Genomic DNA, 267,520 nt, shown 5'->3' with positions numbered 1-267,520 from the left:
CAACAAACTCTTCACACCTAGCCACAACGAAAAATCATAGTTCAAAATATAGTTCAAAATCCATGCTTTCCAGAGATATATAGAACAAATCGTAGAATGGGGATGGAGAATATTGATAGTCCAGCCTAAAAAGGCAGCTTTGAAAGGACCTTCAACATTTGGAGCATACGTCCAATAGAAAGTTTAGATACATTTACCATATCATTGCCACATGCACAAGCCGATCGGGAGTTTAATGATTTTTTCATGCAGGGGCGTAGAAAGCACCCACAGATTTGGGGGCACCAGCTTCCAAGCGCTCGTTTGGTTAATAAATAGGGCCGCTAAGCATATGTATAGGGACAGTTTGATTACAAAAGCTGCAAGGAAACCACAAGTGTGGTATATATTTATACTCTACAAAAAGATTTGGGCACTTGTAAGTGGGCATACGCAGGAAACAAAAAGGGTACCTTCGAATTTAAAATAGTATTTGCAGGTGCTTTAGCTTCTCCAAAAAGACATTTTTCATCACAAAAGGGCAATTTTTGTTCCTTGAAAAATTTGTGGTTCCAATACCCTTTGAGATCTGGAGGTAAAACTTTCTTCTATTGTGGCCAACCAACTCTATACATCAGGGGCCGGTTGTTCGAAAGGTGAATAAGTCGCTATCCAACGGATAAGTCGCTATCCAACGGATAAGTTTTATCCAGCGTGTGATTTGCGTTGCACGAAGCTTGGATAACTTTATCCAGCGGATAAAAATCGCTATCTACCGAATAAATTTATCCAAGGTCCGGAGGTGGTTTAAATCCACTATCCAGTGGATAAATTCAAAGATACAAGGTAACACTGTAAACATTTATATAAAATAGGACAAAAATGCCATATTCCTGTTACTGTGTTCCAACAAACTGATACGCATCATGATTGTATTCACTATTAGAAATGTTTTCGAAGTGCAATTTGTCGCAGCAGCGTTTCACGTAGCCTACACATTCCGTTCCGAGCGGCAATTTTTTGGAGATCCTCGCATTTATAACAGGCGGTAAATTTACTATACGCTTCTAATCAGTTTATAAACGCGAATATGCAAAGAAAGATTCAACCTATTCCAAGGAAACTTGCTAATATCTAAGTAATTTCATTCACGAACATTAAAATAGTGTTCCTAAATTTGCTATGGAACCGAAAGGCAAAGCGTTGCAAGGTCAAGGAATAAAATTGCAATGTGTTTAATTAATAAAATCACTATGATGTGAAGTGCAAAGTTCGAGCAAATCACTTGTTTAAGTCTTTTCCATTCAGTAACTATACTCGAGAATTCGTAATGATTATGAATTCAATGTTGTAAATGCTTAGCAACAGCTGACGTTGTGGTACGAAATTTCAGGATAATCCTGTTTTCTTCTGGTAAATTTTAACTTATCTATTGGATAGCTATCCACTTCACTATCCACGCTTCGTGCAACGCGTTTTTATCCAATGGATAACTATCCACTGGATAGCAGATTTATCCGTTGGATAGGACTTATCCGATGGATAAGTTATCCATCTTTCGAACAACCGGCCCCTGAATAACCCTGAATAACGCACTTTCTCAAGGATTCCACTGGAACATGAGTATCACCCCCCCCCCCCAAGTTCCTAGGTGCCGTGTTTTCATACGATTTGCATAAAATGGAGTTAACAATGCAAACAGTCGCTGACGCCCTTCAATCCTTGATTGTTACCAAAAAGAAAAACGAGCAAACTATACATTGGCTATAACGACCGTTATGCAAAACGGAAAAAATAATTGTCATTTAAGCCTTTTAGGTGCATGCTAATACCAAGCTTACAATATATTTCTATAATAGAAACATGTACTTTGCTCTGTTTACACTACACTCCATTTATTGGCACGGCATGGCTAAAATTGGTACACGTGCCCTGTTTTATTAGTGTTCAAGCTACCAATACAAAGGCCGAACGCGAATGAAATTGGTACGGGTATTTTAGCCATGGGTGTACGCCGCGATATGATTCGAGAGCTGTGGACTGTAGCCTGGAACAATCAATCTTTATAAACGCGTGTGATTGCATGCTATTGCCTGATGACGCTGGTTGAAAATGACAGGCTCATTTGATCAGTATGCATGTGTTGGCGTTTGCCGTAAAAATTTAATACCAGAAGGGCGAAGAGTGCATGTAAGCCGTCGTTTAGGCATATAACGTTTTACGTCAAACGACAAACAGATACTGCCAAGTTGAATTTACTGCTTCGCTGCAGTGACCTTTGCTTGCTTAAGGCCCTGTTACAACTTGCAATGCAATTCTTCTTTTGAGAGATGTAAATTTGGCATCTGCCTAACTTTTTTCTTTATTACGCTCCATGGCGCTCATTACACTTACATTTTAAAGACTCTTCACTAATTTACATCTCTTTAAAGTAGAATTACATTGCAAGTTGCAAGAAAAATTCCATCGTGTAACAGGGCCTTAACATGTAAGCATTGATGCATGCAACAATGCTGAATATCACGAGTTTATGTAGAATTATTTGGCAGGGAGTTTTGCGCGGTTCAGCTTTGAAAATTTAAACTTGATATAATATACCCATTTGATATATACCCTGTTACACAGACTGTACCTGGTAAAACCTATTTCATTTGTTTTCATTGTTCTGCCTAAAGTCAATATTACAAATTTTATATTAAATGCATTTGTATGTTAAGGGTTGAAAAAAGAGCTAAGAGAATTGCCATCAGAAAACAGGACTAGCTTATGCAATTACTGCACTTCTATGACCCCTGACACAAAGCTTTACTTGTAAGTATTTTGAAATTAGTTGCCACGTCAGTGCAAAGTTCCAGATAGTTCCTGCATATTTTAAAGTTTATGTACATGTGAATGTAACGCTAGGTGTTTAAATTCCCAAATCTTTCATAGTACAGAGAAGTAATAGAATGTGAAATTTTACGTTGCAAAGTAGAACTTAATCCTCTTCAATTCATCTGTTAATTCTGAGCTCAAAATGAGAGTGTCACCTGAGTCACAATCATCATCTCGCTATTTGTCTTTTTTTTTCCTTTCATACATTCCTGCCTACTTTTCCTTTCATACTTTCCTTTCATGCATTCCTGCATACATTCATGCATAATACAATGAGCTTTATCTGCGGATCTCGTGTGCAATACGGTATTAAACAAGATGCTAAACTCGACTTCAATGAAGTTTACGGACACTAACTTTCAACAGTAGGAAGGTTAAGATCGACTTCCGCTACGAGTACCGATACCAATAATCAGTCACGCGCATGCGCAGACGTAACAATCGTCCAAAATGTGACAACACTGGAAGTCGCGAGTACCGTTTTGGGGCTGAAAATGGAAGTGGATAGGTAGGCGAAGTACCGAATTATATTTACTGTATTATTGTCATTTTCTGCAGTAGTTTTCTAATAATATTATTTAGTTAGAATATAATGTTTCTGCTTTGTTGGTGAGACTTAAGGATTGTGAGTAGAGTTTTTGATGTGAATACAGCCGCTATACTCCGCCATGTATATTTACTTCTTACGGAAGTCACAATCTTAACGCTTTAAAATTTCCGCGCTGCCAAACTGTAATACGTCATGTATTTTCGTATCGGTACTGGTAGTGGAAGTAGATCTTAACCTCTCTAATAACACAAACACTACGTATGTGCTACCTCAGTTACAGGAGTGAACGCCTGATATAAGCCATTCGAGTTACACGACTTCTTGGGTAAATTTACACCAAACCTGTGTAAAAATACCAATTTTATTCTAGGGCTCAGCTAGTTGCTCAAAAATAGTTGTATAGGAAACTTGTACTTGTATAGGAAATAGTATGTTACCGAATGTGACTTCACTGCGGTTGTAAGATAAACTATGGTGTGGTTTAGTAGATAGCAGTGAACTCAAAAGAACTTGGTAAGTTCTTTTGAGTTCAATGGTAGATAGTAAATGGTAAATGATAAAGGAAGCGCTGTTGAAGTTTTGGCTTTCTTTAGTTAAAGCATTTAGTTAGTTAAAGCATTTATTTCGACACGATTGAAGTTTCAGCATAGCTGATGTGGTCGTGCATGTCCCGATCAGTCTGCTATAGCCGGATGCTTCTCAATAATATTGTCTAAAGTAGTGTATATACATTACCAGAAATTTGTGACTGAAAATGGCTGTCGTTTGTGCGCTCATTTGCATTTAACCCATACCTAATGGCCTTCGAGTTTTACTATAGAATACATTGAGTGAAAATATAAAACGTCGTAACGTCAGAGGCTTGGAGCACTGTTTGTCGACCTCTAGCTGGATAAAACAGCTGTTTAGAAACGTTTTGGTAACCGAATCTGTTACCTTGGGTATTTCTGCAGTCCGCCAAATTTAATTATATTGCCCAAAATTTTGGCCGTGTTCTCTCAACGAACTTATAAAATCGCTCACATTCATACGAACATTTCGAATTGGATTGTTGATGAATTGACGTGTAATATACCAGGAAATTTTGCTAAAGATATTGACTATTGTATTCCTAATATGCATTTTCCTGTACCGTCCGGATTTTTTCTGCAGGTGCACTTTAACAAATATTATCAGTCTCAGAAGGCAGTTCAACGATACAAAGCGTGATATACACATTTGAACACAGTCGGTTGGCGGAACGTAGAAACACCCAAGGTAAGTAAATCGATCATCAAACGTTGCGAAACGGCTGTTCTATTGATCCAGAGGTCGGCAAACAGTGGGCAATAACCAGAGCAACGGCAATTTTAAGTGTTGTACTTTTCCTGTATGTATTTTATATATAGTAAAAGTTAATTAAAGGCCATTATTGTTGAAAGTTAAAGGCAAATCAGTAGTTTTATATGCAAATCACTATGTCACGAATTTCTGGTAATGGGATACTAAACAATTATATAAGCGCTTCAGACATTAACATTACCTTACTGCATGTGTATATATAGTGCATTGTTTCCTATCTCGAAGTGCTGAGACGGATGTAGACAATATTTGTTTATGAGCTTCTTGCAGTAAAACATATAAAAGAATAAAAAACCCCCGCGATTGGCACAGAGCGCATCAGTTGTTGATCAAAATGATTGCTATCTCAGTTTTAACGACCTTGTTCATTCTTGGCTTCAGTAGAGCATCTTGGCCTGATGGTAGGTATTGCCTTCCAATGCCTTCAAACAAGATATGTCCACTAGGTTGGTCGAAAGGCTACAGGAGACACGACACGGAAGATAACAGCGGCAACGAGTATTGCGGTGTAAAACGCCTTGGCTGGGTCCCACACAACTGGGATTTATGCCGTAATCTTGGCTGGGGATTTTGCTGCAAAACTCGAGCAAATTCTCCTCCTACCGGAAAGAAATGGCCCAAAGGATCATATTGCATTTTCAGATATGGTGGCTGGTGTCCTGTCCTATATGTCCTATATCCCTACTATATTTGGCAATGTGTGATCCTAAATAGTTATAGTAATTACTTATTAGTTTAAAACATATTCGAAATGCGAAGCCTCCTTAGACAAGACTAATCCAAAGATTTACTATGTTTTGCTCTTTCCTACAGTTACCTATAAGAATGTGATATAGCTACAAGAGTTTCATTGGGTTTCATTCTTCCGTCGCATCCTTCCAAAGCATGCACCTCCACCGATCCGCGCGCTCGCTTTTATAGCCACTATATACATGGTCTCATATATAGTATCATGCTTTTATCAAGCAATTCAAGCACTCGAGAGATCTTGATAAGACGAAGTTCGACTGTCGATGGATGTTTTTCTGACTCTCTCTATAAGGCCTAAATATTGTGCACAAATAAAGTGCCTTTCCCGCTTGTCTTCGCATCGTTCTGCGATAACTAGTAAATACAATCTTTTAGATTTATAGATTTAATTAACTAACATAAATAAATGCCTTATAATTATACATCACATTAAATCACAACCTGCAAATAAAAGTGTCAATTTCAGGTCTTCAGGATACAAACAAACTTCCCTGCATAGCGTTATCGTTGCTTGCTTTTTAAAGTGCCTATATCAACCTCAGAGAAATAACCTACTTATATAGATAGCTATACATTAGACGATTGTAAGAACATTTGCAATATATTTGATAAGACGAAACATTGATCTTCATGTACTTTTCGGGCCTGAAAGTTGACTTTTTTCGTGTTTGACCGTGAGGTGCTGTGATAGGTAAGTGATTTCTAAAACGCGTACGGCAAGTTCCACGCAGTTAATTTTTTCTCTCTCGTCAAAATCGGTAAACTACACTGAGGATAGCCCTCGACAACAGGTAATTAAACCAACACACCACACACGTGAAAATATAGACAGACAATTACCAAAGTTAATTAGGTTAAAGAAAGTTGGTTAATGGGAAACAAGTAAGGCATGACTTGGTTACAATATAAAACAATCAAAAGTATTTTTAATCTTGTTTTGCGGCATCTCTAAGCAATAAGCTTTTCATGTTCATGTAATTGCTGAAAGAATGAAATCAGCTTTAATCTCGTTTACGGCAACTTAAACGAACGAATTTGCATGTATTGGTAAATTGAATTTAGAATATAAATTTGAAAGAACTTTAATAGTTTGGACATCAAGATTACAGACAAGAAACTCTTCTGGCTGTAAGTGTTTATATTAATCATCAGGGGAATAATTATAATTTCACTCTCGTCGCTAAACTATTGGAGTGAGCAACTTGTTCAGTTATATTTTTACACAGCTATACCTTCGATATAACTAGAGTTTATAAACTATGCATGTGATGAAGCTAATTGTTGCTTTGCAAGATCGATACTTTATACAACGCGATACAGTTTGTATATGTGCATGCTTTCATGCATGTAGCATGTTATTGTTTTACATGTTTTACAACAATTGACTAGTGTGTAAAAAATCTTATAAAAATCATATGTTGTAATTATCTGGATTATTCTTTCGCTGCTTTAACCTGTTCTCTTCATAAACCTTATTTTCACTTCTTTGTGAACGTAAGTTCAGATTATCAGATAAAACTAACGCGTTTCAACGCGACTATATTAGCTATTGTTATTGAATCGTTACTATATGTTGCTTAGGCAGCTGTTTTGTATATAATGCGGCCGGCCTTAAATCCCTTTTGATTCGTCCGAAATAATATAAAATTGGCAACCTCACTAATTTTCATTTTCCACTCTACCGAGTATTTCCTCAAAAAGTGTTAGTATATCAAACTCATGCATGCAAATAAACTTAGTCTGTGCTTTTATCCTTACACGAGCTAAAAGCTTGTGTTTAATAACAAGGGAGTATATCTGTGAAAGGAGTATCTAACTCGATAAAAACGAGAGAACAAACTCGATATTTATTTTCAATCTCACTCAATAAAGGCATAAAATGTGAAATAGACTAACAGCGAAACATTCACAGGCCTGCTGTGGAAAGCTGTGCATAGGGCGATGCCTTATGGTCTGCATATCCAAGAGATTGTATCAAATTGTTTCACAATGAATAAGCTATTTCATTTCACAGTGGTCCAACAGCTAGAACAATTTCCAGAATGGGCAAGTCTGATACAAATCAAGATTACATGAACTTTGCCAGCTATAGGGGTACATTGACAAAATATCACTAGAGGGACCTTGATCATTTTATTTTCATCAGTTTATATTAATTTAACAAATCAGTGAAACGAATAGGAAAAGTGTCCATAAAAGACGGAATGAAGTCATAAACTTGTAGCCGAGTAAAATCACTTACAATGAATGGGTTGCAAATACATCACTTACGACAAAGACATTGAAATTATGCAAATTTAGGAATTTTGGGGGTGTGGCTTAAGGCGTTGTTACACTATGCAAGTTTTCTTGTAACTTGCAATGTAATTCTACTTGTGAGGCATCTAAAGTAGTCAAATACGGACATTTCGTACAATCTGTTAACATTTTCTTATATATATATGCATGTTTTTATCAGTTTATTGTGAGAAATTAAATTTCCCAAAAACTTTATATAAGGGGTTGAAAAAAACACGAAAAAACTCTTGCAACCAGTAATTCTCCACGGCTTGAAAGTAATTCTTTTTAAACAGTTTTAAAATTTCTTTAAAACTTACTGAACAAAAGACTGCTTAAAGCGAATTAACGTTCATATAGCTTAATTAGCTAAAAACCAGTCAAAAATCTTGTGAAATGAATGTCCTAAAATGCTGTGAAACGAGTGTGAAATCCTAAATTTTTCGTTAAAGGTTGAGACGGGAATGAGACCAAATAATAGGGGGTACTGTTCCGGGGTATCTGTGGGGGAGTCCCAAGTTTAGCACGGTGGTGGGTAAACTCTTCTATTTGGTGATTCGCTTTTACCGCGTGTTATAAAATATATTCCATCTACACTTCAAAAACTTACCAAATAGCTGAATGCTTTCTCTGGATGCACGTGCTTCGAGTTTGTCCGTATAGAACTTGTGTGATACACCACACCCCACCCCACCCCACAGCGTGGCAGCGTTTTCAAACAACTTAGCATCAACTGTGGTATAACAACTGCCGCCTAAAATAGACAAAACACTTCTCGACGTTTCGACCTGAGGGCCTTCGTCAGGAGACTGAGTTAGTAAGTTTCATACTAACTCTCCTAACGAAGGCCCTCAGGTGGAAACGTCGAGAAGTGTTTTGTCTATTTTAAGCATATTCTATACCACATTTGATGCTATATAGTTAAAACTGTTTGAGGATTATATACTTCATATGGAATATTGGGTTTGAATCAGTCCAGAACTCGGGAAGTGTTGAATCCGCCGCCGTCTAACGTTGAAAGAAAGGCATCGTTATAGGTAATATGGACATCGAATTTGGATGTAAAGAAAGTGAACAGAGAACTCATTACCCATCAGACTGAGATTCTTATCAATTTTTATTCTCCGCTACAATTTCTTTAATCTTGATCCTAATCAATATATTACATGAATAGTTTCAATAATTTTTTTTATATCACTCATATAATCGAAAGCTCGATCTGAGGTTTCACAAAATAGCAAGAAGTGTGTTGTGTTGTCAGTTGGACGAAACTTGCATAACAATACAAGACAATGTCGAAGCACTCTCACTGACGTCTCCCACGCATATCCTTGTTCCAGTCTGGGATTTAAACTGAGCTTGAGGGTGCGTATATGACACAATTAAGATGATACGGGTTACTGTATATATTCACGAAGACATATTAGCCAGGCTGAGGGGATGTGACATCCTCTTCATAAACTTCCCAAACGGTCTGAAAAGTCGGCCGTGTCTCAATGGAAAGTCCAATGTGAAAAGCACGTTATAATTAAACGTTTATTTTGGATCGTGCCCAAAAAAAATCAATGAAAAGGGGAAATAATTTAGTCAATAAATACAACTGTGATTCATAATTTTGCGCTTTTGAATGTATATGAAATTCATATACATTCAAAGGGGAAAAAACATCTTACATGCACTTTCTATAGATTATTTTAAAGTCCCAATAAGTTATATGAACGTTTATTGTATCATTCGTATATACCAATTTTTAGGGTTGCCAACTTGCCAAAACCTTTAAATTGCGTTATTTCCACAAACAGAGTATCATAATCATAACTTCCACTCTCAGTAACCGTCATTCATGCATAGGACCCAGTATAGTTACTGCATTTCAACATATTTGCTGTTCTGGTGAATGACAATTTAGCTTATATAGTCTAAATCCTGCTCCAAATTGAGTATACATGCATTAACATTCTTAAATTAATGATGTTTCATAAACACTAAACTCTTTGTGTTCATGGATTAATTTCATGGATTAAAAGCTTTGTACAATTTATTAATACGATACTTGACTACAGTTTCAAACAAAGCTGATTTACTTTATGAAAGTACAAAAGGCATTTATGTCTGAAGTAATCTCGAACAAGATGGATCAAACGTGTTGGTCTCAGTGCCAGAGAACACTGTAGTACATTATACTGCATGCATGCATGTTGGCTGCATGGCGTGTAAAAGATTGGTTTGGAGCGAGCATGCATGTAAAAGACATTCAACGGGTTTAGTGTATATATAGCACATGCGTATCCGGTGTAGTATATGTATGTATACGCCGTTGTTTATTGTCACGGTTTGATTAAATCATGAGTAAAATTTATATCGGAGGGTTGGTCAGTGAAAATTAAAGTGACTGCATGCATGATATATGATTAAATGAAAAGGGAATATATAAGTAGGATTTTGTGGTCAATTTTTAGTAATTCATGCATGCATACCTTAAATCAAAGGCACCTGAAGGTTTGGTATAGGCAAAAACTCTTAAAGTTAAAGGGGTGAAGATATGAAACGTGGAATATCCCTGATGAAAATTTTGACATAATATAGTCTATAACTCCAGCCGGTCACATGCAATTGTCAGAGAAAAAATACTCAAATCGAAAGATGATTTACTGGACAATTTAGTTTAAAATAGAGCTCCACGAGAAAGTTCTTTCCCTAACTCGAAAACATTGGCAGGTCTTTTAAATTTAGCGATATATATTTACCACAAACCCCCTGTTGCGAAGTTATCAATCCAATCACAGTTCCTTTTCAAGCGGCATTTAAATTCATCCCTTTGCAAACATGTTTTTTTTACATGGATGTGTTAATGAGTTAAATGAACTCTTTATAATAAATCATATTAGTTGAAAGCAGCGCTACCTAAAAACATAAATGAAAATTTACGCAGAACTCTGAAGCCATGAAGGACTGAAAAGTTCAAAACAAATTAATTTCCTTCATCCCCATACTGTGAATAACAAAGCGACAAAGTATGAAGTTTCGAATAAAAATAAGTTAAAATTTAAAGATTGATATGAATTTCATTATATTCGCTCATGAACACAATACAACGCCAATTGGCGTAGTATCTTTGTTTCCCAAGCGTGTTTACTTTAAGCAGACTTAATCCTATAGTTATTCACACACAATAAGCACGCGAGCTCGTGTAAATCGAGACGTTTCTTCGCTTCTAAAAATAAGCGGAACGACAAAATTTCACCGCTGTGACGCAAGTGTGGCACAAAAGACTTACGGAGTCCAGCTAAGCGCTGGCAGAGTTTTCCTGGAACCCCAAGGAGTTGCAAAACACCGTCAAATTGAACCAAATTGGTCTCTTGTCCTTATGTAAACAACTTAACGTGTGTATTCTTGTTTCACATTAAATTGTTAACGCAGCTGGAATGATTGAGAATACTCTCAGAATCTTTCAAGGCCGACACCTAGAAGTTAAGAACTGACCGAGTATAGTTATTGAATAGTTTTATGTTATCTATTTTTTCTCCGGGTGTAAATTAGCCGAGTAGAGTGTTTTGATCTATATCGACTAGATACAGCATATACTGTATATTATCACAACGGATTCATGCATATATAATACGCTTAGTCGACCGCGATAAATTGATCTTGCATTTATGCTTGTTCCGCATCTAATTGGGAATAGCTGGATTCAAAATTTTTAATTGATAAATTTCGAATTAAACCAAACACTGACGGTCTCTTTTAGAAAATCCAAGCACGATTAGAGTTACGACTTGCATTTGATTTGTGATGACTAATATTGTAACTTGATGATATGACTAAAAGTAGATAAATATAGGCAAACTCAAAATTAATCTTTAATTTTCATTGCATATTGTATACGTGTTAGATAAAGTTCTAAAGAAGTTCTTATAATTTTATAGAAAGATTTTTTAACTGATCTTGTTTTATGTGCAAATTCCCCATGTGATCGCTGTATCATGGTGTAATTCTTTCTACGATCTATTAAACATTCCTAAAAAATTTTCCTTGCTGCGTTTTCATTATTTCAAAATGTCATTATCAAAAAGGCCGGGATATGAACATTTGAAGAGAAATTCCGTGTCGTGGCCACTTAATATTTGTTCCTTTCCGTGGGAAACGAACCCATGGCTTTGTTTTGGAAATTTTATATGTCAAATGTGTCAGTGAGCACAAATAGGCCGCCTTTTTAATTTTAAAGAAATTCCCCCAAAATTGATCCCATTATAATCGGTAAATAGTCAATTAAGAAGCGTATGATAATGCATGTACCTTTCTGCTGCAATGTCTTCAAAACAAAATCTCGTGCTCCATAAATGTATATTTACCTGATTAAGGTAAAGATGCATGCATTTCTTTCTCGATGTAGAGTGTTTGCATGGTAAGTGCTTGTACGCCACTGCATGGGCTACAAACAGGGACCTCGTTCAGCTATGAGCTGGTGTACCGATTAAAGAGCAAGTCCACTCCGGCCATCTTTTTATAATAATTATTAGTTAATATCTTCCTTCAAAGTCACTAAAAAGGAAGAATTAGAATTTCATATGCTGCGAGGCTGATGGTTGGAAAAACAGTATACCCTTCAACCAGCGGGCCTTTGATTGATTTTGCGCTGGTGTGAAAAAGAGCTTTAATTTTTCAAGACGACTGACAGAAAAAAATCCGATTAAATTTACAAATGCACTGAAGCTTATTATCACTGTATTTAACAACTAAAATCAATTCAGTCTGTTGTAACTTGAAAAGAGCTATTATATATGCAATACATTAGCATCACATTAAACTCCAATCGCTGTGTTTCTTTGTGTTCTTTGACAACAAGATGTTTCTATATACCAGTAATTTACCAGATGAGAGGAACATTTCGTAATATAGCTAAAACCTTAAACCTAACGCTCGTATATATGAGAGCTTTTACTATGGTAAGCTGAGTAGACAACCCAAGGAATCCTAGTCACCTCGTCTTGTTGCTGTCGTGTGCAGATTGGTATTTTGTAAAGGAAGTCACCCCTGGAGGCGAGTTTCTTATGTAAACGATAGTTCTCACACTGAGTAAATTATTTTAGTTAAGATAGTTATCTCAGCCAAGTTTTATCATGCCCGTCAAGGCATAGTTATATATATGTAGGTCAATCAATCATGTTATTTGCCACTTCGAAAACGTCATCGAATGACGGAATTAACGTCACTGCTACATCACGAATCTTACGAGTAAGCCTGGCTATGAAGAATCAGCCTTTTCAATTTTTGGTGCATCACAATCGGTGCAATGATGCAAAAAAAAATCAGTGATCGCCGAATCAGTTTACTGCGGGGACTATAATGTGAATAACTATTATCTTTCTGTATTTGCCATCATGTTAAATTTCTTGTTAAACTTGCCAAATTGTTTCCACATGCATGCAAGGCAACAGCAATCATGTTGGTAATCAGCTGCGTCATGTTGGTTAGTCGGGTGGTCGTTTTTTCTCTTTTGTATATATACCTATACAACTGGATGGAAACTTGTACCAAACTATAAACACTATATTATGCACGTATGCTAGATATAGTTCGATCAACCAGTAACCGTCCAATTCAAAATAACTGCATGTGACCAAAGAACAATATATATAGGCTCATGCATGCAGTAATAGGACTTCATTGATTTCAAGATTGCATTCATACAAGATTGCTCATCAGGCTATTTGTAAAAGGCATTGAGATCTTCAGCTCTGTTACCTGCATGTGAACGATGGAATCATGCAGCACGAATATTTATCACGCAGTCCACAAATTGTTCCGGTGCCGTGTAAACATGCTGGGCTACATTTAGTTCCATGTCTCAGTTAATTCTTGTTCAGTGCATGTTTTCATGAAGCTTACCCCAAGTCCAAGTAAACTTTTGATATCTTAAATTTAGTTATGGCATGCACTTTCTCAACTTTTTTAACACTCCTTAAAATATGGACTAATCCGCGAGAAATGTATCGGGCTGCAACTTAATGAACGTCTTTAAGGCTTTGTGTTGGACATTTGCTGTCAGCTTGAATCTTGGTTTATTTGTAATAATCCGAAAATCCAATGTGCTAATTGGTTATCGGAATAACCATGACTATAGTAGCATTATCTGCACGTGAGTTCAAAGAGTATGCGGTTAATATCCATTCATATTAAAGTCAATATTTTAAGGCGATATACAAAGTTATGTGGGAAGCCACAGCTTTTGGTCGGATATTTCAGTCGCTCAATGCATAATCATCTGCGGAGAGGAAACCCTGGGAAATTGTTGAAAAATATTTCAAACTTTGAAGCCCCCTATTAGCCTAGGGCTTGCGTATATATAAATCACTTTGGTGCAAGTGGAATTTTAAAAATAATTTCCTAAAAAATTCAGGCCACATTTGACTGATTTGACCGATGTTTACATCACTGTTTTCAAGCTACGCGAAAAAATGACATAAGTTATAAAGATATGTCGCATGCTTCACCGTTGAACCGCAGGGATGATACTCGAAATGTAGCTATCCTATACTGAACTGTTTCTAACGAAAGAGCATAAGCTGTATTCTATTGCCTATTAGATGTCCGTGCATAATCGTCATAAGAATTAGGTATATATCAAGAAAACTTCAGATATTAGATTTAGATAAGAAAATTAAAGATTTAAATACTAAATGCATGTTTTGGAAATTTAACAGATGGCATAAATTTTACATTAATCTTCATATCACGCTGACACGCATCATTCATATTTCCCGACAGACCCTGAGTACCCGACACTAAAAAATTGATTCGTTTAAGTCGTTTTGCTTGGAAGCGAATCGAAGCCATATTTTACAATGTAACAATAGGCTGATACATTTATTTGCAACAGCGAGCGAAAACATGCAATTTGCAACTTTTGGTCACAGCTTGAATTACTGTCACATATTAATTCGCTTGAACTGACAATTTTAATATTCATGAATTCGAAAAGAGCATATTACCGAAGAAGCAAAACGGCTTGATAGCCAATACTATTTACACAAGTTTTACGTTAAAAATATACAATCTATCGTTTGAGCCATGCATTCAAAGCCTTTTTTATTTATATAAACGAATCATATTTTAATACCCGCGATTTTCAGTGGCCTCTATTCGCAGACGCGTAGACGTTACTAAGCGTCTGGCTATATAAACAAAACTAATAAGGGGATTTTGTTTTAATGAGAAAAAGTTACTATGTTATTAGAAATGTATACGTCCGTTAAGTTATTTTTAAATAAAGAGAAAATTGAAATTCTTAATGAGCTATAGTGTCCACTTTTTAAGTTGCAACAATACTGTTTTGACGGATTTGATAAAGATATTCCGTTGCCAGCCTTGAGAAGTCTTTTAATAAGTCTTTTAACAGTCCTTAAATAAATAAGCCAAAATTTATATGCATAACATATAGTGTTTTATGTTTTAATTTGTTTAGCTGTACTTTCTGAGCTAAAGTCTGATATTTCTACGACGGTATAGCATGTGATGAAAATCTGCGCAACCGACTTGATTTTCTGTTTCGCGGCGAAATTCATTTGAGATCATTATTCTCAATCGTGTTCTTTTCCGGCAAAACTGACTTGTCCTTTGCGTTATCAAGTAGCATCTCTAATCTTCGAATATAGCGAATGGCAGCACGCAAAGTCTCAACTTTCGACATGCGTTTTTCGGTCGGCTCGTTCGGCAGCCTTTCCCGGAGTCTCGCGTAGCCTTCGTTCACATGTCGTACACGAATTCTTTCTCGCTCGTTTCGTTTCCGTATGAACGCAGGTTCAAGGTTGCAGTCGTAGAGAGGATGAGGGACAGGGACCATCTGAGGGGGAAAAGGGTAGGCCATACTTTGGATTTCCGTCGGAGAAGGTTCTTTTGGGATACCTAGTTGATAGCAAGTTGGCATCGAGAACGTAAAATCCGTATATTCCATTGCTTCGGATAGGTCTCTAAAAGGCTTCTATATCACGAATGTCAATAAGATGGTAAAATTCTGCTCTCTTACTTTAGACCGTTGATACTTGTAGTTTGCTGTCGTATTATTACAACTGCTTTATTCCAATTTCATAAAACTTTGGTTGGTCAGGCAAAGGCGCTCGGGTAAATCTTTTCGCCAATAGAACCGATAAAGTATTTTCGCGTTAAAGATGTTACCTTGTATACTGACTGGTATCCACGGAACAAGTTGAAACAATTTGATATCAATTTCAGACTGGATTTGTGTTTTTGTTCAGGTTTCTCTCTTTGAATCTTTTGCAAATTCTCCACCTTTTCGAAACCTGATGCCGTGATTGTGTGTTCAGCCAAGATGTGAATGTGACGACTTTAATCGAATCTCTATTCGATTTCCAAAACCTTTGACACTTCTCTTTAGTTTAGCCAATTCTGATCTTCGATTTTGTAATATCCGTGCCCCTTCGACTCAAAGACAATCTCGTTTAAAATGGACACCAGTTAAATAGAAAAATGCAGCTGTAGTATGGGCCAATCAGATACGAGCAACATTTTAACAAAGTTTTTATTGTGCTCAAGCTGTGTATATTTGCACATAAAGGTCTCTATAAAACCTTTTTAAAAATACATTTGGAAAAATTAAATTTTTAGACCCTTTGTTTGCGAGTCCAAAAGTAACCACCGTGATTTCAAGAGTACAAAAAGTACCGCGGTTTAATTAAAGGCAAAGCCTTGTCTTTATAATTTTCAGCCAACTGAAGTCTATTAGTTAGCTGCTAATTTGCATATTACTGAAGACCCATTCACGATATGTTGTTCAGGCTTTGATGCACGATGAGATTCCAATTGGGATCATTTATATTTAAAATCAATCAAAGTTTTAGCGAAGACTATATATGGTTCGATGTGCCCAGCAACAATTAATACATCATAAATGTTGTACAAAAGCAGTTGTACAAATAATGATCATATTGTACCGCGGGAAGATATCAATATAAGTCAGTAAAAATATCAGTAAAAACGAAAGTTAGTCTTTGGTATAAATTTGGATTTTAAATCATAATTTTGTCTTTTCTCTTATTTCTTCGGCTCTCCCGTTCTGCTGAAAACCGCCGTAATTTAACTTCTTGCGGAATTGACGTTTCGCAAGCGATGTTATGCCTGTAAGAATATTTTGTTGAACACCTATTGAGTGTTGTGATTTTCCATCAAATTACAAAATTCCCTGTATTTTTATTCTAAACCTTGCTAAACTAACTTATTATAGGAGTTTTCAACTTGTGAATGGCAGAATAGACAATATGATTCTTTGTTTCGGTCGTAATCTATGCCCATGCATACAATGTCAAAACGATCATCTTTGTCAGAGCTGAATTGATATTCTGGTCGTGATTTCCACATGTTGAAGGATGAGCATTAATACTTAGCAATTGATACACTTGTTAATATAGCTCGTCTCCTTAAACCTATTGTTCCTAAAGAATGGAAATAGTGTAGTCAATGAGTGTTAAGCCTCGGTTTAGCCTATAATTGCTCTAAGTGCCTTCAAGGACTCGTTCCACTTAATTTACTTCAAGTGGTATATACAGGCATATAAAAACAAATACGCGCACTTTAGCCTTTACCCCTAGCGCTTAATATACAGTTGAGATATCATTATAAGATATTTTCATTTAGCGGAGTTAAATATATTAACAGATAGGGTTTTTTCTTGGGATAACGTGTTATGGAAACTTTGATATTAGACTTTGTATATAGTTGAATTTTTTCCTTCTTCGGCCTATAAACATGCTGATATTGATGACATCTCGAGTATCCTTCTTTTGAATGTTTAGCAGGAGTTAGAATAGTTTCAGTAGCTTACGACTGATTATTAAAGAAATTTTTGGGAACATATATATTTTACGTATAGTTTGCAAGATTCTCTAAATTTCCAGCGTCTACTCGTGATATTATTTCAAAAATTAAATTCCCATAATGGGCATCGAATATACCAGAACTGTATTAGTAAATATCAAGACTTGGGGGTTACATGTTTGAAATTCACTTATCGTGAAACGTGGAAGTCCTATTTTAGACTGTCGTTCGTTTATTGTATATTCACAGCACCGAAGTAACGTTAGTCTCAAAAACGAGATGACCCTAATAATCTCGAGATTTCATAACCAGTTTCTCTCACAATCTAGTACTTATATCAGGTTTGTATATTCGTGATTGTCGGAATTAGCATTGCATTACGCACAGTCTATTATGTTGAGCCGGTTTGTTGCTAAGGCAGTATCTTTCATTTTAAGATTATTTTACCACGTAAAAAAATCCATTTCTAACAAAGCTCGTAAAACATCGGTTAAGTTGACCTTATTAAGAAATCACTATATTTAGTCGAAACATTTTTGTTCCTAATAGTTACAACTTAGCATTGTTTTGCCCACATGCCACTGCCATTTAATAACTTTTACAAAAACAAACATGTTGTGAGCTTAAAGAAACACTTTCTGTTGAAGGGGCGTTCGTTTATCGCATTGCATCTTCAATCTTAATAGGATTAACTCAAGAAGTCTGCTAGTATAAAGAGTTATTCGTCTACGTCGGTGCGTCGTAAAAATATAAACGAAAGATAATAGGCAATGACTTAAACTTCAGCCATAATATACTTTTCTACCACGCAATAAAGTCGATATTCCTTATCGATACTGATCGTTACATGCCGTAAACACAGATCATTGACACGAAATATAGGACTGGAAAAACTATGACTCTACGAAGTAGAAGGCGAATAATCTATTTCATATTTATCCTTACAAAACTCGCCAGTGCTTGGCAACCGAATATAGTATATAGTATGGCTCATATCTCTTCGAATGCGACGTTGAAAATCTGTATAGAACTCCAGAGTTAAATCTACGTACGCATGCTACAACGCAAAGTATGATCTTAAAATAGAGATCTAATTTGCATATATTATATCAAATGCTTGGTTCATTCCTTTATTAAAAGTCGGCTAAGATTTTGAATGTCTTAATATGATAACGGTAGTATAATAAGAAGTGAATAGTTAAGCTTTTTGTAGAATATATCCTAATATGATTAAGCGATGCCCACGCAGCGAATGAGGCATCATTGTTTGGAGGGCTTTTGGGGCACGAGGTTACCACGCCTTATGGCGCGTAAGCCTTCGAAGCGCGCGAAAAAAGTAAAATGTATGCGGTTCTTTCACGAAACGAAAACAGTGTGGTAAACAAAAGGCCATGTGGCCTCAATTAAACTTCCCTGACAAACATGAGTGTGTAATCAGTAGGCGAGCAAGCATGGTTCGAGGCATGCTTTCCTGAGTGACCAAATACCGTGTACAAACTAGCGATCAATACACCATGTGACTGCGCTCTCTGCTTGATCCATATGGCCTGCGAGATTTCCCAGGCTTGTGCCAACAAGACAAAGACTTTTTTGTGACATCCTAATTCGCAATTATCAAATTTCCATTGAGAGAGTTAAAACATGTGTAAACAATTGGGATATAATGGGTGTCACTTCATTTGTGCTATCTACATTTTACAGCATTGATTCATTCATAAAACAATATCAAGAAAGTAATCCCAGCCTTCCAAAAGCCTATGAAACAAAATTATAGTCCCGTAATGTACATCTGTTGGCTGAATATCAAATCTTTTAATTGGATAATGGATAGCAAATTGTTTATTTATGCAATTTGGTCCATTTTATCTCTGGCCCATGTTGGGTATAGTTAGTCTAGTTACGAAATCAGTTTGCAAACGTATAGGACTTAAGATAAAATTAAACAACAACAACAACAACAACAACAACGTAGTTTAGAACCTCCCAATCGCTTAAAAAATGAATAACATGTAATCATGATGTTGTTGTTATTATTTTGAGACGCGAGTTTTTGCTTTTGCAATTGCTTTTTGATTCAAAATAGCTGCATGGGAATTTTAATTTCCGGACCCAGATCACAGTCAGTATAATTGTCGTAAAGGATTATACCACCGTGACGAGTATATATAGATGCAGCTACAGTGCGTTTTATTAACATGTCGTGGCAATATTATCATCATAATTGTGTTCACTTGAAAAAAGAGTTGCTAAAAAGCCAAGTAATTCAAAAAATATAGTAATTTTTAACGGTTTTAGTTCAATGTTTCCACGTGCGGTTTCCTAACTTCGCGATCAAGTTAGGACGTCGCGTGAATATATAGTGTGCATTTTCTGGCATAAGAGACACAGGTGTTATTGTGCGTAATTTAGGCAGCGTATAATACTCCAGACTCAGTTTTCGTGCAGTACCAGTTCACAAGAAGATAACGCTGACACCACATGTGCAATTTGGAAAACGAATCATGTCGACCACCCACAAAAACAACTCTCGCGAGTTGTTACTAGGATACCTTCAACTGCATAGTTGTTAACCGCGTGTGCTCAGCAGAATTGTCGAGGATTACAATCTTACGAAGCACAGGTGCCAGTCCTATTAGAATCCTATTTCTTATAACCAAATAACCGTACGCATAACCGTTGAATTTTATCCAAAGGCTTAACTTCCTCGTGCAACTTGGCATTTTTCTTTGGTACTAAATTTTGCAACGTATCTATAGTTATGAAATATGAAAATGGTAATGGACGATCGATTATGGGACACCTAAAGACTTAGCAAATGGATGAACTCCCTAAAATGATCCCCCTCATAGTCTGCAATGGTTGCCAGCTCCGTCTTTGTTGTGAAGATTATATACCCGACCTTTGATTTCATCTCTTTCCAGTCCAAGGAAAAAAGAACCTTTGACAAGTTTTGCGAAGTGGAGCTTACTTTCCACAACGGAATCCTATGTGGTTTTCCGGACATATAGTATACATATTTTTAAATTTTTTTGACATAATTGCCATATATTGGAATACTACTAGCTATATCATTACAAAATCTGACAGGATCAATTTTTCTATAGCTCAGTGTGGAAAATTTTTGAAAAGCGTAGGCTGTGACTATGGTTCGTGGTCCTTAATACTATATAACGTGTAACCGTAATTCGTAATTTGAGTACGCTCTGTTATATCAGCTGATATTTATCATTTATATCCATCAGATATAAAAATATATCAGATAACAAGATTGATTCAGTAGAAGCTATATGTACCCTTGACTATGTCTATGATTAATTATTTAAGCTTAAGACTGTAGCTCCTGATTGCATATGTCATTGTCCAATGCGTAACTCAGGAACTAATGAAGTTTAAACCAAACCCGTCATCTAAGCAGCGCCGTTACTATCATCACTTAAAAAATTCGCTCGCGGTAGGAAAAAATATTACATTTTAGATCATAGGCAGCCCAATGGCGAATGGTTTTATTTTTTATTTGATATAAAAACGCACACTTTGATGAAATAGACAAATTATGTCATTTATTTACATGCTTACGTCCTTGTCTATATAATTTACATGCTTATGTATACTTGTATAATTTAAATGCCAAGTAATATGCGTGTCTGACAATGTTCAGGCATTGGCAACGGTAGGTATTATATAGTATAATATATCGTATAGGATATATTATGTCATAGTCAAGGTCGCTGGTGTAAAGTATTCCCTTATAGGATATGCAAATTTTGTTCACCCTGTTGTCTGTCTTAGTATAGTTCTCAGGCTGTACCGGTTGTTCGTTGTGTGTGTTATCTTTAAACTTCCCATACTGAGCTAATATTTGACAGATTTGCAGAGAATATATCAATATAATAAAAGTTTAAATAAATAAAGTCTGCGAACGAAGCGAGCAGCCCGTGCATCTCGAATTCAGGGATTTTTGTTTATCAGGAAGATTTTTTGAGCACAATTTTTTGAGCACACGTATCACAGTACTGCGGTATAATCCTATACGCGTAATGCTTCTTACCCGTAGGATTAAACCAGGGGCGCCGTGGGTGTGCTAATGTAGGGGTGGCCAAAGGCAACATTATTCCAACAAGCACGTTTTTTTTCCGACATCTTTATAATAAAAAAGTAACAAAACTAACAAAAGTAACAAAACTGACAGGGGGTTTTGGGCAAGGACGCGCATGCATTTGCTATGACAAAGATCACGAGCTACGTCTACTAATTTAAATTGACGCTTCATGCACAATGAATATGACCGATAAATACTCACGTTTTACATACGCTTTTCAATTGAGTAGTTGAATAATTTTTGATACAGTTAACTGTTTGAGGGAAAACTGTATTACAGAGATTTCTAATCCACATGCATTAACAAATAACGCGATACGTTATTTCACGATACTCTATTATAGCTTTGTAATCTTAGTGGATGAGCATACAGCGTATTCTATACGCAACATTTGTTTATAACCAAAATATAAACATATTCGCAAATGCTTCCATCCTCTCAATCTCATCAGTTTACTTCTTCCGCTGTACTATCGTGGTACCTTATCTTTTATAAACTTCAGGAACCGTTTGACTAAAAGTACTATAAACTTGAAAAGGATTTGCTGTAGCTCCAGCATTCTGATACGGGACATGCTGGTGTTTCTTTAGACGGTCACCATATCAATGCAATAAACTGTATAAACTCACTGAACAATAAATGCGGTCAAAGATACATGGCCATTCATCGCGATTTTATCGCGCCAATCTCCGACATTTCGAAAATTACATTCCTTGCGTAATGTTATAAACTATCATGTTTATCGGAAACTGGAAACGTTGGGAAGAAACAGCTAGTTTAGCCTGCACGACAACAGTATAATAAAAACTTGTGGTAGTGTCGTACCGTATAATATTAGAAATAACCGCGTCTATTTTCTGATAGTTCAAATACTTTTGGGTTGTTCAGCATAACACAGCCACAAATGCAAAAATAGCTTAGTCTCTGTTATGATTGATAAACTCCGACAACATGCAATGTTCGTAAATTTCCGACAGGTTTGAATCCTGGGGGGGGGCCATGGCCCCCCCTGGCCCCCCCGGCCACGGCGCCCCTCGATTAAACAGCAGTACTCTGGTACGTCTTCTCGTAAATGATTTTAAATATTAATTTTGTATAGCAAACCAACAATTTGATGATTTGGTGAAATAAATTCTATCAAAAAATAAATTAGAAATAATACTGCGGGTATGTTAACTATTCATTTCGAGCAATAAAATAATTGACTAAATTGTAATTTTCTGAAGGAAGTTTTATAGAAAATACCAAACACACAATACGTATCTAAATACAATTCATACATGTCTAAATTTTGACATAATGCAAATGCCGTATAAGTGGTTTGACCGTCTGAAAAAGTTTGGCATGATTGAATAGTTTATTCTTTCATCGAATATTAGACAGTGTTTCCATGCAGCGGCAGCAGCGCCAATATATTAATACGATGTTGCCAACGTCAAATCTATAATAAAATATACATCTCGCCTAGATATCGATCGAAGATCAGGTATGGCTGTCAGCCGCTGTCATTGCTGCCTTTTCTCAATGTATCTAGGAGTGGACCGAGTGGTAATAGTACACGATGCGAATGACTAGTTCATCAGTAGCTCAAAATTGTGAGCCTATGCAGGCTTGGTCCGGTATCCAATTTAAAAACTTTTACGTGGCCTTATACAAAAACCACATATTTGACCGGTTTTTAAACAGCCAGGTTTTACAAAAATCAAGTTCAAAATCAAAGATTGCAGTGAAACAGGTAGTGAAACAGGTAGTGCGGGAAACACGAATTATAATAATCAAACAATTAAACCAATTTGTTATATTTCATTTGATTTGACAGGCATCATGAACTTTCCTTATAAAGTTTCTGAAACGGATGTCTCGATTAAAATGTTAAAAACTAAAAAACACTGATTTCGAATTTCAAACGCTTTCTAACCTTCGCAGACACCACAACACCAAGCAGTTGGCTGTAATCTCTTTGGTGCGGAGTTAATACTCTTAGCTAATATTGTCTCCAACTGTTTATGATCAGTAAACGCATTTATTTTTGTTCTTCCATGCAAACAATGATCAAACCTTGTGCAAACAAACACAAGGCTTAGGCATTCTTTTTCAATTTGCGAGTATCTTCTTTCAGATTGTGTTAGGGTACGACTGGCATACGCCAGAGGTTTTCCATTTTGTAATAATACAGCTCCCAGTCCGTAATCACTGGGCATCAGTCTCTAACGTGACTTCTTCATCCAGATCGTAGTACTGTAAAATTGGTGGTTGCAATAACATCTCTTTGAGCTTATTGAATACTTCTTCATGAATATTTGACCAGATGACTTTCACACCTTCTTTGGTAAGATTTCGCAGTGTCTTGGAGATATCAGAAAGCTGTGGCAAGAACTTTGGCCAGATAGTTCACCATTCCAAGCAGACGTTTAACTGCTGCCTTATGACGAGGACGGGGCATCTCCGTAATTGCTTCCACTTTGACAGGATCTGGTAGCATTCCTTCAGCCGTCAAAAGGTGTCCGTTGTACTTTACACTTTGTTGTTTCAACCTAAACTTTGATTTGTTCAACTTCAAATTGCGTTCTCTGCATCTTTCCAGTAAGCTAAGGAGGTGGTGATCATGATTCTTCCCAGCTTCCTCATACGAATCACCATTTCCATACACAAGCAAATCATCTGCGATGGTTTCAACCCCATCTAAATCTCCAATGACATCATGAACGTACATCTGGAACTCCTCAGGTGCACTAGATATGCCAAAAGGCATTCGGAGCCATTTATAACGGCCAAAGGGTGTATGGAAAGTCGTTAGCTTTGTTGACTCTTCATTAAGCTTGACTTGTAAGAAACCATCTTTAGCATCTAATACACCTTGACCTTTCCAAGCTTGTCACATCTTCCATAGTAGGCATACGAAACCGCGGGATCTTTATATGTTTATTTAGCTCTTTAGGATCTAGACATACCCAAAGTTTCCCTGGCTTCTTCCCGTACACTGCACTGTTGACCCAGTCCGTTAGCTCTTAAGCTTTGGTTAGGATTTCTTGTTTAACCAGCTCATCGAGTTTCGTCTTTAACTCGTCGCGAAGAGCTACTGGAACACTTCTCAGCGAATCTTGTTTTGGAATCGCTTCTTCGTTCAACTCGATCCGGTAATCTCCTATGTAACAAAGACCAGTGAACACATCTTTGTAATTGGTGAGAACATCTTCTTCAGTCAACTCTTTGATGTCTGTCACAGCGTAACTCGTTGTTCACTGTAATGAGACCAAGTGCTTCTGATGTTGGTCCAGATAATAACGAACATGGTGCGTTTTTAATCACCTGGAAGACCACTTTATCTAGGATTTGTCCTCCAAAACGAATATCCTCGAATATATCTGTCCTTCAGGAATTATGGCTTAAACAGCTTCACTGGATAGCAGTAGCGTACGGGAGACGATAATTGGGGGGCACACATTCATTTATTCATGTTAAAACAGACCTGTAAAGACAATGGAGGACTGTTCAAATGCCGCGGGCGCACCTGACAAGTCGACCTTAACAGAGAAGTTAGCGATGGATGCCCATCAGATAACGCTTCACGTGGGAGTTGGGCTGGTTGTGATTGTAATAGGAAAGGATTACTGGATTCCGCGCCTGCGAAGATAATCGAAACGTGTGAAGAGTTGCTAAGGTTGTAAACGACATCAAGCAACAGCGTTTGCTCAGCCACCTGTTGGAAATCTTCCACGAGATCGGACTGAAGGATCGTGGCCATTTCAAGTTGTCGGCATTGATTATGCAGGACCGATATCGTACATTTTGCTTTATGCATGTTGTTAACTGTGCACTCTATACTTAGAGTTGCTGCTTAACCTTACTACAGAAGAATGTATTTGAAGTTTAAAGTGCTTTATCGCCAGACGTAGCCGGTAAAACCGAATCTACTCAGACAATAAGAAGACATTTGTAGCAGCAGCAAAGTGGTTAAAAAGAGCGATGAAAGACGAGAAATTACAAAACTACTAGTTGGTAAAGCAGAAGATATTGAAATTGTTTTAAACAATCGACCTTTTAGTTATGTTGAAGAAGATATACAAATACCAACATTTACCCAACAAACTATGATCGTTGGACGCCCAAACCTGTTCCCAGAAGGGGCAGAACTTCACGGTGACGACGACGCTGACGTGGCATTGAGAAAAAGGGCGAAGTACGTGCAACGGTGTAGGTCGGGGGAATATTCTAAGGCGTTGAGGGAGCGGCATAACATAAATAATCAAACCAGGGAGTTGAACGCAAAGGTTGGGGAAGTTGTTCTGATTAAGGGAGACGAACGAAATCGCAGAATATGGAAAATTGGAGTGTTATAGATGAGCTGATAAAAGGCAGAGACGGTGTCGTGAGAGTGGTACGCCTCCGGGTGGGCAAGTCCTTTTTAGACCGACAATACAACATTTGTATCCATTAGAGTTGTCGTGCTATCGAAAGAAACTGGTCGACCTGAATGCGACGGATGAAGAATTCAGACCAAAAAGACAGGCGGCGAAAGAGAACATTCGACTCGAAAGATACGTAGAGACTATACACGGCGTTAAAAAGTGAACAATTGGCTTTCTGCCATAACTTCATAGTTAATGTTATTCATATTTACCTTTCAACACAGTCCAAAGTAAATAGGGAAAGAGTGTGTGATATTGAGGGATAGAGTGAGATTAGGGGACATTGAGGGATAGGAAAAAAGAGAGGAACTCAAAAATGTCGGCAAAATAAATACGAAAGAGAGAAAGAGATCCTAAGTGTTACAGCTAAATTAAAACTAATTCATTACACGTCGTGGGTCAAGTTGTCGTTAACTTAAAGCTCTTTACGACTATATGTATTAATTTAAGGCCCGTTTACACTAAGGGGATTTGTTACCCAGGCGTATGTGAGCGCGATAAACACACACAAAAACGTGACATTTCAAATTTCTCTCTGAAAGGAAAGGGAGCAGATTGTGACACAGGCCCTGTTTTCCATTTGTCAGAATGATAATTGCATACAACTCATCGTATAATCTAAAATAGGCCATTATGCCTCCTCAACTTTTCAGTTGCTAAGCAGCTGTCAATTTAGGTAAGGCGAATTAAGTCAATAGACAGTACAACTTTGTATAAATTGAGTGGATTCACTAAGAAGAAAAAAGCTTAATTCATCGTCGGCTCTTTTTGAAATAAAAAATTTTAGTTGAGCACAACTAAACATCGTGTTCTTTTTACCAATGCTTCTTAATAGCGATTAACTGGACTGGAACAACTCGCCATTCGCACCCAATACGGACTCGAAGTCTCGCTACTTGTTATACTGGCGAGTGTCACGCACAAGTCTTCCGTAGAGTTACTCACGGTCCGTACTTACCGTGTGTATGCTTGTATAAATTGATTTGTATATAAAAACAAGTAGGCCAAACAATTGATCTTTGGTAATGGGAATTTATAACTGATGCAACAGGGCTTCAAGACCTAATTCTATTACACTTCCTAATTCTCGTAGACCTCTAGACCCGTAATTCTCCTATGTTTAATTGTGTATCGCAAGCGCCATAAAGATTTGACGATGACACGTCACTTGTTCATTATAATTATTACCCCTTTTTAAAAAACGCTAGGCGTACTTTTAGGAAAATCAGAATCAAACCAAAACTCATTCACTTCAATACTGCGAAAAGGATATAACAGTTAAAGTAATATAGTAGCTAACTAATCAACGTAAAATATAGTAATAAAAAGTCCAAGCATACACTTATAGTCGCACCAGTTATTTTTATTAAAGTTCCAGCTAATCCAGTTCTACAATTTCATTTTAAATATCATTTCAAATTTGCCCAGCAGTCATTGAATATGTCATCTTTGCATTGGACCAAAGCTCGAGAACAGGCTGTCAATTGTTAGCATATTTAACAAAATAGGAAAAAATTGATATATGCATGCATAAATCAAGCGCAATGACTAACTATAACAGGCAAAAAAATTAATGCATGAATTTGCAGCCTAGCTAAAACACAGATTATCTCATCGATGAAATAAAAATAAGTCCTATTGTTCCTTAAATGAACCCCCTGCAACCACTATAGCAGCTTCTGCTTTTCGTATATTCGACCACAAAACGACAGAAGCGTATCTTAAACTTGTCGATCAAAACATCGGAAATCGACCTTGGCCGATATTGTTGAAACTAAGAATACGAATGACAATATATTTTCGGAGATGCATTTTAAACTCCAGCTTATTAATATAGCTGCGGTGTTGACACAATGTGACTGACCTGTATGAAATTGCCATATTCGCCATGGCATAGTAGCGTGGCATCGGTGCCAAACCCGACAATTTAAAATCTCCTACTATATGTTAATATTCATTGACTGCATGCATGTGAGAACAATGCCCTTAAATCAGTGCATATAGCGATTCTAGATTGTCAGGCTGGCTATACGCTACTGATTCGAGAAAAATTCTACCTAAGTTGGTCTAAGTTGCACAACAATCAATCTTTACAAAAATACCACCATTTTTTATTTCACATCTTATGCACAGCTCATATGGAAAACCTTGGAAACAACGTTTAACAACAAAACAGGAACATAATATTACTGATTATTTAAAACAAATTAATGCTGGTTTCCTAAAGTAGCAGTTTTCATGTCATGCACGTCCGCGCGTCGTAGATTTCGTGTATCTTAATTCTTAAACTCGCTAATAGCTCTCGTTTTCTATAAAAAATTTTACCAAATTGAGATACACATTTATATTAAAATCAGGGCCGCAGTTAAAAACTCAATTGGGTGGGGATACATATTCATATATTCGTCTTATACCCGAGAGAGAATCGGGTCAAAGAAAAAGCGTATAGTTGGGGAAGGAAATACAGAGACCTCTAAGATGGTCGATGTAATTTTTACGCATGGTGCATGAAAGTGTACAAAAATTTAAATCTTCAGAGGGTGTACCGGGTTAAAACGTCGTTGTGTTTTGATAACTTTGCAAACTGTGGACTGTTTTGTGTGTGTACATTTAGCTTCGATTTTATTGAATTCATGCATTAGTTACTCTGCAGAGTTTCCCAATAAAAAGCAAAACCTGCATTGAAATCACATATAACAATGTAATAGGGACCCACATGCAAGTGTATAAATGTTTGACGTAGGCATTTTTTATGCATGTGACATGGCAGTAAAATTTTTTTGTATATATACCAACAAATGACTTTTATTACCAATACGCTTTTATTCGCTTTACAAATATGAATAACCGTGAGAATTGCCTGTGCCGTGCAAGAGATTTTCATTTGCGCCGTGAGACTTTTATTTGTGCCGTACGTGTAGATAACAATATTTAAAATTAAAACTAAAGCATGACCTTCGGCATGTCCTTAACTCTTTAGAAAATGTAGGCCTATTTAGCATTTTATGTTATAATAAAGTTGTGTTAATCCCCACGAGCAAAATTTCGCGAATATGTAAGTCATTCGAATTTTAACACTAAGTGATTTCAAGAGTTTTAGTGTTTTTTAGGACACCTTTTATAATATATACAGTTGCTAATGAATTCAATAGAGTCACGAATAGAGTCAATAAACAATTACTAATTGATTCGGTGTCATTGTTTTTATATTGTTTTGTTAACCCCGCATTTTCCCCATGCTTCAAAGCCCTCGCCATAACTTGATGAATTTCAGGCACTATAAGATATAGAGCATGGAAATACTAGCTATTCTCTTATGATAAAATAAAGAATTTTAGTTGAGCACAACTAAACATTGTGTTCCTTTTACCAATGTTTGCTACTTGCGATTGACTGGAACACTGACTCGCCATTCGTACCCATGCAATACGGACTTGCAGTCTCGCTACTTGTTATACTCGCGAGTGTCACGCACAAATCTTCCGTCGAGTTATTTACTGTATGTATATGCTTATATAAATTGGTATAAAAACAATTGGTCCAAACAATCGATCTTTGGTAATGGGAATTTATAACTGATGCAACAGGGCTTCAAGACCTAATTCTATTACACTTCCTAATTCTCGTAGAGCTCTAGACCTAATTCTCCTATGTATAATTGTACATTGCAAGCGTCATAAAGATTTGACGATTATACGTCACTTGTTCATTATAATTATTACCCCTTTTTAAAAAACGCTAGGCGTACTTTAAGGAAAATCAGAATCAAACCAAAACTCATTCACTTCAATACTGTGAAAAGGATATAAAAGTTAAAGTAATATAGTAGCTAACTGATCAACGTAAAATATATAGTAATAAAAAATCCAAGCATACACTTATAGTCGCACCCGTTGTTTTTATTAAAGTTCCAGCCAATCTATTTCTACAATTTCAGAACACCATAATAAATAGTATAGATATATATATATATATGACATTCGTCGATTGTTCTGTAACTACTTTCAACAAACTTACAACCTAAAGAAAAGTACAAAGGAAAACTCATTATGATGACTATAAAAAACAATGGAAGAAAGTAAGAGCTAAAAGTTTTTATTAATGATAATAATTTTCGTGTTGGTTTTCATGAAATTGAACAGTAGTGTATTCTAACGCTCAAAATGAAATGTTGGATGTAAAAAAACACTCCTGATTCCAGGGGAAATATGACAATCCTCTCGTAGTGTTAACCTAACATGAAAAAGGTGTTGGAGAACACCAAAGATGTGTTATCCTAAATCGCATTCGCACACCATTTGCGTGTAGCTATAGGCTTGAGACGAGCATCTCTACACCATGCTCGCGCTCCTATAACACTTTCTTGGGGTAAAAATAGAAAATAACTAGTACACAAAGTATAGTGTACCTGTCCCACATCTTAGTAAACCTTTTTGTAGCGGCAACAGTTTGCTCCTAAAAGACACGAATATCTGTAGGGCACAGCGCCATAGTCTTTGCAGGTTGGACTACCTTGATAGAAAGGTATACAAAATCCACCATGCTTTTTGCACTCTGTTTTCCCTATATAAGATATTAATGTTGTAAAAATTATGCCTGCAGTAGCAGATATACATGCCATGATTTGTACAACTTTTGTTGTCCTTTATTTTAAAAATTTTGCATGACGAATACTTATGATGGCTGTCTTTATCATTAAGGTTCTTACGTCTTGACATCACATTTCCCCGCGAAAATTCAAAGACAATGAGAAACAAACAGATCGTCAATAAACCTTTCATGACCATCTAAAAGATAAACACCACGATTACTTGCGGCGCAACAATTACTTGCGGCGCTATAGAAGGCCCCTTAATGAGGTCCTTTATTCCGCGCTATATATAAGACTATAAGAATTTTCAGAAATTGTTTAATCCTGTTTATGTATATAGGGATCACATTACTTCCTAACTTTAAAACAAAAAGTGGGAATAAATTACGTCCATGCCGAATACGTCATGAGAAAAAGTCTTATAGGAATGCATGCACTGACTGAACGCCCATCCGCCCACGTTTCGACCAAAACTACTTTAAGCAGTCTCTTTTCATTATTTATCGACCACCTGATTAATATATATACTTTTTCTGAAATATATATGTATATTCGATATAGCACATAATTAGGACTACATTGCTTATCTTGTAAATTTAAAACAAGAAGGTGGAAGTTTATTCATGTATTTCTGGTTAAGAAAATAGCTTATATAACCGTGTAATCCTATCGCAATGCAAAGTCTCATCTCTTTCCTTCACGTTAGTTAGATGCATGCATGCATTGGAGTGCCGAGATGAATGGAAATATCAAACAATAGATAGAAGCTTTACTCACATTTCGTTGTAGTTTCTTTCCGTCTTCAGTAAAAGTCTCCGTGCTGCCCGTGAAGTGAAGTGAGCAGAAGCCCGGTTTCCTCAGCTATATGTAAAATCGTTGCGAGGTTAAAAATATCATTTCAAATTTGCCCAGCAGGCATTGAATATGTTATCTTTGCATTGGGCCAAAGCTCGAGAACAGGCTGTCTATTGTTAGCATGTTTAACTAAATAGGAAAAAAATCAATATAATTTATGTATAAATCAAGCGCAATGACCATCGATAACAGGAAAAAAATTTAATTCATCATTGCATGAATTTGCAGCCTAAAACACAGATTATCTCATCGATGAAATAAAAATAAGTCCTTCTGTTGCCTAAATGAACCCCTGCAACCGCTATAGCACGGAGCTTCTGCTTTTCGTATATTCGACCACCAAACGACAGAAGCGTATTCTTTAACTTGTCGATCAAAACATCGGAAATCAATCTTGGGTATTGTTGAAACAAAAAATACGAATGACAATATATTTTCAGAGATGCATTTTAAATTCCAGCTTATTAATATAGGTACGGTGTTGACACAATGTGTCCTATGAAATTGCCATATTCGCCATAGTAGTTATTCTCCTACTATTTAACAATTAGACAACGAAGGCGAGTTGTCTAATTGTTTTAGTACACACCCTGCACCTATAGATATATTAATTTCGCGAAAATAATCGATACACCGCAATTACACCGAAAAATAATTTAATTAACTACAATTTTATACCGTCGCGCGAGCGAATTTTTCCCAAACGTTCACCATCACGAATAGACAATGGTTGAGTAGCCAATCAGAATGTAGGATTTGTAATTGACAATAGTCGGGTGTATACTAAGAGATAATATTGACTGTGAGAGCAATGAATTTCTAATCTAGATTGTCAGGCTGGCTACGCTACTGATTCGAGAGAAATTCTAAAATTCTAAGTTGGTGTAAGTTGTACAACAACACTCTTTACAAAAATACCACCATTTTTTTCATATCTTATGCGGAGCCATATTAAAAACCTTGAAAACAACGTTTTACAACAAAACAGGAACATAATATCACTGATTATTTAAAACAAATTAATGCAGGTTTCCTAACACTATAGTAGCAGTTTTCATGTGGCTATCTGTAAAACAAGGAACGGGGAATCGGGGAAAGGAATGGGGAAAGGAAGAGGGAACGGTAAAACCAGGAATGAGAAAAGCCGGAATCTGTAAAACCAGGAATGAGAAAAGCTAGAATCTGTAAAACCAGGAATGGGAAAAGCCGGAATCTGTAAAACCAGGAATGGGAAAAGCCGGAATCTGTAAAACCAGGAATGGGAAAAGCCGGAATCTGTAAAACCAGGAATGAGAAAAGCCGGAATCTGTAAAACCAGGAATGGGAAAAGCCGGAATCTGTAAAACCAGGAATGAACGTTATGTTTATGTTCTTTTGATTTTGATCATATTCACAACATTAGAGCGTGTTTGTCCTACGGGGCGACTGGTGTTAATTAACAAACGGGAACAGACTGTAGCATTGTTGTTATCATACATATTTATGAATAGACTATCTAAAATTATTATCATATCAACATTATTATGTTTGTTATTATATACATATTCAGTTTTATGATTTTATTTTAAAGAGGTGTTCAAAAGGGTTTTATATAATCATTCTTTTTATTTTCTAGGACGACCTCATAGTTTCGACCCTTTGGAAGAGAATATCGAAGCCAATACGTCGGAAGATGGGTTTTGGTCACCAGGTTAATCAGTTACCACCTCATCTCCGGCTGTTTGCGAATGGTGTACACAAGGTCAGACCTCCTCCAGGATTCCCTCTTAATATGAACCCTTAGGTAAGAACAGCATGTTTTTTACTATGTTTTCTTTTAAGAATCGCATGAAAAGCAGTTTTCCAAATTTAACTGCATAAAACGTGTATGACCTGCTTCAATTGCGGTTTGCCGTGAAGTGTGGGATGCAAGAGCAGTTATTTATTCATTTCAGATTTGTGTTGTTTTTTATTGTTTACTATTCCCAGTTAGACACATATATAACAATGCAAGTCAAGTCTTTTCAAATATTTTACATTTGCAGAACCGAAAAAAATAAGAGTTCTGGGGCAGAATATATAGATTGATATATAGATGGTGCAGAATATATGTAGAATAATAATTTTTGTGACTACAACTATATATATTCTCTTTCAGAGTCCAATTCACCTACCCGGTCCCTATGGCCCCCCTTCTATTCCCGCAGTTCCTCAAAATGTTGCTCACTGTCTTCTCAACCACCACACTTCCCGCGACCTGTTTATCACTCCAATCCAGGTACGTTCTTGTTTATTTTCGGTTCATTTAATCATCCCTCCTTTTTTTATTTATTTTTATTTCTTTTATAAATTTGCCATGTTAAAAAGTTACAATGAACTACACATAAACTACAAATGAACTACACACATGCAATGGCTGGAATCACCACACAGAGATATATGTCTCCAATAATGGGGTTCCACAACTTACTTACAAATAGACAGACAGACAGACACAAACATACACATATAAGCAACTTAACAAATTTATAGGAATTTCTCGATACATGAAGAAACTATAATAACTTATATCAAGTGAAATGATTTAATCGAAACCGAAGTCAAGATTCGTAAATGTTAATTGAATTAAATTTTGGTTAGAGAAGAAAATCGCGGATCAGTCATGTATTGAGAAAGTGCCATAAATTGCAATGTTTGCAGCAGGGTCTTGTTGAAATGATCCGTAAAGGCCGAGTTGTGTGACATTTCACACAAACAGACTTGAAAGTTTTAGGATCATCTTGATTGTAAATTCGTTCCGTCAGATCTGCATAGTATTTCATTAAAAGTGCTTTGAATGACCCAAGGGATATAGAGATATCTCTCACAGAACATGGAAGGGTGTTCCAAACGTTGGCAGCTCTGATGTAGAAGCTGTTTTAAAACTGACATTCGACTCTTGGCTACATTTAACAAAATGCCATTTGACGTACTTGACTTCCTTGTTTCTCGTAAAGATGGCTTTTTACAAATATGATTGTCCGAGTTGTTTTTGACGCAGTTGTTTTTGTTTTTGAGTACGTAAACTATGTCTAAATACTCATGCCAGTAGCACAGAGGGATGATTCCAACAGTCATCATTCTCTCCCTGTACGAGATATTGGTTTTATATGGCAATGATAGTATGAATTTAGTGGCTCGTCGTTGCACTCGTTCAATTCTTAGTAAATCTTAGTATTTCTGAATGAATGATCCTCTTTAATAATTGTGGTTTCCAAAGCTGAATTTGATCCCTTTTCTAGCATTTTTAGAACGGTTGAAATATCACTATCCGGTGGATACCGCTATTCGGCTTTCATACAACCGGCCCCTGTGAAATACCTTTATTATTTGTTTGGTCAGCTGTTTTTTTAGTTTATTTTCTTTTAAAATGAGATATTGGTCATCTCATTACCACACATCTCACTTATTAGGTTAGAGGGTTATAAATATTTTTGATACATTGGACAAATAATGTATACAAATCTTGATCACGATTTAACGTATCGCCACATAAATCTGCGACGTATGAAGGATAATGGTGTTTTCTTCTTCCATGGGTGGGGAGGCTGGATTTTAGTTGTCCGCTCATATGGTCTCCGTTTTCGTTCACAAACTCAACAGAATGATTGACGGTTTCGTGGATATAGCCGTATGGGCGTATGCATGCTAAAACGCATGCAAAGTATAATCTTAAAATAGAGATCTAATTTGCATGTATTATATCAATTACTTGGTTCACTCCTTTATTAAAAGTCGGCTAGGATTTTGAATGTTTTAATATAACAACGGTAGGAAAATAAGAAGTGAATAGTCAAGCTTTTTGTGGAATATATCGTAATATGATTAAGCGATGCCCACGCAACCAGGCAGGCATCATTGTTTGGAGGGCTTTTAGGGCACGAGTTTACCACGCCTTATGGCGCGTAAGCCTTCAAAGCGCGCGAAAAAAGTGAAATATATGCGGTTTTTTCACGAAATTGGAATACTACTAGCTATATCATTACAAAATCTGACAGGATCATTTTTTCTATAGCTCATTGTGGAAAATTTTTGAAAAGCGTAGGCTGTTACCATGGTTCGTGGTCCTTAATACTATATAACGTGAGATACAACAGATAAAGCCACTCAGCTTGAATGCATCTTTCTGTGTTTGTAAAAATGAAAAGAATTCAGTGATAATCCGTAATTTGAGTACGCTCTGTTGTATCAGCTGATATTTATCATTTATATCCATCAGATATAAAAATATATCAGATAACAAGATTGATTCAGTAGAAGCTATATGTACCCTTGACTATGTCTATGATTAATTATTTAAGCTTAAGACTGTAGCTCCTGATTGTCATTGTCCAATTCGTAACTCAGGAACTAATGAAGTTTAAACCAAACCCGTCATCTAAGCAGCTCCGTTACTATCCTCACTTAAAAAATTCGCTCGCGGTAGGAAAAAATATTACATTTTAGATCATAGGCAGCCCAATGGCGAATGGTTTTATTTTTTATTTGAAATAAAAACGCACACTTTGATGAAATAGACAAATTATGTCATTTATTTACATGCTTATGACTTATGTCCTTGGGCTTGTCTATAATTTACATGCTTATGTACTTGTATAATTTACATGCTAATATGCGTGTCTGACAATGTTCAGGCAACGGTAGGCATTATAATTTATAGTATAATATATCGTATAGGATATATCATGTCATATAGTCAAGGTCGCTGGTGTAAAGTATTCCCTTATAGCTAGAATATGCAAATTTTGTTCACCCTGTTGTTTGCCTTAGTTTAAGTACTTTGAAAACAAAAACTTCACCGTAGTTCTCAGGCTGTACCGGTTGTTCGTTGTGTTATCTTTAAACTTCCCATACTGAGCTAATATTTGACAGATTTGCAGAGAATATATCAATATAATAAAAGTTTAAATATATAAAGTCTGCCTATGTAATATATTCCTTTCGTGCATCTCGAATTCAGCGATTTTTGTTCAGTGTCAGGAAGATTTCTTGAGCACAATTTTTGAGCACACGTATCACAGTACTGTGGCTTAATCCTACGCGTAATGCTTCTTACCCGTAGGATTAAACAGCAGTACTCTGGTACGTATTCTCGTAAATGATTTTAAATATTAATTTTGTATAGCAAACCAACAATTTGATGCTTTGGTGAAATAAGTTCTACCAAAAAATAAATTAGAAATAATACCGCGGGTATGTTAACTATTCATTTCGAGCAATAAAATAATTGTAATTTTCTGAAGGAAGTTGTATAGAAAATACCAAACACAAAATACGTATCTAAATACAATTCATACATGTCTAAATTTTGACATAATGCAAATGCCATATAAGTGGTTTGACGGTCTGAAAAAGTTTGGCATGATTGAATAGTTTATTCTTTCTTCGAAGACAGTGTTTCCATGCAGCGGCAGCAGCGGCAATATATTAATACAATGTTGGCAACGTCAAATCTATGATAAAATATACATCTCGCCTAGATATCGATCGAAGATCAGGTATGGCTGTCAGCCGCTGTCATTGCTGCCTTTTCTCAATGTATCTAGGAGTGGACCGAGTGGTAATAGTACACGATGCAAATGACTATAGCTCATCAGTAGCTCAAAATTGTGAGCCCACGCAGGCTTGGTCCGGTATCCAATTTAAAAACTTTTACGTGGCCTTATACAAAAACTACATATTTGACTGGTTTTCAAACAGCCAGGTTTTACAAAAATCAAGTTCAAAATCAAAGATTGCAGTGAAACAGGTAGTGAAACAGGTAGTGCCGGGAACACGGATTATAATAATCAAACAATTAAACCAATTTGCTATATTTCATTTGATTAGACAGGCATCATGAACTTTTCTTATAAAATTGCTGAAACGGATGTCTCGATTAAAATGTAAAAAATAAAAAGCACTGATTTCAAATTTCAAACGCCTTCTAACCTTCGCAAAGACCACAACACTAAGCACTTGGTTAAAACGAGAAAATGTTTTCTATCTTCGTATTGGGGACGTTGTCCATTCTTGGCCTTAGTAAAGCATCTTGGCCAGATGGTAGGTATTGCCTTCCAATGCCTTCAAACCGAGTATGTCCATCGGGTTGGTCGAAAGGCTACAGGAGACACGACGTTGAAGATGACGACCAAAAAACGTATTGCGATGCAAGACGCCATGGCTGGGTCCCGTACAATTCGAATTATTGCCATAATCTCAGATGGGGATTTTGCTGCAAAACTCGGTCAAATTACCCTCCCACCAGGAAGACATGGCCCAAAGGAGCGTATTGCATTTTCAGATATGGTGGCCGTTGTCCTAGAGGATTTGCTACAGGTTAGGTGTGGGTAATGATTCGTATTAAATATAATATTTATCTTTTACACTAAAATCTAAAACCATTGCTAGCTATAAACATTACTGGTCCCTTCCCCCTAAAGTGCTTAGTTCGTTGTAATTCCTGCATCTACCCAGTTAAAACAGTTTTTATACCTCTCGGATAAAGGATATCATTACTGGGATGATGAAGATGATAATAATGTAAACAGTCGTAGCGGAGTCCTTCCAGATGGATGGTATGGTCGCGACACTAAAATTTACTTCTGCTGTCGTAATGATCCCGTAAAGCAATCTTTTAATCGAATCAACCGTCTGTATGGTCTTCCCAAATGTTCCGAAATGATACTAATGCGATACAAAGAAAAGTGTCATCCTCCTCAATCTGGTTATCTTGGACCTCATACTGGATACTTGCAGTGGGACACTGAAGACAATAGAAACAGAGACGAACATTTTGGCGTGTTTCCTGACACCACAAAGAGTAGCGGCAGAACCTTTGGTAGCGGAATAGTTATCCAATTTTGTTCCTACACATCGTACTATCATTGCTGAGTGATTTGCAGTTCAGCTAACTTTTGATTCTCTACTATTTGATTACAATAGCTTAGTTTATACGAAACACGAATATACTCTTGCTGTACAAAGGAGTTTTCTGATTGTACATGTATTGCAAAGTTGATTAAAAAATATACCGGACATAAAATGTTCTCAAGTTTGGTTGGTTTGTTACTTTTTATTGTGTTTTTTTATTTAGGTTAGATCAGGCCACAACAATAATAAAAGGCAAGATAATCCACAAAAGGGATTCAAAAAATCTTAGTTTAGCGACAATTTCAAACTGCAAAGCATTGATTACCAATCCCCTGTGAATTTGTTAGCCAAATCTTCTGGAGATTTGTCCGTTTTGCATGAGTGTATGTTTTTGTGAAATGAGCGTTTCTAATTGCAAAATTGGTAGTCCTGAAACCTAAAAATGGTCAGTTAAAGGTTTTTAAGACAAATTCTTCTAGAATTTCAAAATTCTTAATTTAAAACGTGGAACTGACCCACTGAGAATGCTCATGCCCAATATTGTAGATATCACTGCATGCATGTTTATTGTCGTTTAGCTCCAATCGTTCACTGCTGGAATCGGTTTGCCGATTCAAAATACTTCTTACTTTGCCTCCTCTTAAACATTCGTGGAAACATCCTACAAATTTGGTGGGGTAATAATTTCTATCAAAGATGGTGTTTATTGACGACCACCTAGGCTTCTACTGATACTACTTTGACTGGATAGCTAGTATAGTGATAAAAATTGTATGTAAAGAATACGCACAGTCATATTCGGCTTGTACTGACCGAGAGATGGCGGATAATAGTTTCAATCTTGAAGTTTAGAACGATTTTCGTTTATTTTTTGTGCCCTTGCCTCAGGTGTTTACCACCGTTTCTGTCGGTCTTTATCCGTTGTTTCTGTTGGCGCTTGAGTTTCCTCCAACGATATAATTATACGATACTTTGATACTTTCCAACTTCCATGTGCCCACATAACAAACTCGTAGAGATTTTATATTTGCATTGGATATAGTAGCTTGGTATTAGACCAAAAAGAAACTAAATAGGGCGTAAAACTAGTTGAACGTCAATAAGTTTTCGTACAAAGACTGACATTCAGTGGAAATGTTATTTATTTTGATATCCAAAAAACGTTTTACACTTTACCAGTCGGTATGGAAACAGTTTAAGTGCAGTAAAGTGTTTGCGAAAGTCGAAGTGTACTTAAAAATAATGCTAACTCATGGAATAAACTATAAGCTTTTTAAAATGCTTTCATTCAAGCTAGGGCTAATCGGAATCTAACGCTATATAAGCAATCTTTTTATTCTGGTTGATTATTGCTTGGTGCATGTGCAACCAAAGTATTCTGAAAACTCTTTTTTAGTATAGATTAACAAAAAAAGGTTTTATCTTACGTCAACTGTTTTTAACAAGACAAAATAGTTGTAACTCAATCGAAAAGGTAGACAATTTATTTATTGCTTTAGATTAGGGAGTATACTCGACACTATTGACCGAATTCAAAACCTTCGGTGACCTAAATGGGTGCGTGAAAGATTTTCAAGTTTGAAGGACACTTGAAAATTATTGTCAAGCACAAAGGCAATATAACATCATCCGCTTTGCTCTATATTCGTTCACAAGAGTAGCACAAAGTTCATTGTGGTCCAAACCCTGCGACCCACCGCCCACGTGTTGTCGAACTGACGGGCATGCATGCATGCGAGCTTCATATTAAGTTCATATTTAAGCTGTCATTGCAATAGTGGTCTCAAATCTTCGTTATGAATTTGTGATTTTTCTGTAGACATTATTTCTCCTATTTTAAATAGTTTGACATTTTATACTATCTCATCTTTGACGCCACTTCACTCAACCTAACTTTAAAAACTGAAATAATGAGTTTGCAAAACAATGTTATTCGGAGTTTGTTTTGCTTAATCATTGTTTGAATTCAATATTAAAGTACGTATGTCCGTAATGATATAGACGATGTGTGTTTGCTCACTAAAATGTGAAAGATATCGATGTTCAATTTTTTTGCAATGTGCAAAGTGTAAGGTATGAGGTTGATAGCGTGCTAATCGCTGCTGATGCTTCAAAATCGGGCTGGGGAGCTGTTTGCAACAACCGACAAACTGGCTGAAAATGGTCTTCATTGGAGGCCGGTTTACACATTAATGTTTTAGAGCCGTTTTAGCCGTGTTTTGTGCTATTTTAAAAATCCCTTTGTCGTTTTGGCCGTAACAAATTGATCAAACCTCTTTCTGATAATGCCACTGTATAATATGACATAAACCATATCTTAACAACATGGGTGGCATGGTACCAGATCTGAACTGTCAGTGTGACCACACTGGTGTGACAGTCCAAATATGGCAATGGTGTTTGGATCGTCATTGCGTAATAGAAGCGGTTACTTGCCGGGCAGGAAAAATTATAGTGCAGACTTGTTATCACATGCGCTGGCATCTTGGCGATTAAAATCAATCGAGACAAAGATACAATTACTCAAATTAACCAATGAAGAAACGAACGGAATAATCGAGAAATGACATGTACCATTACTGGAAAGACTGCGAAAAGTATTAAGAACAAAGTTGGAAGAGGTTTTTTAGTTTAAAAGTCGAAATACAACAGCTCAAATTGCAAAAGGACGAGGATGAGAATGGAATTCGTGAGTGGACCGTGGATATCGATACCAAATTAGAAGTATTCGAAGAGAATGTAGCAAAACTCGAAAGCATAATCAAAGAGTTAAATTAAGAAACTCTAAAGCAAACGAAGCAAACATAAACAATTCGAAAAGGAGATCATGCAATTTGTGGAAGAAAAGTTCAGCAACGAATGGTGCTAATCTCCAGACCAGAGTCCGCGATCCATCGGGGGAAGACTCCTTCCCCCGATCGATCGCGGGCTCTGGTTTCGTTATTGGGTATGGTGTATGAAAAAAGAATCAAGGGAGCACGCCTTGCTCTACTGGGTACAAAAGAGCAGTGGCCAGGGGCGTAACTAGAACGATAATTGGGGGGGGGGGTGAATATTCATATATTCAGTTCTGCCCGACGGATTTCTATTGTAAACTATTGCAATTACAAAAGAAATCCGTAGGGCAGAACTGGATATATGAATATTCCCCCCCCCCAATTATCTTTTTAGTTACGCCACTGGCAGTGGCGTAGCCAGCCTGACGATTTTTGTCCCGCTATGTAAATTTCGAGTTATTATAATTATTCATTTCTTTAGAAATGTATTGTTTTTACAGTCAATGAACACCAAAATATTAGCACAGCGGGACAAATCGTCAGGCTGGCTACGCTACTGCCGAAGAGAAGTCAAACTCTGGTGAAAAACTCCCAGAACTCATTCCAGAACTCATTGAAGCACTAAGACAGTGGACGGTGAGAAATCCTATTGTGAACAGCAAGAAAGCCAGTGAAAAAAATCCAAAGAGATCTAAGAGCTTCCAAATAGAGCAGCGAGAATCTAAACCGTGTCCATGTGTGTACTGTGAAAAACCCGACCATAAACCACCAGAGTGCACGAATGTGGTTACTGTAGCCGATCGGAAGAACGTCCTTTCAACAATACAACGATGTTTTAACTGTACCGGACAAAATCATAAAGCATCAGAATGTCGAAGCTAATTTAGATGTCGTAAGTGTAAGCGAAGGCAATCAAGGCATCACACCTTGAAAAGTCAGTCTCTACTTCTTGTTGCTACGGGCGAAGGAGTAACCTACCCTGTAGAAGTACAAAAGCACAGCCAGACCTCCACGTGTAAAGACAAGTTTTTAATCTAAAATATGTAATAAACTCTATACAATAGCTGCCATATTTATACCCTCGACTTGATGTTAATTACCATACTAAAATATGCACTACTTCCACTATAGTAGAAGTACATAGAAATAGAATCCAGTGCAGAGCTCTGTTAGACACTGGAGCAGGAAGCTCGTATGCTTCGGCAACCCTTATTTCTCGTCTAAATAAACCACCTATTCGAAACGAATATCGAAGAATTGACATGATGATGCAAACAAGCACTAAAATTATAGAAGTTGACGTTGAAGGGCCCACAGTAATTGGTTTTCACTGTTGTGGTGTCCCTGCCATTCTTGTCCTTGTTTTGTCCAGACGCCTGTTTGACGTCCTGTCATTTGTATTGGCAAAGTTAACTAAATAAATGAATAAATAAATAAATAAATAAATAAATAAATAAATAAATAAATAAATAAATAAAGTTCACCAAATCAAGATTGATAGCTTGGAGGCGAACTTTATTCTCAAGACAGAAGTGATCAAAGTTGATCGTTATGTACTCCCTTACCTTGAAAATCCTAGATACAAGGAGAAGATTGCCAAACATGAACACCTCAAAGGGATCAACATCCGAGATGAAGATGACAAGCATGAGTTACCCGTGCATCTCATTCTGGATACAGGCGAATACGCAAGAATCAAAACTGAAACCCAACCACGGATTGGCGAACCTGGAGAGCCAACTCGGTTTCGCTGGACCCTCATCTCGCCTGGAAAAGAAATGGATTTGACAAACATGTTCCAAACCAAACCTCGACCATAGACTATGAAAACCTGGGTAAACTTGATGTACGCGTTTAAAGAGCAGTTAAACCGACGTCCAGATGGATCATAATAATAAGACAGGACTTCGTTTGAAAGGATGACATCCACCCATACCTATATAGCAATGAAAAGCAGCCTCGTATGATCGAGAGGTATGATGATGTCATCCATGATCAGTTTTCCCAAGGCATTGCAGAGAAATTGGCAGAGAAGGCCTTTGCATAGAATTTTACATTACACACAAGCCAGTCGTTCGCGACACGGCTGATTCAACGAAACTTCTGATAGTATATGACGCCTCTGCTCGTGGGCATGAAAAGGCACCCTCCTTAAATGAGTGTCTAGAGACTGGACCACCCTTGCAGAACTTACTCCAGAGTGTGTTAGTGAGGAATCGGTTCTCTCCAGTAGCCATTACGGGTGACTTGAAGCAAGCATTCTTACAGCTAGGTGTGGATAAAGGCTGAACATCCCGATCCACTGGTTTGAAGATTTAAGAACTAAAAAGGTGGAAGTATTAAGATTCACAAGAGCCCTTTTTGGCCTGGCGCCATCCCTCTTTCTCCTGGGGAGAGTGCTTGAACAGCATTTGCTACATTGTCAAGAAAGATTCCCATCTGAAGTAGAGGAAATCAAACAAAACCTGTACGTAGATGAACTTATTAGTGGAGGAAATATTTCCGCAGAAGTATTGCACTTGAATTACTTAAATGGCACTCCAATGATCCCGATCTGGAAACAACCAACCCGTCCATCCTCGATCAAGAACAAAATTACGCGAAAAAGTGCCTCGGAGTGAAACGGCATGAAGCGAAGCTACTAGATCTGGCCTGGATTAAGACGAAAGATACCATCGCTGTGAAGGTGGGCCTAAGTGTCTCAACCAAAAGCAGAGCCAACAAAGCACGTATACCTTGGAACTGTTGCGAGAATATATGATCCACTTGGACTAGTGTCGCCGATCACACTCAATGGGAAAATGCTTTACCGAGACGTATGCAATGTTCAGAAGACTTATAACAAGTAGATACCCCCATCCTATTAACCCTTAACCATTGGTTGTGTTGGGAAAAGTCACTGCCTGAATACGTCACAGTTCCAAGAAGTCTCGTGAAAAATCGGGAAGAAATTGAGGAGATCCAACTTCACGCATTCAGCGACGCAAGTGGGAAAGGTGTTTCGACAGCGGTCTACGCAGCGCAGTGGTACATCAATCTAGCGTTGTTAGTCAAGGCCTAATTGCCTCGAAATCCGGCTTAGCGAATCAGGGTTTGGCTATTTCTAGACAATTAAGAGCTGGTGTCTATAATATAATAATAATAATAATAATAGATTTTATTTACCGCCTTTGGCAAAGAATTACAGCGGTATTACATTAAAAATATTATAAGAATTTACATCGATCAGTTCTATAAAATTTTTAAAAATTTTTCCTATATCTAAACTTGGGTATATATACTCTATTTATATTTATAAAACTGCTTTGTAAAAATGCATGCAAGTATGACTATTTTAGTTAATTAGTTTTTACTATGTACATTAAAATACCTCAGCCAGGCAGCTCTCTGTATATATAAAAGATTGTTTATGTCTATCTGTCGATGAAAAAGGCGCCGAAAGAGGGTTACAGCCTGTTCTTAGATTGTGTTCATTTTCATTTGTACCACAGATCAGTCTCTTGCATGGATGATTTTCTGAATTTAGTATATTTTCATACTCTTTACTTGTTAAATAGTTTTTCCTTGATGCAAGTGACTCGATTTTATTCCTTGGTAATCCAAAAATATATAGACAGCGGTTTTGTACTCTTTTGATGTCCTCCTTTAGGTAATCTGGTATGCCTGCCCACATTGGCACCCCATATTCCAGGATGGGTCTTATCTTTGTACAATAGGTCATTAGTCCTATATCACTTGGAAGATTTGCTTTTATACAAGCCCTCACAAAATAGATTCTTTTACTTGCCTTTTTAATGATATCTTGTACATGAGATTTCCATTTAAGGTCGTTTTGCATGGTGACCCCAAGAAGTTTGAATTTTTGTGACTATGTTTTCAGGATGTAGATTTCTCACAGATCTTGTTGTTGCCTTACTTTGATTTCCCTGATATGTTGGTGTGAAAAGGATGCATTGGTGGTCAGATCGACCCAGGGGGGGAAGATGTTGCATTTTGTTGTAGAGTTTGGACACATTCGTAAGGAGTTGGTCCAGAGTATTTGAGCCACGAGTAGGGGCAAAAACTGCCTTCCGCAAATTGAACCTTTCACAAATTTGACTTGGGTTCAGATGATTAAAGTCTCCTGTAACTACTATGGCCGCTGATGGTCTATCCTTAAGTATGGAGTCGAGACATTTTGTTATATATTCCGTGAATTCTTTGGCCTCATTAGCAGACTTACTCGGGGGGAAATATACTCCAGCAGTGATTAGGCAGCTATAAGGTCTTCGCATTCTCGTTGGATTATGTATAAGCCAGAGCACTTCCATATCATTTGTCTCAAGATGGTGGAGTCTTTTTGCTGGTATAGAGTTATGTACATAGGCAAGAATGCCGCCCCCAGGGGTAGGTCCATGCATCTTTACGATATATATTAAAGGACTTTCCGATGTTTACCACCGATGAAGGATGCTTTCTGATAGCCAGGATTCTGTTACTATGGTGATGTCAGCGTTGTTTAACTCAATGCGCACATGGGTACCAATTTAGTACACAACATGAAAGAAGCACTAACTGGGTTCCCCGTAACTAACGTGTTCGGGTGGCTTGACAGCTTCACTGGATAGCAGTGGCGTAAAAAAAATAATCTTGCACAATATGAATATATGAATATGTGCCCCGACAGCGTTTGCTCAGCCACTTGTTGGAAATCTTCCACGAGATCCGACTGAAGGATCGTGGCCATTTCAAGTTGTCGGCATTGATTATGCAGGACAGATATCGTAGCTACATTTTGCTTTATGCATGTAGTAAACTGTGCGCTTTATACTTAGAGTTGCTGCCTAACCTTACGACAGAAGAATGTATTTGAAGTTAAAAGTGCTTTATCGCCAGCCGTAGCCGGTGAAACCGAATCTACTCAGACAATAGGAAGACATTTGTAGCGGCAGGAAAGTGGTTAAAAAGAGCGATGAAAGACGAGAAATTACAAAACTAGTTGGCAAAGCAGAAGATATTGAAATTGTTTTAAACAATCGACCTTTGAGTAATGTTGTAGACGATATACAAATTCCAACATTCACCCAACAAACTATGATCGTTGGACGCCCAAACCTGTTCCCAGCATGGCCAGAAAATTCGGACATAATTAACATTCTACTTCCGCCTAAAATTGCATATGGTGTCAAAATAAAGCTTCGTGAGTTTATAGTAAACTGTAATGTGCACAGTACTAAACGCTAAAAATACACCTTTAGGTAGGTCAATTATAATTTGCCTTAATTACTCGTTGCAGAGCAAGTTAATCTTAATATTTTTATATAGTATTTCAAAATATTTTATCAGTATTCGTCCTGCATTTTCAAAAAAAAGTTTGATTATTTATCACGTTGAATACCATATAAAACAAAAACCGTAATAGCGTAGAAATAAAATAAAAATGCAGAGCCAACATAAACCTTTACCAGCAAAATATTACCTCAGGATCTTTAATATGACACGAATTACAAGAAACAACCAGGGCAAATTGCAAAGATGCAATGATTTTCTTAAATTTTGCGAAATTTAAGAATGCGCAATATAATTTATAGTTCTGCAAACGAATAATATTTGAAAAGATATGCAAATTTGCTACGGCAATCTGCATATTCGATGTCCGCAATTTCTGGCCATGAAGGGACAGAACTTGACGGTGACGACGACGCTGACGTGGCATTGAGAAAAAGGGCGAAGTACGTGCAACGGTGTAGGTCCGTTGCAATATTCTAAGGCGTTGAGGGAGCGGCATAACATAAAGAACCAAACCAGAGAGTTGAACGCAAAGGTTGGGGAAGTTGTTCTGATTAAGGGAGAGGAACGAAATCGCGGAAAATGGAAAATTGGACTGTTAGATGAGCTGATAAAAGGCAGGGACGGTGTCGTGCGAGCGGTACGGCTCCGGGTGGGTAAGTCCTTTTTAGACCGACAATACAACATTTGTATCCACTAGAGTTGTCGTGTGATCGAAAGAAACTGGTCGACCTGAATGCGACGGATGAAAAATTCAGACCAAAAGACAGGCGGCGACGTTAGCGAAAGAGAACATTCAACTCGAACAGATACGTAGAGACTATACACGGCGTTAAAAAGTGAACAATTGGCTTTCTGCCATAACTTCATAGTTAATGTTATTCATATTTACCTTTCAACACAGTCCAAAGTAAATAGGGGGAGAGTGTGTGATATTGAAAGAGTGAGATTAAGGGACATTGAGGGATAGGAAAAAAGAGAGGAACTCAAAAATGTCGGCAAAATAAATACGAGAGAGAGAGATCCTAAGTGTTACAGCTAAATTAAAACTAATTCATTACCCATCGTGGGTCAAGTTGTCGTTAACTTAAAGCTCTTTATAACAATAAATTATGTATTAAGGAACGTTTACATGCACTAATGAAATAAAAAAATTTAGTTGAGCACAACTAATCATTGTGTCCCTTTTACTAATGCTCGATACTAGCGATTGACTCGAACAACTCGCCATTCGTGCCCAATACGGGCTCGCAGTCGCGCTACTCGTTATACTCGCGAGTGTCACGCACAAGTCTTCCGTCAAGTTATTTACCGTATGTATATGCTTATGTAAATTGATTTATATATAAAAACAATTAGTCCAAACAATCGAAATTTGAAAATGAGAATTTATAACAGATGCGACAAGGCTTCAAGACCTAATTCTATTACACTTCCTAATTCTCGTAGACCTCTAGACCTAATTCTTCTATGTTTAATTGTATATCGCAAGCGCCATAAAGAGTTGCCGATGACACGTCACTTGTTCATTATATTACCCCTTTTTAAAAAACGCTAGGCGTACTTTAAGGAAAATCAGAATCAAAGCAAAACTCATTCACTTCAATATTGCGAAAAGTATATAAAAGTTAAAGTAATATACTGACTATAATGAACGCAAAATATAGTAATAAAATGTCCAAGCATACATTTATAGTCGCACCCGTTATTTTTATTAAAGTTCCAGCCAATCTATTTCTACAATTTCAGAACACCATAAATAGTGCATATATATATATGTATATATGACATTCGTCGATTGTTCTGTAACTACTTTCAACTTGAAAACCAACTCACAACCTAAAGAAAAGTACAAAGAAAAACTCATTAGGACGACTATAAAAAACAATGGAAGAGAGTAAGAGCTAAAAAGTTTTTATTAATGATAATAATTTTCGTGTTGGTTTTCATGAAATTGAACAGTAGTGTATTCAAACGTTCAAAATGAAATGTTTGATGTAAAAAAACACTCCTGATTCCAGGGGGAATATGATCGCAGTGTTAACCTAACATGAAAAAGGTGTTGGAGAACACTAAAGATGTGTTATCCTAAATCGCACACCATTTGCGTGTAGCTATAGGCATGAGACGAGCATCTCTACACCATGCTCGCGCTCCTATAACACTTTCTTGGTGTAAAAATAAAAAAAAACTTACTTACACAAAGTTTAGTGTACCTGTCCCACATCTTAGTTTCAGTCTTAGCGGCAACAGTTTGCTCCTAAAAGACACGAATATGCGTAGGGCAATGCGCCATAGTCTGCGCAGGTTGGACTATTTTGATAGAAAGGTATACAAAATCCACCATGTGTTTCGCAATCAGTTATTTCTATAAGAAATTAATGTTGTAAAAGTTATGCCTGCAGTAGCAGATATACATGCAATGATTTGTACAACAAAATATTTCCATTATTCTGAAAATTTTGCATGACGAATACTTACGATGGCTGTCTTTATCATTAAGGCTCTTACGTCTTGACATCAAATTTCCCCGCGAAAATTCAAAGACCACGAGAAACAAACAGATCATCAATAAACCTTTCATCACCATCTAAAAGATAAACACCACAATTACTTGCGGCGCGCGCTTTATAGACGGAAGGCCCCTTCCTTGATGAGATCCTTCATTCCGCGGTGTATAAGACTAGAAGAATTTTCAGAAATTGCTTAAATCCTGTTTATGTATGTATGGATCACATTACTTACTAACTTTAAAACAAAAGGGGGGAATATAATTACGTCGATGCCGAATACGTCATGGGAAAAAGTCTTATAGGAATGAATGCACTCACCGAACGCCCACCCGCCCACGTTTCGACATGCAAAACAACTTCAAGCAGCCTCTTATCGTTATTTATCGACCACCTGATTATTATATTATACACTCTATCTGAAATATCAAAACGATATAGCACATTACTGTTATAAACTCAGAACACAACTCAGGTGTGTGTGGATACATATATTAAAGAAGATTCCGTCGACTACATACAGCAGAATATTTACACGAGTTTATATAGCAAATCTTTTTGGGTTTTTTACTTGATTAACATAACAATACTTAATTGTTTAATTCGCATAATGAGTTTATATTAGTTTCGCCTATAACTACAATATATGTCAATAATGATCTCACAACATCCCTTTCTTCCCTCAACTTTGGAATCGATCCGGCAGATAAACTTCACGTCCTCGGCGCGTCACATAAACAGGTTGTCTGCCACATTGTGGATTGATTGACTGATCTACTACTTTGTCACAATCGTCTCTTGTCTCTGCTAGTTCTCCTTTCTCAAACTGCGATGTCTTGCGTACGATCTTGAAATGTGACTTGTCTCGCACGAACACTTTCCCATCATCAAATCGAGCTGTTACACCGTGTCCATGTATCTGGGTTACTCTACCCGGAATAATACTTAGTGGATCTGTTCGCCTGTTCTTCATGAGAACCCTGTCTCCAACAGCAATTCTGGACTTTTTCACATTTCTACGCTTATCGTGATATCTCTTGGACTTGAGTTTATACGAAGCATCATTCTTTCTGACTTCACAATCATATTCGTGCTTGAATGCATCTGATATCTCCGGCAATACACCAAGTCTCATTTTTCTTCCAAACATGAGCTCGAATGGACTTCTCCCTGTAGCAGGATGCGGTGTGGCACGGTATGCATTTAACATTCCTTCAATCAGATTGCGGTATTTCTTCTTCTCTACTTTTGCAATCCGCTCCATCTTCTTCAGGTTCTGCATAAATTTCTCTGCTTCACCATTTCCTATCGGATGTCTAGGTTTCACAGGTTTATGTATGAATCCCTTCTCACGAGCATATTCACTGAATTCATGTCCATTGAACGGAGGTCCTCGATCTGACTTCAATTCTTTCACTGTTCCAAACGTTGAAAACCACAAATCCAGGATTGGTTTCACACATGAAAACGATGTGGATCTGCAGTAACTTACAACAGGGTAACGGCTGTAGAGATCATACCCGACCAGGGCATAAGTTCCATCCTTAAACGGTCCCTTGAAATCCACAGAAATCGTATGCCAAGGACCTGGCGGCAATGGTGTTGATTGGAGCGGTTCGTCGTAGGTGCGATGATGGGTGAATTGACAGCTTTGACAATTTCGTACAATCTCTTTACATAGTTTGGCAATTCCAGGAAACCAGATCTTCTCCTGAAGAAGCTTCAGTGTGCGGGTTTCTCCTGAGTGCCCAATCTTATGCGCTTTCTGGACAAATTCTCTTTGACAACTGAGAGGGGGAATAACTTTATCTTTATACAGGATGATTTCTTCAACAACAGATAGGTCGGACGCTACTCCGAGAAATCTTGCAATTCTTCTATCATTTCTATGTCTTTTCCAAAGGTTATTCTGAATCACTTCTTTCAGGAACTGGTAGTCGCTATCATTTTTCGCGATTTTCGAAAGGTACACGTTTTCTTCAGAGACTACTGCTCGTAATCCTTCCTCCATCTCGTTCACTGATTTCACCGTGGGAACATCGTTATGATTTTTCGTCAGGTGTCTTGATCCATAATCAGCGATGTTTTCAGCTCCCTTTTGGTACTTGACCACATAATCTAGACCTTGTATGGCAAGAATCTGTCGCTCGATTCGTAACGGTGCTTTCGACGCTGGGTTATTAAAGAGATGCACAAGTGGTTTACAATCCGTGATAATCTCGAACTTTGGCGCACCAACCAAATACTTATAGAAGGCATCAGCACACGCAAATTTGATCGCAGCAGCTTCTAATTCGGTTTGTCCGTATCTTGTTTCAACATCAGTTAAAGCACGGTTGGCCACATGACACATTTTCCATTGTCCCTCGTCGTCTTGTTGGCATAGAATGGCACATAGTCCCCCTGGAACGTTGCTAGATTTTTCTGTCTTCTTTCCAGCATCGACGTAGATCCTCATTGGTCTATCAGGAACAAAATAGGCAAGGGTTGTTTGCTCCGTCAAACTGTTCTTTAGACTTTCGAAAGCTTCCTGTTCTTTAGGTCCCCAGGAAAAAGTTGATGTTGATTTCGTTAACTGTCGCAACGGTGCAGCAATCTGGGCGAAGTTAAAGATAAAACGAGACATATATCCCACCATTTGCAGAAAACTCCTTACTCCTTCTTTTGAGTTGGGTTCTCCACATTCTTGTAATGCTCTCACTTTTTTCTCTGATGGTTTGATTCCTTCTGCCGTAAATTTGACACCATAAAACTCAACTTCTTCCTTTCCAAATTCACACTTCTCTAATCTCAATGTCAATCCGTGGTCTTGCAGACGCGTCAGGACTAGATCGAGTGTTCGATTATGCTCGTCCCAGTTTTTTCCACCAATTAGACAATCATCTCGGTTACATTTCACATAAGGAATTCCCGCTAAAATCTCGTTTATTCGTCTGTCGAATTCATCTTGACTGGTTATCCATCCCTGCGCAAGCGTCTCATGCTTCAAATTCCCCCATGGCGTGGTCACGACTAAATATTTCTTGGATTCCTCGTCAACTTTCATTTGATGATAGCCATTATTCATATCCAAATGTGAGAACACTTTGCAATCGCCAAAGGACGCAGACAGCTCGTCTATTCGTAAACCAGGCACGATGCGAGTCCTTGATGCTCCTTTGTTAGCCAATCGGAAGTCTGCAGTGATTCGAACATCATGATCTCCTTTCGGCGTGATAACAAGTGGACTGGCATATGAAATTGGTTCTCCAGGTTTAGTCCAAGTCATTATCCCTTCTTCCACGAAGTAATCCAATTTCTTTTTGGTTCTTTCTGCGAGATGATGTGGCACGGGTCTTGGAGTTTGTATGACAGGTTGTGCATCGGGGTTCAGTTCGATGTGGGTAAGGATTGGTTCACCTGTTTCAGGATCTTTTAGTGTTCCTATGCCATGGAACATTTTCTTGTGCTTCTGCAGGATGTTTCTGAGTTCTTTCTTCTTGAGCGGTATTTCCTCTTCAGGTTTACACTTTCGTTCAGTGTCGTCACTTACGCCCGCATCGACTTTCTTAACAAACTCTCCCTCAGCGCTGTATTTAATCATACCGAGTTTCATCAGTGTTCTTTCGGATAACAAGGAGTGTTTATGGATACAATCTTCAACAATGTAGAGATCGGCGAGTGTCTCTGCGTTCTTGTTTGACATCCTTGCATCTTTAATTGTAGCTATAACTTAATTTCTTCACCATTCAGGGCGTAGATCTTCTGTTTTTGGCTTCTTAATCTGCCTCTCAACATCGGGATTTCCTTCATGAATTTTCTTGAAATCGCTTACGGAGATTAGATCAACGTCAGCGCCAGTATCTGGATCAACGATGATTTTTACTCCAAATATATGGACGGGTAATAAAATGTTGCTAGCATTTTGTCCTTTGACCGCCCGTATACCCAATTTCTCGCTAACACATCTGTAAAATTCGGGATCAGAATCAGATGAAGCAACACGGTCTAGTATAGAATCATTCGTCCCATGACCACCACACAATCCGGCAGCTTCGGCAGCTTTTACTTGCTTATTTCTGTTGTCCAATTTTCTCGAGAAACACTGTGCACTGAAATGACCAACCTTCCGACAGTTGAAACATTCTTTCTCGGCAGCTGGGCATATAGGGTGTGATCTATCACGTCCACACTTGGTGCAAGCTTTCTTCTCTTTTTCGTCATTCGAGAGTTTCCTCGGGTTTTCGCGATTTCTAAATGAATATAACTTCTGTGATTTCCTTCTCGCGAATCTTTTATTAGCTACTCTTCGCACTTCAAATTCGGGAAGTTCGCTCTTGATTTTCATTTCGTTTCTTTGTGCTTCGACGTCTTGCTTTGTAGTTGCATATTTCAAGAAGTTCTCAAGCGACCAATTATTCTCTAATGCTTTCGCTTGTAGGCTTTCATCTTTACACGTTAATATTAAACGATCTAGGATCATCTCATCATCCTGTCCGTGAAAATCGCATTCTTTAGCGAGTCGTCGAAGTTCAAGTTCATACTGTGCGATAGATTGGCCCGGTTGTCGAACGGCTTTGTTGAATCTAAATCTGGCGTGAAGTCTTGTGTTTGTTGCAACATATACATGCTCGATTTTAGCAATAAGCTTCTCGTATTCGTCAAGATCTCCCTCCGGTTCAGCTCCATTCTCGTCTATAGAAAGAATTCTATCCCCACCATGGACTAACAACGCTGCTTTCATGTCTTCAGGCTTTACGATGTCGAAGTATTTCATTTGAACTTCAAGTCTTCGTCTCCACAGTTTCCATTTGCATGTGGTTTCTAATATGTCTTCGTCTGGCTCGAATTCTTCAATTTTCAACGCTTTCCTCGATTTAGGAGGCATACTTGCTTAAGTGAATCCTCGTCGCCAATGTTATAAACTCAGAACACAACTCAGGTGTGTGTGGATACATATATTAAAGAAGATTCCGTCGACTACATACAGCAGAATATTTACACGAGTTTATATAGCAAATCTTTTTGGGTTTTTTACTTGATTAACATAACAATACTTAATTGTTTAATTCGCATAATGAGTTTATATTAGTTTCGCCTATAACTACAATATATGTCAATAATGATCTCACAACAATTACATAACCTAACTTGTAAATTTAAAACAAGAAGGTGGAAATTTATTCATGTATTTCTAGTTAAGAAAAATTCACTAATATAGCTTAATATATAACCGTGTAATCCTATCGCAAAGTCTCATCTCTTTCCTTCACGTTAATAATCGTTTTGAAAGGACATTATATAACATAGTTAGATGCATGCATGCGTTGGAGTGCCAAGATGAATGGAAATATCAAACAATAGATAGAAGCTTTACTCACTTTTCGTTGTAGTTTTTTTCCGTCTTCGGTAGCTAAATGTCTCCGTGTTGCCCGTGAAGTGAAATGAGCAGAAGCCCGGTTTCCTCAGCTATATGTAAAGTCGTTGCCAGGTTAAAAATATCATTTCAAATTTGCCTAGCAGTCATTGAATATATGTCATCTTTGCATTGGGCTAAAGCTCAAGAACAGGCTGTCTATTGTTAGCATATTTAACTAAATAGGAAAAAATTAATATAATGTATAAATCAAGCGCAATGACTAACTATAAAAGGAAAAAAAAATTATTCATCATGCAATAAAAGGTTATTGCATGAATTTGCAGCCTAAAACACAGATTATCTTATCGATGAAATAAAAAAAACCACTGTTGCTTAAATGAACCCCCTGCAACTAATCTCCCAGCTTCTGCTTTTTCGGTGTATATTCGACCACAAACGACAGAAGCGTATTCTTTAACTTGCCGATCAAAACATCGGAAATCAACCTTGCATGGGTACTGTTGTAACTGAAAATACGAATGACAATATATTTGTAGAGATGCATTTTCAATTCCAGCTTATTAATATAGCTGCGGTATTGATACATTTATGACCTATGAAATGGCCATATTCGCCATAGTAGTGTGCATGGCATCGGTGGCAAACCCGACCATTGAAAGTCTCCTACTACGTATACGTTTAACAACAAAACAGAAACATAATATCACTGATTATTTAAAACAAATTAATGCTTTCCTAACACTATAGTAGCAGTTTTCATGTCACGGCCGCGTCGTAGATTTTGAATTATTAAACTCGCTAATAGCTCTCGTGTTTGGTGGGCTACAAAAACTTCAAACTTTCTATAAAAAGTTTTACCAAATTGAGATACACATTATATAAAGTCAGGTCGTAGTTAGAAGCTTAATTGGGGCGGGGGATGCATTTTCATATATTCGTCTTATACCCGAGAGAGAATCGGGTCAAAGAAAAAGCGTATAATTGAGGAAGGAAAACAGAAACCTCTAAGCCGGTCGATGTAATTTTTACGCATCATGCATGAAAGTGTACCAAAATTTAAATCTTTAGACGGTGTAAAAGATTAAAACGTCGTTGTGTTTTGAAAAACTTTGAAAACTGGGGACTGTTTTGTGTGTGTACGTCAGTTTAGCTTCGATTTTATTGAATTCATGCATTAGTGACTCTGCAGGGTGCCCCAAAAAAAACAAAACAATTGAAACGACACATAACAATGTAATAGGGACCCACGTGCAAATGTATAAATGTTTGACGTAGGCATTTTTATGCATGTGACATGGCAGTAAAAATTTGTTTGTCTACCAACAAATGACTTTTATTACCAATACGCTTTTATTCGCTTTACAAATATGGATAACCGTCAGAATTGTCTGTGCCGTGCATGAGATTTTCATTTGCGCCGTGAGACTTCTATTTCTGCCGTACGTGTAGATAACAATATTTAAATTTACAACTAAAGCACCATGACCTTCGGCATGTCCTTAACTCTCTAGAAAATGTAGGCCCGGCCTATTTAGCATTTACATCATAATAAAGTTGTGTTAATCCCCACGAGCAAAATTTTGCGAATAAATTCATTCGAATTTTAACACTAGGTGATTTCAAGAGTTTTGGGGTTTTTAGGACACCTTGTATAATATACAGTTGCTAATGAATTCAATAGAGTCACTAATAGATTCAATAAACTTACTAATTCATTCGGTGTCATTGTTTTTATATTGTTTTGTTAACCCCGCGCATTTTCCCCATGCTTCAAAGCCCTCGACACTTGATGAATTTCAGACAATATAAGATATAGAGCATGGAAATACTAAACGCTGATTGGCCGAGTAAAGGTAGCTATTCTCTTATGATGAAATAAAAAAAAATAGTTGAGCACAACTAAACATTGTGTTCGAATTCCTTTAACGAATGTTCGCTACTGGCGATTGACTGGAACAACTCGCCGTTCGTACCCAATACGCGGACTCGCAGTCTCGCTACTCGTTATACTCGCGAGTGTCACGCACAAGTCTTCCGTCGAATTATTTACCGTATGTATGCTTAGTAAATTGATTTATATATAAAACAATTAGTCCAAACAATCGAACTTTGGTAATGAGAATTTATAACCGATGCCACAGAGCTTCAAGACCTAGTTCTATTACACTTTCTAATTCTCGTAGACCTCTAGACCTTAATTCTTCTATGTTTAATTGTATATCGCAAACGCCATAAAGAGTTGCCGATGACACGTCACTTGTTCATTATATTACCCCTTTTTAAAAAACGCTAGGCGTACTTTAAGGAAAATCAGAATCAAAGCAAAACTCATTCACTTCAATATTGCGAAAAGTATATAAAAGTTAAATAATACTGACTATAATGAACGCAAATATAGTAATAAATGTCCAAGCATACATTTATAGTCGCACCCGTTATTTTTATTAAAGTTCCAGCCAATCTATTTCTACAATTTCAGAACACCATAAATAGTGCATATATTATGTATATATGACATTCGTCGATTGTTCTGTAACTACTTTCAACTTGAAAACCAACTCACAACCTAAAGAAAAGTACAAAGAAAAACTCATTAGGACGACTATAAAAAACAATGGAAGAGAGTAAGAGCTAAAAAGTTTTTATTAATGATAATAATTTTCGTGTTGGTTTTCATGAAATTGAACAGTAGTGTATTCAAACGTTCAAAATGAAATGTTTGATGTAAAAAAACACTCCTGATTCCAGGGGGAATATGATCGCAGTGTTAACCTAACATGAAAAAGGTGTTGGAGAACACTAAAGATGTGTTATCCTAAATCGCACACCATTTGCGTGTAGCTATAGGCATGAGACGAGCATCTCTACACCATGCTTGCGCTCCTATAACACTTTCTTGGTGTAAAAATAAAAAAAAACTTACTTACACAAAGTTTAGTGTACCTGTCCCACATCTTAGTTTCAGTCTTAGCGGCAACAGTTTGCTCCTAAAAGACACGAATATGCGTAGGGCAATGCGCCATAGTCTGCGCAGGTTGGACTATTTTGATAGAAAGGTATACAAAATCCACCATGTGTTTCGCAATCAGTTATTTCTATAAGAAATTAATGTTGTAAAAGTTATGCCTGCAGTAGCAGATATACATGCAATGATTTGTACAACAAAATATTTCCATTATTCTGAAAATTTTGCATGACGAATACTTACGATGGCTGTCTTTATCATTAAGGCTCTTACGTCCTGACATCACATTTCCCCGCGAAAATTCAAAGACCACGAGAAACAAACAGATCATCAATAAACCTTTCATCACCATCTAAAAGATAAACACCACAATTACTTGCGGCGCGCGCTTTATAGACGGAAGGCCCCTTCCTTGATGAGATCCTTCATTCCGCGGTGTATAAGACTAGAAGAATTTTCAGAAATTGTTTAAATCCTGTTTATGTATGTATGGATCACATTACTTACTAACTTTAAAACAAAAGGGGGGAATATAATTACGTCGATGCCGAATACGTCATGGGAAAAAGTCTTATAGGAATGAATGCACTCACCGAACGCCCACCCGCCCACGTTTCGACATGCAAAACAACTTCAAGCAGCCTCTTATCGTTATTTATCGACCACCTGATTATTATATTATACACTCTATCTGAAATATCAAAACGATATAGCACATTACATAACCTAACTTGTAAATTTAAAACAAGAAGGTGGAAATTTATTCATGTATTTCTAGTTAAGAAAAATTCACTAATATAGCTTAATATATAACCGTGTAATCCTATCGCAAAGTCTCATCTCTTTCCTTCACGTTAATAATCGTTTTGAAAGGACATTATATAACATAGTTAGATGCATGCATGCGTTGGAGTGCCAAGATGAATGGAAATATCAAACAATAGATAGAAGCTTTACTCACTTTTCGTTGTAGTTTTTTTCCGTCTTCGGTAGCTAAATGTCTCCGTGTTGCCCGTGAAGTGAAATGAGCAGAAGCCCGGTTTCCTCAGCTATATGTAAAGTCGTTGCCAGGTTAAAAATATCATTTCAAATTTGCCTAGCAGTCATTGAATATATGTCATCTTTGCATTGGGCTAAAGCTCAAGAACAGGCTGTCTATTGTTAGCATATTTAACTAAATAGGAAAAAATTAATATAATGTATAAATCAAGCGCAATGACTAACTATAAAAGGAAAAAAAATTATTCATCATGCAATAAAAGGTTATTGCATGAATTTGCAGCCTAAAACACAGATTATCTTATCGATGAAATAAAAAAAAACCCACTGTTGCTTAAATGAACCCCCTGCAACTAATCTCCCAGCTTCTGCTTTTTCGGTGTATATTCGACCACAAAACGACAGAAGCGTATTCTTTAACTTGCCGATCAAAACATCGGAAATCAACCTTGCATGGGTACTGTTGTAACTGAAAATACGAATGACAATATATTTGTAGAGATGCATTTTCAATTCCAGCTTATTAATATAGCTGCGGTATTGATACATTTATGACCTATGAAATGGCCATATTCGCCATAGTAGTGTGCATGGCATCGGTGGCAAACCCGACCATTGAAAGTCTCCTACTACGTATACGTTTAACAACAAAACAGAAACATAATATCACTGATTATTTAAAACAAATTAATGCTGGTTTCCTAACACTATAGTAGCAGTTTTCATGTCACGGCCGCGTCGTAGATTTTGAATTATCTTAAACTCGCTAATAGCTCTCGTGTTTGGTGGGCTACAAAAACTTCAAACTTTCTATAAAAAGTTTTACCAAATTGAGATACACATTTATATAAAGTCAGGTCGTAGTTAGAAGCTTAATTGGGGCGGGGGATGCATTTTCATATATTCGTCTTATACCCGAGAGAGAATCGGGTCAAAGAAAAAGCGTATAATTGAGGAAGGAAATACAGAAACCTCTAAGCCGGTCAATGTAATTTTTACGCATCATGCATGAAAGTGTACCAAAATTTAAATCTTTAGACGGTGTAAAAGATTAAAACGTCGTTGTGTTTTGAAAACTTTGAAAACTGGGGACTGTTTTGTGTGTGTACGTCAGTTTAGCTTCGATTTTATTGAATTCATGCATTAGTGACTCTGCAGGGTGCCCCAATAAAAAACAAAACAATTGAAACGACACATAACAATGTAATAGGGACCCACGTGCAAATGTATAAATGTTTGACGTAGGCATTTTTATGCATGTGACATGGCAGTAAAATTTGTTTGTCTACTAACAAATGACTTTTATTACCAATACGCTTTTATTCGCTTTACAAATATGGATAACCGTCAGAATTGTCTGTGCCGTGCATGAGATTTTCATTTGCGCCGTGAGACTTCTATTTCTGCCGTACGTGTAGATAACAATATTTAAATTTACAACTAAAGCACCATGACCTTCGGCATGTCCTTAACTCTCTAGAAAATGTAGGCCCGGCCTATTTAGCATTTTACATCATAATAAAGTTGTGTTAATCCCCACGAGCAAAATTTTGCGAATAAATTCATTCGAATTTTAACACTAGGTGATTTCAAGAGTTTTGGGGGTTTTTAGGACACCTTGTATAATATACAGTTGCTAATGAATTCAATAGAGTCACTAATAGATTCAATAAACTTACTAATTCATTCGGTGTCATTGTTTTTATATTGTTTTGTTAACCCCGCGCATTTTCCCCATGCTTCAAAGCCCTCGACACTTGATGAATTTCAGACAATATAAGATATAGAGCATGGAAATACTAAACGCTGATTGGCCGAGTAAAGGTAGCTATTCTCTTATGATGAAATAAAAAAAAATAGTTGAGCACAACTAAACATTGTGTTCGAATTCCTTTAACGAATGTTCGCTACTGGCGATTGACTGGAACAACTCGCCGTTCGTACCCAATACGCGGACTCGCAGTCTCGCTACTCGTTATACTCGCGAGTGTCACGCACAAGTCTTCCGTCGAATTATTTACCGTATGTATGCTTAGTAAATTGATTTATATATAAAAACAATTAGTCCAAACAATCGAACTTTGGTAATGAGAATTTATAACCGATGCCACAGAGCTTCAAGACCTAGTTCTATTACACTTTCTAATTCTCGTAGACCTCTAGACTTAATTCTTCTATGTTTAATTGTATATCGCAAACGCCATAAAGAGTTGCCGATGACACGTCACTTGTTCATTATATTACCCCTTTTTAAAAACGCTAGGCGTACTTTAAGGAAAATCAGAATCAAGCAAAACTCATTCACTTCAATATTGCGAAAAGAACTGAATATAGAAGAGTAATATACTGACTAAATGAACGCAAATATGTAATAAAATGTCCAAGCATACATTTATAGTCGCACCCGTTATTTTTATTAAAGTTCCAGCCAATCTATTTCTACAATTTCAGAACACCATAAATAGTGCATATATATATGTATATATGACATTCGTCGATTGTTCTGTAACTACTTTCAACTTGAAAACCAACTCACAACCTAAAGAAAAGTACAAAGAAAAACTCATTAGGACGACTATAAAAAACAATGGAAGAGAGTAAGAGCTAAAAAGTTTTTATTAATGATAATAATTTTCGTGTTGGTTTTCATGAAATTGAACAGTAGTGTATTCAAACGTTCAAAATGAAATGTTTGATGTAAAAAAACACTCCTGATTCCAGGGGGAATATGATCGCAGTGTTAACCTAACATGAAAAAGGTGTTGGAGAACACTAAAGATGTGTTATCCTAAATCGCACACCATTTGCGTGTAGCTATAGGCATGAGACGAGCATCTCTACACCATGCTTGCGCTCCTATAACACTTTCTTGGTGTAAAAATAAAAAAAAACTTACTTACACAAAGTTTAGTGTACCTGTCCCACATCTTAGTTTCAGTCTTAGCGGCAACAGTTTGCTCCTAAAAGACACGAATATGCGTAGGGCAATGCGCCATAGTCTGCGCAGGTTGGACTATTTTGATAGAAAGGTATACAAAATCCACCATGTGTTTCGCAATCAGTTATTTCTATAAGAAATTAATGTTGTAAAAGTTATGCCTGCAGTAGCAGATATACATGCAATGATTTGTACAACAAAATATTTCCATTATTCTGAAAATTTTGCATGACGAATACTTACGATGGCTGTCTTTATCATTAAGGCTCTTACGTCCTGACATCACATTTCCCCGCGAAAATTCAAAGACCACGAGAAACAAACAGATCATCAATAAACCTTTCATCACCATCTAAAAGATAAACACCACAATTACTTGCGGCGCGCGCTTTATAGACGGAAGGCCCCTTCCTTGATGAGATCCTTCATTCCGCGGTGTATAAGACTAGAAGAATTTTCAGAAATTGTTTAAATCCTGTTTATGTATGTATGGATCACATTACTTACTAACTTTAAAACAAAAGGGGGGAATATAATTACGTCGATGCCGAATACGTCATGGGAAAAAGTCTTATAGGAATGAATGCACTCACCGAACGCCCACCCGCCCACGTTTCGACATGCAAAACAACTTCAAGCAGCCTCTTATCGTTATTTATCGACCACCTGATTATTATATTATACACTCTATCTGAAATATCAAAACGATATAGCACATTACATAACCTAACTTGTAAATTTAAAACAAGAAGGTGGAAATTTATTCATGTATTTCTAGTTAAGAAAAATTCACTAATATAGCTTAATATATAACCGTGTAATCCTATCGCAAAGTCTCATCTCTTTCCTTCACGTTAATAATCGTTTTGAAAGGACATTATATAACATAGTTAGATGCATGCATGCGTTGGAGTGCCAAGATGAATGGAAATATCAAACAATAGATAGAAGCTTTACTCACTTTTCGTTGTAGTTTTTTTCCGTCTTCGGTAGCTAAATGTCTCCGTGTTGCCCGTGAAGTGAAATGAGCAGAAGCCCGGTTTCCTCAGCTATATGTAAAGTCGTTGCCAGGTTAAAAATATCATTTCAAATTTGCCTAGCAGTCATTGAATATATGTCATCTTTGCATTGGGCTAAAGCTCAAGAACAGGCTGTCTATTGTTAGCATATTTAACTAAATAGGAAAAAATTAATATAATGTATAAATCAAGCGCAATGACTAACTATAAAAGGAAAAAAAATTATTCATCATGCAATAAAAGGTTATTGCATGAATTTGCAGCCTAAAACACAGATTATCTTATCGATGAAATAAAAAAAAACCCACTGTTGCTTAAATGAACCCCCTGCAACTAATCTCCCAGCTTCTGCTTTTTCGGTGTATATTCGACCACAAAACGACAGAAGCGTATTCTTTAACTTGCCGATCAAAACATCGGAAATCAACCTTGCATGGGTACTGTTGTAACTGAAAATACGAATGACAATATATTTGTAGAGATGCATTTTCAATTCCAGCTTATTAATATAGCTGCGGTATTGATACATTTATGACCTATGAAATGGCCATATTCGCCATAGTAGTGTGCATGGCATCGGTGGCAAACCCGACCATTGAAAGTCTCCTACTACGTATACGTTTAACAACAAAACAGAAACATAATATCACTGATTATTTAAAACAAATTAATGCTGGTTTCCTAACACTATAGTAGCAGTTTTCATGTCACGGCCGCGTCGTAGATTTTGAATTATCTTAAACTCGCTAATAGCTCTCGTGTTTGGTGGGCTACAAAAACTTCAAACTTTCTATAAAAAGTTTTACCAAATTGAGATACACATTTATATAAAGTCAGGTCGTAGTTAGAAGCTTAATTGGGGCGGGGGATGCATTTTCATATATTCGTCTTATACCCGAGAGAGAATCGGGTCAAAGAAAAAGCGTATAATTGAGGAAGGAAATACAGAAACCTCTAAGCCGGTCAATGTAATTTTTACGCATCATGCATGAAAGTGTACCAAAATTTAAATCTTTAGACGGTGTAAAAGATTAAAACGTCGTTGTGTTTTGAAAACTTTGAAAACTGGGGACTGTTTTGTGTGTGTACGTCAGTTTAGCTTCGATTTTATTGAATTCATGCATTAGTGACTCTGCAGGGTGCCCCAATAAAAAACAAAACAATTGAAACGACACATAACAATGTAATAGGGACCCACGTGCAAATGTATAAATGTTTGACGTAGGCATTTTTATGCATGTGACATGGCAGTAAAATTTGTTTGTCTACTAACAAATGACTTTTATTACCAATACGCTTTTATTCGCTTTACAAATATGGATAACCGTCAGAATTGTCTGTGCCGTGCATGAGATTTTCATTTGCGCCGTGAGACTTCTATTTCTGCCGTACGTGTAGATAACAATATTTAAATTTACAACTAAAGCACCATGACCTTCGGCATGTCCTTAACTCTCTAGAAAATGTAGGCCCGGCCTATTTAGCATTTTACATCATAAAAAGTTGTGTTAATCCCCACGAGCAAAATTTTGCGAATAAATTCATTCGAATTTTAACACTAGGTGATTTCAAGAGTTTTGGGGGTTTTTAGGACACCTTGTATAATATACAGTTGCTAATGAATTCAATAGAGTCACTAATAGATTCAATAAACTTACTAATTCATTCGGTGTCATTGTTTTTATATTGTTTTGTTAACCCCGCGCATTTTCCCCATGCTTCAAAGCCCTCGACACTTGATGAATTTCAGACAATATAAGATATAGAGCATGGAAATACTAAACGCTGATTGGCCGAGTAAAGGTAGCTATTCTCTTATGATGAAATAAAAAAAAATAGTTGAGCACAACTAAACATTGTGTTCGAATTCCTTTAACGAATGTTCGCTACTGGCGATTGACTGGAACAACTCGCCGTTCGTACCCAATACGCGGACTCGCAGTCTCGCTACTCGTTATACTCGCGAGTGTCACGCACAAGTCTTCCGTCGAATTATTTACCGTATGTATGCTTAGTAAATTGATTTATATATAAAAACAATTAGTCCAAACAATCGAACTTTGGTAATGAGAATTTATAACCGATGCCACAGAGCTTCAAGACCTAGTTCTATTACACTTTCTAATTCTCGTAGACCTCTAGACTTAATTCTTCTATGTTTAATTGTATATCGCAAACGCCATAAAGAGTTGCCGATGACACGTCACTTGTTCATTATATTACCCCTTTTTAAAAAACGCTAGGCGTACTTTAAGGAAAATCAGAATCAAAGCAAAACTCATTCACTTCAATATTGCGAAAAGTATATAAAAGTTAAAGTAATATACTGACTATAATGAACGCAAAATATAGTAATAAAATGTCCAAGCATACATTTATAGTCGCACCCGTTATTTTTATTAAAGTTCCAGCCAATCTATTTCTACAATTTCAGAACACCATAAATAGTGCATATATATATGTATATATGACATTCGTCGATTGTTCTGTAACTACTTTCAACTTGAAAACCAACTCACAACCTAAAAAAAGTACAAAGAAAAACTCATTAGGACGACTATAAAAAACAATGGAAGAGAGTAAGAGCTAAAAAGTTTTATTAATGATAATAATTTTCGTGTTGGTTTTCATGAAATTGAACAGTAGTGTATTCAAACGTTCAAAATGAAATGTTTGATGTAAAAAAACACTCCTGATTCCAGGGGAATATGATCGCAGTGTTAACCTAACATGAAAAAGGTGTTGGAGAACACTAAAGATGTGTTATCCTAAATCGCACACCATTTGCGTGTAGCTATAGGCATGAGACGAGCATCTCTACACCATGCTTGCGCTCCTATAACACTTTCTTGGTGTAAAAATAAAAAAAAACTTACTTACACAAAGTTTAGTGTACCTGTCCCACATCTTAGTTTCAGTCTTAGCGGCAACAGTTTGCTCCTAAAAGACACGAATATGCGTAGGGCAATGCGCCATAGTCTGCGCAGGTTGGACTATTTTGATAGAAAGGTATACAAAATCCACCATGTGTTTCGCAATCAGTTATTTCTATAAGAAATTAATGTTGTAAAAGTTATGCCTGCAGTAGCAGATATACATGCAATGATTTGTACAACAAAATATTTCCAATATTCTGAAAACTTTGCATGACGAATACTTACGATGGCTGTCTTTATCATTAAGGCTCTTACGTCCTGACATCACATTTCCCCGCGAAAATTCAAAGACCACGAGAAACAAACAGATCATCAATAAACCTTTCATCACCATCTAAAAGATAAACACCACAATTACTTGCGGCGCGCGCTTTATAGACGGAAGGCCCCTTCCTTGATGAGATCCTTCATTCCGCGGTGTATAAGACTAGAAGAATTTTCAGAAATTGTTTAAATCCTGTTTATGTATGTATGGATCACATTACTTACTAACTTTAAAACAAAAGGGGGGAATATAATTACGTCGATGCCGAATACGTCATGAGAAAAAGTCTTATAGGAATGAATGCACTCACCGAACGCCCACCCGCCCACGTTTCGACATGCAAAACAACTTCAAGCAGCCTCTTATCGTTATTTATCGACCACCTGATTATTATATTATACACTCTATCTGAAATATCAAAACGATATAGCACATTACATAACCTAACTTGTAAATTTAAAACAAGAAGGTGGAAATTTATTCATGTATTTCTAGTTAAGAAAAATTCACTAATATAGCTTAATATATAACCGTGTAATCCTATCGCAAAGTCTCATCTCTTTTCCTTCACGTTAATAATCGTTTTGAAAGGACATTATATAACATAGTTAGATGCATGCATGCGTTGGAGTGCCAAGATGAATGGAAATATCAAACAATAGATAGAAGCTTTACTCACTTTTCGTTGTAGTTTTTTTCCGTCTTCGGTAGCTAAATGTCTCCGTGTTGCCCGTGAAGTGAAATGAGCAGAAGCCCGGTTTCCTCAGCTATATGTAAAGTCGTTGCCAGGTTAAAAATATCATTTCAAATTTGCCTAGCAGTCATTGAATATATGTCATCTTTGCATTGGGCTAAAGCTCAAGAACAGGCTGTCTATTGTTAGCATATTTAACTAAATAGGAAAAAATTAATATAATGTATAAATCAAGCGCAATGACTAACTATAAAAGGAAAAAAAATTATTCATCATGCAATAAAAGGTTATTGCATGAATTTGCAGCCTAAAACACAGATTATCTTATCGATGAAATAAAAAAAAACCCACTGTTGCTTAAATGAACCCCCTGCAACTAATCTCCCAGCTTCTGCTTTTTCGGTGTATATTCGACCACAAAACGACAGAAGCGTATTCTTTAACTTGCCGATCAAAACATCGGAAATCAACCTTGCATGGGTACTGTTGTAACTGAAAATACGAATGACAATATATTTGTAGAGATGCATTTTCAATTCCAGCTTATTAATATAGCTGCGGTATTGATACATTTATGACCTATGAAATGGCCATATTCGCCATAGTAGTGTGCATGGCATCGGTGGCAAACCCGACCATTGAAAGTCTCCTACTACGTATACGTTTAACAACAAAACAGAAACATAATATCACTGATTATTTAAAACAAATTAATGCTGGTTTCCTAACACTATAGTAGCAGTTTTCATGTCACGGCCGCGTCGTAGATTTTGAATTATCTTAAACTCGCTAATAGCTCTCGTGTTTGGTGGGCTACAAAAACTTCAAACTTTCTATAAAAAGTTTTACCAAATTGAGATACACATTTATATAAAGTCAGGTCGTAGTTAGAAGCTTAATTGGGGCGGGGGATGCATTTTCATATATTCGTCTTATACCCGAGAGAGAATCGGGTCAAAGAAAAAGCGTATAATTGAGGAAGGAAATACAGAAACCTCTAAGCCGGTCAATGTAATTTTTACGCATCATGCATGAAAGTGTACCAAAATTTAAATCTTTAGACGGTGTAAAAGATTAAAACGTCGTTGTGTTTTGAAAACTTTGAAAACTGGGGACTGTTTTGTGTGTGTACGTCAGTTTAGCTTCGATTTTATTGAATTCATGCATTAGTGACTCTGCAGGGTGCCCCAATAAAAAACAAAACAATTGAAACGACACATAACAATGTAATAGGGACCCACGTGCAAATGTATAAATGTTTGACGTAGGCATTTTTATGCATGTGACATGGCAGTAAAATTTGTTTGTCTACTAACAAATGACTTTTATTACCAATACGCTTTTATTCGCTTTACAAATATGGATAACCGTCAGAATTGTCTGTGCCGTGCATGAGATTTTCATTTGCGCCGTGAGACTTCTATTTCTGCCGTACGTGTAGATAACAATATTTAAATTTACAACTAAAGCACCATGACCTTCGGCATGTCCTTAACTCTCTAGAAAATGTAGGCCCGGCCTATTAAAGTTGTGTTAATCCCCACGAGCAAAATTTTGCGAATAAATTCATTCGAATTTTAACACTAGGTGATTTCAAGAGTTTTGGGGGTTTTTAGGACACCTTGTATAATATACAGTTGCTAATGAATTCAATAGAGTCACTAATAGATTCAATAAACTTACTAATTCATTCGGTGTCATTGTTTTTATATTGTTTTGTTAACCCCGCGCATTTTCCCCATGCTTCAAAGCCCTCGACACTTGATGAATTTCAGACAATATAAGATATAGAGCATGGAAATACTAAACGCTGATTGGCCGAGTAAAGGTAGCTATTCTCTTATGATGAAATAAAAAAAAATAGTTGAGCACAACTAAACATTGTGTTCGAATTCCTTTAACGAATGTTCGCTACTGGCGATTGACTGGAACAACTCGCCGTTCGTACCCAATACGCGGACTCGCAGTCTCGCTACTCGTTATACTCGCGAGTGTCACGCACAAGTCTTCCGTCGAATTATTTACCGTATGTATGCTTAGTAAATTGATTTATATATAAAAACAATTAGTCCAAACAATCGAACTTTGGTAATGAGAATTTATAACCGATGCCACAGAGCTTCAAGACCTAGTTCTATTACACTTTCTAATTCTCGTAGACCTCTAGACTTAATTCTTCTATGTTTAATTGTATATCGCAAACGCCATAAAGAGTTGCCGATGACACGTCACTTGTTCATTATATTACCCCTTTTTAAAAAACGCTAGGCGTACTTTAAGGAAAATCAGAATCAAAGCAAAACTCATTCACTTCAATATTGCGAAAAGTATATAAAAGTTAAAGTAATATACTGACTATAATGAACGCAAAATATAGTAATAAAATGTCCAAGCATACATTTATAGTCGCACCCGTTATTTTTATTAAAGTTCCAGCCAATCTATTTCTACAATTTCAGAACACCATAAATAGTGCATATATATATGTATATATGACATTCGTCGATTGTTCTGTAACTACTTTCAACTTGAAAACCAACTCACAACCTAAAGAAAAGTACAAAGAAAAACTCATTAGGACGACTATAAAAAACAATGGAAGAGAGTAAGAGCTAAAAAGTTTTTATTAATGATAATAATTTTCGTGTTGGTTTTCATGAAATTGAACAGTAGTGTATTCAAACGTTCAAAATGAAATGTTTGATGTAAAAAAACACTCCTGATTCCAGGGGGAATATGATCGCAGTGTTAACCTAACATGAAAAAGGTGTTGGAGAACACTAAAGATGTGTTATCCTAAATCGCACACCATTTGCGTGTAGCTATAGGCATGAGACGAGCATCTCTACACCATGTCTCGCTCCTATAACACTTTCTTGGTGTAAAAATAAAAAAAAACTTACTTACACAAAGTTTAGTGTACCTGTCCCACATCTTAGTTTCAGTCTTAGCGGCAACAGTTTGCTCCTAAAAGACACGAATATGCGTAGGGCAATGCGCCATAGTCTGCGCAGGTTGGACTATTTTGATAGAAAGGTATACAAAATCCACCATGTGTTTCGCAATCAGTTATTTCTATAAGAAATTAATGTTGTAAAAGTTATGCCTGCAGTAGCAGATATACATGCAATGATTTGTACAACAAAATATTTCCATTATTCTGAAAATTTTGCATGACGAATACTTACGATGGCTGTCTTTATCATTAAGGCTCTTACGTCCTGACATCACATTTCCCCGCGAAAATTCAAAGACCACGAGAAACAAACAGATCATCAATAAACCTTTCATCACCATCTAAAAGATAAACACCACAATTACTTGCGGCGCGCGCTTTATAGACGGAAGGCCCCTTCCTTGATGAGATCCTTCATTCCGCGGTGTATAAGACTAGAAGAATTTTCAGAAATTGTTTAAATCCTGTTTATGTATGTATGGATCACATTACTTACTAACTTTAAAACAAAAGGGGGGAATATAATTACGTCGATGCCGAATACGTCATGGGAAAAAGTCTTATAGGAATGAATGCACTCACCGAACGCCCACCCGCCCACGTTTCGACATGCAAAACAACTTCAAGCAGCCTCTTATCGTTATTTATCGACCACCTGATTATTATATTATACACTCTATCTGAAATATCAAAACGATATAGCACATTACATAACCTAACTTGTAAATTTAAAACAAGAAGGTGGAAATTTATTCATGTATTTCTAGTTAAGAAAAATTCACTAATATAGCTTAATATATAACCGTGTAATCCTATCGCAAAGTCTCATCTCTTTCCTTCACGTTAATAATCGTTTTGAAAGGACATTATATAACATAGTTAGATGCATGCATGCGTTGGAGTGCCAAGATGAATGGAAATATCAAACAATAGATAGAAGCTTTACTCACTTTTCGTTGTAGTTTTTTTCCGTCTTCGGTAGCTAAATGTCTCCGTGTTGCCCGTGAAGTGAAATGAGCAGAAGCCCGGTTTCCTCAGCTATATGTAAAGTCGTTGCCAGGTTAAAAATATCATTTCAAATTTGCCTAGCAGTCATTGAATATATGTCATCTTTGCATTGGGCTAAAGCTCAAGAACAGGCTGTCTATTGTTAGCATATTAACTAAATAGGAAAAAATTAATATAATGTATAAATCAAGCGCAATGACTAACTATAAAAGGAAAAAAAATTATTCATCATGCAATAAAAGGTTATTGCATGAATTTGCAGCCTAAAACACAGATTATCTTATCGATGAAATAAAAAAAAACCCACTGTTGCTTAAATGAACCCCCTGCAACCAATCTCCCAGCTTCTGCTTTTTCGGTGTATATTCGACCACAAAACGACAGAAGCGTATTCTTTAACTTGCCGATCAAAACATCGGAAATCAACCTTGCATGGGTAATGTTGTAACTGAAAATACGAATGACAATATATTTGTAGAGATGCATTTTCAATTCCAGCTTATTAATATAGCTGCGGTATTGATACATTTATGACCTATGAAATGGCCATATTCGCCATAGTAGTGTGCATGGCATCGGTGGCAAACCCGACCATTGAAAGTCTCCTACTACGTATACGTTTAACAACAAAACAGAAACATAATATCACTGATTATTTAAAACAAATTAATGCTGGTTTCCTAACACTATAGTAGCAGTTTTCATGTCACGGCCGCATCGTAGATTTTGAATTATCTTAAACTCGCTAATAGCTCTCGTGTTTGGTGGGCTACAAAAGCTTCAAACTTTCTATAAAAAGTTTTACCAAATTGAGATACACATTTATATTAAAGTCAGGTCGTAGTTAGAAGCTTAATTGGGGTGGGGGATGCATTTTCATATATTCGTCTTATACCCGAGAGAGAATCGGGTCAAAGAAAAAGCGTATAGTTGGGGAAGGAAATACAGAGCCCTCTAAGCCGGTCGATGTAATTTTTACGCATGGTGCATGAAAGTGTACCAAAATTTAAATCTTCAGAGGGTGTACAGGGTTAAAACGTCGTTGTGTTTTGAAAACTTTGAAAACTGTGGACTGTTTTGTGTGTGTACGTCAGTTTAGCTTCGATTTTATTGAATTCATGCATTAGTGACTCTGCAGGGTGCCCCAATAAAAACCAAAACAATTGAAACGACACATAACAATGTAAATATGTAATAGGGACCCACGTGCGAGTGTATAAATGTTTGACGTAGGCATTTTTATGCATGTGACATGGCAGTAAAATTTGTTTATATACCAACAAATGACTTTTATTACCAATACGCTTTTATTCGCTTTACAAATATGGATAACCGTGCATGCAAGAATTGTTTGCGCGGTGAGATTTTCATTTGCGCCGTGAGACTTCTATACTTGTGCCGCGTAGATAACAATATTTAATTTACACTAAAGCACCATGACCTTCGGCATGTCCTTAACCTCTAGAAAATGTAGCCCTATTTAGCATTTTATATTATAATAAAGTTGTGTTAATCCCCACGAGCAAAATTTTGCGAACAAGCATTCGAATTTTAACACTAGGTGATTTCAAGAGTTTTGGGTTTTTAGGACACCTTGTATAATATACAGTTGCTAATGAATTCAATAGACTCACTAATAGATTCAATAAACTTACTAATTGATTCGCTGTAATTGTTTTTATATTGTTTTGTTAACCCCGCGCATTTTCCCCATGCTTCGAAGCCCTCGAAATTTGATGAGTTTCAGACACTGTAAGATATAAAGCATGGAAATACTGGACGCTGATTGGCCGAGTGAAGGTACTATTCTCTTATGATTAAGTAAAAAAATTTACTTGAGCACAACTAAACATTGTGTTCCTTTTACGAATGCTCGCTACTAGCGATTGACTCGAACAACTCGCCATTCGTACCCAATACGGACTCGCATGCAGTCGCGCTACTCGTTATACTCGCGAGTGTCACGCACAAGTCTTCCGTCGAGTTATTTACCCTATGTATGCGTAGTAAATTGTTTATATATATAAAAACAATTAGTCCAAACAATCGATCTTTGGTAATGAGAATTTATAACCGATGCGACAGGGCTTCAAGACCTAATTCTATTACACTTCCTAATTCTCGTAGACCCTTAGACCTAATTCTCCTATGTTTAATTGTATATCGCAAGCGCCATAAACAGTTGACGATGACACGTCACTTGTATATTATATTACCCCTTTTTAAAAAACGCTAGGCGTACTTTAAGGAAAATCAGAATCAAAGCAAAACTCATTCACTTTATTACTGCGAAAAGTATATTAAAGTTAAAGTAATATTGTAACTAATCAAAGTAAAATATAGAAAAAAAAAAGTCCAAGCATACACTTATAGTCGCACCCGTTATTTTTATTAAAGTTCCAGCCAATCTATTTCTACAATTTCAGGACACCATAAATAGTGCATATATATATAGCTATATATGACATTCGACCATTGTTCTGTAACTACTTTCAACTTGAACCCAAACTCACAACCTAAAGAAAAGTACAAAGAAAAGACCATTATGACGACTATAAAAAACAATGGAAGAAAGTAAGAGCTAAAAAGTCTTTATTAATGATAATAATTTTCGTGTTGGTTTTCATGAATTTGAACAGTAGTGTATTAAAACGCTCAAAATGAAATGTTTGATGTACAAAAACACTCCTGATTCCAGGGGGAATATGATTATCCTCTAGCAGTGTTAACCTAACATGAAAAAGGTGTTGGAGAACACCAAAGATGTATAGGCTTGAGACGAGCATCTCTACACCATGCTCGCGCTCCTATAACACTCTCTTGGTGTAAAAAAAAAAACTCACTTACACAAAATTTAGTGTACCTGTCCCACATCTTAGTTTCAGTCTTAGCGGCAACAGTTTGCTCCTAAAAGACACGAATATGCGTAGGGCAATGCGCCATAGTCTGCGCAGGTTGGACTATTTTGATAGAAAGGTATACAAAATCCACCATGTATTTCGCAATCAGTTATTTCTATAAGAAATTAATGTTGTAAAAGTTATGCCTGCAGTAGAAGATATACATGCAATGATTTGTACAACAAAATATTTCCATTATTCTGAAAATTTTGCATGACGAATACTTATGATGGCTGTCTTTATCATTAAGGCTCTTACGTCCTGACATCACATTTCCCCGCGAAAATTCAAAGACCACGAGAAACAAACCGATCATCAATAAACCTTTCATCACCATCTAAAAAATAAACACCACAATTACTTGCGAAGCGCGCTTTATAGACGGAAGACCCCTTCCTTGATGAGATCCTTTATTCCGCGGTGTATAAGACTAGAAGAATTTTCAGAAATTGTTTAATACGGATCACATTATTTACTATTTTTAAAACAAAAGAGGGGAATACAATTACGTCCATGCCGAATACGTTATGGGAAAAAGTCTTATAGGAATGCATGCATTCACTGAACGCCCACCCGCCCACGTTTCGACATGCAAAACAACTTCAAGCAGCCTCTTATCGTTATTTATCGACCACTTGACTATTATATATACTCTATCTGAAATATCAAAACGATATAGCACATTACATAACCTAACTTGTAAATTTAAAACAACAAGGTGGAAATTTATTCATGTATTTCTAGTTAAGAAAAATTCACTAATATAGCTTATATATAAAAAGCAAATTCCGAACAAACAAGACATTTTGAGAATCAAAATATAATTCAAACAAGACACAGATTGAGACTGTAAATTTTCGACTTTATTACAAAGTCATCTTCAGACAGTCTCAATCTGTGTCTTGTTTGAATTATATTTTGATTCTCAAGATGTCTTGTTTGTTCGGAATTTGCTTTTTACTTTACTTTCTTAAATTGTCGGCTTGTCATGGTTTTTTTTATAGCTTATATATAACCGTGTAATCCTATCGCAAAGTCTCATCTCTTTCCTTCACGTTAATAATCTCTTTGAAATTATATTATATAACATAGTTAGATGCATGCATGCATTGGAGTGCCAAGTTGAATGGAAATATCAAACAATAGATAGAAGCTTTACTCACATTTCGTTGTAGTTTCTTTCCGTCTTCAGTAAAAGTCTCCGTGCTGCCCGTGAAGTGAAATGAGCAGAAGCCCGGTTTCCTCAGCTATATGTAAAATCGTTGCGAGGTTAAAAATATCATTTCAAATTTGCTTAGCAGTCATTGAATTTATGTCATCTTTGCATTGGGCTAAAGCTCAAGAACAGGCTGTCTATTGTTAGCATGTTTAACTAAATAGGAAAAAATCAATATAATGTATAAATCGAGCGCAATGACTATACTATAACAGGAAAAAAATTTAATTCATCCTTTAATAAAAGATTATTGCATCAATTTGCGGCCTAAAACACAGATTATCTCATCGATGGAATAAAAAAAAGGCCTACTGTTGCTTAAATGAACCCCCTGCAACCATGCACAATCGCATGCAGCTTCTGCTTTTCCGGCGTATATTCGACCACAAAACGACAGAAGCGTATTCTTTAACTTGTCGATCAAAACATCGGCGACCTTCCATGGGTACTGTTGTAACTAAAAATACGAATGACAATATTATTTGCAGAGATGCATTTTCAATTCCAGCTTATTAATATAGCTGCGGTATTGATACAATTATGATCTATGAAATTGCCATATTCGCCATATAGTAGCGTGCATATAGCATCGGTGGCAAACCCGACCATTGAAAATCTCCTACTTTACATGTTAATATTTATTGACTGCGAGAACAATGAATTTCTAATCAGGCCATATAGCGATTCTAGATTTGTCAAGCTGGCTACGCGACTGATTCGAGAAAAATTCTACCTAACTGTTGTACAACAATCATTCTTTACAAAAATACCACCAGTTTTTGTTTCATATCTTATGCACAGCACAAAATTATTGAAAACCTTCGAAACAACGTTTAACAACAAAACAGAAACATAATATCACTGATTATTTAAAACAAATTAATGCTGGTTTCCTAACACTATATAGTAGCAGTTTTCATGTCACGTCCGCGTCGTAGATTTTAGTGTATCTTAAACTCGCTAATTGCTCTCGTGTGCGGTGGGCTACAAAAGCTTCAAACTTTCTATAAAAAAATTTACCAAATTGAGATACACATTTATATTAAAGTCAGGGCCGTAGTTAGAACCTTAATTGGGGCGGGGGATGCATTTTCATATATTCGTCTTATACCCGAGAGAGAATCGGGTCAAAGAAAAAGCGTATAGTTGGGGAAGGAAATACAGAGACCTCTAAGCCGGTCGATGTAATTTTTACGCATGGTGCAGGAAAGTGTACCAAAATTTAAATCTTCAGAGGGTGTACAGGGTTAAAACGTCGTTGCGTTTTGATAACTTTGCAAACTGTGGACTGTTTTGTGTGTGTACATTTAGCTTCGATTTTATTGAATGATGCATTAGTGACTCTGCTAGGTTCCCCAATAAAAACCAAAACAATTGAAACGACACATAACAATGTAAATATGTAATAGGGACCCACGTGCAAGTGTATAAATGTTTGACGTAGGCATTTTTATGCATGTGACATGGCAGTAAAATTTGTTTGTATACCAACAAATGACTTTTATTACCAATACGCTTTTATTCGCTTTACAAATATGGATAACCGTGCATGCAAGAATTGTTTGCACGGTGAGATTTTCATTTGCGCCGTGAGACTTCTACTTGTGCCGTGTAGATAACAATATTTAATTTACATTTAAAGCACCATGACCTTCGGCATGTCCTTAACCCTCTAGAAAATGTAGCCCTATTTAGCATTTTATATTATAATAAAGTTGTGTTAATCCCCACGAGCTAAATTTCGCGAACAAGTCATTGGAATTTTAACACTAGGTGATTTCAAGAGTTTTGAGGTTTTTTAGGACACCTTGTATAATATACAGTTGCTAATGAATTCAATAGACTCACTAATAGATTCAATAAACTTACTAATTGATTCGCTGTAATTGTTTTTATATTGTTTTGTTAACCCCGCGCATTTTCCCCATGCTTCGAAGCCCTCGAAATTTGATGAGTTTCAGACACTGTAAGATATATAAAGCATGGAAATACTGGACGCCTATTAGCCGAGTGAAGGTAACTATTCTCTTATGATTAAGTAAAAAAATTTACTTGAGCACAACTAAACATTGTGTTCCTTTTACGAATGCTCGCTACTAGCGATTGACTCGAACAACTCGCCATTCGTACCCAATACGGACTCGCATGCAGTCGCGCTACTCGTTATACTCGCGAGTGTCACGCACAAGTCTTCCGTCGAGTTATTTACCCTATGTATGCGTATGTAAATCGGTTTATATATATAAAAACAATTAGTCCAAACAATCGATCTTTGGTAATGAGAATTTATAACCGATGCGACAGGGCTTCAAGACCTAATTCTATTACACTTCCTAATTCTCGTAGACCCTTAGACCTAATTCTCCTATGTTTAATTGTATATCGCAAGCGCCATAAACAGTTGACGATGACACGTCACTTGTTCATTATATTACCCCTTTTTAAAAAACGCTAGGCGTACTTCAAGGAAAATCAGAATCAAAGCAAAACTCATTCACTTTAATACTGCGAAAAGTATATAAAAGTTAAAGTAATATTGTAACTAATCAAAGTAAAATATAGAAAAAAAAAGTCCAAGCATACACTTATAGTCGCACCCGTTATTTTTATTAAAGTTCCAGCCAATCTAGTTCTACAATTTCAGAACACCATAAATAGTGCATATATATATAGCTATATATGACATTCGTCCATTGTTCTGTAACTACTTTCAACTTGAACCCAAACTCACAACCTAAAGAAAAGTACAAAAAAAAGACCATTATGACGACTATAAAAAACAATGGAAGAAAGTAAGAGCTAAAAAGTCTTTATTAATGATAATAATTTTCGTGTTGGTTTTCATGAATTTAAACAGTAGTGTATTCAAACGCTCAAAATGAAATGTTTGATGTACAAAAACACTCCTGATTCCAGGGGGAATATGATTATCCTCTCGCAGTGTTAACCTAACATGAAAAAGGTGTTGGAGAACACCAAAGATGTATAGGCTTGAGACGAGCATCTCTACACTATGCTCGCGCTCCTATAACACTCTCTTGGTGTAAAAAAAAAACTCACTTACACAAAGTTAGTGTACCTGTCCCACATCTTAGTTTCAGTCTTAGCGGCAACAGTTTGCTCCTAAAAGACACGAATATGCGTAGGGCAATGCGCCATAGTCTGCGCAGGTTGGACTATTTTGATAGAAAGGTATACAAAATCCACCATGTATTTCGCAATCAGTTATTTCTATAAGAAATTAATGTTGTAAAAGTTATGCCTGCAGTAGAAGATATACATGCAATGATTTGTACAACAAAATATTTCCATTATTCTGAAAATTTTGCATGACGAATACTTATGATGGCTGTCTTTATCATTAAGGCTCTTACGTCCTGACATCACATTTCCCCGCGAAAATTCAAAGACCACGAGAAACAAACCGATCATCAATAAACCTTTCATCACCATCTAAAAAATAAACACCACAATTACTTGCGAAGCGCGCTTTATAGACGGAAGACCCCTTCCTTGATGAGATCCTTTATTCCGCGGTGTATAAGACTAGAAGAATTTTCAGAAATTGTTTAATACGGATCACATTATTTACTATTTTTAAAACAAAAGAGGGGAATACAATTACGTCCATGCCGAATACGTTATGGGAAAAAGTCTTATAGGAATGCATGCACTCACTGAACGCCCACCCGCCCACGTTTCGACATGCAAAACAACTTCAAGCAGCCTCTTATTGTTATTTATCGACCACTTGACTATTATATATACTCTATCTGAAATATCAAAACGATATAGCACATTACATAACCTAACTTGTAAATTTAAAACAACAAGGTGGAAATTTATTCATGTATTTCTAGTTAAGAAAAATTCACTAATATAGCTTATATATAAAAAGCAAATTCCGAACAAACAAGACATCTTGAGAATCAAAATATAATTCAAACAAGACACAGATTGAGACTGTAAATTTTCGACTTTATTACAAAGTCATCTTCAGACAGTCTCAATCTGTGTCTTGTTTGAATTATATTTTGATTCTCAAGATGTCTTGTTTGTTCGGAATTTGCTTTTTACTTTACTTTCTTAAATTGTCGGCTTGTCATGGTTTTTTTTATAGCTTATATATAACCGTGTAATCCTATCGCAAAGTCTCATCTCTTTCCTTCACGTTAATAATCTCTTTGAAATTATATTATATAACATAGTTAGATGCATGCATGCATTGGAGTGCCAAGATGAATGGAAATATCAAACAATAGATAGAAGCTTTACTCACATTTCGTTGTAGTTTCTTTCCGTCTTCAGTAAAAGTCTCCGTGCTGCCCGTGAAGTGAAATGAGCAGAAGCCCGGTTTCCTCAGCTATATGTAAAATCGTTGCGAGGTTAAAAATATCATTTCAAATTTGCTTAGCAGTCATTGAATATATGTCATCTTTGCATTGGGCTAAAGCTCAAGAACAGGCTGTCTATTGTTAGCATGTTTAACTAAATAGGAAAAAATCAATATAATGTATAAATCGAGCGTAATGACTATACTATAACAGGAAAAAAATTTAATTCATCCTTTAATAAAAGATTATTGCATCAATTTGCGGCCTAAAACACAGATTATCTCATCGATGGAATAAAAAAAAGGCCTACTGTTGCTTAAATGAACCCCCTGCAACCATGCACAATCGCATGCAGCTTCTGCTTTTCCGGCGTATATTCGACCACAAAACGACAGAAGCGTATTCTTTAACTTGTCGATCAAAACATCGGCGACCTTCCATGGGTACTGTTGTAACTAAAAATACGAATGACAATATTATTTGCAGAGATGCATTTTCAATTCCAGCTTATTAATATAGCTGCGGTATTGATACAATTATGACCTATGAAATTGCCATATTCGCCATATAGTAGCGTGCATAGCATCGGTGGCAAACCCGACCATTGAAAATCTCCTACTTTACATGTTAATATTTATTGACTGCGAGAACAATGAATTTCTAATCAGGCCATATAGCGATTCTAGATTTGTCAAGCTGGCTACGCGACTGATTCGAGAAAAATTCTACCTAACTGTTGTACAACAATCACTCTTTACAAAAATACAACCAGTTTTTGTTTCATATCTTATGCACAGCACAAAATTATTGAAAACCTTGGAAACAACGTTTAACAACAAAACAGAAACATAATATCACTGATTATTTAAAACAAATTAATGCTGGTTTCCTAACACTATAGTAGCAGTTTTCATGTCACGTCCGCGTCGTAGATTTTAGTGTATCTTAAACTCGCTAATAGCTCTCGTGTGTGGTGGGCTACAAAAGCTTCAAACTTTCTATAAAAAGTTTTACCAAATTGAGATACACATTTATATTAAAGTCAGGGCCATCGTTAGAAGGATAATTGGGGCCGGGGATACATTTTTATATATTCGTCTTATACCCGAGAGAGAATTGGGTCAAAGAAAAAGCGTATAATTGAGGAAGGAAATACAGAGACCTCTAAGATGGTCGATGTAATTTTTACGCATGGTGCATGAAAGTGTACCAAAATTTAAATCTTCAGAGGGTGTACCGGGTTAAAACGTCGTTGTGTTTTGATAACTTTGCAAACTGTGGACTGTTTTGTGTGTGTACATTTAGCTTCGAATTTCTTGAATTCATGCATTAGTGACTCTGCAGGGTGCCCCAATAAAAAACAAAACAATTGAAATGACACATAACAATGTAATAGGGACCCACGTGCGAGCAGTGAACTCTATATATATGGAAGGCTCGCTCTAGTACATTGCGTAATCTAAAAGTGAAGCCAAACATGGCGGATCATGAAGGCTGCTTGGGTACCGAACCAGACCCCCACGCACGAGCGGTTACAATTCAATATGGCGGCAATGTCTAGGAGTTGAACTCGGTCAGTTTTGTAAACACAACACAAATATACGGCATAAGTTACCCCTCTAGAAAGAATAACATTGCCAGGTAAGGTTGTAACAAATTGTATGTATTCATTTTTAAAAACTTCGTATTTTTAAAGCTTTGTAACATCCGAAATGTTAGCTTTTTTATTTTTCGACATATTTTTATAATTCGTGTTTTTCATTTCCACGCGCGGTTCGCGCATTTTACGCTTCGTAGAGGACTGGTTCGGTACCCAAGCAGCCTTCATGATCCGCCATGTTTGGCTTCACAATTTAAACTGGAGCGAGCCTTCCATATATATAGAGTTCACTGCGTGCGAGTGTATAAATGTTTGACGTAGGCATTTTTATGCATGCGACATTGCAGTATAATTTGTTTGTCTACCAACAAATGACTTTTATTACCAATACGCTTTTATTCGCTTTACAAATATGGATAACCGTCACAATTGTCTGTGCCGTGCATGAGATTTTCATTTGCGCCGTGAGACTTCTATTTGTGCCGTACGTGTAGATAACAATAATATTAACAATAATAATAATAATAATAATAATATAAAATAATAATAATAACAGTATTTAAATTTACAACTAAAGCATGACCTTCGGCATGTCCTTAACTCTCTACAAAATTTATAGGCCTATTTAACATTTTATATTGTAATAAAGTTGTGTTAATCCCCACGAGCAAAATTTTGCGAATTCAGTCATTCGAATTTTAACACTAGGTGATTTCAAAAGTTTTGGGGGTTTTTAGGACACCTTGTATAATATACAGTTGCTAGTGAGTTCAATAGAGTCACTAATACAGTAGAGCATGGAAATACTGGACGCTGATTGGCCGAGTGAAAGTACTATTCTCTTAGGATGAAATAAAAAATTTTAGTTGAGCTCAACTAAACATTGTGTTCGAATTCCTTTTACGAATGCTGCTACTGGCGATTGACTGGAACAACTCGCCATTCGTACCCAATACGCGGACTCGCAGTCTCGCTATTCGTTATAAGGGAGCTTTAGCAGTGACTACGAGTACGACTACGAGTACGAGATTCGTCATTCTCGCGCGTTGTTTGCTTACGCCATCAGTCAAAACTCGTAGTCGCCGGGCATTTGAGTACGAGTTTTTTGATAAACTTCGTACTCGAAAGCCCAACGACTACGAGTTTTGGCTGATGGCGTAAGCAAACAACGCGCGAGAATGACGAATCTCGTACTCGTAGTCGTACTCGTAGTCACTGCTAAAGCTCGCTATACTCGCGAGTGTCACGCACAAGTCTTCCGTCGAGTTATTTACCGTATGTATGCTTATATAAATCGATTTATATATAAAAACAATTAGTCCAAACAATCGAACTTTGGCAAAGAGAATTTATAACCGATGCGACAGAGCTTCAAGACCTAATTCTATTACACTTCCTAATTCTCGTAGACCTCTAGACCTAATTCTCCTATATTTAATCGTATAGCGCAAGCGCCATAAAGAGTTGACGCTGATACGTCACTTGTTCATTATATTACCCCTTTTTAAAAACGAAAGCCGTACTTTAAGGAAAATCAGAATCAAAGCAAAACTCATTCACTTTAATACTGCGAAAAGTATATAAAAGTTAAAGTAATATTGTAACTAATCAAAGTAAAATATAGTAATAAAAAGTCCAAGCATACACTTATTTATAGTTGCACCCGTTATTTTTATTAAAGTTCCAGCTAATCTAGTTCTACAATTTCAGAACACCATAAATAGTGCATATATATATAGCTATATATGACATTCGTCCATTGTTCTGTAACTACTTTCAACTTGAAAACAAACTCACAACCTAAAGAAAAGTACAAAGAAAAACTCATTAGGACGACTATAAAAAACAATGGAAGAAAGTGAGAGCTAAAAAGTTTTTATTAATGATAATAAATTTTGTGTTGGTTTTCATGAATTAGAGCAGTAGTGTATTCAAACGTTGAAAATGAAATGTTTGATGTAAAAAAAACACTCTTGATTCCAGGGGGAATATGATTATCCTCTTGCAGTGTTAACCTAACATGAAAAAGGTGTTGGAGAACACCAAAGATGTGTCATCCTAAATCGCGTTCGCACACCATTTGCGTGTAGCTATATAGGCTTGAGACGAGCATCTTTACACCATGCTCGCGTTCCTATAACACTCTCTTGGTGTAAAAATAAAAAAAAACTTACTTACACAAAGTTTAGTGTACCTGCATGTCCCACATCTTAGTTTCAGTCTTAGCGGCAACAGTTTGCTCCTAAAAGACACGAGTATGCGTAGGGCAATGCGCCATAGTCTGCGCAGGTTGGACTATTTTGATAGAAAGGTATACAAAATCCACCATGTGTTTCGCACTCAGTTATTTCTATAAGAAATTAATGTTGTAAAAGTTATGCCTTCAGTAGCAGATATACATGCAATGATTTGCATGTATAACAAAATATTTTTATATTATTTTGAAAATTTTGCATGACGAATACTTATGATGGCTGTCTTTATCATTAAGGCTCTTACGTCCTGACATCATATTTCCCCGCGAAAATTCAAAGACCACGAGAAACAAACAGATCATCAATAAGCCTTTCATCACCATCTAAAAGATAAACACCACAATTACTTGCGGCGCGCGCTTTATAGACGGAAGGCCCCTTCCTTGATGAGATCCTTTATTCCGCGGTGTATAAGACTAGAAGAATTTTCAGAAATTGTTTAAATCCTGTTTATGTATATATGGATCACATTACTTACTAACTTTAAAAAGAAAGGGGGGAATATAATTACGTCCATGCCGAATACGTCATGGGAAAAAGTCTTATAGGAATGCATTCACTCACTGAACGCCCACCCGCCCACGTTTCGACATGCAAAAAAACTTCAAGCAGCCTCTTATCGTTATTTATCGACCACCTGATTATTATCTATACTCTATCTGAAATATCAAAACGATATAGTACATTACATAACCTAACTTGTAAATTTAAAACAACAAGGTGGAAATTTATTCATGTATTTCTAGTTAAGAAAAATTCACTAATATAGCTTATATATAACCGTGTAATCCTATCGCAAAGTCTCATCTCTTTCCTTCACGTTAATAATCGCTTTGAAAGAATATTATATAACATAGTTAGATGCATGCATGCATTGGAGTGCTAAGATGAATGGAAATATCAAACAATAGATAGAAGCTTTACTCACATTTCGTTGTACTTTCTTTCCGTCTTCAGTAAAAGTCTCCGTGCTGCCCGTGAAGTGAAATGAGCAGAAGCCCGGTTTCCTCAGCTATATGTAAAATCGTTGCGAGGTTAAAAATATCATTTCAAATTTGCCTAGCAGTCATTGAATATATGTCATCTTTGCATTGGGCTAAAGCTCAAGAACAGGCTGTCTATTGTTAGCATGTTTAACTAAATAGGAAAAAATCAATATAATGTAAAAATCGAGCGCAATGACTAACTATAACAGGAAAAAAATTCAATTCATCCTTTAATAAAAGATTGTTGCATGAATTTGCGGCCTTAAACACAGATTATCTCATCGATGGAATAAAAAAAAGGCCTACTGTTGCTTAAATGAACCCCCTGCAACCACAATCGCATGCAGCTTCTGCTTTTCCGGCGTATATTCGACCACAAAACGACAGAAGCGTATTCTTTAACTTGTCGATCAAAACATCGGCAACCTTGCATGGGTACTGTTGTAACTGAAAATACGAATAACAATATATTTGCAGAGATGCATTTTCAATTCCAACTTATTAATATAGCTGCGGTGTTGATACAATTATGACCTATGAAATTGCCATAGTCGCCATAGTACCGTGCATGGCATCGGTGGCAAACCCGACCATTGAAAGTCTGCTACTATAAATGTTAATATTCATTGACTGTGAGAACAATGAATTTCTAATGGAATGAATAGTTGTAATGCCCTTAAATCAGTCCATATAGCGATTCTAGATTTGTCAGGCTATCTACGCGACTGATTCGAGAAAAATTCTACCTAAGTTGTACAACAATCACTCTTTTCAAAAATACCACAAGTTTTTGTTTCATATTTTATGCACATCACATATTGAAAACCTTGGAAACAACGTTTAACAACAAAACAGAAACATAATATCACTGATTATTTAAAACAAATTAGGCTAATGCTGGTTTCCTAACACTATAGTAGCAGTTTTCATGTCACGTCCGCGTCGTAGATTTTAGTGTATCTTAAATTCGCTAATAGCTCTCGTGTGCGGTGGGGTTCAAAAGCTTCAAACTTTGTATAAAAAGTTTTACCAAATTGAGATACACATTTATATTAAAGTCAGGGACGTATAGTTAGAAGCTTAATTGGGGCGGGGGATGCATTTTCATATATATTCGTCTTATACCATATCTATGTCTTATACCCGAGACAGAATGGGGTCAAAGAAAAAGCGTATAATTGAGGAAGAAAATATACAGAGACCTCTATAAGCCGGTCGATGTAATTTTTACGCATGGTGCATGAAAGTGTACAAAAATTTAAATCTTCAGAGGGTGTACCGGGTTAAAACGTCGTTGTGTTTTGATAACTTTGCAAACTGTGGACTGTTTTGTGTGTGTACATTTAGCTTCGATTTTATTGAATTCATGCATTAGTGACTCTGCAGGGTGCCCCAATAAAAAGCAAAACAATTGAAACAACACATACCAATGTAATAGCGACCCACGTGCGAGTGTATAAATGTTTGACGTAGGCATTTTTATGCATGTGACATGGCAGTAAAATTTGTTTGTATACCAACAAATGACTTTTATTACCAATACGCTTTTATTCGCTTTACAAATATGGATAACCGTGCATGCAAGAATTGTTTGCGCGGTGAGATTTTCATTTGCGACGTGAGACTTCTATACTTGTGCCGTGTAGATAACAATATTTAAATTTACATTTAAAGCACCCTGACCTTCGGCATGTCCTTAACCCTCTAGAAAATGTAGGCCTATTTAGCATTTTATATTATAATAAAGTTGTTTTAATCCCCACGAGCAAAATTTCGCGAACAAGTCATTGGAATTTTAACACTAGGTGATTTCAAGAGTTTTGAGGTTTTTTAGGACACCTTGTATAATATACAGTTGCTAATGAATTCAATAGAGTCACTAATAGATTCAATAAACTTACTAATTGATTCGCTGTCATTGTTTTTATATTGTTTTGTTAACCCCGCGCATTTTCCCCATGCTTCGAAGCCCTCGAAATTTGATGAGTTTCAGACACTATAGGATATAAAGCATGGAAATACTGGACGCCTATTAGCCGAGTGAAGGTAACTATTCTCTTATGATGAAGTAAAAAAATTTACTTGAGCACAACTAAGCATTGTGTTCCTTTTACGAATGCTCGCTACCAGTGATTGACTCGAACAACGCAGTCGCGCTACTCGTTATACTCGCGAGTGTCACGCACAAGTCTTCCGTCGAGTTATTTACCCTATGTATGCGTATGTAAATCGATTTATATATAAAAACAATTAGTCCAAACAATCGATCTTTGGTAATGAGAATTTATAACCGATGCGACAGGGCTTCAAGACCTAATTCTACCACTTCCTGATTCTCGTAGACCTTTAGACCTAATTCTGCTATGTTTAATTGTATATCGCAAGCGCCATAAAGAGTTGACGATGACACGTCACTTGTTCATTATATTATACCCCTTTTTAAAAAACGCTATAGGCGTATTTTAAGGAAAATCAGAATCAAAGCAAAACTCATTCACTTCAATACTGCGAAAAGTATATAAAAGTTAAAGTAATATACTGACAAATTAACGTAAAATACAGCAAAAAAAGTCCAAGCATACACTTATAGTCCAACCCGTTATTTTTATTAAAGTTCCAACCATCTATTTCTACAATTTCAGAACACCATAATATATAGTATATATATATTTATATATGACATTCGTCGATTGTTCTGTAACTACTTTCAACTTGAAAACAAACTCACAACCTGAAGAAAAGTACAAAGAAAAACTCATTATGACGACGAAAAAATGGAAGAGAGTAAGAGCTAAAAAGTTTTTATTAATGATAATAATTTTCGTGTTGGTTTTCATGAATTTGAACAGTAGTGCATGTTTTCAAACGCTCAAAATGAAATGTTTGATGTAAAAAAAAACTCCTGATTCAAGGCGAAATATGACAATCCTCTCGCAGTGTTAACCTAACATGAAAAAGGTGTTGGAGAACACCAAAGATGTGTTATCCTAAATCGCATTCGCAAACAATTTCCGTGTAGCTATATAGGCTTGAGACGAGCATCTCTACACCATGCTCGCGCTCCTATAACACTTTCTTCGTGTAAAAATAAAAAAAAACTTACTTACACAAAGTTTAGTGTACCTGCATGTCCCACATCTTAGTTTCAGTCTTAGCGGCAACAGGTTGCTCCTAAAAGACACGAGTATGCGTAGGGCAATGCGCCATAGTCTGCGCAGGTTGGACTATTTTGATAGAAAGGTATACAAAATCCACCATGTGTTTCGCACTCAGTTATTTCTATAAGAAATTAATGTTGTAAAAGTTATGCCTTCAGTAGCAGATATACATGCAATGATTTGCATGTATAACAAAATATTTTTATATTATTTTGAAAATTTTGCATGACGAATACTTATGATGGCTATCTTTATCATTAAGGCTCTTACGTCCTGACATCACATTTCCCCGTGAAAATTCAAAGACCACGAGAAAAAAACAGATCATCAATAAGCCTTTCATCACCATCTAAAAGATAAACACCACAATTACTTGCGGCGCGCGCTTTATAGACGGAAGGCCCCTTCCTTGATGAGATCCTTTATTCCGCGGTGTATAAGACTAGAAGAATTTTCAGAAATTGTTTAAATCCTGTTTATGTATATATGGATCACATTACTTACTAAGTTTAAAAAAAAAGGGGGGAATATAATTACGTCCATGCCGAATACGTCATGGGAAAAAGTCTTATAGGAATGCATTCACTCACTGAACGCCCACCCGCCCACGTTTCGACATGCAAAAAAACTTCAAGCAGCCTCTTGTCGTTATTTATCGACCACCTGATTATTATCTATACTCTATCTGAAATATCAAAACGATATAGCACATTACATAACCTAACTTGTAAATTTAAAACAACAAGGTGGAAATTTATTCATGTATTTCTAGTTAAGAAAAATTCACTAATATAGCTTATATATAACCGTGTAATCCTATCGCAAAGTCTCATCTCTTTCCTTCACGTTAATAATCGCTTTGAAAGGATATTATATAACATAGTTAGATGCATGCATGCATTGGAGTGCCAAGATGAATGGAAATATCAAACAATAAATAGAAGCTTTACTCACATTTCGTTGTAGTTTCTTTCCGTCTTCAGTAAAAGTCTCCGTGCTGCCCGTGAAGTGAAATGAGCAGAAGCCCGGTTTCCTCAGCTATATGTAAAATCGTTGCGAGGTTAAAAATACCATTTCAAATTTGCCTAGCAGTCATTGAATATATGTCATCTTTGCATTGGGCTAAAGCTCAAGAACAGGCTGTCTATTGTTAGCATGTTTAACTAAATAGGAAAAAATTAATATAATGTATAAATCGAGCGCAATGACTATACTATAACAGGAAAAAAATTTAATTCATCCTTTAATAAAAGATTATTGCATGAATTTGCGGCCTAAAACACAGATTATCTCATCGATGGAATAAAAAAAAGGCCTACTGTTGCTTAAATGAACCCCCTGCAACCACAATCGCATGCAGCTTTTGCTTTTCCGACGTATATTCGACCACAAAACGACAGAAGCGTATTCTTTAACTTGTCGATCAAAACATCGGCGACCTTCCATGGGTACTGTTGTAACTAAAAATACGAATGACAATATTATTTGCAGAGATGCATTTTCAATTCCAGCTTATTAATATAGCTGCGGTATTGATACAATTATGACCTATATGAAATTGCCATATTCGCCATATAGTAGCGTGCATAGCATCGGTGGCAAACCCGACCATTGAAAATCTCCTACTTTACATGTTAATATTTATTGACTGCGAGAACACTGAATGAATTTCTAATGGGGTGAGTAGTTGTAATGCCCGTAATCAGTCCATATGGCGATTCTAGATTTGCCAGGCTGGCTACGCGACTGATTCGAGAAAAATTCTACCTAACTGTTGTACAACAATCACTCTTTACAAAAATACCACCAGTTTTTGTTTCATATCTCATGCACAGCACAAAATTATTGAAAACCTTCGAAACAACGTTTAACAACAAAAAAGAAAAATAATATCACTGATTATTTAAAACAAATTAATGCTGGTTTCCTAACACTATATAGTAGCAGTTTTCATGTCACGTCCGCGTCGTAGATTTTAGTGTATCTTAAACTCGCTAATTGCTCTCGTGTGCGGTGGTCTACAAAAGCTTCAAACTTTCTATAAAAAAATTTACCAAATTGAGATACACATTTATATTAAAGTCAGGGCCGTAGTTAGAAGCTTAATTGGGGCGGGGGATGCATTTTCATATATATTCGTCTTATACCCGAGAGATAATCGGGCCAAAGAAAAAGCGTATAGTTGGGGAAGGAAATACAGAGACCTCTAAGCCGGTCGATGTAATTTTTACGCATGGTGCATGAAAGTGTACCAAAATTTAAATCTTCAGAGGGTGTACAGGTTTAAACGTCGTTGTGTTTTGATAACTTTGCAAACTGTGGACTGTTTTGTGTGTGTACATTTAGCTTCGATTTTATTGAATTCATGCATTAGTGACTCTGCAGGGTGCCCCAATAAAAAGCAAAACAATTGAAACAACACATACCAATGTAATAGCGACCCACGTGCGAGTGTATAAATGTTTGACGTAGGCATTTTTATGCATGTGACATGGCAGTAAAATTTGTTTGTATACCAACAAATGACTTTTATTACCAATACGCTTTTATTCGCTTTACAAATATGGATAACCGTGCATGCAAGAATTGTTTGCGCGGTGAGATTTTCATTTGCGACGTGAGACTTCTATACTTGTGCCGTGTAGATAACAATATTTAAATTTACATTTAAAGCACCCTGACCTTCGGCATGTCCTTAACCCTCTAGAAAATGTAGGCCTATTTAGCATTTTATATTATAATAAAGTTGTTTTAATCCCCACGAGCAAAATTTCGCGAACAAGTCATTGGAATTTTAACACTAGGTGATTTCAAGAGTTTTGAGGTTTTTTAGGACACCTTGTATAATATACAGTTGCTAATGAATTCAATAGAGTCACTAATAGATTCAATAAACTTACTAATTGATTCGCTGTCATTGTTTTTATATTGTTTTGTTAACCCCGCGCATTTTCCCCATGCTTCGAAGCCCTCGAAATTTGATGAGTTTCAGACACTATAGGATATAAAGCATGGAAATACTGGACGCCTATTAGCCGAGTGAAGGTAACTATTCTCTTATGATGAAGTAAAAAAATTTACTTGAGCACAACTAAGCATTGTGTTCCTTTTACGAATGCTCGCTACCACACACTAAAAAAAGGTGTGTTAAATTTACACACCTTTTTTGTCCAAATTTTAACACACCTAAAGGTGGGTTTTGAAACACACCTAAAGGTGTGTTTAACACACCATAAGGTGTGCAAAAAGCATCTTCAAAGGTGTGTTAACACATAGCAAGGTGTGTTTTTGTGCACACCAAAAGGTGTGTAGAACACACTAAAAGGTGTGTCAAAAAACACACCAAAAGATGTGTTTTTGGCTTGTCCAAATTTTAACACGTTCTAAGGTGTGTTTTCAAAGAAGGTGTGTTTTCATACACACCATGGTGTGTTTTATTACACAGCTAAAGCTGTGCTGGAGAACACACAAATTGTTTAAGTAAAAAGTTGCACACCTTTCCTAAAAGTAACATATAAACAGGGCTAGAAAACACACAAACACAATATTAATTTATAAATATATTTTAAGTTCCAATACTATTAAGAATTAACATGAAGTCACAGTAATGAATTATATAAATATCTTGAAGCATGCAGTTTAGTTTAAAATAATGTCTTACTCTATAAACAGTTTATTGACTTGATGTCGTCTCGACTTGACACTTGGTGGTGTTTTCTTGTCTTGTTGGTCACCCTTGTTCTTGTTTGTTGGAGTGTATGGTGCCTGCTCAACTGTTGCAATAACATCATCGCCTTAATTCATGATCTTCATAATCAACAAAGATCACCTGAAAAATATAAAATAAATGCATAAGAGGATCTGGTATTTAGAATTTTCCAATTTAAGATGTGCACAAGCATCTGTTAATTAATAGAACATGCTAAATGATACCCAATTTATGAGTTAAGATTTATTTTTGGTAAAAGAATTTAGGATGTATTGTCAGGTATAGGCAGGTATAATTACATGAATTATAACCTTCTGTTGAAATTTGAAAAATTGGGGTCTGGGCACATTTTCTATAGTTTCTTTAAAATGGGAAAGTTTTATTTAAATATGTATATATAGCTATCTTTCAGGATAAGTAGTCAAGTCTATAGTATTAAAAATCATAAACCATTCTGGAACACTCAAGTCAAATCAACTATCTAATATTTACAACATTTAGAAAGCAAATGCAGTATAGTGAGGACAAATATTGGTCCTTTGGAATGTTACTAACCCCCAAAAGGAATACAAAATATTAAACATAAATTAAGACACAAAACAATTCATCAAGATTACACCTAGCGAATTATATGCTTTCTTTATACCAAGCATAAACTATGGCATAAACAGCCTTATGTATACACCGATATACGTGTAAATCTCCTTCTAAAAGCACCTATAACAATTAAATTTTGAAAGATAAAACGTAACACTCACCAAGTTCCTCTTGTGATGTCGAATCTGTTCGCGTCGCCATGCGCTTCGGTGGTCTCTGAATTATTAGAATGAAGCAGACTTTTCACTTTCAAGCTATTCGGGACCTTCGAAGTCTTGAATTTCTTTGCATCGTTGTAACGGAACCATCAATTTATTCGCTACAAATAGATAGAGACAACCATATTGATTACAGTCATTACACTCGTTGGCCATATTGAAATTGATACAAATGTTTGACACAAACGATTCGAAAAGCACTGCAATACAACTTACCCTCTTATAATTTCTTCTTTATACAACATCATAAGCTCTCGTGTGTTCATCTCCAAAAAAATCTTAAAATCGCCTTCACAATAAACATAATTTAAACTTGTAACAGACTCGAAGCACAGTTGCCACAGTAGAGAAGGAAATGTAAAACACTAAACAGTGGTTTTGTATTTCGTGCGCGTGGGTTTCACACCTCGCGACATTCTTATTGGTTAAAAGCGTATGACGTATCAGATCACTGACCTGTATATACAAGTCTGTATGGCAGATATTCAAAAAACAACCCACGTTAATCATTCTTATTACAAAAGTAAACCACAACGATCTGTAAATTCCCTTAAATCTATGTCTTATATAATGTTTAGAGTTTTTAATACTGATCAAAGCTGAAACGCAGGCCAAAGATAACAGAAATTTAAAGAAAAAAGTTAAATTTAAATGCAATGGAACAGCGTGAAATTTCCTGTGACTTGTGTAATTCCTCGTAAGGCTGACGCTTTTATCGACGCACTAAAATACTATAGGTAATAAATAAGGCCAATCAAGCATATTGTTAATAATTTAAAGATGTGTTTTATAACACATCAAAAGATGTGTTTCTTGGATGGGTCAAGGTGTGCTGTCAAACACACAAAGGTGTGTTTTCAGTGAAAAGGTGTGTTACTTTACACACCTTAATGAGTAAAAGAAAAGGTGTGCAAAAAGAGGTGTTTTCGCTAACACACAAAGGTGTGTTTTCGAACACACGAATGTGTGTTTGCGTACACACAAAGGTGTGTTTCCTTACACACCAAGGTGTGCTTTCTAAAAGCGCGTAGAAAGGTGTGCAGAAATTACACACCATGGCGTGCAATTGAGCACACCTTGGTGTGTAGTCAAACACACCTTGGTGTGTAATTCTACACACCTGTTTTTTGTGTGCAGTGATTGACTCGAACAACGCAGTCGCGCTACTCGTTATACTCGCGAGTGTCACGCACAAGTCTTCCGTCGAGTTATTTACCCTATGTATGCGTATGTAAATCGATTTATATATAAAAACAATTAGTCCAAACAATCGATCTTTGGTAATGAGAATTTATAACCGATGCGACAGGGCTTCAAGACCTAATTCTACCACTTCCTGATTCTCGTAGACCTTTAGACCTAATTCTGCTATGTTTAATTGTATATCGCAAGCGCCATAAAGAGTTGACGATGACACGTCACTTGTTCATTATATTATACCCCTTTTTAAAAAACGCTATAGGCGTATTTTAAGGAAAATCAGAATCAAAGCAAAACTCATTCACTTCAATACTGCGAAAAGTATATAAAAGTTAAAGTAATATACTGACAAATTAACGTAAAATACAGCAAAAAAAGTCCAAGCATACACTTATAGTCCAACCCGTTATTTTTATTAAAGTTCCAACCAATCTATTTCTACAATTTCAGAACACCATAATATATAGTATATATATATTTATATATGACATTCGTCGATTGTTCTGTAACTACTTTCAACTTGAAAACAAACTCACAACCTGAAGAAAAGTACAAAGAAAAACTCATTATGACGACTATAAAAAACAATGGAAGAGAGTAAGAGCTAAAAAGTTTTTATTAATGATAATAATTTTCGTGTTGGTTTTCATGAATTTGAACAGTAGTGCATGTATTCAAACGCTCAAAATGAAATGTTTGATGTAAAAAAAAACTCCTGATTCAAGGCGAAATATGACAATCCTCTCGCAGTGTTAACCTAACATGAAAAAGGTGTTGGAGAACACCAAAGATGTGTTATCCTAAATCGCATTCGCACACAATTTCCGTGTAGCTATATAGGCTTGAGACGAGCATCTCTACACCATGCTCGCGCTCCTATAACACTTTCTACGTGTAAAAATAAAAAAAAACTTACTTACACAAAGTTTAGTGTACCTGCATGTCCCACATCTTAGTTTCAGTCTTAGCGGCAACAGGTTGCTCCTAAAAGACACGAGTATGCGTAGGGCAATGCGCCATAGTCTGCGCAGGTTGGACTATTTTGATAGAAAGGTATACAAAATCCACCATGTGTTTCGCACTCAGTTATTTCTATAAGAAATTAATGTTGTAAAAGTTATGCCTTCAGTAGCAGATATACATGCAATGATTTGCATGTATAACAAAATATTTTTATATTATTTTGAAAATTTTGCATGACGAATACTTATGATGGCTATCTTTATCATTAAGGCTCTTACGTCCTGACATCACATTTCCCCGCGAAAATTCAAAGACCACGAGAAACAAACAGATCATCAATAAGCCTTTCATCACCATCTAAAAGATAAACACCACAATTACTTGCGGCGCGCGCTTTATAGACGGAAGGCCCCTTCCTTGATGAGATCCTTTATTCCGCGGTGTATAAGACTAGAAGAATTTTCAGAAATTGTTTAAATCCTGTTTATGTATATATGGATCACATTACTTACTAAGTTTAAAAAAAAAGGGGGGAATATAATTACGTCCATGCCGAATACGTCATGGGAAAAAGTCTTATAGGAATGCATGCACTCACTGAACGCCCACCCGCCCACGTTTCGACATGCAAAACAACTTCAAGCAACCTCTTATCGTTATTTATCGACCACCTGACTATTATCTATACTCTATTTGAAATATCAAGACGATATAGTACATTACATAACCTAACTTGTAAATTTAAAAAAAGAAGGTGGAAATTTATTAATGTATTTCTAGTTAAGAAAAATTCACTAATATAGCTTATATATAACCGTGTAATCCTATCGCAAAGTCTCATCTCTTTCCTTCACGTTAATAATCGCTTTGAAAGGATATTATATAACATAGTTAGATGCATGCATGCATTGGAGTGCCAAGATTAATGGAAATATCAAACAATAGATAGAAGCTTTACTCACATTTCGTTGCAGTTTCTTTCCGTCTTCAGTAAAAGTCTCCGTGCTGCCCGTGAAGTGAAATGAGCAGAAGCCCGGTTTCCTCAGCTATATGTAAAATCGTTGCGAGGTTAAAAATATCATTTCAAATTTGCCTAGCAGTCAATGAATATATGTCATCTTTGCATTGGGCTAAAGCTCAAGAACAGGCTGTCTATTGTTAGCATGTTTAACTAAATAGGAAAAAATCAATATAATGTATAAATCGAGCGCAATGACTAACTATAACAGAAAAAATATTAATTCATTCTTTAATAAAAGATTATTGCATGAATTTGCGAACTAAAACACAGATTATCTTATCGATGAAATGAAAAAAGGCCTACTGTTGCTTAAATGAACCCCCTGCAACCACGATCGCATGCAGCTTCTGCTTTTCCGGCGTATATTCGACCACAAAACGACAGAAGCGTATTCTTTAACTTGTCGATCAAACATCGGAAATCAACCTTGCATGGGTACTGTTGTAACTGAAAATACGAATGACAAATATTTGCAGAGATGCATTTTCAATTCCAGCTTATTAATATACTTGCAGGATTGATACAATTATGACCTATGAAATTGCCATATTCGCCATAGTAGCGTGCATGGCATCGGTGGCAAACCCAACCATTGAAAATCTCCTACTTTACATGTTAATATTCATTGACTGTGAGAACAATGAATTTCTAATGGAATAAATAGTTGTAATGCCCTTAAATCTGTCCATATAGCGATTTTAGATTTGTAAAGCTGGCTACGCGACTGATTCGAGAAAAATTCTACCTAAGTTGTACAACAATCACTCTTCACAAAATACCACCAGTTTTTGTTTCCTATCTTATGCACAGCACATATTAAAACCTTGGAAACAAAGTTTAACAACAAAACAGAAACATAATATCACTCATTATTTAGAACAAATTAATGCTGGTTTCCTAACACTATAGTAGCAGTTTTCATGTCACGTCCGCGTCGTAGATTTTGGTGCATCTTAAACTCGCTAATTTAGCTCTCGTGTGCGGTGGGCTACAAAAGCTTCAAACTTTCTATAAAAAATTTTACCAAATTGAGATACACATTTATATTAAAGTCAGGGCCGTAGTTAGAAGCGTATTTGGGGCGGGGGATGCATTTTCATATATTCGTCTTATACCCGAGAGAGAATGGGGTCAAAGAAAAAGCGTATAATTGAGGAAGGAAATACAGAGACCTCTAAGCTGGTCGATGTAATTTTTACGCATGGTGCATGAAAGTGTACCAAAATTTAAATCTTCAGAGGGTGTACAGGGTTAAAACGTCGTTGTGTTTGGATAACTTTCCAAACTGTGGACTGTTTTGTGTGTGTACATATAGTTTCGATTTTATTGAATTCATGCATTAGTGACTCTGCAGGGTGCCCCAATAAAAAGCAAAACAATTGAAATGACACATAACAAAGTAATAGGGACCACGTGCAAGTGTATAAATGTTTGACGTAGGTATTTTCATAGTGTGACATGGCAGTATAATTTGTTTGTCTACCAACAAATTACTTTTCTTGCCAATACGCTTTTATTCGCTTTACAAATATGCATAACCGTGCATGCAAGAATTGTTTTAGCGCGCTGAGATTTTCATTTGCGACGTGAGACCTCTATTTGTGCCGTGTAGATAACAATATTTAAATTTACAACTAAAGCACCATGACCTTCGGAATGTCCTTAACTCTATAGAAAATGTAGGCCTATTTAGCATTTTATATTATAATAAAGTTGTGTTAATCCCCACAAGCAAAATTTCGCGAACAAGTCATTCGAATTTTAACACTAGGTGATTTAAACAGTTTTTGGGTTTTTTAGGACACCTTGTATAATATACAGTTGCTATAATGAATTTAATAGAGTCACTAATAGATTCAATAAACTTACTAATTGATTCGCTGTCCTTGTTTTTATATTGTTTTTTTAACCCCGCGCATTTTCCCCATGCTTCGAAGCCCTCGAAATTTGATGAATTTCAGACACTATAAGATATAGAGCATGGAAATACTAAACGCTGATTGGCCGAGTGAAGGACTACCTATTCTCTTATGATAAAATAAAAAATTTAGTTGAGCACAACTAAACATTGCGTTCCTTTTACCAATGTTCGCTACTGGCGATTGATTGGAACAACTCGCCGTTCGTATACCCAATACGGACTCGTGCAGTCGCGCTACTCGTTATACTCGCGAGTGTCACGCACAAGTATTCCGTCGAGTTTTTACCGTATGTATGCTTATTTAAATTGATTTATATATAAAAACAATTTGTCTAAACAATCGATCTTTGGTAATGAGAATTTATAACCGATGCGACAGAGCTTCAAGACCTAATTCTATTACACTTCCTAATTCTCGTAGACCTCTAGACCTAATTCTCCTATGTTTAATTGTACATTGCAAGCGCCATAAAGAGTTGACGATGACACGTCACTTGTTCATTATAATTATTACCCCTTTTTAAAGAACGCTAGGCGTACTTTAAGGAAAATCAGAATCAAACCAAAACTCATTCACTTCAATATTGCGAAAAGTATATAAAAAGTTAAAGTAATATACTGACTAATTAACGTAAAATATAGAAAAAAGTCCAAGCATACACTTATAGACCTTATAGTCCAACCCGTTTTTTTATTAAAGTACCATCCAATCTATTTCTACAATCAGTTCAGAACACCATAAATAGTGCATATATATATGACATTCGTCGATTGTTCTGTAACTACTTTCAACTAGAAAACAAACTCACAACCTAAAGAAAAGTACAAAGGAAAAGACCATTATGACGACTATAAAAAACAATGGAAGAAAGTAAGAGCTAAAAAGTTTTTATTAATGATAATAATTTTCGTGTTGGTTTTCATGAATTTGAAACGTAGTGTATTCAAACGCTCAAAATGAAATGTTTGATGTAAAAAAACAATCCTGATTCCAGGGGAAATATGACAATCCTCTCGCAGTGTTAATCTAACATGAAAAAGGTCTTGGAGAACTGAGAACACCAAAGATGTGTTACCCTAAATCGCATTCGCACACCATTTGCGTGTAGCTATATAGGCTTGAGACGAGCATCTCTACACCATGCTCGCGCTCCTATAACATTTTCTTGGTGTGAAAATAAAAAATAACTTATTTACAAAAAGTTTAGCGGTGTACCTGTCCCACATCTTAGTTTCAGTCTTAGCGGCAACAGTTTGCTCCTAAAAGACACGAATATGCGTAGGGCACTGCGCCATAGTCTGCGCAGGTTGGACTATTTTGATAGAAAGGTATACAAAATCCACCATGTATTTCGCAATCAGTTATTTCTATAAGAAATTGATGTTGTAAAAGTTATGCCTGCAGTAGAAGATATACATGCAATGATTTGTACAACAAAATATTTCCATTATTCTGAAAATTTTGCATGACGAATACTTATGATCTGCCTTTATCATTAAGGCTCTTACGTCCTGACATCACATTTCCCCGCGAAAATTCAAAGACCACGAGAAACAAACAGATCATCAATAAACCTTTCATCACCATCTAAAAGATAAACACCACAATTACTTTCGGCGCGCTTTTATAGACGGAAGGCCCCTTCCTTGATGAGATCCTTTATTCCGCGGTGTATAAGACTAGAAGAATTTTCAGAAATTGTTTAATCCTGTTTATGTATATATGGATCACATTACTTACCAACTTTAAAAAAAAAGGGGGGAATATAATTACGTCCATGCCGAATACGTCATGGGAAAAAGTCTTATAGGAATGCATTCACTCACTGAACGCCCACCCGCCCACGTTTCGACATGCAAAACAACTTCAAGCAACCTCTTATCGTAATTTATCGACCACCTGACTATTATATATACTCTATTTGAAATATCAAAACGGTATAGCACATTACATAACCTAACTTGTAAATTTAAAACAAGAAGGTGGAAATTTATTAATGTATTTCTAGTTAAGAAAAATTCACTATTATATAGCTTATATATAACCGTGTAATCCTATCGCAAAGTCTCATCTCTTTCCTTCACGTTAATAATCGCTTTGAAAGGATATTATATAACATAGTTAGATGCATGCATGCATTGGAGTGCCAAGATTAATGGAAATATCAAACAATAGATAGAAGCTTTACTCACATTTCGTTGCAGTTTCTTTCCGTCTTCAGTAAAAGTCTCCGTGCTGCCCGTGAAGTGAAATGAGCAGAAGCCCGGTTTCCTCAGCTATATGTAAAATCGTTGCGAGGTTAAAAATATCATTTCAAATTTGCCTAGCAGTCAATGAATATATGTCATCTTTGCATTGGGCTAAAGCTCAAGAACAGTCTGTCTATTGTTAGCATGTTTAACTAAATAGGAAAAAATCAATATAATGTATAAATCGAGCGCAATGACTAACTATAACAGAAAAAATATTAATTCATTCTTTAATAAAAGATTATTGCATGAATTTGCGAACTAAAACACAGATTATCTTATCGATGAAATGAAAAAAGGCCTACTGTTGCTTAAATGAACCCCCTGCAACCACGATCGCATGCAGCTTCTGCTTTTCCGGCGTATATTCGACCACAAAACGACAGAAGCGTATTCTTTAACTTGTCGATCAAAACATCGGAAATCAACCTTGCATGGGTACTGTTGTAACTGAAAATACGAATGACAATATATTTGCAGAGATGCATTTTCAATTCCAGCTTATTAATATACTTGCAGGATTGATACAATTATGACCTATGAAATTGCCATATTCGCCATAGTAGCGTGCATGGCATCGGTGGCAAACCCAACCATTGAAAATCTCCTACTTTACATGTTAATATTCATTGACTGTGAGAACAATGAATTTCTAATGGAATAAATAGTTGTAATGCCCTTAAATCTGTCCATATAGCGATTTTAGATTTGTAAAGCTGGCTACGCGACTGATTCGAGAAAAATTCTACCTAAGTTGTACAACAATCACTCTTCACAAAAATACCACCAGTTTTTGTTTCCTATCTTATGCACAGCACATATTAAAAACCTTGGAAACAAAGTTTAACAACAAAACAGAAACATAATATCACTCATTATTTAGAACAAATTAATGCTGGTTTCCTAACACTATAGTAGCAGTTTTCATGTCACGTCCGCGTCGTAGATTTTGGTGCATCTTAAACTCGCTAATTTAGCTCTCGTGTGCGGTGGGCTACAAAAGCTTCAAACTTTCTATAAAAAATTTTACCAAATTGAGATACACATTTATATTAAAGTCAGGGCCGTAGTTAGAAGCGTATTTGGGGCGGGGGATGCATTTTCATATATTCGTCTTATACCCGAGAGAGAATGGGGTCAAAGAAAAAGCGTATAATTGAGGAAGGAAATACAGAGACCTCTAAGCTGGTCGATGTAATTTTTACGCATGGTGCATGAAAGTGTACCAAAATTTAAATCTTCAGAGGGTGTACAGGGTTAAAACGTCGTTGTGTTTGGATAACTTTCCAAACTGTGGACTGTTTTGTGTGTGTACATATAGTTTCGATTTTATTGAATTCATGCATTAGTGACTCTGCAGGGTGCCCCAATAAAAAGCAAAACAATTGAAATGACACATAACAAAGTAATAGGGACCACGTGCAAGTGTAAATGTTTGACGTAGGTATTTTCATAGTGTGACATGGCAGTATAATTTGTTTGTCTACCAACAAATTACTTTTCTTGCCAATACGCTTTTATTCGCTTTACAAATATGCATAACCGTGCATGCAAGAATTGTTTTAGCGCGCTGAGATTTTCATTTGCGACGTGAGACCTCTATTTGTGCCGTGTAGATAACAATATTTAAATTTACAACTAAAGCACCATGACCTTCGGAATGTCCTTAACTCTATAGAAAATGTAGGCCTATTTAGCATTTTATATTATAATAAAGTTGTGTTAATCCCCACAAGCAAAATTTCGCGAACAAGTCATTCGAATTTTAACACTAGGTGATTTAAACAGTTTTTGGGTTTTTTAGGACACCTTGTATAATATACAGTTGCTATAATGAATTTAATAGAGTCACTAATAGATTCAATAAACTTACTAATTGATTCGCTGTCCTTGTTTTTATATTGTTTTTTTAACCCCGCGCATTTTCCCCATGCTTCGAAGCCCTCGAAATTTGATGAATTTCAGACACTATAAGATATAGAGCATGGAAATACTAAACGCTGATTGGCCGAGTGAAGGACTACCTATTCTCTTATGATAAAATAAAAAAATTTAGTTGAGCACAACTAAACATTGCGTTCCTTTTACCAATGTTCGCTACTGGCGATTGATTGGAACAACTCGCCGTTCGTATACCCAATACGGACTCGTGCAGTCGCGCTACTCGTTATACTCGCGAGTGTCACGCACAAGTATTCCGTCGAGTTTTTTACCGTATGTATGCTTATTTAAATTGATTTATATATAAAAACAATTTGTCTAAACAATCGATCTTTGGTAATGAGAATTTATAACCGATGCGACAGAGCTTCAAGACCTAATTCTATTACACTTCCTAATTCTCGTAGACCTCTAGACCTAATTCTCCTATGTTTAATTGTACATTGCAAGCGCCATAAAGAGTTGACGATGACACGTCACTTGTTCATTATAATTATTACCCCTTTTTAAAGAACGCTAGGCGTACTTTAAGGAAAATCAGAATCAAACCAAAACTCATTCACTTCAATATTGCGAAAAGTATATAAAAAGTTAAAGTAATATACTGACTAATTAACGTAAAATATAGAAAAAAAGTCCAAGCATACACTTATAGACCTTATAGTCCAACCCGTTATTTTTATTAAAGTACCATCCAATCTATTTCTACAATCAGTTCAGAACACCATAAATAGTGCATATATATATGACATTCGTCGATTGTTCTGTAACTACTTTCAACTAGAAAACAAACTCACAACCTAAAGAAAAGTACAAAGGAAAAGACCATTATGACGACTATAAAAAACAATGGAAGAAAGTAAGAGCTAAAAAGTTTTTATTAATGATAATAATTTTCGTGTTGGTTTTCATGAATTTGAAACGTAGTGTATTCAAACGCTCAAAATGAAATGTTTGATGTAAAAAAACAATCCTGATTCCAGGGGAAATATGACAATCCTCTCGCAGTGTTAATCTAACATGAAAAAGGTCTTGGAGAACTGAGAACACCAAAGATGTGTTACCCTAAATCGCATTCGCACACCATTTGCGTGTAGCTATATAGGCTTGAGACGAGCATCTCTACACCATGCTCGCGCTCCTATAACATTTTCTTGGTGTGAAAATAAAAATAACTTATTTACAAAAAGTTTAGCGGTGTACCTGTCCCACATCTTAGTTTCAGTCTTAGCGGCAACAGTTTGCTCCTAAAAGACACGAATATGCGTAGGGCACTGCGCCATAGTCTGCGCAGGTTGGACTATTTTGATAGAAAGGTATACAAAATCCACCATGTATTTCGCAATCAGTTATTTCTATAAGAAATTGATGTTGTAAAAGTTATGCCTGCAGTAGAAGATATACATGCAATGATTTGTACAACAAAATATTTCCATTATTCTGAAAATTTTGCATGACGAATACTTATGATATCTGCCTTTATCATTAAGGCTCTTACGTCCTGACATCACATTTCCCCGCGAAAATTCAAAGACCACGAGAAACAAACAGATCATCAATAAACCTTTCATCACCATCTAAAAGATAAACACCACAATTACTTTCGGCGCGCTTTTTATAGACGGAAGGCCCCTTCCTTGATGAGATCCTTTATTCCGCGGTGTATAAGACTAGAAGAATTTTCAGAAATTGTTTAATCCTGTTTATGTATATATGGATCACATTACTTACCAACTTTAAAAAAAAAGGGGGGAATATAATTACGTCCATGCCGAATACGTCATGGGAAAAAGTCTTATAGGAATGCATTCACTCACTGAACGCCCACCCGCCCACGTTTCGACATGCAAAACAACTTCAAGCAACCTCTTATCGTAATTTATCGACCACCTGACTATTATATATACTCTATTTGAAATATCAAAACGGTATAGCACATTACATAACCTAACTTGTAAATTTAAAACAAGAAAGGTGGAAATTTATTAATGTATTTCTAGTTAAGAAAAATTCACTATTATATAGCTTATATATAACCGTGTAATCCTATCGCAAAGTCTCATCTCTTTCCTTCACGTTAATAATCGCTTTGAAAGGATATTATATAACATAGTTAGATGCATGCATGCATTGGAGTGCCAAGATTAATGGAAATATCAAACAATAGATAGAAGCTTTACTCACATTTCGTTGCAGTTTCTTTCCGTCTTCAGTAAAAGTCTCCGTGCTGCCCGTGAAGTGAAATGAGCAGAAGCCCGGTTTCCTCAGCTATATGTAAAATCGTTGCGAGGTTAAAAATATCATTTCAAATTTGCCTAGCAGTCAATGAATATATGTCATCTTTGCATTGGGCTAAAGCTCAAGAACAGTCTGTCTATTGTTAGCATGTTTAACTAAATAGGAAAAAATCAATATAATGTATAAATCGAGCGCAATGACTAACTATAACAGAAAAAAATTTAATTCATTCTTTAATAAAAGATTATTGCATGAATTTGCGGCCTAAAACACAGATTATCTTATCGATGAAATAAAAAAAAGGCCTACTGTTGCTTAAATGAACCCCCTGCAACCACGATCGCATGCAGCTTCTGCTTTTCCGGCGTATATTCGACCACAAAACGACAGAAGCGTATTCTTTAACTTGCCGATCAAAACATCGGAAATCAACCTTGCATGGGTACTGTTGTAACTAAAAATACGAATGACAATATATTTCCAGAGATGCATTTTCAATTCCAGCTTATTAATATAGCTGCGGTGTTGATACAATTATGACCTATATGTAATTGCCATATTCGCCATAGTAGCGTGCAAGGCATCCGTGGCAAACCCGACCATTGAAAATCTCCTACTTTACATGTTAATATTCATTGACTGTGAGAACAATGAATTTCTAATGGAATAAATAGTTGTAATGCCCGTAAATCAGTCCATATAGCGATTCTAGATTTGTCAAGCTGGCTACGCGACTGATTCGAGAAAAATTCTACCTAAGTTGTACAACAATCACTCTTTACAAAAATACCACCAAATCCTTCATTTACAATGCTAAAAGTCATTTTAGCTGAACTATGGTGCAAACCCGAACAATATTAATATTCTTGCATATTTAAGCGGTTGCGTTTTTTTTTGGGACACCCTGTATAGCCATGCATATTCAGTGGTCTTGCGTGAGAGGAGTTATTAAGCCCACCGCACACGAGAGCTATTAGCGAGTTTAAGATACACAAAATCTACGACGCGGACGTGACATGAAAACTGCTACTATATAGTGTTAGGAAACCAGCATTAATTTGTTTTAAATAATCAGTGATATTATGTTTCTGTTTTGTTGTTAAACTTAATTTCCAAGGTTTTTAATATGTGCTGTGCATAGGATATGAAACAAAAACTGGTGGTATTTTCAATTCCCAGAGGTGCTTATCTATTGCGCTTTAGAGCTGTATTAATGTTCTGCATATTTAAGTGGTTCCAAAAAAACCACAGGGTGTCCCAAAAAAATTGAAAACTATTGAAATCAGTCATTGATAAAATTTGAATGCCGTGTTCACGAATTTTAGCCCTTGGGGATTTAATGCAACTTATAAACTGCTAAATGCTTTGTGTTGCTAGAGAAAGGGGACATGTCGCAGGTCATGGTGCTTGATATACACATTTAAATATTGTTATCCATATTTGTAAATTGTAAATATCATTTTTGCATACAGGAAATTTTACTGCATCATATGCATGCATAAAAATGCGTATGGTAAACATTTATACACCTGTGGGTCCCAACAGAGTTCTTAGGCATTCAAACTCTTACAATTGTATTGTTATGGGTGATTTCAAAAGTTTTCGGGTTTTTTGGGACACCCTGTATGTACATACAAAAGATTTGAATTTTCTATTAAAAATTTTACCAAATAGAGATACACATTTATAGTAAAATCAGGGCCGTAGCTAGAAGCTAATTGAGGGGGATGCATGTTCATATATTTGTGTTATACCCGACTGATTTCTTTTTTATGCTATTGCTCATACATATATAAACATGAATATATGAATATCACTCGTATATACTGGGTTGTCTCAAAAAAAAGGCTTAAATGTGCAATGGTATTAATATTGTTCGGGTTTGCACCATAGTTTACTATGCTTTTAGCATTTTTAATGAAGGATTAAAAGCCATTTTCAATTCCCAGAGGTGTTTATCTATTGCGCTTTAGAGCTGTATTAATAATGTTCTTGCATATTTAAGTGGTTGCGTTTTTTTTGAGACAACCTGTATAACCGTATTCAAATATTGTTGGAAAATAGTTTCTAAGGTGCATCTGGGGAATGAGATTGACGAAAGAGGCAAACAGGCCAAGTGCATTGGAAGTCTGGAACCCACTTTCCTTTTCGTGCAAGATGGCGGACTCTAGTTCATCAAAGTTGGCCGAACACGGCAAACAGGTATAAATTATTGCCCTTTTTTACCTCACTTATCGACGCAAATCAAGTGAGAATATTAGAAGTTGGCGATCGTTACTATAATCGTCGTATAACAACAATTTTTGCTTGTTTCTAGGCTTATTCGGACAAAATTTCATTCAAATCGAATATGCTTTTCCCCATGCCCCTGGAAGAAAACGAAAATTTAGACTCATTGAATGATGGAAAACATTTGGCTCAGGATCATTCGGTTTGTTTATCATGATATTTTATATTTTATAATAAAATTTCTTGTGGAGATAAACGGCCATTAGATAGTTTTTGTACGGACTGTACAGTTATACTGTACCAAAGTAACCAAACTATATGCACTTTTAACATATACCTTTCCCAAATGCTCATGCTATAGAGGCTTTATGGCCCACCTCACCAAAACATAGTAGCAACATTGTTTCACCTGACCACTCACCTTACCACATGACTGATTTGGTGAGAACATTTTGTAAACTGTATTTACAGAACTCAGTAGAGAATACATTACCTGGTACTCCAGACTTGTACTTATTAGTAACTGCACTGTATCATTTACAAATTGATTGTGCAGTGTGTTGATGGCATTGCAATTTTGCCAAACTTTAACTTTTCAGATCTTTTGGAACTTAATAAGAGATCATGCATAATCCTAAAATTTGGTTAAAACTCATACCAAGGGCCTCTAAGATTACTTCTTAATATCTGTCAAGTTAGCAATAGCCAGAGTTATTTTTTCTCTATTCATGATTTATATTTTTAAAGAAAAGGCTCATGAACAATAGACAGTATAAACATTTGACTTCTCAAGCTTTCTCCAACTTACAATTCCTGGGGATCACCTACAAACAATGAAAAAATTTCCATTGACATTGAAGAAAAGCTTGCAGATCACACAAAGTTGTAAAGAGGTGTTTGAAAGGGTTTCATATATTCGTTCTTTTTATTTTCTATAAGGAAGCAATAGTTTCTGCCCTTCCGAAAAGAATATCGAAGCCAATACGTGTGGAAGATGTAGAAAAGATGGGTTTTGGTCACCAGGTTAATCAGTTACCACCTCATCTCCAGCCGTTTGCGAATTGTGTACCCAAGACCTCCTCCAGGATTCCCTCCTAATATGAACCCTCGGGTAAAAACGCATGTTTCTTATTATGTTTTCATTTGCATAAAATCTGTACAACTTGCTTCGATTGCAGTTTCCTGTGAAGTGTAGGGTGCAACTGCAGTTATTTATTCATTTCAAATTTGTGTTGTTTTTTATTGCTTAGTATTCCCAGTTGGATACATAAGAATGCCATTCAAGTATTTTTCAATATTTTACATTTGCAGAACCGAAGAGTTCTGGTGCAGAATATATAAATTGATGTATAAATGGTGCAGAATATATGTAGAATTAATATTTTTGTGACTACAACTATCTATTCTCTTTCAGAGTCCAATTCACCCACCTGGTCCCTATGGCCCCCCTCCTATTCCTGCTGTTCCTCAAAATGTTGCTCAGGCACAATCTCTGGCGTTATACCCAACTATGATGAATCATAGGATGCCCTTTCCCCCGCACACCGCCTTCTCAACCACCACACTTCCTCCGACCTGTTTATCACTCCGACCCAGGTATGTTCTTGTTTATTTTCGGTTCATTTAATCATCTCTTCTTTTTATAGAGTTTTAAAATTGTTCAATGTTATTAGGATGTGAAAATTATGGAACCTTCTGTAAATCGAAATATTGAGAATCTGAACAACTGAGAGGCCTAGGGAATTCATATTAACTAGATTTTAGGGAAAAGAGAAGGGTCTTAAAGTGGGCGATGTCCATTCGCAATAAAAGGAATCGCTTTGTTCATATTTTGAACTGCTTTTGGATTGACCCTAGGATTATTTTAACCGCGACTTTTCTTAAAATATTTTAACGGTGACTTTCTCATTCCCTATGCCATCCCACATGACTTCACAAATAGAGTTGTGGCAAGATATAGGGCCTAAGTTTGTTTTGAGTTCCGATAGTAGTTACTAGTTATTACGGTTAATACTATCGACCTAAACACAAAATATTCTGTTGCAGGGTTGTCTTCCACTGCAGGGTTACACGTAATGTAATATTATGTTCTTGCTTAGACCTTTGAGAGACGTCGTTTGACTAAAGAAACATCTCAAAGTACAACTGGAGTGGAAATGGAAACAAACCATACTAATAAGGATATAAAGATGACTTCACCTCACGTCACTAACGGCGATCACAACTTCAAACCAAGTACGTATACTGCTTGTCAAACAGCTCCGACATGATATAAGTTAGCACACCAAACACCAACAAAATTTGGTGTTTTTTTATAGTTCTGTGGCTCGTACGTGAATTGTTAACCATACCTTTCTTTCATAGCCACGTTTGAAGGATCTCTCGGTCAAGTTTCCGTCGGCTCTGTATTTCATCCACGCGAGGTCGTTCAAGTTGATGATTCTGGAAAGCCTAAAGGACCTGTAAGTATCTCTGTTATAACCTTTCACAGATTGAAATCGATTGTACACCTCGAATTCCACAGCATGTTAGGGCTTCATTATACAGACAATCAATAGTTACTTTTACATAATAACCTGAAAAGCTTTTGCACCAAATTTTTATTGTATCTGCAGCCTATTAAGATTATTCAAATGTTACCCTTAATATAATCATGTAAATAACATGATGAATAGAGATTAGTTAAATTCTGTGATGTGCTGACAATAGACCTGAAATGGTTAAGTTTTATTGGCTATTCCATGGTCACAATATCTGAAATGGGTTAATTTTCATGCAAGCTGAAAAGGTCTATTTATGGAACTATCCCCGAAATAGCTTATTTACATACCAAGTCTTATTCGTAAGTATGCGTGTTCACATTAGTTAAATATCGCAGCAGATTTCGCTTATCAGTTTGGAACGGATTTCCCTCATAAGGTCATCTAAATATACTTACTTTAATTGTATCTATATTAAACAACAATTCTCGTGTATAGGTTGGCTCTTTAAAAGAAACCAAAAAGAAATACCAATTGCTCTTAACAATTGAAAAGGTAAAGTATCTTGAATTTCTTGTAATATACATTTTGAGCACGCTCCTTTTTTTTCTATACTTATTGAACCCTAAATAGATGAGTAAGCTGAAACGATAACTTTGCTTTATGACACTACTTGTACTGAACCTGTACTGAACCTGAACTGCAATATAGAGGTGTTTTGCCCGCGGTTCCTACTTGTCTCAAAAACTTATTGTTGTGATTAGCTTCATCCAATCATACTCTATTGTCTCAGAGTTGCAAAAAGCTGCGGTTACACGGGTACCACATCACATGAATGTACCAAAAAAAACAAATATTACGTCATCATGCTGGTTGGCACTTGACTCAGTGACGTGACTTCATTTTTAGGAATGTTTTCAAAACTTGAAATCCTGCTCGGGGGGAAGATTGAACTCTTTTTGTATCTCTGCACTGTCTGTAGATTATAGCGTTCCAAGGGCCGGTTGTATCAAAGCCGGATAGCGCTATCCACCTGATAGTGATTTTTTGAAACTAAAACTGTCCGTTGTTCATTATAACCTGGATTAAATCTTATATATTAGTTATTAACTGACGTTTCTTTTATTAAATAAAGTTATGTGATTTATATCCGTGGAGTAAAGCTTTTCAATCCTTTTTATGGCAGGTATGAAAAATTGACGATCCGGTGGATAGCGGCGTCCGGCCTTGATACAACCGGCCCCAGTCTTGCAGAGGTCACTGTATAGTTACGTGTTCACCCACAGTTAACGGTGTTTCATTTTCGCTCTAGGGCTTTGATCAAATTCTACCAATAGAGGACTTAGAACGTACAGTGTGTATAGTTCTTCAAGTACCACAAGACGTGAGGTAAGACTTGGCCAAAATTTTAACTCGGATTGGAGTAAATACCAAAGCATAGAGAACATAATGATTGCTACATGCAAGTACAATTTTTACAGTTTTTACAAAATATTATTGTAAGTTTTCATCATATTTAAATCTGCTTGTTTAGACCACAGTTGCGTGAGAGACGTGAAAGATTGTGCCAACGTTGCTTTGACTTGGTGAATTTAACGCCATCAAAAGACTCTAATAAGAAGTAAGTCCATTTTTATTGCCGCAAGTTTTTGTTAGCAAACCGTGGTGAACTTTGCATAGCTGGAACCTAGTAGGAAACACTCGGCTAAATCGTTGATATGGTGACCTAACGACAGTGATTACTGGTTCCTTCCCCCTAAAGTGCTTAGTTCGTTGTAATTCCTGCATCTACCTAGTTAAAACAGTTTTTATACCTCTCGGATAAAGGATATCATTATTGGGATGATGAAGATGATAATAATGTAAACAGTCGTAGCGGAGTCCTTTTATACTGTACAGGGTGAGTAAAAAAAAAGTACCCCCTATTGAAATGAAGCCTTTGTTGATTTGAATGCATGATCAACGCAGTAGTGTGTAAATAGCATAGTTATTAGGTTGAGGCATTCAAATAAAGCGTCTTGCTTTCAATTGGGTTTATCATAATATTAAGGCAATCAGATTCTAACAAAGGCTTGATTTCAATAGAGGGGACTTTTTTCTGACTCACCCTGTAGTGTAAACATTAATTATATCAAACAATGAAATAAATTTGGCTATTCACATTGTTTTGACCTGCATGCTGTAGTTTCCTCCATACAATTGCTAAAACGGATGTAAACAATTTTTGTTAATGAGCTCGTCCAAGTAAAATATAAGACATGAAAAGCACAACTGATTTCAAACGCTTTTTACCGACCACATCAAGTAGCTGGTTTACACCTGAAAATGTTTTCTATCTCTCTATTGAAGACCCTGTTAATTCTTGGCCTTAGTAAAGCATCTTGGCCTGATGGTGGGTATTGTCTTCCAATGCCTTCAAACCGAGCGTGTCCATCAGGTTGGTCGAAATGGCTACAGAAAACACGACGTTGAAGATGACGACAAAAATGCGTATTGCGATGCAAGACGCTATGGCTGGGTTCCGTACATTTCGAATTATTGCAATAATCTCAGATGGGGATTTATCTGCAAAACTCGGCCAAACTTCCCTTCTACCAGAAAGACATGGCCCGAAGGAGCGTATTGCATTTTCAGATATGGTGGCCGTTGTCCTAGAGGATTTGCTATATATAACATCTCTTACATGCAACCATTGATATACAGGGTGTATAAAAAAATTCGAATCTAAATTTTGCGTGTAATAATGCAAAATATGTTTGACAAATTTGGTTGATTTTTCCACCATTGTGAAGTTCATTTATTTCTCTTTCAAATGACACGTTGCACGTGTCATTTAGTTGAAAAGTAAAGGAGTACTGGTTCGACAAAAAAAGTTCATAAAAATCACAATCTCCCGCCGATGGAAATTGGAGGTTTGTTTTATTGAAAATTAGTCCTAAAGGGCTTTAAAATCTAATTATTACTGAAAACTAAAATACAAATTTTCGCAAAAATTCTGCTTATTCATGTTCAACGACAGCTTTGAAGAACACAATGCCTCAATTAAGCACGGAACAACGAACATTTATTGATTAAATTTGCATTTTCTTTTGTCTGGAGGTCTCACTTCGAATTCCCATCGGCGGAAAAATTTGATTTCGAGCAACAATTTTTAAAAGACGATAACTCGGGCAGTTTTGGTCGTGTCGATATAAGAACGCTATAACCGCAAACTAAATAAGCTAATCTCTGTTGCCATATAAAAATGCTTCTACACAGTTAACAGTTTTTCTACCTCTCGAATAAAGGATATCATTACTGGGATAATGAAGATGATCAGAATTTAAACAGTCGTAGTGGGGTCCTTCCAGATGAATGGTATGGTCGTGACACTAAAATTTACTTCTGCTGTCGTAATGATGCCGTAAAGCAATCTTTTAATCGAATCAACCGTCTTTATGGTCTTCCCAAATGTTCCGAAATGATATTAATGCGATACAAAGGAAAGTGTCATCCTCCTCAATCTGGTTATCTTGGACCTCATACTGGATACTTGCAGTGGGACACTGAAGACAAAAGAAACAGAGACGAACATTTTGGCGTGTTTCCTGACACCAGTAAGAGTGGTGGCAGAACCTTCGGATATGGAATAGTTATCCAATTTTGTTCTTACACATCGTACTATCATTGCTGAGTGATTTGCAGTTCAGCTAACTTTTGATTCTCTACTATTTGATTACAATAGCTTAGTTTATACGAAACACGAATATACTCTTGCTGCAAAGAATTTTTCTGATTGTACATGTATTGCAAAGCTGATTAAAAAATATACCGGACATAAAATGTTCTCAAGTTTGCTTGGTTTGTTACTTTTTATTGTGTTTTTTTTATTTAGGTTAGATCAGGCCACAACAATAATAAAAGGCAAAATAATCCACAAAAGGGATTCAAAAAATCTTAGTTTAGCGACAATTTCAAACTGCAAAGCATTGATTACCAACCCCTGTGAATTTGTTAGCCAAATCTTCTGGAGATTTGTCCGTTTTGCATGAGTGTATGTTTTTGTGAAATGAGCGTTTCTAATTGCAAAATTGGTAGTCCTGAAACCTAAAAATGGTCAGTTAAAGGTTTTTAAGAGAAATTCTTTTAGAATTTAAAAATTCTTAATTTAAAACGTGGAACTGACCCACTGAGAATGCTCATGCCCAATATTGTAGATACCACTGCATGCATGTTTATTGTGGTTTAGCTCCAATCGTTCACTGCTGGAATCGGTTTGCCGATTCAAAATACTTCTTACTTTGCCTCCTCTTAAACATTCGTGGAAACATCCTACAAATTTGGTGGGATAATAATTTTTATCAAAGATGGTGTTTATTGACGACCACCTAGGCTTCTACTGATACTACTTTGACAGGATAGCTAGTATAGTGATAAAAATTGTATGTAAAGAATACGCACAGTCATATTCGGCTTGTACTGACCGAGAGATGGCGGATAATAGTTTCAATCTTGAAGTTTAGAACAATTTTCGTTTATTCTTTGTGCCCTTGCCTCAGGTGTTTACCGCCGTTTCTGTCGGTCTTTATTCGTTGTTTCTGTTTGCGCTTGAGTTTCCTCCAACGATATAATTATACGATACTTTGATACTTTCCAACTTCTATGTGCCCACATAACAAACTCGTAGAGATTTTATATTTGCATTGGATATAGTAGCTTGGTATTAGACCAAAAAGGAACTAAATAGGGCGTAGAAGTTGAACGTCAATAAGTTTTCGTACAAAGACTGACATTCAGTGGAAACATTATTTATTTTGATGTCCAAAAAACGTTTTACACTTTACCAGTCGGTATGGAAACAGTTTAAGTGCAGTAGCTAAAGCGTTTGCGAAAGTCGAAGTGTACTTAAAAATAATGCCAACTCAAGGAATAAACTATAAGCTTTTTAAAATGCTTTCATTCAAGCAAGTGCTAATCGGAATCTAACGGTAACGCTATATAAGCAATATTTTTATTCTGGTTGATTATTGCTTGGTGCATGTGCAACCAAAGTGTTCTGAAAACTCCTTTTTAGTATAGATTAACAAAAAAAGGTTTTATTCTACGTCAACTGTTTTTTACAAGACAAAATAGTTGTAACTCGATCGAAAAGGTAGACAATGTATTTATTGCTTTAGATTAGGGAGTATACTCGACACTATTGACCGAATTCAAAACCTTCGGTGACCTAAATGGGTGCGTGAAAGATTTTCAAGTTTGAAGGACACTTGAAAATTATTGTCAAGCACAAAGGCAATATAACATCATCCGCTTTGCTCTATATTCGTTCACAAGAGTAGCACAAAGTTCATTGTGGTCCAAACCCTGCGACCCACGTGTTGTCGAACTGACGGGCATGCATGCATGCGAGCTTCATATTAAGTTCAGATATAAGCTGTCATTGCAATAGTGGTCTCAAATCTTCGTTATGAATTTGTGATTTTTCTGTAGACATTATTTCTCCTATTTTAAATAGTTTGACATTTTATACTATCTCATCTTTGACGCCACTTCACTCAACCTAACTTTAAAAACTGAAATAATGAGTTTGCAAAACAATGTTATTCGGAGTTTGTTTTGCTTAATCATTGTTTGAATTCAATATTAAAGTACGTATGTCCGTAATGATGTAGACGATGTGGGTTTGCTCACTAAAATGTGAAAGATATCGATGTTCAATTTTTTTGCAATGTGCAAAGTACGTATGTCCGTAATGATGTAGACGATGTGGGTTTGTTCACTAAAATGTGAGATATCGATGTTCAATTTTTTTGCAATGTGCAAAGTGTAAGGTATTAAACTAATATATAACTGCGTAATTAAGACTGCATTTGCGTTCTCTTACTTGATTTATGCTCGAAATGAGAATGTTGTATTAAACACTTGATTACTTGAATCATGAAGTATTGTAATAAACTTCATGATTCGTGTAGCTGGTATTAGGTAATAGGGGTAGAAATGTTTAATCCGAATCTTTTATTCCCAATTAGTAATTTTAACACAATGATAATGGCTCTCTGGTAGTGTTTGATTGATGCATGATGTTGGTTATAATTTGTAGAGTGAGTGTTATGAACTTACTGTTAAGTACTATTCCTGTCAGTAACTTGTGAAAAATAGGTTTTAAATAAGTTCCAATATATACCCAGGGAGTAGCGTGGCAGCGTCTTCAAACAACTTCACCGCATTAAATTGGTCGAACAACTGTCGAGAAACATTTTTTGTCAGTACTTTTTCTATTTTAGGTTGTTGTTAACGTTATGCAGCATTTGATGCAAAGTTTCAAATAAACGTTAAAGGAGTAAGAATTTGGACAGCAAAGTGAAGTGATGCTTCAAAAAACAAAAATCATATGACGATGTCACGTGTGTGTCTTTATACCACAAATATTACATAATACAATGAAACAAGAGAGGGCTAGACTTCCATAAGCAATATACTTCGGAAAAAGGTGTGGGGTTTGAGAGGTTCTAGATGGAACAAAAATTAATCATCCATATATTTTACTTCCTTTTGGGTATATTCATGATGCAATGCTTTCTCTAGCCTATTTTTGATTATCCCGATTAGGTTAGCTTAGGAATAAAGAACTGTTTTAAGAGATTTGTAAAATTTGTTATTAATTTTACTCTTATGTCTATAGAGAAAGTGTATTTTGAATCAGAAAAAAAGGGGTGCTTCTGTTGACATCTTGAGATTTACGCAGGGGTGATCGTAATGAGGTCATAAACCATGAAACTCAACGTTTCGTCAAATTTAAAAGGGTTTTCTAATCATCCTGAGGAACATGTTAACAAAATCTAACTTCGAGGTTTTGGGCAATGGTCTTCTCGAAGTTACCAAAAAAGATCGATTTGTATTCAAAATAAAGCACGTCGTGTTAAAAAACCAACAGCGGCAGGTTGCACAAAAACTGGGTAGCGCTATCCATCGCAGAGTGGTTTTCAAACGCTCTAAAATTACCCGTTGTTCTCTGTGACCTTGATTAAACCTCAGAATTCTTACAACGGGTGCTCGTCTTTCCATAATCTGCAATTTCACTGTTTTTTTGACTTGTGAAACATGTAAAACGATTGAAAGTCAATAATTTGTTAACCATGCATATGGCTAGTTACGAATTCTATAATTATTATATACTTATTGAGTAAAACGTGTGATAGTTGGAGTGTACATGATAATGTTGAATGAATTGGTAATCGTCACTCCTGAGAATCTTTTCTTCCTCAAACGATCTTTGCATATTATGATGAAATTAATTTGTTTTGGAATAGTGCAGTTTTGTCTCCTCTAAAAATCATATAATAAATCAAACTGTTAATCACTCGTTGCTCTAATTAAGACCTACTCACATAGACCTAGCTGGGCTGGTTTCTCCGGCACAATAAACCTTTTTTAAACAGAACGTTTCCGGAAAAAACGCTCCTTCACATTATTTGAAAATCACTTATATTGAAATGATGTTGGATTCGTTTTATTTTAACGCCTGTCATTGCTAACGTTCACTGTAGGCCCTTCTTAAGTCACAAGGAAAATTTTTTTAAGTCACAAGGAGAATTTTTCTTTGCAACAAATTTGTTCTTTCCAAAGTGAGCTAGTCGGGTTGACGCATGTTAGCAGGCTAGTCCAGTTTGCTGGACTATAATGTACTTATTACCACTACTTTCTGCACATGGAAATCATCAGAAAAATCTACACATTTGTGTAATGTTTTCTCGTGTGCCTAAAACGGAAATTGTAATAACGTGCTTGTACGATATTGCCTGGTTTTCAATGATACGGAAATGAAAGTAATGGCTTTTGATATTGAAGAGCTGGAATATTACAAAGACCTAAGTGAATATGGCACTAAATGCTGATAAGCAGGAATTAGTGCTAAGTGCTTTATAAATTAGCATAAGCAGCGGGTATAAAACCTTCGCTTGATAACCAATTTGATCAGAAGTGAGAAAAGAAGAAAACGAGAAAAGTCAGAAGACAGTGAACAAGAATAAAGTGAAGAGATGAGGACACTATATTTGTTGCTTGCCCTCGGCCTGCTGTGTGCAGTCGTATATTCAATACCAGTCGAGGATGACGAACCTTTGGAAAAGGAGTTGAAAGAAGGTACCATCATTACCATGCACTTTACAAGCATAGTGAACTATTAGTTGTCATAAAATCTTCAGGGTTTTGTTTATTCTTGAAGATATGAACATATTTATAGCTTTAAATTTTCAATACTCGATGTCACGAAGCCATGGAAGCAGCCAATCAAAATTTATCTTGTTTACTAAAGTGTTAGACTCTCGCTATTGAACGAATATCCGACGAAAAACGCTAAAATACAGAGACAACCAAGAAGACCCAAGGACGTTCCTAAACCTCAAAAATAAGCCAGCTATATTGCTCTTGGACTTGATGTGGTTCGCAAATAATATTTGCACTTAAATGTTTGAAATCGTTTCTAGATAATGATGAAAATGCCCTGGAAGAAGACGATGAAGACGACAACGACGAAGAGTATGTTTCAGTTTAAATTCCTTGTTATACACACTAGTTCATCTTTGCTTTGGGTTTGTTGCACGACAGGGGTATCTTGTTAGTGCAAAGGGGCAGGCCAGAGGTAGAAAAGTTCGATTAATAGTCAGTTTTTCTAAATCTAAATTTTTAACTGACTCTGTGCCCGATTTTTTTAGAGACGAAGTTCAAGCAGATCCTTCGGCCTACCGAGGATATGGCAGACGCAGACGTCGCAGACGCAGGGGTGGTTACGGTGGAGGTAGACGTAGACGTAGATATGGTGGTAGACGTCGCAGACATTATGGATAAATATGCTACATGATTTCAAGTATGCATACGCTAAAGCCTAGTTTATAAAGCCCATTGTTTTTAGAACACCATGAGTGATCATATATAGGCGTAAGAATACAGCTTTGTTTGTCAGAATAAAATACAAGGAATTCTCAATCCTTGTAAAAACTATGCTTGTGATTCGTAATTGCCGAAGAATTTATGTGCGTTAATAAATTCCAGTTAGTTTGGCTTTGGATTTCAACCCACACGAAGTTAAATGTTCCATTTTCTTTTTTGTTCAGGATAAAGGACTGGACCCACTGAAATGAATGGACAACATAATTGACAACTTTAATTGCATGCATCTTTGACAACGTGTAACCTGTAGATCTAAAATCAATAAAAATAATGCATTGAAGATATTTGCGTTCGTGTTTTTCTGTGTGTGTGAGCGTCTGTATTAACCAGGGAACAGCGTTCCTAGTTTGTAGGTAGAAATGCCTGGCTTGCGAAGGTGCCTTCATTTCTGGCTTGTATATCAATTAATTTAATATGGCTTTGGCGAGGGTTTTTTCACAGAATTCACAGCCGCGTGTGACATTGCTAGCTTATAGACCGGTCTCAGGCCTAGCTTTGAAATTGAAATCTTTGTATGATAATTGGACTTTGGCAGGGCTTAGCTTTGCCGCTTTGGTCTGGAATTTCAGGCAATCTCACGCCTTAGAGTTTAGAATGACGTCAAGTCAATGACACAAAAGCCAGGACTCCGCGGTTAGGGTAGTACTATATATATATATATAAAATTATATTGCTTTATTCTTTTGCCTTGCTTTTGTACTGTACTGATTTACATTCATCTTTCTCAAAAGATCTTTTGAGGCAAGTTAATACCTCTACTGACTTCATTACCAAATAAATATGCTAAATAGCTACTAATACTAAAAGCAGTAATGAGCGGCATGGCAGCCAGGGAAGGGGGAGTGAAGGGGGGAAATACTTAAAATTATTGCGCCAAACGCCACGATCAACGGAGATATAAATATTTCTAAAAAATTCTGACGTTCAGTTTTTTTTCTTTATATCGCCACAAATTTAGTTCCTTCCAGCTTCAAGTGGTAAAGCCGTGTTACCGATTTGTTGCCTGGCAACCTCATCTTTGTTCTTTCTTTATTCGTATGCGTGATATTAAAAGAAATACATTTTCATTCTTTCCATTATAATCTTGAGGGACTTTTAGCAGAGGCCAATAATTTGAGCAAGCTAGCATGCAATTGCACTCGATCGCTCTACACTTATCATACATATACAACTTTCACGACTTCACCTGATATTCTCCACTCTCAAGTATATCTCGCCTAATTTTTGAAAGGCAAAGTCTTTTGAAATCCTGGAGTAAAAAACAATGGTCCTTCGTTTTAATGCAAGATGTATCCCAGTATTTTTAAAGCATTTTGGATTTTTGTGGACTGCAAGGCTACAAGACCCTTTCAGCAAATTCATCACACTCATTTGCAAGTTTGTTGACCTATTTTCTACAAGATCATCCTCTTTAAGATTTCATAACCTGCGTAATCCTGTATACTTTATCATAAACTACAGTATATTATATATTTTTACGGTTTACCGGATGTACTAGATTAGTACCAAATCAAATCAATCAACAAAGAATAACTCACGACCAAAAATTTTTCGTGGAAACACTCTTTTCAGTTACAGGAAACTGAATCACTTATCACTGATAGCAAAGAACATCTTACAGCTTATATGGAGGCAATTAGCAAAACTATACAGTTGAAGTAAAGGGAAAATCGTAGTGTAGTAAAATCATTGCCAAGTCTCCTTTCAACAATTTCTTACGTGTAATTAAAATTCTCTAACAATTTTTTTAACTATTCGCGCGACTCAACTTTAGCAACGAATTTATTTTGAATAAATTAATCAATGATGATCTGATCATTCAATCAAGCATAAAAAAATTGGCTACAGGAGAATTTTGCTCCTAGATCGACTAAAGTATTTAAAAATTAATTGCTATAGATCGCTCTATTTAGCTTCGCGAAGGCTACACACGCATGTCTGCATGGTATACTGTTTGGGAAAAGGGATTCCGAATGCAACAAATAACTGATCAAGAAACTTTCACAAAGTTTGGTTTGTGAAGAATTAGAAGTTCGTAACCCTTGATATTTTCACTAACAGGTTTATAATTTAACTTCCGGTTTTCGTAAGTTGTTAGTCTCTTACAACTCTCCGGAATGAGTCAACTTGAATATTATGCACTGAATATGTAGTTGTAAACAGTATCTTTGTATTAAGGTTAAAAACATTTAGTTTGTTTGTGGAATAAAACGATAGACTTGCTTTCTATTTTGAACTTAATATCCACCGTTTAAGCTAAACGGGCTTGATCCAACCGGCCCCAGCTAGGTCAGGATATTATTGAATTCACAATTATTTATTCTTTACGCGGTAAGAAAGAGCGGTTTCTCAAATGGTATACATTTTTTATTTCATACCAGCAAGAAGTGGTCAAATACTTAACTTTTTTACTTTTTAATAAAATACAAACTTGTCCAAAAGAAAACAAGACGAAGAAGATTTGAATTCATTAGGAGATTGATACATGCGTGCATGCGCCATTCAGGATCGAATGTCCACTCATTTCCCAGTGATGGAAAAATGGATGGTTATTGATTGGTAGTTTAGGTATTGAATGAAGCTTAAGAACTCGTCCTCCTTGCTATGTAGCAACTAAATCGTATTTTTTGAGACACCTTGTAGGTTACTGAAGATGGTGCGATTAAAGGTATCTCAAATTCTAAAGAAAAATGGGCAAAATTTTGTAAACTTCACATTAAATCTTGGGTGTAAAAATCGATAGCATTACAACATAAACAGCATTTCATATTGCTGGTTTTACCTTTCGCTATAACAGCTCTTTTAGCGAAGAGCCATTCTACACTTTGCTTTGGTTGTACAGCCCTCCTTCTTCCTCTTTAGACCTTAACTGACATACAGGGAAGGGTTTCCGGTTTGCAAGCCCTTATCATAAACTAGCTACGTTTTATAATCGCACGTTTGGTAGTTTTGGCAGTGATTATTAACCTAGCTTGTTAAAAATATTTGATCAGTCGAGATTTATTAGGCCAGTCTTATGAAGCCGTTTGTTTGCTATTAATTGTTATGTTTATCGTGCTTTTCTTCGGCTGTTACGTCACAAAAGCAGATTTTCAAAGCACGCTATGCCAAGAAGATATAAAATGCCAAAGCCAGCGCACGCTATTTCGTTTTTCGCTTACGAATATCTTCATCCGGCCGCTACGAATGTTATGGAGTAACATGGTTTGTATGCAAAGCAATATGTGAAGTATCATGACATGTTTATCATGCTAGAAAATCCAATGTATTAATCGATGTATGAATTGAATGAGGTTTTACTATAGTATAACTTCTTAGTATTTTGTTGACAAAAGTACTATTAGTGCTCACTGCTAAGTTTTTTGTTTAACAGCAAGTTTGGCCAAACCTACCCTACCAATCGTCAAAACGAAAACGTGAAACCTCGATTTCAATTTACCTTTTTAGACAAGCTTCGCTTAAATTAACGTATAGATGACTGGTTTTTATTTAGTCAGGCATCAACAAACGTCTACTGCATGGTCTATTCGCCTACTGCATGGCCTACACGCCTACTGCATGGCCTACTCACCTACTGCATGGTCTACTCGCCTACTGCATGGCCTACACGCCTACTGCATGGCCTACACGCCTACTGCATGGCCTACTCACCTACTGCATGGCCTACTCGCCTACTGCATGGTCTACTCGCCTACTGCATGGCCTACACGCCTACTGCATGGCCTACACGCCTACTGCATGGCCTACTCGTGGCATAAAAACGATATCGTCACTGATATCGCTTTTTGTCACTGATATCGCTTTTTTTCACTGATATCGCTTTTTGTCACTGATATCGCTTTTTGTCACTGATATCGCTTTTTGTCACTGATATAGCTTTTTGTCACTGATATCGCTTTTTGTCCCGCTGCATTGAGCAGTTCGACATTTGTTTCAGTCGATTGCTTTATAGAAGAAAAAGAAGTATGTGATAAAACTGCGCTCACTCGTGACATTTATGATATCGTCCCTCAAGCGATAAAACTGATATCACCTCGCCCCTCATGCATGTGATAACCTATACATGCACACACATATATATAGTTTATATATGTCTATGACTATGTAATTGCCTCCAAAAATGAAAAAATTACGTTGGTATAATTATATAAAGCAGTAGAACGAGCAGATCCAGATTTTGTTCTCGACTTTTCATTTCTTTATATCAATTCAGTCGAAATTTACAAAGAAGATCGCTAAAAATGTTGGGGAAATTTTTCATATAATTACTGTGAGGTGCTACGTTTTGCTTTGCAATTGCCTTTTTGACATGTTCGAATTAAGCATTATATAACATTTAGATATAGTGTTAATATTACATTTATTTCAAAAAGAAATATAGCTATAGCTTATTTTCTCCCCACTGCATGGCACTGAATTCTGGTAGAATTCGGGCATTAACTGACAGGTATATTTTTAAAAGGATTGCATGTAAACATCAATATTTCGTTATATTTTGCTTAAATAGTTATATATAGATAGTTTTCTTGCATATAAGGTTCAAATCACAAAAATGTTTGTATAAAAGCATGCATGGGCCATGTTCACCCGGACTCCGTTCGGGATGGCTTTGCAACCTGTTTACACTCTCGTGGAACATGTTATTATTGCGTTAATTTATTGCTTTAACTTTCAGTACTATCAGTCTATCGTGATCATTAAATTCAGCTGTTATTCATTTCCCTAAAACTGTTAACCTTCCGGATGGTAGCGTTAGGATAGACAGACGAGCAAGTTTCTTGACGAGTTCACTTTCCAAGTTTCTCGAGTGTACGGCGAGTGTCCAGTTTTATTCCCTCGAATGCTCGCGAAACAATTGACATTTTTTCCTGGACAAGTGTGTCTGCATTCTTTAATAATCTCGAGGGTTACTTCATTTAAATTACAAAGAAAGCCGCTCAATTTTCTCCAAGAACAGTTGCGCAGTTTCTCACTTCGTAATTCCAATTTTTCCTTGACGGCCATACACACGAAAACATTTTCTTGTTGAAAAGCTACCATGACAAGCTTTTTAACAAGGCTCATTGTCAAGGAGCTCATTGTTGACGTGCACACGAGCAAACGTTGCAAAAAACCTTGAAATTTAGAAATCTCGCTCGTCTTTATGGGGCTTTACCTTGCATGATGACCACGTGGAATCAACAACAAAAATTGACAACCACAGCACGACCAACCGTGGTTTTACGTACGGATTGCCAAGGTCTTCTCGAAATGTTACTCGGAAATTGCGTACATTTTTTGGCATGATGGACACTTGCGGTTTTCACAATGTTCCATGCAAATGACGAATTCATAATCATCTCACAAGTGTTCTGCGATTGCTTCTCAAAATAGCACATGCATGCATTCGCAACCCTTCGCCATATCATAAAATGACACAAATGAGTCGCTATCTAATATTTCTGTCATTCAGTACAAACATTACTTAATAATCTGCTGCATTAAGCAGGCATTTTTTCGGACAATCGCTTAAGTTAGCTCGATGTAACACTTCGTGTTAAAGATTCAATCTGAAAAAGTGAAAAGGACTGTTGTGTGACTTGTAATTATGTAATAAAACATGTAATTAAACATTATAATTATGTAATTAGCTTATAAATGAACAAGGCTTATTGAGATTTTCTATGGGCTTTTATTGTTTTCAACTTTGGACTATATTATATACCTTGAGTGATATAGATTACAAGTTTTAGATTTAGATTTAAGGTTTTCTTTTCATGCATGTAATAAAGAAAGCTGTTTGCTTCTTTGGACAAATATATTAAATGATACAAATTACAAGAGTCTACTAATACTTCTGGCTATATATCCTTCTTTATTTGTGGATAAGTAGAATATAACGCGGGTGCCAGCTTGTGGCACCACGTCTGGCATTAATTGATCTCGATGGAAAAAGACACGATCTTCAAAATTATCTGCATAAATAAATCCATAACCACGATCATCAAAAAACCTCGAAATTTTCCCCGTTTGGTAACCTGGATTGAAGGAATCTAATCCTGCTCGCGAGGGGTTTCTTATAAAGTTGGATTGCTCACGCTCTGCAACATGGCCCCAGTTATTTCTGTTTGTCCCTTCGGCGTCTCTATAGTTGTTACAAAAACATGCCGTTGAAAAAAATGCTCAATTCCAAGTCGACAGAATTTTGACATTATTCTAAACTCTCACAACACCTTTTCCAGTTTGAAATCAGAAATATCGAAATGATATTTAGATAGCGCTAACTGTTAATCAGATTTGTCATGCGTATTTCAGATATTTTTAAGATATTTATAAGACATTCAGAAATGTCCGAAGGGAATTCCGACATTTATAAATGATAATCGGATCGGTCATGCAAATTTCAGATGTTTTGAATTAATCGTCCAAAGGGATTTCAACAATGTGCAAATGATAATCAGAGATTTAAACGTTATAAGATATCAGATCATTTACATACGGTGAGTATAGCAAAAACAAAATGGCAATGTTGCACATGCAGGGGTGATAAAAGAAGAAATTAAACACTTTTTTGAATTTCAATTCCCAGAGATTTAAAACAAATCAACAAAATATGAGATAAAAATATTTAAAGGTAGCTTACAGCGGCTTACAGCTTTCTGCTCACAACATTGGGGACTCCATGCATGTTTTAGAAATTACCCACATTTCGCAAAATTCGCTAGGTCGCGCCAATTTCTATCGTTATTGGCCAGGGACCGGTTGTACAAAAACTCTTTAACTACATTTCGCGGAGTTAAATCCTAGTTCACTCGAAGTTAATCCAGAGTTAACCAGGATAACAATTGGCCCCTGTCTTACAATTAAATTAATTCTTGCTCTATATCTGCATTGCAATTCGCGAATATTGACCACGCGGCATTATTTTTCAACGTTGTTTTGCTTTGTGACGCTTTATAATTTCTGCATTGGCAGCGCACATTTTAATAAACTTTGTAAAAGTCTAACATCTATCGAGAGATTTCTTATTGTCATTTTGGAATATCTGCATATTTAACAATTTTGTTTGAAATTCATCTGTATGAAACTGATTTGCACTGTTTGAAATTTAAATGCTTCTATCTGAACTTGATGGTAACTATCTGAACTTCATTCTAACGTTTTCTGGATTACAACTGCAATATCTGAAATTCACTTAACTGTTTTGATTTTCAGTTGGATACTGATTTCGACCTGGAAAAGGTGTAGCCAGTAGGGAGCATCATCTAATAAAAGGCTAGAAACCTAAAAATATGCTAACTATATAACCGCTGGAGACAAGGAATTTGGCGTCGTTCTCGTAGTGTCAAATCAACATGAATCTGATGATTCGTATAATCATTCCAGAAACGGTAAATAAACTGAGCATGTTGTACCTGTCCAATTGTCTTGCATAGCTCATAATTCGCAGATCAATCTCTGATTCCTGCAAAAAGTGACATTCATAAAATGACTACACTTTAATTTAAGGCGCTGTTACACTATGCAATTTTCTTTGCAACTTGCAATTAAATTATATATAATTTTGAGGGATGTTACTTTGTAAAGAGAGTTCGAAATGCTAGGTAAACGTTAACAGATGGCACGAAATGTTCGTATTTGTCAATAAGGGTATAGAATTGCATTCCAGGTTGCAATGAAAGTTGCATAGTGTAATAGTATTATTTCATTAATAATTTAAATGACAGACCCACCTCTGCAACATGAACATTAACAGCGCGTAGCTTGTTTTTATTGTCGTCGAAATGTACAAGGAACTTTAAGATCGTCAATCGGCTGATCATATTTATAGGTGAAGAAATTTATAGGTGATCTTCCACGTCGGGATGAGAAATAAAACCATACCCTTCCTCTTTCATTGCTGTAACCGTGCCTATCATCTGTTTATCAACATAATGACTCCAGGTATTTTCCTCGCTGTCATTGTCCTCTAAGTTGGTGAAGTAAAGTGGACGAGGGGCATTATATCCTGTGGCCTGGCCATCCTTTTCGTCATCGCTACCTTCTGTGCCTGAATCAGACAAATATGATGTCTTTTTGTAAGCATTTCTATCGGCGACCCGCTCAACTGACCAGGCACGTGGTCCATGCCAGTCGAAAGATAAATGAAACGATACGGTATCACCGATTGCTGGCTTTGACGAGCGAATACTCTGTGGTAAAAAATAAACATCGATATGCCCACGAAACTTGATAGTACCATGCCAGTCGTTTTTGATTTTTTCCACAACCCCGTCCCACCTGGAAACATTTTTTTTCCTAAGACAGCTCTCCAATCTTTCCTTAAGAGGTATTTCTTTTCCTTTAACCCAGCTATCTTTAAGGAGGTCATCACTAAGGAGCAAACTGTCGATAGAGTTAACATGCGAACCTTGCTTCGGACACAACCATTCTAACGTATTATGTATTTTTCGAGAATCTCCTGCACTTTTGTTTCGCTGCTGTTTCTTGACCAGCTCAGCAGCTCTTTGCATTTTTTGGTCATCGTTAGGATCCTTAAGAGCGATCAAAACTGCTACAACATAACTAAAAAGGGCAGCAAACATACAAATTAAAACCATATTTTCAGGAATAAAAATTTGCGAGAAGAGAAACAACCCTTATTCGAGTTAAACTGAAAAAATCCTTACGGAAATTATTCCTTACCATTTTCGCAATAAACATACGGTAGACCAGCGAAGAATGTTCGGATCTTCACTGATTTCTCTCAAAAAGTGACATTTTAGCACGACATTCAGTCGCTTGTACTTACTTGTAAAATTCTGCATGCGGTGATATTATATTCATCTTCTTTGTTTGTGCAATCCATCGCTTTACTCTTTTTTCGACATTGGGAAGTGATGGCACTATTCGTATTTTTCTAACATATCTAAACCAATATTTCATGGAGCCTTCGTCAAATGCACGTTCTTCGATTTCCTTGATGCGCAACTCAAAATCGTCTTGAGTCATATCTTTGTTGTTTTCGATTTCGAGCTGCAAAAATAAGCTGTTTGTTCTATTGCTAACTTCGTCGATCCACGCCTTTTGCCCAGAAAAATTCTTTCTCTCAGCTTCCAATTTCTCACATAAAGTCTTGAGCTCCGTTATTTTCGGAATGCATTCATTGAATTTTTTTCTTAGTATATCCTTATGCTCATATTCATTGCTACTTTCATTAAGGTATTCGTGTGCGCTGGTAATTAACACTAGTAAATATTTTTCTTGTTCACCTAGTTTACCAGAGCTTTTCACACGTTCAATCATTTCAATCAAATATTCAACGAATCCATAATCTTTATCGCTTCTCGCAGATTTAATGCACGCCTGCATAACAGTAATTTGAACAAGCGCATCGGATACGTAGCCGTAGCTCATCTGTGGTCTCCGTTCACGAACCTCCTGAAAACAGCTGCTACTTTCAATAGCAAGCTGCACAATTTTTTGCATATTTACAGTCTCTTCACTCTTCAAGTTATCAATGTAACGGCGTATAATATCCCCATGAATGTGATGAAGCAGGGCGTCATTTGGTACATCTTTTACGGCTTCTTCAATACGCGATTTCGCATTTTGAAAATCCGAGTACTCAATCATATAGTACTTTCCCAAGTGGGCGAGTAAATGAGCTCGGAAAGAAAGATGTTTCCGAAAGACTTTAACTAACTCTACTAGTGTATCACGAGCGATATCAGCATTACCTTTATAGCGCATACTTCGGATTAAGGACGAGAATTTTTCGCTTTCATATTCACTGATGATAAAAAGTTTCCTTGTTAAACGATCGATTTTGGATGCACCAATGTTGACGCTGAGAACTTTGCTTGCCATTTCTACAGCAATGTCTTTGATGTATAACCAATAATTGCCCTGTATGTTTTCTTCACCTTCATTTTCTTCTGCGAGCTGATTCAAAATCTCACTCGCAACCTCTAGGAACGAAATTCGCCGTGAATCTGTCTCTTGTGCTGGTGGGCTTAGCATTTCTTGGAGATAAACGTTTTGGAATTCTGACTTCATACTAACTTTGTCTTTATTCAGATAACGCGCTAACGCACTCGCTGGAAGTTTATGTCCTGTGAATAGATGGGTCAATGACAGGAAAGCTAAGAGTTGTTTCTGTATGTCCGTAGCCATTTGCAATCTGAATTTTACGTAATCTGATAAGTCAGAAAATTCTTTTCCAAATGCAGTTAAGCTAAAATACGCAAAACTTCGTAAAAGGCGACTGTTATCAAGCAAAGCACGATTTTTCAAATCTGTCACTTTGTCTCTAGCGTCATTGGGGCAAATTTTTAAAAGTTCGAATGACAATTTTTCTAATTCGACCGTTTCTAGTTCTCTTTTAAGCGTGATTTCCCGACAACAAGATGTGCCATACAATGAACTATCACCAATACGTCTTTGTCTCTTACGCTTCCCTGATCGTCCTTCTCTGGCGGGCTTTCTGTCTATCTGCACCGGTTCAACTAACAAAAAAATTATATTTACTGTTCGACGATTTTCGGCATCCTTTTTAAAATCCAAGAAGTCTTGCAGGTTTCCAACATCTTCGTCTACTAAAAGTAGAAGAGGGAGATTGGTTATTTGGTTGATCTTTTCGATAAAACTCAAAAGGTCGCGGTGAATTTCGATTAACTGGGCACATGGTATTTTCTCGTGGTGTTTATAGAGGAACTGCAAACACATCGTAGTAGTCCCAGCTCCTCGGTCCGCTTTGACTATTATCAATGAAATGCGAGATTTTTTGTCAATATTCAAATCTTGGAACACCCCATCAAGTTCTTTCAGCTTTTCTCTTTCAATTCCAATACTTCCACGCAGACCGAGCATGCTTATTTGCGAACCAGTATAGAATTTTTTTCTTTCTTCATCCATTTTTTTTTCATCTACGTTTCTACTTTTGTTAATGTACATCATTTTCAAACGACCATGAATATTCTGTCTAAGTCGTTGAGGAAGCACCGTTGGCACCGTAACCAATGATGTATTTTCGGTATATTGCTTCTTTGGTACTTGGTAGTCATCCTCAGGGCGAAAGGTTTCTGGCAAACTCACTGCGAGATGTTTTGCCAATACATGCAATGGGGCGGCAATATGAACATTACTCTCATTGGTAATAGTACAGTTTTCTTTCAGAAGTTTCATGTCCTTATCAATGTCCGAGTGAGCTTCGGATGTAGAACATACCAATGTCACGGATGTATTATCACAGATGCTCAGTATGTCAGCAAGGAGAAGATTTAAGGAGTAGGAGAGGCTCTTGCATCCTCTATCCCAAAATATTACAACATGTATTTTACTGGGCATCACGTTGCGGGTCAGCTCTTCGTCAAGAAGTGTATTAATCATTTTCCTGTGTGTTATATTCCATGTATTTTTACCTTCGCTTTCCTTTGACAACGAATCAGCAATACCTCTGTGACCGCGAGCAGCAAGCCAACAAACTCCATGGTCTGCATTTAGGTCAAGCTTATCTGACTGGGGCGTTACTAAACAGCGATCTCGCTCTTTATGATATCCGTCGTGTAGCTTTTCAAACAAATGAAAAAGATGACCATCTTCTTTGGGATCTTGATCAAAATCAATTGCAAGAGTCCAATTAGGTATTACTAAACCAAAGACGTCTTGTTCTAAAGGTGGTAAATTGAACGGTGATGAAATCATAATATACGAGTTACCCGCTGGGTCGAAGTTATTAACATCTTTTAAAAACTTATCGATATTAAAGTCTGGTTTCATTTCAAACCGACGTATGAGCTCATCGTGAGATAAACTTATCAAATTTCCATTGGAGTCGAATATTTGTGTATCCAGTGGTTTCGTTAAGTGAACAGGGTACGTTGATTTTGCAACATGGAGTTCAACCACACATAAATCCTTGAGTATCTCTTGAAAATCACTTTCCTCGATTGATTTAAGAGAGGACTTTTTTAAGTTCTTTTGAAAATCCTTCACATTATTTATTAAATTTTCAGAGGCAGAGAAATTTTCCCCCACGACACAAAAACTTTCGGAGTTAATCCGGATAACTCGGGTACGTATATTAGAGTTTTTCTCTGCTTTACTCTTAATAAAACGAGGCAACTTTTGGCCAATTTCATCCCCAGGACCTTGCAGGAGAACAACCTTTCCATCATTGTCGCCATCTTGATATTTTAACACAGAAGTAAAAGGAATAAAGACAGGGGTAAACCTAAAGAAGATTTGGCTGAAATCCACTGGAGGATAAAATCCCTGAAGGACTTCGATTGACCGTTTCATAAGTTCATTGCGTTGCTCATCTGGGAGAACTATGCCAACGACGAGTCCCTCTTTCGTATCCTCGTCCTCTTGTACACCAAAGTAAATTGTACCAGAATGAGAATTGAGAAAACCACAACAATATTTAGAGATGTATTCTTCCGCTATCTTCTTTACAGGATCTTGGCTGAAGACCATTTTAAATTCAAGCTCGTGACTCTCTGCCTTCTTTGTTTTAAACAATTTGTATGTATGCTTACTCGCCATGTTTGACCGGGCTTCCTCGTATATTTGCTCAAAATCCCGACTTGGTCTAATTACACGATATTTAAGGGATTCCAGAAGACTAAATAATTCCTTGTAATTGTTCATTCGCTTTGTTTCAGCACCAACACGAACAAATGCAGGAACATCTGTTGCTTTCGAAAAATATATTTTTTCTTGCCCGTGCGGAACATGAATCCAAATTATTCCCAACGGGATGTCAGGCGAATTATTAAGTTTTATGATTGAAATGAAACACTCTTTTCCAATTTTCCCAGCTGCCTCATCGAAATTTTTGCAGAAGCATACCTGGTCATCTGCACCAGGAAGAATTGCACCAATCTTTGCCGCCATCTTTTCTCTCCATTGCACAAGATCCCCTTCTACGAGCGATCTTGGAGACACTTCACCGTCAAATTCAACACCGACAAATATATCGCCATCAAAACTATTCTTAAATGCGACAACATTTTTCCTAATTTCGTCAAAACTAGATGTTACAGGAAGAAAAATCCTTCTGTTTGTTTTCTTTATCTTGCTGCCCACACTTAATAATTCTCCGTCTACTTGAGCTGAGAAGGTTTCGAGATACGCGAAGCCTTGCTGGGAAGACGTTTCAGAGGAAGGTGATGAGGGTTCTTCTTTTTCCTCGTACAAATGTGGATGATCTTCTGAGCCCATAACAGCTGAGGATCTAGAGCTGGCTGGATCTGTTTCCGTATTAAATATTTGAATACGACCACCCTCGGCTACACTGGCTGCTGGTCTGATTTAATAAGAAATAAGAAATTTAATGTGGTATCACAATATTACTCCTGAAGGCCAAAATGAAAAGATTTAAAAACCCTCTTCGCAAACTTGAAATTCCTAGTTCTCGTATAGCTAAATAGTTCATTACACTTTACAGTTGATATCAGATGGCCACTATAAAATACCAGGGCAAAGCAATTTCAATGCAGCAAAGAAATATTACTTTCATTTATACAACTCAGGTTTATCTATGTCAGAAATCGACAGAAGATAGTCAATACAATTTTATTGAAAACAATCGATTGGAGCCGAAAACTGGGGGGAATTATGTACGGACTGCAAGAACTGAAAACAATAATATTTCAATTGCTTTGCCCTGATATTTTACAGTGGTCATTTTAAAGCGATTCAAATTGCCCCTTCAAAAGTTCGATTTGAGCTTCGGAACTTCGTTGCGAATTACAAAACGGAAGCGACAACTTCTCCGCCCACTTGACAGCTTCCAGACATAGTGGGCAACTGGAGCGTCAAAAGTTTTCTGAAATCAACTGTAATATAAGCCTCATCGCATTTGGACTGTAAGCAACTCTTTACTCTAATTCTACCTGTCATCGACTTTCGCTTCACTATGAGATTCTTTTTGTACAGTCTGCTTCGCGCCACTCGGCTTCTCTTCCAGTACAGACTTCTTTCCTTCTCCTCAGGAAAGACTATATCTTGAAAAATGGAAAAAATTATACAGTTTCGTTGGAACAACACAAAATCCGAAAAACAAAGGGAAAAATAATGATTTGTCGAAGGAAGTTAGCATCGATAACTATGGAGGCCCATATTCATATCTTCATGTTAACAAACGGTAAAGACAATCAATTTCAAAAGAAATTAAATACATATAGTCATAGAGAATATTATATGCTAGCTGGCGCGGAAATATGGAATTCATTTCGAGTGTTGAAGAGAAATGATATTTTAACACAAAAAAATATCGTATTTACGTGTGTTTAAATAAATTTTTCTCGGTGGCGTAAAACTCTATGTAGCACTCATGTTCATATAATAAAAATATGCATAGCAGATGAAAAAACGAATATATAAATATTCACCCGCGCCCAAATAATCGTGCTTCTTCTTACGACTCATATAAGCTAAGTGTCTATACTTATACAGTTGAGTAGGGTTTGTTTAGTATCATTGCAATAATATATCTCCTTTAAAAAGATTTGAAATTGTTTTGAAACAGAAAATGCATTTATTAGTATAGTAAAAAAAGTTAATATCGAAGAGTTGGCCCTCGCTTGGGTACCTAGCCAGGTGTTTGGCACGGGGGTATTTTCCCCGGGCCTTAGTATTTATATGGCTTGCCTTGTTGTTTATCTGCTTATTATCGCTTCGTTCCAACCGTCTGGGGATGGTGTCCCTTTATTGTTTTTTTAGTTTAGCTTCTCTGGTTTGCAAAAGACTCCTGCAGTATGTATCTGATTATTTACTATGTGTGTGTTAGTAGCTATTATTTACTTCGTGTTTGTTCTTGTCTTCCTTCCACGGCTTTCACTTCTGTGATTCTGTGTGACAGTGTGATCACGGGATGGAGAGGGTACCGTTTAGGTTCCACATCTGATGGACGTACGCATGATTGAAAATGACAGTAAAGACTATTTAATGGTGCTTAGCACCTTCGCATCGCCAACCTCGTTCGCTTCGCCGAGCTCGTTCGCTTCGCCGTGCTGCCGTCTCCATCCCTACCGATCCGCAGCGGGCATAACTAGTTAGGTTATTATAGTTATAGTATTCGCTAAGCCTCGCCTAGCCTCGTTGGGCCTTATCTGAGTATATTAATATACTTGAATAACAATTAGCGCCTAATTAACAATAAATTAATAGACCCAATTAACAATCAATTATATTACTATTGAATTGTTTTGACTAAATTGAAAGTTTAAATGATGATATTATGGCAATATTTAGCGACAACTGAAGGTGCATATTCATACACATTGAATATGCCCGGCGGATTTCTTTTGAAATCGCAATAGAACTACAAAACAAGTCAGACGGGCAGAATGACTTCATGCAAGAATACATTCCACCACCAGCAGCCCCCCCCCCCCCCCATCATTGTATCTACAATCAGTGACATTAAAATTTGGGACACTTGTATAGCAAGAGTACATTTTTACGTGACCTTAGAAAATTAACTTGTAACCCCCCTCCCCCGAAAAAGGGGGGGAGAGGGGAAATGTTGCCTTTCCAGGCTAAGCGGTCCAATATTTATGTCACTGATTGTAGTAACAATTAAGACTTGCGCATGGAAACGGAATGGACCAAGGAGGGGAATTGGAAAAGCCTTTGTTTTTCAAAATAACTCGGGCTTTGAAATTCCGGTAAAGTCATCTGGCAAAGTCATCTGGTAAAGTCATTGTGTTTGAACTTTTATATTAATACCTGGCTGCTTTGGTGAATTACTACCCTCAGTCTTTAATTGTTTCCACAGCTCATACAACATATCTCCCTGCGTGGGTGATCGCCTTAACCAATCTTCTTTCTTTAGCAAATCTAATCCTTTTCCATTTGATCTTTTAAGATCAACGACTTCTTCTTTCTCTATTTCATATTCGTCACAAATACTGTCAATCCATTTGACTACTTCAGCCTTGGTCCACCTTTCAGGTTTCCAGTTTCCTATATACAGGCAGGGCAATCATATCATATATAAGACTGCGAGAGAGATAAAAGCCTCTCATCTTTACCGAAAAAAAAGGTTAACAAGACGCCTGCTCTGGGGTTAACTTCGGCGTGCCGCACGTTCCAAACCAACCAAACCAAGTGCAAGCGAAATCAAATAGCGCATCGGAAAATTCGCCAAAGATTTCGAGTAGTGCACCACAATACTTGCGAGACAAAATTTTGACGTAGATAAATACGGTCACATACGCTCTCCAATGAGCGTCGCATCAAGTCAAGTCCTGGGTACAAATGAGCATTTAAGTTTTCAGATAATATCTCGCCCTAAAACACACTTGCGACGACGAAAAATAATAAAAAAAACAAACAAAACAAAATCTAGGCGAATTTTCAACAGCGACGGAGTAATATGGACATAATAATAATATTTTACATTATGTATAGATTTTGCGAGAAATCTTAAAAACAAAATCATAAGAACCTGAATTTTCCGATGAATTCCCAACCATATTTTCTCGACTTGAATCTTCATTGTCCATTCCTAATGTGAAATTGCATTTACATGCACAAAATACAAGCATTTAAGTGCATTTATAACCATACAAACAATTTCCAATACAAACTTTAACGGTATATTTCGTCTTTAAATACTTTCGTCTTTAAATAGTACAATTTGTAAAGATGTAAACAGTGATTCATATTTCACAAAATATACCTCCAAGAACTTGGCCGTTAAAGACTATAGTAGAACCATGAGTAATTCCTTGGTCCAATAATGAGTAGGTAAAATCAATCTGATAATACGAAAAACGTACGAAATAGAAATATTGCAATTTGCATTTATGGCCCAACATATTAGTAGAGAAAAATCTACAACATGCATACTCGCAAAATTAATTATATCTGAAAACCCGTATAGCTACCTTGGTTGAACCATGACGAAAGTCCCAACCACGGATTTCGTCACCAAATTCTGCGCATAGAGCTCGTATCAAAGCAGTTCCATTTGCAGAAAGGTCAACATTTATTGCTCGAGCATTTGATTTCATATCACGAGCAAATATTTGACTTTGCCCACTTTCAAATACGCTAAAAATGAAAAAAGTTATATAAATTAATATGATGATTGCACCATCTTATAAGACTATTGGTACATTTAAAGGTCTATCATGCATTATTGAAACTAAATTGCAACAAGTACATTAACTGGTGTCAATTATTTACGGACTTTATGTTACCTCTTATTGATACAAACTACTTCTTCTAAGGTCAATGCAGTTCCAAAGTTCTCAATTGCCAGCTCTTGTCGTTGGACATCATCCATTCCTTCATGCACAAAAAAATAACGTCTGTAGGTCATCTATACAAAATATGCTCCATCGCGAGGTTTTTCACCTTTACGCTTTGCGGAAAAAAAATATTTAGGTAAAAGAAGCAGGTTTCATTAGGCATTCTTATCGATAATTTGGGTTGGGATAAACCTTGAGTGAGCGAAAATAATGAATTTGCACATGTTTAGTGCCAAGAACGAACCTAACACATAATATAGTGAATGATGACCTCACTCCGACCCCGAATGAAATCAATTAAGTTACATGAAACCCAAGAATGAGGGACGACGTTTTGACTGTACCTATATTCCTTTGTTCCTTGAATTTTGTATTCAGCCGTATTGTTGTGTCATAGAATATGCCTTGATCAAATAAGGATTTTTTCCTGTCCAACTAGCAATAAATATAAAATGTACGATAATGCGGTAGAAAGAGATAAATCGATAATGACATGAAAACAATTGCTCTATTATATTAGTACACTATTACCATGAGGGCCCTGATTTGTGTAAACCCTGAGAAAAGAACTGAAAAATCTAATCTATGAATTGAGTACAAAAACCCGTAAAGAATCATTTCATTGGAAGTACCTTTTTTTTCTAAAACGAACACGGTAACCGTAATACATTCTAAACCAAACTGAGCCTCAAGAATCCTTAGCAAGTTTTCTCCATTCGAAAACAAATCAATCTTGACCGTTCGAATAACAGAATTTTTATCTTTGACGTTAATTTGGCTCTCGTATTTTCCCGGCAAACTATAAAATAAATACAAATATATGTCTTCCAAATTAATAGAAATTATTGCAAAAAACAGAAGAACTAAAGATTGACCCACTTTAGTGTTTTCAGAAATTTACCGCCGAAATTTGTACTAGACTTAACTATAAAGCTAATGATTTATTAACGAAGCCTTTTGGTGTTTATCAATTATATCCCTATAGTGAAATTAAAAGCACCCGAGGACAGAAAGGCGATATCTTTACGACAGAAATGCTCACAGGTGAAAGTCAACACGAAAATAAAGACGCCGTTACATTTTGCACTTAGTTATGCATCTTGTCTCGCAATGGCGTTGCAACGGAGGGGCGCAGCCTGTACCAAGGACATTGAAATCACAATTATATACACGTATGAACAAATACAGTAGTTAGTATGGGCTACCTGTAAAGGCTACATTTAGAAATTTCAAAAAAGATGGACTAAAACTACAGATTAGAGATCCATTCATCCCGACGCTTTCCGACGCAACTAGGTCATTTCGATGTAATATGACGATTCACCTGGGGGGCCTTTAGCCGATTGAACATCTAGATTTATTTTAATAAAGCACGTATAAAGCAAAATATATCATTGAACTTTTCCTGCCCAATAGCTACTATGATAAATATCGACAATAATAAATTGTAATTATTATAGCTACCTGTTGGCAAATGGATCAACATTACCAGTTCCTTTGCTAATTTCTGAAGAATTTTCCAATGATATTTTCTAATAAAAAACAAACCAAAAAATGAATAATGTAACGATAGATGAAACATGCATATAAGCTTTCAGACTTTCGGTTTAAAGAGAAACTGGACCGGCATAACCATGCATTAGGACTCGGGGATGGTTACAATACTGTAGCAAGCAGTGAACTAAAATCATTTGAAAAAAATCCGACGTCACGCGAAATTTGATTGGCTCCTCAAAACTATCGAGCCAAACAAACTTCGTATGACATGAGACTTTCCGCGTTTGACGTCATTAAGAAAAGGTCTATTGAAGCATTCTTCTCGTGCTTTGAAGACGGCGCATGATTGTTGATCATTGAAGACGAGATCCATTCCGTTGAAGTTCAGGTACTTAGAAACAAGGATTATAACGAAAAATATATGTATCTATAACAGAGTTACAGAGTAAATTGTATTAGAATTTACCGACACTTTAATACCTTCTTGTGCCGGGTAATTTCTTCCAGCTCAAGCCATCTTTTATATCTCCCAGTCTTACGCAGAGGCTTCAATCTACTATCATACTTGATTTTACCGGAAAATCCAACAAGAAATGGCTGTTGCTTCAAAGGTATATAAAACCTTTTCCTTTTTCGATGCTTCATGATTCTGTCAAATAATAAGAAATCTAGAGTTGATTTTTTTTCATTTGCTCAGTCAAATGATTAGAAATCTGGAGTTGAATTTTTTTGTTTGCTTAACGCAAATGATGAATGAGAATATTCTACCAAATCCCATAGGTGTTAAATTTTGTTTGCTTGTTTTTGAACCAATTTGTAAAAACTGCAATGTGATGTGCTTTTCATGGTCACCAGTGACAAAATCTACATCTGTCATTCTTGCTTAATTTATGACAATTTTTCCCTGCAGACTAGCTAGGGAAAGTGCACTATGCAAAATGCACTGCAGTGCACCGAAACACACAAATTGTGTATTAAAATCTGCAAACAAGTTGTTACAAGTGGGTTCACAAGCTGTCAACATAAGTTCTCACTAAATAAGATTGTAGCAATATTGTTAGATCATGTTTGTACCAGACTTAGCAACTAACTTAGTTGTTTTCAGACTTGTCACAAGAGGTTTTAGAGAACTTACTCATACAGTAAAAAATGCTGGCTTTAAAGATTAATTCATTGGTAGCTAATTACTATATAAGCACTTGTTGTTAGTATACATCTTAAAAATACCAGCAACAATATGCCCCAACAATATAAATGCCCCTGTATCTATAATCCCAAGTGGTGACCTACAAACAGCAGAAAGGCTATTATAGAGGCAACTGTTGTTTTTAGCTAGAAGTCCAAGAATTAATTTAATTGGAAATACACAGAAGCAAAAACCCGGCCTTCGATCACTACTTCTAACCAAGCAAACAATTTAGTGAGAATTAGCCAGACCAACGCTTATATAACATATATTGCATTATGACATGACTCAAATAAGTTGATATCTAACATTTCTATCATTTGATTTGGTACTCAAATAGTCATAAATGTGGAGTAACATCACCCATTTTTCTGCTGCATTATTCGGTTATTGCAGTCACCCTATAAGTTTTGTTTTGTAGTGACATTTGTTCAAAATTTAATTCATAGACCCCTCATAGCAGGTTATGTCTTTGCAAAATGACTTGCAAGCTCATAATTATGCAAATAATTAAATGACATACTATAAGCTCAGCTAAGGTAGTGCTGAGAACATCCTCATAGAACTTCCTCCAAATTCCATGCCATGGACATTCATGAATTTGACCATTTTGTCAGTCAAATGTGCATTAACAAAACATGAACAAGTAAGGACTGTCAATTAATTAACAATTTAATGTATTAATTGGCTAATTAAAACAAACACATATATTTCAATGAGAATATATCAGCAATTTAACTGTAATTTTGCAAACTTAACCAGTGTGAATAAAAATTTCTTGAAGAAAATGGAAAAAAATTATGTGTTATGTACATGCTTTCCCTCTCTGGATTAGGGAAAACTGGATTGAGATTTGAGATCATTCAATCCAATTGTACCTCACAGCTAGTACTATAATAATAAATGAGTATAGACTTCCTCTTCAACATCACGTCATTTTGCCTGATTTATTCAAATATTTTCCAGAAAAGTTGGATTAAACTGACTTAATTGACAAACATAGGATTATTTTGCATCCTTTCCTGCTTATTTTTCCCTCTGATAACTCCTAGCTAGGACTAGGAAATCAATCCTCATAGTCTGCCTTTTGTCATAGTTATTAGAATATTCATAATTTGTTAGGCGGTAAAGCAAACCCAAATGTTTATTTACAACTGTTTTGCAGGCTAATGGTTTAGAAGGACAGAACGAACACACCGCCAACTTATTATTAACTAAGTCGATAAACTCATCAGCTTTTAGTATTGTCAGGTTTATCATAGGCAGCCCAATTATGTATGCATGTTTATATACTATATATATTTATATATAAGGTTGGCAACTTTACAAGCTCTGACGAAGTATACGATGTAAACAATTGAAAAATATACGCACAAACGCTGATGAAAACTAAAAAAAAATGTTAAAAAACAAAACAATGATAGTTTTCCTCAATTCTCATCAAAAATATTTGTTCAAATAGAGTGGATAAGTGCGAAAATATAGGCAATTTTTAAAGCATTTGCTGCCAAAATTTCTTGTCTCGATGCGGGATGCCAAGGGTGCCAGTATTCGTCATTTTTTTTAAATACAACACGCAATATGATTGGGCAGAATGTTTTTCTATACTTTTCTGCCCAATCATATTGCGTGTTGTATTTAAAAAAAATGACGAATACTGGCACCTTTGGCATCCCGCATCGAGACAAGAAATTTTGGCAGCAAATGCTTTAAAAATAGGTACGCAATGCGTACATGTGGGTAGCCTATAAAACGTTTGCAAAACATTGGCTGCGATAAAGCTATAGTTTGGCAAAAAATTTCAAGTTTGATTCAAACTACAGACTGCTATAGTGGCGAGTAAATATAAACTAATGCTTATAATTTAACTTTCTAATGCCATGCGCAATGGCAAAAATGATAGCTAGTTGAATTCAGTTATACGAAATCTATTTTATTGCACAATATATGTTATATTTTTTATTGTATTAATTTAAATACATTTTTAGCGACAGAATAATAACATATATAAAAGCAAATTTACAAAAGATAGGAAATGCATAGTTTTTAAAACAGAATAGGTGGAGAAAACAAAAAAGAGAGTAAGGTTCAAGAATGGTGGCACAAATCGTCTGATAACATAAAGCTTAGTTTGGAAAGAGAGAAAGGTTTTAGACGTTTTCAAATTATTTCTTTTTGATGTCCCTTGATTATCAGCTAGCATATCGGTTGTTGTTCCAGTACGATTATAAGGCCTGTTTCCCAAAGTTTTGGTATAAATACGTTTATCACCATTATAGCTGGAGATGACAGTATTATTTCATAGATTCAGCAGGAAGGTACAGGTGGTTTGCAATGTTGATTAACAACTTGAAAATAATGTTTCACTTTTTCATAATGATCCTCAACAAAAATGGTGCAATTCTGAATAAGATTTATTTTGGATGATGACTATTGTATATACAAAATCGAGAGTATTTGTTACACACAGTGATTGAATCATTAATAATGTTTGCCAAAATGTTTGATGATATTGAAACGTGAATTATGAACATTCAACTAGGAAACTAGTTTAAATTATTGAGCCACTTTTTATGACAATACAAAACGTCTTATTTACGTTTACAAAAATTATTACCTTTTATTTACAAAGCGTATTACATTTTTTACCTAGTTTGAGTTTGAAGATCATCATTATGTTCCATATATAAAAGGCCAGTCCAGTGTTCGTATAACAGTTCCATATATAAAAGGCCAGTCCAGTGTTCGTATAACAATGCGGTTAGTCGAGCACATTTGCTTGATGGTAGTTGTTTTGAGTATCGACAAATCACAAGTGTCCCAACATGTTTAAGTATGCAATGTACCGTACAACAAATTTCCAAGTGAATATGTACGCTCTAATAATCCGATTGTGATCGAAATTCCTCGACCACAGTAGCAAAACGAGCGATTAAAATAGCAAATGTCACAAAAATACACAAACTTTAAAGTACTGACCTTCAAACACCTTCGCTTTAAAATTTGACAAACGTATTATCAACGTAGTTCGGTAAACTTCGGTTCGCTCCTCCGAAAACAACGAAATTTACCGGAAGTAGCAGAACGAACGCGTTCGTTATCTTTCGTATATCCGTCGATTGCCGAAGATGTGGCACCACACACACAGCCAGATCCGGACAACACCGCGGAAAAACGTCTGCGCACGCGTCAACTCTGCCTGTAAGTGAGATTAAAAATAATTAAAAAGCGGTTCCGAACGTTTCCGAAGGCTAAAAATGGCGGTAAAAAGGATTGATTTCATTTGTGTCTTCAAATCCATATTTCGAGGGCATAAATAAACACTGCATTATAGAAACTGAGAGAAAAAACGTCCAGAGAGCCCTAGAAGTGGCATCCTACAAAAACACCTGTAAAAGGTGACTGTTGACAAATTTTTCGTCTCAAACATTTTGTTTATCAAATAAGCAACGACAGTTTCCGAACTTTTAATTGAGACACGTTTTATTAAAAAAAAATATGTCGCCAGATACGAGACGTTTGCGTGTTCTCAGTGATTGAAAATTAAGATGTATTTTACAATTTAAATAGATTAGAAAGCTTAACTTTCCGCGGGTTTTCTTAACTTTTAGGTTTAAACTTTTGTTTTCGAAAAATATTCTAAAGCCACCCCGTAAAAAAAGGAAAATTTACCGTGAATTCCGGTTCGTTCGATACTCTAAATGCTAGAAGGCTTTTAGTTTATGTTCTGTCTGGCCGTCTTGTATATTTTTGCCTTTTCTTAACTTATATTTTATCAAACAATGGGCATGTTTTGTTCCAAAAGTTGATATTTAGATTTACCATAATATTTTGATATTTCGGCGCGTGCGCAGACATTTTTCCGCGGTGTTGATCCGGACACTTTTTCGACTACATAGTGGTTAGCCGCGCATGCGCAGCGGCTACCCACAAAAATTGCCTATATTTTCGCACTTATCCACTCTATTTGAACAAAATTTTTTGATGAGAATTGAGGAAAACTATCATTGTTTTGTTTTTTAACATTTTTTTTTAGTTTTCATCAGCGTTTGTGCGTATATTTTTCAATTGTTTACATCGTATACTTCGTCAGAGCTCGTAAAGTTGCCAACCTTATATATAAATATATATAGTATATAAACATGCATACATAATTGGGCTGCCTATGGGTTTATGGGACAAATGGTTCTGTGTACTATATATTTCTTCAACTAACCAATAGCAAAAATGAATGGTTAACTTGGCTCTTCAATCATGACCTGAACATTTTAATTCAAACACTATCATTGGTTACGTAGTTATAACTGCATTTCTACAAATGATAAACTCTGTCCTTAACAAATATTGTCTCACGGAAATTGCCAACTCGTAATCTAACGGAATACGAATTAGTTAAGAATGTATTAAGGCTACAGTACCTGCTGCTTCAATACAATGAAAATCGCTTAAAATCGAAACACAATTTTAAAAACATCCTACCTTTCACTTTCGCTTTGTATCATACGTATTCATACCTCTGCGATGTGGGCATTTATTTTGAACGTACTTTAGGTGTGAAAAACCAAGATTCACTCTATAAGGACAGAGGACGACGAATTTATTTCAAAATGTGGGTTTGCAAATGGGTTTGCAGCAACAAGAACCACCTTGTTTGCCTACTGTTTTTAAAACAAACAAGACGCCGTTCTGGCGTTAACTCCGGCGCACGTGCCAGTCTTCAATATAGAGCTTCTGAACATAAACAATACAGAGTACGAAAGAGTTTCGTGCAGAGTACGAAAGTAAAATCCATGCTCTTCTTGAAACTCCAACATATAAAGAGCTAAAACGTGATCCTACAGCCAATATTGAACGTAAAGTATGTTCTAAACTATCTGAACTTAGGAAATCAGGTATTTTGTCTCAAAACCTTCATGATTATTTGAGACCTTCATGTAGTGTGTGCCCAAAATTTTATGGTTTACCCAAAATACATAAATCAGGTGTACCTCTTAGGCCTATAGTTGCATCCCAAGGTTCACCGACTTATAATTTAGCTAAATATCTTGCTAGAATTTTAAAACCAGTTGTTGGTCAAACTGAACATCATGTAGTTAATTCTAAAGAATTTGTTACGAATATGCAAGATGTTAGATTAGGTAAAAATGAAATTCTTGTCAGTTTCGACGTAGTTAGTTTATTTACTAATGTACCAGTAGATGAGGCGTGTAACATTGCGAAAGACAGGCTGCTTTCAGATGATACCCTCTCTAAAAGGACTAGCCTTTCTCCTGAGAGATATATGAACTACTGAAATTGTGCCTGAATACAACTAGTTTTCAGTGGCGGGAGAAATACTACGAGCAAACTCATGGTGCTCCTATGGGTAGTCCCTTATCACCAGTTATGGCTAATTTATTCATGGAAGAATTTGAAAAGAAAGCTATAGCTACAGCATGTTTAAAACCTGGTTTCTGGTTTAGATATGTAGATGACACATTAAGTAGTTGGTCGCATGGTTTAGAAAATTTGAATAAATTTTTAGATCACATTAATAGTATACACCCTTCAATTAAATTCACATTAGAAATACAGAAAGATAACTCTATATCTTTCTTAGATATCTTATTTGATGTAAAAGAGAACGGGACTTTGGGCCATAAAGTTTATAGAAAACCAACACACACTGACAGATATCTGAATTATAGTTCATTTCACCATCCTAGCATTAAAAGATCAGTATGCAAAACATTAATCAACCGTGCCAAAACAATTTGTGATTCAAATAGCATTGACTCAGAGTTAAAGCATTTGAAGGATGTTCTGCACATGAATGGTTATCCTAAGAAATTCATAGAACATGCTATGAATGAACAGCAAAGACAGAGGCAAGACACGGAATATCTATCCTCTGTCTGTTTACCATATATTGGCCCAGCTTCATATAAAATCGTTAGGATTTTAAAGGAAGTTGGAATACAAGTTTACCATTCTAGCAATAACAAATTGTTTCGCGCTCTTTACACACACAAGGATGGCGTCGATGAACAACAGAAACCCGGTGTGTACCGCATTCCATGTGAATGTGTTTGGTTTACATTGGAGAGACCGGTAGAAATCTCTCAATACGTCTTAAAGAACATAAGACGAACTGCGAGAAAGGTAAACTGGATAAGTCTGCAGTAGCTCACCATGCATGGACTTATGATCATCGCATTAAATGGAACGATGCTACCATTTTAGCAAACGATAAGTTTACTGTCTCTCGTAAAATGAGAGAATCTATTGAAATTTATAAACATCAAACTATCGTCCAAGAGGGAAAGCCACTTAATAGTACGTGGCGTGCTCTTTTCGGTGTCTCTTAGTCAAATACTTGTCTAGGGCGCGCGCATTAATTAGAACTTAATTAAATGAAACCGTTTAATTAATAGCGCGAGCAAACTAATCACGACTAACATGATATTTAAGTGACGCGCAAACGTGTATTCAAGTAATTGCACTGATGAAGGTCCGGGTTAACGGACCGAAAGCTTTGCAGTATTTAATACTTACGTGGTGTACCTACAAGTTATTATAATTACTAAAGTCGCCATGCAATCATACAAGAAAATTATAAACAATACAGTTCGCGTATTGTTTCGCATACATATTCGCATTTAGATGCCTTGCGAACCTAAATGTTCGATCGCGAAATTCAGAAGCATATCGCAGTATAGAAGTTCAATTGTTCAAAAATGTAAATAAACCGCATGATACATTCGCTTCGTCTTACAGTTTGCCTTTGGAATTTGCGCTTATATAGTTATATTAAATCTCCGATCCTGTGCAAACAACGCGACGTGTCAACGCGCCCATACACGACCACATCATCTTGTTAAACGGCGAAATAGCAGCGATATTATTAAAATAGGACCGGAATCTACATGTATTAAATATATTCTTACCCCAATTCTATCTAAACTTAATCGAACAGCATGAAAAGTAATTACTGAATCTTGCAACGTTGCAACTCCGCGCTCCCAATTGTCCAAACGTAAAAAGAGAAAATGTCACAGTGTTTTGCGGTCAGTGACTTATATTTGATCCCACACTAATTTATATTTTGCACATGCGCAAAGCCATCTTCTGATAGAGTGCAAGCTGGGTTAAGGTGTTGCAGTAAGAAATAAGGGTGGGGTGGCAAAGATTGACACGGTTGAGGAACCAGTATTGCTCCTATCAGTCTTCAAAGGTCCTCGGAGAACTACATCTCCCCATCAGGTGAGTACCCACCGGGGAAATTTAATTTCTCCTTCGTACCTTCTCCGACTGATACTTACAATATACTGGTGCAGATTTCAAAGCCTTACTGTAAGGCCTCGGATACTAAACCGACAATCAATGCAAAACAGAAATGTACTTTTAATTTTCAACAACTATGTCCGTTGAAGCTGTTGCTCACTACCTCGTAACTCCGCTGTACGTCGGATATACTGTTCCAGGCATTTTACGACGCAAATTCGTGGATCATCTAAATAAGCGTGAAAGGATAACTCCCTTCCTGAATGGTTTGACCGAGTGTTTTTTATATGCTGGGCCAAAATAAATGTCCAACAGTCACGTTTTTGGAAAACATTTTCCAGATTTAATGCAATCAGTGTGCTGTTGATGTAAAGGCTAGTAGCATGGATAATCAGTTTCATGGAGAAATTGGTAAGTGATAGCTGCTCAACCGATCCCAGGTTTTGTAGAAAAGCGATTACTTTCCCCACTGGCCATGTGGTTGATATTTTTGGATTTGGCGGCTGAAGCTCAAAAATTTCTTTCATGAGCCTTGACACTACCGGTAGACTCCCCACAGGTTTCCCATCCACTAGGTCATGAAATTGTGATATACACGACTTGTAGATCCCGATTGTTCGGTACGCCAACTTTCGTTCTTTGAACTGGACTGTGAGAAACTCCAGAATGACATTTACAAATCCTGAAAAGGGACATTTCGACCTTCCGGCGTTCATTTGTCGCTACTCGGCATGGGCAGACACGTTCTGAATTCCTGGCAAGTGCTGTTCCACTAAGATTATGTTCTTCGCCTGGCACAATACCCAAATGCCCAACGCTAATCTGATTAGATTGTTCGATCTGGTACCTTCCCGTTTTGTTTACGTAAGCCACTGCTGTCGTGTTGTCCATCTGTAACAAGATAAGATTCGCTTTCCCGAGAGGCATATAAGTCCGTATTCAGGTACGATTGGATGGCCAGGTAGGCTCTCTTCAGTTCTAGAATATTGATGTGCAACCGCTGTTCGTCGTTGCTCCAGTATCTCCCTTGCCTTAATTCCTCGCTGGAAAGAGGGGCAAATCAACTACATTGCAGAAAACTGTTATTAACGATCACATGTCTCGGATTCTCTCCGCATGATAGCAGAACAACTAAATAATATTTATCAACATGGTCCTACTTTGGCATAACGGACATAATTTCGTCCAATCAGTATTATTAGTACTGCATGACATTGAATAATCTAAACAAGCTGAAGAGATCAAAAGCAACTAGTTTAGATAAAAGCCCAGCACGGTCGCTAAAGATTGCCTCGACAATCATAGCTCCATCTTTGACCAATATTTTCAATCTGTCAATACAGAACGGGAATCTTTGTAGCTGATTGGAAGATTGAACGAGTAACACTCATTTACAAATCAGACGATAGACGTACATGTGAAAAATCGACCAATTTCTATTCTATCTGTAGTAAGTAAGATCTTTGAGAAAACAGTATTTGAACAACTATATATTATTAAGATAAAATCTTTAGTCTCGTATCAATCAGGTTTTCGACCAAAACATTCTACGTTGTCTCTATTGATTCAAATATGTGATCATTGGTTGGAAAACCTTGATAACGGTGAGCTGGGATTGTATTCATAGATATTAAGAAAGCTTGACCCAATAAATCACCCAATCTATAATTTTCTATTGACCAAAATGAAGAGCAATTTGGAATGGTTCGATCTTATTTATTTAGACGAAAACAAGTAGCCTAACAAATGTCATATCCCACCTAAGGAAATAGTATGTGCGTTCCCCAGGGATTGATCTATGGGACCTTTACAATTTTGTTATATATTAATGATTTGCCTGACTGTCTTGAGGCTACTACACCCAGGTTATATGCTGACGATACCGAAATATATGCATCGTCGAGAAACTTTAATGAACTAGTAAGTAAACTTAATCAGGAACTTAAGAACATATGCAAATGGCTCTCCAATAATAAATTACAACACCAAATTGACAAGTGATGCACAACGGTGCATGATGCATAGATGGTTAATAATCTATTACTCGCTTCTCCTCCTTCAGGTGTTTGGGGGTTCAACTTGACGAGAAGCTAAATTGGAAAAACATATTGAGCACATTTGTGCCAAGATTGGATCCGAAATCGGAGTAATGAGGAGAGCTAAAACATTCGTAATGAAAGAAACTTTATTGATTAATTATAATTCAATAATACTACCGTATTTTGATTATTGTTCGCCACTGTGGGATAAATGTAGCAGTGTGTTTAGAGATAAACACCAAAAGCTTCAAAACAGAGCTGCATGCGCAAGAGTTATTTCAGGGGCATCTTATGAAACTCGTTCCTCTGATATCCTCCAGGCTCTGTCTTGGAAAAATATTGAAGAAAGACATAAGAAAACTATTCTAATGTTTCAAGTAATAAATAACCACACTGCTTCCAACATTAGGGCGTCCTTTATTCGAATGAATGATATTCAAAATAACTATCAATTACGAAATAGGAAAACTGGTTTGATCATCCTTAAAGTATAGCCGAGCAGTAACATGCAATTCGCTCTCTACAGATGCAGAGCTATTAACTACTTTAAGTGCTTTTAGAAGGCATCTTGAAGCCTAGTTTAATCAATACATAGAGACCTTCCAAGATACCTTCTATTCAAAGTTTTTTTTTATAAATATGTTTTATTCTTTTGGCGCTTCTCAGGAAGAACATCAATTTAATGGTGATGAGAAATGCGTCATTAAATAAATTGTTTGTGTATGTGTGCATGCGTGGAGGACTGGAGGTTATAACTGGTATAGCCAGTCAACCTACGAACCTCGATCGACTGAGCTTGGTTAAATTTCTTCATTTCTTGAAGTATTCCGTGTTTGGTGGTGAAATATTTCATTCCAGCCAAATACTAGTACGAGTGTAACGCAAAAAACAGTGTTTGCTTTTATTTTCTAACTTCCATGTGCCCGCAAACTCGTATAAGGAGTCATCCTCAAGAGATTATATATTTTCACCGGATATAGTAGCTTATAGTAGTTACTAGACCTAAAGTAAAGAAAAAAGGAACTAAATAGGGCGTAGAACTTCGATAAGCTTTCGTACAAAGACTGACATTCTTTTAGTCAATGGAAACTGAATTATTATTTGATACCGAAAAACTGTTTTTACATCCAGTTTATACCAGTTGGTATGGAAACAGCTGAAGTGCAGTAAGTGTTTGCGAAAGTCGTAGTGTACTTAGAAATCATGCCCACTTATGGAATAAACTGAGCCTTTTTAAAATACATTTTCCCAAGCAATGGGTAAACATTTAGGAATCTGCTTATAAGGCTAAGCCAATTTTCGTGAGTGTGGTTGACTATTGCTTGGTGCATGTGCATGTACCTACCAAAGTATTTTGAAAACTCTTGTTTAGTAGATTAACAAAAGAAGTTGGGTTTGTGGTCAAAAAGTGCCACTAATTACTAATTAATTTTAGGTCAACTGTTTTTAACACAAGACAACACAGTGGTAATTGCATGAAACGATTGAAAAGGTAAAGGAAAAGGTTTATTGCTTTAGATTAGGGAGTATATATATACCCGACACTATTGACAAGATTCAAAACCTTCGGTGACTTAAATGGGTGCGTAAAAGATTTTCATGATTTAAGCACACTTAAAAATTATTTTCAAGCACAAAGGCAATATAACATCATCCACTTTGCCCTATTCGTTCACAAGAGTCCTGCGACTCACGTGTTCTCGAGCATGCGCGGCATGCGCGCTTCATATTAAGTTCACATCGACTCAAGCTCTAATAGCGTTCCCAAATCCTCGTAAGGAATTTTTGCTTTCTCTGTCGACATTATTAATTTTCTCCTTTATCACTTCCGTTTCAACTACGAACCCTATAGGAGGTGCAGGCGGTTTCCGAGACTGGTGAGCTCTGTTTTCTGGGCAAATTAAAGGCATGCAACTGCAATGAACAATGACACTTTTTGGATAAAATAATGGCAATGTGCCAGAGCACATGCCGATTTAATTCAACCAAAAGTAACAAATTATAGCTAATTGTTACAATGTTCGTATTTTAGTACAGCACAGAAAAGGTGGGGTGAAAAAACGCCCACGCCAGCATAATTACATAGACTGAATTATCGTAGCTCACAACCCAGAGAAAGCGAAGGAGGGTCGGGTGAAAACTTCCGAAATTGCTTTGACGAGATGAAATATAAAATGACCTTGAACCTTTCGGATCTCTTTATATAGGTATGCTGACTGTGCACGTGAAACATGCTCCATGCACGTGAGGGGAATATTACTTAACTGTAGCAAAGTGCGAATAGCCTTGAACTTTCTCATTCCGCTAGGAATAAATCAGGAGAGCACGTTTTCCAAAACGTAACAAAGTTTCCCTGTACTCAAATTTATAGATAGGCCAGTTTACAAACGAGTTTCCCTCCATTGCTCTACGCGTGCGCTACCGTATATAGCTTTATGATATAACATTTATAGTACGCGCGTGCTGGTTGGTCGAGAAGCGTGTTTCTGTAACTGTATAGAAACACGGGAATTTTCCCGCCGAACTTGTCAAGCGAAGTTATGTAATGAGAATTTGTAATTGAATCGAATTATAATATTTGTACAAAATCTTTTTATTGAGTTATATTATAAAAGAAATAGAAAACATTTTTTCCTGTGTTTCTATACAGTTATAGAAACACTTGTGGGAGTTTGGGAGAACTCGAAATAACGTGGAAAAACTCGCCCTACGGGCTCGTTTTCCCACGGATTATTTCTCGTTCCCCCAAACTCCCACGCGTGTTTTTATAACTGAATAGAAACACGGAAAATGTTTTCTATTTCTTAAATAACGTTATCTACAAACTACAAATAAACTAAGAATAATACACGCAAGCAATAAACTCCTATTGTAACTAGTTTCGCATTTTATACTATCTCATCTTTGACGCCACGTCTCACACTAATAAAATATTCATGTGTTTGCAAGACGTATAAGTAAAATTTTGAAGAATAATAATGTAGGTTGGCTCAATAAAGAGAGAAAAATGTTCAATTTCTTTTTGCAAAGTGAAAATACTGCAGTAAGGTATTTAACTGATACAAATGGGTACAGTATTCGGTAAAAAATGTTCATGTTTCGTGCACTGTAAACACGCCAAGATTCTTGTACAGATACTTATATATGTCTACCAACATTTATAGTTATGCTGATGAAGGGTATGAAAAATTATCATTTATTATTTCTTCGTGCAGAATTATCTCCTGGATTTTTGTGAGTGCACGTTATAACTTGGTAAAGATGTCAGTCAACACATAATTTTTACCAGGATCTCGCCCAGCTTATATTAGGTAATAGGGCTAGAAATGTTCAATACGAATCAGTCATTCTTGATTAGTAAATTTAATTAAGGCAATGATAATGGCTCTCTTGTGGTGTTTGATTGATGCACGATGCTGGTTATAATTTTATAGAGTGAGTGTTATGAACTTACTGTTAAGCACTATTCCTGTCAGTAACTTGTCAAACAGTTTTAGATAAGTTCCAATATACCCAGGGAGTAGCGTGGCAGCGTCTTCAAACAACTTCACCGCATTAAATTGGTAGAACAATTGTCGAGAAGTTTTTTTGTCAGATTTTTTCTATTTAGGTTGTTGTTATGCAACATTTGATGCAAAGTTTCGAATAAACGTTAAAGGAGTAAGAATTTGGACAGCAAAGTGAAGTGATGCTTCAAAAAACAAAAATCATATGACGATGTCACGTGTGTGTCTTTATACCACAAATATTACATCATACAATGAAACAAGAGAGGGCTAGACTTCCATAAGCAATATACTTCGGAAAAAGGTGTGGGGTTTGAGAGGTTCTAGATGGAACATAAATTAATCATCCATATATTTTACTTCCTTTTGGGTATATTCATGATGCAATGCTTTCTCTAGCCTATTTTTGACTATCCCGATTAGGTTAGCTTAGGAATAAAGAACTGTTTTAAGAGATTTGTAAAATTTGTTATTAATTTTACTCTTATGTCTATAGAGAAAGTGTATTTTGAATCAGAAAAAAAGGGGTGCTTCTGTTGACATCTTGAGATTTACACAGGGGTGATCGTAATGAGGTCATAAACCATGAAACTCAACGTTTCGTCAAATTCAAAAGGGTTTTCTAATCATCCTGAGGAACATGTTAACAAAATCTAACTTCGAAGTTTCGGGCAATGGTTTTCTCGAAGTTACCAAAAAGATCGATTTGTATTCAAATTAAAGCACGTCGTGTTAAAAAAACCAACAGCGGCAGGTTGCACAAAAACTGGGTAGCGCTATCCATCGCAGAGGGGTTTTCAAACGCTCTAAAATTGCCCGTTGTTCTGTGTGACCTTGATTAAACCCTAGTATTCTTACACCGGGTGCTCGTCTTTCCATAATCTGCAATTTCACTGTTTTTTAACTTGTGAAACATGTAAAACGATTGAAAGTCAATAATTTGTTAACCATGCATATGGCTAGTTACGAATTCTATAATTATTATATACTTATTGAGTAATACGTGTGATAGTTGGAGTGTACATGATAATGTTGAATGAATTGGTAATCGTCACTCCTGAGAATCTTTTCTTCCTCAAACGATCTTTGCATATTATGATGAAATTAATTTGTTTTGGAATAGTACAGTTTTGTCTCCTCTAAAAATCATATAATAAATCAAACTGTTAATCACTCGTTGCTCTAATTAAGACCTACTCACATAGACCTATAGCTGGGCTGGTTTCTCCGGCACAATCAACCTTTTTTAAACAGAACGTTTCCGGAGAAAACGCTCCTTCACATTATTTGAAAATCACTTATATTGAAATAATGTTGGATTCGTTTTATTTTAACGCCTGTCATTGCTAACGTTCACTGTAGGCCCTTCTTAAGTCACAAGGAGAATTTTTTTAAGTCACAAGGAGAATTTTTCTTTGCAACAAATTTGTTCTTTCCAAAGTGGGCTAGTCGGGTTGACGTATGTTAGCAGGCTAGTCCAGTTTGCTGGACAATAATGTACTTATTACCACTACTTTCTTCACATGGAAATCATCAGGGAAATCGACACATTTGTGTAATGTTTTCTCGTGTGCCTAAAACGGAAATTGTAATAACGTGCTTGTACGATATTGCCTGGTTTTCAATGATACGGAAGTGAAAGTAATGGCTTTTGATATTGAAGAGCTGGAATATTACAAAGACGTAAGTGAATATGGCACTAAATGCTGATAAGCAGGAATTAGTGCTAAGTGCTTTATAAATTAGCATAAGCAGCGGGTATAAAACCTTCGCTTGATAACCAATTTGATCAGAAGTGAGAAAAGAAGAAAACGAGAAAAGTCAGAAGACAGTGAACAAGAATAAATTGTTACTAAAAATTACTAAATAAATTACTAAAGTGTTAGACTCTAGCTATAGAACGAATATCCGACGAAAAACGCTAAAATACAGAGACAACCAAGAAGACCCAAGGACGTTCCTAAACCTCAAAAATAAGCCAGCTATATTGCTCTTGGACTTGATATGGTTCGCAAATAATATTCGCACTTAAATGTTTGAAATCGTTTGTAGATAATGATGAAAATGCCTTGGAAGAAGACGATGAAGACAACGACGACGAAGAGTATGTTTCAGTCTAAATTCCTTGTTACACACAGTTCATCTTTGCTTTGGGTTTGTTGCACGACAGGGATATCTTGTTGGTGCAAAGGGGCAGGCCAGAGGTAGAAAATTTCGATTAATAGTCAGTTTTTCTAAATCTAAATTTCTAACTGAATCTGTGCCCGATTTTTTTAGAGACGAAGTTCAAGCAGATCCTTCGGCTTACCGAGGATATGGCAGACGCAGACGTCGCAGACGCAGGGGTGGTTACGGTGGAGGTAGACGTAGACGTAGACGTCGCAGACATTATGGATAAATATGCTACATGATTTCAAGTATGCTTTAGCCTAGTTTATAAAGCCTCATTGTTTTTAGAACACCATGAGTGATCATATAATTATAGGCGTAAAAATAGAGCTTTGTTTGTCAGAATAAAATACAAGGGATTCTCAATCCTTGTAAAAACTATGCTTGTGATTCGTAATTGCCGAGGAATTTATGTGCCTTAATGAATATCTGTTAGTTTGGCTTTGGATTTCAACCCACACGAAGTTAAATGTTGCATTTTCTTTTTTGTTCAGGATAAAGGACTGGACCCACTGACATAAATGGACAACATAATTCACAACTTTAATTGCAAGCATCTTTGACAACGTGTAACCTGTGGATCTAGAATCAATAAAAATAATGCATTGCAGATATTTGCGTTCGTGTTTTTCTGTGTGTGTGAACATCTGTATTAACCAGGGAACAGCGTTCCTAGTTTGTAGGTAGAAATGCCTGGGGTGCGAAGGTGCCTTCATTTCTGGCTTGTATATCAATTATTTAATATGGCTTTGGCGATGGTTTGTTCACAGAATTCACAGCCGCGTGTTACATTGCTAGCTTATGAGACCGGTCTCAGGCCTAGATTTGAAATTGAAATCTTTGTATGATAATTGGACTTTGGCAGGGCTTAGCTTTCCCGCTTTGGTCTGGAATTTCAGGCAATCTCACGCTTTAGAGTTTAGAATGACGTCAAGTCAATGACACAAAAGCCAGGACTCCGCGGTTAGGGTAGTACTATATGTATATTAACAAGACGCCTGTTCTGGCGTTAACTCCGGCCATGCTCCGGCGCACGTGCCAGTCTTCAATATACAGGGTGTCCCAAAAAAAACGAAAACTATTGAAGTCACTCATTGTTAAAATTTGAATGCCGTGTTCACGCGGGGATTTAAGGCAACTTATAAAATGCTAAATGCTTTGTGTTGCCAGAGAAAGGGGACATGTCAAAGGTCATGGTCCTTGAGATATGCACATTTAAATATTGTTATCCATATTTGTAAAGTGTAAATATTGTTAATAAATATCATTTTTGCAAACAAGCAAATTTTACTGCATCATAAGCATGCATAAAAATGAGTATGGTAAACATTTATACACCTGTGGATCCCAACAGAGTGCTTAGGCATTCAAACTCTAACAATTGTATTGTTATGGGACTATGGGTGATTTCAATAGTTTTCGGTTTTTTTGGGACACCCTGTAGAGCTTCTGAACATAAACAATACAGTTCATATTCGCATTTAGATACCTTGCGAACCTATAAATGTTCGATCGCGAAATTCAGAAGCACATCGTACTTTAAAAAGTATAGAAGTTCAATTGTTCAAAAATGTAAATAAACCGCATGATACATTCGCTTTGTCTTACACTTTGCCTTTGGAATTCGCGCTTATATAGTTATATTAAATCTTCAATCCTGTGCAAACTACGACGTGTCAACGCGCCCATCACGACCACATCATCTTGTTAAACGGCGAAATAGCAGTGATATTAAAATAGGACCAGAATCAACATGTATTAATATATTCTTATATACCCTAGTTCAATCTAAACTTAATCGAACAGCATGAAAACAACGGTTTATTCGTTCCTCTTGGAGGAACTCCCGTATCATGCGAGCGAAATCGAATCGCGCGTCGGAAAATTAGCCAAAGCTGTACACCACAACTCTTGGAAGATAAGACTGGGATCAAATACTAGAATGTTTCGCGCCATTTCAGACTTGCGACGACGAAAAATAAAAAAAAACAACAACAACAAAACAAAACCGAGGCGAATTTTCAACTTCGTCGCTGACGCCGGAGTAAAAATATATTGCTTTGACTTCATTACCAAACAAATATGCTAAATAGCTACTAATACTAAAAGCAGTAATGAGCGGCATGGCAGCCAGGGAAGGGGGAGTGAAGGGGGGAAATATTTAAAATTATTGCGCCAAACGCCAAAAGATTTGATTTTACGGAGATATAAATATTTTTAAAAAATTCTGACGTTCAGTTTTTTTTCTTTATATCGCCACAAATTTAGTTCCTTCCAGCTTCAAGTGGTAAAGCCGTGTTACTGATTTGTTGCCTGGGAAACAACCTCATCTTTGTTCTTTCTTTATTCGTGTGCGTGATATTAAAAAAAAATACATTTTCATTCTTTCCATTATAATCTAAAGGACTTTTAGCAGAGGGCAATAATTTGAGCAAGCTAGCATGCAATTGCACTCGATCGCTATACACTTATCATACTTATACAACTTTCACGACTTCATCTGAAATTCTCCACTCTCAAGTACATCTCGCCTAATTTTTAAAAGGCAAAGTCTTTTGAAATCGTGGAGTAATAAACAATGGTCCTTCGTTTTAATGCAAGATATATCCCAGTATTTTTAAAGCATTTTGGATTTTTGTGGACTGCAAGGCTACAAGACCCTTTCAGCAAATTCATCACACTCATTTGCAAGTTTGTTGACCTACTTTCTACAAGATCATCCTCTATAAGATTTCATAACCTGCGTAATCCTGTATACTTTATCATAAACTACAGTATATTATATATTTTTACCGGATGTATTAGATTAGTACCAAATCAAATCAATCAACAAAGAATAACTCACGACCAAAAATTTTTCGTGGAAACACTCTTTTCAGTTACAGGAAACTGAATCACTTATCCGGCACTGATAGCAAAGAACATCTTACAGTTTATATGAAGGCAATTAGCAAAACGATACAGTTGAAGTAAAGGGGAAATCGTAGTGTAGTAAAATCATTGCCAAGTCTCCTTTCAACAATTTCTTACGTGTAATTAAAATTCTCTAACAATTTTTTTGACTATTCGCGCGACTCAACTTTAGCAACGAATTTATTTTGAATAAATTAATCAATGATGATCTGATCATTCAATCAAGCATAAAAAAATTGGCTACAGGAGAATTTTGCTCCTAGATCGGCAAAAGTATTTAAAAATTAATTGCTATATAGATCGCTGTATTTAGCTTCGGGAAGGCTACACACGCATGTCTGCATGGTATACTGTTTGGGAAAAGGGATTCCGAATGCAACACATAACTGATCAAGAAACTTTCACAAAGTTTGGTTTGTGAAGAATTAGAAGTTCGTAACCCTTGATGTTTTTCACTAACAGGTTTATAATTTAACTTCCGGTTTTCGTAAGTTGTGCCGGTAAAATGCAGATATTTGATGAGCTCACGCGACTTTAAACTTTTGTTTTCGTTCACGATCGAGTAACGATATTATGCAGTTTGTTTAGTGAACTAACATCAGGAAAATGTCTTGGTTAATTTATCGCTGGCTATATCTCTATGGTTTGTCAATGTTGGCATTTGAAGGTAAATGTTTTATAATTCCTTTGCGCTAGGCATCTAGGATGCTGTAAAATGCAAATACAAGGACAGAATGTTTCAAAAAAATGAAATGCATGGAATAACGGACTTCTGGACTTCTCATGACTTAGACTCCTGAGGCCGATTGTATATATCAAGCCCGTTTAGCTTAAACGGTGGTAAAGTGAAAATTAAATAACACTTTTAGTCTCTTACAACTCTCTTGAATGAGTCAACTTGAATATTATGCACTGAATATGTAGTTGTAAACAGTATCTTTGTATTAAGGTTAAAAACATTTAGTTTGTTTGCGGAATAAAACGATAGACTTGCTTTCTATTTTGAACTTATCCACCGTTTAAGCTAAACGGGCTTGATACAACCAGCCCCAGCTAGGATATTATTGAATTCACAATTATTTATCCTTCACGCGGTAAGAAAGAGCGGTTTCTCAAATGGTATACATTTTTTATTTCATACCAGCAAGAAGTGGTCAAATACTTAACTTTTTTACTTTTTAATAAAATACAAACTTGTCCAAAAGAAAACAAGACGAAGAAGATTTGAATTCATTAGGAGATTGATACATGCGTGCATGCGCCATTCAGGGTCGAATGTCCACTCATTTCCCAGTGATGGAAAAATGGATGGTTATTGATTGGTAGATTAGGTATTGAATGAAGCTTAAGAACTCGTCCTCCTTGCTATGCAGGAACTAAATCGTATTTTTTGAGACACCTTGTAGGTTACTGAAGATGGTGCGATTAAAGGTATCTCAAATTCTAAAGAAAAATGGGCAAAATTTTGTAAACTTCACATTAAATCTTGGGTGTAAAAATCGATAGCATTACAACATAAACAGCATTTCATATTGCTGGTTTTACCTTTCGCTATACGGCTCTTTTAGCGAAGAGCCATTCTACACTTTGCTTTTGTTGTACAGCCTTCCTTCTTCCTCTTTAGACCTTAACTGACATACAGGGAAGGGTTTCCGGTTTTGCAAGCCCTTATCATAAACTAGCTACGTTTTATAATCGCACGTTTGGTAGTTTTGGCAGTGATTATCAACCAAGCTTGTTAAAAATATTTGATCAGTCGAGATTTGTTAGGCCAGTCTTATGAAGCCGTTTGTTTGTTATTAATTGTTATGTTTATCGTGCTTTTCTTCGGCTGTTACGTCACAAAAGCAGATTTTCAAAGCCCGCTATGCCAAGAAGATATAAAATGCCAAATCCAGCCGAATGCCAAATCCAGCCGACGCACGCTATTTCGTTTTTCGCTTACGAATATCTTCATCCGGCCGCTTCAAATATTATGAAGTAACATGGTTTGTATGCAAAGCAATATGTGAAGTATCATGTCATGATTATCATTCTAGAAAATCCAATGTATTAATCGATGTATGAATTGAATGAGGTTTTACTATAGTATAACTTCTTAGTATTTTGTTGACAAGCTTCGTCTTAACCTACACGTTTTAAATTAACATATAAACGCCTGATTTCCATTTAATCAGGCATCACCAAACTCAAACCAAAGATCATGACGTCATGAGCCGCCTTAACAAAACTGAGTTATCATTCGTCTGGAGTAATTTGTCCCCGTTCTTTCTGCTAATAATATATAAAGGAACTAGCTTACTTTATACCTATAGTTTAAATAATGGTGTTATTATGACATCGAAACATCGACCTATCGACCTGTATAAGCTTTGTATCGCTGACTTTTTCTATTAAGACAGATTTTTTCTATTAAGAGGACTTTTATTAATTACTTTTTCTATTTTACTTTTAAGCATGTCAAAGTTTCTTTCTGCGACACACTACATCTGGGAAGTGCATAACAAGATTGGAGGAACTTGTCCAAGATGAACATACATGCTCGCTTCCTTTCTTGGTTGAGATGACGGACAATTGCTTAGACGATGAAGCACAGTTCTGGTACAAGGACACAGAAATATTGTGGCATATCGAGACGGGGGGAGCGTTGCACTCTACTTCAGCGAGTTCATTTAGGAATCGCGTAGCGATATGTGTAGGCATATTAAGAAGAGCAAAGTGGACTCAAACTAGAACTAGACAAAATTTCAAACAAACAGACGCTGGATCGTTAAATTTTTACAATGATGGAGTATGTGCAGAGCCTGCAACAACCGAAACTTATGTGGTAAGAAGGACTTATTGCGACAGATCTAACCAGGCGTTTACTTTTGGTAAGTAGATAATCCTAGGTAACTTGACTGAGCTCTTCCAGTTCCAAGGATACTGTATAAACGGGATATGCTGTTATACAGGATGAATAAAACAGTAAACAATTATTTATAAATCGGCCTATTAATAAAACATTAGACATAGAAAAAAAACATAAAATATGGGTTCATTTACGAATTCTGAAAATTCTAACACTAAAATCTTCCCGCAAATCCTTACGCAACAACATGTCGGCTCAAAACACAATTCATATACATAAGGTGCACGTTTGGGAAATGTCAAAACTTGCATTAAGACTTGGCGTTTCCTAGTATTAAGACTTAGGACATTTCCCAAGCTTGATTCATGTTACAAATGTTAATGTCAAATGTTAGTTCACGTTCATGTTGCTTAATTTATTCTTGCTTCATGATAAGTATGGTTATGTGGGTTTCATTTTAGGCTCAGTGACACGGTATGGTAGCAAAATGAAAGATGTTAATTGTTCTCCAATACAACGAATAGTGGTTCACAAAGCATATTATGGCAACTTTAACAATAGCGGTATATTTGACGGCAGAGCCATCAGTGATGCACAATGTACGGCAGTGACAAGTTGTAAGATGAAATCTCTTTGTGGTGGAAAAAGATCTTGTGAACGAACCATTGGCAGAAACTTGGTATTACCACACCTCTGTTCTAACAATAGGAAAGAACTTTATACAGAGTACACTTGTGTGGACAACTATACTGACCCCATAACAACAGGTATTGTGTGCAACTGTAATGTCATCTCATTTCTGTGCCAGTATAATCGAAACACTAATATGATTTTCGTGCATGCGTAAAACTCGGTAATCGAAATATAAATAGAGAATTTAATACATGGATCGAAAATATGGAATTTAGTTCGAGTGTTGAGAATAGCAAACGCCGGAGTGAGCGCAGCGAACGAGTGAGATATCATTCTTAACACGAGAAATAAATTCTATATTTCCAAGCATCCATGCATTTTTGTTTTTTTATATAGTAAAAAACTGGTCCCCCGGGGCGCGTATACCTAATACCAGATCGGCGGATCAAACACGATATTCGCACATGTGTTAATATTATCGATTATAATATAATATTATCGCTTTTCAAAGTGGCGGGTTCGCCAATAAAACACTGCATATTATATACTAAAGTTTGTTTTTCTATACAAAATATATGTTCACATGCCTTAAAGGTGTGTTTTGATGCGTATAATGTAAGCAAATGCTTTGCAACAAACGTTTTTAATGCAAACTAAACGCTATAATCTTCCTTAATTAAGGCGTGGTTTGTGTGTTTGTCAGGTTCTGTTTACTTTTCTCATTAAAGATGGCCGTGAAAAAACCGTTCTCTAGTTTTTACCACCGAATAATTTCCATTTATTTCCGACAAGTTTGGAGCAACGAAACAAATAATCTATATTTCAGCATGTGCATTTTCTCAAAACACTGGTTCATTTGCGGAAATGACCTAATACACTAACCTCAAATATGCTTCAGTAATCAGTATAACCGATATATCTTGTTTTAGCGCCCAAAATAAGATTAACAGGCGGTGGAGAAGGCTACCTTCTTGTTCACCGAATAACATTTTGGGAAAGAGTGTATGACGAAAACTGGGATGAAAACCGTGAGAGAGGGTTATGTCAACATTTGGGATTTGAAGGCAAACGCGGCAATGGAATTAAATTTGGTGCAGCCCTTGTTAACGAGAATGTCTTGGCTGGGGACTTGGTTTGTTACAAAACTCAGTCCGGAAGATCAACATGTTGTGTTTATCTTCAACCAAAAACGGCGACCTCAACTGATGAATTATCACACGTTGAATGTAAGTATAACTCGCCTATATTCATATCGTGTTGATATGCCTTAAACTATTCCTTCTGTACGGGACGCCTTTTAACGCCTTAAGATTGGTGAATCATATAATTGAGTCATGTTATTTATCTTTCCGCAGGTCAGATTTGTGATAATCGGTTACTAGGCGACGAAAAAATTGGCAGAGGAGGTAATAATAATTTTCGTAATGCAAGATTTTCTGGGGGTGGCTGGTGTTCCTCGACATCAAGTTCCTATCTTTCGATCGACCTTCAAAAGGAATATCACATAACACGAATTTTAGTAATGGGTAATAGAGATCAAACAAAATGGAGTCGATCATATTCACTTAAATACAGTCATGATGAAAGATTGGTGGATGGCAGTGGTGCAGTACAAGTATGTAGTTAAAACGGATATCTGATTTTTATAAAAAAAGGTCTGTAGAGCTGGCAATCAGAGTCGTGTATTTCTGAGTTGCATGGCTTCGATTTAACTAAAATGCATTATGTATTGCAGCTCTGGTTTTGCATTTAAACCACTGTTCGTGAGACCCTGTTACGTTCTTTTCCACTCATCGCAAAATTAACTCACAAGCTTGCTACGAGTGTTTACATGCATCTAATCAGTAATAAAAACTGTCAAGCATTGTGATTGGACGAAATTAATCGCAACGAGCTTGCGAGTCAGTGAGAGTCTTTAAGCCGGTTTTCCACGAGGCGGAATTTTTCGACCGAACGTAATTTTCTAATTGTGAGAATTCGACCATAGCGGATTCTCTTTACCAGTCACAATTGTAAAGAACATCGAGCGAAAAATTAAGCCAAGTTGCTCTGAATGAAAAAATACTTCAATCACTATTTTTACCCAGACCTTACATTTCCTGTCCCTCCAAAAGTCTCAGTCCAAACAGGCCATAGATGCTTTGATGTTTGCGACTAGACCCAGTACCCGGCTCGATTGGGAAATGGCTAATAGAATAAGCCAATCGTATAAAACATTTCGTTTAATTCTCAAGTTCTTTCTATATTTTTTGAGAAAAAATATTCAGAATCAATTAAGGAGACATGTAGGTTTGCATCCCTTGAAATTTTGAAAACAGAAAAATGGTGATTTTGGAAGACCACCTTAAGAGATATAAATTTGGCAACTACGAAACTTTTGTATTTATTAAACTTCTTGGACGTTTTTCACCCTTATATTTAAAGACTCGTCACTAAATTACATCTCTTAAAAATGGAATTGCATTGCAAGTGACAAAAAAAATTGCACCGTATAACAAGGCCTTTATTGTCACATGTAGTGCTAGTTAACCCCCCGTGGCAAAACCGTTGCTTTCAATTTCTAAATTCTACAAATTTCCCAAATCCCTAAATTTGTAAATTTTTACGAACTTGTATCGGCGTATAATAAAAAATGATTACACATCCGGATTTTTATAAGATTACAGGTAACCAGAACGGCTTTAGAGCATCGACGACAAACGTCAACATTTACAATGTGAGATTTATGAAGATCCAATCAACTGACGCCACAGACTTTTGTATTCGAATAGAACTGTGTGGAACAGGTGAGTGCATGGCGGTATGTTAAAATCAGATAACCATGGATGTGTTGCTTGAGGCTTGTTCGTAAGCGCACAGATGAGGCACACCAGAATTATTTCAGCATTTTTTGCTAAAATCAGTGATAAGTCGGGTAATTCGTACTCGTGAGTCGGGTAACTTCTTCCGAAATCATTTGCAAGCTAACTCCGTGCACTCACGCCCATGATACCCAATATCAATGTGTTTTATCCAGAAGATGGTTTTCAATGCAGCTGTCTAAATTTACAAGTTTTTTTAGAAAGTAAATCACATTAGCCACCCTTGCTACAGCAACAGACACGTTAAAAATAGTGAAATAGACATTCTTCCATTCATTCCACACGTTAAAAAATTGATAATGAAATAGACTCCCCATTTTTTCCATAAAAATAAGCCTTATCAGCAGAAAAGATCATTTAAAAAATCAGTAGTAGTACGTTAAGCGCCACGGGGTTTGTCAAAAAGAGAAATCTTTATTAATTTAACCATACAGACAGATAACATGCAGAAATGTCTGCAATAGCGTAATTTATTATTTAATCGTGAGTCGCAGCCATGTCAACGTTTTTATACTTCACCGAACATATTGCTTTTACAACCTCGTCCTATGTTCTTTTGTATTTTTAGTTCAAACTCCAGCATCTGTAAAAAATCTTAGCATTACTCCGAAACAATATTCAGCAAATGTTGCGTTGGATATAGAAACACACGACGACGTATCTAGTTATATCACCAAGCTCAATGTATATCTCAATGGTCAAAAACACATGACTGTTACTCGAGAATCTGACAATATTAATGACTTCAATATTACTGGACTCAAGCCATACGTCGTTTATGTTGTTGGAATTGAGACTGAAGATAGTCATTCTCAAAAGAGCATCAGGGTTTCTAAAAAAATTAAAACAAAAGGAGCAGGTATGTTCTAAGTATATATACTCCGGCATCAAACAGACCATATCTTAGCAAAGTATAAATGCCCTCTTAAATTAGGAGACAATAATACCTTCATAAATCTATGTTTCTTTCAAAGATGATCTTAGTGGACCCCCATTAGATGTTTCTGTGAAATCTCAAGGCAAATATACATTGGAAATATCGTGGAAAGCTCCAGATAAAAGCTCCAATGCAAAAACTGAGAAATTACCCACGTTGACTGGATATCAAGTTTGCTTTTATTCCAACCAATCTCCTTCAGAATGCACTGTGCTGAAAAGCTCGAAGGTGCTTTCATTTACGCTAAAAGATCTCCAGCCTTCTACGAAGTACTTTGTGACGGTCTCGGCCAGAAATAGTAAGTTAGTAAAATAACAAATGGAGGTAATTTAAGAAAGGGTAATGTTGGCATGTATGCGCATATAATTCTTATGAAGCAATACCATTTTTTCCAGTGACCTATATTATGGCTAATAATGAATGTTTTCATTCGTGCAATGGTAAGAATATTTTCATGAGGTGAAAGATGGAATGTTCCATCATAGACAATCCAGAAGACATGTCTTCTGGATTGTCTATGGTTCCATTCAACGAAGAGAAGCCGAGATACCAAAAAAGATCAACTTAATGAATGATTTTTTTATTAAGTAAACATATTGCAAATGATACATAGTATATGCACAATTAGAACTTAGTGAAATTTAGTGAAACCAACCGTGCACGGTCAGTAAAATGGAAATTTTTATTTAATTCCACGTGATCAAAAACAACCAATTGAAAGACATTATATTAATAACGTGTTATATAAACTATATTATTTAATTCAGTTTCCATGCAACTATATAATTATTCTGATTTTTATTCATACTGTTATTCTATTTTTAGAACCTGTGAATCCTCTCACAACTTCCTACTACACTCTCACCTTAAACATCGTCAGGCCAGCCCAATATATTCGGTACGTTTTTATGCTATTCATAGAATTAGATGATTTAGAGTTTTCGCTATGAATGCGCAAAAGTGGGACTAGGATATTTAAACAGGCATCGGCTATATACATTACAGCAATTGAGAATGCATGCAGAAAAAGAGAAAACAGCATGAGCTCTTAATCTAAATTTAGACAAGTGATGGTCATCGTTCAAAAAGCCACAGGCAGTCCACCGAGGAGCGAAAATATTAAAACAAGCAAACTCAGACCGTTTCAGACGAATACTCAAGATCCTTATATCACGGCTTATTTGAAAACCGATGAGCTTCCTTCAATGTTTGTGATCGGCGATGGCAAGAGTTATAGTTCGGACACAGAAAACTATTTCAACCAGCATTTAACAGCTAATTCCAGTTATATCGTGTTCATGAGATATTTTGAAAGTCAGGTAAATAACCCAGAGATTAATCTTAACATTTTAATTGATGAAATCAATAAAGCTGCTGTTAAATTAAATCATTGCAATGCAATGAGAAAATATTTCTTGTACACCGAAGTAATGAACAAATATATGAGATTATATACTGGGTATTTCTTATATTTTATATTATCGAGGATTCGTACTACTCCACAGAATGGAGCAGCAGTTTTAAAACAATAGGAAATGCGCCAGGTAAAAAATATCATATTTTTAAATTCAAGTTTATTATTTTACTTTAAAGTTTAGACATCAGTTGTTCATGACTTCATCAACTGCGTGTACCTACATGCAGACAAGATAATCTTTCTTGAAATTTGTTTCTAGTTTGTGCGCACAGTAAGAATTCTGAACTGTTTACCGTGGACAAAACCCGTCTGTATCTTCTTATACCGCTGGTTATTTTGGCCTTATGTTTCCTGCTTTCGATGGGCGTTATCATTTACCAACGTCGTCTTATTCGGAATAACGCAAGAGAAGTCAGCCAGATGAAAAATTTCGGTAGGCATAGAATTTTTGTCAAACTAAACTAAATTGAGTTGATTTCATAGCGATATTCTAATGAGAAAACACAAAACATATGTACAGAATAATTATGATGGAAGCAACCCTGCATGTATCGGGAACTAATAATGCTGCTGCATGCATGTGATACTAAAAATCCTCGAAATTCTAAAAAGAGTTACTGAATCTTGGCAGAATATATTTGAATTTTTTTCCGGAATTTTTTTACTGCCCCAGCCCAGTTACTTAAAAACCCTGCGTGTGGGCCTGTTCATTAGTCGTTTTTATATCTAAAAATGTTAGTAGAAGGAGCCTAGTAGAAGGTAAGTATAAAGAAGAGAGACTAGCTTGGACGTTTTCCTAGATTGGAAATCTCCAATACTGAGTTCGATGAAATGTTTTCCACATTCTGGGCGTGTCAGGGGTGGATCCAGCACTAGTGCACTAATTTGCATGACACAAGAAAACTGCTAAAAATAACCACTTTGTTTGTAATGCAAATTTGTGCACTAGTGCTGGATCCACCCCTGGGCGTGTAGTTCAGTATGCAAGTAGAGGGGAGAGAGGAGAGGGCAAGAGGGAGAGAGAGAGATTAGAACAGCTAGTCTATGAAAAGAGATATTGGGAGCTAGAACGGTATACAACTACAACCATTGTACAAGTTTTACTGTTCGTTTCGTTCCAAAAGGTCGACAAAACAACAAGTACAATCTAGAAGCTCGAAATGATGCAAACATAAATGAAGAGAGGGTGTATGAAACACCAGTTGATGTCACTGGAATTGAGTGAAATGAGGCTGCACTTGAGACAACCCGGGACGAGGTTACATCGACCTACATGGCGTTGAAGGGCAACAAAGAACCAGCAAACGTTTATCAGGCGCTGCAGCACCTCGGGACCAAAAATGATGATCATAGTCTTACTAAGGATGTTGGTCATTCAATGGATTATCAAAATCCTTCCTTTCAGGCAAATTGAGTGGTGATTGATTTAATATTTATGATCGATGAACCAAGAGTGATAATTGTCTTATGGATGTAATAGACATATGTATCAGTCATCTTTTCATTTATGTTGATATTATACTCAAAAATACTTAAAATAATCAAAATACTCAATGTCTGCCTTATCAAAATTTTCAGCATATTGTGAGACCCGCCGAGAGCCACTGAACAATTTATAATCAGCTATCTCTGATATATTCATACAAGGAAATAGTTGGAATTCAAAGTGTAATAGTAATATTTTCAAAGAGATTTTCAAAGTTCGCATTCTTCAAACCTTGGGTACCAGGTTGAAATATGACTAACAGGGTGTGCAAGACTTGAGGAGGACGGACTGAGGAGGCCAAGATAATGACGTAATTCCTATAGGCAATTTATATTAATGCACTTTTCTCAAAAGTCTTCTTTACAAGGGCCGTTCCGAGGTCTATCGGGGGGGGGAGGAGGGGGTGGCTTTGCCCCAGACGAAGTCCAATAAAGCAATAGAGCGATATAATGGAAGTAGAGTAAAACTTGGCTTTGCTGGAAAAATTGTCATTTGGAGTAAAACCTTTCCACGCCTGTAGCAGTAAGCCAGACTAATTGTGAAAACAGCGAATTTCTTTAAGAAATGAATAGTTATAATAACTTATAATTTGCAAAGCTGCCAAAGCATGACTAAATCGTCGGTTGGGCTACGCCACACTGCTGATGAAAGTGTTAAACATTTTATTATATCAGAACTAACTCACCTATTTCAATTACAAAGCTCTTATATACCTAGTCTAAATTAACATAAGTTTAATTATGATAACTAATCATGCTACTGCCAACAACTTTGTCGCCAAATTTCTATGATGATAAGGAAATATAGCTCAGTGAGCCAGAGAAAAATGCTCTGCGCAGAGGACGAAAGAGGCAAAGTGCACAGGAAGTCTGGAACCCACTTTCCGTTTCGTCATTTTGGCGCAAGATGGCGGACTCTAGTTCATCAAAGTTGGCCGAACAGGTATAAATTATTGCCCTTTTCTACCTCACTTATCGACGCAAATCAAGTGAAAAAATTTGAAGTTGGCGAACGTTACTATAATCGTCGTATAACAACAATTTTTGCTTGTTTCTAGGCTTATTCGGACGAAATTTCATTCAAATCGAATATGCTTTTCCCCATGCCCCTGGAAGAAAACGAAAATTTAGACTCGTTAAATGATGAAACGTTTGGCTCAGGATCATTCGGTTTGTTTATAATGATATTTTTTATTTTATAATAAAAATTTCTTGTCCAGATAAACAGCCGATAATTTTTGTACAGTTATACTGTACCAAACTATATGTACTTTTAATCATATATCCAGGTTTGAAAACGTGTTTCTGTTCTATCCCATTCATGTCATTTATTCTTATCTCTTTACTTCAGCTTTTATCCGTATTTCATATTCTTATCCCTATTTTAGCATGTTATTCCATTTCTGATTTTTATCCCTTCACCTGACTGACCTGAGTTTTATCTTCATTTTCCATTTCTTTCAGTTTTTCTTTTATGACTCACTTTTAGTGCTTCATTCTGATCCATAATGTTTCTTTTTAAAAAATGCTAGGTTAAAGCAAAAAAAAATGTTTAATTATGAATGCTACAAGGCCAGTTGCTTCTTCAGTATGTGATATTTCTATCACGAAAGGATAAGATTGTTTATGTGACTAAATATGCCTTCTTAGTTCTTCAAATACTTCATCCCAATGATAATCTCTACAATGAATGTAAGATTATTTGCGAGTACCATATAATCATGCTTTGTTATGGCTTTATAGATAGTGAATGGGTAGATTCAGATAAACCTGATAAGATGGTTGATGAATTTGAGCAATGGAAGAAGCAGCAAAAGGCAATATCTAAGAAGGGTATCCCACTTGATGAGGCACCCTTGCAGATTCCAAGTGAGGTTGGTAATCATTCATTATTTTACTAGCAGACACTAGCCATTAAACTTTGCCAAATTTGTAGAATACAACACCTGTACTGCACTATTTGTACACTCTTTTTGTTAATGAGACTTTTGACTTTTGAATTTTGTGCATGCATAAGATTGAACAATTTACCTATAACATAGTACACATCAAATGTCCTTAATTGTCATCAAGGAAACACTTAGTAACACTTATGTCACAACCAGACCTGCTAGTAATTTCATTGCAACATTTTCCTGTTATGCTTCAGCTTGGCTACCTTATGGTTGTTATTAATTTCTTTATTGTTCCACAGGAAAAAATGGCACAAGCTATTTCAAAATTGGATAATCTTGGCATCGCAACTCCCAAACTGGTAAAGCTTTTGTTCATTTATCCACTTCCATACATCCAGTCAACCAACCACCACTGAGGGCTAATTGCTTTTATCCATTTTATCTAGGAGCAAGAAGACCCTCTCCCAAATGCTCATGCTATAGAGGCTTTATGGCCCACCTCACCAAAACATAGTAGCAACATTGTTTCACCTGACCACTCACCTTACCACATGACTGATTTGGTGAGAACATTTTGTAAACTGTGATTATTGTGTTTACAGATCTCAGTAGAGAATACATTATTCCAGTTAAGTACTTATTTGCAACAGCACTATATACTGTACAAATTGAGAGCGCAGCAAGTTGATGGTTTTGCAATTTTGCCAAACTTTACCTTTTCAGAATTTAATATCAAATCATGCATAATCCTAAAATTTAGTTAAAACTCATACCAAGGGTCTCTAAAATTACTTTTCCTAATATCTGCCAAGTTAGCAATAGGCAAAGTTCTTTTTTTCCTATTTATGATTTATACTTTTAAAGAAAAGGCTATGTACATACAACATGAAAAACTCACAATATAAACATTTGACTTCTCAAGCTTTCTCCAACTCACAATATCTGGGGATCACCTACAAGTGATGAAAAAATTTCCATTGACATGGACGAAAAGCTCGCAGATCACACGAAAAACTGTCTTGATCAAGAAGATAATAGAAAACCATTTTCCCCTGTTCTGGAGGTAATCACTGTTTGTGTTACAGTATACTGTATATAGTTTGGTAATAATTGCGTAAGGAAACTTGACAAGGAATGTCACCCAATTATATAAGTTCACAAGATGTGTCCCTTGTTTTGAAATTCGTCCCTAAGATAGCTATGCTATTTATTGCTAGTCAGACAAATTCCTTTGGCAGTCAGCAAGTGCGAGAGGTGTTCGAAAGGGTCTCATATATTCGTTCTTTTTATTATCTAGGACGAGGCCATAGTTTCGGCCCTTCCGAAGAGAATATCGAAGCCAATACGTGTGGAAGACGTAGAAAAGATGGGTTTTGGTCACCAGGTTAATCAGTTACCACCTCATCTCCGGCCGTTTGCGAATGGTGTACCCAAGGTCAGACCTCCTCCAGGATTCCCTCCAAATATGAACCCCCGGGTAAGATTTGCATGTTTCAGTTCTGTCAATCTGTTAATCATTAGGAAATGAAGTTTACGGAAAAGTTCTAGCAACAGCAGTTTTTCAAATTTTACTGCATAAAACCTGTACGACCTGCCTCGATTGCGATTAACCGTGAAGTACGTGTAGGGTGCAACGGCGGTTATTTATTCATTTCAGATTTGTGTTGTTTTTTATTGTTTACTATTCCCAGTTGGACACGTAAGATTGCCATTCAAGTCTTTTTAAATATTTTACATTTGCAGAACCGAGAATATCACGAACTCTGGTGTAGTATATATAGATTAATATATAGATGGTGTAGACTAAAATATATATGTAGAATTAAAATTTTTGTGACTACAATTATATATTCTCTTCCAGAGTCCATTTCCAATGCACCCACCCGGTCCCTATGGCCCCCCTCCTATTCCCGCAGTTCCTCAAAATGTTGCTCAGGCACAAGCTCAGGCGTTATACACAGCTATGATGAATCAAAGGATGCCTTTCCCCCAACCTTTCCCCCGCACACCGCCTTCTCAACCACCACACTTCCCGCGACCTGTTTATCACTCCGATCCAGGTATGTTCTTGTTTATTATCGCTTCATTTAATCATCTCTTCTTTTTAGAGTTTTTAAATTGTTCAACGGTTTATATTTGTATCCAACATAGGTCATTTAAGGCAGCGAGGTCCACCGATGCCAATACCTCACCAACACGGTCGCTTTATCACTCCCCAGCCACGAAACACCTGGAACAATCAGCGTGTTGGCCGTAACCAAGACAACCGTAGGCGTCAGCAAAATTTCTCGGAATCCCCTGGTTTGAAATACATCCCACAATACTACGTGAGCAGCGATGATGACGATGAGGGTGATAAAGGGACACTGATGACCGCTAAAGAGAAAGACTGGATAATTAGGATACAATTGATGCAATTGACAAGTGATAAACCAGAGTTGGATGACTATTATTTTCATGTAAGCTAATTTCGCCCTGTGATTTTGTGGTATTGTTTGTATAACTTGTTTTTTTCTCTTTCGGTATGCCATCCCACATGACGTCACAAATAGTGTTGTCGCAAGAAATAGGGCCTAAGTTTGTTTCGAGTTGCGATAGTAGCTATTACGGTTAATGCTATCGACCTAAACACAAAATATTCTGTTGCAGGGTTGTCTTTCATTGCAGGGTTACACGTAATATAATATAATTATGTTCTTGCTTAGACCTTTGAGAGACGTCGTTTGGCTAAAGAGAGATCTCAAAGTACAACTGGAGTGGAACTGGAAACAAACCATACTAATAAGGATATAAAGATGACTTTACCTCACGTCACTAAAGGCGATCACAACTACAAACCAAGTACGCATACTGCTTGTCAAACAGCTCCAACAAGATTTAAGTTATCACACAAACCACCAACAAAATTTCGTGTGATTTTTATAGTTCTGTGATTCGTGCGTTCCTACGAATTGTTAACCATACCTTTCTTTCATAGCCAAGTTTGAAGGATCTCTCGGTCAAGTTTCCGTCGGCTCTGTTTTTCATCCACGCGAGGTCGTTCAAGTTGGTGATTCAGGAAAGCCTAAAGGACCTGTAAGTATCTCTGCTATAACCTTTCACAGATTGAAATCGATTGTACACCTCGAATTCCACAGCATGTAATAACCTTAAAACTTTTGCACCAAATTTTTATTGTATCTTCAGCCTATTAAGATTATTCAAATGTAACCCTTAATAACGTGATGGATAGAGATTGGTTAAATTCTATGATGTGCTAACAATAGACCTGAAATAGTTAAGTTTTATTGGTTATTCCATGGTCACAATATCTGAAATGGGTTAATTTTCATGCAAGCTGAAAAGGTCTATTTAAGGAACTATCCTCAAAATAGCTTATTTAGATACAAAGTCTTATTCGTAAGTATGTGTGTTCACGTTAGTTAAATATCGCAGCAAATTTCGCTTATCATTTTGGAACGGATTTCCCTCATAAGGTCATCTAGATATACTTACTTTAATTGTATCTATATTAAACAACAATTCTCGTGTATAGGTTGGCTCTTTAAAAGAAACCAAAAAGAAATACCAATTGCTCTTAACAATTGAAAAGGTTGAGTATCTTAAATTTACATGTAATCTACATTTTGAGCTCGTTCTTTGTTTTCTGTATTGAACATTGAAATATCGATACATTGATATACATTGGAAATATCGTGGAAAGCTCCAGATAAAAGCTCCAATGCAAAAACTGAGAAATTACCCACGTTGACTGGATATCAAGTTTGCTTTTATTCCAACCAATCTCCTTCAGAATGCACTGTGCTGAAAAGCTCGAAGGTGCTTTCATTTACGCTAAAAGATCTCCAGCCTTCTACGAAGTACTTTGTGACGGTCTCGGCCAGAAATAGTAAGTTAGTAAAATAACAAATGGAGGTAATTTAAGAAAGGGTAATGTTGGCATGTATGCGCATATAATTCTTATGAAGCAATACCATTTTTTCCAGTGACCTATATTATGGCTAATAATGAATGTTTTCATTCGTGCAATGGTAAGAATATTTTCATGAGGTGAAAGATGGAATGTTCCATCATAGACAATCCAGAAGACATGTCTTCTGGATTGTCTATGGTTCCATTCAACGAAGAGAAGCCGAGATACCAAAAAAGATCAACTTAATGAATGATTTTTTTATTAAGTAAACATATTGCAAATGATACATAGTATATGCACAATTAGAACTTAGTGAAATTTAGTGAAACCAACCGTGCACGGTCAGTAAAATGGAAATTTTTATTTAATTCCACGTGATCAAAAACAACCAATTGAAAGACATTATATTAATAACGTGTTATATAAACTATATTATTTAATTCAGTTTCCATGCAACTATATAATTATTCTGATTTTTATTCATACTGTTATTCTATTTTTAGAACCTGTGAATCCTCTCACAACTTCCTACTACACTCTCACCTTAAACATCGTCAGGCCAGCCCAATATATTCGGTACGTTTTTATGCTATTCATAGAATTAGATGATTTAGAGTTTTCGCTATGAATGCGCAAAAGTGGGACTAGGATATTTAAACAGGCATCGGCTATATACATTACAGCAATTGAGAATGCATGCAGAAAAAGAGAAAACAGCATGAGCTCTTAATCTAAATTTAGACAAGTGATGGTCATCGTTCAAAAAGCCACAGGCAGTCCACCGAGGAGCGAAAATATTAAAACAAGCAAACTCAGACCGTTTCAGACGAATACTCAAGATCCTTATATCACGGCTTATTTGAAAACCGATGAGCTTCCTTCAATGTTTGTGATCGGCGATGGCAAGAGTTATAGTTCGGACACAGAAAACTATTTCAACCAGCATTTAACAGCTAATTCCAGTTATATCGTGTTCATGAGATATTTTGAAAGTCAGGTAAATAACCCAGAGATTAATCTTAACATTTTAATTGATGAAATCAATAAAGCTGCTGTTAAATTAAATCATTGCAATGCAATGAGAAAATATTTCTTGTACACCGAAGTAATGAACAAATATATGAGATTATTATACTGGGTATTTCTTATATTTTTATATTATCGAGGATTCGTACTACTCCACAGAATGGAGCAGCAGTTTTAAAACAATAGGAAATGCGCCAGGTAAAAAATATCATATTTTTAAATTCAAGTTTATTATTTTACTTTAAAGTTTAGACATCAGTTGTTCATGACTTCATCAACTGCGTGTACCTACATGCAGACAAGATAATCTTTCTTGAAATTTGTTTCTAGTTTGTGCGCACAGTAAGAATTCTGAACTGTTTACCGTGGACAAAACCCGTCTGTATCTTCTTATACCGCTGGTTATTTTGGCCTTATGTTTCCTGCTTTCGATGGGCGTTATCATTTACCAACGTCGTCTTATTCGGAATAACGCAAGAGAAGTCAGCCAGATGAAAAATTTCGGTAGGCATAGAATTTTTGTCAAACTAAACTAAATTGAGTTGATTTCATAGCGATATTCTAATGAGAAAACACAAAACATATGTACAGAATAATTATGATGGAAGCAACCCTGCATGTATCGGGAACTAATAATGCTGCTGCATGCATGTGATACTAAAAATCCTCGAAATTCTAAAAAGAGTTACTGAATCTTGGCAGAATATATTTGAATTTTTTTCCGGAATTTTTTTACTGCCCCAGCCCAGTTACTTAAAAACCCTGCGTGTGGGCCTGTTCATTAGTCGTTTTTATATCTAAAAATGTTAGTAGAAGGAGCCTAGTAGAAGGTAAGTATAAAGAAGAGAGACTAGCTTGGACGTTTTCCTAGATTGGAAATCTCCAATACTGAGTTCGATGAAATGTTTTCCACATTCTGGGCGTGTCAGGGGTGGATCCAGCACTAGTGCACTAATTTGCATGACACAAGAAAACTGCTAAAAATAACCACTTTGTTTGTAATGCAAATTTGTGCACTAGTGCTGGATCCACCCCTGGGGCGTGTAGTTCAGTATGCAAGTAGAGGGGAGAGAGGAGAGGGCAAGAGGGAGAGAGAGAGATTAGAACAGCTAGTCTATGAAAAGAGATATTGGGAGCTAGAACGGTATACAACTACAACCATTGTACAAGTTTTACTGTTCGTTTCGTTCCAAAAGGTCGACAAAACAACAAGTACAATCTAGAAGCTCGAAATGATGCAAACATAAATGAAGAGAGGGTGTATGAAACACCAGTTGATGTCACTGGAATTGAGTGAAATGAGGCTGCACTTGAGACAACCCGGGACGAGGTTACATCGACCTACATGGCGTTGAAGGGCAACAAAGAACCAGCAAACGTTTATCAGGCGCTGCAGCACCTCGGGACCAAAAATGATGATCATAGTCTTACTAAGGATGTTGGTCATTCAATGGATTATCAAAATCCTTCCTTTCAGGCAAATTGAGTGGTGATTGATTTAATATTTATGATCGATGAACCAAGAGTGATAATTGTCTTATGGATGTAATAGACATATGTATCAGTCATCTTTTCATTTATGTTGATATTATACTCAAAAATACTTAAAATAATCAAAATACTCAATGTCTGCCTTATCAAAATTTTCAGCATATTGTGAGACCCGCCGAGAGCCACTGAACAATTTATAATCAGCTATCTCTGATATATTCATACAAGGAAATAGTTGGAATTCAAAGTGTAATAGTAATATTTTCAAAGAGATTTTCAAAGTTCGCATTCTTCAAACCTTGGGTACCAGGTTGAAATATGACTAACAGGGTGTGCAAGACTTGAGGAGGACGGACTGAGGAGGCCAAGATAATGACGTAATTCCTATAGGCAATTTATATTAATGCACTTTTCTCAAAAGTCTTCTTTACAAGGGCCGTTCCGAGGTCTATCGGGGGGGGAGGAGGGGTGGCTTTGCCCCAGACGAAGTCCAATAAAAGCAATAGAGCGATATAATGGAAGTAGAGTAAAACTTGGCTTTGCTGGAAAAATTGTCATTTGGAGTAAAACCTTTCCACGCCTGTAGCAGTAAGCCAGACTAATTGTGAAAACAGCGAATTTCTTTAAGAAATGAATAGTTATAATAACTTATAATTTGCAAAGCTGCCAAAGCATGACTAAATCGTCGGTTGGGCTACGCCACACTGCTGATGAAAGTGTTAAACATTTTATTATATCAGAACTAACTCACCTATTTCAATTACAAAGCTCTTATATACCTAGTCTAAATTAACATAAGTTTAATTATGATAACTAATCATGCTACTGCCAACAACTTTGTCGCCAAATTTCTATGATGATAAGGAAATATAGCTCAGTGAGCCAGAGAAAAATGCTCTGCGCAGAGGACGAAAGAGGCAAAGTGCACAGGAAGTCTGGAACCCACTTTCCGTTTCGTCATTTTGGCGCAAGATGGCGGACTCTAGTTCATCAAAGTTGGCCGAACAGGTATAAATTATTGCCCTTTTCTACCTCACTTATCGACGCAAATCAAGTGAAAAAATTTGAAGTTGGCGAACGTTACTATAATCGTCGTATAACAACAATTTTTGCTTGTTTCTAGGCTTATTCGGACGAAATTTCATTCAAATCGAATATGCTTTTCCCCATGCCCCTGGAAGAAAACGAAAATTTAGACTCGTTAAATGATGAAACGTTTGGCTCAGGATCATTCGGTTTGTTTATAATGATATTTTTTATTTTATAATAAAAATTTCTTGTCCAGATAAACAGCCGATAATTTTTGTACAGTTATACTGTACCAAACTATATGTACTTTTAATCATATATCCAGGTTTGAAAACGTGTTTCTGTTCTATCCCATTCATGTCATTTATTCTTATCTCTTTACTTCAGCTTTTATCCGTATTTCATATTCTTATCCCTATTTTAGCATGTTATTCCATTTCTGATTTTTATCCCTTCACCTGACTGACCTGAGTTTTATCTTCATTTTCCATTTCTTTCAGTTTTTCTTTTATGACTCACTTTTAGTGCTTCATTCTGATCCATAATGTTTCTTTTTAAAAAATGCTAGGTTAAAGCAAAAAAAAATGTTTAATTATGAATGCTACAAGGCCAGTTGCTTCTTCAGTATGTGATATTTCTATCACGAAAGGATAAGATTGTTTATGTGACTAAATATGCCTTCTTAGTTCTTCAAATACTTCATCCCAATGATAATCTCTACAATGAATGTAAGATTATTTGCGAGTACCATATAATCATGCTTTGTTATGGCTTTATAGATAGTGAATGGGTAGATTCAGATAAACCTGATAAGATGGTTGATGAATTTGAGCAATGGAAGAAGCAGCAAAAGGCAATATCTAAGAAGGGTATCCCACTTGATGAGGCACCCTTGCAGATTCCAAGTGAGGTTGGTAATCATTCATTATTTTACTAGCAGACACTAGCCATTAAACTTTGCCAAATTTGTAGAATACAACACCTGTACTGCACTATTTGTACACTCTTTTTGTTAATGAGACTTTTGACTTTTGAATTTTGTGCATGCATAAGATTGAACAATTTACCTATAACATAGTACACATCAAATGTCCTTAATTGTCATCAAGGAAACACTTAGTAACACTTATGTCACAACCAGACCTGCTAGTAATTTCATTGCAACATTTTCCTGTTATGCTTCAGCTTGGCTACCTTATGGTTGTTATTAATTTCTTTATTGTTCCACAGGAAAAAATGGCACAAGCTATTTCAAAATTGGATAATCTTGGCATCGCAACTCCCAAACTGGTAAAGCTTTTGTTCATTTATCCACTTCCATACATCCAGTCAACCAACCACCACTGAGGGCTAATTGCTTTTATCCATTTTATCTAGGAGCAAGAAGACCCTCTCCCAAATGCTCATGCTATAGAGGCTTTATGGCCCACCTCACCAAAACATAGTAGCAACATTGTTTCACCTGACCACTCACCTTACCACATGACTGATTTGGTGAGAACATTTTGTAAACTGTGATTATTGTGTTTACAGATCTCAGTAGAGAATACATTATTCCAGTTAAGTACTTATTTGCAACAGCACTATATACTGTACAAATTAGAGCGCAGCAAGTTGATGGTTTGCAATTTTGCCAAACTTTACCTTTTCAGAATTTAATATCAAATCATGCATAATCCTAAAATTTAGTTAAAACTCATACCAAGGGTCTCTAAAATTACTTTTCCTAATATCTGCCAAGTTAGCAATAGGCAAAGTTCTTTTTTTCCTATTTATGATTTATACTTTTAAAGAAAAGGCTATGTACATACAACATGAAAAACTCACAATATAAACATTTGACTTCTCAAGCTTTCTCCAACTCACAATATCTGGGGATCACCTACAAGTGATGAAAAAATTTCCATTGACATGGACGAAAAGCTCGCAGATCACACGAAAAACTGTCTTGATCAAGAAGATAATAGAAAACCATTTTCCCCTGTTCTGGAGGTAATCACTGTTTGTGTTACAGTATACTGTATATAGTTTGGTAATAATTGCGTAAGGAAACTTGACAAGGAATGTCACCCAATTATATAAGTTCACAAGATGTGTCCCTTGTTTTGAAATTCGTCCCTAAGATAGCTATGCTATTTATTGCTAGTCAGACAAATTCCTTTGGCAGTCAGCAAGTGCGAGAGGTGTTCGAAAGGGTCTCATATATTCGTTCTTTTTATTATCTAGGACGAGGCCATAGTTTCGGCCCTTCCGAAGAGAATATCGAAGCCAATACGTGTGGAAGACGTAGAAAAGATGGGTTTTGGTCACCAGGTTAATCAGTTACCACCTCATCTCCGGCCGTTTGCGAATGGTGTACCCAAGGTCAGACCTCCTCCAGGATTCCCTCCAAATATGAACCCCCGGGTAAGATTTGCATGTTTCAGTTCTGTCAATCTGTTAATCATTAGGAAATGAAGTTTACGGAAAAGTTCTAGCAACAGCAGTTTTTCAAATTTTACTGCATAAAACCTGTACGACCTGCCTCGATTGCGATTAACCGTGAAGTACGTGTAGGGTGCAACGGCGGTTATTTATTCATTTCAGATTTGTGTTGTTTTTTATTGTTTTATTCCCAGTTGGACACGTAAGATTGCCATTCAAGTCTTTTTAAATATTTTACATTTGCAGAACCGAGAATATCACGAACTCTGGTGTAGTATATATAGATTAATATATAGATGGTGTAGAATATATGTAGAATTAAAATTTTTGTGACTACAATTATATATTCTCTTCCAGAGTCCATTTCCAATGCACCCACCCGGTCCCTATGGCCCCCCTCCTATTCCCGCAGTTCCTCAAAATGTTGCTCAGGCACAAGCTCAGGCGTTATACACAGCTATGATGAATCAAAGGATGCCTTTCCCCCAACCTTTCCCCCGCACACCGCCTTCTCAACCACCACACTTCCCGCGACCTGTTTATCACTCCGATCCAGGTATGTTCTTGTTTATTATCGCTTCATTTAATCATCTCTTCTTTTTAGAGTTTTTAAATTGTTCAACGGTTTATATTTGTATCCAACATAGGTCATTTAAGGCAGCGAGGTCCACCGATGCCAATACCTCACCAACACGGTCGCTTTATCACTCCCCAGCCACGAAACACCTGGAACAATCAGCGTGTTGGCCGTAACCAAGACAACCGTAGGCGTCAGCAAAATTTCTCGGAATCCCCTGGTTTGAAATACATCCCACAATACTACGTGAGCAGCGATGATGACGATGAGGGTGATAAAGGGACACTGATGACCGCTAAAGAGAAAGACTGGATAATTAGGATACAATTGATGCAATTGACAAGTGATAAACCAGAGTTGGATGACTATTATTTTCATGTAAGCTAATTTCGCCCTGTGATTTTGTGTGGTATTGTTTGTATAACTTGTTTTTTTCTCTTTCGGTATGCCATCCCACATGACGTCACAAATAGTGTTGTCGCAAGAAATAGGGCCTAAGTTTGTTTCGAGTTGCGATAGTAGCTATTACGGTTAATGCTATCGACCTAAACACAAAATATTCTGTTGCAGGGTTGTCTTTCATTGCAGGGTTACACGTAATATAATATAATTATGTTCTTGCTTAGACCTTTGAGAGACGTCGTTTGGCTAAAGAGAGATCTCAAAGTACAACTGGAGTGGAACTGGAAACAAACCATACTAATAAGGATATAAAGATGACTTTACCTCACGTCACTAAAGGCGATCACAACTACAAACCAAGTACGCATACTGCTTGTCAAACAGCTCCAACAAGATTTAAGTTATCACACAAACCACCAACAAAATTTCGTGTGATTTTTATAGTTCTGTGATTCGTGCGTTCCTACGAATTGTTAACCATACCTTTCTTTCATAGCCAAGTTTGAAGGATCTCTCGGTCAAGTTTCCGTCGGCTCTGTTTTTCATCCACGCGAGGTCGTTCAAGTTGGTGATTCAGGAAAGCCTAAAGGACCTGTAAGTATCTCTGCTATAACCTTTCACAGATTGAAATCGATTGTACACCTCGAATTCCACAGCATGTAATAACCTTAAAACTTTTGCACCAAATTTTTATTGTATCTTCAGCCTATTAAGATTATTCAAATGTAACCCTTAATAACGTGATGGATAGAGATTGGTTAAATTCTATGATGTGCTAACAATAGACCTGAAATAGTTAAGTTTTATTGGTTATTCCATGGTCACAATATCTGAAATGGGTTAATTTTCATGCAAGCTGAAAAGGTCTATTTAAGGAACTATCCTCAAAATAGCTTATTTAGATACAAAGTCTTATTCGTAAGTATGTGTGTTCACGTTAGTTAAATATCGCAGCAAATTTCGCTTATCATTTTGGAACGGATTTCCCTCATAAGGTCATCTAGATATACTTACTTTAATTGTATCTATATTAAACAACAATTCTCGTGTATAGGTTGGCTCTTTAAAAGAAACCAAAAAGAAATACCAATTGCTCTTAACAATTGAAAAGGTTGAGTATCTTAAATTTACATGTAATCTACATTTTGAGCTCGTTCTTTGTTTTCTGTATTGAACCCGAAATAAATGAGTAAGGTGAAACGATAACTTCGCTTTATGACTCTACCTGTACTGAACCTGAGCTGCAATATAGGTGTTTTGCCTGCGCGGTTCCTACTTCTCTCAAAAACTTATTGTTGTGATCAGCTTCATCCAATCATACCCTATTGTCTCAGAGTTGCAGAACACACGGGTACCACGTCACTTGAATTTACCGAAAAAACAAATATTACGTACATCGTGTTGGTTGGCACTTGACGTGACTTCATTTTTAGGAGGTTTTCAAAACTTGAAATCTTGTTCGGAGGAAGTTTGAACTCTTTTTGCCTCTCTGCATTGTCTGTAGATTATAGCGTTCCAGTCTTGCAGAGGTCACTGTATAATTACGTGTTCACCCACAGTTAAAGGTGTTTCATTGTCACTCTAGGGCTTTGATCAAATTCTACCAATAGAGGACTTAGAACGCATGGTTCTTCAAGTACCACAAGACGTCAGGTAAGACTTGGCCAAAAACGTTAATCTTATCTCGTATTAGAGTAAATACCAAGGCATAGAGGATATAATTATTGCTACATGCAAGTACAATTTTTACAGTTTTTACAAAATATTATCGTAATTTTTTTATCATAAATCTGCTCGTTTAGACCACAGTTGCGTGAGAGACGTGAAAGATTGTGCCAACGTTGCTTTGACTTGGTGAATTTAACGCCATCAAAAGACTCTAATAAGAAGTAAGTCAATTTTATTGCCGCAAGTTTTTGTTAGCAAACCGTTGTAAACCTTGTGGAGCTGGAACCTAGTAGGTAACACTCGGCTAAATCGTTCATATGGTGACCTGGCGACAGTGATTCTGTGCTGCTTGGCATCTTTTCCACTGATGTTTTATTTTTTTCCCACTGCTCTTATCTGGCCTAGCACAACGATATATACTTGATCTGTTGGACGTCTACATGCCTAAGCGAAACCTCAGATTATCTTAGTAGTTCCAACTTATAATTTGGAAACTTATGGTAGACGGTCGTTTACGGTTTCTGCACCAACATTGTGGAACAGTCTACCTCTGAATATAAGACTATGCGACTCTATATAGACTCCTTTAAACGCGATCTGAAAACACACTTGTTTCGACGTGCATATGAAGACTATATATCAAGATAATTTTATGAATTTTAGGAAGATTTTATTGTGTTAATTTTAGAAATTTGTAAATTATTAAATTATTGTAGACCGTACTTTGTAAAGCGCATCTGGACATTTATGGAAAATGCGCTATATAAGAACTAGATATTTTAAAACACCAGTATGATTCTCGCTCGCTTCTCGGAATCATGCAATGTCATTATTATATTGTTTTTTCTTTTGCTTGTTAGATACGATGATGATACGTTAATACAAATGCTCTCAGTGAGAAAAGGAAGACGATTTCTCAGCAAAATACTCCGTCTTGTCAGAGAGGCAAGTGTCTGGTCAAACTCCGAAGTCACTTGACATGCTGCATTTGACGAACGTTATCGGCTTATATCTGATATTGTATGGCGATTGCTAGAGTATTGAAGAGATAGATTAGGTGGGGAAGTTGGAGTGTACACCCTCTAGCCTATAGGTGGGGGAGTGCAAATTAGGGTACCAGATGAAGAATGGCCAGGTCGAGAATTAAAAAGAAAAATCAGTACGCAGTTATTATTCAATTCTCTATAGAAGTGTTCCATGACATAAAACTAGATACTAAAACGCGACTGAGCTAAAAGCCAAGTTGACTTACCTGTCTTTGACTGGAGAATTTTAGCATTATTTTGAATTAGTTCCCTCGTTAACTCTGATGTAACTGTGTTTACTGTGTAATATTCCTTAGAACCAAAGAAATGAGATTGCTCTTGCGATCACAAGAAATCTACGGGTATTTGCGAAAAAAAATGTTCATCAAGAAGAAACAGACAGCTTATGTGATGGTGTTTCAGACGTGATCAGGTCGTCACCTGACAGAATCATCGAACATCATCACAATGTTGTTGGCAACGACAATTCCGTCATACATTTATTCTCTAGTAGGGTATGAAAGTTCATCTGTTTTAAGAATCAATCTAGCCAGTATAAATCATTTTAGTCACTGGAGACCTAAGAAAGAGCAGCTTATAACTGATAGGTTACCAAACTAAATAATTGTGTTCAGTCCAGCGCATGATGGTGTAAAATGCTGCGTATGATGTAGTAAGAGCGGGCGCGGGGCTAAGATCCTCTATATGGGAAATGTAAATCTGCATGTTCAAAACTATAGGCCCACATAGACCGGACGCGGTGCGGCAACGCGACGCAAATTTTCAGTTTTTAGAAGCACATAAATTAATTTCTGGAAGCAAAAATTGGAATCTATGGACGCCAGAGCAGTCAAAATGTATTATCGTTAAGAATACTATCGTTAAGAATACTATCGTTAAGAATCTACAAGAATATAATGATAGTTCAAAATTTATTTGCTTTTGAAAAATGAAAAACTTTGAAAAATCGCGCCGCGTTGCCAAATCGCGTCCGGTCTGTGTGAGCCTTAAAACTCTAAAGGACAAAGTGGGTCGTACGAGCAAAGTTGAATTTCCCAAAACGATAACATTTTGGCTGTTGCATTGACTTCTTAGTAGCAATAATTCTTTTCAACCCTTTGGAAAGAGCATTTTCTAACCTGATCTCTCTATTTTTATAGTTCACGTTAAGAATTCTTACCATTTTGTTAAAAACATTGTCTGAACTTTCAAAAAATATTGGCGAAAACAGTTTACAAATACAAACAGTGTGGTAAGTTATTCACTATGGGGTATTTGAAGAAAAACTGGATAGCGCTATCTACCGGATAGCGATATTTCAACCGTTTTAACATGCTTGAAAAGCAATCAATTAGAGTTTTGGAGCTAAAAGTTATGAGAGAGATACTGCAATTTAAGAATACTTTGGTTCAATCTGGGTTATGCCGAACAACGGGTATTTTTTTATTTAAAAAACCGGTGGATAGTGGTATCCGGCTTTCACACAACCGTTCCCAGACAAGATAGTTAGTATGCGAATTTCACTTCATCGGCGCTATTTCAAAGAGCAGTTGTACACATAGCTAGTAGGTAAAGTGTGAAAAGTTACTCCATCGAGCGACCATACCGTTTATTCACATGCATCTTGCCTGGCCTTGTTTTGTGTCGAATGCCCACTCGTGTTTCATGCTGGACCCAAAAAATGTGAAGAAACAAATTCGTTCATGAAAACGTGGAATATCATTTTTATCTGCCCTGTGAAATTTTATCTTAGAAACGAGGCCATTCGATGAAAGAGTATAATCGATAAGTTCTATTTGAGATATATTTACCTCTATTTTCCAAGTCCTGGGTGAAGTCAGTATTAAGAGACCCACCGATACAATCGCAAACCTTGGTCTTGAGCTATGTACGGACAGTATGGGGCAACATTTAGTTAACGAGTGGTATATATTTTATCTTTTTTTTCAAGGCTTTCGTTTCTTTCTGTTGTCTGTCAAGATTTTGTTTCGTCTTCTCCAAAAGTATTGATTAAGAATTACACCGATGTTCAAAATATTGTTGATATATTGTCGAATAATGTTGATGATGATAAATTGTTGGTGATTCGAGAACATTTCCGGTTAGTCAGAATTTTTTTTTTGCTGAATCTTTTTTTATCTCAATGATAAGTGATGTATTGTATTTTTTTAATATTTCATATTTTCAGGCTTCTTGAAAATGCTGATATTCGTTCACCCCAGAGATAACTACTGTTTGAGAAGTGAATTTAAATTTGGTAACTCGATATATTGTATATATTTATGTGAATACTTTTGTGCGTTATTTTGTGTGATGTTCGTCCCACGATGAATTACCATTTCGTTGATAGCAATGCAATCTTAGATAATTGTAATGTTCTGTGATCCCCACGGAACGCATGATTGTTCTAAGGTAGACCTTACAAAACACAAAAATGTTAGATTTTGAAAGGAATTTGGGTGTTAATTCAAACGGTGAACTCTAAGGGAACTGGAAAGATATAATTACTGCCATCTTTGAGGAAAGTGCCATCCACCTCTCTATTGTTCTCAGCTGTGCGGTTGCGATGGAGTGCATCAGAAATTCATTTTGAGTTCACTGAATCGCACCATTAATTGGGACAAAATCCAGCTAGTCGAACCACGAGTAAAAGGCCTGGAACTAGCGAAATGATGAAATCCCATTTTGCTTAAATCAATGAAGGGAATATCATTCTCTTAATGTCGTAACAGTCTTCAATGAAAGTTGTGGAAACTCTGTAATTATGCAGGAATGATCGGAGTTGTCTGCGGTTGTAAGTTTAAAAAGCAAAATATTGTTTTAAAAAGAAAAATTGATTTCTATTAGCAACTTGTTCCAGTTCTTTTCCGTGGTTTCAAGTCACATGGATTTTAAGCCTGGCTTTCATACAACATAATTTGTTGTAATTCGTTATTATTTGAAAACGGAATAACAACAAATTATATAACATATGAATTATGAAAAATTATGTTATCTGAGAACCAGCCTTTAATAATTTCGACGAACTTGAAACTCTCGTCGATTTTTAAAACGTGCTATTACATAACGTACTATTGCATACATGGCTAGTGCATAATTTATTACTATTTAAAAACTGACGGTGCTATTGATAAAATAATCTGAATATACTACACCACCTGACAATAATATAGAGATACAGTCAAAAACATTAGGGTGGTATTAAACAATTTATTCAAAATGTTTTTGTAACGGTTTTTGTGAGAAATTAAATAATGTTGCGTGAAAAGTACGCATACAAAGATACTTTGTAGTACTTTTGTGTTTTTATAAGTTGGAAAATAGTATCGCTAGTATGTCTGTGTTGTATAAATATTGGTCAAGGCACGCATTCTTTTTGGATCAACTATCAATGGTTTTTGTTACGTAGAAAAAAGTACCCCAGAAGTAGCAAATGCATGCAACGATTTGTTTATGATTCAAAAACCGACATTCGGATCCCACTGAAGTATGGCCAAACGCGCGCATAGAAATCTTTGAGCCTAGGACTAGCCTGGCTTCCTACAGTTTTCTGGGGACCCTGGGTAAATTGTCCCATCGCTCAGTCTAACCTGAGAGAGCCTACTAGGTCACAGTAGTTCCTTGAATTCCAAGGGCAAGGATCTTCAAAATGTCTGTGTGATGTCAGGTGATCTGGTTGTAAATGAATCTCGTACATACTGAAAATAATTACTACTATTGTCAAAAACTTCTAATGAACGCAGATGGTCTCGAGAGAGGAATCTAAAAAACCTTGGGTCATCCAAAATACCAGGAATTTTACGCAACTGCCCGAGAACATTTTCACGTATAATCAAAAAGTTGCACCGAAATCCGATTGAAATTATGATGAAGCGTTTTTAACAGCGACATCGTGCTTGATAATAATTGCCGCATTCATAGATTAAATATTAATGTTTTGATTGTCGGCGAGTGCTCTTTCTTGCAAATGATATCGACAGCGCTATTGGTACCTGAAAAATTAGCGTAATTACACGTCTAAGGAAAAGGCCCGGTTTATACTGTCAAAGTTCCTGTGTTCACAGTGAAAATTTGCATCGGTAAATCCGAAGTTTAAAATGTTCTGCAGCTAGTATCACGATGAAGTCACTAAGTGTTAACCAATTTTTTAGTTTGAATTTTTTTACCAAATACTTAGAAACTTAGGATTTGCCGTTTGAAATTAGGGGACAGTTGTATAAAAGATCTTTTAGCTGTAGTTTAAAAGGACAGAATTGGCCAATCAGAGTTGTGTATCTCTGAGTTAACTAGGATTTAACTATGCAAAATGTAAATTCTAGAGGTTTTTAAAGGGTCTTAATTTCGAGTGGAATCATACACAACTCAATTCAAGCCAGGAACAGTTGAGAAAAAATAGTCAACTATCGGTCCTGCGGCAGGTATCGAACCTACGCTTATGCGATGCCGATGCAGTGCTCTTGCCACTGAGCTACAGAGGTAGGCTGACTTGTTGTGTATGATTCCACTCGAAATTAAGACCCTTTAAAAACCTCTAGAAATTGACTACTTCGAGTGAAGTGCCACAAAATCGCAAATGATTTACCCTCATCTGTTCTCGGCATTACCATCACACTAACCCCGCTTGTTCTTGTCAGCTACATCTGTAGCTCAGTGGCAAGAGCACTGCTGCACAGGCAACATAAGTATAGGTTCGATTCCTGCCGGAGGACCGATAGTTGACTAATTTTTCTCAACTGTTCTTGGCTTAAATTGAGTTGTGTATGATTCCACTCGAAATTAAGACCCTTTAAAAACCTCTAGAATTTACCTACTTCGAGTGAAGTGCCACAAAATCGTAATTGCATGATTTACCCTATGCACAATGTAGCATCAAATGCGATATAACAACTCCCTGAAATAGACAAAACACTTCTCGACGTTTCGACCTGAGGGCCTTCGTCAGGAGAGTTAGTAAGACTGGCCCCAGAACTGTGACTACAGAAAGTTTGACAGTGTTAACCAGGCCTAAATGATGCAATTGTATCCCTCCCAATTTATTATGGCTTTGTGACAAAAATGAGCAAATGTGTTTTAGTATATCTGTACTTATAATCTGTATAAAAGAGTGAAAGCTTTCCTGAATATGTCTACAATCCGCCAAAACATTTCGATCGTGCTTTGTTTGATCACGCGGGAAGGCTTTTTTTAAAGCAATTAGGACAGACAGTGTTGAACGATTGTCTAATTGTCTAGTATTCACCAAAACAATTTATCACGCTTTGTTTGATCTCAAGAAAGATTTTTAAAAAAATCCACCTTTGAACAATTCGCAGAATTCAACATTCGATTATATATACATTACGCCTAAGCTGGGTAAATTTGTCTTTTCTGAAATTTTAAGTCACAGAACCAGCATAATACAAGTTCCAAGACCAAGGTATCTCTAAACTTAAACGTGGGTTTTTAGTTGTGATCTTCATTCTTCAAGACAGACGTAATATTTGTGTAATTAGACCTCATTATTAGGTGGCGTATTGCAGATGTTCCTCCTCGCAAATATTTAGGAAAGTAAGTGTCTGAAAAGTGTCTGAAAAGGATTATGAGATGTTATCTTTACTCCTAAGAAGAGGAATTAAAAAAATACTTCCATCAGTTCCATGTTTTTTATTGAATTGAATTTCATTGTTTTGCTTTAGAGAGTGTCATTTTTAAGAAACAAGTTTTGGATATTCCTTGAAAGTTGAATATCGACTTAAGGCCCGGAACCAGAATAATTCTTTCTTTTAGAATCTGGAATCGATAAGTTAACTCCAGGGAAGCCTCTTCCAGACGTATTTATATATAAGACGAATTTGATCAAGTCGAAAGCGACGATTGAAGATGATTGAGATAACAAACCTCGTTAAGCTTTATTATAATTTAAATTGCATTTGACGCGGCAAATTTTGGGACGTGAAAACTAGCATGGCATTCTATTGAGTTTACAAGGAAGAAGAAATAAAGTGAGGCTGGGTGCACACGAGCGTCGTTCATGGGCGTTTTGTCTCGTTCATCGTTTTAGCGCTCTGGCCACACGGTCCAGGGTGAAATATGCTTAATATGTTGAATTAACTTTAACTTCGATTGTAAATTAACGCTGCTTTGAACCATTTTGGAATGAAAAAGATTAAACGAAAATGCTCGCTCGTAAACTATGCCGTGTGCACATAGTCTGAATAAAATGGCTTTCTAGTTTCATGCATAAAGAGTTTTAATACCTCGTTTCCCGATAAGCTCGATTATATTAACAGCTTTTTACAGCCCGGACTGGCTACCCTCAAATTGCACGTCCCGCTGTCGAATTTGGGACTAAAGCTTATAGTCTCTTTATTATTTATACCTGGCTATACTATGACAAGTTACTGATGTACAAAGGTATAAATATATCTACAATCAGTGATGAGTGATTTGCATACACCACACAAAAGACTATGTAGATAACTTTAGACTACCTCTCATCAACCACATGTCGCGGTAGAGAAATGCAAGTAACAACCACCGGTCACCAAGTTTTGAGTACATAATTCTTATACAACTACAACCGGTTCCTGTTATCGAATGTTGAAAATAGAACAAAGGTTCCATGGCTCGCTAAACAAACAGGGATGACCTTGTATCATAGCTTCGATCATCATCTCTTATCAAAATCGGAAGAGATGTCGTGATTATATTTGTAATTTCAACTACTTCTTCGTGCTCTAATTTGGTACAAATTGCCACTTAAATAAAACGAATTCTTACAATTTGATGCTTAATTTGCTATTTCCGCTCTCTATTCATACGAGTTCTTTCGCGGTTTTAACGAGCACTGCACTTGCAATTATCGTTCATGCTTTCACGGCTCTTTGACATGTAAATGATGTGCCGTGCGATAATATATTCATGTTCATAAACAAAGTATTGTAAATAGAACTCTTTTGAATTATGAAGGTAGAGATCATATGGCTTTGAAATTCGAAATGTGGCATTTTTCGCAATGATGGTGGCTGAATGCACCGTTTGGAATGAGACGTTTAAACTACTCTAAGAAGATTACTGTCAACAGTTTAATCCCATGGGCAAAGACGAAGAGTATATTGCTAGCTGTCTCACTTTGCCTGCTGAATTTACATTTTATAGTCATTGGATATAATATGGCACTTGGATTTCTCTCTCGCATACATTGAACTGTCTTTACAAACTTGTCAAATCGGGTAACCTTAAAAATATAAAATGCCTGATGTTAAACCTGGGACTTCGACTGCCTGTGACAAGCAAAGAATTCCTAAAGTCATTCATCCTCTCGCTACGCCGGGATATGTAATAATTTTTAAATTCATCACTTCGTGTGTATTAAATATATTGGGCTTTGTGTTGATCTATACGTTTCTGTTTATCGCTCTACCGATTTCATTGCTCGCCAAAGTCGTTCAAAAAATTCTGGTTTTTGTCCGGATCAAATCCCAAGGGGCCAAAGCGGATTATGGCAATGCATCGGAGACGTTTTGGTTTTTAACTGCCAGTGAGGATCGAACGCCAAATTTAATTTTGCTCTTGGCAGTAAAAGGCCATTTCAGCTGCGAAGACCTGGGATATTTACTACAAAATCGTTTAAATTGTAACGGTGAAAACATATTGCAAGAGCGTTCGAATTTTGAGCGGTTGTCTAGATCGCCAAAACGCATTTTTCGCAAACTCGTGTGGCTGGAAGATAACCTTGAACGTAGAAAAGCCATAATTCAAGGGGATTTAGAAAGTGCGTGTTTATGTGACGCTGGAGGTAAAACGATGAACTTGCAAGCGTTCTCGAATAGCAACGATTGGCAAATATATCTTTACACAAGTGTAAATGAAAATACAACAGATAACAGTGCTATAGTGTTGCAATTTCGCCACTGCATCGCTGATCTGCACACGTTGGTCTACGCAGTGTCAAAATCATTTCTCGATCATCAAGTTTTTATGTTTCGGGAAGAAATCACTTCAACACAGGGCTTTTGTCTGGGGCTATTGGCACTGTTAGCAGGACCAAGTATTTTTGTGCGAAGTTTGTTCGAGTCAAAAGACATGACATTTCTGGAGCCCCCTCAAACGTGCAGGAAGAGAGCGATTTTCTATTCACAAGCGATTAGCAGGGCCGATGTCGACATTGTTACTACGGCAACTGGGACCTCAGGTATTAAAGGCTGACTAATCTCGATTTATTATTTATACCTAGAAATAAAAACCTGTCTAGACTGTATTTATAGATTGTGTATATAAAGAGCTATATTGTCGAACCGGTATTTTAGCCCACTTAAAAAGTTCAATCAGAAAACAGCGAACTGCAGTGATCGACCCCCATTGGCATTAATTGCATTTGGCATTGAGAAACGATTACTATATTAACTAACGAATCCCCCTAAAAAAACCCGGGAGATCAGATTGAAAGAAGAGAGGTTTTCGCACTGAGAACTTCCATGTATATGGCCTACATCCATATAATTATATATATTTTATTAAAAATTCCGCATCTCATCAAATATGATTCAGCAGCTGCCATTAACACCCGAAAAAACTGCTCGCCGTTTCTATTTTCTACGCAACACAGATACGATCCACAGGTATCAGTTACACATTAACGTACGTTAGAATTCCGTGAAAATATTCCTCATGTTTGGGCTTCAGCTAGTTTCAGCTTCGAAACATTTATTTTGTTAACCCATCAAACAATATATTTTACTAATCAGTTTCACTATGGTATTAAACTTATATGACTTGACTCACTACTTGACTATAGAGCATTCAGTCAAAAGATGTTTGCTTGTGTATATATCACTTCGAAGGGCTGTGGATTATTCGACCACGTAAAGGATATGGATTTTTCGACTTGATTAATATTTTATGAATTCTATAAGGTATATTGATCATTTTGATCTCACCAATTAGTTGTAGTTAAAAGAACCAAGGCCACAATATAATCTCGTTTAATTTTGTTGCATTCAATAGTCTCTCTGTATCCGATTTTAGGGATATTTTGGTTCACGAACATGTGAAACGGATTACTTTTAGTTTTACTGGTATTCACTATCGGTTTGGAATATACATTTATGAGAACCCCCTAACAGGTCTCATCCCAGTCAAACAGTGAAAATCGGTGTAATTTATTAAAAATGAAACTGATTGGTAAAATCACATTGTTTGATAGGAGTGCGAGACCGATTGTGTTTACCTAAAGAATAACAGAATATTTTTAAATTTATTTGTGGGTTAGGATTTTCTGATATGGTTTAATTATAGGGGATCTCGCGCGATTCGCGAACAGAAATGACAACGTGTTAACTCTTTTAGACCTTATATAAAGAGGTTTTCTAATAGATTTTCTGCTCTTATTATATAATTAACATACTCCATAATATGCTGCATGCCAGTTGTTGTCGACCATGCCATTGTCAAAGATGAAAATTGCTATTGAAATTACGGACAATGTGTATTTTTCAACATTGGCTATTATCGCAACCAGCGATGCATATGGTCATAGCAACTGTGGACGCACGTTGATTGACATTGTATCATCATTGAAACAGGTGACAGGGACTTACAGACTAAACCAAATTAACTAATGATAAGAATTTCTTCAATCCAATATCAGGTGTTCTACTTGACTAGATTTAGAACCATATTAATTGTTGAGTTATATCATGCAAGAGCCGGGAATTGCGCCCGAAGATGGCGGAAAACTTCAGATTCTTCTCAGACAGCTTTCACTTCAGATTCTCATTAATTGCAGCTAGGAAACATTTTCAACCAAAAAATAAATTATTAGCTTATTCGTGATAATATTATATGAAATTATTTATGCATAAAATTTCCAGTTTGATCGAAAGAAAAGTTATAGGAGGAATTTTGCCAAACTGACAGTGGATATTTCACTTTCGTAGATGGGCTAATTCTCACTGCATGGGCTAAATTCTGAACTACATGAGGTGTATTCGAAAGTTTATAGGTAGTGATGTTACGTTGAGATAGCACACATGTTGTTTTACAATGTATGATAATGAGAAGTTGCAATTGGTGAAACTCAGACTAAACAAACCAGTGATTCTGATAAAAAACAAATTAATCCATGCGCGGGGTTTTTTCGTTTCGGAATAACATGTTGACTGTTGTTCAGTTGAAATCATTGGCAGCCCGCAACCCGGTCAATTCGGGTACCGCCTACTATGTTGAAACAGGGTGGCTCAGAGTTGCCAGATTAAATTATTATATACAGTCATGCCTAAACCTTTCTACTAGTTTTACCCGCTTCAGGAAACTATTGGGGTAAAGCTGAAATGTTTAGAAGTTATTCGATACGTCGATATTTTCACCAGGTTTTTCACACAGTAACTGAAGCATCTTTTTTTCTTAGTTTGTGATGTCATCCTGTCGTGTCTTGCCGGGAGTCTTCGATGTTGCTTGAAACAACATGGCGTTGCATTTCCCGATGACGTCACGGTCTTTTATCCCATGAATTTGGAGAGCAGTAACTCACTTCGATGTTTTACATCGTTTAATATTTTTTCATTGCCAGTTGGAACAGAAGGTAGGATTTTATTATCTTGTACGATACTTCTTACACTGTTATGGCGGTAGGGGTTATAATTCAATGCTAACTCAGTAAATTCAAATAAACGAGTTTAGTTCTTCAGATAAGAATTTAGGTTTAGAGTTGAGAATGAGGTTGAATTCAGCAATAAATCAGACAACGGGATAGATTATAATACCTAAGAACTAACAACAATTATTTCCCAGAGTACTATTGCTAATTCAAAATGCATGTTTCGCATGGCTACTGGTTGCTGAATCCTTGAAAATGACAATCACTCACTCAAATCAATTTGCTACGAGTTTTTTGGATCAACCTATTATCAGGCAGTAATTAAACACTTAATTTAAAGGGGATTATATCGGCTTGTGTGCATCGGGCCTGCACGATTCAATTTGTTTAAAAATTTAAGCAAAGGCCAAAGGGCTTGTTAGTTTTAATACGAGTACCCGATAATTTTTTACCATAAGCATTGAGTTTGTAGGTAAATCTTCAGAAAGTTAAAAAATTGGGCCGACTCATTATGGTTAAAAAAAATTGGGCCGACTCATTATCCATACGTACATTTCAGGTGCCTTACCACGCCTTTGGGAAATGCGGTTACGTCGTAGCAATATCGCATCTTTTATCGAGGCTATTACGACCAGCACCATCATGCAACTGGCTTTCCTAATTCTCCCAGCTTCAGCTGCGACGTGGCTTATGGAATATTTAATGAGCAAAAGCTCGTGTACTATAAATAGCATATTAGGTCATACTTTTGATCAAGAAATATTACTCGACGGCCGCCCGGTTGAACATTTCATCCCTGTAGAGGACAGGGGGTATGGCCTCAGCATTACAATAATCGAGTCCAAAAACTCGTTTCAGTTAGCTGTGTTGGCGCCTAGTTCGGAAAACTATGTTATAAAGCCCGCGCGGCTTTGCGTGGAATTTGTGCGACACACGCGTGACCTTTCCAAGCGATTAACTGAACGCGCACGCGTCGTTCGTGCAAGGGGTCAGAGAATTTTGAACAGTCGACGCAACAGCGTTTTTATTGTCGAGGAAGATGAGCAGTAAATATGTATATAATTATGGTGAAATTAAAATTAAATTATACACACAGTAATACTGGATGTTAATTTTCATGGCACCGCCCGGATGCCTTTCACGAGGCCAGATATTCAACTGCGAACGGGGATAATTTTGCTGTAGCAAAGGCCCGGTGACCGGGGAGAGGGTTATGGGGGAATGTGACATCATCTGGAAGTTAGTCTATATCACATGTACCCCACGCCTCTGGTGATGAATATATATGGCCTAATAGGCCAACTGATTATGAAACCAAGTCAATTCAAGGCCGTACGTTAACGGATAACCTAAAATTTCTACTATAGCGGAAAAACGCAAAGACTCAAACGATTTTTTTTTGCTTCCTCAAAGCATCCAATGATTCGCCTCATGGAAATGAAAGAATTGTGCATCACTTTTAGACCAAAAGTTGATGTAAGAGTCAACCCTAAAGCCATCCTGAATTGAATTGCTTATCGCCTTAACAACTTCTTTCAACTAATCTTTTGATACAAAGAAAAAATTCCATCCAGGCGTTCTTTGACCAAGATTGCACGCTATTTCAGTACAAATTGCCTGATTAATTAATATTTCTGACTAGACTGTGTCTGGGGGTGACTGCCCTTGATTAGATTGCTTAGACTGCTGGATTAGATTTAATTCACTCTTCAGTGAAGTGTTATTGCTATAGTAATTCAACTTTCAATCTCGCCTAATTGTCCTGCCCCCCAATTTCTAAAGGTGTCGCAGACAAATGTAAACGGAAAGCGTAACGTATAAACGTAACTATGAAAGTGATTCAAGTTTAATTTGGTTAAAGTGAGTAGTTTTTTACGCCTCCCACCTCTAAAACAAATATATTTACGGATTTTACGCCACGGTCCGTGTCGGCAGTGCATTCCAAGAAGTAATCTGTGCCACAAAATCACTCTAGTTCCGATTGTTGCATAAAATTATGAAATTATAAAAAGAATTTAAAAAAGCGCATCACAACTGCGATAGAATTCTAAAAAATCTAGCATTCTAGAAAAAATGAGAACCTTTTATAGCAATAACCACTAGCTTAGGGCTATCGATTTTTGTGGAATTACGTGCGCGTTACGCAGCACTGACGTACTTTCTTTACCGTACGGTTACTCGCATTGAACTCTGGTATACCTCACCCATAATAATAGCCCCCAGCAGCGCTTTAGCGCTTGTCGAGAAAACACGAAAATATAGAAATCTTTCAAGAAGTCATATTTTTCCAGCTTTTCTGCTACAAACCTTGTAAGGGTTCGCTTCTCACGTTTTTTGAAGGCGTTTCTTTGAACCGAGCCACCTCTTGCGTGGAAGACGACGAAGTGAATCACGATGGAAGGCGAAATTACGAGGACGAACGAAGAATACACGCTCGCCGAACACGAAGTTGCTCAGCAAATCGATATCTCCGATTCTATTCCGAGCGAACACGAAGCCGTTGCAGAGGTTTACCAAAACACAACAGAAAGTAGCGAAGAAAGCCAACAAGCTGCGATACAAGTAGCTAATACACGTTTTACTTTTCCCGCTTCGACAAGTACTGTAACTCTTTCCACGAGTGCGGATGGCAGCCAACCACCAGCCGTTCTGCACGTCCAACAAATTCCCTCTAGTTTGGGGCCTATTCAAAGTGAAGCTTTGCGTGTTGCAGGCCTCGAAGCAGCAGCATCCCTGTCTCAAATCTCACAAGGTTTGTTTAATTCTTTTTAAAAGGAATAAATTGTAAAAATAAGGACGATATCCGCGAGCTAGGATGACGATTATGATTTCGTGAAAAATAAAAGCAATCGTCATGCTAAGGCCCCTTTGCGCTCAGGTGAATTTGACCGAGAACTCAATATCACAACCATTTACTTATCACTTCCTAAGACTTGTCGCTGCTTATAATGAAAGGTAGTCAGGTATCCTTGTGATATAAACGACTGATTTCTGACTGAAAATGTTGATGTTTAAAACTGTCTAGTAATATGGAGGTTTGAAAGTTTATAGCCATTTCTACTCTAAAGAAGACGGGCTCACTTTTCATGCAAATAAAGGCGCTGTCTTGCAAGGAGTTAAGCCAGTGTACCAGCAAAGCAAGTTTACATTAGTTCACATTTTTCACTATCACCCGGAATTGCAAACATGGAAAAAATAATGAAATGTTCTCATTTTTCCAGTTTGATCTTTTAAAAAATGCCAAGAGGTGAGGTTAGGTTATGTTGCATTTCACATTTTCAGTGATTTTTGTTGGTGTCATGAATTTTCATAAACAAGAATTTTGCTTGTACAGTAAGGGATAAAACCATTTTTTCTAAATTTTAACCATGAGAATCACGATGCTTAATTCTGACACCTGCATCATTATCAGACAACATCTTCGCCTAAGGTACTTAACTCTAGACTGTGTGCAATCCAACTTAACAATATTAACCTAGCATCAGAAAATTGGAAATTATGAGGTTGTTAAGTCTGATATTTTTTTCTTTTCATAACCATTATAACAAGGTATTCAAGTGAAACAATGCTCCGTTATCTGGCATGCTTTTAATTCTGGAAAAGGCCAGAGCCTATAAAAAAATCCAAGTTACAGTCGGAACTAACCAGAGTCTAGATATGAATTGAAGCACAAAAAAACTTTTATAGTCTAGTTTATACAATGGGTGTGATACATTGTTTGACTAAGGCTATCTTGGCAATTTAACCATTTTGTTGGGAAAATGTTTAGCTTTAACCCAGTTATGTAGCTTTTGGCTATTGTAGAAAGGGATATTTTTGAAAGGAACCCAGGTAGTTCAATTCGTTACCTAACTCCTAAAATGTGAAAATATTGCAATGCAATGTTGAATAACCTAAATTTGGTGCTTTTTAAACATTGAATGCTATATACTGAAGTATGCCAGTAGGGTTTTCTATCCTATGAAGATGAATTGTTGACCCCTTTCAACAAACATTTTGCTTAATGCTTTTGTCTGTTTCATGTAATAAAAGCTATAGCCTCAGAATTTCTTCTTTCCTAAAACTATATTCCAAAAATTAAACTAATGAAACAAGCTAGCATTTTAAAAGTGATGTGTTCCTAATTTAGGAATATTGCAAGCAGAGGAAGGGTATAAAACACCTGATGCAGGAGTCACAGTCAATGTCCCAGTAAGTCAAGCTGCTCAGGCTAGGGCAAAATGGCAAGAGGCAATGAACAGTGACATCTTGATTATCCGATGTCGTGAAGAAGTTGGTGAAATGCATAAAAATAAGCTTGGTTCTGGAGGAAGAGGAAAGTGTATCAAGGTATGGTATAAGGTCTTTTGTTTTAGAGAAAAATATTGTAAAGGAATTCACAATTTTTTGTGAATCTGACATATGTCTCAAACACATAGCTTCTTAAATTACAGTTGTACGTTTTTTAAATCAAAATAGTTACAATGTTGTTACATTACTCAAATTTCATAGGTAAATATTTTTTAAGCTCTCAGGAGTCAGAAATATCCTAGATAGTTACATGTAATAGTGGCAAGAGATTAGAAGATAAAATGCTGATTTTTAGTTCTGTTGCTAAGTATTACTACCTTCATGCAAACTCTGTGAACAGTTCAAATGATTTTTGTTTCCAGGAACTGCCTCTTGAGTAGACAGATGGATGACTGTGTAGCTATGAGACCAGGGTATAGCTGGTCATCATCATTTCTCATATTTTCATGATTGATTGGCACATTACAATTTGCCATCTTTATTGGTCTTTCCAGTGTAACTACTTCATTTTTCTTGCTGAATCTTGCATATATACCAATGCTTAGCTTGGAAAATATTGTTCATGATTGAAGGTTCTCCCCTATCGTTTATTCGAATAACTCCTTACTTATCCTTTCAAAAGCGATTCCTCTCGTGTTGCAGGAGATACGCACTCTTCCTTCTTCGGGTTTTCTCTCACTGAATATTTTCTTCATATATCTTTGTTACTACTCCATAAGATTTCTCATTCACCAGTCTTTCAAGGTTATTTTTCACCAAAAGGGATAACTTACCACGATCAGTCGTACCTTTGTTTATGATAGCGGTCTCTGTCTGACCCGCAGGGTGAATCTATTCCTCCAGCCCCAACTCTCCAAAGGTTGAGGGGGCAGAGATTCCGAAGATTGAAAGCGTAGGCTACGGAGGTTAGATGGCGCTATCTACCGAAAAGTGTTTTTCAGCTGTTGATATGCTCTTCTCAAAGAAAGTATCGGTTATGCCAACTGAGATAATATAATTAATTGACGTAAATTTTTGTTCGGTAAGGAGAGTCTAAAAGATTGAATACTTTACTTTGTGATTTCGATGGCAAGAACAATCGTTCTGCCTCCAGATGGTTATCATCTAACTTTTGCCGATTTTTAATTGGAGTCGCAATTTTTAATCCATTTAATGTAGCCGCGTCATGCTGCGTATGCTGGTAATTGCTTGTACGTTGTGCAACCATACGCATGAAACAGTATTCTTAGGGCCCGCGAGGCAATTGGGAGGGAGGGGTTGGGAGGGGGTCGCCAATGATTTTTCTGTATTAAGTAAATTTGCCGTTTTCTTCTGTTGTGACAACTGCAATTAATATTTGTGGGTTTTGCATTCCTGAGCTGTGACAGAGTTACATACTCTGCTCTTTTATCCAAAAATTGCCCCAATTGGTCTCTATCTTATCATGCAATAGAGTGTTAAACAGTGACAGGATATTTTCTTTGTAGCATAATGGCAATTGGTACACCCCGAGTGAATTTGAAGCACTCTGTGGCCGTGCCTCGTCAAAGGATTGGAAACGCAGTATTCGCTATGGTGGTCGAACCTTGCAGTGTTTAATTGAAGAGGGTATTATCATGCCTCATGCTCTCTCGTGTACTTGTTCCACGTGCTGTGATGATAACACACTAGCAGGTCCTGTCCGCCTCTTTGTTCCTTACAAGAGAAAGAAGCGAGAGTCGTCGGACAGCCCTTTGAGCAAGAAAAGACTTTCTCTTGGTAGGCTATGTGCATTTCGTTGTTAAGGTTTTGTCCATTATTAGATATGTATGTCCTGGTATGAAATGGTTGTTTTTTGTTCCTTGATGAAACTGGATTTTTGTTTTTGTAGGAATGCCAGCGAGATCTATGAGGTGAGCACTTGTTTATGAAAAGTGTTGGACATATACTTTTAAGTTACACTATAGCTTAGAAGTTAGACGATCATTTCAGGATATATGATATATCCCATAACTTTATGTCCAAATAAACTGGAATTAATTTACGGGTAGATAACCTTGGTCTCTTGTGGTTCGATCTGCCACCCAATGGGCTATCACTAAGCCAATAGACCGCCACTACCTTCGGAAGCAATTGCAAACATGTTTGCTAGTTTTATTTAGGCAAATCTTTTGGGTTATGTTATAAAACACCTAATACATAAATATTCACCTACACGTTTCATAGATATTGTCGCAGTTACCAACGACAACTGACCCTAGTTTGAAATGAACAACTAGATTTTAAATTTTTACTCTGTACCAAACACAGTACCTACTGCATTACATGTCAGTATAGGTTTTCCCTGAAAATTGTTTTTCATTGTGGAGTATTAGATGATTTCAGACTTATATTTCCTGTCCCTCCAAACAGTCCATAGACGCTTTGCGGTTCGTGACTAGCCCCGGTACCCTGCTCGATTGGGAAATGACTAATTGTAATTATACGAGTAACGTTTCAGATGCATTTAATCTCGTCTAAAATAATTCTGCATGACCAGTGTAATTCTGTACTGTACTGTAGCTACTGTATTGTACTGTACTGTACTCTTCATTTCTGCCTGGATCTAAAGGTTAATTGTTTATTCTTGTCGTTAATTTTAGTGTTGATTCAGCATGTTCCACACCAGGACCTCTCACAGGAGATGATACTGTCACAGTAGACGGAGGTGAGATATATTCACTGTTGAAGTAGCTAAGGACTTTGGAAGACATACTGTACTCACATCTGTATATAGACATATATAATTTTTTAATGTTATATGCCACAATTGCGCATGCGAAAAAGTGTTCTGCAAACACTGTATAGCCACGTCAAAATCTATAGCGACTGCCAACAGCAGATTGATCAAGAAGTTTAGAGTAGGATATTTCATTGTGGATAAACTGTATACACTCATGAATGTATTTCTTTAGCAGATCTCAGTACTTTGTCCGCTATCTCAACTGGTTCTGTGTCTGTTGTCCCCGTTGGATTTCAAACGACAACAGCACAAAGTATGTCTTCTTCAGATCTTCAAAAACAATGGTGGCATCTTGAAGAGGTATGTTATATACGTGCATAAAATATATCAAAAGAGAAAACGCTTTCATATTGATAATTATTATAAATTATTATAAATTATAAATAAGGTAAGCTATTATAAATTGCTATCTTATAATGTATTGTAGACGGTGAACAATGTAATCACAACAGCCCAGCAGTTAAGAAACATGTTAACTCATGTAAAAATGCAAGTGGAAAGTGTACGAGATAATGCTGTCGCACAGGCCAAACTACATGCAGAAGCTGAGAAGAAAGAGGTTAGAAAGAGAGTTTCGTATTTTATATTTTAGAAATAGTTTTTCACCTGGTTACATTGCATGTCTGATAATTTGTCTGGCAGATTCGACATTTCTCCCGACTATAAAGTGAAATCGTTTCAATTTTCATCGACTTGTGCTGGGAAAACAACTTTTTTGGTTCGCCGATGTGAATTATTTAGAGGCGTGTTTTACCGTCTTTGTACAGGTGTTAGCACAAACACGTATGAACTCACTGATGCAACTATCACGAGCGTTGATGGAAGCCAAACAAGAAAAAGAAAATGCTGTAGCTCAAGCTCTGATTGAAGCTAAGACTGAACGTCTGGAGACTGCCGCTGATGCCAAACAACAAGAATTACTTAAGGTTTGTGACCAACTAAATTGTAGTACATGCACCTACAGTAGAAGGGGCGTAGCATTCTCCACCGTCGGGGATAACTTATTAATTCCTATTTGGAGGATTTTCCTCTATATAATTATTGCTCGTATTAATATGAGGTGGTTATGGAGGGGGGGGTTCACTAATCAAAAGGCGAGAGGAAAAATATGCGCTATTAATCGAAATGCCTCTATCAAGACAACGGACGAAATATAGCTATGGATCTTGCGAGGTTTTTTTTTGCTATTCTAAATTGGGATGTCAGTAATGAGTGATAATCTCAGGTGCGGTTAACTTTAGCGTGCCATTCTGTTGTTATACGATCTGATATGTCTCTTTTCAATCGTGGTTGAGTGTTAACGGTTCGTGGTTTCGTTCTTCCTACCGCTAGCTTTCACTATTTTGCATATTCTTTAAACTGTTTTTGCTGTTCCGCGTCGTATCTGAACCAAACGGTCCGTCATCCTAACACACGAGTACCTTCTGAACACCTGAGCAGTAATACCGTTTTCCCGAGCAAATTTTCCACCTTGATGGTTCTGGTCAAACTGCTTTCTGCTGCTATATTATTTCAGAAAGATTTCATTTCTAAATTCTCTCTTAAAAACGAGATATTGCTGTCCCTCCTCTTATTCTGATTCTATGCACGCTCCACTTGCAATTGTATCTACGATCCACGCTATGTTTTCAATTTTGGATCTTACTTGCTTAATGCTGAACATTTACGTTTATTTAAATAAAGATTACGATTCCCTCCTGTTCTTTCATCGTGAATATAAAATGTGATTAACCGTTAGCTATCCTTCGTGATTATATTTCATGAAATCAGCGAATGTTACTAGTCGCATTTTCGTAGATTATACTGGAAACGAACATACTTGGAAGCGGAGAACTTAATAAGCAGGAATTGTAAAGAATCGTACCTTTGTATTTTAAAATCACACTCAACGAATGTGACGTGTAAATTGTGTTTTTTCTGATGAAAAAGAGAGCCTTCCTAATGTGTGGTGAAATTTGCAAGATTTGTGGTTTAACTTTCAAAATCAGTCTCTCCTACGCGCGCGATATCTCCCACTCTAGTTTTAGAATCCACAGGTTAAAGTCCCAATTCCTTTAGGAAATTCACGTTATTCAAGTGGAACAGAACAACGGCATTGAAGAAGAAGAAGAGGAAGTGGTAGTTGCTCCACAACAGCAGTGACGTCATTCTTGCCGTTACCATGGCATCCATAGCTTGTGATCAGTTTTATAATTGTTGAAATCCTAACTGTACTAGATCATGTTCAACCTCACTTAGTTTGAAACTTATTTATAGACAATAGCTTAGCTAATGTTTCCGCAAACGATTTTAAACGGTTGGTCGACTGTGAATACGCAATTCTCACAGTCTTGGTTTTCATGTTAACTAATGTTTTGCTGGATTTTGCAACCGTCACTTGGTTTCGTGTTAACATGGATTTTAAAATATCCATTGTTTTTAAAATTCATGCTGTTTTGAAATGACGCATTGGTTGACTTTTGTAATATCATTGCATTACGCCACTGATATTTTGTAAATAGATTATATTTACTTTACGCATGCGTGTAATTTGTACCTTATTAATTTTTTATCATCTCTAACTTATAATAATCCGACATTGTAATATCACTTCAGCTGAAAGAGAGAAAATTAGAATAAAAGTCGATTTCTGATTTTGACAAGAATGACCACCGCGCAAGAAGGAATTGAATTTCACATTAATAAAGGCGATTCTCCATTACCGTCCGCTTTACCCGCGCGGGCGAAGCGTCCTTTGAAAATCGGTCCATGGGACCATGACGGGTCTGAAAAACAAAGCGCGCTTCGCCCGCGCGGGCGGAGCGGATGTAATGGAGAATCGCCTTAACGCACAATCGCGCATTACATTATTGCACACAAGTTAGCGTCGCAACGCCTAAAAATGTCGCCCTAATATTCAAATGAATATAAATAAGTTGATGAGATGCTACATTTTACTTCTCTTTAATGTTCTAACTAATAACCCCATAAAAATTATCGAAAATAGCGTTCCAGTTGTATTCATTTATGTAGAATACAATCGATCGAAATAATTAGAAACAACATACGTATTGCCGATATGGAAGAGGAAAACGATAGATCCTATCTAAAAACAAACTTCAAATGGTTTTTAATTGAGTGATTCTACCGGTTATTCCTTACTTTGTGTGGCATGTTTCAGGCATCTGGCGAAACTTATCTGCTTGAATTTATTTAGTCACTTCTATTCTTCCTATATTATTTTTTATAATTTTACGTTTTGTTCTAAGAAAATTTTTTTGTTTTGAGAGTAAATACGATCGAATTACGTCACTCTTTTTCTGAAGTCCCCAAATATTTTTTCGTATCAGTGGTGATACAACGGATATGGGATGTTTTCCTTTTCCGCTAGTTTTCGCCACTTCTCTTTGTGTCGAAGCCACAAATTGTGCCTTGTTTCTTGGGAATAAATATGGTCCTATACCATCACCAGTCTTCTGTTCCCCAATAATGCTCCTCAGCTGTGGTGATTCCAATTTAATCTCATGTTCTTTCCCTCCGTCCTTTATCAGTGTGCTTAGTTCCAGTTTTGAAATTCCTGGCAGATGAATACGGGCGATTGGAATATTTGGGAGCTGCGTTGTCGGCTTTTGTATTACATCTGTCACCTTTCTTGGATTCGTAACTGGGATTTGTTGATCTGATCCTATCCCAGGTTTCGTAAATGATACTTGTCGGGCTGGTTTTATAGTAGCCGTAGGCTTGGTGATCGTGATTTGCTGAACTGGTCTTATCGCAGGTTTCGTAACTGTGATTTTTTGATAAGGGATTGTTACAGGTATTGTTATTGGAATTCGTTGATTTGGGATTACAGCAGGTCTTGTATCTGATATTTGTATTGTATGACCACTGATGGTACCTGGTATGGAAAAATAGTATGGTCGTATTTGCTGGGTACAGGGTACATTTACGTATATGGTTACATCTGGTTACATATGAAACCTTCTGGTCGTTATTAAAAATGCATTATTACATTTAAATTATACTAACTCTCCTGACCAAGGCCCTCAGGTCGAAACGTCGAGAAGTGTTTTTTGTCAATTTGAAGCAGTTGTTATACGACACTTGATGCTACATTTAAATTAGGCTTAGAGAAAGTTTATATTCTCTCATAGCCCATGAGGATATGCAGTGAAATTCACTAGCTGCAGTTGAAACAGAAAGTATACGCGATGGTAATAGTAATATCTGTAATAAAGTGACGCTGGTATAGTAATACTTTTTATAAGCTATGTTTGGTGGGATGATTTTGAGGATATCCATAATGATGGTATACGAGATGTCGGAGATTATGGTAATGAATGAAATCAGAATGATAGTATTCATGGTTGCTGTTATGGTGTAAATTGTACCTTGAGGTATTTCAGAAACAATCCTCTCTTCAACTGACTGCACCCCTTGGCTGTGCCTTATTATGGTACCCCCCACTCTGCTAGCGGTCTGCGTTGTGCCAACACTGCTTGGTACTACATAACAGCATTGCACCGGTGCATAATTCGTGGTCACTGCACTGGTTACTGATGAAACACGATCTTCTGGTGATATACTCGGAGCATCTGGTATGCTAGTCCTAGGAACACACCTAAAGGGACAGAAGACATTGGAATCGAGGTTCATATCAAAAAGGGTTTAGGAAATCTATTCACCTGAAGCTAGGATATTTGCAAAGTTGAGAATTTTAGAAATTTCATTAATAACATATAGCCTCTTGAAAGAAACCTGGTTTTGTCAGAACCCATCCATAAAGTATATAATAAAACTTCTTGCTCTTTACATTATTGAGATTTATGTTATTGTAATAGCCGAGAAATTCGTCTGAATTATATGTTGCTTCGAACATCGTCGCCTTTTAAGAGGAATTGTATCCTTGTAAGGGATGAATAGGTTAAATGATTTTGTCCTATGCTGAGAATGTTCATGAAACAAATAGTCATGGAACAAATTAGTCTGAATACCACCGTTCTTATACATAACTTTTTTTTTCTGATGTCATGGAAGTCCATGTCTTTAATGTTCTAGCGTGAGGCCTGGTTGAGTTTGTAGGATGACGATTCATGGTAAATTATAGGTAAATATACTGGTTCCTGAGATGAAATATGAACTACAGGATTTACGTACTGTTTTTACTTACCTATATTTAACGTACAAATATTTATAAACATTCGGGCATATAATGGTCCCTTGGTGCGCCAAGAAATCGTTAGTCGCGGAAATCTCGCATTTCTCTTCCCCTTGGCACAGATCCGTGACGACATTTTTGACGGTTGCGTTTTGATCGGCGCATATTTTGTCGCTGGGCAGCTCCGGATGTTTACAGGTTTTCGCGTCTTCACGTCCGTAGAAAGTAGCATGGACCTGAATCCGATTGTAGATACTGGGACATTCAATGAAGAGTTTTTGACCCTCGCAAGCGATGACCGTTTTCTGTGAAAAGATGTGATGTGTTGCTGTGAACTATGTTAATCATTGAATTTCGAACCACCTTAAATGACATAGATTTCAAGTTTTACTCTCACAAGTTATGTGCAAAGATGCAAAACATCTTTCTTCAACACATGCATCAAAAATAAATTTTCATTTTGACAAACAAGTGTGGAAATACGACACAACGCAAGAACGAGGCTCGCGGACTTGGTCCCTGAGCCTCGTTCTCGTGTTATGGCTTATTTCTACATTTATTGGTCAAAAATCTTTTTCATGCATGTGTTGAAGAAGGTGTTGCATCTTTGTACGTAATCGTGAGAGTGAAACTTGAAATCCATTTCATTTAAGGTGGTTTTGACAAGGCATTTTGACCAACCTTTAACACTGCAAATTTTGGGCTTGGGGGTTGTTACACCCCCCCCCTGGCCGTTTATCCCCCCATCATGACCCTTTCAGTCATTTTAAGATCCAGTACTCACGTATATCAAGTCCTTCACAGGAATCGCCCCAACTAGACCAATTCTATCCACTATCACAACTGATGTGTCTAGAACGAAAAAATGTAAGCTTGGTGAATTTCATTGCAATTTCATTAGGAACTCAATACTATCACTAGTCAGAAACTCGTCCCCAGTGCACGTAACTCTCTTACCATTCGTGTTGTTCAGCGCAAGACTTAAGTAGCGCACGAAGCATATATAGAATATCGGTAACACTACAGTCAAAAATCTTGTGCTCATAATTCAGCTGAATTCATCTACCTGGAAATCAGAGAGAATGTTTTTGTTTTTTATTCATCATTAGTAAGACATCACGTCAAGCCGTGTCACCTCGCGTTAGTAACCGTGAAGATATCCCTATAGGCGCAGAGACGCTTATTTGAAATTATTTTGTGGGGGAAGGGGTTAAATATTTCAGGTCCGACTCTTTACGATTTTAAATTTGCGAAATGACACGTAAGTCTATAGAAAAATTTCCGGCATTTCCTCCAGTTTACGAGACCTTATTTTGATAAGAAAATTTACAACATTTTACGTTTGTATATTTCTGAGCATGAAGTTGAACTGATTATGCAGCGATCTGCCTAATGAATACGGAAAACTAGAATTCAACATTACATTGTTACAGAATACATTTGAATGGGAATTTAGAATAAAAATTTCTCTTCTTTTCTATTCTGCTGTCTATCCTTGTTACTACTTTAGTTTGCCGGTGTGAACACGAAGCAGATGTCTTCACGCCTGTGACTCCAAAGGCTGAAATAAACAGGTACCCAATTGAAAATAAAAATATATGTAAAGCAGTAATACAAACCAGCTTTCATCCTCTCAATGAACGGTCCAAAAGAAATTAACTTCGTGTTGCTTGTGAATGTAATACCGACCGCCATTTCTGTTTCATAAATAGTTCAATTTAATATATAGGCATGACGCGATTTGGCGGTGTACAAATTTCATAACACGCATCGATAAGCATGCACGATTGCAATAAACAGGCAGGTTCGTGAGTAAACCATGTAGTGTTTTACAAACTGATTGATTTAGATACAAACATAAACGGATCAATAAAACGCGGATATGTCATGAGAATAAGGTAGACAAACCCAAAGGTGCTTCGTAGATTCTTGATTGTTCATCTTACATTTCTTGAACACCCCACATTAAGGACAAAAAACGTTTTTCTATAATGAAATTTACTATGAAATACCTTAATTGTGATATTTAAAGGTCTTCCTAAAGTATAAATGTGAAATACCATAACACTACTAATTAAAACACTCCGGACGAGAAAACCTTGTGGTTGCTCAGACAAAGAAAAACTATACGTTGCTGACGAAAATCAAGACTCCTCTTTTTAACAACACAATTTTCACGACCCCGGTACATTTCAATCAATGCAACATAACTTTAATACTATATCTATCACTTTCTCATCCACCACCCTTTTTCCATATTTACTGATTGAGAGACGGTCCCTAAAACCTGTTTTCATGAAAAAAACTCTTTCCATATATTACTGGTTCTATATATACATAGACCAACAACTGAGATCAACCATATCATTCAAATTGTATTTTATCGCCCCATCTTTGTCATGAAATTAATTTTTCCCTGACGACTGACGAGAAATTGTTTTCGGGTTCTGGCAGGAAATTTACCTGGTATACATGTGAAAAACGTAGCTTTATTCCACTAAGTCGGTTGAAAATTGTGCTTTTAAACGCCCTGGAGAACGTTTACTCTAGCTTTCTCCTCTGAGATGACCGAAGACGATGGCTTCAATAATAATTAGCATGAAAAGCGGAGAAGATTCTCCTAAACAATTTCTGGGAAAGTTTCCGCATTTCATTTCGACAAGCTTCGGTTAGGCTAAATTGTTAATGGGTAAAGAACGTCAACCTTTTTCATCGTCGACCTTGTCATCGTCCTTTCCACATATTTTTTTACTTCGATTGGACAGTTCATCACAAAAACAAGCATATACAATCGTAAATTTAATGTTATTTTTTGTCCAGTTATTCTGATATTCTTGATGTAGCTAATTATTATTAACATACGGAAAGCGTAATTTAAAAATTAAAAGTTAAAGCTCAGCAAATAAGCCGAGTATAGTTTCTATTTCATTGTAATCCTTGTGTGGTGATTACTTTCATTATTTTATTAAAGTTTAAAACCAGAGTAGCGATAATTACGATGGTTCATTGTAATTGTTCCGAGAATGTCATTTCACCGATCTAAAATAGTCCGGATGTGTATTTATTTTTATTTTTAAATCGGACTTGGTTGCATGGCATCACTGCAGCAATGTAGCAATATACTTTTCATCGGTGGCTTTGAAATGAACATGAGAATTACGCTTCATATTTAAAATCACAGTCTACTTAAGAATTATACGGCCACGAGCTCGAGTCGAATGTGAGCTGATAACCTGGCCATCAGCCATATACGACGAGAGCGAGTGGTATAATTGTTTTATAATATAGCCAAATACCATTTGTTGAGCCATTCTCTTGAATACCATTTAGTTGAATTCTGTCAATTTCTTCTTTATTTACCTCAGGAAAACGGTCAGCCATTTTGCTTTTTCTTTGGTTTTGCTACCCACCGTATATCAGCTCATAAATTATACGGTGGGTAACAAAACCAATCAGATTGCGGAATAGCTCGTATGCAGTGAGTAGCTATATTATATTGTTTATAATTATATAATTATATAATGTATTATAATTATATAATGTATTATGATGTATATACTCAGTTATATTCCTAGGATCCAGACACTCCAGAAGCCAGTGATGTATTGCATGCAGAATATCTACTTGAGGTTTCCAGTTTGGTCAAGAACAACCACTACAATTATTGTCAATATGATAACAACGACCGCAAGAAGTATGAGACACATTTTAGTGTTTTGCCACCGCATTTTTCGACGAATTTGTACCGCGCTTGCTCTGAATGCTGTGGCCTGTAGACAAAAAAGACAATCACTTGACATTAATAAAACATTAATTAAAAGCGGCTTACAGCAGTAGTTATATAGTCAGCAGAGTGCACGTCTTGCTTATTATTACATCACTCTCTATTACCTTCGATAAGTGCTTGTTCAACTACTGTGTAATCGAGGAAACTTTTATAAATTTACGGTTATTCGAAGCTCCTGGCGACTCTTATTTATCAAGTGAATGTTCATTTTCTGATATTTGTATTCATATTCTTTATTTATAGAAAAGCATATTTAGCATATAACACTAATAAAAACAACATAGCTATATGTCCTTTACTCTGCAGACCAATTTGTACAAACCGGCAACCATGTTCCATGAGCTGCCAGTTTCAGAAAATGTGGTTTACATGTGTAAAGTCACCATTTATTCTCTTCATATATAGCACAGATTATAAATTATAGTAATTAGTAATTACTAATTAGCATATACATGCAATGTGTAATAATTTAAACAATGATTCTTAATTTGCAATTAACAACCCACTTTCCACCTTGTTCAATATGCGCGCGTTTAGCTAACCTATTTTTATAATGTTTATAATAGTACCTACTAAATCCTAATTTGAAAAAAATCATCCAAATTTTTCATCTAATACTGGTGAGGACATTTCATAGCTATCACCAGTGACGTATGCTCATTTTTCGCTAAATCTCACAAAGGAAAACATTCAGCAGTGCTGTAGGACTAAACACAACTCATATTAAGTCCTTCAATATAAAATATTAGTTGGCTGAGTGCGCCTGCGCTAATCAAAGCAGCTCCACAAGAGTGACAAGACCCGCAATGAAAGTATTTCTATAGCTAGCTAGAAATTTGAGCCTATAGCTATATATAGCTAAGATGAACATAGGAACATAAAAAGATTTATTAAGGATGTCATTTTGATTCCATTTAATTGAAAAATAGCCTTTAATAGTTTTCTTAATAGATTATTATTTTCCTGAAGTAGAAGGAGGGCTCAGCGCCCCCATGTCCCCCCCTTCTTCTACAGCAGTGAAAAAACCCGGCAGATGCTACTAGTTGCTACTAAGGAAAACATTGTGCTATACTCTCAGAGTTACCATGCATGCAAGTTGTGGTTAACTACTTGGCAAGCTAATTTTTACCTTGTCCTGGTTGTCTCACAATATATTAATTCACCCGAGTCATATATGATTGTTGGATTTGGGGAAAAATGGTGAAATATTACTTACATTGTAGTCGAGTTCCTCTGCTTCATCCCGCAAAATGGGAATTCTTTCATCTGTACCTCGTTCAAGGATTTGTTCTGGAATTAATATAAAGAAATCAAACACGTCTTAATCATATTATAGCAATAATTGATATATAGTTGGTGATACCATATTCTAAATAAACTTTCTTCTGAACTAGCCGGTGTTGTAGGTTCTCTAGAAACATATTCAACTATTCCACGCGTATTGCATCGGCGTCTGCTGCACTCTCCTTTTTTAGGCTGCTGCGGTATATCGAAATGTGGGTAAATATATTTTTTTAAAGTATCGGTTTATCGCGGTACTGATTCTTTCAGTTTATTAATATTTTCATATACTGAAAATGTTATACAAAAATCGATATCTTTAGTATAATAGTGAAATAATAATATATATTAGCAAAATTATAAATAAAACAAACAAACTCACAGTCAAACTCACAATAATCTAGTCGATAATCATAGTTTTTGTAGTACGTATATAACATCATCCTACCAATATTTTCAATCATAACCCTTTTGGCGTCTTCTAGATCATTTTGAACTGTTGTCAAGTAATCCTGGCTACTTTTGGAATTGAACAATTCCTGCAAAAAAATTTTTCCTGCTTCATGAGCTGTCTTTCCTGCATGCTTCATAAACTGCAAGAGCGAAACATATGCACTCTAGCAAGCAGAGCAGAGTGTACTGTCAATGGTATCGTAGGGGATAATAAGATATTCGATAGCACAATTACAGTTCAAACATTTGATAGAAAGTGCAAATTATGATCATGCAAGGTTTTGCACTACTTCTTTCTCTATATATAATAAAAAATATTAACTGATGAATATATTATATATACACTACACGCATACATTGTTCACGTTTCAAACAGTAAACGAAACCTTCGACACCTTAAACATCAGATAAAAAGTATGCAAAACCTTATCGAATTGAAGGCAAAAAAAATGTCTTTCTATATAGCTATCGTGACATGAAAAAAGCCATATAGGCATATAGCATCATGGCATGTAAGTTAATGTAGAGATTTCGCTCTTTCAGACACCCTGTATATAGTCTGTACAAAGACAATGGGTAAGCCTAGATAGGTCAAAGTGTTTGATTTAGCTCAAGCTGGCTTCTGTTAACCCACAGACTACGTTTTTTGGGTATATATAATATAGCTATACTACATTTCAAAATCGTGAGCGTGCATGCGTAAGACATCGTAACGGCGATTGCTTTTATTTTAGGAGTTTAGGCTAAATGTAAGTATAAATGAATAGTCTGTTGAATCTTAAAAACTGCTTTTCATACTGTTAAAACCTCACCATTCGTGAAGATAACACTGATCGCGTCAATCTCTCAGCATGGTAAAGAAGCTTGATCTGAAATTATAAAACACTGATAACAACAAAAACTGCGTTTTAGGTTTATGATTTTGAGATGAGATGAAAAACTTGACTACTTAAGCTAAAATCGTGTAAATACGACCGAAAACCGTTAAATTATAGCCGTTATTCCTGACTTGAGGTGGCTCGCTAGAGTTCGTAAAAATTCATAGATAGCAGGTTTTTTTGTACCGAATTACAGGCACCAATATTGTGAACTAAATGTCAATATAACTTTTGATTGTATTTTACAGTACGTAAGGGATGAGAAACTGTTGACGGATTAACTATGAAAGCCTTTGCTATGGAAACAATGAGCCGCGGGTTTCAACCAGTGAACTGGAACGCTCACTCTCTGACTTTCCCTCATTAATGAATGAAACCAAGATGGCGGATCACGAAGCCTTTCTTGTAGGTATGATCCAAATACAAGGGAGAGACGTAGAAGCAAGCAGAAAGACCAACATATGCTTGTGGAGAATTTTAGGTCATCAGCTAAGGTCAAATGTACATTCTCACTGGTCCTTTAACGTTAATTTATGCAATTTTGAATTTCTGCACACATAGATGTACGGAAAAAATGATATCTCCTAAAATAATGGACCAATTGGATATATTTTCATCAATTTTGAACAATTATCACCTAAAATGGCTTTGTAATCAATAGCTTTAATATAACTGCTGGGGCTAATTATCTTAGTGGCGACAGCTATTCTAAAAACTGTGTCATTCCTCGTCAATTTGCCTGAAGAAATGTTTCATGCAAAAAAAAATTATTAAAAATCTCTTTAAAAAAACATGGTGAAACTATGAAATATTTGAAATGTAATGGCAGATTTAACTATTTCTAACTTTGATTTAAGTATGTTTGCCAATTGTGTCTTTCAAAGTGGCTGTGCAGACCATAGGCATCCCAAGAATACGTTTTGTATTTTTTATATTCCACGTTGGCATTGCTATGACGTAATGCATAATTAATTGTCAATATACTATTTATATTTTCCTAAAATAGCAATACGAACGCAGAATATAAAAAATACAAATCGTATTCCTGGGATGCCTATGTGCAGACGTCTAGAAGTTTATCGTTTGACCCACCGGATATTTGGCATCTATTGCAAAACAATGGATTTTCCAGGTAAAGTAAAGAAACTCATCTCCAATTATTATACTCTTTCTGTATTTCTATACACTTCGACTGATTTGCCATCAGTATAGCGAAGAAAATCCTACCGCATGTAATCCATACATTATATCACAGAATAACAACATACAGTTACCTCATCTAAGAACACGTAGGGAACTAGTTTGTCTTCAACTTCATCTGTCATACATATATACACCAAGCTGTCTTCAGTCATGACATGAAAATGGTAGCTAAACATGTTGAGATTACTTTTTTGGCGGTATTTTTAGACTTTAGTATATATAAATAGATACTGAGGTCAAGGCAAGAGGCAGTTTCCTAGAATTTAAGAGCAATTCGCGTTCAGAAGTGAACATGATAGAACATTTGAGACAATAACTGAATAAGGCTTGGAGGCGTTACTAATAACTATTGAATGGCATGAATGCCTGTGTATTTAGACGGTTTATTCATTATACAGCGAGGTTTTAGTCACACAGTGTGCAGCTACATTTTTGATAACCAAGATCGATTCACGCGTCTATTGTACAAATATAGCCTAGCGCGCATCAGAGCTCTGGACGCGCGTCACATGCAACATTACATAAACAGCGGTATAATTTGACTAATGATTGTGTTTCGTGTCAAGTCGTGGGTCAAAATTTTTTTGTTATTGTTGTTACCTAATAGAGAACTCTTTCCCGCTAAACTTTTAGTTCTTTTATTTCAAATTAGATTTAGTTAATTACTAGCCTAATTTGTAATTCTTTATACTAGCTGAATTCCCAAATTAGCTGATTGTGAATACCCGCCTCTCATTCGACCAAGTACAATAAGCACCCTAACAAGGGCAGATTTCGTTCTAAGCCAATCAACGCGTTTGTTGACATTTTTGCTCTCCGCCAATCAGAATGCTTGAAAATAAAAATTGTAAACAAAAGGAGCGAGAAAATATTGCCGTATTCTAAGGCATCCGTGAGCCAGAATATTTACTTTTTATATTCGAAACCGAAAGAATGCAATAAAACATAAATATATCTTGAATTTTGCCGTGGGGTTTTTTAAATTTCAAAACATAACGTGAAATATCGACGTTTGAATTACTGCAATGATGGCGCTCTATGGCTGCAATATATCGTTAATATATCGATAAATTATTTGGGGAATAATGTCGGTTTCCTCTCAGGATTCTCCTTTCCGTCTCATGTTTTCATTTCAGTTCTGGATAATGCTACTTGGAATGAGTTGGATCTTTGGGACAATGAAAACACCATGATATAAATAATAACCATTGTTCGGAGCTTGCTAAGATGTTTTTTCACGCTCAGTGGACATTCTGTCAGAACATATGGCACTGTTTACGCAATAGTAGAGATTCACAGCACCAGCATCCCTGCATATCACCTCAAAGGCATTGGGATCCATTTCTGGTTGGGAAAAATTACCAATGTGAGACTTGATTTTTCTAAGATCATCACTGAAATTTCTTGAGCAGTGAAGAATAATCATCTGCAGAGAGAAATACACTGTCAACTCTTTGGCACTCTTTGTCTGCAACATCCAATATTTTTCTTGTATAAAAATCTTGATTGTCGATGGTATTTGCTTGGCTGCATGGGTGTTAAAGTTATTGTTGTTGTGTCACTTGTTTGGCTCTATGATGCTTCTTGGTTAAGTGCTTGATCTTCTACATTATGTTGACTTTCAGCAACCTTATCAGTGGCTATAATTATATCACCAGCCTGGCTATTAGATTGTTCTTGCTTCTCATTCGATTTTTGGCTGGATTCAAGGTGATGAATGGATGTAGTACCAGTACATTCAGGATTAACATGCATCTGCAGCAGAGTATAGTAAAGTACAGTAAGTTAGCTATAATTATTATATTAATTTACCATAATTAATATGTTGGAGGGTGGAAGGGAGGTGTATAGGATTACTTATATAATTTTATAGTATAATGAATGTAACTCTCAATTTAATTATACATCTGGAGGTAGTGCCCATTCCTGGGTACCATGCCATTATGCCAATTTCATTTAGATGATTGTGTGAAGCCTAGGCACCAGAAAAAGTGCCAGCACAATTGCCGGGCACTCAATCAGAACACAGCCTTAATTCCTCAAACTTCATCTGAATGCCTAATCTTATATTGTGATCTATGATCAAGTAAATTGTAAATTATTTGTGATGCTACTAATTGTAACCTAGTAGTGTAATGTAGTAGGTAGAGAGTAAGGTGGGCGAAGATGATGGGGAAAAGGGGAAGGAATGTGTGGGGGATGAGAGTTATAATTAAATTATAATTAAATTGAGAGTTACATTCATTATAATATAAAATTATATAAGTAATCGTATACACCTCCCTTCCACCCTCCAACATGTTAATTATGGTAAATTAATATAATAATTATAGCTAACTTACTGTACTTTACTATACTCTGCTGCAGATGCATGTTAATCCTGAATGTACTGGTACTACATCCATTCATCACCTTGAATCCAGCCAAAAATCGAATGAGAAGCAAGAACAATCTAATAGCCAGGCTGGTGATATAATTATAGCCACTGATAAGGTTGCTGAAAGTCAACATAATGTAGAAGATCAAGCACTTAACCAAGAAGCATCATAGAGCCAAACAAGTGACACAACAACAATAACTTTAACACCCATGCAGCCAAGCAAATACCATCGACAATCAAGATTTTTATACAAGAAAAATATTGGATGTTGCAGACAAAGAGTGCCAAAGAGTTGACAGTGTTATTTCTCTCTGCAGATGATTATTCTTCACTGCTCAAGAAATTTCAGTGATGATCTTAGAAAAATCAAGTCTCACATTGGTAATTTTTCCCAACCAGAAATGGATCCCAATGCCTTTGAGGTGATATGCAGGGATGCTGGTGCTGTGAATCTCTACTATTGCGTAAACAGTGCCATATGTTCTGACAGAATGTCCACTGAGCGTGAAAAAACATCTTAGCAAGCTCCGAACAATGGTTATTATTTATATCATGGTGTTTTCATTGTCCCAAAGATCCAACTCATTCCAAGTAGCATTATCCAGAACTGAAATGAAAACATGAGACGGAAAGGAGAATCCTGAGAGGAAACCGACATTATTCCCCAAATAATTTATCGATATATTGACGATATATTGCAGCCATAGAGCGCCATCATTGCAGTAATTCAAACGTCGATATTTCACGTTATGTTTTGAAATTTAAAAAACCCCACGGCAAAATTCAAGATATATTTATGTTTTATTGTATTCTTTCGGTTTCGAATATAAAAAGTAAATATTCTGGCTCACGGATGCCTTAGAATACGGCAATATTTTCTCGCTCCTTTTGTTTACAATTTTTATTTTCAAGCATTCTGATTGGCGGAGAGCAAAAATGTCAACAAACGCGCTGATTGGCTTAGAACGAAATCTGCCCTTGTTAAGCACCCTTTAATTCTTACCTATATTTATTGAACAAACGATTTTGTAAATCAAAATGAAATCCACATTTCTAGAAGAAATCGCGTCGCGTTTTGTCGAATACATAAGCATATCGAATATAATTATATTATATATATAATATATTTATATATATTATATATATATATTATATATTATATATATATATATATATAATTATATATATATATACACTTTTATTGTAAAATATTATACAAATTAACAATCTCCGAATATAAAGCATGTTCAATATAAAGTATAAACGAATATGTCTAAACACAAACCTTCCAGAAATATAAGTGCATTTTGTATCTTTTCTCGGTACTTTTGCGAGTATAGTTTGAGCGATCTGTGGGAAATTTCCTGTGTTTTCTGAATGATCGACTAATACTGTCTTACCTCGAGCGATTAGGCTGTAATAAATCGGCATTTCGTGAAATTCGAACGAATTTTTTGTTGACTGTAGTGAGTGAGCATTGATGAGCACAGTAAGCTCAAAGAGGAAGTTGCACCATAGGCATTAGGCAACCCAGCAAACAATGTTGCACGTAAGATTACGTCATTGTCTTAGTGTATTATAATAACGTAAGGCGGATTTGCCTTAGAAAATCTGCTTGGAAAATTGCTTTGCAATTTGCAAACATCGCAATCTCGTGTCATCGCAAAGTTGTGAAAATTACGATATGCCATTGCTTTGACATACTGTTATGATTCAATGCGGTGGTGATACCTAAATGTTTGTAGGAAACGTTTTAGTTTTAAAATATCAGTATGTGTAGTGCGTATGCGCAGAATGCTTTGCCCGCGCCACAGCATCTGTGACCTATGTCTGTGACTGAGTGTGACAGACAGCAGGCCAAAAACAACACGAATTTTTGTCTTTACATTTCGACCATCTTGTGCACAGCTAACAAGGAAGTACGACGTATGGCGAGATATTCTCTCGTCAACAAATGGATTGAGAGCTGTTGACGTTGACTAAATAGCAAACATAAGTTAAAATCGGATAATTTTTGGAAAAATTTACATGTCTGTACTATAAACATAATTTAAACATACTGAATTGAGTTGCATCAGGCTAATTGCGTCGTGTCATATAAATCGGATTTTGCGCTCTACATGCAAACAAAGACATACATAATTTCGTACAAATTGCATTCGTATATACCTCTGATCTATAAATATACTGGACGGCGCAATACTTTGTTCACTGGGGGGGGGAGTTTTTCTTACATTTGCATATATATTTGAATAAAAATGTAAAAATCTCGTTTTCATCTACTAGAGTATATACTCCGTCCAGTTATATTCCTAGGAACCAGAAGCCAGTGATCTAAAGCATGCTAAATATCTACTTGAGGTTCCCAGTTTGGCTAAGGATAACCAGTACAATTATTGTCAATATGATAACAACGACCACAATAAGTATGAGACACATTTTAGTGTTTTGCCACCACATTTTTCGACGAATTCGTACCGCGCTTGTTCTGAATGTGCTGGCCTGTAGACAAAAAAGACGAAAAAACATTAACAAAACATTATATATAAGCTTATGGAGTTGCTGATAGATTGTATGTAGTCAGCGGAGTGTTTGAGTTAGTCATGTTTGTTACATTATGCTTCGTAACCGCTTGACATGTTTATCTATTGTTTGACTGGGAATGCATGATTTATAAATTATTCGAAGCTCTTGGCGACTCTGTGTATGAAAAGAAGATTTCTTTATTTACAGGAAAGTAGATTTAGTGTAACATTATATAACGTGCCCTTTTTTCCACAGACCATATTGTTCAGACCGCAACAAGGTACTAGTTTCAGAGAATGTTCTTCGCATTTGTTAAGTCACCATTTACGGTATTCCCTCCCATGCATGAAGATAATTTAAACCATATTGTATACGGTTAAGCCCGCACCGTCTTGACACTTGCCCATAATCGATGCATGTTTAGCGGAACTATTCTTATAATGCCTATAATACTAAATCCTAATTGTACCATGCATGATACAACATTATGTATCAATAAAAATTTAAATATTATAGCCATATAATCGCAAGTGACGTATGTTTAATTCCCACTGTTCCCCAACGTCCACAACAAAAGATAGATGCTAATGGCGGCCATGTTTAATGGTCCCACTTGTAAATAATCTTTTAAACTATTGAAACTTATTTCACGAGGTACACAGAATTGTACACAGAATTCAATTGCTTTAAATTGTAGCTTGAGAGACTTTAGAACATGAAATATAGAAGTTCTGATACACAGGTATTTAGAGGAATGTCACTTCAATAATCAATCAGGTAAACTGGTAAACCACTGAACTATATAATAATTCCATATAATATTTTTATTTCGCTATTTTTCGCCGAATCCACCATCACATACTTAGTGAAAGTTCATATGACTCGGGTGAATTAATATTGGTGCTACTGTGATCGAGTTACCAACTGGGCAAGTTGAAAATTAAATTGGTTGACCAAAGTGGTTGACCACAGCTTGCATAGTAACTCAGAATTATATAACTCAGTGTTGTACACACAAAAAAGTCACCTTCGATAGCAGGTCGCCATGCAGAAAGAACTTAGGATCATTTATAAAGGTTAAAAGTTGTGATGCGACTACGCACTAAATATCATTATAAGAAAATAAATAAAATAACCCAAGTTTTATGGTCGCTAATTAAACTTGGGATCGCGCGCGCTTACATGCAGTTTGGAGTACCATATACGATGGTGGCTACTTAATACCGTATTTTTATAATAGCTCCAACTTAACGGTACATTTATATAGGTTCACTAATAAAATATATCCCATAATACTATTCCTCACAGAAATAATCAATTCATGAAATAAAAAAAACAAGGGGAGCTAAAATTTTACTAGGTAACATAGGTATATATATATATATATATATATATATATATATATATATATATATTATAATATATATATATATGTAAGGTGTGTTTGTTCTTCTACACAAGTATGACCAACCGGGCAAGCAGAAAATTCTACTTGACCGCGGTGGGAAGTAGAATTTTCTGCTTGCCCGGTTGGTCATACTTGTGTAGAAGAACAAACACACCTTACATATATATATCCACAAGTGAAACATGGCTCAATTAAGAGCAAAAAAGCACAAATATATATATATATATATATATATATATACAGGTGCGCTCAAAAGTTATTGGACACACAGTTTTTTGATTATTTTTTTGCCTTGTGAGGATTTGGTCGGATAATAACAACTTATTTTAACACAGAATTTGAAATAAAATATTTTAGTATTCAAAAGAGCACTCGTGCCTGCCAGCGAGCGCGATAGATTTAAAACAGCTCCCCAGCACAGACGAGACCTAATAGCAGAAGGCACACGAGTGTCTGTATCAACAATAAAGAGACGTTTGAAAGAAGGTAATATGAATGGACGAGTAGCAAGAAAGAAACCATTGATAAGTGAAGTCAATGTGCTGGCCCGTCTAAAATATGCGTTAGCGAAGAGACATTGGACAGCTGATCAGTGGTTAAAAGTTATGTGGTCTGACGAAAGTACATTTAATCTTTTTCCCAATTGTGGTAAAGTGTATATATGTGCGGCGGCGACCTGGCGAAAAGTTCCAACGCAAATGTCTTAAACTCACTGTCAAACACGGAGGTAGAAGTATCATGGTTTGGGGCTGTGTTAGCGGGGATGGTATATGGGTAAAATAAAAAGGTTGGAAGGAAAAGTAGATGCTGAAGCCTATTATCGCATACTACGTCACCAAATGGCGCCCACTATGAAACTCCAAGATAGCCGGCAGTCTTTCGTTTTTATGCAAGACAATGCCTCCGTGCATATACAGCTAAGAAGAATCTAATGTTCCTTGAGCGAAATAACTATGATTTGCTGGACCATCCTGCCCAATCACCTGACTTAAATCCATTGGAGAATATTTGGTGGGCAATAGAACAAGTACTTTTGGACGAACCTCTTCCTTCTAATGCAAATGATTTGTTCGAGAAAATTGAGCAAATTTGGAATAACTATCCCAACGATAAACTGGTTAAATACATAGAATCAATGCCCAGTCGTATAGAGGCAGTTATTCAGGCCAAAGGATGGCATACCAAGTTCTGATTTGGCGTGAAAAAGGTTGTTGTGTGATGTGTGATGTGCTACTGATAATTGTGCAATTTGCATAAATGACAAGACTATATAGTATGTAGCTCGAAATGTTGTATTAAAGCATAAACTTTTGAATACTAAAATATTTTATTTGAAATTCTGTGCTAAAACAAGTTGTTATTATCCGACCAAACCCTCACCAGACAAAAAAATAATAAAAAAACTGTGTGTCCAATAACTTTTGAGCGCACCTGTATATATATATATATATACACCCGTTTGCAAAAACGTTGGCCGCAGATAGATATATAGATAGATACCCAAAATCTAATTAGAATTGCATATGTTGTGTAATATGATTGAAATCCCATGCAAATGTAATCATATGCAATTCTAATTAGACTTTGAGTATCTATCTATCTATCTATCTGCGGCCAACGTTTTTGCAAATGGGTGTATATATATATATATATATATATATATATATATATATATATATATATATATATATATATATATATATATATATATATATATTTATCAATGAATGTTCTCCGGATTTAAAATTGTTTTTTATTGAGCTTTCGACTCGGTACTTCGAAAAAACAATTTTAAATCCGGAGAACATTCATTGATAAACAAATATGCCTGGATTACAAATTTTTAAACATATATATATATATATAATATTATATATTATATATATTATAATAATTATATATATATATATATATATATATACACTATAAAAGAGAACGGTGTATGGCTTGAACTTTTAATAAACTGATGAAGCTGTAAATAGCGAAACGTTTTTAATTATTTTAATATAAAAAATTTTATGTCCGCAGAAGTTGAAGTCTCTTTTGTAATAGTATTGTCATATATATATATATATATATATGATGTGCCGGAGGGTGCTACTCTGAGTTTCCATGCAAGCTGTGGTCAACCACTTTGGTCAAGCTATGTAATTTTCAGCTTGCCCAATTGGTTACTCGATCAGCGAGTAGCACCAATATTAATTAACCCGAGTCATATGAACTATCACTAAGTATGTGATGGTGGATTTGGCGAAAAATAGCGAAATAAAAATATTACTCACACTGTAGTCGAGTTCCTCTGTTTTATCCAACAAAATGTCGATTCTTTCCCCTCGTTCAAGGACCTTTTCTTGAATATAAAGTAAAATATAAAGTAAAATATAAAGTAAAATATAAAGTAAAATATCTTATAATACAATAATCGATATATATGCAATGGCGTATTCTAAATGAAAATTTTCCTCCGGACTAACTGAAGTTGAAATAAATTTTTTAGAAATTAAACTAGAAACTATATTCCCACCGTGGTCAAGCTAATTTTTCAGCTTAGCCGGTTGGTGACTCAGAGTATATCATCACAATACTCATTTCATATATACATCTGAGTCTTTGCACTATTACTACCATTATTTTCCCGCGTATCGGACCTTAGCCTTCCTGTTATGGAAAACTTATAATAGTATAGTTGATATAAACTACATCCTACCAATATTTTCCGTCATAATCCCTTTGACGTCTTCAACATCCTTTTGAACTCTTGTCAGGCGATCCGATGATGGGTTTGACTGATTGCCTTTCGAATTGAACGATTCCTGCAAAGAAAATGCTGTTTTTTTTCTGCTTCAAATCGAAATACACTGCACGAGCAAAACAAATAAATGAGTGTACTGAGGTGGGAGATAAAGAATCTTCGATAAAACGATGGATACACTTCATACATTTGATAGCAAGTGCAAATTAGGATCATGCAAGGTTCTGAACTACGTCTTTCTCTGTATAGTATAAAATATTAACTGATGAATATACGATCATTTGGGTTCAAGTATGAAGCGTTAACTATTTCACGGGTTTGTTTACGTTTTAAACATTACTAATTTTGGATTATTTTTTAACCTTCAACACCTTCAACATTGGACAAAAAGTTTGCAAAAACGTATCGAAACGAAGACATATACTAATCAAGTGACGATTTGGCTTTTCAATACATGCATGTAAAAGACCATAGCCATGCATGGGCCTAGTTGAGACGAAGTCCTTTATTTATCTCACAGAATACGTTTTCTTTGGTACTATTTTTCAAAATCGTTCAGCGTAACTCTAAGACTAAGACATCGTAACGACGACTGCTGTTTTTTCAGGGTAAATTTGATCTATCGAGTCTTAAAAATTGCATGTGGTTTAAACCCGTTTAGAAATTGAAAGTACTCAAAAACGATGGATATCAATCCTCGTTAAGCCAAAGCCTTACCATCTGTGAAGATAACACTTGCTGGAAATCTCTTTTCAATTCGTATGACAATGCTGTTCTTGCTCTTTGCTTTAAACTCCCGGCACAAAAACGACGCTTGATCTGAAATTAAAATAAGAACAGCAAAGGTTGTAATAATGTACGCTGACGATTTTGTGATTAGAAAGACAATATGAAATCACAAAGTAGAAGAGAAAAATCGTAGCAAGAAAGATCGAAGGCCGTTTCTCCGCTGCCTCGACTCGAACGTAAAACTATGTTGGATTTGGCACCCTCTTTCCATTTTTGTAAAAGCATGCATGTTATAGCCGTTATTGCCATCAACGTAGAAAGAGAATATCTTCCTTTAATCTACGCTACAGCGCAAAACAATATACACTTAATGTACGTCCCGAGGGAAATAGTGAGTTTTGTTTTCCCAAAAGTCAGCATGAAGAGTCTGCAAAACAAAACTTACTATTTCCCCAGGTAGGGTATATTAAGTGTTTTGTTATATAGGAACAAAAACATACGTGTTATACAACAATTTTTTTAAAAAAAGAAACCCACTTTACTTTGTTATGACAAGAAGCGGGCAACAATTTTTCACTTGTTTCCCTTGCATTTATTTAAAGTCATGTGACTACGAATGAACCAATCGCATTTAAAATACAAAGCATCTACAGGTATAAAAAAAAGGTAATCCAACTTTGGTGCGCTATTGTGCGTGAACTACTCATTCTATTAACGAATTTTTTTCACATTCGGAAAGGTTAGGCCTTTAACTATCAAATGACATGTTTTTTTAAATACCAAATGGTGAAAAAATGAGCAAATAGGAGGCTGATAAAAAATGTTAGTCAAAATCACATATTTTCACCTCTGAGAGTTGGGACTAAAACCATTGAAAATTAACTCCCTTTGGGACTTAAATGTAGAATTTTGCTTCTGAATAAACTACCCGCATATGCGTATTAGTAGGAATAAATCACATCACGAGAAGATTCCAAGCAATGCGGCGGTGATGTCAACTTTGTATCGATAGAGATGGTGGACAAGTTGAAGGCATCGGCGCGTAATCTCTTTTTAAAAAGTGTAAATGTAAATAATTGCATTATTTGTGTGACATGTTCGTGATTCATTGTTTTTATCTTTTGTTATGCACTGCTTTAATTAGGCTGAAAGGTGAAAATATGCGATTGTGACTAACATTTTGTGCTAAAATTTCGTTCATAAACTGAGTAGTTCACGTACAATATAGCGTGTTGAAGTTGGATAACCTATTTTTTATACACCCTTTACCACAGTTACCACATATAACATCAGTTACCTCATCTAAGAACATGTAAGGAACTCTTTTACCCATTTCTTCATCTGTCATACATATATACACCAAACTCTCTTCAGTCATGACATGAAAATGGTAGCTAAACGTAAGCATTGATCAACGTTAAATGTTTGTAGCGCGAATTGCTGTGTTTGCTGTGTAGTGTAAATTGTATTCATAGTTGGGAGTAAGAATAAGAATACTGTAAAAGGGACAGTACATATAATAGAGGATAGTACAATTTTAGTATTGGCAGCTGGATTCTTTTAGCCCTTCTACTACCTAAGAGAAGACCCAGAGTTGAACATAAAACTGATACAAGTATACATAAATTAAGGACAATGCTATAAATATGTTAAAGTAATTTAATAATTAACTACTAATTCGAAAAAGTCTTCTCAAAGAGAATATACAGCCAATAGAACGTAACTGATTTCAGGCAATTTCCGCCTCCAAATTTGATTCTTTTTATAAAATTCAAGACCTCATTTATTGCCAGCTGCATAGAAAAACATTCCACCCAAAATGTGGGAAATCATATTTCCAAGAGTCTAAATTTCGAAACATCCGAGAGAGCATGCCCATGAGAACTGTCCTGATGTAGTGAGCTACAAGATAATTATTGTGGTTTTGATTTAGTCTTGCATCCAACTTTATTCATGTTAAGCAGGTGAGAAAGTTGTGTGTATTTCCAGTATTTCCAGTGTATTTCCAGTATAATTACAAAGATGGGTGAATAATGGATGTTTCTGAGGGCAGCAAATCACTTGTGTAGTAAATTTAATTAACATATAAATTTGGGTACCCTGTCAATGGGGCAATAAAGCCCTGTAGGGATCACCAGCAACATTTGGCAAATATATGGTAAATAAATAGATTAGGAATGTATGCATTATGCAATATTTGTAAATACAGGTATGAGGGAATACAGGGAATCACTGCCGGATTGCATATGGAGCAAAGGGGCAGTTGGATTTTCACTGGCCCAAAAAATCGAAAGAAAGATAGTTGGTTGTTTCCTTTGAGCTTTCTAAGGTTTGATCAATGTGATGATCAAATAATACATACCCTGATCATGAAGGGGACACTTTCATGCAGCCACCTACAAATTATTCATATTTTTGTGAGCTGCGACCGGCCCTTATGAAAATTTTCCCCCTTGGCCCTGGAAACATTAATCAAGTGCTGTAGAGAATTTATGTGCCTACTAAAATGCCTAGTTAGAGTGTGCTGAATCATATCTGAATGATTGTATAACATATTTATAGCTGTTATACCTAAATTAATTAATTATGCTCAAGTCACTTCAGGAAGGAAAGGAGTCAAATATCCTGGGCATATCCTAAGGTGCATAACTATGTAGACAATATTAAATTATGCACTACATACAGTATATTGCACCCACGTTTCCAAAAGAATGATAATGGGAAGTGTTAAAATACTGAGTCATATTTACATTATGAAACAGTAAGGGATGATTCTCTGGTCACACACATGACGCTGCTATTCTATTTTTGTAACACACAATATATGAAGCCTGAAGATATTTATAAACAGCAAATATGTTACGTGTGTGACCCTAAGGCGTTATTTCAGGTTTTGAGTTAAACTCACATTTTTCATTAGCCAATATACAAATAATAAGTTAACAAACGCTACACAAAATAAAACCGTACGTAATTATAAAACGGTAAAAATGTGAGATATAAAATAGTAATTATAAAACCTAAAACCTCTTAAATTACTAGTAAACAGTTGTCATCAGTCATCTTTTTATTAATTATAGGCAAAATTGCGTGTGTTAGAACACATAAAGAATACACTACAGAGCATATAAAATGTGTTATTGTAAAATATTATACAAACTAACAATCACCGAATATAAAGCATGTTCAATATAAAGTATAAACGAATATGTATAAACACAAACCTTCCAGAAATATAAGTGCATTTTGTATCTTCTCTCGGTACTTTTGCGAGTATAGTTTGAGCGATCTGTGGGAAATTTCCTGTGTTTTCTGAGTGATCGACTAATACTGTCGTATCTCGAGCGATTAGGCTATAATAAATCGGCATTTTGTAACACTTTAAATTCACAAGTTTTCTTTAAATCGAACGAAATTACTGTATTGTTGATTGTAGTTTCCGTGTCTATGAATGAAGTAAGAATTTGTAATGAGTTCATACCCAGGTCTTTTCGCGAAGCTAAGGTTCGTGGTGAGGCTACTGGGTGAGGCTCCATTTTCTCGTATAAGTCGGTACCTTCTCACATAAAGGCTAGCTACGTTCACACGGGACTGGGCGAATTTACACGGTAAAAAGGGGTAGAAATTTGAGTGGTTGTACGTGTTCACATGAGGAAACCGGACAGTTCGAACATGGTCCCAAATTATGAAAAGGTGTCTATAATTTTCATTCCCGTCGGGAAACTGTGGAAATTAGAGCATTTTTGTTTCACGTCCGCGTCGTAGATTTGGTGAATCTTAAACTCGCTAATATGCCAGGGTGCCCTGCATGTGATCTTAAAAACGCGTGCTTCGTCCTCGCAGTGTGTGTGTCCAATTTGGAAAAGTGTCCCAATACTCCCAACGATGCCGGTGCAATGCTCTTGCAACTGAGCTACAGAGGTAGTTGACAAGAGCAAGCGTGGTTAATTTGTGCATATGATGGTTAGCCGGGTATAGATGAGGGTAAATCAATTATGATTTTTGGCACTTCACTCGATGCACGTAAATTCCTGTTCCTGGCTTGAATTTGAGTTGTGTATAATTCCACTCGAAACTAAGACCCTTTAAAACCTCTAGAATTTACGTGCATCGAGTGAAGTGCCAAAAATCATAATTGATTTACCCTCATCTATACCCGGCTAATCCATCATATGCACAAATTAACCACGCTTGCTCTTGTCAACTACCTCTGTAGCTCAGTGGCAAGAGCATTGGACCGGCGTCGCAAAAGCGTTCGATTCTTGCCTGAGGACCTACAGTTGACCTATATGGGTCCATCAACTTGATGAACTTGTTCCTGGCTTGAATTTGAAGTGTGTATAATTCCACTCGAAATTAAGACCCTTTGAGACCACCAGAGGCTACGCCTACGTGCATTGAGTGAAGTGCCGATTTACCCTTACTATGCTATAGTAATAAAATTATGGGTGTTCCAATCAATGTAAAACTAACTAAAAACCTGTAATATAACTATCAGCAGAAACAAAATACAAACATTTTTCTATAACATGAATGCCAACAAGAATCAAATGGTTTTACTATAGCCAATTATGCGATTTGTCAATGAACTGTTCCTGACTTGAATTTGAAGTGTATAATTCCACTCGAAAATAAGACCCTTTAAAACCTCTATAGCATAGTAATATCGACCTTTACAATTCTACTAACTTTATATATTTTAGCCCTGTTTACACAACACACAATTTATTGGCACACCATCGTGGGTTCAGGTTACGAGATTGGGTCCGTATGTTGATGATTGCAAACTTCGCGAATCTGGGCCTTTACGGACGCCAGAACACTGAGTAGAGCGTGAGTAGAGAAGTAAATGTAATATACCTTTCTCAGAACGCGATGTAAAAAACGGCACAAGAGGTTTTGTTAGCTCCGCGTTTGACGTCATTATGAGATTTGTGAATCAAACCAGATTATTCAGGGAATTGAGGGAAATAGTTCTTGGTGCATGCGCAGTGATGTTACGCTAACGAACGGACGCGATCTGCCAACGCGATGGCGATTTTTATACGGATTTTTCAGTTTTCAAAAGCCGTTAATTTTGACAATGTTATGATATTCTTAAGAACTACCGCTTAATAGTGCACTTTGACTTGTCTTGTACCCATATCTCTCAAAATGTTCTTTTAGAATTGAATTTATTTGCTTCTGCAAATGGAACATTCACGTCGCGTTAGCAAATCGCGTCCAGTTTGTGTGGGCCTTAAATCTTTTACGTCAATAACACGCGCTCAAAAAACTTTTTAAAACTTTAACAGTTTTTCATATGTAAAGTGACATTTATTAGCCATTGCATGTATTCGTTATACCTAAGTTAGCTTCCAGTATAATAAAATATCTTCAGTAATTCAAATAAATTTTTAATGACCTAACGTTCACACTCTCAATTGTGTGGCGACCTGCATTAAAGTTTTAATTCCAGGCATAAACGTGCTGATCTCTGAAAAACTGCCACTGGATATTAAATTTGTATATGCTTGATAACCATTGGCATAATCTGCTGCTTGGCAAGCTAAAGAAATAAAATCAACGATTAAAATTCAAGCTTTAGATATTCTGCGAAACTATAACTAACGTAGTTCACGAAATTGATTTAAATGAAAAAAATTCTTCATGTTGATTAACTAAGACAACTGCAATAACATTTAAAATTACGCTGTAGCACAACTGTAGTACTCAATTTGAACGAGATTGCACTCTTCACCTAAAATCCAGACATTTTTTTCATCTACAAAATCAACAGGCAATAATAAAGTTTCTCGTGTATGTGCGTAAGTATTTTTAAGATTTCAAAAAGCGCTTGAGAACCCCTTCAAAACGTGCCTAACGACAAATGAAGTTTTGTGCATCATTATTTTTAAATAGTACAAACCTTGGGCTATTTTATGTAAACCATCCAAAATTGAAGGTGAAAGCTAGAACGAAAAGAAATTTTTTTTATTTCATAATTCATGGCAGTATGAATAAAAATAGTAGCTATAGAGGACAGTGGAAAACACAGAGCTTGTGGTAGTAAAGGAAGCGACTAGAACTGGACGCAGGGACAGTAGTGGATAATAATTAGCACTTATTTACTGCGAACGAAGGAAACATTATGTTTTGTGGACCCGAGGCCTGTTGAAATATCGATGGTCAAGTTCGCAGTAAATAAGTCTTTTATTATATACCACTTGTCAAAGGAAAACCAAACTATAAGGTAAACGAACGAAATATCTATTCATAAAAGACATAATTTCAAATGGACAAACAGTCTAAAGGTCGCACGTCCAGGTGCGCCGCAATGAAAGTTGTTATTTCCCATGAGATAACACGATATCTCACTCTCACTCTGGGGGTCGCGCTGGCACTTCGTCACTCTCGCGTGATTCGGTCTCGACCAATGAAATGCTACGAACACCAAACTTTGACAAGTGGTATATAATAATTCGCAATATCAACACAAAAATAACAAACCTTCTGCTCTCTAAGTTTATCATAAAGAGCTCCAAGTTTCTTCGTGACATCGTCAAGTTTCTTCTTCGTTTGCTGCAAGTGATACGGATGGATTGCTTTTACACGTGAAATACTTTCAGTTCATACTTAGGCAACCTTATATCCGGCAAAATTATTCGCTCAATTTTCAAGTTTCCATGCAGGCCATCTTCGTCAAAATAACAAAAAATATTCCACATACAGGGGCTACACAGGTGTAAAAATCTTCCGTTAACTGGTACCAGAGTCATCATAAGGGTTACATGTCTTACAGTCGGTAAAGTTTCCATGCTGTGTGTTACATTTTCAAATTTACACGAATGCCATACAAGGAACCGTACAAATGTTTAAACAGAGTGTATCGTCTGTATTCAAAAAGCTCACTCACACTCACTGAGTGTAATAGATTATGTTAGCGCTGGTCAATGAAAAAGTTCTTTCTGAATAGGTGGAAATATTTAAGGTAAAACACTAAAAATAAAAAATCAAGCCCCAATTCGACTGGAAATATGACCATGAAAACGTTATGACAAGATTAAGATCTCCCATTCAATGAGTTTGAGTGAGCTTTTAGAATGCAGGCGTATATCGCATATTGCTTTAATAAAAGCCATTTAGATCATTTAGGTTAAATACTTTTTTAAATAGTTCATCCTAAATAACACTTCATCTTAAATAAAAAAATGCTGCCTAAACGAGTGGAGTTGTCGCTGCAAGCTCTAGTTTAGTTATTAATCTTCTTGAATACTATACCGTGTGAGGAATCTTAACCTGAGCAAAAAAATTAAAACAATACCTGGTTCATTGCAGTTCCTCTACACTTGGCGATCAAACCATCAAAGGCCTCTTGTAACGAAATATGTTCGGCTGGGATAGGACCTTTTATAACTTCCTTCACTGGTTCTGGCTAAAAATTACGTACAAATTATGCATTTCATCAACATATGTAAAATTGAAAAAAAAGAAGACCTATAAAATTACAGAGTTGTTTGCTAAACCATACTCGAACAAAGTATACAAAATGGTCGCCCCTTCTCTAAACTCGTTAAAAAAGAATCTATTGAGGACCATCCCACATTGGAAGAGAATTATATACTATTTCAACAAATAAGATTTCTTTTCGAACATAATTTCTTACCTCTTTCTCTACCGGGGTATTCTGAACTGGACCCGGAGCACCAGGGGGTACACCGCTACCCGGAGGAACCATTGAGGTCGCACCACCTGCAGGGTTGCCTAAAATCAAAAGCTCAAATTTAGAATATATACTTTTTTTTTAAAATGGCCTGACATACAGTACAGTTTTAAACTGACTATAAAACGATACATGACACAAATGGAACGTAAATTAAACATAATTACCTGTTTGACCTGGTTGCTGTTCGGCAGAATTAAATATTGGCATGGTTATTGGTGCTGGTGGTGTATAGTGTGTTGGCTGAAACATACAATTGTAGATTTAGTGCCACATATCGCTTTATTGTGTAAATTTTGGTGTCTACAATTTGACCGCGAAATCGATAATTAAAACCCAGTCTAAAACACGGCGTACACGAGATTTCTCGAGGGCCGCGGAGGAGGGAATCATTTGCACAGGGCAGAAACGTGCTGAGGTAACCAACGCGCGATGTCTTTTTTTAGAATTTTGCTCTCGTGTACGGCAGCATGAAGAAATTATTTACACTTAACCCTCGTCCTCTAGTGCAACATACTGTTCATGCATTATACATTTTACACAAACCTGATGTTTCTTGGCGATTGCGTGAGTGCCATCCGCTGACCACGTTGACGTAGGAGGTGAATATTCTAAGAAAAGTTTTCGAAGAACCAATTATTATACGGTCACCTAGGCTACGACACTCAAACGATTTTGTTAAAACCGAGAACTTCGGTTGTTGCCATGTTGACGCCTAATTTACATTTGTTCGTTGCCGTCGATAACACGATACCGATGTATAGTGTCCGCGATTTCATATCTAGTACTTTTCACGAGAACGAAAGAGAACGAACTTTTAACTAGAGTGAGCGTTCATGGGTGTGTTCTGATTTAAATGCTTTGTAAATGCTTGATCATTAGGCTATGCTCCAAAACGTGGAAATACATATTGAAAATGCCAAAATGTACTGACCTAGGTCAGATTTAGGCTAAATGCACATTCAGCCAAAAATACAATTTTATTTCAGTTGAAAAATAGCCAAAAAGGGAAACAGATCAAAAATCACAAGTCAATAAAACAAAAAAGTACGCACCACTCTAACAGTACATGCTCGAATTTTCGCCGGGAGGTTAGTGGGTGAGAACATTGCTTTGGAGTTGTGTTCGTCCAAGAAACCGGGTTTGAATTTTTCAAGCTTCAGAAAGATTAAGCTTAAGAATTCTGAAACATGTCTAGTGAATTGATTTATACTTATTCCTAGATTTAAAATATAAAAATCCCATACCTGCATGAGGCTGATTTAGCTGTCCTGGTTGCGGTGGTGGGTAGGAGTTAGGAGCGCCTGGGGTGTTTGACATACCGTATCCTGGAATAGGGGCAGTGCTGGGATAACCTGTTTGTGAACCAGGAGCGGGCGGTGGGGGAGCATTGTAGCGGACAGGGGAGGGAGATTGATTACTCATTGGGGCTGCACCTTGAGAAATAGGTGGAGGATTTCCTATGAAGGTAGAAAATTTTAGTGTAAGTGTTGCTGCGCATACAATGCTGCACATTCAATGGCGTACAGTTTACAGTTTAATTTTTTAGTTCGTTTTTTACATCGTTCATCTTCAATTTATACATATTCATTTACCTCCGTAGGATGGGTTCGGCTGGGATGGATATCCAACATTGGCCTGGGAAGGAGGTTGGTTACCATGGTAATATGGCGTAGGCGGGAACTGGTGCTGCCCTGGTAACGAAATCGGCGCATGTGATGGAGGCACCTGGGTAGGATTGTAGCTACCAGGGTTATAAAAGCCTGAACCTTGAGATGGTTGTTGTCCACCAGCCTAAAACAAACACAAAGTGCATGGTGATGTACGGGGCCATTTACTTCCACATATAAATATTGGTTGGGAAAACACAAATATGAAAGTTAAACAATTAAACAGTTAAACAACTTTTTATTGTCTTTTCATCGAGTCTGGTTATAAAACAACTGCGGATACGATACCGATGTAAAATAAAAAAACGATAATCATTGTCTGTACATACATTTTCTTGTGCTTGGGGTGGTGCAAAGCTTGACTGAGCTTGAGTTGGTTGTTGCTGTGTGAAAAAGTGCGGTAATATTAAAGTTAAACAGTTGTTTAATAGTTTCTTAACCCCCACCCTAAAAAACAGAGGTTTCTAGGATCGATTTGAATTCGAAGAGAATTTCAAGATTGGTACTACGGGGAAATGAAATTCATTTGGCCTCTATATTGCCTATCCCTAGTCAAAACATCTAGGTTTAGTAAAAAAGACAACTGATTTTAAACAGCGAGGTAGAACTAGAGAAGTATTGAACTCATATATGTTTTCGGGAACACCTCAAACCTGAGAAGTACTTCTCCCATGATTGGTGGGTTTCATTAATTTCAAATAACGTACCTCGGGTTGGACTGCAGGCGCAGCTTTGACATCAACGCGAGGGAAGGGGAATGAGGGAGGTTTGATGGATGACGTCACATGACTGGGATACTGAGCGTGGTACAACCGGTCTCTAAGTATAGCCACATCTTCCTAAAATGATGTGAATTGAAAAGATTTATGGCATAAAACTCAAAACTTTTAACGAGACCCATGCCAGGCTGGTGCAGTCATTGGTGGGGTTCAGATTTCACTTCCATTATCAAACGTTACTACCTAATATTGCACGAATCTAGCGTGTATATTATGGAAAAGTTTATATGCTAATCGATTCTGGTTCATTAAACCATGCAGCATTAACTTATATGACCAAAATCGTTAGTTGAAAAGAGTCTTATTGAAATTGTGAAACGTTAAAGTTATCAAAGTCGTAAACGTTGAAATACAGAAACCAGATGTATCGTATAGAGAAGCATGCAGGAAGCCTAATTCGGGGACAGAGCCGGGTAATATATCGAACTATTAATTCTTTGTAATAATGTAATTTAGTGTGCTCCCATTTATGGGTTTTTTAGTTACGTTTGTATTTGTGATTGTTTATCTCTAGTTTTTACGTGTCAACTTAACCCGCCGCGAATAAAATCATCAAACGCATTTCATTACGACGATTATTTTGATGCAGTAATCCTTACCCGAACCGAAATTAAACTACCCCTATAATGACATTAAGGAATATAAAGCAATCAGAATGAGGAAAATCGTTTAAGATTAACCAATCACCAGCGCAGTAGGTTACGGAAATGTAGCGGTATTGGTAGTGGAATTAAAATCAGAGCTAAACATGGATGGTTACGAGCTAAATAACCCGTCTGTTTATACAGAATCATACATTACCTGATCGTTAGCTGCCATTAAGTACTCCATCGCAATCTCAACACTTCCTTGAGATGCCAAAATACCAGCATATTTACTGAAATATACGAAGAAAAGTACAGTTCAACGGAAACAATTTAGAGAATAATTCGCAGAAGGATTCATACAAGACAAGACAAAAGTACAGTACCAAAGCACTTTCATGAAAAAGTAAGTTAAAACTTGATTTTTTTTTAATTTGCAGGAATTGTATTTTGGACGAATTTCCAACATACTTTACAAAACTTAAAGTACATTTAACGCTATAAATTTTGGAGATAAATGTGAAGAGTGTTGAGGGAATATGCTAACGTATACAACAGAACCGGCATTCACCACAAAGCTTTTATAATGCATATTAAGGCTCACCATAACATTTCCGAAACGTTGGAGTTTGTGGCCTGCACCACTTGACGTCGTTCCTTCTCAACAGCTTTCTTTAATATCATCACTTTCTCAATAAGATTCTGTCAACGACAATAAAAAACAATTCACTTAACATGCATTTTTAAAATATGTATAAAACTAGCACATTTGCAGTTCAAACACATGCATACTAAGGTCCGGATTACACTATCAAATTTTCTGTGATCACAGTTGGAATTTTCAAACAACAAGTCCTACGTTTAAAAATATTTGTTGAAAACACTGGAGGGAATTGTAACACCAATAAACACTAAGTAATTTCATCCTAATTTTCAGAACAAAATGTTTCTAACTGTGGATTTAACAACGCAAAATTGCAGCTGTGATCACAGAAACTTTGACAGTGTAAACCAGGCCCAAATAAAAGTACAATCTAAAGCTCTCTAATGTCAATGTCGGCCGAATTGGGATAAAATCTTTTTTAAATGAATTTAAAAACTTAAAGAGTTTTAAGAATAGGTTTACACTATGAAGGTCTCTGTTGTGGATTAATAAATGAGAGGAAACTATACAGCGATTACACCAGAATATTCACCAATGCGAAATTCCAACAGCGACACGTTTTGACAGGGTAACCGAGTTATGACAGAGTGTTGCATCTCTGTTCGCTCTAGTTTCATGTTTTACTTTATTTTCATTTGCATACAATGAGATGCGCGTTTAAAAAAGATAGCGACATGTCGATATTTTTTTTTCGAATCTGATCTCGGTTACGATAACAATTTTAACATTTTTTATTTATTCAGTTACGTTTGAGTTGGCTACCTTTTAACGAACCTTTGTATCTGCAAGATAGGTTTTTTGCTGAAATATTTTTTTCTTCTAACTTTTCGCGCTTGTAGATAATTCTTATTAGAGATTTAAAATTTTGTTCATTCTAAGCTACTTTTCAAGCGAAAAAACTCACCTGAAGTTCCAGAGGGGAAGGTTCAGACGGCATCGTTTTAGACCTATATAGATAACAATAGAAATGTTTTTTTCCATATTCAAGAATCTTATTAGATTATCTTGCAGCAGGGTAAAAGACAAGCATGCATGGCAAACGTTTTTAGCAACGCAAGCCGGGTAAAAACAGAGCAACCTCGGCTAATTTTGAGTCGAAAGAGAAGTGAATTGGGAACAACAAAGCTAGTTGAAAGAAACTATGTCTATATGAAGAAAGTTTATTATGAATGTAAGACTGTATACATACCAGCACGAGACAAATTTCTCGACGTTTCCTGCGCAGATATAACACACCATAGCATTAGCATTATTCTCGTCCTGCTGAGCCTCCAGCCGCTGACCTAAGAGATCGCAGAGAGGAGCAAACTCCTCAGGTTTTGCATACGTCACCAAGATGGCGAGTGCTTCGCGCCAGTTCTCAAGACTACAGCTCTTCACGACGTCTGGCCAATCACGGTTCACAACGACTGACATTAACTGAAAAAATTAAAGATTCCTTTGAACGAGACCAATAATGATCTGATATTGTTAAAATCGTCCAAGATATGGTCGAAATTTTACTGACCATAGAGATGCCGACAACGACGTAAAATTCTGTGGGTCTGGGTCGGCTAATCCCTCATGAATCATGTAAGCACCCAATATAATCGATATAAATATATTTAGCATACTCGTTTGAGGTTGGTTTTCTTCTTTTGGAAATACAATTGTTGAGTTTTTTTTAGCAATTCGGGTCCACCAGCTATTGCCAAGAGGAATGCATCAGCCTAGAATACGAGGTGTAAATGTAATGAAATATTATACTCGTAATAAGCCCAGAAAAAGTTGCTTCTTCAAATCTGGCGTGCAAAATATCCTTGCATGTGTTCGCCATGCACCGTAGAAATCAGTGGCGTAGCCAGCCTGACGATTTTGTCCCGCTATGTAAATTTCGAGTTATTATAATTATTCATGTCTTTAGAAATCTATTGTTTTCACAGTCAATGATCACTAAAATATTAGCATAGCGGGACAAATCGACAGGCTGGCTACGCTACTGGTAGAAATTTCAGGCAGAAAGTAGAACGTGGTTAACTGGACCTACCATTCTATCACAGTGGAAGCAGACTTCGACAGCAGCTTCGAAATTTCCCGTCAACAAAGCCTGACTGATCAAACCATCACTCTCTATGGAAATAAAATATGTTATGTAGCATGAGAATATAATCTAGATCAATGCTCTTTAGCTTTTTTCCAACTGCATGTTATATGATATTAGATTTATCCTGGAAACTCGAGATCCAAAGACGCGGGAATGTGGCGAAAGTTAGGTAAGAAATGCGCGCGTAAGACGAGCCGAATGTTTTATAGAAGTAATAACAACAATAAGGTAGTGTTCAGAGTTTGTGAATTAAATTTCCGTGTTCAAATGGCCTGATCCAAACACGGGCTTCTACCAATCAGAACACACGTTATATACTTCTTATTAGGTTATCTTGAAGCAGGGTAAAAGACAAGCAAGCATGCCAAACGTTTTTAGCGACGCAAGCCAGGTAGAAAACAGAGCAACCTCGGCTAATTTTGAGTCGAAAGAGAAGTGAATATATACATCTTATTTTATAAAACTGTTTCTTTTATAAGGGTGACGTTGTACGTACTTATCAGAAGGGCAGAGTCTGTATAATATTACATTAACCCAACCCGTAAATTTAAAACACATACCATCGTCTGTTGGGATAGAAAATGGTGTTGTGATTCGTATTTCACCGCCATCACCTATATTTGCGGAAAATAACCAAATTACTACAACAACAACAAAATTCCATGCATGAGAATTTGCTTTGTTTGAAATTTACCTGAAGTGTCTAATGTTCCTGATGAAATAGCGTCGAACACAAGACTTGCATCCATTCCATCGGTCACAGGAGTCTGAATATTAGAAATAAACCTGTTTCACAAAACTATTAGAGTGTAAGCTAGAATAAAATCTAAAACCCAATAAGGATAAAAACTACTCCTTATCCACGTGATTTATCTTAAAACTCAACCACAAAACCACAAAATCTGCGGAGAGTGATGAGTGTTGTGCACTTTTGCTACGGTTTGTGAAATCTTGCATGGAATCAGATTTAAATAGACCTATAGAATATGCATGATGACGTAACAAAGCCGTGACACCTGCAGGGAATTCTGGTTTTAGTAGTCACGGCGGGAAATTTTGAAGTTTGAATTATTTGCCGTGACTACTAAAACCAGAATTCCCTGCAGGCGTCACTGTTTAATAAGTCATTATGCATAAGGTCTATTGGAGAAAGAAGATCGTCTAATTACTAGCTACATAAAGTACCCTTCAAAGAAACGTCAAAGGAAGAATCAAGAATTTTACTAAAATCGTCTTTCACCTTTGCTTGATCATCCGGTACAGAAGGTGTCAACGCTCCACCAGAAAATATATCGGCACTGTCACTACTTCCACTTTCACCGGTGGAGCTCTGTATAAAAATAAATATGGTAATGTTATTAAACATCGACTTTCAGCGTTTCTACTCAATCCTAAATCCCATTCACTTCTTTGTTGCTTCCGGCGAGCATTTCCAAGGCTAAGCCAAGGGAGAAGTTTTGCCTGATCGAAAGATTTCGCTAAGTGGAATACCGCCTTTATACTGTATTTTTTAGGGAGTGAACAATAGACCTTTCACCTTTGAGCAACTTTGTTAAACCACGTGGTTAAACTAAATCGCTCCTGAACATGGTGAAAGCACAACATGGTGAAATCATGAGTGCATGGTGAAAGCATGGTGAAATCACAACTCAAATTTACTTTGATAATCAACTGCCGTCACGAATTGCGCGAAGCTAAAAGGGAAAGGTCTATTGTTTTTGAAGTTTGCAACTCCGCAGCAGAGATTATTTCGTGTAATATATATTAGTATTCGCAGTGTTTCTTACCGGTAATTGCAAGTGTTTTATTTTTTGAGCGAGTACTGCTGCATCAACACCCTGAGTTGTTGAGGGCATGTCTCCCATTTTGGCAGCAATCTAAAAATGACAGGTTTATATCAATAATGACAGCTGCTATCAATAAGCAGCTTACACACCAAAAAATTTCCTCGGAACGGAGGATTTTTTGCGCACCGCATGCGCAGTGGAATCTATTCAAATTTCGTTCAAAAATATTCCTGTTCCGACGAAAGTTGAACTTTTTCCAGCGGAAATTTTCCTCCGTAAACTGGCATTGAAAATGCTTACCTTTTTAGCCAAGTTGTTTGGGTCGTAACCCAATAACGTGAGAAACTGTTTTCTCGGCTCGCCTTCGAAATTCACCTGATAAAGAAAATAAAAAATTTTCGTTATTGGAATGAGAAGTAAGTTACCTTTACAGAAGTAGCTACTAGGAGAACAGATTAAAGCTGATATACAGTTTAGTTCTAGTACTACCTTCAAGAAATTCCACAGAGTAGAATCGAGACCCTCGGAACCGCTCTCAATCTTAGTACGACAAAACTCAGCAAAACTTGCTGATGCCAGAGCCCCCTCCAATAAATTTGATCGGTTGACGAGATCTTCTTCTGTTACCACCTGACTTACATTGACCTAGAGTGACAAATTAAACCATGATTAGCATACGAACACGATTATTAATGTACTACCTCAGTGGATGCTACTCTCTCTAACCCTATACCTAACCAGATCTTTTGACTAGAACAAAGCTGTGCTCTTTTAATATTAAGTATGTAGCATATAAAAACGATAATTTTACATATTTCTCAACCCTATCCATACCTAACCATGATTCATGAAAGCGATTCATATTATCAAATCTCTTGAGAAAAAACAGCGCTAAACTTATTTGATATTATAAGTGTGGATGATGAATATTCTTAACACAAGTTGTGAACACATGGCTTATAGAAAATTATTCTATTCATCATAAAAGCTGGGAAAAAGCACGATTTTTACCTTAGAAATCGGCGCCTCAGCTGTCTTTCCAAAGGAAATCAACTTGCCGCCAAACTGCAAACAAAAGATCAATCATACTGTGTTCAAAGTTCAAGTTGTAGATAGTACAAGTTTTCTTAGTATCCTTTCTAATGTTCCTTTTTTAAGTTCATGATAGCTTGCGGAGAAATTTGCCACGGCAAATCAACATTAACAAAAGGTTGAGTGCTAGTAGAAACGCAATGTTATATAGCTACAACACCAAGATAATATTCATTCCATTGTTAGAGCATTATGTTTGCATTATAAAACAGCTCACCCCAAATGAAGCACCGCAGGGTCTTCTCAGCCACTTCGGTGGTTTCTTGAGAGTTGCGGCTACAGGAACCTGTTCCGAAGGTTGGTGTTGAACTGAGCTTGCGAACGGATCATTAATATTGAATGCATCATTCACCATCTACAAATAGAACATGTGTTTAAAAATTGGAGAATGAGATGATAATTAAGCTGTTGCCTGGAGCACGTGCTCAAAAAGACTCTTAATTCCCAAGTAACAAAATCCAAAAAAAATGACACCAAGCCCACGGTTAATCCATCCTCGCTGGTTTTGGAATAAAGACCACAACCATTACGACTGCATTAATCAACACCATCATCTTCACCATAGTGACTTACCTTCTGGTCAATTCCACTGTGATCAGCAACACCACCACCCATCAGGGAGTAAACACTAATGTGGCCGTCAAAAGAAGGTGTAGAAATCATATTCGGGTTTCGTGGACACCATTTCACGTCAAAACTCCATTGAGCAGGGCATGGTAACTCGTACACAACCTAGACCAAGATAAACTAGTTCTGCAGCTTGACTTAATTTAACATAATTTGTCATGACATATGGAGCATCAGAACTACTAACAGTGTACAGTACATTGGAACTGCTAACATTGAAATAAATAATATTGAATAATTTGCCTTCGAAAGTCCACACAGAAAAGCGATTATAACAAATCAAACATACCTCTCCTCGTGGATCATTGCTGCTGGGGTTCCAACAAAGAATTCGGCTATCCTAAAAATACAGTCCGACTTTTTACTTGAAGTAACACAGAAAAACTGATAAAATATAATACAAATAAAAAGAAAATGACTGAGGAATTAACTGAAGCCCTGACCTTGCCACAACTCATGAGAAGTTCAGGGTCCTGTGGACACCAAGCGATTGACAGAACACCTCTATAAAGAGTAATAACATTTGTTTATATCATATAGACATGCATATATTGGTTATTGCTTTCTCCTGACGGATTAAAGAAAAAACCGCACAGTCCTTAGCGTGTAGCGGTTTTAGCAAAAGATAAACCGACATTCACCGCATTTTCTACATACACTACCTTTGATGTCTCTCGAGTACTTTCATTGGCGATGTTGCGTATCTAAGATCCCACATCTGAAAAGAAAGGTCAGTCGTTTAGTCATCTCACCAGTTCTATGGCTCAGTCCGATGATTTTTCAATCAGCCCTTCTCACGATGACGAGTATTCCGCCATTTTTGGGGTACTTTTTTTCAAAATCGTGAGCGTGAGATCTCGTAACGACGAGTGTCTTAATTTAAGGCTGAATTTGTTCTTCAAATGGTCTGTTGACTACAAAAAATTGCTTTTCATGCTGTTATAATTTTTTCAACCCATTTACGAAACTTAAGAAAGTACCCCAAAAACGTCATCGTGAGAAAGGTGTATCATCGATTCTGATCACCGAATACGGCTAAAACAAATCATCCTGAAAAGCCTCAACTGGTGATGCTTTGTAATAGAGCCAATGTGTAAAACACACATACCAACATGGTACAGACGAGTTTGGGTTATTTAAAATGATATATTTATATACTTGCACACTGAACACATATAGCGGTTCACAATTAAGTGACCAAAGGGTTTACCTGAATGACAGGACATCTATCGTCTTCAGAAGCGAGAACCATCTGCGTTGCCACTTCTGGATGCCATTCTATAGCTTTCAAACGAGCCTTGGAGAAACACAGATTATATATTCATTAAGAGTGTCATTTGCTGGTTACAGAGCCCTGAGATTTAACTAAAGCGTTAAATCTACAGTAATCTCAATGAAAACCATTTCATTACATATGTACATCTTTTTTTTTAAATAAAATCCAAAATATACTGGTTTGAACATTTAAAAGTAATTCGGACGACAAACGTCTTCTACTAACCATGGATCCTTGGTCGCTGACTTTAATAATGGGCTCGTTTTTCCTCAGGTCCCACACTACACAGCGTCCGCAGGGTGATGTTGACGCAAGGATATGCGTAACTTGTCTGTTCCATCCCAGACAACTTATATTATCAGGGGGGAGTGATTTAGCTCCAGGTGAGTGGGGATTGTCTGGGGATTTAAGATCCCACACGTAGATTTCAGAATCAGAAGCACCTGAGGCAATGAGGTTTGGTTGAAATGGATTGAGATCCAGCGCTTGCACAGCACCTAAAGTGAATTTTGAGGAAATATAATTATGAATCTGGTAGCCAAAGAACAGACACAATATGGAGCTTTAGATCCGCGACTGCGAGATTCTTTTTAAAAATCTGCTGCTCCAGGTTTGTATTGTCTTTCAGTTTACACAATCCATCTGTTTAAAAACTGTTGCACCAAACCTCGTAATATAAAAAGCTTTCAGCAGAAAATACAATCTCGTAGGCATAGATTTCGTAGTCGCAGCGTCTCTGTCCTGTGTTTTGTATACCACCCTGGAGAAATCTCTGTATTTTGTATTAAAATATATACAATTTTTACTGAAACAGACGTCAGGAAAAGAATATATGAAAAATCTCTGTATTTTGTATTAAAATATGTACCATTTTTACTGAAACAGACGTCAGGAAAAGAATACATGTTGAATCGTGAAAGCAAACCGTTTTGGCGTGAAAACGAATGTGAAAACGCTCGATAACGTTACCGTGTGCAAATAGCCATAGTCTTCACCACACTGGTTTTTGTTATTTTAAAATGAAGATTTGGGGTTTTGTGTTTAAAATACTCTGAGACCTGACTTTCAACTCGCAAGTACCGTACCGACGAGTATGCGCAAACAAAGTGGGTGATGCAAGTTCACGTAACTTTCACCACGTGATTTGAGTAACTTTCACCACGTGATTTTTTGACTCTGCAAACTTTGTAACACTGATGTATTATCAGAAGTCTCTTGAATAGTAACTATAAGACTTCTAATTTAAGGAGTAATATATTGTATTACATTTACAAGAAAATATTTACAGAAATACCTGTATGTTTATCACTTTGAAACAAGACCGCATCTTCTATCTCTCCATTCAGTATTTTCAAAGGATTCCACATAACCAAATCACCACTGTCGGTTCCACCAACCAATATCCCGTTGGGTGTTTCTTCTTTCTCCATACCATATGTACCCCAGACTAATTTATTGAACCTAAAAGTTCAACATAGTGACTTGTGAACATCTCAGGGGAACATTTACATGTAGAAAAAAAGTAAACAAAAAAATAGTGAGGGTATTCTAGCTCTAGTAGTAACAGAAAAAGTAAGTTCGAAAATAGCCTGAGGGCAGCTGGCAGTTGCTTTAAACTGAAAAAAGAACCACCACATTTTAAGAAGTCCTGAAACAAGTAAAGGGGTTAGTTGACATACTGTATTTATCTAATTTTAGCATTGATTTCTGCCTAGTAAGTCTGGTGCTACAACAAATCTATATTTAAACAATTAGTTAACACTGCATTCTTATTTCATGGTATTGTATTTTGATGTGTTGGTTGCTATTCGGTGGTTGCTACACGTTTTACACCATTGTTCTTACACAATTTCAGTAATATAGGTTACATATATATGTAGATGAACATTACATTGTAGAATATACCTGTGCTCAGAAGAAAGTTTGCCTTTCACAGGCATTTCTCTGTCACCGCTTGTAAGATCAAGAGCAAAAATCTCCAAGGCTGCTGTGGTGCTTTATAGAAAAATAATATTGATGAAAGAAATGTTTGAGTAATTATTGACACTACTATGTAGCATATATAATTCAATCAATTCCAATAAGCTTCAGCATATACACGCCCCTGTAGGCCCTGTTACACAAAACCAGATACCAGGTTTTTGAGTCAGATTATCTATGTTGATTAAATATACATATGGTATCACATTTGTCTTGATTAGACAATATCGGATTGATTCGAAATAGAAAAGGAAATTTTGGAATTGGTAAGGTTTGCAAGCATTTGATGTCAATTTATTTTTCCCGCTAAACATATTATATTCTTGATAGAGCAATTACACAGATAATTTTTCAGATCATTTCAGTATTGTGTAACTGGGGCCACAGTGCATACTCAATAAGATCATGAGGAAAATATGATTAATTTCTTTTAAAAGTTTGGCTTACCTAAATGTGGCATCTAGTTGCTGTGCTGCAGTTCCTGCTGCAAGATATATTGGATGATGGGATGCAGGACTCCATGCAATATTCGCTGTTCTGGCAATTTCCTTCACCTTCATTTTTGAATAATGTTGTTTAAAACCTAGTTAAGTCTCCCTATGAAATAACAAAAAACAGTTAATGCTTTGATGGAGCACGGTGAAGGTATTGTATGTGAATGTCATATTATTGTAAATCACACAATTTAAATGTTTAACCAATTTCATGGCTAAGCACAAATATTAATCTTTCCAATCATTTCACAGCTCATTAGGCACTTAATCTATAATATATAAAGCTACATTTCTATCACAAGATCTATGCTTGAGTTCTAATACTTTTTTGGGATAATCCAGGAAGAATAATCAATAAGATCAATTTCTACTTCTACCCATCCTATATTACATTATTTACATATATATGCAGATGGTCTTTTTATATGTATCCAAATTGGGCTCCAATAAAATTAAGTGAGTGGAGAAAAACATGAGAATATCAATTAGCTTTTCTCACAATGACGAATCACGAATGTACCGCCATTTTTGGAAAGTACCCCAAAAATGGTGGATATTCGTCGTTGTGAGAAAGGCTAATAGTAATAACCACTAGGGAACATCATTTGCATGTGGCACAAACCACTTGCATGCGCTTCTCATATCGAGTGATTTTTAACTTGATTTCCAACCCTCCTAATTTCTATTGGCGGTCATGTTTTCCAGGCAGTGCTATACAATATAGAAATCCAACAACGCAAAGTGGATCTATAGTGTTCCACATATTTAGTAATAAGCAACCACATTATATGACCTTCTATTGATGAAAAGATAAGCAGTTTATATATTCATATTGCATGTATACAGTACAGTGGTGGCACCAATACAAATATTTCAATGCAAACTCATTGATTTCACAACACAAACTGCAATATCCTCTATTGAGAAATGAAATTATCTTTTCCAACTTACTTCATATAGAAATCTCCTATTTTATCAAATAGTATGTCACCAGTTGAAACGACACCAAATATATATATACTGACACAAAAAATTACGATACAATACAATTTCAAAATATACCTTGTCTGCAACTAGAGGCATAAAACCCGACGACGCAGCAACGACAACACTTATCAATAATCCCCGCCTCACTTTATATCAAAGATCGCGCGATCTTGTCCGGGAAAAAACAGCAAAATAAATTTACAGACACAATAAACCGTTCATTCGACCACCATGAACGAGCGATTCAGGTGGGGAAATGGGTACGAGTAAACGTGGCAAAAATGAGTGTACGCTTTTTTGTCAACATCAATGCGATCATCGACAAATTTCTCGCGATATCTTGAAATTATTACTAAGTTACTAACACGAATTGTTTTTATTCAATTTATAAGGTTAAATCGTTCATGTCATATGTCAATAGCTAAAAATTATAAATTAAAGTAACAACCAGTGAAATAATCAAACACACTCTTTGAATTTTACATACTCGCCTATTAACATGTCAATGACTACATCACTCTCTTTTTTTCTTTTTTTTTTAACAAAACTCAACAGAATAACTATGAAATGTTTGGTATTGTTCCCAGTATTTTTAAGTTCTAGGACACTAGTCCAGATGGTACTGGGTCAACTGGGTCTGGGCATAGACAATCCAAAAGACAGGGACTGGAAACGCTATTGTTTCTTTGCGCGTAATCCGTGATGCGGACAGCACTCAGCAGCGACATCAATGGCGACTTAATTTTAAAGTCAAAAACATTACGCAAGCATTCAAACGAGGTTTTTCGGCTCTGTTTGACCCAATATAGGTTTAAAAACCGGATAAGTGCATCCACAGATTTATATTTGTTCAAAAGATATAAATTACAAAGCCTGAAGTGCATTGAAACTATAGTTACAGGGTTCGAAATGAGTGCAAATTTTGACGAAAACAATGGCGACTCGGTTTTTACAGTCAAAAATATTACGCAAGCATTGAAAGAGGTTTTTTGGCTCTGTTTGACCAATATAGGTTTAAAAATCGGTTAAGTGCATCCACATGTTTATCTTTATTAAAAAGATGTAAATGACAAAGCCTGAAGTGTACTAAAACTGTAGTTACAGGGTTCGAAGTAAGTACAAACTTTGACAACAACAATGGCGATGTTTTACAGACAAAAACAATACCCAACCACTCAAAGGAGGTTTTTAGTTCTGTTTGACCCAATATATGCTTAAAATTCGGTTAAGTGCACCCAAGGGTCTATTTTTGTTCAAAAGATGTAAATTAGGAAGCCTGGACTTTATTCAAACTCGAGTTCTAGGGTTCAGAGTAGGGGAAACAGAAATAGCCATTTAGGCGCATCACGGATTGCACGCCAGCATCGCTGCTTTTTTCACAGCGTTTCCAGTCCCTGTCTTTTGGATTGTCTATGGTCTGGGTTACCAAATTTCCTTGATGACGGCTCAAATAATCAGCTTCCCCGGTAAATAACAAGGAAGTTGTACGGTCTGTCGATTGCACAGTCGTGACGATTGCACAGTCGCAGAAAGTATATCACGCCCTTCCAAGAGTAACTTACAGAACATAGTTAACGATATTAACAACTGGGCGATCCTGGAGTCGCTCCTCTTTTGGTCGATTCTAGCCTATTTTGTCGCGCCGCGCCTATTGGCATTATTGTCCCTATTTCCTGACAGATTCTTTCATTTGCATGTTTAGTCCTATTCAAGTTTTATAGAAGACAGTACTGTCCAGTTGCGGTTGCGGTTCGGTTGCGGTTCAGTCGTGGTTCGGTCGCGGTTCGGTTGCGGTCGAGCGATAGAAACTGCAGTGTCTGTCAGACCGAGTTAGGCCGGGGTTTAACCTCCGTCTCACCGCAGTTGGACCTCTGTCTGACCTCGGATCAACCGTGATCAGACCGGGATTTGACCTAGGTTAACCGCGGTTTTTGTTAGGTTATTTCTAGACATGTATGTAAAAAATCAATTCACTTCCCAAGATCTTGAAAGGTTATTGTTCCATCATAGTAAGATCTTTAACAACATGACAAGGTCCTATAGGATCATCCACGATACTGTCGGATTTTGAGATGAGTCCTGTTGGTGCATGTTTCGTAAGATCTCACGGTATTATGGTAAGATATTTAGAATCATGGTAAGATCTTAAACGTCATCCCAGCATCTTACAGGATCATGCTAAGACATTTAGGATCATGATAAGATCTTTAATGTTAAAATTATTAAGTTTTGTAACATTGTGATAAGATGCTATAGAATTGTAGAAAGACGTTGGAGTATAGGATTTAGTAACTTCCTTTTGGATCATGGTATTAAAGGTTCATAGGTTCATAGTAAGATCTTACAGCATAACTATCATTTTGGACTAGGTGAATGCAATCCCGCATGAATTATATTTTAGGAACTACTTTTTCTGATGCATTTAAAAAAGATCTTGGAACAAGGAGATTAGAAAATATTTCCTTGGTTGAATTGCTAGTTTTGCCTCAAACATTTGGGTCAGTAACTTTGTATCTACCATGCACATTCTACCTAGATTGATGCAAATACAAAAATTCAAGTTGAGTTTAGTTCACTGAGGAAAATTGTTTTCAAATTATATATTAAGAAATACTGTTTAGCAATCTGGAACAGTAAAAAAATAAATGAAATGCCTCTTTTTATATCTAATTGCGGTCAGTGCCATAATTAATTACTACAATGCTTTGCGCGGACGCGATGGCGTAAAAAGATTTGACGCAATAATTAGCTTTGTCATAATTGACTGACTGCGCAAGTGAAAACACTACTTTTTACGCGTGAAAATTCTTTTAAAATGGCGAGTAATCAAAATCGATATCGGTTGGATAAATACTCTGGAAGAAAGTATCAGCCACCGCTTCTAGAATTTCTACAAATACAAAACTACGTCTTCTCTTTGATAAACAATGCTAAGAAAATCTTGATCGAAGAGGAAATGAACAACAACAAACTCCAAGATAGTGGAAAGAAAGACCAGGGAGAAGGTAAGAATAAATTTCTAAATATTTTAATAATTTAATTTGCAGATTTGCGATGATTTACGGCGTATATTTTACGCAAATTCATTTGAATTAAATTTTTATGTAATTAGTTGCTAGGCAAACAAAGTAGTTGCCTAGCAATAATTAATTGCCTAGCAACTACTTCATCAATTCGCCATTTGCGCGCGCCAGTGAACTCGCGCCATTGACTCGCGCGCGCGCTAACGTTAACTATCACGTCATCAATTTCATTCGCCAAGTGAATTCGCGCGCGCTAACTTTTGACATATTAATATGCCGCCATTTTTGGCGTAGTTTTTTTCAAAACTGCAAGCGTGAGACCACAGTGGTTAGACTTCCTAACGGCCACGTCACATTCTTCAAATGGTTTGTTGATTCTAAAAGAATTGTTTTTCATGTTAAATCATAATGTTTAAATCGATTTCAGAAAACCCCAAAACGTCATCGTGAGAAACGCTAATTGTGTCGTATCCGTGGTTTTATGTTAAAATATATTTCATTTATTTTGAAAAAGGTTTCGAAGAACCTCGTGAGAATGACATTAAGGGAGACAATGAAATGAAATCTCTTGACGAAGAAAGCGTGGATAAAAGTCTCCCTGATGAACCACTCCCTGGCTTCTGTAATGAAAGTTGTGACGATCAATTTATTAATGCAGAAAGCGAATGTCCTCATGCTGGAGAGCTGGACAATGAAACTGATCACCAACCTTCGTTGCTGACCACTCCTGAACTTATCGTTGCACTTTGTCGTGAGGGAGAACAAACTAAATTACCGACGGTTGAAAGTGAAACGAAAATCACCGGCGAGAAAGAATCCGTCGATGACCTCAGTGGCAATGACTGTGTTAAATCCTGTAGTCAGACCAGTCTCAGTGTGCAAGAGATAAACGTTTGCGACGTGCCGGGTGCTGAGGCTGACCCCACCCAGGTGTTGAGTGCCGTCGCGTCTTCATGTCTCGAGAAGCCTCGGTCTGACTTTGAAAGTGCTTTGCCATTGAAACAGGAATCTACGAATGATCCAGTAGTGATCAGTGAGAAGGAAATCTCTCGTGATTCAGATGTTATAATTCCTGAAATGAACAGTGTTGAGGATACAGGAAATACAGGCGATGAGGTAATAAAATAATGCTTATTCTTTATTGTTTTCCTGTTAACCAAAAAACTGCACTCGATCCCCTTAACTGCTTAGGTATGGTCCCCCAAATGATAACATCAATCGAAGGGTTGCGGCACCCGACGCCGTAAAAAATCGTAAGGCTGGTAGTAAAGGTTTGAAACAGAATACTGGAAATAATTAACAATGACGTTCGTTTTCCTAGAGTGAATTACCTGATGGTGAAATGCCTCCAGTTGTTCCTCACGTAAATGCAAAAGTTTTTATATCAAACAGAAACGATGATGACGATTCTTACAGGCATCACGTTGTCGTTTCTGGAAATGTCATAGAGTCAGAAACCCCAGGAACGTCAAATCGGAAATGTCAAATGGAAGATCATGAAGACCATTTTGGTAAGTTTAAAAGTTTGGTAAATTGAAATTTTGGGTGAGGCCAATGTTTTGAATCTCCCCCATAGGTAACGGGCTTTGAGCTTAAGAGATGTGTCCGTATGAAATAAAGTTTTACGCTATATACGACCTGATGTATTTTGCATGAACTCTTTTACAGAGGAATTTGTTGTAACAAGTAGTAGTGGCTTTATGACAAAGAAAACTGACAGCACGAAGGAGGTTGAAGATAAGAAAACTAAGACTAAGAACAAGAGTGTTAAAGCAGATAAAAAGGGGAGAAGAAAATTTCGTCAAAGACTTCGTGATTTATTCTGCTGCTGTCTTCGCCATTCAGAAAGAGGACATGAATAGGAATGTTTAAAAATATTGACATCTCGACAGGAAAGGACCTGGGGCCGGTTGTTCGACCCCTGCCGGCCCCTGATATTTAGACTAGACTGTATATATTTGTAAATCATAATATAATGTATAGAAATAAATTTTTTGATATAAAGAAGAAAGACTTTCTTACCTTTTATTTGCATACATATAACTGTCCAGAAATAACCTGACACTGCCGGTTCGGTTGCCGTTGACCGATAGAATGTTATGAACAGCTGAGAACGGCAACACAATAATCAAATCGAAAACATCTTAAGAAATGTCTGTCAGAGTCAATCAGACCGAGTTTCGGCCGAGTTTCACTGCGGTTCGACCTAGATGTCTGACCTGGGTCGGTTTAACCCTGGTGTAACCGAGATTTGTACTAGGTTAACCGCGCTTTTTGTTAGGTTATTTCTGGACAGTACTGGGGCCGGTTGTTTGAAAGTCGTTTAGCTTAAACGGTGGATAAGTTCAAAATGGAAAACAAAATTATCTATTTACTGAATAACTGAGCTGAAATATTTTGATGCAGGTAGTTTAATTTTCAATGGAAGTACATATTAAATGCATTCATAAGATCTATGAGAGTATTTTTGAACTTTGACTTATTCACCGTTTAAGCTATATAAACACCTTTCGAACAACCGGCCCCAGTAGGTTTGGTTTTACTGCATTATTTCTGAGGTCTTCCTGACTATGCCTCCAACTTCTCATTGCTTTTCTTTTTATTAATAAGTAGCTCGCTTAGGAAGATTTTTACTTATTTATTTATTTATTTATTTACTATGCTTTGCCACTTGAATACAAGATACAATATTAGAAACACGAACAGCACAAAATTAATACAAATGCATGAATATTCACAATAATCGAGGCAGGGTATTGCCACAGCTCACGCCAATTACAGCAGCCCTTTCAAAACAAATAAAACAGACATCATACAATCTCCACACAATATATAGTTCACAGCAGCATGAGTTAGAATTATAGACAAATTACGGGACGCGTTACAAGACAAACAAACGTTTTAAACTTAGAACCACTTTAAATGAGATGGATTTTAAGTTTTATACCCTCACGAGTGACGTGCAAAGATGGAAAATATTCTTCTTCAACAAATGCATGAAATTTTTATTTTGTTTTGACCTATAAATGTGGAAATAAACCACAACAGGACAATAAGGCTGAGGGAACAAGAGGGGCGAGCCTCGTTCCCGCGTTATGGCTTATTTCCATACACGTATTTGTCAATATTAAAAATTTTTTTTCATGCATGGGTTATAAAAGGATGTTTTGCATCTTTCCACATAGCTTGTGAGAGTAAAACTTGAAATCCATCTCATTTAAGGTGGTTCTAAATTTAAAACCATAATGTTGTGACGTGATTACCGAAAAGGTCTAATTTGTTGGATCCAATTCACTTCTGGGGCCGGTTGTATAAAACTCTTAATAAATTTTAAGTAATTAACTAGAAAACACACGATTCTGATTGGCTAATTCACCACTAACTATCGTTAAAAGTTAACTACCTTTTTATACAACCGGCTCCTGATTGATGTTTTTTAAGAACACCCTTGAACGTTGACGACTTGACATGGAATGATGGACGAACATTTTAAATAAAAAACGGAGAATTTATAAATAAGAATTGGATTTATTTTTTTGGCACCCAATGTTCAGCAAATTAAGGGAATGATGATATATGTGCTGTTATTTCCATGGGACAAGCAAGATCTACCAACACCACTTGAGCTGCTATACGAAATCTCCATTTTCACCCAGAAATATTTGCTTATTATACCAGCATCCTAATGATAAGGGGCAGTTACGAAAAAAACAAATTACACTTTCGAGATACATCTGATAGCTCAGATTATGAAGAGGATGAGGAACATGACTTGGAGGAAAAGCCATGTCTTAATAGGATTTTTGGAATGGATTTCCCTGATAAAGATACAATGTGGAAGTTTGAAGATTCCCAAAAGTTTTACAAATGGTTGCAGCCTATTATGTATCCGTCATTGGCTGTATATGCTGGTGAAGATGAATTTAATCCTGTTGCAGTGTTCATGGTGACACACCTTGCCCCAGGATGGGTAGGTGGTGCTTTAACTGCTGTGACTTATACCTAAAAATACATAATACATCATCAAAAATGAGTGTACACTTTTTTGTCAACATTATTGCCAGCCATCATCGACAAATTTCTCGCGTTATCTGGAAATTAATATTTCTAACACGAATTGCGCTTATTCAAATAAAAAGGTTAAATCGTTCACGTCAGATGTCAGTATCTAAAAATTATAAATTAAAGTAACAACCATGTTAATCTCAATTTGTCCAAATTCACTTGGAAAGTTCAAAGTTGTAAAGTCGCTGCAGTTTCGCACAATATTATTGGTATGCATTAAGACAACAGTCTGAACGTTTAAATTTAGATGCTAGTTTAACTTTTTTTGCATGTCTATATAACAAAAAGGTGATTTCGTTTTAACTATAACAAGCGCATTCGTTGACATTTTCGATTTTAACCAAAACTATAATCACATTTTTCTGCAACTTACAACTTTATGTTAACATATAAAACCGGCTTTAATCACAACCTCGTACCCAGTGTCTTTACTCGTGGGTACGAGGTTGCTTTAATCATAGGCGTACGGGCCCGACTTATCACTGATTTTAGCAAAAATACCTCGGATTTTAGTTAGATTCAATAAAAATTTGATAAACTTTTCTAGATTCAAATATTTCAAGAGTGGAAGCTGCCCCACACACCGCCTATGCCTATGGTTTCAATTTTTGCCCTTCGTAAGAGCAAATAATTGTTTAAAATTACTTTGATTAGTTGCAGAGAGAATACAATTGTAAACATGCAATGATCAAAATACAAATAATTCTCTATTCTAACTGATTCCTACAATATTACTACGTGCAAATTATTGTTAAATGTAAATACTGGCCTGGTCTGGCCTTGAGTTATAATTTATGAGTATACAAGAAAGGATATATAGGTTAACAGCTTGCTCGGTCTGTAGGAGAAAAGAACATGCAGACCTCAGTCTCGTTTTCACGAATTGTTCGGGACCAAAGGGCTCGTTACAGAACCCATTCAGGGTTAATAACTATGAATACATGTAAACAATAGTACAGTGCAATGGCGTAGCAAAGTTATTTACTTAAAATGGTCAAGTACATGTTTAGTGCCAGAATATTTCCTGCGTTGTCCTTGGTCGAAAATTTTTCATAACATCTCGGACACTGGACTTTTGTCAGCTTTCCGGTAAATTTGGTAACTAATGACTCTTCATGGCATTCTGGACATGTGTATTTTGCACTTTGCAAGCCTTTCAACGAATTCATCAATTTTTGAGCTACTTCAGGGCCATGTTCTCGATAATACTCTTTTTCCCTTTCAGCCAGGTCATTCAACGTCCAGTAAACATCAAAGAATTTTAGTTTAAACACTTCTGCATTTTGCACTCTGAAGAAACCATTGTCGGCCCATTCTTCTCCCCACGAATTCATCAACATCAAACATTTGCTGTTGTAACTGGTCAAAACAACAGCATGGCCTTTAGGGGTCGCGCCATTGGGGCGCTTACTTATGTCTTATCTATTTCGCGTGAGCACACCCTCAGGATCATTGCGGTAGAATTCTGAAAACTCATCCCATTCATCATCTGTGAGATAAAATCTTGCTACCACTGGGCGCTTCTTGACCATAGCTTCCTTCGCTTTCGTGATACCAACCTTTTTGCTGTGTAAACTATACTTCGGGCACATTTCCTTCAAAACTCTTTCAGTGTTAGCACCTTTTTTTCCATACGCATCTATCATTTTCTTTCTCAACGTGTTAAACTCAGGATAGCCTGCTTCTCGACCAAGAATTCGATGCATTGCCAAATGCAGGGCTGCAGCGGATGCATTCGCGTAACAGGTCTCTCCTTCTTGTTGCTGTGCTTTAAAACCACCCGTGGTTTGGTTGATATAAATATCAAGATCAATCTAAAGCAGCAATTCAGATAAAAATTCAGTACAACAGACATTTTGAGCCATTTCGCAAGCTTCTCTACAAAAAAATACCAGGAGTCAACCAAATCTAATCATATAACATCTTCATGCATATGATTAGTCATGCTGTCTCCTAACCCAGTGCACCTATTTTACAAGCGAGTTTCTTTGTTTCAAAAAAAGTTGTTTGTAAAACTTTTTAGACCGTGAAAAAATATACCCTTATAACATACTCTGACAACCCCTTCCTCCGAAGGTTCCATTTTTGTGGCCTCCTGTACAATAATTGTGGCCTCCTGAACAATAATTAGGGATTAAGAGGAATTAACATTCCTCTTAATCCCTAATTATTGTTCAGGAGGCCACAAAATTAATTATTTCGTGTTGGTCGCGCGAGTTCAAGAAAAACTAGTTTTACCAGTTTTGGTATGGAAAATCAGTTTAAATCACTGAGTTGTTGACTTTTTGTTTTTTCGAGTGGTTGTTTTTCAATTAAAAAAGGGTATGTTTGATTGTGTATTTGTTCTTTTTGTTTTATGTTAAATATATAACATTGTTAAAGAATCAGTTTTGTTGAGTGATCTTTTATCGGGAGTTTCGGAATTTTTGGATCGAGGGATAACGGAGGAGATAACACATACCTTAAGTTGTCGGGGTGATTGACTTGCATAAACAATTTCGTTTTATTGTTAGCAATATCGATTGTCCAATTCTTCTTGAATAAAATTGCCCGTGGTAAAAGCTGTGTTGGCACTTCAGAAGTAGTCTAAAGGAAAATGAATACATGTCTGCCCTGCTTAAGCAATATATGAATCGAATTCACGGAGACATTTCTAGGCAAAAAGATATAGCTTTGACGCTTCGAGCTTGATATACTCAAGCTATTTCGCAGCTTTCTAACCACAGTATCACCCGTTGAACTGACCGCAAAAAGATAGCATTTGACGTTTCTAGCATAAACGCGTTCGGACAAAGTCAGAAGATAACAATGCATTCAGCCATTAGGTTAATTAACGACCTTTAACTGATTATATACATTCAAGCTATCTCGCAGTTTTCTAACCACAGTATCACCCGCTGAAACAAGGACAGTTTGCTTTCGTAGTTTGCCGAACGTTTTTAAAATTTTCAATCGACAAAATGTCTCTAACAAATCTCGTTGCAATCATTGATATGGATGAATATCTTATCAACGAAATTTTTTTGTAAGGAGCTGGGTGTGTTCAAAGTTGGCGAGGTCTCGGCAAACTCCTTCTTTTTCGACATTGGTCTACGATCTGTGCTGGAGTTAACTGAGAGCAAAAGACAAGAGTGTCTCATCGGGATGTATATACTTTCTACCCCCTATCGATGCTCGAAAAGATCATCAAAGACATTTATGACAGTCTACGGCGGAACTGATATTCCGCAATTGCCTACACTGAATGGGAGCAATAGGAGAAAAATATCCTGAATAATCTTGGCATCCCTTCCATGAACCTCGAAGACTATGGTTGTTCCAAGGGAAGAGCGCTATTGGACGGTTTGTTACGGAAAGAAACCTGTGGTAACCATGCACTGGTCATTTGACGATTACCACCATCGTCCAAAGGTGGAAAGCTATGGCTATGTTTAGAAGGCAAAATGTTAAATGCAAAATGTAAATATTTAAAAACCACCACTAATGCACATAATTTATAAGAATAAATGGATATTCAAACTATCTCGCCGCTTTTTAGCCACGGCACAATATCACCCGTTGAAACCAGGACAGTTTAATTTCGTAGCTTGCCAAATTAACGTGTCTAAAATCATCAACAGTTATTCGAACAGCTTCACAAAATGTTTCACGGTCACAAATATCCTTTACTTTATAAACTAAAGCCAAATACGCCATAATTCTACCAAAATTCAAAGGTCGCGCAACTCTTCATATATACTAAACATAAATTTTCAAATTATTTTAGCAATACGACAAATCAAATATCTATATGACTCTTTATGGTTTTCCTAAAGCACTTTCAAACAAATTTCAAAGTGCTCATACTTCATTCTAATTATTTTCACTCAAAACATCTAAAATTAGCGCTTTGCTCGTTTTGCCATCGCGAACAAAATGGCGCAGGGTTAGAAACGTCTCGTTGTTTTGCCATCGGAAAATGAAATAACTATAAAATAACTATTAATAATTAAGATGATCACCTTTGAATAATTTTATGTCATTAAAAAACAACTTAGCATCAAATGTGGTATAACAGCTGCCTAAATAGACAAAACCCTTCTCGACCTTCTCGACGTTTCGAACTGAGGGCCTTCGTCAGGAGAGTTAGTATCCATACTGAGTGGCGGAGAGGAGGTCAGAATTTTTCACAGCTTTTCTTAAAATATACTTTATAACTGAAGGCAAAGGTCAGTTTTCACGAAATCGAAAGAGGAAAAGGTGTTATTTCTATAGAAAAATGCATGTTAAGGTACTTATTATTTCGCGTGAGAAGGGACAAATAGTTTAATGAACATTTTATGCGCATAATAAAAAGATGTATAGTTTTTTAATGGGTTCCAATATAACCTAGCATCAAATGTGGTATAACAACTTCTTAAATAGACAAAACACTTCTCGACGTTTTGACCTCGTCGGGAGAGTTAGTTTAAAGATGCGGACAAACATGAGTTGGCTGCCACATTAGGTCACCATTTATACAACAACACAAAAAGGGTTAAAGAAATAAATAAGCAGGGGGATTTTAGTTACAGTAACTTGTCAAGACGAGGGTAGACTTTAAGTGTTTTTGTGCTTAATGTGCTATTTATATTGATTTGCTTACTGTGCTATTTATATTGATACATTGTCAGATGTGTTTACAAGTTAGTGTCAGACGTGTTTACAAGTTAGTTATTTTTTTGTCGCTCGGGAGAAAATTAAATATACTCGTGTTTCGGCAAATGACGAAAAAATGTTTGTTTACTGTCGTGAGTATTATGAAAGTAATGAAACCATGCAATATTTATATACCGACACCTAAAAAATCCGTGCTGTACCATACAAAATTCGTACAAACCCATCCTAAAGTATATCTATATCCATACAAAATCCATATTGAATCCATGTATCAATACAAAATCCATGCAAGGGTCCATACAACACTCACACTAACAAAGTCAAAATTTCAATTTCCATACTATGGAAACGTAAATTCCTCATTAAGAATATACTATGGAAATGTAATTTCCATAGAATATCATCACTATGTATATATACAATTTCCAACGAAAGTCCATACAAATTTCATAGTATGGGTTTACAAAAAAAATTCCAATGAAATGGTCCATACAATCCGGTAAAATGATACTCTCTTGTCAGTTTGACAGATCCAAGTGAGTCTTGCTTCTTGCCCTGGTTTACCAAGTACTGTTTGCATTTTGCCATTCAGAAGTTTGTCAGCGCCACCTTAATTGTTATAAAACAATAAGTTTGCTATAATTGTTATAATACTAGTAATACTACAGTTATACTACCATCAAACATAGTCACTATAGTCGATGTATATATTTTATATACTTCTCGGAAAGACGGACCGGCCTTTTGATATAGAAGTTAATAGAACAACAATACAACATGGTTGTTCATGCACACAATCTCCACATGCACACTTGATCACGCCGTTTCCTGCTGATACAAAAGGACACACATATTATTTATTTTACGTGAATACACATGCATTCTAATGATGACTTGTGGCTGTGCTTATATGATCCTGCTGCATGCTTCTGTGTGTTACACAAAGCTATGTGAAGCATGCTTAAACCGCTGGAATTGAACAAACGATAAATTTGGTGGCATAAAATGACATAAACATCCGTTGCAACTCATATTACAGTACTTTATATCGCTAAAGACAATCGAAAATTTGTTCTTGTGTACGTTGTTTGAAATTTGTTTGATAACATGAACCGTACGGGCCGTGTCGTACGCGCCATCGTTTATGCAGTTACGGTTTATTGTGGATTTCCTATGAATCATTATTATTATTATCATCTTACTAACCATGTTTGAATATCCGCGGCGAGACCTGGGAAAAGCTGTAGCCTAAGACGAAGTAGCAAAAAACTTTAAACTGCATTATGACCAAGTTGTCGTCTTCTTCTCTTGTCTGAAATCATGCAATTTGATAAAGAAAACCGACAGCAACGGTTGTATGTCCACCAATTCCACAGGCAGCCCAGTCACTGCTGTTACGTCATGCTATTATATATGTATATAATTACAATAAGGCTGGCAACTCTCTCGCAAAAAATATAATACATACATTAATACCATCGCTTAAAACAAAAATACTACGCTAGTTTCTTAACAAAAAACTACATAAAAAACACCTCGGATATTTTGACTATATTTATCTGTCGTTTTTAGACTTGAAAAAACTCTAAAATGCTCAAATTTTGCGAATTAAAAGTGTATTTTCGTTGAGATTTTGCGAAACAGAGGCGGGATATAGTTTACTCGACAAACGTCATCATCGGAGAATTCGTCGGCAAATTTCTGATTGGTTGTGGCAAGTTCGGAAAATTACGAAGTCAACTTCATGAGTTCTTCGTAATTTTCCGAACTTGCCACAACCAATCAGAAATTTGCCGACGAATTCTCCGATGATGACGTTTGTCGAGTAAACTATATCCCGCCTCTGTTTCGCAAAATCTCAACGAAAATACACTTTTAATTCGCAAAATTTGAGCATTTTAGAGTTTTTTCAAGTCTAAAAACGACAAATAAATATAGTCAAATATCCGAGGTGTTTTGTAGGTAGTTTTTTTTAAGAAACTAGCGTAGTATTTTTGTTTTAAGCGATGGTATTAATGTATGTATTATATTTTTTGCGAGAGAGTTGCCAGCCTTATTGTAATTATATACATATATAAAAGCATGACGTAACAGCAGTGACTGGGCTGCTGTGCCAATTCTTTGAAATATCTATCAGTCGAACAGCTGGGCATTTTGTTGTCGCTGTCTAAAAATTGCGGGCGCATTTCTTCAAGAAGAATTTTAATTCTTCGAACGCCAAAAACATGTATTTTGAGGAGCTTTTTCTCCGTTTTTACTGGTTTGTTCATGGAAATAAAAGGGTGTATTCAAAGATTACGTTCCCGTGCTTGCATACAAGGGTATACTGAACGACATTACCGACACGTATGAATTATGAGTTGAAGTAAACTATAAAACAAATTATAAGACAATCATAGTCACTATACACAAAGAATACTGAAGCTTATAATAAAATTAATACGAAATTGAAACGATGTGAAATCAAGTTAAATAACTCGAGCATATGTAATCCTCTACGCCTAATTATAATTCATATGAGAGGGTATAAAACATGACCAGTCCCAATTAATCATATGATAGCTTGGAAATAGAGCGTTCAAAACAAATCGCAAAACTGCGAATTATCCAAAGAATTTATATAATTTATAATAAACACACAACATAATTTTGCTTACGACTTTTACTTTGCCCACCTGCATGTGCGTTTATAAAAAAAAACGGTTTTACGCCATGCAGGCCTCGTTCTTTGCCGACTGTAAATCCTGGATGCCACGAAGGCCATGGCCAGATGGAAGTTGACTTTATTCAGTTGCACCAATGTTGTAACTGGCAACCATGAAGCGACTGTAATTATCAAGAACAAAGCCAAAATTAATATTTCAATATATGTATGGAACTTGCATCGTTCTCATCATCCGTGTCAGTTCTTTATCATTGGAATGGAAGCAACTTCGTGACATCCTCAACCAGCCTCCCGAGGTCAATAACCAGACTGTCGTGGATTCCGTCTGCATCGCCAACAAATGTCTCAAATTACTACCGTTATGTCATAGGCTAGATCTAAATTCCCAGTACCAACCTCGCATTTCGTAACAGCAACAAACTTTGCTTGCAAGCGGCGACGTCGCCATGCAATTCCTCACCGGCGAAGATAATCTCATTCGACTCAGTTCAGACCGTTTTCCCTGCAGATAGGCGAAAAATTTCGAAGCAAGAGACTTCTGCGCTATAATTTCAGCCACTTGAAGTATTATTTACTCGCTGCATTGATTAAAAAAATTCTTAGCAAGAGGCAATAACTGGCTGACACATTTGCGTTTACAGCTGAGATATTTGTAGTCGAGAAGAATATTGATGTATATATATGTAAGTACCTACTATGCATGATGTTTCTAATCACATCTTTGAAGGATCCAAGCTCAGTCCGGGCGTCTTGTCCCATTTAATTTGGGGGCCCCTTGTAGTCTGGTTGCATCGTTGGTGGTGTCTAGATGTAAAAAATGTCATTTCTTAAAAATAAGCTGTACTTCACACAAGATATGTTTCTAAATTGCTAGTCTCCATTTGGCAAATTTACAGTAGCTGATCCAGGTAACAAATTCGAGGTCCAGCCATCTTTGTGGTATTTTGAGGCCCTGGCAAGATGTTTGCAGATTTGAGTCCCTCTTGGCTTGCAGATCTCTCAGTGTCGCGGAAGGAGTATTGGCGAACGAGATGGAGCGCTATGTTGGACTTGCAGCTTCACATCTCGCCGCATTAACTAACTCCTCCCGACAAGCCCAACGCCTGGATGACCCGCTTCTTGAAGGCGATAGCTCTTTCATTGCCCAGGGTGATGTTGTCAAAGACCATTCTGGTAGATCGGCGGCGACGCTGAGTCATCAAGGGACTATGAGATCTGCCATGATGTTACGAATCACCTCAGCGAGGGACCCAAGCTCGGCCAGGGCATCTTCGTTCATAAAATTGGGACCCCTTGTTGCCTGGTCGCGTTGTTGGTGGTGTAGTAAGTGATCCAGGCCACAAACTCGGGGCCCAGCAATCTTTCTGGTATTTTGAGGCCCTGGCATGATGTTTGCAGATTCGACTCCCTCTTGGCTCGCAGATCTCTGACCTCCTCTCCGCCACTCAGTTTAAAGATGCGGACAAACATGAGTTGGCTGCCACATTAGGTCACCATTTATACAACACAAAAAGGGTTAAAGAAATAAATAAGCAGGGGGATTTTAGTTACAGTAACTTGTCAAGACGAGGGTAGACTTTAAGTGTTTTTGTGCTTACTGGGCTATTTATATTGATTTGCTTACTGTGCTATTTATATTGATACATTGTCAGATGTGTTTACAAGTTAGTGTCAGACGTGTTTACAAGTTAGTTATTTTTTTGTCGCTCGGGAGAAAATTAAATATACTCGTGTTTCGGCAAATGACGAAAAAATGTTTGTTTACGTACTGTCGTGAGTATTATGAAAGTAATGAAACCATGCAATATTCATATACCGACACCTAAAAAATCCGTGCTGTACCATACAAAATTCGTACAAACCCATCCTAAAGTATATCTATATCCATACAAAATCCATATTGAATCCATGTATCAATACAAAATCCATGCAAGGGTCCATACAACACTCACACTAACAAAGTCAAAATTTCAATTTCCATACTATGGAAACGTAAATTCCTCATTAAGAATATACTATGGAAATGTAATTTCCATAGAATATCATCACTATGTATATATACAATTTCCAACGAAAGTCCATACAAATTTCATAGTATATGTTTACAAAAAAAATTCCAATGAAATGGTCCATACAATCCGGTAAAATGATACTCTCTTGTCAGTTTGACAGATCCAAGTGAGTCTTGCTTCTTGTCCTGGTTTACCAAGTACTGTTTGCATTTTGCCATTCAGAAGTTTGTCAGCGCCACCTTAATTGTTATAAAACAATAAGTTTGCTATAATTGTTATAATACTAGTAATACTACAGTTATACTACCATCAAACATAGTCACTATAGTCGATGTATATATTTTATATACTTCTCGGAAAGACGGACCGGCCTTTTGATATAGAAGTTAATAGAACAACAATACAACATGGTTGTTCATGCACACAATCTCCACATGCACACTTGATCACGCCGTTTCCTGCTGATACAAAAGGACACACATATTATTTATTTTACGTGAATACACATGCATTCTAATGATGACTTGTGGCTGTGCTTATATGATCCTGCTGCATGCTTCTGTGTGTTACACAAAGCTATGTGAAGCATGCTTAAACCGCTGGAATTGAACAAACGATAAATTTGGTGGCATAAAATGACATAAACATCCGTTGCAACTCATATTACAGTACTTTATATCGCTAAAGACAATCGAAAATTTGTTCTTGTGTACGTTGTTTGAAATTTGTTTGATAACATGAACCGTACGGGCCGTGTCGTACGCGCCATCGTTTATGCAGTTACGGTTTATTGTGGATTTCCTATGAATCATTATTATTATTATCATCTTACTAACCATGTTTGAATATCCGCGGCGAGACCTGGGAAAAGCTGTAGCCTAAGACGAAGTAGCAAAAAACTTTAAACTGCATTATGACCAAGTTGTCGTCTTCTTCTCTTGTCTGAAATCATGCAATTTGATAAAGAAAACCGACAGCAACGGTTGTATGTCCACCAATTCCACAGGCAGCCCAGTCACTGCTGTTACGTCATGCTATTATATGTGTATATAATTACAATAAGGCTGGCAACTCTCTCGCAAAAAATATAATACATACATTAATACCATCGCTTAAAACAAAAATACTACGCTAGTTTCTTAACCAAAAACTACATACAAAACACCTCGGATATTTTGACTATATTTATCTGTCGTTTTTAGACTTGAAAAAACTCTAAAATGCTCAAATTTTGCGAATTAAAAGTGTATTTTCGTTGAGATTTTGCGAAACAGAGGCGGGATATAGTTTACTCGACAAACGTGATCATCGGAGAATTCGTCGGCAAATTTCTGATTGGTTGTGGCAAGTTCGGAAAATTACGAAGATCTTTTCTTCATTGAGTTGACCTTCGTAATTTTCCGAACTTGCCACAACCAATCAGAAATTTGCCGACGAATTCTCCGATGATGACGTTTGTCGAGTAAACTATATCCCGCCTCTGTTTCGCAAAATCTCAACGAAAATACACTTTTAATTCGCAAAATTTGAGCATTTTAGAGTTTTTTTCAAGTCTAAAAACGACAAATAAATATAGTCAATATATCCGAGGTGTTTTGTAGGTAGTTTTTTTTTAAGAAACTAGCGTAGTATTTTTGTTTTAAGCGATGGTATTAATGTATGTATTATATTTTTTGCGAGAGAGTTGCCAGCCTTATTGTAATTATATACATATATAAAAGCATGACGTAACAGCAGTGACTGGGCTGCTGTGCCAATTCTTTGAAATATCTATCAGTCGAACAGCTGGGCATTTTGTTGTCGCTGTCTAAAAATTGCGGGCGCATTTCTTCAAGAAGAATTTTAATTCTTCGAACGCCAAAAACATGTATTTTGAGGAGCTTTTTCTCCGTTTTTACTGGTTTGTTCATGGAAATAAAAGGGTGTATTCAAAGATTACGTTCCCGTGCTTGCATACAAGGGTATACTGAACGACATTACCGACACGTATGAATTATGAGTTGAAGTAAACTATAAAACAAATTATAAGACAATCATAGTCACTATACACAAAGAATACTGAAGCTTATAATAAAATTAATACGAAATTGAAACGATGTGAAATCAAGTTAAATAACTCGAGCATATGTAATCCTCTACGCCTAATTATAATTCATATGAGAGGGTATAAAACATGACCAGTCCCAATTAATCATATGATAGCTTGGAAATAGAGCGTTCAAAACAAATCGCAAAACTGCGAATTATCCAAAGAATTTATATAATTTATAATTAAACACACAATATAATTTTGCTTACGACTTTTACTTTGCCCACCTGCATGTGCGTTTATAAAAAAAAACGGTTTTACGCCATGCAGGCCTCGTTCTTTGCCGACTGTAAATCCTGGATGCCACGAAGGCCATGGCCAGATGGAAGTTGACTTTATTCAGTTGCACCAATGTTGTAACTGGCAACCATGAAGCGACTGTAATTATCAAGAACAAAGCCAAAATTAATATTTCAATATATGTATGGAACTTGCATCGTTCTCATCATCCGTGTCAGTTCTTTATCATTGGAATGGAAGCAACTTCGTGACATCCTCAACCAGCCTCCCGAGGTCAATAACCAGACTGTCGTGGATTCCGTCTGCATCGCCAACAAATGTCTCAAATTACTACCGTTATGTCATAGGCTAGATCTAAATTCCCAGTACCAACCTCGCATTTCGTAACAGCAACAAACTTTGCTTGCAAGCGGCGACGTCGCCATGCAATTCCTCACCGGCGAAGATAATCTCATTCGACTCAGTTCAGACCGTTTTCCCTGCAGATAGGCGAAAAATTTCGAAGCAAGAGACTTCTGCGCTATAATTTCAGCCACTTGAAGTATTATTTACTCGCTGCATTGATTAAAAAAATTCTTAGCAAGAGGCAATAACTGGCTGACACATTTGCGTTTACAGCTGAGATATTTGTAGTCGAGAAGAATATTGATGTATATATATGTAAGTACCTACTATGCATGATGTTTCTAATCACATCTTTGAAGGATCCAAGCTCAGTCCGGGCGTCTTGTCCCATTTAATTTGGGGGCCCCTTGTAGTCTGGTTGCATCGTTGGTGGTGTCTAGATGTAAAAAATGTCATTTCTTAAAAATAAGCTGTACTTCACACAAGATATGTTTCTAAATTGCTAGTCTCCATTTGGCAAATTTACAGTAGCTGATCCAGGTAACAAATTCGAGGTCCAGCCATCTTTGTGGTATTTTGAGGCCCTGGCAAGATGTTTGCAGATTTGAGTCCCTCTTGGCTTGCAGATCTCTCAGTGTCGCGGAAGGAGTATTGGCGAACGAGATGGAGCGCTATGTTGGACTTGCAGCTTCACATCTCGCCGCATTAACTAACTCCTCCCGACAAGCCCAACGCCTGGATGACCCGCTTCTTGAAGGCGATAGCTCTTTCATTGCCCAGGGTGATGTTGTCAAAGACCATTCTGGTAGATCGGCGGCGACGCTGAGTCATCAAGGGACTATGAGATCTGCCATGATGTTACGAATCACCTCAGCGAGGGACCCAAGCTCGGCCAGGGCATCTTCGTTCATAAAATTGGGACCCCTTGTTGCCTGGTCGCGTTGTTGGTGGTGTAGTAAGTGATCCAGGCCACAAACTCGGGGCCCAGCAATCTTTCTGGTATTTTGAGGCCTGGCATGATGTTTGCAGATTCGACTCCCTCTTGGCTCGCAGATCTCTGACCTCCTCTCCGCCACTCAGTTTAAAGATGCGGACAAACATGAGTTGGCTGCCACATTAGGTCACCATTTATACAACACAAAAAGGGTTAAAGAAATAAATAAGCAGGGGGATTTAGTTACAGTAACTTGTCAAGACGAGGGTAGACTTTAAGTGTTTTTGTGCTTACTGGGCTATTTATATTGATTTGCTTACTGTGCTATTTATATTGATACATTGTCAGATGTGTTACAAGTTAGTGTCAGACGTGTTTACAAGTTAGTTATTTTTTGTCGCTCGGGAGAAAATTAAATATACTCGTGTTTCGGCAAATGACGAAAAATGTTTGTTTTACTGTCGTGAGTATTATGAAAGTAATGAAACCATGCAATATTTATATACCGACACCTAAAAAATCCGTGCTGTACCATACAAAATTCGTACAAACCCATCCTAAAGTATATCTATATCCATACAAAATCCATATTGAATCCATGTATCAATACAAAATCCATGCAAGGTCCATACAACACTCACACTAACAAAGTCAAAATTTCAATTTCCATACTATGGAAACGTAAATTCCTCATTAAAATATACTATGGAAATGTAATTTCCATAGAATATCATCACTATGTATATATACAATTTCCAACGAAAGTCCATACAAATTTCATAGTATGGTTTACAAAAAAATTCCAATGAAATGGTCCATACAATCCGGTAAAATGATACTCTCTTGTCAGTTTGACAGATCCAAGTGAGTCTTGCTTCTTGTCCTGGTTTACCAAGTACTGTTTGCATTTTGCCATTCAGAAGTTTGTCAGCGCCACCTTAATTGTTATAAACAATAAGTTTGCTATAATTGTTATAATACTAGTAATACTACAGTTATACTACCATCAAACATAGTCACTATAGTCGATGTATATATTTTATATACTTCTCGGAAAGACGGACCGGCCTTTTGATATAGAAGTTAATAGAACAACAATACAACATGGTTGTTCATGCACACAATCTCCACATGCACACTTGATCACGCCGTTTCCTGCTGATACAAAAGGACACACATATTATTTATTTACGTGAATACACATGCATTCTAATGATGACTTGTGGCTGTGCTTATATGATCCTGCTGCATGCTTCTGTGTGTTACACAAAGCTATGTGAAGCATGCTTAAACCGCTGGAATTGAACAAACGATAAATTTGGTGGCATAAAATGACATAAACATCCGTTGCAACTCATATTACAGTACTTTATATCGCTAAAGACAATCGAAAATTTGTTCTTGTGTACGTTGTTTGAAATTTGTTTGATAACATGAACCGTACGGGCCGTGTCGTACGCGCCATCGTTTATGCAGTTACGGTTTATTGTGGATTTCCTATGAATCATTATTATTATTATCATCTTACTAACCATGTTTGAATATCCGCGGCGAGACCTGGGAAAAGCTGTAGCCTAAGACGAAGTAGCAAAAAACTTTAAACTGCATTATGACCAAGTTGTCGTCTTCTTCTCTTGTCTGAAATCATGCAATTTGATAAAGAAAACCGACAGCAACGGTTGTATGTCCACCAATTCCACAGGCAGCCCAGTCACTGCTGTTACGTCATGCTATTATATGTATATAATTACAATAAGGCTGGCAACTCTCTCGCAAAAAATATAATACATACATTAATACCATCGCTTAAACAAAAATACTACGCTAGTTTCTTAACAAAAACTACATACAAAACACCTCGGATATTTTGACTATATATCTGTCGTTTTTAGACTTGAAAAAACTCTAAAATGCTCAAATTTTGCGAATTAAAAGTGTATTTTCGTTGAGATTTTGCGAAACACAGGCGGGATATAGTTTACTCGACAAACGTCATCATCGGAGAATTCGTCGGCAAATTTCTGATTGGTTGTGGCAAGTTCGGAAAATTACGAAGATCTTTTTTCTTCATTGAGTTGACCTTCGTAATTTTCCGAACTTGCCACAACCAATCAGAAATTTGCCGACGAATTCTCCGATGATGACGTTTGTCGAGTAAACTATATCCCGCCTCTGTTTCGCAAAATCTCAACGAAAATACACTTTTAATTCGCAAAATTTGAGCATTTTAGAGTTTTTTCAAGTCTAAAAACGACAGATAAATATAGTCAAAATATCCGAGGTGTTTTGTATGTAGTTTTTTTTAAGAAACTAGCGTAGTATTTTGTTTTAAGCGATGGTATTAATGTATGTATTATATTTTTTGCGAGAGAGTTGCCAGCCTTATTGTAATTATATACATATATAAAAGCATGACGTAACAGCAGTGACTGGGCTGCTGTGCCAATTCTTTGAAATATCTATCAGTCGAACAGCTGGGCATTTTGTTGTCGCTGTCTAAAAATTGCGGGCGCATTTCTTCAAGAAGAATTTTAATTCTTCGAACGCCAAAAACATGTATTTTGAGGAGCTTTTTCTCCGTTTTTACTGGTTTGTTCATGGAAATAAAAGGGTGTATTCAAAGATTACGTTCCCGTGCTTGCATACAAGGGTATACTGAACGACATTACCGACACGTATGAATTATGAGTTGAAGTAAACTATAAAACAAATTATAAGACAATCATAGTCACTATACACAAAGAATACTGAAGCTTATAATAAAATTAATACGAAATTGAAACGATGTGAAATCAAGTTAAATAACTCGAGCATATGTAATCCTCTACGCCTAATTATAATTCATATGAGAGGGTATAAACATGACCAGTCCCAATTAATCATATGATAGCTTGGAAATAGAGCGTTCAAAACAAATCGCAAACTGCGAATTATCCAAAGAATTTATATAATTTATAATTAAACACACAATATAATTTTGCTTACGACTTTTACTTTGCCCACCTGCATGTGCGTTTATAAAAAAAAACGGTTTTACGCCATGCAGGCCTCGTTCTTTGCCGACTGTAAATCCTGGATGCCACGAAGGCCATGGCCAGATGGAAGTTGACTTTATTCAGTTGCACCAATGTTGTAACTGGCAACCATGAAGCGACTGTAATTATCAAGAACAAAGCCAAAATTAATATTTCAATATATGTATGGAACTTGCATCGTTCTCATCATCCGTGTCAGTTCTTTATCATTGGAATGGAAGCAACTTCGTGACATCCTCAACCAGCCTCCCGAGGTCAATAACCAGACTGTCGTGGATTCCGTCTGCATCGCCAACAAATGTCTCAAATTACTACCGTTATGTCATAGGCTAGATCTAAATTCCCAGTACCAACCTCGCATTTCGTAACAGCAACAAACTTTGCTTGCAAGCGGCGACGTCGCCATGCAATTCCTCACCGGCGAAGATAATCTCATTCGACTCAGTTCAGACCGTTTTCCCTGCAGATAGGCGAAAAATTTCGAAGCAAGGACTTCTGCGCTATAATTTCAGCCACTTGAAGTATTATTTACTCGCTGCATTGATTAAAAAAATTCTTAGCAAGAGGCAATAACTGGCTGACACATTTGCGTTTACAGCTGAGATATTTGTAGTCGAGAAGAATATTGATGTATATATATGTAAGTACCTACTATGCATGATGTTTCTAATCACATCTTTGAAGGATCCAAGCTCAGTCCGGGCGTCTTGTCCCATTTAATTTGGGGGCCCCTTGTAGTCTGGTTGCATCGTTGGTGATGTCTAGATGTAAAAAATGTCATTTCTTAAAAATAAGCTGTACTTCACACAAGATATGTTTCTAAATTGCTAGTCTCCATTTGGCAAATTTACAGTAGCTGATCCAGGTAACAAATTCGAGGTCCAGCCATCTTTGTGGTATTTTGAGGCCCTGGCAAGATGTTTGCAGATTTGAGTCCCTCTTGGCTTGCAGATCTCTCAGTGTCGCGGAAGGAGTATTGGCGAACGAGATGGAGCGCTATGTTGGACTTGCAGCTTCACATCTCGCCGCATTAACTAACTCCTCCCGACAAGCCCAACGCCTGGATGACCCGCTTCTTGAAGGCGATAGCTCTTTCATTGCCCAGGGTGATGTTGTCAAAGACCATTCTGGTAGATCGGCGGCGACGCTGAGTCATCAAGGGACTATGAGATCTGCCATGATGTTACGATCACCTCAGCGAGGGACCCAAGCTCGGCCAGGGCATCTTCGTTCATAAAATTGGGACCCCTTGTTGCCTGGTCGCGTTGTTGGTGGTGTAGTAAGTGATCCAGGCCACAAACTCGGGGCCCAGCAATCTTTCTGGTATTTTGAGGCCCTGGCATGATGTTTGCAGATTCGACTCCCTCTTGGCTCGCAGATCTCTGACCTCCTCTCCGCCACTCAGTTTAAAGATGCGGACAAACATGAGTTGGCTGCCACATTAGGTCACCATTTATACAACACAAAAAGGGTTAAAGAAATAAATAAGCAGGGGGATTTTAGTTACAGTAACTTGTCAAGACGAGGGTAGACTTTAAGTGTTTTTGTGCTTACTGTGCTATTTATATTGATTTGCTTACTGTGCTATTTATATTGATACATTGTCAGATGTGTTTACAAGTTAGTGTCAGACGTGTTTACAAGTTAGTCATTTTTTTGTCGCTCGGGAGAAAATTAAATATACTCGTGTTTCGGCAAATGACGAAAAAATGTTTGTTTACTGTCGTGAGTATTATGAAAGTAATGAAACCATGCAATATTTATATATAGCGACACCTAAAAAATCCGTGCTGTACCATACAAAATTCGTACAAACCCATCCTAAAGTATATCTATATCCATACAAAATCCATATTGAATCCATGTATCAATACAAAATCCATGCAAGGATCCATACAACACTCACACTAACAAAGTCAAAATTTCAATTTCCATACTATGGAAACGTAAATTCCTCATTAAAAATATACTATGGAAATGTAATTTCCATAGAATATCAACATTATTTTCATACTATGTATATATATAATTTCCAACGAAAGTCCATACAAATTTCATAGTATGGGTTTACAAAAAAAATTCCAATGAAATGGTCCATACAATCCGGTAAAATGATACTCTCTTGTCAGTTTGACAGATCCAAGTGAGTCTTGCTTCTTGTCCTGGTTTACCAAGTACTGTTTGCATTTTGCCATTCAGAAGTTTGTCAGCGCCACCTTAATTGTTATAAAACAATAAGTTTGCTATAATTGTTATAATACTAGTAATACTACAGTTATACTACCATCAAACATAGTCACTATAGTCGATGTATATTTTATATACTTCTCGGAAAGACGGACCGGCCTTTTGATATAGAAGTTAATAGACAACATACACACATCTCCACATCACACTTGATCACGCCGTTTCCTGCTGATACAAAAGGACACACATATTATTTATTTTACGTGAATACACATGCATTCTAATGATGACTTGTGGCTGTGCTTATATGATCCTGCTGCATGCTTCTGTGTGTTACACAAAGCTATGTGAAGCATGCTTAAACCGCTGGAATTGAACAAACGATAAATTTGGTGGCATAAAACGACATAAACATCCGTTGCAACTCATATTACAGTACTTTATATCGCTAAAGACAATCGAAAATTTGTTCTTGTGTACGTTGTTTGAAATTTGTTTGATAACATGAACCGTACGGGCCGTGTCGTACGCGCCATCGTTTATGCAGTTACGGTTTATTGTGGATTTCCTATGAATCATTATTATTATTATCATCTTACTAACCATGTTTGAATATCCGCGGCGAGACCTGGGAAAAGCTGTAGCCTAAGACGAAGTAGCAAAAAGCTTTAAACTGCATTATGACCAAGTTGTCGTCTTCTTCTCTTGTCTGAAATCATGCAATTT

The 267,520-nt window shown here is 36.5% G+C and overlaps 11 protein-coding genes, 10 long non-coding RNA genes and 1 pseudogene across 48 annotated transcripts; 7 read left to right on the top strand and 15 right to left on the bottom strand.

The window, feature by feature from the left end:
* Positions 1 to 14,628: 14,628 nt before the first annotated feature.
* Positions 14,629 to 16,005, bottom strand: LOC114521141 (achaete-scute homolog 5-like). Its single transcript, XM_028541553.1, has one exon. It carries the CDS (start codon positions 15,723 to 15,725, stop codon positions 15,333 to 15,335), a length of 393 nt encoding a protein of 130 aa, XP_028397354.1. The 5' UTR covers positions 15,726 to 16,005; the 3' UTR covers positions 14,629 to 15,332.
* Positions 16,006 to 33,696: 17,691 nt separating this feature from the next.
* Positions 33,697 to 38,602, top strand: LOC114521112. Of its 2 annotated transcripts, XM_028541529.1 has the most exons (4): positions 33,697 to 33,813; positions 37,055 to 37,323; positions 37,408 to 37,892; positions 38,062 to 38,602. In XM_028541529.1, exons 3-4 carry the CDS (start codon positions 37,550 to 37,552, stop codon positions 38,445 to 38,447), a joined length of 729 nt encoding a protein of 242 aa, XP_028397330.1. In that variant the 5' UTR covers positions 33,697 to 33,813; positions 37,055 to 37,323; positions 37,408 to 37,549; the 3' UTR covers positions 38,448 to 38,602. The 2 variants fall into 2 exon arrangements, with proteins under 2 accessions (XP_028397330.1, XP_028397329.1); XM_028541528.1 differs by having other exon boundaries at positions 37,055 to 37,892.
* A 9,553-nt stretch (positions 38,603 to 48,155) lies between these two features.
* LOC114521122 lies at positions 48,156 to 48,994 on the bottom strand. The gene is made up of 3 exons (XR_003686774.1): positions 48,953 to 48,994; positions 48,672 to 48,839; positions 48,156 to 48,310 (listed from the first exon to the last, which is right to left on the bottom strand). It is a non-coding gene; the product is annotated as an uncharacterized LOC114521122 (long non-coding RNA).
* A 7,848-nt stretch (positions 48,995 to 56,842) lies between these two features.
* On the bottom strand, positions 56,843 to 58,374 carry LOC114521121. The gene is made up of 4 exons (XR_003686773.1): positions 58,267 to 58,374; positions 57,549 to 57,657; positions 57,268 to 57,435; positions 56,843 to 56,906 (listed from the first exon to the last, which is right to left on the bottom strand). It is a non-coding gene; the product is annotated as an uncharacterized LOC114521121 (long non-coding RNA).
* Positions 58,375 to 60,690: 2,316 nt separating this feature from the next.
* LOC114521119 lies at positions 60,691 to 62,311 on the bottom strand. The gene is made up of 4 exons (XR_003686771.1): positions 62,204 to 62,311; positions 61,486 to 61,594; positions 61,205 to 61,372; positions 60,691 to 60,843 (listed from the first exon to the last, which is right to left on the bottom strand). It is a non-coding gene; the product is annotated as an uncharacterized LOC114521119 (long non-coding RNA).
* A 2,319-nt stretch (positions 62,312 to 64,630) lies between these two features.
* Positions 64,631 to 66,249, bottom strand: LOC114521120. The gene is made up of 4 exons (XR_003686772.1): positions 66,142 to 66,249; positions 65,423 to 65,531; positions 65,142 to 65,309; positions 64,631 to 64,783 (listed from the first exon to the last, which is right to left on the bottom strand). It is a non-coding gene; the product is annotated as an uncharacterized LOC114521120 (long non-coding RNA).
* Positions 66,250 to 68,550: 2,301 nt separating this feature from the next.
* Positions 68,551 to 70,170, bottom strand: LOC114521118. Its single transcript, XR_003686770.1, has 4 exons — positions 70,063 to 70,170; positions 69,345 to 69,453; positions 69,064 to 69,231; positions 68,551 to 68,703 (listed from the first exon to the last, which is right to left on the bottom strand). It is a non-coding gene; the product is annotated as an uncharacterized LOC114521118 (long non-coding RNA).
* Positions 70,171 to 72,501: 2,331 nt separating this feature from the next.
* Positions 72,502 to 74,575, bottom strand: LOC114521115. 2 transcript variants are annotated; one of them, XR_003686762.1, is made up of 5 exons: positions 74,549 to 74,575; positions 74,184 to 74,267; positions 73,279 to 73,357; positions 72,968 to 73,135; positions 72,502 to 72,636 (listed from the first exon to the last, which is right to left on the bottom strand). It is a non-coding gene; the product is annotated as an uncharacterized LOC114521115 (long non-coding RNA). The 2 variants fall into 2 exon arrangements; XR_003686761.1 differs by lacking the exon at positions 74,549 to 74,575 and having other exon boundaries at positions 74,184 to 74,318.
* Positions 74,576 to 76,226: 1,651 nt separating this feature from the next.
* LOC114521114 lies at positions 76,227 to 83,834 on the bottom strand. 4 transcript variants are annotated; one of them, XR_003686758.1, is made up of 5 exons: positions 83,718 to 83,834; positions 83,354 to 83,437; positions 82,670 to 82,748; positions 82,349 to 82,520; positions 81,810 to 81,970 (listed from the first exon to the last, which is right to left on the bottom strand). It is a non-coding gene; the product is annotated as an uncharacterized LOC114521114 (long non-coding RNA). The 4 variants fall into 4 exon arrangements; XR_003686760.1 differs by lacking the exons at positions 81,810 to 81,970; positions 83,718 to 83,834 and adding an exon at positions 76,227 to 76,970 and having other exon boundaries at positions 83,354 to 83,673; XR_003686759.1 differs by lacking the exon at positions 83,718 to 83,834 and having other exon boundaries at positions 82,365 to 82,520; positions 83,354 to 83,673.
* Positions 83,835 to 86,063: 2,229 nt separating this feature from the next.
* LOC114521123 lies at positions 86,064 to 86,870 on the bottom strand. The gene is made up of 3 exons (XR_003686775.1): positions 86,840 to 86,870; positions 86,519 to 86,690; positions 86,064 to 86,142 (listed from the first exon to the last, which is right to left on the bottom strand). It is a non-coding gene; the product is annotated as an uncharacterized LOC114521123 (long non-coding RNA).
* A 5,937-nt stretch (positions 86,871 to 92,807) lies between these two features.
* LOC114521116 lies at positions 92,808 to 98,832 on the bottom strand. Of its 4 annotated transcripts, XR_003686765.1 has the most exons (5): positions 98,392 to 98,545; positions 97,708 to 97,786; positions 97,415 to 97,566; positions 93,214 to 93,229; positions 92,808 to 92,832 (listed from the first exon to the last, which is right to left on the bottom strand). It is a non-coding gene; the product is annotated as an uncharacterized LOC114521116 (long non-coding RNA). The 4 variants fall into 4 exon arrangements; XR_003686766.1 differs by lacking the exons at positions 92,808 to 92,832; positions 93,214 to 93,229 and adding an exon at positions 96,918 to 97,010; XR_003686764.1 differs by lacking the exons at positions 92,808 to 92,832; positions 93,214 to 93,229 and adding an exon at positions 98,754 to 98,832 and having other exon boundaries at positions 97,379 to 97,566; positions 98,392 to 98,475.
* Positions 98,833 to 101,094: 2,262 nt separating this feature from the next.
* LOC114521117 lies at positions 101,095 to 103,433 on the bottom strand. Of its 3 annotated transcripts, none has more exons than XR_003686769.1 (4): positions 102,574 to 102,729; positions 101,888 to 101,966; positions 101,593 to 101,744; positions 101,095 to 101,189 (listed from the first exon to the last, which is right to left on the bottom strand). It is a non-coding gene; the product is annotated as an uncharacterized LOC114521117 (long non-coding RNA). The 3 variants fall into 3 exon arrangements; XR_003686768.1 differs by lacking the exon at positions 101,095 to 101,189 and adding an exon at positions 102,937 to 103,433 and having other exon boundaries at positions 101,576 to 101,744; positions 102,574 to 102,657; XR_003686767.1 differs by lacking the exon at positions 101,095 to 101,189 and having other exon boundaries at positions 101,576 to 101,744; positions 102,574 to 102,726.
* A 1,174-nt stretch (positions 103,434 to 104,607) lies between these two features.
* LOC114521113 (protein PAT1 homolog 1-like) lies at positions 104,608 to 114,013 on the top strand. Of its 5 annotated transcripts, none has more exons than XM_028541530.1 (10): positions 104,608 to 104,829; positions 104,945 to 105,058; positions 105,796 to 105,967; positions 106,271 to 106,452; positions 106,956 to 107,091; positions 107,221 to 107,318; positions 107,835 to 107,891; positions 108,649 to 108,725; positions 108,871 to 108,957; positions 113,600 to 114,013. In XM_028541530.1, the coding sequence occupies exons 5-10, from the start codon at positions 107,013 to 107,015 to the stop codon at positions 113,625 to 113,627; spliced, it is 426 nt and encodes a 141-aa protein (XP_028397331.1). In that variant the 5' UTR covers positions 104,608 to 104,829; positions 104,945 to 105,058; positions 105,796 to 105,967; positions 106,271 to 106,452; positions 106,956 to 107,012; the 3' UTR covers positions 113,628 to 114,013. The 5 variants fall into 5 exon arrangements, 4 of the variants coding, with proteins under 4 accessions (XP_028397331.1, XP_028397333.1, XP_028397334.1 ...); XR_003686756.1 differs by lacking the exon at positions 113,600 to 114,013 and adding exons at positions 109,686 to 110,248; positions 110,624 to 111,144 and having other exon boundaries at positions 104,611 to 104,829; positions 104,945 to 105,967; XM_028541532.1 differs by lacking the exon at positions 113,600 to 114,013 and adding an exon at positions 110,624 to 111,140 and having other exon boundaries at positions 104,609 to 104,829; positions 104,945 to 105,967.
* Positions 114,014 to 115,305: 1,292 nt separating this feature from the next.
* LOC114521066 (coiled-coil domain-containing protein 96-like) lies at positions 115,306 to 151,729 on the top strand. Of its 2 annotated transcripts, none has more exons than XM_028541457.1 (4): positions 115,306 to 115,457; positions 151,033 to 151,084; positions 151,258 to 151,397; positions 151,644 to 151,729. In XM_028541457.1, the coding sequence occupies exons 1-3, from the start codon at positions 115,355 to 115,357 to the stop codon at positions 151,376 to 151,378; spliced, it is 276 nt and encodes a 91-aa protein (XP_028397258.1). In that variant the 5' UTR covers positions 115,306 to 115,354; the 3' UTR covers positions 151,379 to 151,397; positions 151,644 to 151,729. The 2 variants fall into 2 exon arrangements, with proteins under 2 accessions (XP_028397258.1, XP_028397257.1); XM_028541456.1 differs by lacking the exons at positions 151,033 to 151,084; positions 151,258 to 151,397; positions 151,644 to 151,729 and adding exons at positions 115,802 to 115,853; positions 116,030 to 116,181; positions 116,429 to 116,532.
* Positions 121,506 to 140,693, bottom strand: LOC114521065. Of its 4 annotated transcripts, XM_028541452.1 has the most exons (16): positions 140,652 to 140,684; positions 140,389 to 140,431; positions 135,467 to 135,635; positions 134,954 to 135,021; positions 134,123 to 134,288; positions 133,834 to 133,926; positions 133,439 to 133,526; positions 133,124 to 133,289; positions 132,916 to 132,994; positions 132,682 to 132,741; positions 131,961 to 132,197; positions 130,124 to 130,234; positions 125,035 to 129,535; positions 123,977 to 124,808; positions 123,659 to 123,708; positions 121,506 to 122,388 (listed from the first exon to the last, which is right to left on the bottom strand). In XM_028541452.1, exons 5-14 carry the CDS (start codon positions 134,157 to 134,159, stop codon positions 124,085 to 124,087), a joined length of 6,096 nt encoding a protein of 2,031 aa, XP_028397253.1. In that variant the 5' UTR covers positions 134,160 to 134,288; positions 134,954 to 135,021; positions 135,467 to 135,635; positions 140,389 to 140,431; positions 140,652 to 140,684; the 3' UTR covers positions 121,506 to 122,388; positions 123,659 to 123,708; positions 123,977 to 124,084. The 4 variants fall into 4 exon arrangements, with proteins under 4 accessions (XP_028397253.1, XP_028397254.1, XP_028397255.1 ...); XM_028541453.1 differs by lacking the exon at positions 140,389 to 140,431 and having other exon boundaries at positions 140,652 to 140,693; XM_028541454.1 differs by lacking the exons at positions 134,954 to 135,021; positions 135,467 to 135,635; positions 140,389 to 140,431; positions 140,652 to 140,684 and adding an exon at positions 134,695 to 134,783.
* Positions 151,730 to 165,131: 13,402 nt separating the features above from the next.
* LOC114521046 (protein PAT1 homolog 1-like) lies at positions 165,132 to 172,377 on the top strand. The gene is made up of 18 exons (XM_028541433.1): positions 165,132 to 165,189; positions 165,305 to 165,416; positions 165,990 to 166,120; positions 166,441 to 166,500; positions 166,588 to 166,704; positions 167,064 to 167,204; positions 167,439 to 167,618; positions 168,003 to 168,201; positions 168,293 to 168,600; positions 168,847 to 168,982; positions 169,119 to 169,216; positions 169,677 to 169,789; positions 169,935 to 169,960; positions 170,558 to 170,630; positions 170,796 to 171,051; positions 171,221 to 171,278; positions 171,411 to 171,584; positions 172,277 to 172,377. Exons 1-18 carry the CDS (start codon positions 165,154 to 165,156, stop codon positions 172,375 to 172,377), a joined length of 2,319 nt encoding a protein of 772 aa, XP_028397234.1. The 5' UTR covers positions 165,132 to 165,153.
* Positions 172,378 to 173,521: 1,144 nt separating this feature from the next.
* LOC114521131 (protein PAT1 homolog 1-like) lies at positions 173,522 to 182,979 on the top strand. Of its 2 annotated transcripts, XM_028541541.1 has the most exons (19): positions 173,522 to 173,579; positions 173,695 to 173,806; positions 174,380 to 174,510; positions 174,831 to 174,890; positions 174,978 to 175,094; positions 175,452 to 175,592; positions 175,827 to 176,006; positions 176,382 to 176,580; positions 176,672 to 176,979; positions 177,228 to 177,363; positions 177,500 to 177,597; positions 178,058 to 178,114; positions 178,589 to 178,656; positions 178,806 to 178,892; positions 179,532 to 179,616; positions 180,014 to 180,211; positions 180,857 to 180,948; positions 181,648 to 181,797; positions 181,885 to 182,979. In XM_028541541.1, exons 1-19 carry the CDS (start codon positions 173,544 to 173,546, stop codon positions 181,922 to 181,924), a joined length of 2,295 nt encoding a protein of 764 aa, XP_028397342.1. In that variant the 5' UTR covers positions 173,522 to 173,543; the 3' UTR covers positions 181,925 to 182,979. The 2 variants fall into 2 exon arrangements, with proteins under 2 accessions (XP_028397342.1, XP_028397344.1); XM_028541543.1 differs by lacking the exon at positions 178,058 to 178,114.
* Positions 182,980 to 186,443: 3,464 nt separating this feature from the next.
* Positions 186,444 to 191,351, top strand: LOC114521082. The gene is made up of 3 exons (XM_028541489.1): positions 186,444 to 187,869; positions 190,084 to 190,257; positions 190,832 to 191,351. The coding sequence occupies exons 1-3, from the start codon at positions 186,927 to 186,929 to the stop codon at positions 191,320 to 191,322; spliced, it is 1,608 nt and encodes a 535-aa protein (XP_028397290.1). The 5' UTR covers positions 186,444 to 186,926; the 3' UTR covers positions 191,323 to 191,351.
* A 1,144-nt stretch (positions 191,352 to 192,495) lies between these two features.
* LOC114521083 (deformed epidermal autoregulatory factor 1 homolog) lies at positions 192,496 to 199,962 on the top strand. 2 transcript variants are annotated; one of them, XM_028541490.1, is made up of 9 exons: positions 192,496 to 193,024; positions 194,402 to 194,601; positions 196,029 to 196,299; positions 196,412 to 196,433; positions 197,163 to 197,227; positions 197,475 to 197,602; positions 197,730 to 197,861; positions 198,070 to 198,228; positions 199,361 to 199,962. In XM_028541490.1, the coding sequence occupies exons 1-9, from the start codon at positions 192,667 to 192,669 to the stop codon at positions 199,442 to 199,444; spliced, it is 1,419 nt and encodes a 472-aa protein (XP_028397291.1). In that variant the 5' UTR covers positions 192,496 to 192,666; the 3' UTR covers positions 199,445 to 199,962. The 2 variants fall into 2 exon arrangements, with proteins under 2 accessions (XP_028397291.1, XP_028397292.1); XM_028541491.1 differs by having other exon boundaries at positions 197,478 to 197,602; positions 199,361 to 199,961.
* Positions 199,963 to 200,191: 229 nt separating this feature from the next.
* On the bottom strand, positions 200,192 to 223,272 carry LOC114521068 (vesicle-associated membrane protein 7-like). 8 transcript variants are annotated; one of them, XM_028541460.1, is made up of 12 exons: positions 213,707 to 214,774; positions 210,113 to 210,209; positions 208,773 to 208,829; positions 207,956 to 208,046; positions 207,443 to 207,516; positions 204,348 to 206,209; positions 204,059 to 204,136; positions 203,397 to 203,505; positions 203,224 to 203,291; positions 202,452 to 202,744; positions 201,673 to 201,902; positions 200,192 to 201,179 (listed from the first exon to the last, which is right to left on the bottom strand). In XM_028541460.1, exons 8-12 carry the CDS (start codon positions 203,482 to 203,484, stop codon positions 200,491 to 200,493), a joined length of 1,368 nt encoding a protein of 455 aa, XP_028397261.1. In that variant the 5' UTR covers positions 203,485 to 203,505; positions 204,059 to 204,136; positions 204,348 to 206,209; positions 207,443 to 207,516; positions 207,956 to 208,046; positions 208,773 to 208,829; positions 210,113 to 210,209; positions 213,707 to 214,774; the 3' UTR covers positions 200,192 to 200,490. The 8 variants fall into 8 exon arrangements, with proteins under 8 accessions (XP_028397261.1, XP_028397260.1, XP_028397259.1 ...); XM_028541459.1 differs by having other exon boundaries at positions 203,780 to 206,209; XM_028541458.1 differs by having other exon boundaries at positions 203,397 to 206,209.
* A 1,865-nt stretch (positions 223,273 to 225,137) lies between these two features.
* On the bottom strand, positions 225,138 to 241,797 carry LOC114521095 (protein transport protein Sec31A-like). Its single transcript, XM_028541511.1, has 35 exons — positions 241,637 to 241,797; positions 240,528 to 240,677; positions 240,006 to 240,095; positions 239,395 to 239,561; positions 238,326 to 238,597; positions 238,035 to 238,121; positions 237,487 to 237,542; positions 237,268 to 237,328; positions 237,114 to 237,164; positions 236,771 to 236,929; positions 236,415 to 236,552; positions 236,117 to 236,170; positions 235,595 to 235,750; positions 235,406 to 235,480; positions 235,106 to 235,195; positions 234,559 to 234,648; positions 234,013 to 234,085; positions 233,879 to 233,932; positions 233,262 to 233,344; positions 232,849 to 232,944; positions 232,425 to 232,654; positions 232,140 to 232,182; positions 231,176 to 231,273; positions 230,789 to 230,864; positions 229,916 to 230,047; positions 229,538 to 229,591; positions 229,134 to 229,332; positions 228,786 to 228,998; positions 228,085 to 228,149; positions 227,706 to 227,781; positions 227,482 to 227,579; positions 227,140 to 227,250; positions 226,326 to 226,397; positions 225,745 to 225,787; positions 225,138 to 225,384 (listed from the first exon to the last, which is right to left on the bottom strand). Exons 2-35 carry the CDS (start codon positions 240,638 to 240,640, stop codon positions 225,248 to 225,250), a joined length of 3,612 nt encoding a protein of 1,203 aa, XP_028397312.1. The 5' UTR covers positions 240,641 to 240,677; positions 241,637 to 241,797; the 3' UTR covers positions 225,138 to 225,247.
* Positions 241,798 to 249,626: 7,829 nt separating this feature from the next.
* LOC114521045 lies at positions 249,627 to 251,463 on the bottom strand (annotated as a pseudogene).
* Between the last annotated feature and the right edge of the window lie 16,057 nt (positions 251,464 to 267,520).

This window comes from Dendronephthya gigantea, unplaced genomic scaffold (assembly GCF_004324835.1).
Source record: "Dendronephthya gigantea isolate DGI-Jeju-01 unplaced genomic scaffold, DenGig_1.0 000019F, whole genome shotgun sequence".
NCBI classification, from domain to species: domain Eukaryota; kingdom Metazoa; phylum Cnidaria; class Anthozoa; order Malacalcyonacea; family Nephtheidae; genus Dendronephthya; species Dendronephthya gigantea.
This window is presented reverse-complemented; position numbering and strand designations above follow the sequence as displayed.

Bases quoted from the DNA above. Each gene is read 5' to 3' on its own strand.
- LOC114521141 (XM_028541553.1), bottom strand. From the start codon at position 15,725: ATGGAATATACGGATTTTACGTTCTCGATGCCAACTTGCTATCAACTA.
- LOC114521112 (XM_028541529.1), top strand. From the start codon at position 37,550: ATGTTTTCTATCTTCGTATTGGGGACGTTGTCCATTCTTGGCCTTAGT. The intron at 37,893-38,061 runs GTTAGGTGTGGG...TCTCGGATAAAG, and splicing joins TCCTAGAGGATTTGCTACAG to GATATCATTACTGGGATGAT.
- LOC114521113 (XM_028541530.1), top strand. From the start codon at position 107,013: ATGGAAACAAACCATACTAATAAGGATATAAAGATGACTTCACCTCAC. The intron at 107,319-107,834 runs GTAAGTATCTCT...TCTCGTGTATAG, and splicing joins CTGGAAAGCCTAAAGGACCT to GTTGGCTCTTTAAAAGAAAC. The intron at 107,892-108,648 runs GTAAAGTATCTT...TTTTCGCTCTAG, and splicing joins TGCTCTTAACAATTGAAAAG to GGCTTTGATCAAATTCTACC.
- LOC114521066 (XM_028541456.1), top strand. From the start codon at position 115,355: ATGAGGACACTATATTTGTTGCTTGCCCTCGGCCTGCTGTGTGCAGTC. The intron at 115,458-115,801 runs GTACCATCATTA...AATCGTTTCTAG, and splicing joins GGAAAAGGAGTTGAAAGAAG to ATAATGATGAAAATGCCCTG. The intron at 115,854-116,029 runs GTATGTTTCAGT...CGATTTTTTTAG, and splicing joins GAAGACGACAACGACGAAGA to AGACGAAGTTCAAGCAGATC.
- LOC114521065 (XM_028541453.1), bottom strand. From the start codon at position 134,159: ATGTATTACGGTTACCGTGTTCGTTTTAGAAAAAAAA. The intron at 133,527-133,833 runs GTACAGTCAAAA...TTGTGCATGAAG, and splicing joins CAAGGAACAAAGGAATATAG to GAATGGATGATGTCCAACGA. The intron at 124,809-125,034 runs GTAAGTACAAGC...TGCCCTTTTTAG, and splicing joins CCGCATGCAGAATTTTACAA to TTATGTTGTAGCAGTTTTGA.
- LOC114521046 (XM_028541433.1), top strand. From the start codon at position 165,154: ATGGCGGACTCTAGTTCATCAAAGTTGGCCGAACAG. The intron at 167,205-167,438 runs GTAATCACTGTT...TTTATTATCTAG, and splicing joins CATTTTCCCCTGTTCTGGAG to GACGAGGCCATAGTTTCGGC. The intron at 169,961-170,557 runs GTGCTTTCATTT...TTCTATTTTTAG, and splicing joins CTGTGCTGAAAAGCTCGAAG to AACCTGTGAATCCTCTCACA.
- LOC114521131 (XM_028541541.1), top strand. From the start codon at position 173,544: ATGGCGGACTCTAGTTCATCAAAGTTGGCCGAACAG. The intron at 173,807-174,379 runs GTTTGTTTATAA...ATGGCTTTATAG, and splicing joins GTTTGGCTCAGGATCATTCG to ATAGTGAATGGGTAGATTCA. The intron at 176,581-176,671 runs GTATGTTCTTGT...TATCCAACATAG, and splicing joins TGTTTATCACTCCGATCCAG to GTCATTTAAGGCAGCGAGGT.
- LOC114521082 (XM_028541489.1), top strand. From the start codon at position 186,927: ATGCCTGATGTTAAACCTGGGACTTCGACTGCCTGTGACAAGCAAAGA. The intron at 187,870-190,083 runs GTATTAAAGGCT...TTTTTTTCTTAG, and splicing joins TACGGCAACTGGGACCTCAG to TTTGTGATGTCATCCTGTCG. The intron at 190,258-190,831 runs GTAGGATTTTAT...CGTACATTTCAG, and splicing joins ATTGCCAGTTGGAACAGAAG to GTGCCTTACCACGCCTTTGG.
- LOC114521083 (XM_028541490.1), top strand. From the start codon at position 192,667: ATGGAAGGCGAAATTACGAGGACGAACGAAGAATACACGCTCGCCGAA. The intron at 196,434-197,162 runs GTGAGCACTTGT...CGTTAATTTTAG, and splicing joins ATGCCAGCGAGATCTATGAG to TGTTGATTCAGCATGTTCCA. The intron at 197,862-198,069 runs GTTAGAAAGAGA...GTCTTTGTACAG, and splicing joins CAGAAGCTGAGAAGAAAGAG to GTGTTAGCACAAACACGTAT.
- LOC114521068 (XM_028541458.1), bottom strand. From the start codon at position 203,484: ATGAGCACAAGATTTTTGACTGTAGTGTTACCGATATTCTATATATGC. The intron at 203,292-203,396 runs GTAAGAGAGTTA...TTTTCGTTCTAG, and splicing joins TGCGCTGAACAACACGAATG to ACACATCAGTTGTGATAGTG. The intron at 201,903-202,451 runs GTAAGTAAAAAC...CTGTCCCTTTAG, and splicing joins TATTTGTACGTTAAATATAG to GTGTGTTCCTAGGACTAGCA.
- LOC114521095 (XM_028541511.1), bottom strand. From the start codon at position 240,640: ATGAAGGTGAAGGAAATTGCCAGAACAGCGAATATTGCATGGAGTCCT. The intron at 231,274-232,139 runs GTGAGTTTTTTC...TGTCGTTGACAG, and splicing joins CTTCCCCTCTGGAACTTCAG to AATCTTATTGAGAAAGTGAT. The intron at 230,865-231,175 runs GTGAGCCTTAAT...CGTATATTTCAG, and splicing joins AACGTTTCGGAAATGTTATG to TAAATATGCTGGTATTTTGG.